Raw genomic sequence first — 232,695 nt, forward strand, 5'->3', positions numbered from 1 at the left:
GTTTTCAGTTGGTGTTTTAAACTGAGCAGACAGTGAGCAGGACAGAGTCACAGCTGATGCATAGAATCAGAGATCCACCGAATCATTCCTGCTTTTTCCATTTCACAATTTCTGCTGTTAACTATTTAAATATTAAAATAATTATGTGAGTGAAATTTAAATGGTTTCTATCCACTGAATATGAACCTCTCACTATCTCAGTTGACTGACATTGTGTGTTTCCATGAATCTTCTAATGAGTTTGAACTTTAAACACAGCATGTAACTTTAAATAAAAAGGTCCTAAACTAAACCTAAACTCAGACTGGTTGCTTGCTGTGCAGTTTGGAAAACAGAAACCAGGAACTAAATGCAGATTTGGCAGAAGTGAGAATGTGCTTTGGTCTCCATCTGATTTACGATTACGAAATCTGAATAAACACACAACGCACAACAGCTGAACCTTTCGTGTTTTATTGAACATGCCAAGAAATACAAAACAATACAACTTTATTTGTATAGCACATTTAAAACCAGAGATACACCAAAGTGCTTCACAAAATCAGATAGCAGATACGCTAGCAAGTGGGAGGCATTGATTAACCAAGTATACAAGTATGCAGATAAGCAAGTAAGACTTAAAAATAAAATTGATAAAACAATATAAGCAAAACAGAAGAAAAGGGGAGGGCAAGAAAGTACACTTGACGGGCATGCTTTAGGAAGCTGGGAAGGCTGAACTAAAAAGGTGGGATTTCAATCGAGCCTTGAAGGTCTGGATTGAGTCAGACGCGCGAATAGCATGAAGGAGGTTGTTCCAGAGGTTAGGTGCGACTGAAGCGAAAGCATTCACAGCACAGGCTGGGAAAAGTCAATTCTTGAGTTTCTTAACATTTCAAACCTCATTTAAAAGTAAAAACCTCCACCTGACGTTCCCTGTTTAAACATTAAAAAAGAAAGAAAAGAAAAGAGTTACCAGTTTGTATTTGGACTGAATAAACTTCAGGTTATTGCACAGCGTCTGAGCTCACGACTCTGACTTATAACAATAATTTTGTTGTTTATCAATCACTTTTTACCAACCCGGTGCTGGGATCTAACTAAATATAAGATATATGTCACTACATTAGCACACAGTCATAATTTGCGTATTATCAGTTAGCTGTTAGTAAGAATGTCTGTAAATCGCAGACATTTCCATGCACAGAGCCAAGATGTTTATGCCACAGGCTGTGCAGTGACTTCCTCCAGCAGAGGTTTGTGGAGCTCTGGGTCGTCGGTGCTCTAAAAGAGATAAAATATTAGTAAAGTGTCGACTTCCTCCAGTCACAAACAACCATGACTGCGCACACTTTGATGACAATTTCATGCAGGAATACAAAAAGGAATCAACATTTAAGGTGACGTTAAAAATAAAGTGCAATTACAATTTATTTTATTGTTATTAAAACAAACTGTGGTAAGCTGTTGTTGTCCACACTAACAGAAAGTTGTGCACAGCTGTTCAAACTTCCTCTGGTCTATTTTTTTATTAGTCCCAACAGTTCTTCTTCCTCGTGGCTCTCTCTCTCTCTGCAGCAGTTCCACCATGAAGCTCTGATTCACACAGTCTCTCCCTAAAATCTGCAGCCCGATCTCTGGACTTGCTGTCCTGGGCCGGTCCACGTGGGAGCCAGTTTCTACAAAGAGTTTGAAGTTCCACGAATATTCTGGACTGACTGAGCTTCATGTCTTAAAGTCATGACGGGCTGTTGTTTTGTTTTATGTTGTCATTCTGCTCTCTGTCTGTACATCAGATATAAACTTTAACTGACTCACTCAAACTGGGAGAGAGCATGAGAACACTGCACAGACTCACTGTTACCTGGTTTCACTGATATTCAGACAAAACAAACAGAAATCCTGCGAGAACACTTCATGTGTTCAGCCAACATCTTCTACTATTTAACATGTTTATCAGAATGTGTTTGAACCTTTGTGTTGTCCATTATCTACCTTGTTTTGTCCTTTTTCTTTGTCCCTCAGAGCCTTGATTCCCAGGACAGCAGAGCTTATCACAACACAGAGCTCCAGAACAGACAAGGTGATCATCACAGCACTGATGCTTCTCAGGAGCATCTGATGGGACACAAACAACAGCGTTTCATCTAAAGTCTCAAAATGATATATACTGCAGTATATAAGATAGTATCATATTGTGTATATGTGCTATTTTTCTTTCTGCTTTCCCTAACTTACCACCAGCACTGCTCGGCCCTCCAAGCATTTTTCCTGAAGGAGTTTTTCCTCCAAAGATGGAGGCCTTGTTGTTTGCCTGCCATACCAGTAACCATTGTAGTAATTGTAGTAATTGTAGCAATTGTAGTAATCGTTGTAATAGTTCCTCCCATAATAAATGTCTCCTAAATAAACGCCGTACAGTACAATGGCTGTGATGGCAAAAGCAACTCCAGTCAGATTCAGAATCACAGTAAGGATGACCTGAAAAACAAAAATGACCAGTTAATGTACAAGAAAATATCCAAACCATAAATGACACTTAGTGCATTTTTAGACTAAAGTATCATAGCCTCTGTGAGTACGCATGTTTACTAGGGGTGCAACGATATACAAAATTCACAGTTCGGTTCGGTTCGATACTTTGGTGTCACGGTTCGATATTTTTTTGATACAAAAAAAAATGTTCATGCCTTTTTAATTTGTCATTTATTAAATTTTCACGGCACATTCTGCACCACATCTCTGTGCGTTCATCATTTGTTTGAAGCCAGCTCACCTCCTGCAACCACTTTTCCGAGAATACGTGCTTCTTTTGTGGTTCGGACTCCTTCTGACATTTCTTTGGAGGTGGAGGAACACCAAAGTAATTGCTTAAAGGAGCTTCTTCGACATCTTTAAGAGTTCTAAACAAATGTCTGTCCTCCTCCACAAAATCTTATGTACGCAAACACGCGTTGCAACTTCTTATCTTGTGCTCGTTTTTTATTTTGACAGCGAATGCGCACCTGCGGACCACTTATGTGCAGCCCTGGTTATTTAGCTCGTCATATTGCAGCCACAGAAATTCTTTTGTCCATGAAACCATAAAGCTGCACTTTCTTTTTGCCTTATAGTCTGATTTGTCATAACTTTTCCGTTTTGTGGTAAGCTTTTCTTTGGCTGTCACTTCTTCACCCTGACCTGTCTTATTTGGCTCAGCAGAACTAAAATATATATCCTGCTGCTTTTACACACGCACTCACATAACGCTCAGCGATTCTCTGCGCGATCAACCTCTCACATGTTTAAGCTTGCTGCGGGAGATTTCACTTGTCATGTTTGCATAGTAAGCTAACGATTGATAAGACGATGTCAGAGGAATTGGTGCGCAAATTATCATCACTCACCAATCAGTGCTGTCGCTCTCTATACACAGTTCGTGCGATTGCAAAGTGAAAGAAAAAACAAGCGCAAATTCAAACGCGATTTCAATATGTCACATATTGACAGTGGCTCACCGATGCCAATGACATAATTACCCAGCTACATTTCTGAAAGAATGCAAAAGCATTGACATATATTTTTCCTTCCTACGATAGGGCAGAGATAGATTTTGGTAGCCCGACTGGAAAAATCGCTAGCCCCGGGACGTCGGGCTAGCGATTTTGCGAGCCCTGTATCTGATTGAGGAATCACTCATCTTTGGAAAAGAGAGTTTATTACAGAGAAATGTCTCTTTCCAAAATAAAAGCTATACTATACGCTTCTTCTGGGCTATATTCTCAGCAGCATATTAAACATATCAGTTCCCCATAAGGAGAATCATGTGCTAACGGCTGTCTAAATGACTCGGCTAAAGTTTGTAGCATGCGTGCTTGTTGTTTTTGTCTGCTTCTACTTGTTTTTGCACTAGGATGATGTCGGTGTAAATGTGCAGTCATATTCGTTGTGTTCCCACTAGTGCTGTCAGCGTTAATCTCGTTGAAAGGACGTTAACGCCACAACACGGCAAATCTCCGTCAACGAGCTACCGCGGATCGCCCCATGCCTGGGGCTGGACGGCCAACACGTTAACGAGCTAACTGCGCTAACGCACTAGTTCCCACCAATGTAATTGAGCATTGCTGGCACATCCAACATACTGTTTTACTTTTGTCCATGACGCGCTTACCTTCAAGGTCATACGTCACATGAAAACCAAAATAGTTCCAAACGCCAGATCTGAATGAGGGTGGGGGAGGTTCAATTTGCCATGTTGCAAGGAGAGCTTAACTTCTGTCTTGCTAGCTTGCCCTGCGCTCAGTGAATCTGTGTTCGACTACTCCGCCTAGGCTGCACTGTCGAGCGCAGATCCACTGAGCGCTCAACACAGACAGCATCGTCAGAAGGAAAGTTGATAAAATAAATTTTTGTATTGTTCGATACATATACATACCGAACCGAAAGCACTGTATCGAACGGTTCAATATCCATACGAGTATCGTTGCACCCCTAATGTTTATGTAGTCATGCCTGGATTCTTCATTAATCTAAATGTTGGTTTCTGTCTAGTTGCTGCTTTACGATATGATGGTTGTTATTTTCATGTTAAGTTTGGGATTTCTGTTTTTGGTTTGTCAATGTTATTCTTCACTTCAGATTAATAAAGTATTCTGATTCTGCCTGTGGATGGAATTTTGTATTTTTATTTTTGTGGGGGCGGGGGTTAACTTTGGCTAACTTTAATCTTAGCCAAACCGATCTATTCAGGAACAAACAAAACACTGAAAAAACAAATAATAATATTTTTAAGTTATCTAAATGATTTGTATATCATGTTTAGCGAAAGAACATGGGGGTGGGGGTTAAAATTATGTGCCAGGAGTTCGCTGTTCTCGCCGCCTTGAACCCCCGGCTAGCTGTCAAGCTGGTGGTAACATATGTCTTAAAAGTTTATTTTGTGACCCAGAAAGAGTCATAAGAGTAATATTAAAACTAAGTGCTATAAATCCTGGGATAGGTTGGGCCACGAAGGATACACCCGACCCATCCTTCAAATCTGGGGAAAAGGAGGACGATTTGGAGGAGTCTTTGAATTTGGACAGTTTTTGTTGAATCGCTGTAACGTAATCGGCCTACAAATGCAGCCTCCTGAGGATGTGGCCCCTAAATTTGGACACAGATACTTCTTCTTGTTCTTCTTCTTTGGCATTTAATGGCAGCTGGCATCCTTGTACATGCAGTGCTGCCATCTTCTGTTCCAGTCTATTATTACATTCTTAAATCCTACTACTTATTCCTACATCTTTCAGGATCTTACAAAGTTTCAAACGACGTGCCCACTATTAAATTAGTTGACGTAATCGTGACTAGTCGACTAATCATGGCAGACCTAATCTGGATAAATGTTTTTGTCATGTAATTGGATTGCACTTTTTCAGGCCTCTACCCTAAGACCTGGTGTCATGGTCCTGGTTCGGTGACCCAGTGTTTTGAGTTTTGTATCATTATTGAATTTTGATTTTGTCATAGTTTATCTTTTCTAGTCTTTTGGTTCCTGTGTTCTATGGTCTGCTGTATTCCCTGGTCAAGTCCGCGTCTGTTATGTTTCCTATTTTACTTTGGAAGTCTGTGTCCAATGTCAGTGTATTTAGTTTCACTTCCCCTGTCCTGTCTTTAGGTTCATGTGTGTCAGCTGTGCTCCCATGTGAGGCCACTTCCCTTGATCATCCCTTATGTGTATTTAGTCTCAGGCTGTATCCCAATTCAGGGTCTGCAGCCTTAAAGGCCGCATTTTAAGGCCAATTACGTCACAGCGACGCGACTAAGGCTGTCCCAATTCAAAGGCTGCTCGAAATGCGGCCCTCAAAAGGATGTGGCGGTGTAGACTTCGTGGCCCAACATATCCCAGAATGCATAGCGTGGCGGTGGGTGTGGATAATCTTGCCGGAGAAAAAAAACGGCGGAAAAGGGGCGGCTGAAGAGTAAACTTTTAAAAGTAAGTACTGAATATTACGTTACTTATTTATGTGTGAATGTTTGATAACGAAGAACATTAAAACATTACTGTTGGCCACATGTCGGCAAAGTTATGTGACATTAGTGACGTCACATCACATCAAAAAGTCCTTTAGAGATAATATGAAAATGTTTTACAGCTGAAATACTCACCAAACATGGACTTGGATACTTCTCAGACAAAATGCACACAATGCCGAACATGATGAACTAGACAAAAGACAAAATAAATAAATACATAAATAAAAAAGTTCACGTCCATCTTAAGAACAGGAGAGAAGTTTCTTCAGTTCTGGAACTGAAGAAACTCGCATTCACACCAGTGTGTGAATGCGAGAGTGAATGAATAGTGGCATTGTAAAGCGCTTTAGGTGCCTTGAAAAGCGCTATATAAATCCAATTTATTATTATTATTATTATTATTATTAACCAAACACACTCATTTCCACTCGTAAGGCCAATTTAGAATTACCAGTTAACATGAAACACACCTTTGGGCTGTGGAAGAAACCGGATCACCCAGAAATAACTCACACACAACTCACACCCAATCCAGAACCTTGTTGCTATCAGGCAACAATAACAACCACTGTGCCGCTTATTAGAGAGATATATAGATATATATCAATATCATTATTTCCTTACCAATGCACCCAACCAAAATGGAAAGCCTACGTAGTTTAAGTAAAAGGAGGTCCAAGTGCTATAGAGTATAAGTCCAAATCCAATGTTGAGCAGCCCGATCATTATCTGCAGAGTCTGTGAAAAAAGAAGTGCAGTATGAACAGTGAACATTGTGCACTGTAAGAAAAAATTACAAATTAAAAAATGGGCATAATATAAAATGTGATGTATAGATGGTTGTAGCTCACCCCCAGCACTGTCTGAGAAGCTCTGTTGAGACCTCTCAGGTGCTGAGACACAGTGCAGCACACTGGACTGTAGCAAAGGTTCTTGAAGATCTGGCACAGAGGAGGCCAAGGACTTTGGGGGTCAGAGGTCAGAGTGAGTACAGTGACCCCATCAGCCTTGGACATAGTCACTGACATCCTGTCTTGAGATCCTGGAGACTGAGAGACAAGTTAAACTGAAATGAGCTGAATTGGATTAAAGTCTTAGCGGAAAAACAATTTGACCCAAACACCTCACTTCCCTTCACTTAACTTCACTTTCCACCAAAGGAGCTTTAAACAGAATTTTAAAAGTAATTTGTTAATTTAATTAAACCGACTTGATGCTGGGAGGCTGTCACATCACTGGACGCTCTCAAGTTGGCTTTAATGGGTGACACTGGTTCTTCATATGGATAACACTGTGCTGATACCAGTTTACAAGAATGTTTTACATATAAAGGCAACCTCCAGGTGCTGAAAATGGAATCCAGCAGTGCCCAGTCACTTTACTGTGTCGGCTACAACAGCAGGTCACGTGTCATAAACTTCTATGTTAAAATTTTCACTTCACAGCAGAAATAAGTTTGTCGTGTGCTACAAAAATGACTTTGGTCTCTATAGATGATTTCTGGCATAATAATAACAACCAACATAATAACAATCATATTCATGGTGAAAGTGTGATGGTCCGTAGTCGGGTGACTCCATGTTTCGGTTTTTGTTTATTCAATGTTCTGGGTTTTTCGTGATTTGTTTTTTTGTATTTTCTGTTCCTCAGTTATTCTTTAGCACTGCTGTGATTTCCTTTAGGTTTTGTCTCTGTGCCTCCCTTGTGTTCCTTCTGTTGTGTCTTATTTTCCTGGTTCGATGTTTGTGTTATTTCCTGTTTTACTTTGACAGTCCCATGTCAGTGTGTCTAATTTTGCTTCCCCTTGTTTTGTTATGTCTAATTAATCCCAGCTGTGTTTCCCTCCTAACTCCCATTCCCTCATTATTCCCTTGTATATTTAAACCCTGTGTGTTCCTTTGCCTTTTGTCCTGTTGTATCTCCTCATGTGTGTAAGTCTCCCTGTGTTTCTGGTTTGGAGTTTTAGTTTTAGTTCTAGTTTTCTAGAACTAAACTTCCCCTTCCTGCCTGCCTGCGCCTCACATGACAAAAGGTTGTCATTATTAATTTTTTTCTTTCATTTCTGCTGAATTGTTTCTCCTTCCTCCCTCAGTTGTTACATCAAAAATCTTTCTCAATAATCGTTGCCACATTTATATCAACAAAGCTAAATAAAATAAACTTTTTCTCTATTTTCTATTTAATGCAACACATTTCAAAAACTCCAGAAATGCAGTTGAATCCACAGTTTTAGCAGATAAATGTGCAGCACATAGTGATGTCAGCACCATGCCCCAGCTTTATTTACTGCACGCTCTTGTTCAAGGAACAAGGAAGTCATGTTTTTGTGTTGTTTTCCACCCATAACCTGAAACCTCTGTACCAATGGATAAATATATGTACTATATTTTATATTTATTATTAGACTTCTTACTTTATAAGTTGTATTTTTGTCTTCCAGATTTCATAAAATCAGTTTCAACTTGATGTGTTTTCTGATGTTGTTAAAACTTACAACACGGAGATAAATGAACAACGATTAGATTAAACCACATTTTTTTTACATAAATACACAACTCTTAATTAGTCTGAATTACAATCAAAAATGAAAGACTTACCTGTTAGTGAAGGGAAAAGCAAACGAGTCTGATCAAGTAAGCGGTAAACTGGAAAGAGGAAACCAAGAGCTGGCCAAACCTGTTACCAATAGCACCTCCTCTTTATGCTCTCCATGGTAAGAAAGGTGAGCATAAAAATATGATGTATAACAACACAGTGACATGGGAGGAGCCACAAGTTTATGTTCGGTTCATGTCAAGAGTCAAAGAAATATGTTCAACAAACATGCCAAACTTAAACTTCAAACATTCATCAAATAAACTTGATCAGCAACTTTATAATAAAGATTTTTATTACAATTAACTAACAGGGACAGTCAGTCAAACATAACTAAAAGAATCACCTGTTAACAAACTTGGTGCGTTTGCTGCACAGTTTGGAAAAAGTAAACCAGGAAAGAAATACGACTGCGCTCTCTGGTGGTCACTGCGACACTCTTACTACACCTTTATGGTACAAATGAGCAGTGTTGCCAACTTAGCGACTTTGTCGCTATATTTAGCGAGTTTTCAGACCCCTAAAAAAAGACGTGAAAGCACATATCGCTTTTACTCTCAACAAGCAGCGGGTGCTGTAACGCAGTCAGTTCTTCTTTTACTCTTATGCTGTTTTGTGGATCACAAGGTTTAAAACTACTTATAAACACACACACAAAGTAACTCCACCAGAGTGCCTATTTCGGGTCACTTTTGCCGGTCCAAGCCCGGGTAAAGGAGCAGGGTTGGAATTGTGACATTAAAAAAACAATAATTGCTAAAATAAATTTAATTTGTAGTTCTAAATAAATTCTAAATGCATTTAGGACGTTTTTTACTCACTTTATGTCTCTTCCACGATGTTATTTCTCTCTCCAACAACATAGATTACAATTACATTAGCATGACCAATTATGCAAATTAGGTGATGACGTCATTTAGCAACTTTTAGGACAGCCAATAGCGATTTTCCTTACTGAGGAGTTGGCAACACTGCAAATGAGCCGTGTCCACTTCTCCACAGGCAACCAGTGATGAATAACAGCGTTAGAAGTAACGATGTTACTAACGGCGTTACTTTTTTCAATAACGAGAATGCAGTAGACTCTCGCTCACGCTTGCCTGGGATACAGTAGATAAGAGGGGACCATCTCTAGTGGAAAGTTACTGAAACACTGTTGTTTAGACTAGAATGCGAGAGCTTCTGTAAAACTGTTAGGGGCATTTCGAGATCAGCGCACGGTGTCATGCAGGACGCATCTCCCTTCTAGAAGTAATCGTGTAACAGAATAAAGTGTGAAATGGTGTACTGAGCAGGGTTTTGTCTTCCATCGGATGCCTTTAAGAAATCAAAAGAACTCAGCGAAGTGTTGATATTCAACACTAATTACTATTTCTATAGTTACAATGTCGTTACCGCTACCAACAAGAAAATGCGGGGCGGTCGCGTTACAATTTTTCAACAACGGTTGAAGCTGTCTTCAGCTTACTGCACCTCATATCAGTTGCCAACACGTTCTCACTCCCAAAGCGTAACATTTTACGCTAGGTGACAAATCGTCAACATATTACGTTTTCGGCTACCCACCACGTTCCTAAATGACGACCTCGGAAAAATGAGGAAATATGAGAACCGTATGGACTCAATCCACACATGTTCGCTCTTTTTCTTCAAATCACTTAGAAACACGCTATTTAACATCATTAAAGTCATGGTTAAGGTCAGTAAAAAGGTTATGGCTAGGGATAAGGTTAGGTTTAGGGCTGGAATACAGGGCTGGAACGTTTATTACCGCGCGAGCGTCATTGCACTGGATTTCGCCCATAACCCGCCAGGTACCATAAGAACGCCGAAGGTCTCCTTTCGCGTTCCTCAGGAACGCCGCGGGACGTGACAAAACGTCGGCATGTTACGCCTCGGGAGTGAGAACGGGCTGTTTATGTAAGTAATCTGGGCGCTACAGCTTTAAGCAGTTGCGCGCGCTCCCGCGGACGGCAATCACTTTCTACCAGATGATCACTTTTTGGCACAACACCTGGAGCTCAGGGGGGGCAAAACAATTGCATGAGTGCTGCTGTTTGACTGAGGAAGAAAGTAGTCGTGGTAAGCCAATCACATGACCACTTGAAGATGACAAAGCAACAAGGTGACATACACCAGTTTTTAAATGGTGTTGATAGGCCACGTAAAACCAGAGTCATGATAAACAATATATACTCAGCGTAACTAGTTGAAACTCAATAGTTTCATCATGTTTGTCTAAAGATAGCGCTAGCAAGCACTCTCTGCTTATGAGCAAAAAATAAAAACAAAACAAAAAACAGCCCTTTTGTGTTGGTGGAAAAACAATAATAATACATTTTATTTGAAAGCACCTTTCAGAACACTCGAGGACGCTGTACACGGTAGAATAATAAAGGCAACATAAAACCAAGCAGTTTACACAATCATAAAAGCATAAGACATAAAACAAATTTAAAATAGCAGAGTGGAGAAGCTATGTTTGATAAGCTATTTTGAACAAATGAGTTTTGAGTTATGACTTAAAGAGAGAGAAGGAAGAGATATTTCTTAAATCTTAAACCTGCTACCCATGGTGGCAAGACGGGGAGAGGGGATAGAGAGTGAAAGGGAAGAAGAAGATCTAAGACACAGAGATGGGGCAGTGATCTGAACCAGATCAGAGAGATATGGAGGAGAGAGATGATGAATAGCCTTAAATGTGTACAAGAGTATTTTGAAATTGATGCGATATCAATGAAGCTGCTGCAGGACAGGAGTGATGTGGTGGGCAGAAGGGGTCCTGGTGATAATATGAGCAGCAGAGTTCTGGACACGTTGGAGCTTGTGGGTGGATTTTGAGTAAGACCAAAAAGAAGTGAATTACAATAATCAATCCGGGAAGTAACAAGGCTGTGGACAAGAATGGCAGTGGCATGTGGGGTGAGAAAAGGACGGAGACGATTAATGTTGCGCAACTGAAAATATTTGAGTTATAATTTTGCTGAAAATTTCATGCCATCTAGGTCTGATTCAATAATTCATCTGAACCAGATCAGAGAGATATGGAGGAGAGAGATGATGAATAGCCTTAAATGTGTACAACAGTATTTTGAAATTGATGCGATATTTGACCGGGAGCCAATGAAGCTGCTGCAGGACAGGAGTGATGTGGTGGGCAGAAGGGGTCCTGGTGATAATACAGGCAGCAGAGTTCTGGACACGTTGGATTTTTGAGTAAGTGTGTAATGTGTTGTCTTGCGTAGTTAGTGTGTAGTGTTGTGTGTCAGAACAATGAGGCGACTGCTGTCTCCAGGTAGAAACAGGAGTGACACACCTGCTGCTGTCAGACCTGCAGGTATCAGGCTGTGATGTTCTCCTTTATAGTGGACAGAAATTATTAATTATTATTATTATTATTACGCTGTCGGTCCTGCGTGCTGCACAACAACATTCAATATTTAGTACTTACTGTTGTTTAATTCGGTGGTGTTGTGTTTATTATGCTGCTCACTTATTTTACTTGTTTTCTCTTATTTTTCTCTCAACTGGTGACCCAGGCTGGTCACAGTACAGGAACTATTTTACTCAGCATTCCAAATATCAACCATTCATTAGATACCCAGCAGATATCTTTTAAAGTTTTATATAAAGTTCACTGGAAAAAAATTCAAGCATTAATGAATTATTTAAGAGTTACAGATGATTTCAGTTGAAGTGCTGGAGGCTGTACAGTCAGAATGTAAGAATGTAAAAATGTAAATCGCTGATATTTCAGTACACAGAGCCAAGATGTTTATGGCTGTGCAGTGACTTCCTCCTGCAGTGCTTTGCAGAAAGGATACTGAAAAACTTCCAAACCACAACCAGCATCCTTTGTCTTCATTGATGTTTTCATTATGAATGTCAGCTGATATTGAGCTCTATCGAGCTCGTTCTTCATCTTTAAGTCAAGTCAAGTGTTTTTATTGTCACTGCAGCCATGTAAAGTGATACAGTACGTTGTGAAACAAGACAACGTTCCTCCAAGACCATGGTGCTACAAATCGCAACACGTTCTCACTCCCAAAGCCTCACATTTTAGGCTAGGTGACAAATCGTCAACATATTACGTTTTCGGCTACCCACCACGTTCCTAAATGACAACCTCGGACAAATGAGGAAATATGAGAACCGTATGGACTCAATCTACACATGTTCGCTCTTTTTCTTCAAATCGCTTAGAAACACGCTATTTAACATCATTACAGTCATGGTTAACGTCAGGAAAAAGGTTATGGTTAGTGTCATGTATTGATATGGCTATGTCTTAATGTGATGACCTTTGAACCGGATGTTGTTGTCCGAAGGAGGCCCCGTTAAGTGGCTAGTTGTTAGATGGACAGTATTCAATAAAGCAAGATAAAGACCGTGCTTTATGTCCTGATTCAATTCAGAGTGCTCTGCCTAATTTAGTAATAAGGTAGGCACACAACAATGGCGACGAGGATGACACGGACCTGGATTTGTTTTTGTGAAAAGTAGACCCAGCAGCGGTACGGTGTTAGCGAAAAACTTGTGGGCTAACATGGAAAAGTCGGGTATTCAACCGTTCGCCTGCTACACTGATCCAGCTACGCTCGGACCGAGATGGATGCGGTGGTTAACATCCTTCGAGTTGTTTGCTGATGGGAAAGGTCTTATTTTGACGGATAATGCTACAGACGCAATCAGACAGCGGAGACGCGCTCTTCTACTGCACTTGGCCGGACAAGACGTGCAGGACGTCTTCTCCACTCTACCACAGACGGGAGAGGCAAAGGATTACACCGCTGCGGTGACTGCACTCAACACTTATTTTGTTCCTCAAGTGAATGCAGCATACGCACGCCAAACTTTCCACAAATTGTCCCAAACACCAGGTGAGACTGTGCAACAATTTTGTACACGTTTAAGGCGAGCTGCAAAAGACTGTGACTTTCAAGGTGACAATGATAACCAGATACGGGACGCTATCCTGAGTAAATGCACTTCTGAATATGTACGGAGAAAGCTGCTTGAGGAGGGTCCAGGCTTAACCCTAACTCGCACGTTGGAGGTGGCTTCACACTGCGAACGCGTGGAGGAGCAGATGGCGGCGATGAGCGTCGCCGGGGAAAAGAAAGGAGAGGACACGGTCAGCCGGATTTTTACAGCAAAGAAAGAGAAGAACAACAGACCAAAGGGAAAAATGAGAGATGATAATAAAACAGACAGACAATGTTACAGGTGTGGTTACAACGTTCCTCCAAGACCATGGTGCTACAAATCACATATAACAGACAGTCAACACAGGACTACATAAAGTGTAATGTGCAAAGTTTGCCAAAAATAAAACAAACACAGTTCCTTTCCTGTGCTGGTCCACATGAGGGCAAGTCCCAGCAAGTTTGAAGTTTTTTCACTTCACCTAACAACTTGTTAACAGCTGACCACAACTCGGCTGTTGTCATGGCTGGGTAGCCAGTGTGTTTAAGTGTGGACTAAGAAGCAGACACAGGAGAGGCAGGACTGAACTTGACAAAAAGTGAGCCTTTATTGTGGCCAAAAAAAACCTTAAAATAAACGATAGCTCTAAGCTGGGAGAAACTAAAACAATGAAACCTGGAAATATCTGAAAACATGAACCATGGAGACACAGGGGAGGTTAGCAGATGAACCAAAAAAAAAAAAGAGGAAAACAAACTGGAGAAACAAGACACAAGAATCCATTAAAAACAAAGTTCTGGACAGCACTGGGCCTCCAGACCTGCTCTGCCGCTGCTGCGGTCGCTCCCCTTAACTCTCTCCGTGTGCCTTCAACCTCCAACCTTATTACAATTGTGACAAGAGAACAGTGCCCTCTGGTGGACGAATTGTGTCACAGCAACAGTGTCGCAAAGGTTTGAGCTCACATTGATTGATATATATATATATATATATATATATATATATATATATATATATATATATATATATATATCAGCCCAAGTTGGGTGCTTCTCAAACAAGAGGGCCACACACACACAAATCAATATTTAATCAAGTTACATACTTCCGTTTAAGTACTCTATACAAGTAATTCCTTTATTTTTCACTGCGTAAACACCAACATGGCCCCCAGGAGGTACCGATGGAGGCAGATGGTGAACCTCCACTGCTGCCCTAATTGTGTGTGATTAAGTGTGTGTATAGTAAAATGATATGAATTTTAACTAGTTGATAACACTATGTAAATGCATTATCTTCCATGTTCTCATCATCCACTTGTCTCTAATATTGCCTGAGAACTAAAAGATTTAGATGCTCAGTTAAAGGTGATTGACTCTGATTCACATGTGAAAGGAAACACTGGCCAGGTAGGTTGACCTTTGTTTGATAAAGCGACATCTAAATGATTTTAATGACATCTGAACCTGCAAACTGAACCTAGACATGAAGAGTGATTTATACAACTGGTTGTAAAGTCCTCACTTTATGTTGTCAGTACTGTATGTTGCTGCATGAGAGGAGGAGTCAGATGTGATTTAACAAAACAGCCCCAAAAAGCTGTAGGGGTCTGGGAAGGAAATGCTGTTTGGTTTGATGGTCACACAAAGTTTCTGAAATAACTAAAACACTAATTAAACATTAGCTTTCTTACCATTGCTCCTGACCAATATGGGAAGCTAGAGAAACCAAAATAGTTTAGACCAGTACATGAAAAGATAACGCCGAGTCCAATACTGAGCAGCCCAATCCTAACCTGCAGAACCTGTGAAACTGGAAGTAGGATAACTGTTTATTGCCATTGCACAGTCATACATGGCACAATAGTACAATGAGCACTACTATTAGTAAAAGTACAGAATGAACAGCAAACATAAGCATACTTCTTATGTTTCCATGCTGTTTGTTAAGGTGGACCTATTACTTCCATCTTTGTTGGGACACCACTAGGGTAGCGTTGCGGGAGTCATGGTTTGTTAGAGTCAATCTGCTGTATAAAACAAACCATTTTAGCTCCTCTCCCTTTAAGCTAGAATAAAGACCAGCAGCTGACTGCAGTTTCTGTGCTTACAGCCAGTGCTGTGTGTATGAAATGACCATATAAGTGATATCTATTAGAGACCAAAAGTAAAACAAAAAAGTGTAACATTAAATCACTCAAAGTTTTAAAAGTAAAACATTTTACACAATAATTTGACTGTTTGAGGTTTTCTCACCCCCAGCACTGTCTCAGAAGCTCTCTGGGCCCCACTCAGGTGCTTGGACAGAGCGGAGAACAATGGCCTGTAGCAAGGGCTCTTGAGGATCTGGAACAGTGTCAGGGTTCTGGGTCGGAGCGACCCAGTATCCCTGGGCAGTCATGGACCGGTTATATTATATGTATTTTTGGTGTTTTGCTGCCCTCTCTTCTCCGTCCTTGTAGATATGAATGTGTGTGTATGAGTGCAGGTGTATCTGAACCCTTGTTTACAGGCGCCTTCAGGCCTGGTGGGTGTGGCCCCGCTAGGGGACTGGCCACACCCGAAGCCACGCACCCGCTGCTGATGAGGCCTCGTCGGGGGAGCTACTTAAGAGAGTCTTGGAGCTCCCACCGACGCGGGATCATTGCGTGAGACTCCACGGTAGTCACCCAGTTTAGGGTTAGTCGTTTAGTGCATGCCTGCTATTGGTAAGTGTCCTGACAGCTGCCGCTATTGTTTCCCGCAGGAGCGTGGGAGGCTCAAAGGGCAGCGAGCACCGGGAGTGCAGACACGGAGCAGAGAGCACAAGGAGGACACGACACGGGAGTCTTGGGAAACACGGGGATTTATTGTTGTTTTGCACCATACACTGTAAATAAACGCACTGTTTATACACAGAGCACCGCGCCTGGGTCCTCCTTCCCCACACCCCCTCACGGTTTGCCATGCCATACCGTGACAAACAGAGGACGCCGGGGAGTTTGGGAGTTGGAGGTAAAAGTAAACATAGTGATCCCAGCAGCTTTGGGCGCAGACATCTTGCATAGAGATCCTGGAGACTGAAACTGAAAGACAGTGATAATCATTTGAATTTGAAAGTCAGCACAAAGTTTAACTTTCTGTCCTTTCCTGTTTTACTCTGATCGTCTTGTGTCCTGTGTTCAGTGTTTTGAGGTTTGCTTCCCCTTTGTCTCATTATGTCTGTGCTCTCCTCCTGTGTCTCATTCCCTCGTCATCCCTCTGTGTATTTAAGCCCAGTCTTCACCTGTTTGTCGCTGATTCATCTGCTTATTACCAACTGCATGTCCCATGTCTGAGGTTTTCATGGTCCATGTCTCAGGTCTGCATTTTCTTTGTTGCTGTTTTTTCAGGTTTCTCCCAGTTTGGCTTGTTTGGTCTCTGTCCGTAATAAAGGCTCACTCTCAGTTCCAGTCCATCTTCAGTGCTTGCATTCGGCTCCAATCTGCTCTCCATGCCTCTGCCACAGCAGACGTGACAACTTTTGGCAATAAAGTGTAGATTTTGATTCGCTGCGTACCTTTACAAACAAAAATCTACTAAATTAGAATTAAGATTTTCAGTTATTAGTCAAAGTGCAGACTCCTTTAGATATAAAGAACAACAAGAAGGGATGTGTGTAATTTAGATTGGCTGCTATTTAATTGATTTGCATTGCAAAACAGAAACACAGTGAGGAAGGAGCTTAACAGGCCAAACCTGTTGCCTGAAATCTCCTCCTCTGTGGGAGTCACACAGAAACTTTATCAAGTTCAACTGAACATTCAGATAAACACAAAGAAAAGTAAACATAATAAATATCATGGCATAATGTCCCATAAAAGCTGGAGAAAATGTGGCATTGGCATCACCACAAGTTTAGAGATGGTGAGTCCAAATTTCTTGAATGTAACAAAAACTTCTGATGACTTTTATGAATTTGTTTTTTGAGTCTCTGATTTCTCCAAAATCCTTTTTCAAATTATTAATTTTTAGATTTTTTTGACTGTTTTTTGGCATTAATATGTATTTGAATTTGAATGCAAATTACCAGCACTCATCAGGAAATCACTGACGCTGATGAACACACAGCAGTGGCACAATCATGTGTGGTGACGTCCTCCAATAGTAGCTTGTTGTGAGTGAGTGAGCCATCAATGCTATCTGTGAAATGCATTTAGTCTTTATTTTTTACTAGTTTTTATTCTTTTTACAATACTTTTAATTATAAAATGGGAATATTTGGTGTGAGATTAGACGACAGCTTAGAGGCTAAAGTACAAGATTCCTTTTGACAACTATCAGTGTTTGAAAACTATAATCTCCGTATTAAATGTCACATAATAACTTTAAAAATATTTTAGTGCCCCATTAAATTTAGGATGCTGAAAAGAAAAACAGCAGCGCTCTCTGGTGGAAAAAAATATTACAGTTTTATTCAACTCAAAAAAAAAAGGTGAATACATTGATTGATTGATTGATTATTCATAAATGTGTTTGAACTCAGTCTGATTAAACTCACAACACTCTGTTATTGTTGAACTTTTCAGGCTGATACCTTGAATTTATGCAGCAACATCCTCTGCCAGATATTTCCTGTTAATTCTGAGAGCTGCACAATGAAAATGCATGTTGGACCATTGTTTTATAAAAAAAAAGATGGTTCACCTCATCAATATTTTCATTCTGTCTCGATTGAAGATCTCGCTTCAGGTTATGCTACAGAATCTCAGCTGGGTTGTGGTGACCTAATTACACCCCACCCCCCAATCTGGGTGAAACTAGGACCATGTCAGGGACACAGCAATGACAGTGTCTACTTTCTACCTTGTTTCTTCTCTGCTGGAGAGCTTTGATTTCCAAAAATTAAGAGCTTACGGAAACACCCGTCACCAGATCTGAATCAGACGCTCAATCTGTCCTATGCATGTGTGTAAAACGACCGTCTCTTGTTCTTTCATTTCACACTGACATGAAGGACAGCGTGAGCTGCACTCTGGCAGGAGTGGAGTGAACTCAGTTGCTGATCAGAACCTAAATAAAATATCTCTGAGGAATTTAAAGCAGATTTGAGCATTTAGGTAGAATTTTGTCTTTGGTTTTATTAGCTATGATAAATGTAACTGTTTCTGTTTCCCAGACGATGTTTATAAGGTTTTGTTATTTTTGTGAACGTCGATAATAAAATAAAAGACTACATTAGTTTCCCTTTTGTATGTGAAGATAACTTTGCATTCATGAAGAACCCCCCCCCCCCCCCCCCCCAAAAAAAAAAAAAAAAATTACAATTAAAATGTTCAAAAAACAAAAGAAAACAAATAAAATTATGAACCTAATTTATGTAATGGATATATGTTGTACAGTTGATTGAAAAACTCCCACTGAACACTTTAGTAATATTTATGTTGATTTACGTGCTGCACAATAATGTTTAATATTTAGTATTAACTGTTATGTTCCCATATATCATCATGATGTTGTTTATTCTATTACTCTCGTTTTCTTCTGCTTGTTTTCTTTTTTTTTCTCAACAGGTGATCCAGGTGATGGATATATGTATTTTTTTTTTGTCTGCTTATTTAGTTGGTTTTTGTTTTTTTATCCCCGTCCCTCTTCTCTGCAGTTTTTCCCCCTCTTCCTTTCTCCCTTTTCTTTTCCTCATTCAAGTCTGTCCAGTATCTAGCAAGTGAAAATAAAAAAATAAATAAAATAAACAATAAAAGGTGAATCAAATTGACCATTACGGCAAGGTTGGGATGGTCAGTTTGGTAAAGTAAATCCATTGTAAAGTAAATCTTTCTTCGCCTTTAGACAATAATTCTGATGGCAAAAGAACCAAACGGGACAGGCAAAAAAAAAAAAAGTAATATTTATATTTAATTTCAAATTATCAAAATAATTTGCAACTTTAATTCAAGTTTTTCCTTTTCCTCATCTTGTTCCTTTCTTTCACTCAAACACTAAATTAAGAGTAAAATATGTCATTTACGTCTCCTTTTACTGAGTGAAGAGCTGCTTAAGCTGCTTAAGCTGCTTAAGCTGACCCAAGAGGGTCATTAGGAGGTACTTACAGAGGTTGTCATGGAACGGACATATTATAGTTGTTTAAGAAGTGTTACTACCACCTAGTGGTAACTAAGCAGAATGTCTTTTTTGTAGAGGAAGTGGTCTACAGGAAGTAGTGTGCTCTTTAGCTGCTGCAGTGACAGCATGTAATCCGATGGCAATCTCTGCAATCCTGGTGTTAAAGTCCACAATATCGGCTTCATCCGTAAGTTCCTATACATTTAATGTGTATTAGTAAGTTTTGACACTGTTTTGAGTTAAATTATATGGAGGCAGGTAGACGCTTGTATGTTTTCAGCAGATGCTTCATCTGTGGTCTTGTGTTTTTCACTAGAGCAATGTTATTCTCCAGTGTAATGGAACATGTCTTCATTGTGTATTTTGTATTCCTTTTCTTTGTACAGTTTTACAAAAAAGAGAGAGAGAGAATTTATTTTCATCATTAAATCCTGCCAAACACAACAAGCGGCCTGTTTCTTGGAGGATGAAGTGCTGGGAATAAAGATTGTTAAGCTAGCTGTATAGCTGAAATTACGTTGCCTGCAACAAACTTTAGTGAGGACAGCATAGTAAAAGGATGACCACTCAACGTGGAAGTTAAGAAGAGTGAAGGATTGTCAGTCTGCATCACACTGCAATGGAGGCCACAAGCGCCTCAGCACAAGCTTTAAAGGAAGATAGAGCTGAAGGCTCACGAGATGAAGTTGAATCGGGGTCTATGTATTCACGCCACAGCTCAAAGAGGTCACGCTCTTCACGCTCATCAACAAGCTCCAGAGTAAGCTATGAAGCAGCCAGGGCGCGAGCCAAAGCAGAGGCGGCAAAAACCAGACTAGCATTCACGGAAAAGGAAGGCGAACTGAGAGTCGAAAAGGCCAGACTAGAAGCCAAGATAGATTATATTAGTCTACAGAAAGAAGCTGAGGCTGCCCAAGCTGAAGCTGAGGTGTTGGAGGCAGCTGCAGGAGACGTGAATGAATCCAACAACAAAGAATTTGACTTTCTGCCCTTGCCAGAGAGTGCATTGAAAAGGACTGATCACTATGTTACACAACACACACAAGCTCAATTCCCACAAGAACCCAAAGTAGAGAATGTTTCGACTTTACCGCCAACATCCACTCCATTTCCAAGCTACAATCAGAATGCACAGCCCCAGCTCATGGACAACGGAGCCAGCTTTCCTCAAAATAAAGCTCAGCCACTCCATATGAGCTTTCCACAGCAAAAAAATGAGCGCTACCAGCACAGGGTACTGCCCGACAATCGACCGCATCTAAACAGCTCCCACAATAATGACTCATCTACAGATCTTGCCAAGTTCCTTGCTAAATCCCAGCTGGTTTCTTCAGGCCTAACAAAGTTTGATGACTTACCCGAACACTATGAAGCCTGGAGAGAAACGTTCATCAACACAATCGAAAGTCTGAGTCTATCAGCAAGTGAAGAAATGGATCTGCTTATCAAATGGCTGGGTAAAGAATCTGGTGAACATGCAATCAGAATACGGTCTGTGAACATCAGACAGCCTAATGTGGGACTTAGAATGATCTGGGAAAGACTAAATAAAAAATATGGTGCCCCAGAGGTGATAGAAAGAGCTCTCTTTTGTAAGCTTGAGAGTTTTCCCAAGATCCACAACAGAGAGAGTCAAAAACTACAAGAACTGGCTGACTTGCTTACTGAACTTGACGTTGCTAAACAAGAGGGTTATCTGCCAGGTCTAGCGTATCTTGACACATCAAGAGGTGTGCAGCCAATTGTGGAAAAGCTCCCTTTATATCTCCAAGACAAGTGGCTGTCACACGGGTGCAAATACAAAAGAGATCATCATGCTACCTTTCCTCCTTTCTCCTACTTCAAAGAATTCATCTGCAGAGAGGCTGAAGAGAGAAATGATCCCAGTTTTAATTATCCAGATACTTTTCCAAATTCTTACAGAAAAGAAAAGTCAAATCAAGTGAGACCTGTTTCCGTGCACAAGACAAACATATCTATGGCTTCAGAGCCCAAAATAGGAAATCCAGAGAAGCTATGCCCCATGCACCACAAGCCTCATTCTCTTCAAAAATGCAGAGGTTTTCGAAAACTGCTCTTGGAAGAGAGGAAAAGGTTCTTAAAAGAAAACAACATATGTTTTCGCTGCTGCGCCTCCACAACTCATCAAGCCAAATCTTGTGAGGCCATCATAAAATGCGGGGAATGTGACAGCGATAAACACATTTCCGCTCTGCACCCCGGACCAGCTTCACGCTCAGATGCAGTTCCTACTTCCTCGACAGAGAATGGCGGGGAGAGGTCGGACACAGAGGCACAGAGTGTCACATCCAGATGTACCCAGGTATGTGGGGATGGGTTTCAAGGGAAATCCTGCTCAAAAATATGTCTGGTGAATGTGTATCCAAATGGCCACCAAGAGCTGTGGCAGAAGATGTATGTCATTTTAGATGACCAAAGTAATGTTTCACTGGCCAGATCTGAGTTTTTTGACATGTTTGGTCTCAAGGGAGCAACCATGCCATACACACTGAAAACCTGTGCAGGCGTCATAGAAGCATCTGGGAGAAGAGCCCACAGTTTTATGATAGAATCGTTGGATGGGAAAGTTACCATGCCCTTGCCTGCACTTATAGAGTGTAATGATATCCCAAACAACAGGTCAGAGATACCCACACCCGAAGCTGCATGTCACCACCATCATCTTAAAAGAGTGGCAGATAAGATTCCACCGCTTGACCCAGATGCAGACATTCTTCTTCTATTGGGAAGAGACATTATCAGAGCGCATAAGGTTCGAGACCAGCATAATGGTCCACTAAACGCCCCATATGCACAACGCTTAGACCTAGGGTGGGTCATAGTTGGAGAGGTGTGCATAGGAGGTGCACACAACACAACTACAGTGAGTGCTATGAAAACCTGCATCCTGGAAAATGGCAGACCAAGTCACTTTGCCACGTGTGAGAATAAGATAAAGGTGAAAGAAAATCCTAACGGCAAAGATGAGAAAAAGAGAACCTCACCCAATAGAGACATTCAAAATGCATCGACAGTGACTAATCTTGGAGAAACAGTCTTCAATGCCACAGAAGATGACAACCAGCTAGCACACTCCATTGAGGATTCAGTCTTCCTAAAGATCATGGAAGAGGAATTCTTCCAGGATGAGACAAAAAGCTGGGTTGCCCCTCTTCCTTTTCGGCACCCACGTAAATGGCTACCAAATAACAGATGTTACGCTCATCACCGTCTGATGTCACTGCGGAAGACTTTAGATAAGAAGCCTGAAATGAAAACGCATTTCACAGACTTCATGCAAAATATGTTAGACAAGGGACATGCTGAACTTGCACCACCACTCCAGGAGGGGGCAGAATGCTGGTATTTGCCCACGTTTGGTGTTTACCATCCCAAAAAACCAAACAAGATTAGAGTGGTATTTGATTCCAGTGCTCAGTATGATGGAATCTCGCTAAATGAGGTGCTGCTGTCTGGACCAGATCTTAACAACAGTCTCATCGGTGTCCTCCTCAGATTCAGAAAAGAGCCTGTAGCCATAACTGCAGATATTCAGCAGATGTTTTACTGTTTCGTTGTTCGGGAGGACTGCAGGGATTTCCTTAGGTTCCTGTGGTATCAGGATAACGATCTGAGTAAGGATGTGGTGGATTATCGCATGCGTGTTCATGTTTTCGGAAACAGTCCATCACCTGCAGTGGCAATCTTTGGCCTCAGGAAAGCAGCAGAGCACCAAGAAGTTGAATATGGCAGTGATGCGAGGCACTTCGTAGAAAGAGACTTCTATGTAGATGACGGCCTCCGGTCTTTTGCTACAACAGCAGAAGCCATTGATGTTCTGCGTCGAACACAGCAGATGTTGGCAGCATCTAACATCACTCTGCACAAAATAGCTTCAAATCGAGCAGAAGTATTGAACGCATTTCCTGCAGATCAAAGAGCAGACAATGTAAAAGACCTTAACCTCTTCGTGGATGACTTACCAGTCCAACGCAGTCTTGGAGTCAGCTGGAACATAATGACTGACACTTTTGGATTCAATATTCCTGAGAATCAAAAGCCATTTACACGCCGTGGTGTCCTGTCAACGGTAAACAGTCTGTTTGATCCTTTGGGGTTTATAGCTCCTGTTGCAGTGACAGGGAGACTGATTCTAAGAGAGCTAACAACTGAGAATGCAGACTGGGACGCAGAACTCCCTGAGGCTAAAAAAGAAAGTTGGAGAAGATGGAATGAATCATTGTCAGCACTAAAAAACCTGGATGTTCCACGAGCATATGCCTCTTTCTCTGTTTCCAAAGCACAGCACGCCGAATTATTGATCTTCTGTGATGCCTCTGTCAAAGCAATATCTGCAGTTGCTTATCTTAAGACAACGAATGAACAAGGTCTCCAAGAGGTGGGCTTTGTTTTCGGGAAATCCAAGCTCGCTCCCAACCCAGGCCTCACAATCCCAAGACTGGAGTTGTGTGCTGCTGTCATGGCCGTTGAGATAGCCGATCTAGTAATGAGGGAGCTTGATCTAGATCTCAAGACAGTGAAATTCTACACTGACAGCAGAGTTGTATTGGGATACATACACAACGAGACTAGGAGGTTCTATGTGTATGTGAACAATAGAGTGCAGCGCATCCGGCAGTCAACACGACCTGATCAGTGGAACTACATTCCTTCAGAACTAAATCCGGCTGATCATGGGTCACGTTCTGTTCCAGCCGCCGAGCTTTCCAACACCACGTGGCTAACAGGACCAGCATTCCTAATGAAACAATCAAAGGTAGCTGCCAGTGGCGATAAAGGATCAACATTTGACCTTGTGAACCCAGATGCTGATGCTGAGGTACGTCCTGAGGTAATGTCGCTCGCCACACAAGTTAGTAGAGACAAGCTTGGCTCAAAACGCTTCCAGCGTTTTTCTACCTGGACCACACTCAGTAAGACTGTTGCACGTCTGTGTCATATTGCTCAGTGTTTCTCTCACTCCTCAAAGAATCAAAGGTGTGTTGGATGGCATATGTGCAAAAGTGGCCTGTCAGTCGTTGACATTGTCAGAGCAGAACAGATCATCATAAAATGTGTGCAAGAAGAAATGTATTCAGAAGAACTGAAATGCATCAAAATGAAACATGACCTTCCGAAAACCAGCACTCTGTACAAACTCCGACCCATTCTCGACAGCGAAGGTATGTTAAGAATAGGTGGACGCATTGGTCGAGGACAACTTGAAAGTGGTGAAGTCCATCCACTAATAATACCAAACCGCAGCCATGTAGCAAGCTTGCTTGTTTGTCATCATCATCAGGCTGTAAAGCACCAGGGCAGGCATTTCACTGAAGGTGCAATTCGCAACAGTGGTCTGTGGATTGTTGGAGGGAAACGTCTCATCAGCAGCATTATTCACGAGTGTGTTACATGCAGGAAACTAAGAGGAAGAACCGAGCAGCAACAAATGTCAGACCTACCCACAGAGCGCCTTCAGGCTGACCCTCCATTTTCCTATGTTGGCCTTGATGTTTTTGGACCATGGGAAGTGGTGATACGCCGTACCAGAGGTGGTCAAGCTCAAGACAAAAGGTGGGCCGTCCTTTTCACATGTATGTCCACTCGAGCCATACATATTGAGGTTATTGAAACAATGACGTCCTCAAGCTTTATAAATGCGCTCCGAAGGTTTTTCTCCATCAGGGGTCATGCCAAACAGCTTCGCTCGGACTGTGGGACCAATTTCACTGGAGCGTTCAAAGAGCTGAAGATGGATCCTGGCAATAAGAGCGTAGAGGATTACCTTCTTCAACAAAAATGCACTTGGGTTTTCAACCCACCTCACTCCTCTCATATGGGCGGCGCTTGGGAGCGCATGATTGGAGTGGCAAGACGGATTTTAGATTCTATGCTTCTTCAGGTTGGACATGTAAAACTCACTCATGAGGTCTTAACCACTTTCATGGCTGAAGTGAGTGCCATTGTCAATGCAAGGCCGTTAATACCAGTTTCTACTGATCCTGAGGCGCCTTTCATTCTAACACCTTCCATATTGCTGACCCAGAAGGGGGGTGTTCCCTCTCCTACTGTAAGTGAGTTTTCAAGAGGGGATCTGCTCAAGAATCAGTGGAAAAGAGTTCAGGCCTTGGCAGACACCTTCTGGGCTAGGTGGCGCCGTGAATATTTGAGCACATTACAGAGTCGGCACAAATGGCAATCTCAGAAACCTAATCTCAAAGAAGGAGATATTGTTCTGCTCAAGGACGATCAAACCAAGAGGAATCAGTGGCCTATGGGAATTATTGTCAAGGTTGTTCCCAGCAGAGATGGACTTGTTAGGAAAGTCGAAGTTAAGGTGATACGGAACCAGACAGCGAAGGTTTTCTCTAGACCAGTTTCTCAAGTAATCTTGTTGTTTTCACCACAGGACAATGACTCATCAGCAAGCTAGGGGATTGAGACTGTGGCATAAAGTGGCATATCTTTAATATGCCAGGCGGGGAGTGTCATGGAACGGACATATTATAGTTGTTTAAGAAGTGTTACTACCACCTAGTGGTAACTAAGCAGAATGTCTTTTTTGTAGAGGAAGTGGTCTACAGGAAGTAGTGTGCTCTTTAGCTGCTGCAGTGACAGCATGTAATCCGATGGCAATCTCTGCAATCCTGGTGTTAAAGTCCACAATATCGGCTTCATCCGTAAGTTCCTATACATTTAATGTGTATTAGTAAGTTTTGACACTGTTTTGAGTTAAATTATATGGAGGCAGGTAGACGCTTGTATGTTTTCAGCAGATGCTTCATCTGTGGTCTTGTGTTTTTCACTAGAGCAATGTTATTCTCCAGTGTAATGGAACATGTCTTCATTGTGTATTTTGTATTCCTTTTCTTTGTACAGTTTTACAAAAAAGAGAGAGAGAGAATTTATTTTCATCATTAAATCCTGCCAAACACAACAAGCGGCCTGTTTCTTGGAGGATGAAGTGCTGGGAATAAAGATTGTTAAGCTAGCTGTATAGCTGAAATTACGTTGCCTGCAACAAACTTTAGTGAGGACAGCATAGAGGTAGAGTACCATGCTGAACCCCAAACATTCCCTACTGTATCAAAAGTTTGTATTTTTGTGTGTCATTGTAAAGGACTTTATGTTTATGGTAAAAGTGCTTCTGAAATTCTTTTTAATAATATCCCCAATTAAGTGTTAGCCTGCTTACTAATGATCCTGACCAAAATGGGAAGCCTGTGCAACCAATTTGCCACAAAAACCCTGAGTCAGCACATGAGTGGATAACTCCAAGTCCAATACTGAGAAGCCCAACCATAATCTGCAGAGGGAGCACTAAATGAACAACAAGCAGAACGTTACTCTACACCTCGTTCTCCTGTGGTTTTAAAGAAGAGCGATTAAGCTCACTTCCAACTTCTTTTTATTTTGGGGACTCTGCAAAGTAAGTTCATTTATCTTATGAACCTTTGTGCAGCCCCTCAGTTTATTCATCAGAAAATCGACAAATTTGCACTTTGAGCCGGTGTAAAGATTTAAACAGTAGGTGTGTGGGGCTTATATATAAGTGTGTGTGTATTTTTGCCTTTTTGATCCTTGTATATACAATAGTTTGCAGATACCTTTACTGATTTTTGAACTATGCACTTGTATTTTCTTTACATTTATAGTGTTGCTTTTACCTACTATAACAATCAGATGAAATCATATTCAACTGTCACTGAGATGGAACAGGCTTCACTGAAAAACAGGCAACAAAATAAGATTGATTGATTTATTGATTTCACTTTCATCAAAGTTAACATCAGAGGTTGTTGTGCTGTTCAGGAAACACTGCCTCACAGTGAAGAATGACAGAAATGTCATAGGAACAATTTCACAGTAATGCATGTCGTTTTAGCTCTCAATCTTTTGATTAGGAGGCAAAGCTACTTAACCTCTACCACCAGTTCAAATTGATAACAGTTTGAATGAGGTCAAAGCCAGGGAAGTCCATGGCAATAATCCCAAAGCATGGTCTGGGATGATTGGGATAAAACTGCCTGAGGTACTGATTGAGCCATGGGTTCACCTTTTCTGCCACTCTTTTTGGGGTCAGAAACATTCCTAGGAAAGTCCCAAAGCCAGTGCCGCTTGTGTAAGTCAAAACAACGTTATCACCCCCACAAGCCTCAGTGGCTTGGTTCAGCTGTTTGATTAGTTTGTTGTCCTCTTCTTTAACTCTGCTAACCTTATTGCTGCTATTCTCATCCGTCTCTGTGAGGGGAATTCCTAGTGTTAAGGTGCTTTTCTGCAAAAAGACCAATTTCCCCCTCACCTGGCCTATATTTGGCATGCCAGAGGTCACCCACACGTGCTGGTCATTGCTAATCAGATTCTGCACCATTTCATTTACCTTATTCTTGTTCAAAATCGCTGGCATCACTCTAATGAGCACAGCCTCACTGTTAAACTCAGACAAGAAAGCTTTAACAGTGTCCAGAACATCTCTGAATGTGCTGCGCTCGTATATCACCCCATGCATGACGTAGAGGGTGCCTTCCAGTTCCAACACTTTGAGATCCAGGAAACGAATCCCAGCTCTGAGCTGGTCACTCAGAGACAGGACCTGGTATTCTGACTCAGGGCCTCCATGCCGAGCCATGCTGCTGTGACTGCCGGGGATGGTGATAAGAGACAGGGGGCGGAAATCCTCAATGCCAGCCATCCACGGAATATTGTAGGATGCCGGAAGTATGAGGTTTTTATTATCATTGAAGAAAGGATTGTTGCCATGGCATGAAACCCTGAAGATTTTGAAGATTTGTTGAAGTTACAATAAAGCCAATGCAAGTTAAAAAGGATGTATCCCTGTTTTTATGATACATATGATACGTACATGGCAGACAGAAGGACACAGTGAAAAAGAAGACGCTTGTCACCAGCACTCATCTTGAAGAAATGTGAGCCAACTGGAAAATTGCAGAAAATACAAGAATAAGTTATGCATTTTTATGTTAACATCCCATTTTTTAAATAAAAAATACCTATGCGACCAAATTAATTGTGCAAGATAACTGAAAGATTTTAGTTATGTTGCAGGTTTCAACTGTACCTTGTAGCCAGGGAAATTTCACAGCCAACATCCAGTGCTGCAAAAACCTGAGACTTATATGGTTCAGTTATCAGATAAATTCTAGGTGTATGCCACAGATTGACTGATCTTGATAGGTCTTTAAATGTTTGTTCAGATTGTGATGTTTGAGAAGGTGTTCCCTAAAATCCAAGCAGTCATCTGAGCAGATTGTTCTCTTCATAAAAACAGGGTTAAAACTGATAAGATTACGGGGCTTTTTAGTGCAGATCGAGGATTTGAGGAACTCCAGTGAAGGTAGTGTTTGCAAAGTTTAATCAAAAGCGATACCAAGTCTGTTGATCAGAGAGGGAGGTGGCTGATGACTAAACTTATCACCGACTGGGTGTAGCGCTGTTGACCGAGCTTACTGAGCAGATCTGTTGATAATCACCCACGCTTTGAAAATATCGAACTATTTACTGACCTTTTGCTCTGTGAGTCCCTCTATATGGTCTCAGCTGTTTGAATGATCTTTAAATAGATATCTGGCAGTTCAAAGCATGTTGTTTTAAAGACATGTTTATTCAGTAAGATTGAATGACTAAAATCAGTATCTCCTGTGAGAAAATACTGTCATGTTCCTGGGTCTGTTGACCCAGCGTTTTAAGTTTTCGTTTATTTGGATGTTGTTTATGTTTAAGTTCATTAGATTAGCGAAGTTCATTTGGTTATTAGACTCCTTGTGTTTTCTTCCCCTGTATTTAAGTTTCCCTCACCCTTTGGGTTTCATGCTGTGTGTCTTATGTTATCAAGTTTGTATTATCATGTCTGTCTCATGTTTCTTGTTTTATTTTGAAGGAGTCGTGTGTTCTTTGTTCATTGTATTTAGTTTCAGTTCCCTTGTCCTGTCATTAAGCTCATGTCAGTCAGCTGTTCCTCCATGTGTTCCCACTTCCCCTAATCACCTCCTGTGTATTTAAGTCCTCTGTTTTCAGTATGTCATTGTCAGGTCGTCTGTTGCCTTCTTCAAGTTTCTTGTCTAGGTTTTTCTTATTGTTTGTTTAGATTTCCCAGTTTAGGTTTGTGTTAATTTTGCTTCAGTTTGGCCTTTGTTTGTACCTTTTTTACCAGCCATATTAAACGGCTCGCTTTTTGTTAACATTTCAAGTTCTGCTCCCTGTTCCTTGGAGTCTGCATTTTGGGTCCTTTTGTCAACCCCTACAGTCTGCCCTCGCCAGACTGTGACAAATACAGAGTAAATTGTCCATAACAAAAACAAAATGTTGAAGATCAGGGTGAAAATGATGTCGTAGCTATTTGGGCAGAGAAGAAAAATACAATAAACGTCAGCTCTTACAGGTTTCAGAGAGAACTTGTACCAATAAAATTAAGACCTTATGGTAAAGGTTGCTGTAGTCTGGCAGACTCGTTAGGTTTGCCTTGATTTAGAGTTGATGTTGCAGGAAAGTTGTTCTGACTGGACTCGACTGTCTTCCTTTCTTTGTTCTGTTGATAGGAAAATTAACCCAAGAACAACTGATGAGGTAAAATGTGTTGTAGCAGAACATGGGCAGGCTTTCTTTGTTCTTCAGATCAGGTGTAGAAGGTCACTACTGTGACAGGAACACCCAAGAATACCTCACCGGTAGAAGCTCGGTTCCTGTCCTCCAAGAAGAGAAATAATGTGTTACTAATGACATTCAGAGTGATCCCAGTGTTTGTAATTTTCCATGAAGATGCAGAAATCCAAACTTTTAGCAGACACTGATTCTGAGAGCACTGTTGATGTTGACCAACCCAAGACTCGTGTATTGGTGGATGCAAGCCAAGTCATACAGATTCAAGGAGCAGGTACCAGCTGGACCTCTAATGTGTATTATTATTTAAATCAGGAAAGAAAAATGTTATGTATATACCAAGATTTTTGTAATCTTATCAGTGTTAGACATGAAATTGTTAGAATCAAGGCTCTACATGTCAAAGTGAGTAATAAATAGGCAAATTAAGGGTCTATTTAATATTGTAATATTGGTAAACATGGGATAACAAGCATGGTAAAAAAAATGCTTAAAATCTGTTATGGGGCATATTTTACAAGTGTGTAACAGGAAAACAGAAAAAAACGGTTAAAACGCCATAAACACATACACATTTATGAGGGTCAAAGACAGCATAAAGGATATTATTGGATAGGACTATTGATGGTCTTCTAACTTTGTTTTCTTTGAAAGTTGAATTGAGGTAATCAGTCTAGTGTCGGGGGGACGGTTCATGGGGCAAATGACAGGATACCCTTGGGCAGATTGCAAAGCTCATCAAATAACAAAAACCCACAATTTTCCATGTGTTTTTTCACAAATTTGCATCTGATCTAAAATCTGATTTTGTGATATTTATATTTATCAGAATATTTGATATTTTGTTTAAAAGGTGTTTTAAAAAATTGTATTAAAAAAATGAAAAAATAATTTTCTTAGTGATTTTGCTCCCTCACGACGTCCATCCACTCACTCCCTTTCTCCCAGGTCTTTTTTTAACCTTCACTGACCCTGACGCATGCGTTGTGGTCTGTGTGCGGTATTTTAGGGGTGAAATAAGGTTTTGAAATACCTACATTTCCCGTGATGCATTGCGATCGGACCCGGAAATGAAAACCGAATCAGCTGACTTGGTTGTGTGTTTCTGAGCAGTTTGGGCACTTTAAAGCTCTTCGTCGCGTCCCGTAAATTCAATAAGTGTTATTATATTTGATCTCTTATATCAGAGCGTGAACAGCCATGTTACGGCCGAAGGCGCTGACGCAGGTCCTCAGCCAGGCGAACACAAACGGAGTCCAGAGCACTCTGTGAGTACGGCGAGCTAGCGGCAAGCTAGCCACATGCTAACTGCTGCTGGAGTTTCAGCGGTGCATTTTTTGACGATTACATATAAATTTAAAGGCAATACACATGATAAGTCTTCTGAATATTCGATAAAACTGAATATAACGAATAAAATGTTATTATATGAAACTGTATCACGCATAAAGGAGCTTCTAATGTTTCACGACCAGCACAGTCTGTTTGAAAGTGCTCAACACAAATTTCAGATTACTTTATTACATAGTCAGTGTATCCGATCATTATCTCCGTCTCAGTATAATGGCCCAAATAATTGATAAGGGTTAATGTCAGGTATTTTTCCCCACATGGGGTTTAATTTTCTTAAGCATAAAATAAACAGTTGTTTGTCAAATTTCCAAAAATAAGTAGATAAACAATGTTGTCCTAATTTTATATCAAAATAATATACAGTTACAAACTAAAATAACTGTTTATGTAATGATATATTCCACTAAGAGGAAAAAGGGCATCACATATGTACTAAAACGATTTTTTTTTGTGTAAGATAATACAGACGGTGACTATATGTTGATCAGTTGTGTTTACCTGAGTAGGTGTCACCAAAATTCCTCTTTGAAAAAGAAAATCACACCTTTAGAATCGACAACTCGTGCTATTAAAATTGTACAAGTAGTCATCACTATTTTCTGTCATTAGTTGGTATATGACACCATTTATATACACTTTTAATGGGGATAATAATTATTTTAAAAAACCTCTTGCCACTGCAGGGGTTCTTTATCCTTCAAGCTCCCAGACGAGCTTTTAGGGTCCTGCACAGTATCTTTGCTGCTCCGAGGACTGTGCTCCTCTGGACAGAGATCTCCGTTGTTGTTCCTGGGATCTGCTGGAGCCACTCGCCTAATTGCACCGAGTGCTCCGTTACCACTGGGACCGCTGTACATTTGGTGTTTTTGTCCTAACTTTCAAAGTAGTCCTAAACTACTTAAACAGACTTGCCTAGTAAAATGGTGTAGTAAGAAATCCTATGCAAATAAAATACATGTTCGTGTAGTATACACCTTAGTTAGAGTACATATTATGTTTAGTTGGTAACTTTGTCTGTGCTCTGAAAGTTATTATATTAATTTAATATTAATCTGCTGGTTATGTGGTTTCTCATCAGCTTACTGAATAATGAAGGCTCACTGCTGGCGTACTCTGGGTACGGGGACACCGACGCTCGAGTGACAGCTGCTATCGCCAGCAACATCTGGGCAGCTTATGACAAGAACGGCCATCAAGCCTTTAACGAAGACAAACTCAAATTCATTCTCATGGATTGTATGGTGAGACATGCTGTTCCATCATCTTTTATTCCTTTTTTTTTCAGGTATATGTGAAAGATTTGTGTGGTGTGAGAAAAAGAGGAGCGATCATTAAGTAATAAACTGAGATACTTTGGTCTTCTTCCCTTTAACATTGTCGTTCTCAGGAGGGAAGAGTGGCCATTACTCGTGTCGCCAACCTGCTGCTGTGCATGTACGCCAAAGAAACGGTGGGCTTCGGGATGCTTAAAGCCAAGGTTAGAGTTTAAACTCTCGCCTTTTCATGAGATAATGTTTCATATTCTGAATGTGGATCATCAACAACTGTTACTGTTTCTATTAATGATTTAGGGCCAGGTTTGTTGTCAATTTGTGAGTTGTTTTTTTAAGTTAAAAAAAAATCAGAAATTTAATTAATTTACAATATTTATCAAATCCATAAGTCGTTAATTATATTATTAAGCATCTGAGACTCTAACTGATTTCCCAGCATGTTGTTTTACTCATTTAAGTGGACTTTACACGCCGACTAAGTGCTCTAGTCAAATCTAATTGGACAGAAAAAATAGAAACCTTAACATCTGTAGCAAGTTGAATTTGGCAGCCGGCCGGTGTCTTTGACGCAATTGAATCAACAGTTTAATATACTGATTCTGTAACTGACAATTATTGCCTATCATGCTTTTCTAAAGCCTGTGAGATGTCACTAAATACTTTTATTTTTTCCGACTGGCAGGTTTAAATTCAGTTTACTGTAAAGTTTAAAAGAAATCTTAAATCAACGTAAACATTGTAATAGTAATAAGCAGCTTCTTTCAGTAGCTGCTTATTACTCTTCTGCTATTGTCAGTACCTGTGACTGAACATGAATGATTGCAGTACTTTTATGTCTCTTTAAATCATATAAAAGCTCTCGCATGCAAAAACAAAATAATGAATAAAAACTCTTATTTTGAGCCTCCAGACCAGCTGAGAATGGATTTAATATGGAAACAGCTGAGGGTGAAGTGTGGCTCATTATTTGTTTGCACATAAATACATGAAACAATGAGGATTTTTATTTATTTATTTTTAGCTTTTTGTGTTTTTAATTTTACCTCCACTTCACTTCAGAGTTCTTTTACAGAGTCAGAGGATTTCTGCTAATGAAGGAAGTTCAGCAGTTTGATGTAATTTGGCAAAACATGCTTTTAGTTTAACAAAAGTCTGACTCAGAGGTAACGGTGAACTAGTGCCTCTTATAATGAGTTCAGTACGACTGAGCTTTGTTTTTGTTTTTTTAAGACTGTGTCCATCTTTTCGAATGTGCATCCAATTTTTCTTAGTCAGAACTTTAGCCACTTTTCCCAGTCAGCTAATCCTTCACCCTTCAGCTAATCTGCTGACACAGCCTCCGGAGGCTAACTAATCTCGTGTTGTGTTCAGGACGTCCGGGTAACAGATAACAGATGTCTGAACAAGGCAAGGCTTTCTGTTCCATTTGTTTTCCATTGTGGATAGATTCAAACAAGCTGATTTATAAAAATAAATTAATTAATAAATACTACATCACTAAATTTTCTTCTTCCAAGAAAGCAAAATTTTCTTGCAAGTTCATGACATGTTCCAAGAGACATTTAAAATGTAGTCTCAATTAGGGCTGCCACAAACGATTATTTTGATAGTCGACTAGTCACAGATTATTTTTGTGATTAGCCGACTAATCAGATCATCATCCATTAGACATAAAACGTACAGTTTATTGCACCAGCAGCATCTGCTCTTATATAACTATCATTAGCTTACAGCTTTAAGTGTTTAAGGTATGTGCTAACTAAAAATAAAGACAAGATGATAGTTTGTTAAATTTTAATGAAATTTGCAGATTGTTTTGGTGAAGTTTAATAAACTCCTTGCTATCTAAAATATAACAGGACACCGGAGTAAATTCTGGAGCATCTCACACTTCTGATAATCAGCTGTCTGCTTGACGTTTATTCAGCTGTGTAAAAACTATAACTTTAATCTCAGCCAAACCGATTTACTCAGGAACAAATAAAATACAAAAAAAAGCCAAACAATAACACTTTTAAGTTATCTAAGTGACTTATATTACATGTTTAACCTGAGTAGCGAAAGACGGCGGTGGGTTTGAAAACGATTTGCCGGGAGTCCGGTGTTCTCACGGCTCTAGTTAGCCTAGCCCCCGGCTAGCTATCGAGCTAGTGGGTAACAGACGTCTCTGAAAACGTCGGAGCGCTTTTGAAAATATGTGGTGTCTTGATAAACTGAGCAGATATTTGAGGTTTACACAGCTACATTCTCACCTGAAAATGTGTTAAACGTTTATTTTGTGACCCAGAAAGAATAATAAGAGTAATATTAAAACTAACTAGCTGCCGCCATTGTTGGAAACTGAGCTGGGCTGAGCTATGAATTCTGGGCAGTGTTGCCAACTCCTCAGTAAGGAAAATCGCTATTGGTTGTCCTAAAAGTCGCTAGAAGTCGCTAAATGACGTCATCACCTAATTTGCATAATTGGTCATGCTAATGTAATTGCAATCTATGTTGTTGGAGAGAGAAATAACATCGTGAAAGACACATAAAGTGAGTAAAAAACGTCCTAAATGCATTTAGAATTTATTTAGAACTACAAATTAAATTTATTTTAGCAATTATTGTTTTTTTAATGTCACAATTCCAACCCTGCTCCTTTATCCGGGCTTGGACCGGCAAAAGTGACCCGAAATAGGCACTCTGGTGGAGTTACTTTGTGTGTGTGTGTTTATAAGTAGTTTTAAACCTTGTGATCCACAAAACGGCATAAGAGTAAAAGAATAAAAGAAGAACTGACTGCGTTACAGCACCTGCTGCTTCTTGAGAGTAAAAGCGATATGCGCTTTCACGTCTTTTTTTTTAGCGACTTTTTGTAGAAAAAAAGTCGCTAGGGGGTCTGAAAACTCGCTAAATATAGCGACAAAGTCGCTAAGTTGGCAACACTGATTCTGGGACAGCTTCTTCTTCTTCGGGGTTTAACGGCAGCTGGCATCCTTGTACATGCAGTGCTGCCATCTTCTGTTTCAGTCCGTTATTACACTCTTAAATCCTACTACTTATTCCTGCGTCTTTTGGGATCTTACAAAGCTTCAAACAACGCGTCGACTATTAAATCAGTCGACTAATCGTGGCAGCCCTAGTCTCAGTCACATTTTAATGATAATGATTAACATTTATAAGCATCGTAAAACATGTCACCCACTCACCATTTAACATTTATGTTGATCAAAATAAAAATTTGATGTATTGAGTCAAATATCATGTCACGACGAAATACAGGTTGTCTTGTTCACATTAAAGAGTTTCACATCAGAAGGTTGTTATGCAAGTAGAATTTATATTGATTATTTATAATAATACTTTGTTATTCTGAAAAGATATGTATTTATTCCAAACATAACTGTGCTGTGTGTGTTGTGATTGTAGGCAGAAGCACTGGTCCAGTATCTGGAGGAACCTTTAACTCAAGTGGCTGCGTCGTAGTCGAGATGTGACTCACGCTCTTCTGGATGCTTATGTCATGTGATCCATGTGATCCATTCATGGACTACTGTGCCACTCTGCTTGTTCACTAAATGCATAATGCATATATGTCAATGAACGGGCGAGCTTTTGTGTGTGTGCGTGTGTATATATGTATCTATGTGTGTTTGTACTAAAAAATGACCAGCTTGTATGGTGCGTAACTCTTACCGCTCGCTTGTGAATACGTTCCCTTCAAAATTTGGCTAAATTTGTCTGCTGAAATGATTCCATTATCAAACGTTCCCACAGTCGAGTCGTTCATTTGCAGCTTTCGCTCGGGCGTGCTGAGCAAGGCTACACAGAAATTTGAGCATTTTGAAACTTGTCAGGAGCTCAAATCTCATGAAAAGAGAAATATGTGTGGAAACTTTGAACTTTCTTTGAGCTGCAGTTAAGAATGATTGTATTATTTCAGAGGTGTTAAATAAAAGAAATGTACATTCAAATTTGCACAATCTTTGTTCTTTACGCTGACGTGACAGAGAGGAATGATGGAGGAGTAGATGTATATTAAAACAGTGTGATGTACAGAGGGCTTTAAAAAAAATCAAATGTGGTCACGACCTGGAAACAACATGGCAAAAGAAAAAAACTGAACATGCATTTTAAAATTTTGACCCTGAATCCCTGGAATTAGTTTTAATGACAAATTCAGAGGCAGCATTGACGAGCCGGGGACTCGCGCTGCTTTGCTTCATTTCCTGGCACCACAGAAGAAAACATGATGGAAACGTGGGGCAGAAAGGGCAACGTAGCAAGCTTGCATCTACAACAAGAATCCAGAAAGCATAAGTTTCACTACTTTATTGTTCCAGCAGTCAGTAGCTGCTTTTGTTCTTTATGCACAGATACTGAAACGTGACAAATCACACTGAAGTGTTGCTGAAAGAATGACATTTTCATTTTTAAGGCGTTCCAAGCGTCTGAATCATCAGATAATTTAAAAAGAACCAAATGCAGAAGAACAGAACATTTTAATAAAGCTTGCTGATGCACAAAGAAGTGCTTGCTTTCAGAACACAGAGTCCAAAACACCACGCAAACAGAAATAAACAAAAGCAGTGAGATAATTACAGAAGTACAAAAATAAGACATTCAACCTTTAAGTAAAGTGACTCAGGAAAACAATAAAGTACCATAAAGCAGCGGTCTCCAACCTTTTTCGAGCCACGGACCGGTTTATGCCCGACAATATTTTCACGGACCGGCCTTTAAGGTGTCGCGGATAAATACAAAATAAAACTAGTACCGGTACCGGAAAAAAATATTTATTTATAACACACGTGAAAAGACCCAGGAAAACTGAGTTAACGATAAAAACGAAAACAAAATAACGCTGAAAACCGATAAAAACCCTGAAAACCATACATTTCACACCTGAGCCTCTACTCTCGCGGCCCGGTACCAAACGACTCACGGACCGGGGGTTGGGGACCGCTGCCATAAAGTGCCAATAATCTCAGCAGCACTGACACGTTACTCAGGCTGCTGTCAGTAGCTCTCTATCATTCACCTTGTTACATGCATCTATCGTTTTACGCAGTTCAGGGTCACGGTGCTGTGAGGCCACAGGCAGCGTATTTTCATGGAAGCGCATAGAAACAGCTGTTCATTCAGCAACTGTAACTTCTTATTGAACCCTTTAATTTGAATGTGTTTAATACTCTTAGTTTTATTGTTTGACCCCATCTGTTTGCTTTAAATATACATTTCAAACAGGTTTTTACACATCGGGATTTCATTTGTTTCTTTTACTGCGTGTGACTATTTTCTAGTGACCTACAATTATTTAAATATTTTAATTGTATATACTGGTATCATATCTGCGCTCTCAGCAGTCACATCGTCCTCCCATTTACTGTTATCACTCTCAACAGACAACTGATTTATTTGCTGCTCGAAGGAGACGAAAGTCTTTAATGAGGAAGATGTTTTACTGCAAACGCAGGCTGAGTATCATCGTTTCTGTAAGTACGGTATTTTGTTTTTCTATTAAGTACCATTTAAGGAAAATACTGAGTGATATTGGGCTATTTCATTTCTTTTAGTAATGAGTTGATGATGTTGTGTTCAATACTAATTACCAGACTTCTCATTACCTACAAGCAGCTGTGCGTTAATTTGTCCTCTCAGAAACACGTTTGTGATGAAAACTCAGCCCAACCTGGTCAATTAAAGGACTCCAAAAAATCCAAGATTTGTATGCAACAGATTCTCAAGATATGATGTCCTTTGATATGCTTAGACATAAATATAATATAGATAGAAAGCAATTTTTCAAATATCTCCAAATTAGAAGTTACATTCGAGCAAATCAAAATAATACCTGCACCAAACCACCAAAATCAGAATTGGAAGACATAATTAGCAAAAGCAGTTCAAAAAAAGGGGCAATATCAGAAATATATAAATTGATTAGGTCCAAAACATCTGACAATTCGTTGGGAAGGTTGAACGCCTGGAAAAATGATTTAAAGAAGGGCATATCCATGGAACAATGGGCATTGGTTTGCGCAAAAGCTCATAAACAAACTATTAATTCTAGACTAAGGTTGTTGCAATACAAATGGTTAATGTGAATATATGTTACTCCGGAAAAATTAAATAAGTACAACTCTAATATTCCAGAAACTTGTAATAAATGTAATGAAGATAAGGGTAACTTTTGGCGTTGTATTTGGGATTGCAGGAAGATTGGCTCCTTTTGGGTTGCAGTAACACAAACTATGAAACAAATATTATCCAAGGAGGTTGTTTTGGATCCTGGCTTCCTTATTCTGGGATTGTACCCAGAAAACACGAGGTACACAAAAAGTGACAGAATGTTTATTGATATGGGCAGTGTTGGGGAGTAACGGAATACATGTACCGCCGTTACGTATTTAAAATACAAAATATGAGTAACTGTATTCCGTTACAGTTACCGTTTAAAAAGGTGGTATTTAGAATACAGTTACTTTGTTGAAATAAATGGATTACACGGCGGTACTTCCCTGTTTCATATTGTGGCGGGTCAGGACTGTTTGGGTTTTGTCTGACAGCTATGTTCTGTTGTTCCAGGCGGCAGCGTTACGGTTGCCATGGTTACAGGGCGAGGCTCTCTCTCTGCGTGTTTCCTGGGTGAGAGAGGCCTTTTTGTTGTTGTTGTGCTAAGCTAACAGGCAGAATGCTACAGGTATAGCTCTAAAGAATGTAGCTTCATGGGCAGTGTAGTCCGTGCTGCAGGGAGAATGGACTGCCATACCCGTTATGTGTTTGTGAGCGAGGGAGGGAGAAAAAGGAAAAGTACGAGCTGTCATCGAGCAAAAACGGGAGCTGGAAGCATGTAAATATAATAATAACCACTGCAGCCAAGAAGAGAGCCTGACGAGCCCAGTTGTAAGTAAGCTATTAAGACTCGACTGTACACCGTGTTCGTGTTTTCCTCCAAAAACAATAAGTTCCGTTGCAGCAGCCTTTCAACGCCTCTCTCTGTCTCTGCTAGCAAAGTTGACCCAGACAACAAAGTAAAGCTATTTTGCGGCTACGAGCCGACACAGAACCCACCGTATTAGCCAGAGGTCCCTTTACTACGGTTCGGAGCCGCGGACCTTCAGTAACAGTAATAAATCACAGCAATAGTACATTCATGTAGTTGTAAACAGCATGATAATATATTAAGTAATCCAAAGTATTCAGAATACGTTACTCTCATTGAGTAACGTAACGGAATACGTTACAGAATACATTTTGGGGCATGTAATCTGTAATCTGTAATGGAATACATTTTAAAAGTAACCTTCCCAACACTGGATATGGGTTTGTTACAAGCAAAAAGATTAATTGCACTAAAATGGAAAAAAAAACATTTTATCACACAGTGGATAAAACAAATGATGGTGGCTTTGCCATTGGAGCGGATAACATGTATACTGAAAAGGAAATTGGATGTTTTTGAGAAGGTGTGGAGACCATTTGTGAATTTTGCAGAAGGATTTGTATTATCTGAGGAGGACGAGGACTGAGGGCAATGACATTTGATTTGGGATAATGACAAATTTAGGCCTTTAATGGAGTGATAAATCTGACGACTTTTTTGTTTTCTTTTTGCTGTCTGAGAGGAGTGTGTGTTCATGTAGTATTTAGAATGTTGGACTGTTTGTAAGTCATTAAAATGTAAAAAATAATAAAGATATTGTTGGAAAAAAAAAAAAAACTGAGCCCGACCTTTTAAACTGATCTTAGAAACTCGATTTTAACTTAAAGAAAGTCTGTTTGTTGTTTGCACTTTGGTCTGTTATTGTCCAGGAGCTTGACCAGACAGGATGTACAGTGACAGGTGTGGCGGTGCAGGGTACGGTTTTTTGAAGGAGCATGTGAGCTCTGTTTCACGGCAGTTTCGCTTCCTGGAGCCGTCTCCTCCACCAGGAGGCGTTTGGGAGTCCGCCTCTGCCGTACCTGCCACTGGCCCCACCTGTCCAACCTGCCCTGCAGTGACTCCATTATTTGGACACACCTCCACTGCTGCTCTGCCTTTTCCTGACTCAGGCCCCGCCTGCTGCAGGAGAACGACCTGGATACGCTCCACATGTCCTGTTTAAACAAGTCAGCTTTCTCTTAACTCACACGGGAGGGGAAGAATGTGAAGGTCAGGGAAGCTGTTGACTGCCACTCGTGTTAAAACCTTTTTTGCTGCCAGTTTCTTCCCTGAAGTCAAGCTGATTTTGGTCTCTGCTCAGTGTCATCTTACATCCTGTGATCAGACTGCTGTAAACTGGGAGGAGGCAACACTGAATGGACAAAACATGGGGTCAGATGAGGCTTACAACTTTGTCTTTAAGGGTGAGTACATATCCTTCTGCACGCTTTAGTCAATCACCAGGAATATTCCCAAAGTGTCAGAAAGGTATCACACAGTAATGTCCAGTTGGACTCTAAATTATACTTCCTTGTTTATGATTAACTTGGCAGTTTCCAGGAACAAGAGCAGAGGAGTATGCATGATAGTGTCAACAGAATGCCACAGATCAGTAATAAACGGCACACAGTGATGCGCGACAGTGTGCACGTACAGTACGTCTCTGGATGCAGCTCAGTCAGCTGTTTGAAATATTTGCTCCAGGTGAAATACAACAAAGCCGAGCAGTACTGCAGTGATATCATCATCTCAGCATATTGTTTCTGTGGGCGGACGTGCATAATAGGGGCCATTGTTTAAATCAGGATGTGAACTTTCATTCCTGCTTGTCAAACTACAGTGTCAACAAGAGCCAGTCTGCAGATGTCACGTTAGTAAATCTTCACTGTAAACAAATCATGTTCTGTTATTAAAAAATTAGCTTTGATAGCACATTTTAATAATTTTATTTAGAATTCAGTCTGCACAACAGAGGAAGTATTTGCTCTGTCGTGCTTTTCCACGTGGTAGCATTTAAAGACCAGCAACAACAACCGAGTGGACACAACCGGGGCTATAATAATAATATTAATAATAATGAAGACAACTAACAGCCAGACCAAAGCGCTAATGTAGAAGCTTGGAAAAGCAGAATGGAAAACCAGTGGGTGACCTCACCATGCCTGTAGCCATCTTTTATATACAGTCTATGGATTCAAATTTACATTGAAAATTTACATTCAGGAAGTTGGGGCTGTTGCTATGGGCAGAGAACATTTTTTTTGTTTGCTTAAGTCATTTCCATACACACTGACTTCATTTATTATTTTATTTATTTTATTTTATTTTATTTTATTTTATTTTATTTATTTATTTATTTATTTATTTATTTATTTATTTTTATTTTATTTTATTTTATTTTATTTTATTTTATTTTATTTTATTTTATTATTTATTCCAACTTTAGTACCGTCTACTTTCACAGACTCCCAATTAATGGAAAAACGAATTAACTGCTGCTTAAGGTGCTGAATTTCTCTTAATGAGCTCACCTTTATCATCTTTTTTCTTGGAATTAAAGTAGCTTTGCATGAGTCATGTTTGGGCCTTGGATCAGCCCCTCAGTTTTAGCTTCCCTCCCATTTAGAATGTATACATTTTATTTCTGAACGTCGTCCCCTCTCGGAGGAGGGTGGAACAGCACAGTGGGTCTCCTGCATCCACAGCCAGAAAGAGCAACCCACTCTCTGTGACATCATATCCAAAAAAGAAAAAAAAACAGTCTGAAACGTACTGTCATGCTAGTGTGAGTTTCCTCTTCCATGAATGTGAGTTTCCAAATCAGCTAGTGAACACGAAGCCCTGCAGACGCCCACGCTTTTTGTGCCCAGATGGACGCGACTGCAGAACATTACAGTGCAAAATATACTTCACCTTGTATTTCAGTATAATAGGCAGGACAAGTCATAAAAGCAGGCTTTTTATTTATTAAGATGCTACAGCAACTATTCATTGTCCACACACTGACCCCCTACCTCAGGTCTACATTTGCCTCCAAAGGCACTGGGATCACACACAGACTCACCCAGCAAATGGTATTATTATGGATTCCCAGATAAAATCAGAACAACCGAAAAAGAATCTTAAAAATCCTGACACAGCTTTGCCACAAAAACTGTCGGTATGATAAAGACTTTAATCTTTAATCACTTCACAGGACAAAGGGGGCTTTGCACAACTGCATCAATCAATAAACATTTATTGTAACCAAAGCATGCAGGCGTGTGTTGGCTACTCCTTCCACAGTGTTTTCACAGCAAACACTTTAATTTATCAGCGCACAGCCACAAGTGAATTCATCACATTAATGACTCCTGTCTTCTGCTTAAGGAGAGCCCCAGCACTGTGAATGCTGGCTCACTGGACCAGTTTACTGAAACACTTAATGAAGCTGGGGTCATTGTTAGTGCAGTGAAATCCATACCTGTGCTTTTCCTGCTTTGACAAGACAAATAATCTGTTGTGAAAAAGGCCTACAGGCAATGAGATGCAAATGTGACTCATAGTAACTCCTACAAAGGGGTAGCACGGTGGTTTGTGCTGCCGCCTGACTGCATCAGTGATCTGGGTGTGAACCTGCTGGTCTGTGTTGAGATTTTTCCAGGTTCCCCAGATTTCTGCCAAAGTCCAAAGACATGTTAGTCAATTGGTTAATTGGCCTAAGGTGTTAGCAAGCATGGGTGTATCTTCAGATATTCACCAAGTATCATTATTCCCTAAATAGTGCACTAAAAGTATCTAACTGTGCTTCATAATAAGTAGTGTGCAACCAGTGGTCACCATCCAGTCACTGTAAACCATCATGCATCCTGCTGAAGGACAAATTACTGCATGCACGAGGAGCGACAGCAGCACACCACCACCACAAAGTTTTTGTGTTTATGAAAAGAGCTCTCACCAAAATGAGGTTTTAAAAATCTTTTTTCCCCTGGAAGTTTTGCTTCTAATGGACACTCGTTATTGCAGTATTGATCTTCACAGTGAAGGATGTTTCTCTGGCTGATAAATGTTAACAAACTTCCCAGGAAACCAAATCTACCAAACCAAAACTAGTGGCCTTTTTCAGCGTGTGTGCAGGCTTCAATCCATCCAGCGATAGCTCAAAGAAACTAATCAGTGAAATCAGTTTGAGCAGATTTTTGGAAAAGGAGGTTGTATTAGTGTTCAATTCAATTCAGTTTTATTTATCTAGCGCCAAATCACAACAGCAGTCGCCTCAAGCCGACGGCTGTTGTGATTTGGTGTTCCTGTCTTTTCATTTTGCCTAAAACGCTTTGCTGTATAAATTTAAATAAAATTAGGTAATTAGATATTAAAATTAATTAGCAGGCTTATGTACATAATTGAATGTGGTTTTGGTATTGTTAAGTATAACTGTAAATCTGAAGGCAGGGTTGAGGTGACACACACACATTTGTCCTCCAATAAAATTAAGAATTATGATTACAAAGGTGCAAAAGTAAATAAAACAATATACAAGAAAAGAACACTACATACACTATATGCATCATATTTGGGTTACAGGAAACATTGTAGGGTGTGTAGCATGGCATCGTAATAAAATATAATAAATAATGTGGTGGTGGAAGCGCTATTACTGAACCTTTTGTGGAAAATGTAGTTAGTAGAGTAAGTTATTGCTAGTGTTTTTGCTAGTTTGCTGACTAATCGTAAGATAATGTTGCCTGTCCTCCTTAGATTTAAAGCCAGTTGAAATGTAAATGATTTATAAAAATCATCCCGAAGCATTTGCAACTGCAGAGAGTTTCGAGCATGGACACAAATCCTGCAAAATCATATTTGAGCTATAAAGTCCAGGTGTTTAGAAATGACAGCAGGTTTGGCTCTACGTGCATATTGAACCAGGCTGCTGCTCAAACAAAATAAAACTGATATCATACAGAAGCCTCAGCTCTCACAGGGACCAAAGAGTTAATCATACCCACATGTGTGCTAACGGGAGGGATAACATTAAATAGAAAAGCTGAGAATAATTACATGACAATGGTGCAGAATGCCAGAGAGCTTCATGCCTGATTTTTATTTTTCTTAAAGAAAGAAAGAAACAAAAAGAAGCCTTTGCACCATAAACATGTAAAAGGTCCTAACTGGTGTATAAAACTTCAGCAAAATGCCCCAAATGAAGTGTTTCCTGGGGGCTGACCAGCAGACCACAAGCTCCTCCCACTGCTGTAAGTGAACCCTACATTCACCCGTTAAGGTGTTTAGTTTCGACCTGCAGCAGCACTGTGTACATTACACCAACTACATTTCCAGGCCTGAAGGTCATGACAGCAAAGTAAAGCAAAGCAAGTGAAAATTTAAGCTTTTGGCCTCCTCAGGATCAAACCAGACCGGCCACGTGCTCGAAGGCCGCTTGTCCTGTGTCGCTATGGAAACATGGGGTATTGTTTGCATTAGAAGTTACTCAGTAGACAAGGAGAAAAGGGGGGAGCAAAAGCAGCACACTTATCTTGGTGAACAATAACCTAAAATATTCTTCAGCAGGACCTCAGACTTCAGGTCAAACATAGGCACAGCTCACTTATTTGTCTTTTTAGATTTTATGGGACTCAGCAGGTGTTGGAAAACAGCACTTTTTATGTCCTGTGGCTCAGAGAGTTAAAAAAAAAAGGAAAACAAATTATTTTCAAAGCCTGACTGATGTTGATTCAAGGAAACAGCAGTGTGGAGAAAACAATCTCTCAGAATTTATTAGCTTTTCTGCAGCTTTCAATAAATCCAAAACAGCAGATGGAGTTTTGCTCAGTTGTTGTTTGGTTTTGTTGGAGTTCTTTTTCACATTTTTGAAAGCTGTTGGCTGTTGGATAGGATGTTAGACAAGGTTCAAAGTTCATTCGCAAGACTTAGAAAAGAAGAAAAAAAAGTCTCACTCCACAGTTAAATTAGTAACTGCTCTGACATTTTAAATCACACCGGCTTTTTCAGCAGATGGAAGTGGAAAATTAACACGTTGCATGACTGGGCAACCCTGATGATGAAGAACAGTTACGAAGAACTAGATCTTATGGTGAGATTGTTTTCTCAGCATTTAGCGTGGTAATGGAGCATTGCTGCAGCTCCAATAATGTGTTCATGCAGTCAACAATTTACTGCTATCAAGGTGAAGAACTGATCACGTCTTTACTTTAAATATCTTCAACCCTGCTGAGAGTCTGTCTCTAAAAATAACAGGTTTCAGCATATGTGAGTTTAAACTGGCAAATGCTGAATTTAGTCTTCTGATAAAAATCTTTAAGTACTTTAGATTTCCCAGTAACTACACATATACACAAAAAAATTACTCTTTTAATATTTATCTTTTGTTATTTGAGAATTCTTGATTTAAATGTTCCATGCAGTTGCAGGGAGAAATAAGCTCTTCACGTTTGTAATAGTTCGATTGATGAATGGGGAATTAATGTTTCCAAGGGGCCATATGAGAGCCTGGGACTGCTGTGGAGGGCTGCACCACTAAGCTGAACTCAATTCTGCATATGTATAAGCTTACTGGTATGGCCCTCCTGGGACAACAGTCCCAGTTTACTTTACATCCCTGTTTCCAAAGGCAGACTTACCACTCAGCAGCTGTCTGTGTAGAGCTCCATGGAACTTATTTGCGCAGTAATTTTAAAACATTGTTAAAATGTAACTTTTACTTTAATATTCACATCATAGTCTCTCTAGTTATTTATGTAATAAATAAATAATACTTTTGTAGAATCCTCTTATTCTTGGACATGTGTACACCCGGACATCACGCATTTCTTTGTTGTGGACGGCTGGTCACTATAGCGATCGGTCCAGGCTCTGGTTGCCCAGGTAACCCATCTCTGTCATTGGTGGGGTTTTTAGCTCACCTCAAACTTAAGAAAAGTTTCACTAAACCACTGAATAACTTCTTGCATTGATGTTTCTTTATAATGTGCATGGATAGAAATGGCCAGCTGACTCTATCCAAAAAATCTATTCACTACCACATCTAAAATTTCACTGATTTACCCCTTAAAACACCTTTAGAAACTCTTTACAAAATGACATTTGATGCACTGAGTAGGTTTAGTTTTATGGGACAACATTGGCAGGGTAGTTTTTTTGCCTCTTCAGTATTTCTTTACACTAATCTAGATAAAGATAAAAATACAGATAAAGATACAGAAAAACTACATTTTTTAGAGCCACATCCGGGCAGGAAGTATAGACATCAGGCTTGTATTTCCTCGTTAATAATGACTAAATGAGCTGAAGCTGAGATTAGGAACAAGACGGGGTTAACAAATACCAAAAACAGTATGTCATAATCAGTGTTGGTCAAGTTACTTGGAAAAAGTAATCAGTAACTAATTACTGATTACTTCCCCCAAAAAAGTAATCCAGTTACTTTACTGATTACTTATTTTTGAAAGTAATTAATTACTTAGTTACTTAGTTACTTTTTAAAAACACGATTTACAACCTGAATAGGTGATAAAGCGATAGATCTTTCAGCCCAATTCTACTTTTTCTGCATAATCCATCATACAAAATGTAATCAAATGGAAAAGTCTCTTTTTAAAACTTGTTTTATTAGTTTTAATCTTTTAACTTTATGCATCAAGCAAAAATTAAATTATCTGCAACATTCTCTGACTGGAAGAAATTAGTTTAACATTTAAACCTATTTTCTGCACATTCCAGCACATAAAATAAAATATTTTGTGTGTTTACATTCAGTCTTTCAAATAGATGCAAGTAAAACACAGCAGAAAATAAATAAAGTCAAAGACTAGCGGTCCTGTTGCTCTATTTTCACCTGTAAAGCAGGAGTGGGGTAGGCGGAGGGTTACCCTGGTGCAGGTGTGCCGCAGTGGTCAGTGGAAGGATATGGCAGTTTCTCTGTGAGTTTCCCATTACGTCGTAGCTACTCGGTGCTTGCTTGGAAGTTTAGGGTTTTTTCGCTGTAAAAAGAAGTTTTCTTCCCACGCACAACGGACACTAATGTTTTTGTCACTTTTTATGGAATCAAACTCAAAGTAAGGTCAGTACTTCCACGCTTTAAACGCTGCACGCTCATACTCTCTCCTGCACTCGATATATGATCCATTGTTGATCTGCACACAGCTGTTGTCACTCGCTTACGTCACTGTCATGAGACATTCTCGCAAAAAAATCACGGTTTTAGTAACGCAGTAACGCAGCGTTCCTACGGGAAAGTAACGGTAATCTAATTACCGTTTTTGCAATAGTAATCCCTTACTTTACTCGTTACTTGAAAAAAGTAATCAGATTACGCGTTACTGCCCATCTCTGGTCATAATTAATGGCTTTGAAGATGTCATAACACCTTGGCTCACTGAATCTACAGCAGTTACATGTAACTTCATCTTATCCAGTTATTCACTGGTCTCATTTTTTCAGTTTTCTTTGTGTGGTCGTACTTTTTTATCTTTGTCAATTAAGCCAAGCCTCTTTTTTCTCTGAGTCAGCTACTTAACAACTGAAACCCAAATATTAGTCACTGACATGTACACAGGGGGTGTCCGTGTTACTTCCCCTGTTTACTCAGTAGGTAGGTTGCTCTGGCAAAAAGGAAGTAGCTGTTGAACTCGTTCCACCTGATTTGGAATAACTTTGCAGATGGTTTTATTTCCAAAAACGACGGCTTGTTCGTGGAAAAGAGAAAAAAGACCCCAAAGGCTTTCAGTTTTCCAGGAGGGAAACGTGTGTTTCACAGAATTTATAAATGAAGGAGAAAAAAACACAATCTGCAGCGCATTAAAAGAAAATACATTTTAAAAATATTAATCAGTCCCACCAAGAACAATGAACAGCCCAGAAAAAGCTGAAGATCTGTGTGCTGCACAGCTTCACTCAGAAATAAAAACACTGCCTAAAGCCAAATTGGATAAAAACTGTGAAAGAAAAAATAAACTGTCACACTTATTTACTGCTGTCAATAAATCAAATAACCCTCTCGTCCAGTGAACACTGAGATATACTCAAACCCCACAAACTACAACTAAGCAGAGGCGTTTAACTCTGTTTGCCCTCTATCTGCATTCTTTCCTCTGCGTGCTTTAGCTCAAATAATTAACTCTTTCACCATGAAGTTATTTCCTGATTGTGCAATTAGCCCAATGTCAGACAGCAAACACTGTGGATTTATGGAGCAACTACAGGAGACACACCTAGGCATGAGACAAAAATGGTTGTAAAGGATGAAGTGGATCTCGGGGGATTGGCTTGGTTAGTTTTGCAATGAGTGCAGGCTTTCAACAAAAAAATAAATGTCTAATTAATATTTCTCTCTGTCCTCTGCAGTGGTTCTAATAGGAGAGTCTGGTGTAGGAAAGAGCAATTTGTTGTCCCGCTTCACCAAAAATGAATTTAACCACGACAGCCGCACAACCATCGGGGTGGAGTTCAGCACACGGACGGTGCAGCTCAACAACTTCACCATCAAAGCTCAGATCTGGGACACTGCTGGGCTGGAGCGATACCGGGCCATCACATCTGCGTGAGTATATACTACTAATATCCCACTAATAAATGAGAATGATTACAGTAGGTTATGGTAGCTCACTACCCAGTAATTATATTGTAATTATAAAATGCACATGCATAATAGGGGTTATTGTTCAAATCAGGATGTGAACTTTCATTCCTACTTATCAAAATACAATGTCAACAAGAACCAGTCTGCAGATGTCGTGTTAGTAAACCTTCACTGTGAACAAGTTATGTTCTGTTATTTGTTAATTGACAGAAAATGTCCTTTTTTAAACTGTTGAGTTGTAAAACAAATCACAAATTTCTATAGTAGATAGTGAAAAGCACTTTTTTAATTGTTTCTCTATTACTTAATTACTTTGGCATAGCCTAAATGGCTACAGGGGAAGTCTTTATCAGTAGGAAAATCTGCACAACTTGTGAACATCCAGTGTGCCGATTGAAGTCTGTGCCAGGCCAACTCCGACCCCCTGGCTTCATGTTTGCTTTACGTCATTTTCATATTTGTTTCCCATCTTTGGAGATATCAGTTGTGGAGACTCCTGATGTTTTTCTTCACTTACAAATAGTGAAAAAAGTCACTTTCATTGTGTTGTTCAAATTGCAACAAATTACATTTGGATTACTTGGTATTAATGTTTCTTTTTAAAAATCATAACCAAGTTACTCAAAAAAACACAAATCCTCGATGTGATCAGGTTCCTGTAGGAACTACTTTCTTTCTACTCAACTACGCATACCAACTGTGTCCTTGTGCAGGAGCAGGCGTGACAAAAGTCCTGTGCTTGTGACAACAGCACACAAAGGCAACTCCCTCAGACGAGCTGGCCAAGTTTGCTTTCCACTTGGCCAGCGTAGTTGGGCTGAAACAGCTAAATTCACTAATGAATAACGCTACAGTCCAGAGAAAAAATCATTACATTCTTTTTCCAGGATGTCACATAATGCCTTCTTGTCAGCTGTCACCACAGTCTCACCATTATGTCTGTCAACATCAGTGTTGTCATACAACAGTCCCATTTTATAGCCCTACAAAGTCCACATTAGGAGGCTGTAACCTACAGTCATGTCATCTTGCATGACCCTATTTTATCTAAGTCAATGCATCAGTCCATATGGGATAGGGGAAACTAGACTCCAGTTTTCATAGGTCAGGGCAGGTTGCCATTGTATCTGATGGCTAACACATGCAGAAAACTCTGGAATCAGCGTTTGTTAAAATCAACAATCAGTATGTGCAACTCTTGTCTTAAAATAAGTTTATTAATCTAAACTGGTGGGTATAAAATAATGGTTCACATTGCAATCTTCTTTTGTCACTAATATGTGTTCTTCATTAAGAACGCATCTTAAAAATGTGCGACTTTTATGCACACCTGCAAACCGACACGCACAATGCTTTCGCAGTCCACACGCTTGTTTTCCTGCTGCTTAGCAAACCTGTATATCGACATCTTAAGGCGGTGCTGTTATCAGCCAAAACACCCACGAGGACAGGTGCTGATCCTCGGTTACCTCCCGCATTACCTGAAAAACCACAAGCACATTCTTGTCTCCATTTTCTTTCCAACTGGCACATTTAAAATCCACTTGTTAGGACAGCGATGTTCATTTGAACACTCAGCCCTCAGTGCTTCTCTCTTCCAACTGATTCAGTATTTTTTTTCTTCCCTAATTAAACTAGAAGGATTAAGAGTGTGGAAACGGGTTTTAAAACAATAGAACCATGTCCGTTTTATTTTTAAGACACGGGGAAATCTGAGGATATGCTACACCACTGGATTAGCTCTTTTCTGACAGCGTGGCTTTTTGAGTAATTACTTGCCAACTTATTCCAGTATGCAAATTCTCACTCCCATGGAATTTCCCATTTGTGCTGTAACAAGCAGCTAAAACCTATTAAAGCGGAATTAATTACGCTGCTGGAAGAGGAGAGCAGAATCGTGATTGTCGGGGAAGTATTGACTGGTTCGTAACTTCAGAGCAATCAGAAGTCATTAATTAATTTTTTTCAATGGACGGCGGCAGGAGCTGCCTATTATGCTTCCATACTGGCGACAGCTGAAGCTAATACCATAAGTACTTGAGTTCATATGGCCATCTACTCCCTCCTTATGAACACGATGTCACTCTTGAGGATTCATGATGGACCACTGATGATTTTTAGTCTGATATTTTTAAATCACTTCATAATTATTGCTGTCATTTAGCTGCTTAGTTCAAGCATAAAGATTTCTGTGTGCAACTGTAATGGCTGCCTCATCCTAACAGGTATTACAGAGGTGCTGTTGGAGCCCTGCTGGTCTATGACATCACCAAACACCTGACCTACGAGGGTGTGGAGCGCTGGCTAAAGGAGCTTTACGAACATGCCGACCCCCACATTGTGGTAATGCTGGTAGGCAACAAGACTGACCTGGAGTCAGAGAGATCAGTGCCCACTGAGGAGGCCAAAGACTTTGCAGGTACAAAGTCAACAAGTGCTAAACCTAGAAATTAGTGCATGTGTTCTGTTTTATTTACCGTTAATGGAAATTTTCTGTGTTGCCCAAACAAAACTGAAAACAACATTTCACTTGAGAGAAAAGTTACAGAAAGGATCTCTGTGATTTCACAGAAGCTGTCAGCTGTACGTTTCCTGTTTTTAGCAACAACTAAAAGCAAAAATATGATTTTTGCAAGAAGAGGAGATTGAGATTTTAAAGAAGAACATGTTGTGAAATTCTACAGGGGCGATCGTGGCTCAAGAGTTGGGAGTTCGCCTTGTAATCGGAAGGTTGCCGGTTCGAGCCCCGGCTTGGACAGTCTCGGTCGTTGTGTCCTTGGGCAAGACACTTCACCTGTTGCCTACTGGTGGTGGTCAGAGGGCCCGGTGGCGCCAGTGTCCGGCAGCCTCGCCTCTGTCAGTGCGCCCCAGGGTGGCTGTGGCTACAATGTAGCTGCCATCACCAGTGTGTGAATGTGTGGATGACTGGATATGTAAAGCGCTTTGGAGTCCTTAGGGACTAGAAAAGCACTATACAAATACAGGCCATTTGCCATTTACATGTTTCCAACATATAATGATGTTCAAATGCAGCTTCAAACCCCAAGACGTGTGTCAGAGAATTATAAAGACTAAGAAATGTTGCGCCTGCATTTCATTTCCAAAGCAAAACATCTTTGATGTTTTTGAAATGTTATCAACTTTTGTGTAAAATGATTATGTTTTCACTTTTGTGCTTGCTTTACTCGCACCCAGGACTGCAGCAGAATTTAATTTCTGATAATTATGGAGACTATTGCTGCGTCTATGAAATCAAGTCAAATTCCTGTTCAATCATTCTTTGTGGCTCTAATTTCCTGTTGTTTGATTAAAGCTAGAGTATGCAATGTTATTATAGAGCGCGTTTCAAACACCCCAATGTTAAAACTGGAGACACAATTTGATAAAAGTGAAAAATAAAATAAGCACAGATGTGAATTTAATCATGAACGTTTGTATCATTATTAATGCAGAGAAGAAAGGCCTTTTATTCCTGGAAACCTCAGCCTTGGATTCTACAAATGTAGAAGCAGCATTTACCACTGTCCTAGCAGGTAATATATATATATATATTTATTTATTTTTATACATGCTTCATATGTTTTTATATTCCTGATATAAATGAATACCATTTCTCCTTTCCTTTCCTTTTCCTACATTTTATGAATATTTACTATAAATTATGCATCTGTTACCCTTACTCTTACCAATTCTTCCACTCCTGTGGTCAGTTCCTCTTTCCAATATAGAATATGTTCCAGAAACAGCAGGAAATCCAGTGATATCTATTTATATCGTGCTTTTCACAGGCAAATGTTTTACAGAAACCTAAACAATAAAAATTAAATAAAGAAAAAGAAAAGCAGGAAGGTAAGGGATTAAATAATCTAAAAGAATACATTAAATATACAATAAAAAAGGATGAAAATGATCCCAATTAGAAGACAAAAGACACAGTAAACAAAAGCCAGTGAAGAACAATGATAGCATTATACGACAAAAGTGTAAATATAAGCAGAACTGACAAAACTTAACCCGCACTGCTTTTATAGGAATTAAGAGGTTGTTGCTACTCAAATGCACTTCAGCTGTCAGCTATCAGCTGATCATCAGCGAGTGTGAGCACCTGTATTAAAGGCTCGCACGCCTGGAGCATTCAGGTGCCATGGAGGAAAGACATTTTGGAGAAGCAACTCCTGAGAAGGGCTATAAACCCGTTTACAAACAATTTAAAGTCCATCATTGTGCAGTGGAAATAATTCAAGGCAGTTAGCAGATATCCCAGGAGGATAGGTCTCATCAAATTCACCCCAAGATCAGATCATGCAAGTCTAAGAGAAACCACAAAGGACCAAAAGCTACCTCTGAGACTACAGGCCTCAGTTAGCATGCTAAAGGTTAAAGTTCATGACAGTCTAATTAGAACAAGAGTGAATAAGTGTGTCTTGTTTGGAATAGTAATGAAAAGAAAGCCTTTTCTCTTGCACCTGGACAAACCACACATTTTCTGGATCAATGTGCTTTGGACAGACGACCCAAATCAAACCCGATATATGAGCACAAACACCTCCGACCAACTGTCAAGCACAGTGGTGGAGCCACATTTTTGAAAGGTTTGAGCGCTGATTATTACATAGCATAGAAAATCACGGTGGACGTGCCAGTTATTAGCACATTTCTAATCATAGCCTTCTATCCTTTTGTGCGGCCCAGAACCATGGTATTACTGGCGTATGTGTTTTATTTTGTTAACAACTTTTCTACTTTTTCATTCTTTCTGCGCCATTAGAGATTCACAAGAAGGTAAGCAGTAAGGAAGTGGTCCGAGGCCCCATGAGTGCAGTTACCCTGAACAGCCCTAAAGCAGAAGACACAGAGAAGAAGTCCTGCTGCAAGAACATCTGACCCCACCATCCTTCAGGACTCGGGCCTCACGGTGGGGGACTCCTCCTTGTGCCCCGAGCTGGAATTTGTTGGAGGCAACTTCAGGCACCAGTACAAATGGTTCTGGCTTGAATGCTGCAACTTTGAATTGACTGATTTAAGAGTGGTAGAGCCGGCATGGTGGTAAGATGCATTAAAACGACAGTTGAAAAATGTGAACAGATGGAGCTGGAAACCACCAGCAGTCTTTTAAGTTACTTCTTCACTACTGAACAAAGGTCAAAGGTGAAACTAATCTGTGTTACCTGTCAGATTATTTAAAATCCATTCGGGGAATTGAAGACACATCATAGTTTGTATGATGTCTAAAATATGAGGACACGTGGTTCCATGTTTTTTCTTATAATCAGCAGCTTGATTGGTGGAAATGTTTGTATTCATTGTGAGTGTTGCTGTCACTGCTGAGCGTGTGCTCCGGCTGGTTATCTATGATGAGACTGATTACATATCTGTTAAGAAATAAATGGAGACAAATTACCCACTGTGTGTTTTTGTGTCTGTCCCTTTGTGGGTATTGTGCACCCATCTTCTGATGACTGCTTCCAGCAAGATAACCTGCCATGTCACACAGCTCAAACCATCTCAAACTGGTTACGTGAACGCTAAAGGAATTCACTGTACCCAAATCCCTCCACAGAGGAATGGGAGATTCACATCACTGATGTGGAGCTGACGAATCTGCACCGACTGTTTGATGTTATCATGTCAATATGGATCAAAATCTGAGAAATGTTTGCAGTACCTTGATGAATCTCTGCCACACCGAGGCAGTCCAAGCTAATACTCACAAGGTGCACCTAAAAATGTGTCCACTGGAAACAATGAGTGAGCGGCTCTGAGGGCTTTACCGTATATTTAAATCAGCAAATGACAATAATTTACAGTATAATTTTAACTTCAGCTCGAGACTGAGACCATAAAAGCATCACAGAAATGTTTATGGTTGAACTAATAACCCAAGTGAGCAGCAGGACTATTTTCTTATTAAGGTTTTCTAACCAGAGGAGTCGCCTCCTGCTGGCCATTAGACAGAATGCAGGTTTAAGGACCCTCCACATTGACTTCACTGTTTAAATGCTGAGCCACATCAATTTTTTGTAAATGTTTGTAACATCTGTGGTTTTCCTTAACGTCTTCAGAAATTAAGGACTATATTGTGACTATCCAATTCAGCTTTGCCAGGGCGATGGAGCTTATTCCAACCAGGCATGAGTCAGGGTACATCCTGGACAGGTCACAAGTCTATTACAGGAGTAACACAGAGGCAGACAACATTAACACCTATACGGTCACTTTACCGTCATCAGTTTACAGAATAGGCATGTCTTTGGGCTGTGGGAGAAAGCTGGACTACCTGGAGAGAACCTACACGGCCATGGAGAGAACATCAGAGCAGAAAGGCCAGAAGAAGAAGAAATAAAAAAAAAAAAAGATGAATGGAGCCACTGTGATGTCACCCACTAGCTGTGGACCTTGCATTTTAAGTTGCAAAGTATCCACAGAGACCCTGACTCCTTCTTGTACCGCTCTGTCAACAAGATTTTTAATGCTGTTTAAACAGGAATGACTGATGAGACTGTGGGGGCTGACCTGCTTTTGAACACGGAGGAACTGCAGTCATTTTTTAAATCTAAAGGTTGCCACTTGCAAAAGCATTAGTAACGTTTATAATTTCCCAATAAAACAGTAGTTTTTAAATCACAGAAGCACACTCCAGTAAAGTGAGATCATTCCTTGTAGTGTTGGAAACTCTGTGAGCTAGAGTATTAAAGCATTTGGCTGAAGTCTGTTTCCGACTCGGACTTGCTCATCGCTCCACATGAAATGCTTAGCCGCACCAAGGGTCATAACCTCTGAGGAAATCTGTAATGAGGTCGGAAAATTTCAGAAACTTCAACACATTTGAAGACACTAACAGGTGGAAAAAGTTCTGGGGGAGAAACTCAAATGAATTTTAGATGTACAGCAGCACGTCCGTCTAGCAGAGCAGGTCAGGGCAACCTTTTCAACCGTGGCGTCGTCTTTCCTCTCGCTGGGTGCAGATAATTAACTGGCCCAATCAATGATGGTCAGATGATGATGCATAGAGATTAAAATGTGATTTCTTTCCAGATCAGCTGTTGTATGGGAACAAAACAATGAAAACAATGAGCTGAACCAGCAATTACTCTTTATCAACCACTAAGTATCAGCTGATCTGTGCTGTTCATGTGTGGATTCATGTCTCTGACCACATTGTTGAAACAGTATAAATAAAAAACAATGCAGTGAAATCTTATCTGAACATATTGTTGATTAGTATTTCACAAGCTTTCTCAATCTGAGTGTTTCATTCTTTAACTGGTAGTTAATGTGCTTATGCTATGTGGTCTGTTTATTATTATCAAGTCTCTTTTGGCGCTGAAGTTTATACAGAAAATAAATGTGGTGCAAATCTTTATATCTTACACATGCACCTATGTTTCCACATTGTCTGCAAGTGGATTGAGCTTTGTTAGATTAGGGGTTTGACGGGCCATCATAAAATCAGGATATTTGAGTAGAAATAGATTTAAAATGTGACTTTCAGTCTTATGAGTAGCCCCATACCCTAATATATAAGTAATTACATGAAAGAGAGTTAAAAATATTTTTGTCTATTGAATAACCATTTTTCAAATTAGCAAAATAACGTATTTTTAAAGACCATAAAAACTTGAGAATAAGCAGAAGTCATGATTCTACTTAAATAGCCTAATTGTGTGAACATTTTAGCATCAAAAACTCCGTACATACAGTAACAATTTCCATTATGCAGAATGATATATAGTACCTAATCACAAGTATATTAATGTATGCAGCATATTATGTTAATATTGCAGCTGGAGATTATTTTAGTTACTTTTCTGTAGTTTTATCAATAATGATACCATATAAGGTATCTGTAGATTTGTATTTAACAAGTAAAGATTTCAAATAACTTATACAGAGAACAAATTGCAATATTTGTACCTGAATGGATCTCTGAAACATTGATTATTGATTATCTTCCATATATAAAAAATACTGAATTAGTTTCTCCAATGCCTCTTTTACACTACGACTGGGGGGGGTTAAAAATATTTTTATTAAGAGTTAGTACCTGGTACCACAGACTTTTAGCACCTACTTGGTTTGGGTTCCAAGCAACCTGAGTCCGAAAATGTTACGTCTACAGACTGCACGCCTCCGATAGGCCAGTCAGTGTCGTCGTTAAATGAGTCACGAGAGCGACTCTTTCACACAAGTCCAAACCATCATTTTTGACCCTACAAACAAGGGAAATGGTTGCACAAAAACCAACAAAAAAGCCATAGACGGAGCATCACCTCCACATCCTACATTGTTGTGTTTTTGTCACATACAAATGACCCCACACAGATTGAGTTGGTACTAAAATGTAATGGGAAAACGATCGAAATCAAGCAGAGTCGAGTGGAATAGAGGCTTAAGATTTCATAATGTCATGGTGTATGTTGCAGGTGTTTTAGTGAACTGTAATAACCTTTCTCCACGCTCCCCCTTCATTTCTTCTCACTCATCAACCCAGATAGCTGCCCCTCCCTCAGCCTGGTTCTGCTGGAGGTCTCTTCCTGTTAAAAGAGACTTCTTCCTTCCCGCCATTGCCAGGTGAATGCTCATAGGGGGTTATATGACTGTTAGAACTCTTTCTGTAGTATCATAGCATTTTAACCTTACAATATACAGGCATCTTGAGAAGACAGATGCTGATGTAAATAAAACAGGATTTAACTGAACTGGATTTGGTTATTTAAACGAACATTTTAAATACCTTTGGGGGAAAGGTTATTTTTGCAGGCTAAAACTTCAACTGTCAGTGCCTGCTTAAAAGTTACCTTTGTCTGAGGCTCGGCGTTACCTGTTGAGGCTTGGGGCTGCAGACGTCATCCCAGTTAACGACCGGCAACTAAATCGTGAACGACAGCACAGCGGACCAATCACATCAACGCCCGTGACAGGTGTCGAGCAGCTATTGACCATTGGGAGCGAGCGGGGGGCGGGACTGCTGACTCGACGTGACGTCACAGCTTCGGTTATGGCAAGTGACAGAGAGTGAGGAAGAGGAGGCGAAACTTTCCGAGCTCGGAGTTGTGCTCGCAGTTATTCATGTGTGACACGAATCGAGCCTCGCTGTCGTCGGAGTGACAACTAACCGCTGGTCGCGCGAGGTCGGAGTCGTGAGCGGGTGCTGGGTCGCTGTCGAAGTAAAAGTGAATACGCCAGAAGTTTGTTCGACTTCGAGTAAAACAGCGGAGGAGACACTATGACCAACAGAGAAGACGAGTATGACTACCTCTTCAAAGGTAAGCGGCCGCTAACCTGTAGCCGTTTGGCTCGCGTCACCTGCGAGCGGCTGTCATTTGATGCCGAGCGGCGTGCCTAACAACAAGGTGAAAGGAGACGTAAGCCACACGTCGACTCGACGGCGCCTGCATCGACCTGTAACTTCGAGTGCTTTTAGTTACAACCCAAGTTACGAAGCGGGCTTATAGCCTCACTCGTGGCCGTGGTATTGGAAGAATGGGAGGCAGCTCAGAGCTCTCATGTATGGCGTTAAGCAGCATCTGCCGGGGAGTCATCATCTTGCAGGCCTATGATGCAATCGTCTTGGGATGCGGCGTTGGTCAACAGGGGGATCGTAAGATGACGCTCGGAGGTCTCTTAGAGTCAGGACTGAATACTCGAGGAGTGTGAATGTACACAAAGTTTCGAAAAATCTCACCAAACCGCTTTCTGTGGCAATCACACCCTTTCTGTGACCATTAAAAGTTGCTAATATGCTCTGGTTCCTCCCTGGATACCTTGAAATTACTTTGCTTCATTTGTTGTATTTGTTTTGCTCTGTCCGACTTCTGAAAGCCTTAATTAGGCACAGAAGACATGACTGAGACAGACAAGACCGTTTCATTTTCAAAGAGTACAATTTAGTTTTGTTTATTGGAACAAAATGTCTACCCACCCCACCAAGGATGAGCAGGAAATGCTGATCCTGTATTTCCTGCAGGTGTACAGATAATATTTAAAGTGTACGTCACTGCTCTGCAGATGTCTGACAGACAACAACACATCCTTATTTTCATATATATGTGTATGTATTGGCACAAAATGTTCGCCAACCTCTAGGAAGGGGAGGAAATATGACCCCTGTTTTATTGGCGTGGCCTTCACTTCCTGCATGTGTGCTTATGCTGCTGTTCATAGGATTTTAAACATTAAATAAATATTAAATAACCTTAGAAGGCCGTAACAAAGAAATCAACACAAATGTCACAAAATGTCACATTTTTAGATTTGATTTCTTGCTTTAATTGCCAGCCGAGCTGTTAAAAGGCGTGAAGAGTTAAAAGTACTCGCAGCTTATAAAACTGTAAGCTTATACACTTTCGTAGATCGTGTCACCAAAGTGCCAAATGCATTGTAACTGGAACCAATTGTTTAAAGTGGTCTTATCATCGCCCGTGATAAACGACGCACTCGCAGGCTTATTTAAATCTAGAAGACCAACCGTGCACGTGTTGTCGAACTGGAAATACCTGCACGAGTGGGCCTCGGAGAAACCTTTCGTCAAGGACGGGGAAGCAAAGACTTGTGGGCTGACTCACCCTCCTCAGATAGAGTAGTCGCGGTTTTTGGTGACCAAATTTATCTGAATAATGAGCAGCAGTGTGGGAACACTGATAAGTTTATCAGCCGCCACTTAAACCAGTTTTTACTGCACTGCTTTTTTTTTTCTTCCCCTTACAAGCTCCTGTTGCACCTTGTTGCTGGACAGCAAGAGTCAGGTTGGGTGAGCTCGCAGTGAGTCACATGAGCATTGTCATAGTGACGGAGACGTCGGCACAGGAAGTCGTCCTGCTGTCCTGCTGCACCTCATCCTTTCACAGACATTTTGACACGTATGAGTCTGAATTCTGGGATTTCTTTGCACCAAGTGCTACGTCACATCTTCACATCATGTTCACGTTTCTCTTTTTCTTATCTCATCCACTGATTTCTTAAAAATACTGATGAAAAAAGCAATTATCCTGCTAGCCTTCAGCATTAAACACTACATTAACTTCGTGTATGATAATCTAAGCAGGACTAGTTCACTTATATGTTAAGGTTAAGTTTGGGGTCTGTTATCATAAATGTTTGCCTTTCTTTCATATTTCCAGGCATTTAAAAACAATAAATTAACTTCTGTTTAAAAAACACAACAACAACAAAAAAGAAATAAAGAAGTATTTTTAATACTATCATTTTATGGCAAGAACAATCCTGGCAATCCTAATAATAGTCATTTTATTCTGTGTATTGGCACTCGAGGGAATATCATTACATTCATTAATCTCTCTGAACAGACAGACTCAGGTTCTCAGTATTATTTTAGCTTCGTGCTTCACTCCCACATGTACTGGGTGCAGGATTGTACAGGATAATAGACGGCTGTCATATCTTTTTTTGGAGGAATTTGAGCTCAACAATAGGTGAGTGAATGGGTGTGTAACGCAGCCATGGAATTACCTGTCTGTTGGCAGAGAGAGGCCTTGAAAAGGTTGCATAATGATTTCTTGTCCTCCGCCCAAGATCCTTTGTGCAAGACAAAATGGAGTAACACCGTCATCTTTTTTTTTTTTTTTTTTGCCCGCACTGTTCTGATGCAGAGTCCTTGTGTACTTCCAAAATGTTCATTATTCCCGAGTATCTCACTCAGGCAGGAAAACATGGAGCTGTTTCTACTTCTGTCTGTCACGTGCTGGTAAAACTTGAATACACGGTTTCATTTTTGAAAGGACAGCATTGCTTAAATGCGAGTGCAGATGCAGCGGTTGATTGGTTATTGCAGTTTGAACTTTCCAAACTAGTTCCTGTTACCTAAGAGTAGGAGCGGCGAGCTGGGGTGGTAGGTTCCTTTTGACAGAGTGACGCACCTGACAAATGTGGAAGTGACAAACAAACAAACATCCTGTTAATGCCTGGTTCCACTTTTTTTTATATGAGTATAAATGAAACCCCGTTTAGTGGGAAAGTTGATCTAATATGCTTTTCTCTATTTTCTGTCACGTGTCTGTCACTGTAAGTCGCTCAGTTTCTCAGTTTTTTTTTTGTTTTTAACACTCTTCACTCTTCATGATGTCACAGAGAGGGTGTCCCGAATGGTGTGTTCGCACCAAACATGAAGCCTTGTGTTATTCACACAAGTACAGTCACTGGAGGGTTTTTGGAGACGATCAAATATTTACCCGTAACAGCCAACAAGAGGAGGAGAGCACTGCCAGTAGCTGGGGTGGAGTTACAGTAGATTTTCACTTTTCACCAACATCTTCTACGATTTTGATTTGTCTTTCCTGTGCAGCATGAATCATTTTTTTAAAACTTTTGTTGGTTTGCCTCCGTTCGTGTTCTTGTTTGGTGTAAACACATCATTAAGACGCCGCCTGAGAGGACTGAGGCTCGCTTGCTTTCAGTTCCTAATTTTCTCCAACGAGACATTGAAATTAAAAGCAGTTTTCACACCTGCACTGCACCACTTCTGAACTTTTCTAGATATCACCAGAGACCGATGCATAAGAATGTGCTGGATCTGACATGAACCACTCTATAACTGCCAGCTCGCTAGTACAAACTCTCAGATGTGCGAGTAGTAGAGCAGATACTGTGGTGCAGTTATCATATAGCAAGTCAGCATCATGTGTGGTGCCTTCTGCACACTCTACTGTCTACTGATGTGTGCGGCACGTGAGAAAGGACCACTGTGGGAGATTCTGATAGATTATCTGCAAGCGCTCCCGTCTCTGCTGTCACCTCTACAACACAGACACAGAGGAAAGCTTCACTTTCAGCTTCACCTTGAAAAAGAGAAGAGGAGATGAATGAATGGTGGAAAGGTGTTCAGCTGACTTTAAGATTTAACTCTTTAGGTTCGACAGTTTTGCTTTAATTGTAGTTTATAATGTTTGACTTGAGCAGCGATTCCCAACGTATGGGCAGTGAAGGTACTGCAGGTGGGCCTCAAGAAGCCATTCGCCAAAAATACACTTTAAAAAGAAACGGAGCCATTAAATTTAAACATCAAATCATATATCGTAAATGTTTCCTTTGACTCTGATCTGATCTTGTATATTAGTATGAAGATTTTTGTATTTTCAGTCATAAGTTTTGTAGTGGCTCAGTGAAGAGGTTTCTTTCTTCCATTTCTAGTTTCACAGATGACACAGATTTGATTTGTCAATGTTTGGGTTTTGTAGTGTTCACGCTGTGTCCATTCGTTTATTTGGGATATTATTGCACCGTCTTCAAGGCTCAGTGACACAGAGGGGAAGGTAAAGGACTTTCTTGTCTTAAGTGGCTCATTTCTTTGCTTTTGTTATGTGTTGTAATTGTCAGTTTAACTTCTGTTGTTATGTACCCATCTTCTTGTTCATCTATTTACGATGCACCAGCCACCAAAATTTGTTCTACATCTCTTATGTCTAGGGCTGCCACGATTAGTCGACTAGTCACGATTACGTCGACTATCAAAATCGTCGACGACTGATTTAATAGTCGACGCGTCGTTTGAAGCTTTGTAAGATCCCAAAAGACGCAGGAATAAGTAGTAGGATTTAAGAGTGTAATAACGGACTGAAACAGAAGATGGCAGCACTGCATGTACAAGGATGCCAGCTGCCGTTAAACCCCGAAGAAGAAGAAGAAGCTGTGTCCCAGAATTCATAGCGCAGCCCAGCTCAGTTGTCAACAATGGCGGCAGCTAGTTAGTTTTAATATTACTCTTATTATTCTTTCTGGGTCACAAAATAAACGTTTAACATATTTTCAAGCGAGAATGTAGCTGTGTAAACCTCAAATATCTGCTCAGTTTATCAAGACGCCACATATTTTCAAAAGCTCTCCGACGATTTCGGAGACGTCTGTTACCCACTAGCTCGATAGCTAGCCGGGGGCTAGGCTCACTAGAGCCGTGAGAACACCGGACTCCTGGCTAATCATTTTTAAACCTACCACTGTCTTTCGCTACTCAGGTTAAACATGATATATAAGTCACTTAGATAACTTAAAAATGTTATTGTTTGGCTTTTTTAGTATTTTGTTTGTTCCTGAGTAAATCGGTTTGGCTGAGATCAAAGTTAAATGTCAAGCAGACAACTGATTATCAAAAGTGTGAGATGCTCAAGAATTTACTCCAGTGTCCTGTTATATTTTAGATAGCAAGGAGTTTATTAAACTTCAAAGAACAATCTGCAAATTTCATTAAAATTTAATAAACTATCATCTTGTCTTTATTTTTAGTTAGCACATACCTTAAACACTTAAAGCTGTAAGCTAATGATAGTTATATAAGAGCAGATGTTGCTGGTGCAATAAGCTGCACGTTTTACGTCCAATGGATGATGATCTGATTAGTCGACTAATCGGTGACTAGTCGACTATCAAAATAATCGTTTGTGGCAGCCCTACTTATGTCTAAACATTTACTTTGCAGTAATACTATTAAAGACGATCAGGACAGCTTACTGATGCAGTGAATGCGACACATATGTGCTGTAACGCATGTTTCAGCTCTGTATGTTTAAAAATGTTCTTCTGCCCTTCAGTCTAATGCTGCTCTGCCTGACTTGTATTTGATGAGTGCACGTCAGCGGTTTCACCAGGATCTCTGTGCTCAGCCTGCGTGTATTTCCTGAAAAGAGCAGGTGGTTCTGATATTGTGTATACTCAGTGGGAGTCCCCTGAGTTTCTGCTGTGCTTTGGCTGGGAGCCACACATGTGCGTCACTGGCGAGGAAGGCCATCTAACAGAAATGAGGATCAAATGTAATTAAGAAATGAAAAAGAATCACCCCATCTTGTTCAGTTTAACGTCTTTATGGCATAATGGACTGTTGGCCTTCTGAACTTTTGCTTTTCCAGCTGCAGCCATAAAGTGAGCTGTGGTGTTAAAACACGCCCACCTAATATCCAATTATAGAGTAGTGTAGTTTATTTTCCTTATGCATTTTTTACTGTAGCGTTAAGACTAGCACAAACAACCCCCTGCAGGCAGACTTAACAGTGCACGTTGTGACTCTGCTGACTGTTCCTCTTGTTCTTTATTTCCCTGCAGTGGTGCTGATTGGAGATTCGGGCGTAGGGAAGAGTAACCTGCTGTCCCGCTTCACCCGAAATGAGTTCAACCTGGAGAGCAAGAGCACCATTGGTGTGGAGTTTGCCACACGTAGCATCCAAGTAGAGGGAAAGACCGTAAAGGCTCAGATTTGGGACACAGCTGGACAGGAGCGATACCGGGCTATCACTTCAGCGTGAGTTCATCACACACGCATGCAGAGATGCACACTTCACACAAGTAAAAACCTTTTCTTTTTACCTGTACACACACAGGTCCACATGCGTCATATAGAATTATGTGGCACAGGAAAGAAAAAGGGCTTTTTTAAATGTTTCCTTCCTTTTAACTAGGAAAACATGATCTCTTCACAGCAAGTGTTCTCTGTCTAATCAAGTGGTTACTTTGACCAGTGTCTCCCAAAGGGTGTGTCCTGAGACGAGTCTAAATGTGCTGTAGCATTTTGTGACACCTGTAGTTTATTATTGTAATAAACAACTGCACAAAACTTATAACTTAAGTTATAACTGAAGGGTTGATTTATTTTATTGGTCTGAGAAGGCGACAGAGACGAGGTGCACGGTACAGGAGTGTGGAAAACCTCACTGAATAACCGCAGCAGTCCAGAAACAATCGCATGTTGATGCTTTGTCCAGATGCTGCGAATAGGCTTTAAAAAGTGCTTTTGTGTTATGATAATCTGACAGCATGTCAGGTGATGTGAAGGCTATTTTGGGCAGATGTTACTACAGGTGTGCCTTAATATTTTGGGCTTGATGCAGGGTGTGTCCTAGACACACAAAGTCAGACAAAGTAATTATACACATGAGTGCACACGCAAATGCATGTGCACAAGAAAGCGTGATGCACCGAATCTGTAGTAGTTCCCTAAGATTTTCTTTAATTTTACTGCTACTTCCAGTTTTTTTTTCATTCTAAATTACAAGCTACAGAGCTCAAAGTCTGTAAAGACAGAGTGAATAATTCTTAGGACCAAAGATCACAACTTCTCATACTTTCGATGGCTGTAGGAGAGTAAGAGAGACGGGAGCAGATCAAGAATAGCCTTTTAAATAAGAATATAGCAGCGGTTGAGCCCATGGAAGGACATTGAACCCAAATATAAAAGTAAAGTGATGAGTAAGTAGGTTTAACTTTTTTCTTTTTTTTTTAAATAACATTCTCAAAATCCTGAACATTCGTAAAGAGATGGTGACAAGAGTGTTTCTTGCCTCATTAGAAATGCAGGGCTGGGCTCTAGAATATAGAGGTGGGAATCACCATACATCCCACGATACGATATTATCACAATACTTAACGCACGATATGATATTATTGCAATTTTTTAAAATATTTTGTGATATTCAGATTCTGTACATAAAGGTAAACTTTATCAATATTCATTTTCTCTAATATCAAAGTCTCACACTCAGTCTTTCTCTCATTTCAGTTTTATTGTTGACAAACTGAACGGTTTGTATTACAGTCTAGTCCAACTTAACTGAATCAACCATCTGGTACAATTATAGCTATTCTGAACTATGCAGTTTATGAAAACTATGCAGCCCCTTCAGCAACTGAAGAATTTGAAAGTAAATTAAAACAAAATATAATTTTACATTAAATAAAAAAGTTTTAAACTTAATTAAAATAAAACATGTCTTAAATTAAAATAAGTAAACTGTCACATTTGGACAGTGAAGGAATGTCAGGATTCTTGCTCAGAAAAAGGATCAACATGCTCTGAAGTCAGAGCACAAAAACCTTTTTTGTAACAAAATATTGATTTCTGCTGTCCCTGTATCGATACATTATTAGCAAACAAAATATCACGATGCTACACAGTATCGATTAGAATATAAACCTCGTTTTAACTTGTGACTGAACTTTCTTTCTCAAAACCATCATCTACAGCTGCATGACACTGGACTGCATTACGAGCGTGTTATCAGGGCCATCCATGAATTCTGTTTAGTCCGTTTCTCAATTTTAAAATGGCTAGAAAGTGATTATCAGAAGTACTCAAAACCTCAAAATTTACCTTTGTTTGCCTTCAGACAGGAAGCCTGTAGCTCGTCATCTCTGTTCCTAGTGGGTTTTTTAAAGTTATCTTCCTTGATGCTGCGCTCTTTACCAGCATGAACTTTGTGAAGACCCCACAGGCTGTGAGGAATCGAGCGCACTGAGTCTTTTAAAACAAGAAGTCAGTGCTCATTTGCATTATGGGCTTTGTGTGCAGTCGCTGTAGCTTCGCAGCTTATTTCTTTGTTCAGAGCTGGCTGAGTCAGTGTGACACACACAGTGAATCCTGATAGCTACAGGCTGCTGCGACAGCGAGTAGCGCCCCGAGTTTCTAACTTGTCTCTGATCCCATGTTGTCCAGGTACTACCGCGGAGCTGTCGGAGCTCTGTTGGTTTATGACATTGCCAAGCACCTGACGTACGAAAACGCAGAGCGCTGGCTGAAGGAGCTGCAGGACCACGCAGACAGCAACATAGTTATCATGCTAGTGGGTAACAAGAGTGATCTTCGCCACCTGAGAGCGGTGCCCACGGACGAGGCCAAGGCCTTTGCAGGTAACGTAGCTGTAACAGCGCTGCGGTGTTTCTCACAGATTCTGTTTGCAGAAGTCGTCTGTAACCAGCTGAACTCCACAGGATGTTCACAGATGCAGATCAGCTTCAGCTTCATGTGTCAGAACACCTCTCAGTCTAGGTGGTAACTCCACCTAAGTTCACCCATCATACAGTTGTTATGAAGGGGACTGTCCATAGGGGGTAAAAGTGTTTTGTAGCAGGGTTTAAATATATATTTATTCTAATGTAAAGTTGAGGAGAATCTGCATTGTTGGCACTTTACTCAGGATCCTGTCTGGGGGGAGCAGCTCAATGATATCCATCACTTCCACCAGTCAATGAGCTATGTCTCTTCAGGTGTCTGCACTTTCAAAATAAGAGTTCGAGGTTTGTCCACTGGTAATTGAATAATGCTGCTAAAAATACATTTCCAGTATTTCTAGGAGGTCGTTAATAAATGGCAGGCTGCACAAGTGAAGTGTTTGTGTGGGGAAATCTTACACCTTGTGTGCACAGAGAGCATGTGTGCTGTATTGATTTGTGAGGTTCTAGGACACGGCCTCATTAGATTATTATCAGGTTAAAGCTGCGATAATGAATGCATGGGATGAAGTGATCTCTAGCTGCTTTAATTGGGTCCTTAAGTACTTTTCAACATGCCGTCTGTGTTCCTGACGTTAATATTTTTGCATCTGTCAAAGGTTTTATTTCAGTTCTGTTTACACTGTTTGTTTTCTTTGCCTTTCAGTGCACACGTTTATTTTTGCCCATGTCTGCAATGCTTGTGATGCTGTAAATTATTTTACTTGATGTGTTTAAGTACTTTAATGAAAGAACACGAAAAGGATTTGTTAACTCTGAAAATGTAAAGACTTCTGTTTGCTTTTGACATGCTGATTGGTTTTCAGCAGCTGGAGGTTTCTTTCCTTCTGAACTTGAACTTGATGCTTTTTTTAACCTGTGTTGCTGCTTTCACTGAAGACACTAATCCTGTTCCTGTCTGTAGTCACATAAAGAGTGTGATTGTTGCTGTGAGAGGTTTAACAGTCAGCGCTGCTACTTTTGTATACAACTCTGACCTAATTTATGATGCCTCGTTTACATAAAGACCATGTGGTTTACACATGTATGCAAAGTGTGATAGTAAAGGCTTCTCTCAAAAGAAGACAACACACAGACTAGGCTGCCTCTTATTATTATTTAACTATGTGTTTTATATCTGTAGCTGATCAGATTGGCAGTTGATTTACTCAGTAAACCACTTTGCATGTTAGCTGACATAATTAATTTCACTTTTTATAATGTAAACTCAACTTATTTATAGCGGCTAACATTTTACCACATGTACAACATTCAACACCCTCTGTTCTTAACTGGAAGGAAAACTGGAAGACTTGGAAAGGGCTGAATGTACCGTGTGCTCACGTCTGTGTCATAGACGAGCTGGATTAGTTACAGAATTTATCTGACGTATTCTATGTATCACCAAATGTTGGATAAAATAGCAAATTAATATTCGTCAACTAATAAATCTAATCAAAAACATCAAACTACGACGTGAGCCGTCAAACAGGAAGTGGCTGAAAGAACTACAGAGGCCCTGGAGTGAGAACATAATGCAGGGGAAAAATCAGTCCCAGTAAAATAAACCTCAGTGCCGATGTTGAAGCTAGAACGGTGTTGGCCTTCAACACTAATTGATCTTTTGTGCATGTTTGTTTTCCAGAGAAGCACGGCTTGTCTTTCCTGGAAACGTCAGCGTTAGACTCGTCTAATGTGGAGCTGGCTTTCCAGACGATCCTCACAGGTGAGTGTCACATTTGTGGTTATTTTCTACTGCATTTACCTCATATCAAAATGTGTTCTGGTACTTAAGAGAAGCACCGTTTAATAAAAGTTTTTGTATGCAATATACGAGAATACGTAAATATTCTCCTCTTTGAGTTTATCTAACAATACCTTACCTTTGCCACTAGATGGCAGCAAAATCCATCTAATCAGTCCTCGGCATCCACGCCTGTGTGCAGAAAGACCACCTTGATCGTTTTTTAAGGTCAAAAACAGGAATAATTGCCTCACTGAAAGACCAGTCGGTCCTGAGAGATGGCACAAATGTGCCTTACCAGATGCATCTACAACTTGTTCAAGAAAGAAAATGTGATGTGGGTTTGCAAATGTTTCCCTAAGTGAATGTCTATGAGCCGTTTCCCTAGGAGGCATATGGCTACACTAACAAGTGTAAGATTGGATAACATGGAGAAAAACAGCAATTGTTGTGACTCAGTCAACCCCTGGAGTGCCTAAAGGGACAATCCAACAGTGAGTGGTGCTTCCACTTGAATTGCCCCAAGGGCTATCAGCCTGCAAGTATGTGCCTCTTCCACTTTGTATTCTTACTCTGTTCAGGCAGTTTGAGCCTTTCTTCCGCTTTATCGGTAATTTCTAGTTCACGTAAACTTCAAACCAACAAGCCCCATTTAGGTAACATTGGTAACTGTGCATCAGCAAGCTAGTAAGAACTGAAGTTTAGACCCACTGGAGCAAAGAAGTCATCGCTCATGTAGCAGAGGATAGTTCTTGGGTCATCATGTGTACATGCACTGCAGCTGGGGCTGTGTATGGTTCATAGTAATCAGTTGTGTTTTTGCCACCTGCACGTCACATCAGAGCGCCGAGCCTTGTTTTGCTTTAAACGTTCTTGCTTCATAGGCAGTTTTTATTTCAGGACCATTTTGTTCCACATCTGGGTGCAGTTTAGTTAAAGAGGGAGTATGCAACAGCGAGCCAGAGGTGTTTGCACAAGTCCTGACCACTCCAGTGACATCCAAGTCAATGTTTAGTTGAAATATTTTCACGTAGGCTTGATTGATTGTGTTCAGAAACCATAACTATGATGCTTTTGGTCAATAATTGTCATTGTGATTATTCAACACAGTGATTCATAAATTAAACAAATGTCTTGCATTCATTGAACTTTAAAAGCGTGGGACTTTTTGCACGAGTTTCCCTTGGAAATGAAAATGAGGGGGACATGATATGGGGGTTATCTGGTAGGGAGTGAGTTTTGACTGTAAGCCCGTGTTGTAAGAGCACTCACTGTTCCCTTGCAGCCTCTGTAGAGAGATATCTGTGAGTACCAATGGGACAAGAGGCCCACGTGCTAACAAACTATTATATAGCCTGTGCATACTTTAATTCAAATGTATGGGGAAAAAATGGGAGGTGAATCCTGTAGGAAGCTGGATCCAAACTTGCAAGGCCCCACTCCCTTCTGGCCCTCTGCCTCCATGATCCACACACATGGGGAGAGCCAGCAGCCGACCAACACCTCAGTTCCACACTGGTGAAAGTGGACCACATTAAAAACCCTCGATAATCAGACAAAGAAAGCTGCAACCGTTAATGATCTCTCCATAGCTTCACATATGGAAACCAGACTGAAAGACCACGCAGCCAAACAACATTAACTTCTTTAAGAAGGATCTTTTTGTCCAAACATTCCCCTTCCATCAAATTGGTTCACGGTGAACAAAGTCAGCGTTTAGGAAGGACACGCCAAAACGAAGCCTTTTCTTAACTGCTTATTCAGGTTTTTGGCCGTAGAGCCTAAAGGTGCCAATATACCCTCTGCAGTGGTCACTTCACTCGTTGCTGTGCCATCGTCACAAAGACTCAGCCACGTGTGCCCACGTTAAGGCACAAGAAGCCGCTCCCTCCCAAACGATAGGCGTCGCGTCTCAGACAGTATCGCGTCACACACGCTGATAAAGAGCGTAATGTTTTTTTTGCAAAAGCTCTTTTTACAAACTCAGGTTTCCAAAGAGTTGCAACATTTCCCTCTGTGTGTCAGTGTGTCTCTGAGCTTCTCTGCAGGAGTGTCATTAAAATAATGGTAAAAACCTGCACGATTGCAGAGGCGCGCCACAAAGATTGTGCCTCACAACACAGGATCGCCACGAGACAAGCATGAAAACGGCCTAACCCAGCTGTCACGGGGTGAAAGACAGTTCACTAGTCCTTCACACTCATGCAGTGACAAGAAAACCACTCACACCCACATCCACACCTGTGGCCGATTACCCTAGCTAACATACACATTAGCTACAAGAAGAACAAATAAACGCAACAAAGAGTCTGGGTGGTAGGAAGGTTTAAAACCAGGAAGGTGAGGTGACCACTAAACCGCTTGAGCCTTTAAAAGGATAAATGAACTGCTATAAAGATTTGTTACTGCTCTTTAGGAAACCCGCCCCCACCAAAACATTTCTAGTTTAAACTATTCATCCATCATCTTCCCCGTATCCGATTCAGGGTCGCTATCCCAGCCGTGAGGCGAGAGGTGGGGCGCACCCTGGACAAGTTACCAGTCTGTCACAGGGCTAACACAGGAAGACCGGCAACCATTCATACTTATGAACAAATAGGATTCACCTACTAACCTAACCCCACTACCTGCATGTCTTTGGACTGTGGGAGGGAAGATGGAAGACCTGGAGAGAACCCACGCAGACAAAAAAATCTGAATCAATTATCTGTTAACTTAAACACATAAAAGCCAAATTAGTAGCTGGAATTAAAATCTGATTACTCTCACAGCCCTGTTTTGAAGCGTAGTAGAAGCAGATGGATGAAGAGAAGAACCGATGCTCGCTGTGCGTTGGAACGCTTCTTGTGTATCGCCTGTGAAACTTGGTTGCATTTTCTGCTTCTCAGCATGAGCATGCAGGATCAGAGGAGCACATCGCAGTTCTTGCAATTTTAATATAAAATGCATTGCATCTTGCAGCTTTGGGGAATGCTTAAATTGAGACTTGATTCTGCCACATGACATAACGATGCCAGTTTAGGATGGAAAGAATCCGTCAGTGCTGCCAGGAGTCTGGATAGAGCAGTTGTTGTTCAGTTTGCCATGCTGCTTGTCCTTATCACAATATGTCCCACTGTTGGCTGGATTTGTAGGCATCTACACGTAACTTACTCCCTCTCACCCCACTCTCTCTCTCTCTCATCACAGCCATCTACAACATCGTGTCACAGAGGCAGATGTCAGGACGCAGCGACTCAGACTTCTCACCAGCCTCCAACGTAGTGCCCATCACCGTTGAGCCCACCCAAAACTCATCCAATAAGGGCGCTTGCTGCCAGTCTAACTGAGACTTCCCCGCTGACCTCCTCCTCCTCCTTCACCTCCAGGCAAATGGGGGAAACAGCCAGATAGGAAAGACAGACAGATGGACAGGGAAAATGGAGACAGGTAGAGAGTCACACGAGGACACTTGGGTCTGATTTGTCTGTTTGGGAAAACTTGATACAGTGAAGAGGAGGGGATGGTGAAGAAGTTTAAATAAGCAAGCGGGACGTTTTCTGAGGGAGGATTGGTGTCGACGGAAAGAAAACGGGTGACTTGCACTGTTCATTAAAGACGCACATGATCAGAATTGATTTGCAATCTAAGAAAAAAAATTTATTAAGGTTCCTTTCGTGTCCTTCCTTTGAAAGCTCTGTTTTACAAGCTAGTAAACGGTTCCTTTCAGTTTCCCTCTAGCGGGATATTGGGCTGTAAAAATCCTCTTCCAAGAGACTGAATTGCAACCGCTGTCCTTCCCATTTTCCTAAAATGTAGATTCTTCCGAAAAGAATGTCCCCATCTAATATTTATTGAACACTAGATTGACGTCTTGTTTGGCCAAAGGGTTTAGTTGGTTTATAGTTTTCACTCGGATTTCTTCATAACAAGGGGAGCTCGCTCGTTTTATATGTTTTGTTTTTTTAATGCTTTTGCCTACAATCATATTTGTATGTTTAAGGGTAATGCTCCCTCACTGATGCAGGGGCAAGGGGCTCAGGCCGTTTTTCCTAAGTGCACACGCTGGAATTTGGTTGTTCCACCAGGCCTCTCAGAGCAATAACATCCCTTCCCAACACTGACATGCAATTTCTTTTTTGATTGCTTTTGATCTTTGTTTGGAAGGCTTTCCTGCTCTGTGCACACTTTGTACTCCACAGATGAGTCATGCTCCAAGCTTTGCTAAGCGTTAACTCTAAATGAGATGGGATAGCTGCGTCGCTAGTGGACGGGTTAACTTCCTGGCCTCTGCCCGTGACCATTTCACCCCTGCCCCGAACCCGTGGAGAGGGAGAGATCAAGGAATTGGTTTTAAATGCACGGACAGCCCTGCGCTACCGCTGCCTGCTAGCTAGGATAGATGGCTGGATAATATTTCAGGGGATGAGGTAGTGAGGGCACTCAGCCCTGCCCTGCTCCCTTGGTCTCTGATGTACCCGAGATGGCTTGTTTTACTGTAAATGAAATCCTCCACTGCCTGCTCACCTACTCCTTTCCATCTCTGCCTGTACACTGTATGTAACTGGAACAGGACTCTGCCTTCTGGGATCTCCCCGAGGTCTGCCCTCACTTTCACTCGTCTTTATTTCCTGTGGAAGGGTGGGGCGGGGGGTTGTATCGGCAGTCAGGATTGGGTTTGTTAGTATCTAATAGTTTAATAGATGAGAAAAGGGAGAAAGGACGGTAGCGTTTGGAGGGGCTTGATTAAATCCAAAGGTTATGGACACAGATGGTGTTTATCCTGCTGATGTGTTTCCACATCAACACAGACTTCTGTTGAATTCACAGGTCTTAAACTGGGTGGTGTTAGGTTAGGGCTTTTAAAACATTTATTCTAATATGTATATTTGGACTGCATATGTATAAATAAATCTCATTTCTTATAGCCTCTGTCTTCTCGTGTCTTCTCAGGATTTTGTTAAACGTGGACAGGTGGAAGCAGCTTGCTTCTTTATTGATAGAAAGGCAGAATTCATTGAGTGAGTCACGTAGGCCGGGATAGCTCGGTAGGTAGAGTGGTGGCCCCATGAATCGGAAGGTCGGGGGTTCGAATCCACCGAACAGCTACCCTTGAGCAACGTACCGTCCCCACACACCGCTCCCCGGCAGTGTTGCCAACTCCTCAGTAAGGAAAATCGCTGTTGGCTGTCCTAGAAGTCGCTAAATGACGTCATCACCTAATTTGCATGATTGGTCATGCTAATGTAATTGTAATCTATGTTGTTGGAGAGAGAAATAACATCGTGGAAGAGACGTAAAGTGAGTAAAAAAACGTCCTAAATGCATTTAGAATTTATTTAGAACTACAAATTAAATTTATTTTAGCAATTATTGTTTTTTTTAATGTCACAATTCCAACCCTGCTCCTTTACCCGGGCTTGGACCGGCAAAAGTGACCCGAAATAGGCACTCTGGTGGAGTTACTTTGTGTGTGTGTGTTTATAAGTAGTTTTAAACCTTGTGATCCACAAAACAGCATAAGAGTAAAAGAAGAACTGACTGCGTTACAGCACCCGCTGCTTGTTGAGAGTAAAAGCGATATGCGCTTTCACGTCTTTTTTTAGCGACTTTTCTTAGAAAAAAAGTCGCTAGGGGGTCTGAAAACTCGCTAAATATAGCGACAAAGTCGCTAAGTTGGCAACACTGCTCTCCGGGCACCCAATGGCTGTCCACTGCTTGGGTTAAATGCAGAGAGGAATTTCCCCACGGGGATCAATAAAGTATACGTTATCATGATTTTAGCTACTGTGTGATTGCTTTGTGCAGATACATTGACAGGGCTATATTTTAGTAACCTAATCCTTAATGTACGCTCTAATTTAATACAATATTTGCACAGTGCTCTAGAATGACACGTTCCTCTGATCGCTGAAATTAAAATATGACAATTGAGAACTCCCGTTTCAAAGGGGGGGAAAAAACGACTGGTATCGATTGGAGATCATTTCATTTTTGTTTTATTAGAAACATTTACAATACATCTTGAATCTTGGAAAAATAACAAAGAACCAGAACTAACATGGCGCAGATACAATAATAATAATAATTATAATAATAAAAATGTCTCCAAAAAATGTAATTCACAAAAAAACATGTGCTATAAGAAATAAACCTGCAATATCACATGCCTTGTAGGGCATGGCACACTGTAACAGAGTTCAAAGACTTCTTTATTATTATTTTATTTTTTTTTATTTTCCCATCCATCAAAGTTGACGGTCAGCCACAGAGGGCCGCAGTGGCAGCCCTCCTTCACTGTTCACAGAGAAACCAGAAACTATTGCCAGCTGATGCTGGCCCAAAAACTAATGCACTACAACCACTATTAGACCGGTATGAAACACTTCTACTGTGCTGGAAAAATTGGAAACGCTACCAAAGACAAACTGTCAGACTGCATCGGCCTCTCTGGAAACGGTTGCGAGTTTCACCAGCGAGCGCCACTTCAGTCCCCGACCTTTACATGCAGCAGAAAACGTGCATCATTTTTGCCAAGTTTTTAAAAACCGTATCGTGTCTTTTACAAACCAAGAACTTTGAGTTAATTCCTGCGCGTCGCAAGCAATCTTTCATCACTAAACGGGGAACCCGGAACGTTGACGTGGGGACTGAAATGGACTTTGTCTGGCTCCAAACTCAAGTCAACTTTCCACTTTCCAAAGAGGCTCCAACTATGAAAATCTACAGAGGAGAAATGGCCCAAGTGTTAGTCAGGCCTGCACCATTTCTCCCGTCTAAGTGACCATACAACATACATGCAAACTAGCACGGCAATGAATCTGTTGCGTGTGTGTGTGTATATGTGTGCATCTAGTTACATAGATCTACTACACAGTGCACTGTTGTCCCCTCCTAGATGCTGCCACTTGAACCTCACCTAGTTAACCCATAAGAGAAAGCTTTGCTCCTTCGTCGTTGATCTCAAACTGTCTGAGTAGCAGATGTAGAAAAAGTATGAATGAAAGTGTGTACAAGTTATGTGTGGCCCTATTGGCGAGAGGGTCACAGCTGCTCATTCATCCCAAGCGCTGCAGTTGTAACATGTTTTTTTATTCTTTTTTCTTTTTTCTTTAAACGTTTGATAAGTAAAAGCGAGTTTAGATTACAGAGGAAATGAGTAATGTGTTTCAGTCAGTAACATGGGGTTAGTTGAAGAGGGGAGAAGGGGGGTTACAGCAAGCAGCACCACACAAAGAATGCTGATGCAGGAAAAATATAGAATTGAGGCACAAAATTGATGCTCTGTGACTAAAATATCTCCAAATTCTAAAAAATATTATATTATTTTCTGTAATTATTCCATTGTGAATGCACTGGTGTTGAAAGAGTGCATGTCTGAAGTTAAAATTTAAGCTACGGAGAACTCTCGCTCCATTCACGTCATTCACCACGAAGCAAACGGACGAAACGCATTCCCGTAACTTTCATAAATAAAACTTCTAAACATCTTTTCTCATTTTTACTTATTAGTAGAAACTGACTTCCCTGTGTTTAGAAATATATTAACTTCTTGTAATTTTAATTAAAAAACAAAATGTCTTGAGGTTACTCATAAATATGTTGCTTCATTTTTTTTTTTTTTACTTTTCATAAATAACATCCAGATACTGACTTTTTTTTTCCTCTGCTTTCTATGAAATAATAACCCATGTTAGCAAAATAGATTTGAGAAACTGTAATATGTTTTTTTTTATTCATTTTAAGTTACTTTCTATAAATGTATGTGGAAGAACTCAAATATAGTCTACGTTGAAAAAAAAGCTGTCGCAAATTCTGTCCAACAAACAAACAAACAAACTTAAAGCTCACTTGCAAAATTGACTAAAAGATAAGGAGTGCATTAAGGTTTTTTTGTTCCTTTTTTGTTGTTGTTGTTTTCGTTTACATTCAAATGCATTGCTTGCTCAATGTGTGATTTAGACAGGTTGGTACAACTGTTTAAGTGCATCCATTGAAAATAAGGATTTCCTATCACTCCTTAAAAGGGATTCTACATAAATGCATAAAGACCTTTTTTATATCAAGAGAAGAAAAACATCAACAGTTTCTACCATTACTATAATAGTAAGCTTAATACAATATTGTAAATAATACTAACAAGAACTTAATGAATCAAATCTCACGGGAGTCGCCCCCACCCCTCTGTACCTCCGCTTGGCTAAAATGTCTTTCATACTGGGTGAGCTGGACAAATGAAACTTACACTTTAGCATAATCTTAAGAATCATAATTAAACTATGTATCACTTAGTTAAACTACACGGTAAATATACGACTTTAAACCAATGCTCACTTTAAGGTCTTAAAGCTTTTTATACACTCCAGGTATCAGGCTGATGAGTCCTTTATCTTAACTTTTCCTTTCTGATAAATCTTACCTATTGTACTATATTTTTACTAGCATGCAGTTAAACTTTAGGATACGGCGAATGGCTCTCTGAACTAACGCGTAATCCCGTACGCTGTGGATTTCTGCTGGTTTGTCAGTGTCCGCACGATTCTTTCCATCTACTTGAATTTTCTTTTTTACCTTTTTGTCACAAGATTGGCGAAGTTTTGTTTCGTTTTTTTCAGAAAGATTAAGAAAATCCCTGAACTGGGTTTTTTTTCCCTCTTCCCAACAACCAAACTCATAGAAAAACTACACAAAAGACTGAGGAAGTGCCAGGATGTGCTTTAAGCTGCTCTCTTTGGGGAGAAGTAAGTCTCTTAGTGGTGTCTCTGTAGTATTAATCCAACGACACTGAAACACGATATGCCTTCGTTTTCACCGATATCGATTAATTGGGCTTTTGGGTAAACTAACTAGAGATTATTCTTCATTTAGTAAACTCTTATTCTAAAATAAGTTAAATGATAAGTTAGCTCTCCTTGTATTTTTGTTCTTTGGCTATGTCTGACCCTTTTTTTTTCTCCTTTCAAAAATAATGCAAATGAAAAGCGGGTGGTGCAAAACAAACAGAGCCAGAACTCATTACAATGTAAACAAAAGTCATCTCAGGATATGCTGTGAGTAATACGCCTGCCCCGTATAGACTTTAAAAAAGAGCATCAAGTGTAAAAAATCTAAACGTGTAGACGGCGTGTCCCGTCTCACTGCCGTTTGTTCATTCGCTCTGTTTGCGACCAAAGCCCTCGACGCGCGAGCCTGTCCCAAGTTCAGCCAGCAGCTGCTGCTCTTTCACTAACAGGTCAGACCTCGTGCTGCTCGTGCTGCTCGGACGCTTTTGTCACTTTTACACACAGTGAGATTTCCTCCACGTTGCAGAATCTACAGTTTCCAGTGCTTCTGAGGATTGATTGATTATCCAAATAACAAATGACCCTGATGATGAACACAACAAGAGCAATTACTTATCCCGAAGCTGTCCCCAATTCATCACGCCTGTGTTTCTACACTGACATTAATCTATAAGGAGATTGAAGCAAATATAAGACAGAATCTACTGTTATTATCCTAATTTTATTTTTTTTTTTAAAAGAACTGAGCCGGCTCCTCTCGTTTATTATCCCAGTATAGTCCTATTATTGCTTTTCGTCCTAATATACATACAGATTTCTTTCTTCATTAGGGGTTAGCTTAATACACATACTATTCATTTGAGTTTTTATTGGAGATTGGATTTATACATCAGCGACTTCATAATAACGTAGTGTCTGGTTAACTTTTCATCTATATATTTGAATGAAATACTAAGTTTAAATAATATTCTTACATGTATGTATGGATCTATCTAATATACTATTATAGTAAATGGGATGATGGGACGCATATATAAAAGATTTCCTCTCCCTAAACTCAAACGTTTTGAATTCCTTACGCTAAAACATCGACACTTTGTAAAAAATAATCCAAAGCTCACTCGAAGCAGGCTTTTGTTTGGATGTTTGTAACTGATACACATACTGTATTTACATAGATGCTCAGAGCGCCTTCCCATTTAAAAGTACTCATTAAGTTGTACAGCGTCTAAACTGGGAGAATCTCCAATAAGCCCTCTCTTCATTAAACCAGTGCAAAACTCGGAACAAAAGTCAACAGCATTGACTGAATGGATGAGAGGTCTCCCAAATTGCCACTAAGTACTACTGTAGTATTAAGAATAACAAGAACCACCATAACACAATGAACAAAAATGATAGGGAATCCTTATGTGCATGTCTTTCAGATTCTATGAAATATATTTCACCATCAGCGGTCGGTTTGGTATTAATCAGATGCGCGTGTTTTGTAATAAGGTGCTTTACTCTGTATTTGATGTAATGTGTTTAAAAAGCCTAATTTCCTGAATCCCTTTAATCCCCCACCCAAGCAGTTTGATTCACATTCTTATTTTTTTTCTCCAAAAATAAGTACTTTAAAGGTTTTTTTAGGGAGTAGCAGTAGTATCAAATGTAGGGGTGTAACAATTCTCCAAAATCACGGTTCGGTTCGAGGGCAGATGCCAAAAAACGAAGGGAGGGGGGTGTTTTGTTTTGTTTTTTTTGCTAGAGACCATTGGATCAGAAAAAACGAAACTAGGCGTTATCAGCTCCACGTGGGCATCACAGTATGGGAAGATGGAGCTGCGACGCTCTCAGAATTATTACACCCCTAGTCAAAGGCCAAAGTTGCTACCTTGTACGCCAAAGTAATGGCAATATTTCATAAAAAATATTAAGGCAGAAAATAAAACATTTTTTAAAAAAACAGAATACGAAGTTCAAAGAACAGTGTCATACTGCTTTGAATGTGACGTTGAAAGCTTAGGCCAAACCACTGTGCAACTTGTCCATCCATAAAATCCTAACTATTCTTTGTTCCTACGTCTGACAGATTTCAGGGTTTCCCCCGAGTACAGTGCTTTCCCTGCAGTCCACACCTCATGCGAGTGGTCTGCCATGTGTGTTGTTCTTTGTTTGTTTTTAAAGGAAAGGCCTTCTGTGGCCCGAAGACACAATTTGATATTTTTAAATCGGGTTTTTTCTTTTTATTTGAGACAGAAGCCGAGTTTTAATTGTTCTCCGGTGCGATCTGAGAGAGGCCTGCTGAATCACCGTCGTCACTACGCATGGCGCACATGTGACAACAGCTCGCTGAAAGAGTCGAACGATCGATAAAACAGCACGATCTGCAGGGTCTCGTGTTTTTTTTGGAGCCTACTTCTCTCCTTCTCCAACCAAAATGAAACCCCTCCACCCCCATCATTCAACAGCTTTAATCCCTACCCCCCATCCGCTCTCCTCTAGCCCTCCAAAATCCCCAGGCTGGGGCTAAGGCAGACGCAGAGGGTGTGTAATTTGATTCAGCATGAGTGCTAGTTAAATGGGGCGTTTCCTCTGCTTTTCTGTCAATTACAATTGTCTGATTTCATTCTGGAAGCTTAACACAAGTGAGGGGGGGCTGAAATCTCGGTGTCCATAGTGAAGGGGCAGTTGCAGGATGTCCCATACAGTAGCGAGCTGACATGGGGAGGGAGCCCAGAGGTAAAGGGGGCGGGGGAGCTTTGTGGAAATTTCGATTTGGACTGGTGCCGTCACACAAACAGGACCCCATCCAAAATTCAGGGAGCTGCAGCTGGATAATGAAGGCAAGGTTGGGGGGTAAAATCTGTGTTTTGCAGGTGAACATTTTCAAATCGTGTCACATCAACAGTAAAAATATGTTACTGTCGCGTCTCCCGATAACTGTAGATATTTTTTATTTCTCTCCTTAGCCTTTCAAAGGCGCTGCCAGATTCAGCATTCAAATTTTGTGTGTGTGTTTTGGGACAAAAGAGTCCCCCCTTTTCCTCACTGGGGATGGCTCGGAGCAGCAGAAACGGAGAGGAAAAGGGGGGCGGAATGGGCAAAGGGGAGTGGAAGAAGGGGGGCCCTCTTCACCCAGCTGCACGCGGACCGTCCAGCCCCCTCTGTGCTGGCTAACATCGGGGTGGGGTGGTAAAGGGCTTGCCGCGGGACCCTGCCACACGGTCCGCACCTGGACCAGCCCATTTGCCTAATTATGAATGAGTGGATCCAGGCCGTGTCCGAGCTTTCTGCAGCCCACGCTGTTACCGGGCCCAGACAATACACCTCGCTCAGAGAGACGCCTTCGAAAGCAAGCGATCGAACTGTAAGAAGGGGGAGACATGAAAGCCACTCCCAAAGAAAAGGGAGAAAGAAAAGGGGGCTAGGCGAGACCTCGATCTCGGGGTCACAGCCACAGTGTGTCATGAAACACCTGCTCCTGTACAGCTTTGCTAATTACAGGGGAGACAGCAGGCCCCTCAGAGCTCGCACATAATGCTGTTAGCGGAGGGCACGAAGAGCGGGGATTACTGACTCGGGACTCTGTATTTTACAGTGTCAACTATTCTAATGTGCTGCTGATTAAGGGGACGCTTTTACAATTTTTGCTCGGCTTCTGTCCACATGCTAATTCTCTTCCTTATTTACAGCGAAACGCTCGTTGACCGGAGCTCGTGCTTTGTCCTACATTGTTGGGCGACTGTGGCCAAATGACCACCGCAAAACAATAAAGCGCGGTTAAGGTGGCTTTGAGACAAGTCCATCGGGGAGACGGATATCGAGAAGCAGCCAACTGGATGAATTCCAAGGCTTTCCGCCTCACAAATTAAATCAGTGCTTTAAGCCAACCGAGGAACCACATGCTTTTCAAGTGCCACGAGGAGCAAGCGTTACTGAATCTTTTCAACAAACTGCAGTGGCCAAAGTTTAATCAATGGCTACTGGAAAGAGACTTTTACTGATACTTTGTACAGCCTTCATCCATCTCTGTGATTAATGACGCCGATAAAATTCTACCAATTAGTATAAATAAATCATGTAACGAGCTATCCCTTTTTTTTAGGATTATCTGGTTTCTGAGACTATAAAATAAAAGTCTGCTTTTTGTTTCTTTTGACTAGAACCAATCTATTCACATTATCATTTTTGCCAAAATATTTTGGACCAATTATATCGAATCACAATCACAGTTCGAGGCTGAATTCACCTTCACATCTGCTCCTGAAATTTCAAGGTATGATTGACAATCCTATTTTAGACCAAGATGATTGTAAGGTGCAATGAAAAATCTTTTTTTTCTTCCTTCTAATAACAACAGTGAGTTTCTGGGTTAGTCAGGTGCAGACTGGGTACCTCAACAATCATCTTCCTCCTTCAATATAAACCCACTTCACGGTAAAATAAAAAATTTGAATAATAAAATGTTCACATTACTGTCTACCTCTGCCTTCGCTGTGATTCATGAATGAAAAACAGCAGCAGTCAAAAAACTGAAAATGCAAGGTACTATACTTCTCTTATAAACAAAACTTTTATAAAATATATATGCATATATATATATAAAAGAAAAACTTAAAAATATTTCTTATACTTTTTAGTAAAGCAAGCAGTGCCTTCTAAAATATCTGCTTGATTGTTTTTAAATTTTCTGAAAAACCAAAATGTGTATTATAATAATAATCATAATAACAGTAAATAATTATTGAACAAACACTGACAAAACTAATGATAAAAACTGACATGGTTCCTTAAGAGAATATCCGGATGGCCTGTGTGACCTGGGTGTGGCACACTGGGCACTCCGGGTGGTTGAGCTCACAGATTCGGATGGCGCACTCCATGCAGAAGAGGTTGTGGCCACAGGGCACCAAGGCAGCCGTCACTTTGCTCTCAAAGCAGGTCATGCAGTCCCGCACGGTGGCCGGCGGCGAGTCCGGCACTGGCAGACGGCCTGGAAAGCCTTCGCCGGCTGAGGTGGGCTCGCTGTGGGCGCGGCGGGCCTGGGCGTGAGGTGAGCCGGATATGGGCACAATGCTGGTGACTGAAGAGTTGTTGGTGGTTCCGCCTCCGCAGGACTCGGGTAAGCCGGGGGAGAGTCTGGTTAGGGGCAGCGGGAGGCCTCCGAAGCTTTTGGAGCGCTGCTGGGCGTAGAAGGCCACCTGTTTGGGGTAGTCGGGGTCACCCCAGCTCTGGGTACCGTCAGATCCAAAATAAGAGCAGGGCTTCTCTCCAGAGCTGGAGAAGTTGCCTTTGTTGTAGATCCCCCCTCCCTCGCTACCTCCTCCCCCTCCTCCAACCATGGCATCTGAGAAGTTTTGGCGGTAGCTGCTGGTGAGTGGCTTGCGCTGGCCCCCCTGCAGCCCCCACACCTGCTGTAGCCGGCTCTCCAGACCACCGCTGCTGCCCGCCGGGCTGCTCCCACCATTCGGGCCCAGACAGTCGTTCTCGTTGTTGTGGTCGTGCAGGCCTCCCGTTCGAAAGGCGATATGTGCTTCGATCTCCTCGCGGGCCCGCTCGGCGTTACTCGGGGAGCCCGTGATCTCAAAGACCGGGTCGCGGTCTCGACTCGGAGTGACAATGTAAGTGCAGGTCTGCTGCTGGATGCGTTTTATGGTGGAGCCTTTAGGCCCCACCACCAGCCCGACAACACGGTATGGCACTCTCACCTGAATGGTGGTCTGACCTGGCAAAGGTGTGGGCGGGGAGCCGCTAAAAGACACTCCCAGCTTGTTGCGGGACGCCCGCAGCATGGAGAAGTGCTCTGCAGCAGAGATGATTTCACGACGGGCCAGGGCAACGTCCTCCTTGCGCCCAGTGATTAAGAACACAGGTTCCTCTCCTCTGACGGGGGTTTTGATGTAGGTGTTGGTCTTGGCCCGCAAGGCTTTGATCTTGCAACCTGCAGAGACACCAACATACATTTTAATATGAGTAAAGACACTCCGGCTCAAATCAGGGACACAAATCAAGTTAAAAGGTTACAACCAGGAACACGCTTGATCAGCCTGAGCTGAGAGAAATGCTCGTCTCTGCTTTGTCCAGTGAAAATTCTGACGTTTGAGCTGCTTATGACCACTTTAACCTAATGTCTTGGAGGCCAAAGCAAAAGCTGAGTAATTACCAGGATTTCTGAGAGTTCAAGGGCGTAATCATTAGTGTCTTTATTGAGAGGACCATTTTATTTGCACTAAAACAAAACTTGGACACGGCTGTGGCAGATGCCGTGTGTTTTCACTGTACTGGTGAGCAATTACTTTCTGACCTCTCCTTGAACTTGTTTCCAGACAATACAGACAACCCACATATGCTTCATTTTTGGGCCACTTATTGCTCTGCATCGGTCCTGTTTCTGATCAGCGTGGAATAGTTTGCTCTGTTAAATGCTTTTAAGGGAGACTCTTAACGTGAAAGAGTGCAGGTTAATGTCATTTCAGGACGAATCACCTGACAATGTAATGGGACAGAGGAGGATACGGGCATATAATAAATCAGTAATTATTTAGGAGGATTGCCAGGAACACCTGAGGTCAAGAAGACAATGGTAAGAGAAGACACAGCAGTTCTGTTTGGATTACACCTCATTAACATCACACAGGTTTCTATTCAAACTCTGCCAGCTTCCTCATTAAGATTTCTTCCTTTATTGACACATTAAATGTGCTTTCCTTGTGTCACTGTGGCTCTCTGGACAACATCGTATTAAAAACAGAGTCCAGGTGCTTCAGAGCTCGCAGCGTGTCATAACCAGCTGAATATCACAGCAGCAGGTATCAAAAGGTTTAAAGACACCTGAAGGTGAAGCAGAGTATCTCCCTAATGCTACTACACTGACCCACTTTGTTCAGGGGCACTGGCACCGCCGGTACACGCAGAAGGGTGGTGATAACATTCCTCGTGCCCCAAATTTGAACACGCACTCTGCGGTCATCGCCCGGCGTTGGCCTAACAGACCCGCTCCTGGCACGAAAGGCTCAAAGAACAATTCTTTCTCTCAAACTAGATTTTAAATTTTAATTCGCTGAAATTGATGTCTCGATGAAAGAAACGTATGTAAACAAAGAAGGCAAAAGCCGATTAATCACGCCCAGAAATTAAGGTCACTGTGAAGAAACGTCATTTTCAGCTGCATTAGCAGCGACGTGCGATTCAAAACAAAGCCACCCGTGATCTGACGAGCTCCGGCGTAAGGTGGAGAATCAATGCCCGCGCCTCTGACGGGAGAAAACAATCATACCCACCCCTTTCTCCAAGACAGGATGCTTCGTTTGCCAGATTCACCAGACGGGCTCTGAGCGGAAGGGGGTGTGTGTGTAGTGCCAGCTAACGAAGGGCCCAGATCAAAAGCAGCTCATCTCAAATTCCCCCCACCCCAAATCAGCACTTCTTCCTGGTCTAGGCTAAAGGGCCCTCTTGCTGCACTTGTGCACACTGGATCCACCCTCTGTCTGTCTTCGGTTAGCCCATTAAAATTCAAAACTTACACTTCAGAGTAAAGAATGGGAGCCGACATGGGAGATGGGGGGGCTCAGCAGCACACACTAAAGCCACGTTACTACAGCAGCGAAGCAAGAAAGGGGAGTGTCAGTGAAAGGAGCTATCACAACTCCTGTTTGTTTTTGTTGGCAGATAAATCGGGATTTGCTGATGGGACCTCACCCACCCTGCAGTCATTGTGCTCCTCTCTCCATCCAACCCCCTGATTTCTCCCCTATCCTGACAGACAACCATGTGGCATTGAGAGTGTGCAGTGAAGTGGGGCTCATGAGGAGTCCCTTGTGTTGAGCTCCAAGGCGTGACTCCCATTCAGCTTTCAGACGCCGTACCCCCCACCCCCCAATCCTTGTTTTTCCCTGCCCCTCTCACCCATGGGTTCATCACAGCAGTTACCAATGAGTGCTCCATAGGAACACCAGGGTCCCTCCTTTTTTTCCTTTGTTTTTTAAACTTAAGTTCAGGCTTGTTTGCAACTACACAATGAAAAAAGCACGCATGCAACCAAACAACCGCACAACTGCAAATAACCACAAACAATATCAATATTCTGCTTTTCCCCCCCCTCCAAAAAACAAAGAAGGATTCCCACCTTCGGGTGCAACTTCTCGCTGAGTCACCCCTTTAAGACGATCCCGTGTGCCAAGCAGCAACACTGTGTTAATGCGCCCCTCCCCTCATCCCCCGACTCACACCTTTGTTTGACAGCTGCTGTCATTCAACTTCAGCTCTTTGTTCAAGAAAAAACCTCCAACTGTAAGAAAAAAAAACCTGCAACGTGTCTGGAATTGAACTTTCCAACTCCCTCATCTGAGGAAAAAGAAAACCTCAAAAAACAAAAAGGGTGACCACGCTTCGCTCTATTGTCCAATTGTGTCACTGGGGCAGTGCGCAACATAAACAACGAGCAGAATAAATTTAGAAAGGAAGAGGGGGGGAAAAACATCCACTCGATTTTTGAGGCCAGATGTGTAATTTCGCTGATTTTCCCGACCATCGGCTCGCGCCGAGAGACATTCTTGTGTACACCAGGCGCACGTTGCCTTTTTGAACAGTCTGGCGCGTCTCAGACGACAAAGGAAGCAAGTGCTCTCCCTGCTCCAGTGTGTGTCTGTGCGCTGACATTGATGGCGTGGATGTAGAATAATTCGCCCGGGAGGGAACGGGTCTCTCTCCTGCTCTCTCCCTCTCGTGCAAATTTAGTCCAGAAAAACGAGGCTAAAGCTGCGAAACGCCTCGTTTCCGACTCTAATCATGAGTGCACGAGAACTTGTAACAATATAAGCAGGAAAAGTGGGAGGCTGGCTGATGTCTCGGGGGAGTAGGGAAAAAACACACACACACACGCACACACACAGACACACCACTCCCTTTTCTTTGTCAAATAACACCAGGTAACAGTTGGAGAACAAACAACAAAGCACACGGGGACGCACGGCGGGGCGCATGCACTGCTGTCTGATAAAAGCTCAAGTTTGGAGGGAAAATGACCCGCGAGCCAGCGGTTTACCTTGTCTCCCCACTATCTCGGCCACATGTTCAGAGCTGGGCACTGGGACGCATTCTGTTATGTTGCAGCCTCGTCCTTTCGTCTCACTTGAGGAGCTCTCGTACAGGGCGCACAACTTGCTCTTGCCTTGCAGAATCGCCGTATCCCCGCCGCCGACGCTGTTCGTGTGGTTGTGGTGGTTGTTGTTATTGTTGCTCCGGTCCTGTACTCCTGTTGTTGGGGCTCCGCCGCCGTCCTCGCCTTCCCCGAGCCCCAGCAGAGACAGCTGGCCCAGCGCGACCCTGAGGGCACGGGAGTCGTCTTCCTCCTCGTCGGGCGGCACAAGGAGACCCTCGCTTCCGAAGCCGGAGCCGGCCAGATCCCTGCCGTAGCCCCCATTTTTCTCCATGATCCCTGCTAGAACCAGCAGGCTAGGCATGGCTAACAAAAGAGTGTGTGAGACAAAGACAGGGGAAAGAGACTGGAGAAACAGCACCCGTGCCGCCTCCTCCTCCTCGCCCCCTCCTCCTCTCGATTCCCCCCTTTGCGCTAGCCCCTCCCATAGACCGGCCCCCTCTCTCTCTATCCGCCAGACTCTCGGTACAGTAGTCTCTCTCCGAGCTCCGGGCAAACGGGACACAAGGCCGTCTGCACACAGATGGGGCTGGGCGATGCTTTGCTCCACCCAGTCTGGTTTACACAGCTTCCCCTCCTCGCCGAGACAAAACGAGCCGCCCTCCCGTTGTACCATTCCGTCTCAGGTTCACGAACATGTGGCAGCTCCACGCAGAAAGCAGAAAGAAAGAGACTCGGCTCCTCATTGCCTCACATCCCCGCACTGCTATCACATGAGCGGAAAGGTACGGCTCCGGAGCCGCAGTGTAGCCCGAGAGCCGCATTTTTTGTTTGGCCACTTATGTAAGGACGGGCAGCCGGGATGTAAACAGTTGCGTATTAAAAGGTGCGGGCACAGTGCGCACATGGCGCTCAACGGATGATGTCAACTTTATGATGAGGAGGTTTTAGAAAAAGCGGCGGCATCTGAGATGAATTTAAGGAGTTGGTGGCATTTTTCTTTTCTTTTTTGGGGGGGGGGGAGGGGGTCCGCCCACCTCGGTGTAGCCGTGCTTTGCGGCAGGTCACCGCGCTGTTGTCTCCGGCGCCGTTGCGCATGAGGATGTTATGTAGGCTATATAGGAGGCGCGGGGGGTGGGGGTGGGGGGCGTCTGTTGGGGGGTGAGGAGAGGGAGTTGTCAGACAGGCGTTGCAGACCCTATGCAGTGGGGGGAACATGAGAACAGCATTTCCCCTTGTGTTGTTTTTAAAGCACGGAGCCGCCGCGAACAAAGAACCGCGCCGACTCCCCAAGATGTCCTCGACTGAAGCCACGCCGACGGCTCGCTTGGAGCTCGGCACGGCACAAAGATCCCAACTGCAGCGATAAGAAATCAAATCATTACCCTGAAACTGAAATCACAGCCCACGTGATCGGTTTCCTCCCTCCTTTGTGAAGGTTTCATGTTTCACTCAAGGTTCAGCAAAGTACCTGCAACTTCAGTTAATTCGATTGAGGCTGAAAGCAGATTTTTTTTTACAGATGTCTACAGTAAACAAGCCAATGAGATGAGTGGAAACGCGTTTAGATTTATAATTATTTATTGCAAAGTTGCACGTTGCTGTTTAAGTTGCGTCAGTTGTTGGTGTCTGAATCGCTGCACAGTGCTGAGCAGCAACTGATGTCCATGTTTTCAGCTTCCTCAGAGTGTCAGTCTAACTCAGGCTGTCCTTACCATCTGTGCATATATGGGCTGTACAGTGAGGATGTGTTGCGTAAGGCTACCTGAATGACAAAGCGAACTATGGGGATGTTTGCTCTTCTGCTTTATTTCCACTCCACAATAAAATATACATTTTTTTTTTGTAATTCAGATCTTTGGCCTGTGGGTTCATGGCAAGTTCAGGTTCAGCACTTGAAAATACAAGAAACAGCTGATGGGTTGGGTAAAATTTCAGTGAAGTCTGTTGATGTGTCTAATAGTTTCCCCACTGTGGAGATTATTCTGCATTTAACCCAAACCATTAATGTACTGTTTTCTCCATCGTTCATGGTGTTTTCCCAGACCGCAACTGGGCTGCAGCTGTAATGAAATAAACAGTCTTAAGTGACAGGCTGAGCATGGCATGTGACTCTTCAGCATGAATATTTTTGCATCTCTAGTGAGAATGCCTTCTGCCTTTTAATAACACACAGAACAGAACAATAATATAATCACAAATATCCAAACAACAGGTCTGAGAATAGAAACAATATCAGTGTCGTGATAAGGCTCTGTCACACTGATACGGCAGGTGTATTTACATGTGTAATCATAGTCTAGACGCGCTCTCTGGGTGCCAATCAGGATGGGGTTTGTTCCCTAAGGACGTGTTGCAGATGAGAACTCACAGGATAACTCCTGGTATGAGGCCAGGATTAAAACATCCCCCACTCCAGCCAACGACGTGGTTAGAGAAAAGGGGGAAAAACAACAAAAAACAGCACCAGCAGGAGGAGGAGAGCATGATGGCGTGATCTATGAAGGACCACAGTGTAGGCCCAGGGGGTCTGCTCCCAATCCCCACCCTTTGGAGAACGCTGAGGATTGGGTGAGAACGAGGCTGTGATGGAGAAAAGCACCCACACGAGGACCAGCCTTTCAATGAGCGTCCAGGAGGTCGTCTGGCTCCATTAAAAGGGGTCTGCTGGGAGTCCAGAGCCCCAATCAATAAAAAGCATGGATCTGGGATAGTGTTTCCCCCCCCCCCCAACATCCACACACCCCGTCTCTGCCTGAATGTGTGAGTCTGGGTGTTGCCCACTGGTGATGCTGTTGTATCACATAGTCTTTATGACCCTAAACGAAATCTTCTCTGGCTCTGAATGGACGCAGCAGGTCGAGATTTCATTCACATCTTTCAGCTGTAGGCTACGATTGTCATTTGTGCTTGTGTGTGTGTGTCTGCATTTGCTACAGGATACTTGTGAAACCCGGAGTGCTGAGGTCATGTTACTTGCACATAAAAAACTCAGTGATTTTGACCATCTGTTCGTCACAGTAGTGCTGTTTCTCCTCCCTGTGCTTAATGAAAGGCTGACTGGCATGTTTGGGGAGATGCTGTGGTTTTGTGTGCCGCACACCCATCTCTTTGTCCGAAAGCTCATGCAAATATTGCTTTCACCTATGGACAGTATCTGTCTCTCTCGGAGGACTAGCTTAAAAGGCTGTAAAGACATGTCCGAGATTCCCTAAAGGACATCCCTTTGACTTCCACGGCCAGATGTCCTTTTCAAGACTTTTCTGGTGCCCCGCTGTCACTTGAATGAGGCTTCTGCGAGCACAAAGGGACATGTTGGCTAAGCACCACGTGCTGATGCCACAGTGAACGGGCACTCTGGGATGATGTAAGACCTCATGCAAATGATACCACATCTTGTGTTCATAAGCTGACGAGCGCCCTGAAGACGATCAGCTGAATAAATAACATGCTAAATGTAGAGGCTACTCTTCCCTGCTTTATTCTTTTTTTTTGTAAGTTTTCTTTACACGTCTGCTAATTTGTGTGGTTTTTTTGTGTTTTTTTGAGAGCAGGCAATGCTGCAGCAGTTCTGTACGCGTAGCGTTGAAATACTGATGTCCAATAAATCCAAACAAACCAAGACAACCAAAACAACTCTGAGGAGGCTTGAGTTCTTCGAAGATAATTACTGTAAAATTCCCGTATAGAGAAATAGTTTAAAACCTTTCAAAATTGACTAAACCGATTTACAGAGGCGACAGCTGCGACTTCAGAAATACCTGCGTTACTGCTGCAACACCACTTTGTACCATAAGATGGCGCAGTGAGTCAGTTTAAACTTTTTTGTGTGTTTTTAAACAGAAAGTCATAAAGAGCACATTATTTTTTTAACACCTGGGGGAAAAAAAAGCATGTTGATGAAATTGGGGCAGCTAAAAGGAAACGTCAACAATTAAACAACAGCACGCAGACTAAGACTTCTGAAGGCACCTGCTACTAACACGCTGCCACCTGGTGGTGAGAAATAGAACATTTTGTAGAGGGTAACTACAAAAAGTAGCTTTGTGTTCATAAATATTGGTTTATTTAGTTTCTTTAATTTATTTAGAATAAAATAATATTATGACCCTCCCACTTAAAAAATGAGTCTGTGATGCATCTTTGGACGTTTGAGGTAATTTAACTGTAAAATTCCCGTATAGAGAAATAGTTTAAAACGTTTCAAAATTGACTAAACCGATTTACAGAGGCGACAGCTGCGACTTCAGAAATATCTGCGTTACTGCTGCAACACCACTTTGTACCAAAAGATGGCGCAGTGAGTCAGTTTGAACTTTTTTTTTTTTTTTTAAACACAAACAGTCATAAAGAGCACATAATTTTTTTTTAACACCTGGGAAAAGAAAAAGCATGTTGATGAAATTGGGGCAGCTAAAAGGAAACGTCAACAATTAAACAGCAGCACGCAGCCTAAGACCACTAACACGCTGCCACCTGGTGGTGAGAAATAGAACATTTTGTAGAGGGTAACTACAAAAAGTAGCTTTGTGTTCATAAATATTGGTTTATTTAGTTTCTTTAATTTATTTAGAATAAAATAATATTATGACCCCCATGAGTCTGTGATGCATCTTTGGACGTTTGTGGTAATTTAACTGTAAAATTGTGCGATTGTTGCTTAGAACTTGAACTTGAAATCAGTCTCATTTAAATGGGATCAAGTTAAAATGGCAGTTTTTATTTGTTCTTTTGTGCTACTTTTTATTTTTTGCAGTGCTCTGGGATTTATTCAGCGATCAGTGTGACACACAAGTAGCCAACAAAATTATCATTGATTCATATGTCAGTTATTTTTATTACCAGTTAATCATGTAGCCTTCCACAGCTTCACTAAAAGTGTTTGTTTTGTCCAACAAATTGTCCAGAACCCAACGAGTGTTTCGGCCTTCCTGCGTACACAGCAGACTTTATTTCTATCTGCAATCACAAAAGTGCACAGTACTGTACAGTCGCCTCACCTGCTGTGAAAAGCTTACATGCATAATGAAGCTGTTGACCGGCACACGCATGCACACCTCTGTCAACGAACACACTGGGGATGCTGTGATTGGGAGAGCTGGTGTCGGCTGGGAATATGAGTCAGGTTAGTATGACTTCATTTCTTTTTACGGGTATTAGGTCATCTCTCTGCCTCACTTTCCCCTATTTCCACCCCCCTTCCCTCTTGCCTCTCCCCTCCCCCCGTCTGTGTGTCTAATCATATTGATGCTGTACAGCTAGTGACACGCCTAGTGATGAGTAAGGCTCACCTCACCGCTCGCTTCCCGTATGGCGGTGATCTCACAGAGCGCTTTGAACTCAGGAGTCCTGCTTGGCCTTCTTGTTATTCTTGGCATTAATGTCTCATTTTTATTGAATGTATTGCAGACAGCTGGGTGATTTGGATATTGCTTTTACTGTTCACAATGAAAGAGTGTACTTTTTAATCTGCAGAAGGGCAGACTCACAAACTGGGTCAAATTTCATTATAAATTATGATGGCTTGATACAAATAAAATGTCTCACATCGGATGGCTCTCAAGTTGAAGCTTGAATGCACTTTAACATTTATTCAAGGGTAAAATGAAAAGTCTATGAATTGTAAAGAGGATCTATTATGCATTTCCTTATTTTCTGTCGCATAGATACTGATATAAGGAGGATGCTCATATTCAGTTTTATTTATATAACACCAAATCATGACAATGGTTGCCTTCATATTGCAAGGTATGTAAGCCATGTTTCATATCTACAGTAATACATATGAAGAATAGTTAAATGTGAGGATGAATCGTCCCTGTCAGCCCAAAGCTCAGACTGCTCTACACACTCACTTTCAGATATTTTCTCCATTCTTTCATTTCAGGTCTCAGAGAGTGAATACCCCCGTCAGGCAGGTAGCTCAGGCGGTGAAGCCCAAATCACCTGATGTTTGCTTTATTTTTTTGAGAGTGGCAGCCAATCAGAAGAAAATGAGCTTAGAGGAAGCATGAAGGAAGCTGCAACACAGGATGAGACGAGTGACTGCATGAGTGGCACAGTACACGAAAATAAAGAATCACACAAAGTAACTCACTGGCTTCCATCTTCTTAGCTGCTGGTTTTTCTCACAGATCTTTGATAGCTAACAGAGGTGATCAAGCCTTTGTCATTAATCAAAGAAAAACTTGAACTTGAACAGAAGACATTTACGGATGTTTGATAATGTGGCCGTTTTTTTATGATCTCCTGTTGAGCAGTTTTTTAATGATCTTATTTTGGACGCATTTAATTATGGAGCCGTCTGATTATGGTGTGGTTAACGCTGTCATCTCGTGTGTCCTCGTGTGAACCTCCCGGTCGGGTGGGGCCTTTCTGTGTACAGTTTGCACGTTCGCCTTGTTGCTGCAGGACTTTCCTTCCTCAGTCCAAAGACGTGCTTTTCAGGTTTGCTGATGAGTCCAACGTGGATGCGCAGGTGTGTGTTTTGTCTGCGATGGACTGATGACCTGCCCAGGATGCACCCCACCTTTTGCCCCCCCACCTTAATTCTTGTTAATCTTATTAATAAAAGTGCCGTAACTCTTCCATTATACTTCCATTTAACCTAATAAGTACTTTTAAACTGGAAATTGTTGAATATTTTATTAATAAAAAAAGATTTTCAGTACTATATTATATATAAATAATTTATCTGGGGCGATCGTGGCTCAAGAGTTGGTAGTTCGCCTTGTAATCCGGCTTGGACAGTCTCGGTCGTTGTGTCCTGGCAAGACACTTCAACCGTTGCCTACTGGTGGTGGTCAGAGGGCCCGGTGGCGCCAGTGTCCGGCAGCCTCGCCTCTGTCAGTGCGCCCCAGGGTGGCTGTGGCTACAATGTAGCTGCCATCACCAGTGTGTGAATGGGTGGATGACTGGTTGTGTAAAGCGCTTTGGGGTCCTTAGGGACTAGAAAAGCGCTATATAAATACAGGCCATTTACCATTTAATACAACTAATATGCCACCCCATAGGGTACAGCATTAAGACCAGAGGAGTCTACATCACAGTGTCACGGTGCGTTCGAGTGACCCAGAATCCTATCCCATCATTTATGAACGTTACAGATGTAAACAAACCATTTACAGCTCGGTAACATTGGTCATGTAAAATTCATGCTCAGCCGTTACATAATGATAAGCAAACCCACCAAGAGCTCTGCAGAATATCTTTCGGCAGCACACTCGAGTTGTTTTTAATTTGTGTTTTTTTGTTTGTATTTAGAACGAGTTTGGGATCGCAGGGAATTAAACCGACTGCATCATTCAACTGGGCCATCTGTACAGCTTGATAATGGCAGTCGTGCTGCTATAGTCGCCTTGAAGAAGGCTTGTATGATGCTCCCTGGATGCCACTTTAATTAAATTATCAATTCATGGAAAGCCCGGCACAGGTCAGTGTATCAATCACTAGCAAAGTGGGGTCCATGGAGCTGGGGGGGTCCCCGAGGGCTCTCCGGGGGTCCCAAGTGAAAATAAAACAACAGTTATTTAATTCATTAAAAAGTGTTTGCTAACCGCTGTAGTAACAGGTGTATGAAGTGTGATGTGAAATAATTTTACCTGAGCATCAGCTTCAGTGGGATCCTGTGTGGAAAAAGAACCGGGCCCATTTCAGAGCAGCACAAGTTTTGAAAAATAAAAGATTTTGAGGTATTAAAGATTTGTTTTGCCATCTAATATTTTACTTTAAACTTACAGCAACGTAATCTTGGCTTTTTTGGGTCTAAACAGGCCCAATATGATGCCTGACAGTAAAAATGTGAACGACACAAAAAAGTAACATGTTTAGATACACAGCAGCAAAGTGATTACTTTATGTTTATTTGAAAACCACTGGGTTAACTTGTTTTTTCACTGGCACTCCAACCATCTGGCCTCTTGCAGTAAATTGAGTTTACATCACTCTTATATCACAGCATAACTACAGTACAAGCACTTTCTATTTTGCTTGTGTCACTGTTGGAGATGAATTCAGAAATTAAGGCAGCACTTAAACACAAACATAAAGCACAACATCCTACAGACTCTCATTAATCTTTACAACCTGAACTCCGTGGTGCTGTCATCAGCTGTTCAGCAGGAGGAGAAAAAAGCCATCCGTGCTCTGTGAGCGATGTTTGCATGGGCTATTCCAGGAACAAGAAACGTGACTCAAGTAAAAGTCATGTCCTCATTTAAATCCTAGCATACACATCATTTCAAAATGTACTTAAAGTACTTAAAATAAAACCATGTATATCACTTTGTTGTTGCAGCTTGACTGTTTTAATTACATACAACGCTCGGTAGCTTTGTCTATAATAACCCAGCCTCATGTATTAGCAGAATCATAGTTTAAAATCATTAAAATACGCAGCAGGGAGTACACAGTGCAAGGAATTCATCCAAAATATATTGGATTAGAAGAGGATAGCAGCATAATATACAGAAACAGAGTAGCCACACTCTCAGCACTACTCTGCTCTAGTTACCTTAGTGGGGGGCACCATGAGGGGGTTGTGCCACCCCTCATGCCGGCCCTCTGGACACACCCCTGTTCCGTACCCCCAGTATTAGTCACCCCTTACACACATTTGGTTTATTTTCTCCAAACATTCCTTGCTCGACTGAAGCCCTCACCAGCTAAAAATACTGTCACTACCGAAGCGTTAATCATGGTCGCCAGGTGGCGCCTGCAGGCTGCATTGTAATTAGCGGAGATTGGCAGCCTAATCAAGTGTGTGGATCTGCAGGTGGCTGCTGGCCCGGGTCGACTCGACTCGGAGCTCCGCGCCTCTCCGATTTGTTCAAAGGAAACGCGTCCCAGCGGATGATACCGCGATTAACTGGGACTGGCGACATTTGGAAAGGTCACCCGTGAGCGCAGAGACGGGAGACGCGTTTTAAAGCGCTGCAGAAGAAAAGGCAGAAGAAGACGAAGGTAGGACGGAGAGCTGAACGTGTTTCAGCTGGAAGATGAAATTTGCATTTATTCTGCTTCTTATAGTTTGTAACAGGGAGCAGGCAGAGAGTTGAATCAGTTCATGAACTCAATGACCCACGCTGACAGTTTCCATTCAGTGTGTCAGCCAGTGGATGGCGTGGATGTGCTGTGTTTGTGAATGACTTCAGTGGAAGGCTGTGGGGTTCTATTTATGTCATATGTACTAAGTGGTAGCAGGGGGCGCCAGAGAGGCGCAGAGTGAGAGCGTCCTCATAACTCGTGACGAAAGCATGCATGTACGCCGAGTGAGCGCTTTGTTAGAAACCACATTAGAATCAGCCAATCACGCGGCAGCAGAGCGGCGCGCGACACCCAGCAGGCGCTTCGCCCAATGATGACATCATACTCCAGAAAATAGGAATAAATGTGAGGTTTGTGTCAGCTGTGCTGGTTTGAGCGTTACTGAACCTGTTGATTTCCGGAAAATCTGCACTCATACTGATGCTCAGAAAACAGAAAGCACAGGTTTACCGGTAACCGAAGTCAATATTGATTGTTCAGTTTTGTTATTTGTCTCTCGACGTGAACCGGGGAAATCCCAAAGAAATCCACGCTGTGACATCAGTCAGAATCAGAATACTTTATTAATCATGGTGTGTGGGTGAGGTGGAGGGATAAATTAAAATATCAATATGATATAAAATATGAAGCTAGAAAAATGGAAGCAACATATATAAAAAAATACGTTTAAAAAGGGGCCACATTCAAGGTACAGTAAGTTAAAATAAATACTCCAAAGTTTAATGATACTACGGACAATAAACACAAGATATGGTGAGTCTAAACAGTCCAGATGTCATAGTGGGTAGTTGTAACGTTTGATGAGTTCCTGTGCCATTCTCTGCATCAGGATGAACACAGAGTGCTTAAGCCTCCAGTGTGTGCACATGGAAACAGTGCCAATAGAGCTGTAATTCTCTTAATGTCCACAAACAGACAGTTACCCACCACAGCCCCGTGCTCCTTGTCTTCTGATACATAACACTGCTGCAGAGTTCAGGAGACTGAAGATGTAGCTAAAGTCTGCAGTGTAGAGGCTGAAGAGGAGGGGGGGGGGATGAAGACCTCAGTCAACTCCAACTCAGGGTCGGCAGGCGAACTGGTCCAGGATGAGGCTCTGCAGGGTCTTCATGATGCGTGATATTGTGTTTGGGCCATTTCCTGATTTTTAAAAAGACGGCTTGTCAGAGACAAATATCAACTCTATTTTAGAAGCAGCTCATTGCACAGTCTGTTTGGAGAGAGTTTAATCCAGGACATTTTGTTACAGCTATAATTTACAGATTTTTCCTGAATGAGTCACACAGGCAGTCGCAAAGAGACTATTTTGAAAAGCAGTCAGCTAAAAAGATATACTGTGTTTGTGACAGAGAGAGTGTGTGTGTGTGTGTGTGTGTGGACTTGTTTTTGTGGCTGTGCAGCACAGGGAGTGTGTCGCAGCTTTCTTGAGAATCATTCCTCCGTGAAATTAAATAGAAACTTGTTCTGTCATCTTTGTGAGAGCCAGTTTAAGTCTTAGACCGTGAGAGAGATTACATATTGTAAAACTGACGACTTTTTGTCCAGCTCTCGTTTTTCCACATCCATTCAAACACCTGTTTGAGGCTTAACGCTTCATTTTAGGGTTATATTTGAGGTTGGGATAAGGGTTTGGAAGCTAAATGAGATGGTGAAACCTTGAGTTGAGAGGCAGTCCAACAAGCCCGGCTGTATTTTAAACGAGTCCTTCTTTCTACACACAGAGTGGAGCAGGCTGCACTCATTGGTAACAGAGAACAAATTCAGGATAAAATGCTGAAAACACTGTTCTGGAAACACTTCTGGGCACATTTCATGATGAATATACAGAGGGACAAGAAGGCAGTGTATACTGAAAACAGCTCTTTCATTTGTCTGACTGAATTTGAACATACAGATGCTTTTTCTGCTTTTTTCATTGAAACCATGTTACAATGGGATCTTTCATGGCAGGAGGATGGAGGGGATTATGGCCCTCGTAGTTTACTGTACACGCAGGCATGTGATTATTTAAGTAAGTCTGATTACGTTTACATCAGCTTGTACTAAAAGAACGATTCATGTGTTCTACGTTGTTAAAAGTGTAGAACATATAAAATTGTACTGTAAGAACAGTGAAGTATGGGACTAATTCTGCTGGTAACAGGAGACTCTGTTGGTGGAAACACATGTGACTCCATAGCAAGATTTTCTGTTGTTGTTGTTGTTCCCACGGTGACAGAAATGTCCATTGTAGACATCAGGTTGTTAAGTCTGCAGCAGTTGAGGATTATTCAGCCTCCGAGCGACTTGTGTGTCATCTACAGTTTCCCGAGTTTCCCCGGTGGAGTTTTACTTCCTCATGTCGCTGATTGAAATAACGAGTCAAGCGTTTGATCTTCCTGGTGGTTTCTATCTGTTTAGAATACTCCCTCATCAGAGATGGCGCATCGTGTTTCCCGTCTCGGCAATATTTTTTTCACATCTCCAGCACACTGTGAAAAATCACGAGGTGAATTTACATAAGACTGAAGGCTTTCAGATAATTTGCACGCCAAGCAAAACAAAGGCTCATAACGCAACAACTGTTTGACATGACGCTGATGTTGCTCTGTAGTTGTAAACAAAATGTCAAACTAACGTTCAGCTTTGCCTTAAAAGATTTGAAAAAATGAATTTAGATAAATATTATTCTATTTCCAGGCTCGTCTACACTGGATAGAAACATTAGGCACCAGTCTTCTGTTAATGATTCAGGCAAAAATAGGAAGATGAACAATGATCTCTTAAGCAGCAGAGATGACGTCAGACTGTACGTAAAAGATGGACACGGTGATGTCACATGCTGGTTTGTGGAGTCCTTAAAGCACTGAGAGAGAATTTGTCTTAGTTTTCTTTTTAATGTGTCCAAATGTGGTTTGACCACATTTAAAAACAAATGTAGTGTCATCAGCCGAGTCAGCAAGCTCAGTTACTGAGGTGCATCCTAGACTGTGTGGGTGCGTATAGTTGCCAATTAGCCTTAATGTGCTAATAAATGCTAGAATTTTACAAGCGCAGGTGCTTTGTACAATTTTCAAGTATTTCAATCAAAATGCTGTAAAATGTAGCAAACATGTCCTTGAAAATGCAAAGTTTCAGCTTCAAAATGATGTAACCAGGTTATGAAAATGAAGCGTACATTCAAGGATATTTTCTGGGTGAGGGATTTTTGGCTAAAAAAACAAACGATCTAAAATATGTGTGGTTATTTTTCATTATCTTAAACGAGCACAATCCAAGACGTGCTAGCTAGGTAGTGCGATTAAAAAACCAGGAAGCATTAGTGTGTACTGCTGTGCATGTTTTATGCGTTCCTCAGTTGGAGGAACAGGAATGAAAACGGTGTAGTAGCTTTCCTTTTGTTCCCATGCCAGATTTTTTTCTGGTTCAAATTCTTCTTCATTGCTGCTCTTTTCTCCTAGTAGAGCAGTAAGTCAGTAATGTCAGGATTGCACAATGGGACGGCACGCCTTGTGGGTTTCTTTCTGTCTTTGTGTGTCTGTGTGTGTGCCTGCATGGAATGCGGTGAGGGTATAAAGGAGAGCCCGAGTGAGTAAAGTCTGGGGGAAAGCTGACTGATAACATATTGTTCTGTACTTGTTTTGGCTGCTGAGTTGCATCCCGGTCTGTCATGCTAGCTCCTGTTCTTGGACTTGATGAATGCATCTGGGAATCAAACTGTGCACCAGTCAGCGGCTGAGGGGATGAAGGCTTAAATGCTTTGGGTGTGCTTTACTGGGCGTAAACATGATGGTTTGTCCAAACCACATTTCTAAAAGAATAGTGTCATCTGCTTGTATTACATAGACTGTATATGTAAGATGGAGGCACTTAATTACTGTGTCATAACTGAAATAGATAAAAAGATAAAATTACCAGAGATGGAGCTTCAGGGTGGTCTGTGAGTACAATTAACTGCTAAGTGAGTCATGAATTCTTTTCTTCATACATTAAAAATTCTCCTAAAGGTCCTGACGGCACATTTACTTAATAAATTAAGTCATCGCCCCATAAATAAGATATTTAACAATGTCCGCTGTACCATTAATGAGTTTTGAGGCTTGTTCACACACACAGGGTTAAATCTGATCCAGTGCTGGTACCTGCACATTACACAATTACTTTTGACTTGCTCATAGACGCTGAAAAGAAGTTGATGAAATTGCTACATGTGAACCTTCACTTAGAAAACATTAGGTTTGTTTTCAAGTATCAACAAGCTGAGCATTTTGTAAGATTTTGAAGTTGTAAGTGCTTATCAGTCACCCATCTCCAGATTTGTTCAGGTATGGTGAAAAATGCTTCGGGGTGCTTTGCTGTCATCATGTTTCCATGTGATGGCATTTTAAATGAGAAATGCTTTTATTGTTTGTGCCCTTGAGAAAAGAGTCTTACTGAAAAGCTATCTGGGCTGCCACCATGCATTCCTATCTTTGTGTGACTTCCATGGAAACATGAGAGCTGAAAAACTTGAAATGTGGACACGATGAAGAAGAGAAAGAGAAAGAAAAAAGGGTTAAAGGAAAGAAGGGCTAAACATGTGAGCTGTTTGTAGCAGGGACGTGTGACTCAGACTCTGACGGCTGCTTTCCACTGGAAGGCCGCGCTGTAGCCGGGATACTCCCTTAGCTACTGGACCTGCCCCATGCCCAAAAACAGAGGTGCTGTCTTGCCCCCGTCTAACCACATGCGCGTACACAGACGCACACATGAATGGACAAACGTTTATTTCCATGGTGAGAAGATGTGTACAGAGACACACAGAAAGTATCAGAGCTTGATTGGACCTGTGGTACCATTAACTCCACCCCGCCGAAACAAATATAAGTCCAGATGAGCTCCGGATTGAGTGTCAGACTTTTAGCTTGTCAGGATGCCTTTTGGGAATTATTCTCTTATCATCTGGGGTTCTAATATGAGAATTCCCTGGACGTTTAATCCTTTGGATACCCTTGCTGAAAGGCTATTTTCTGCCATGGGTAAAACAAGAACTGTGCACAAAGGTGATGAATCATTTGCATGTACTCTGGATTTGTTTCATTGCCTTTGTTTATGGTGCGTCAAGGTCACCTCTGCGTCGTTGTGCAGCAGGATTTCTTGATGGACCTGGAATTCTTCATTCATGTCTTTGGCCTTTCAGCTTGAACGAATGCGTTCTTCAAATCAGCAGGGAGGAGCAGGGTGTAATCCGCACATTCACACGTTTTCACCCACCTGGGAGCTGCTCGGTATCATCAGTGTCGCAGCGTTTTATTGACAGACCGCTTGCACCAACTGCTGAGGTCAGTGTGTCTGCGAGGGCTCGGTCTGAGGGAAAAGAGAAAGGAAAAGATAGGGCCAGTGCAGAGCGAGATAAAGCTCAGCAGCTGCTTTCTGCACACACACAGTCTGTCCTAGCCTGACTCCTCCTCGCTACCCCACCCTCTTCTCTCTTGTGCTCCCGCCCCGTCTCCCTCTTCAGCGGTAGGTACATGTGCAGCGAGCTTCGGCTACGAAAGCAGTCCAGGGCACGAGCCAAAGGAGCACACACCCACCAGCAGACAGCGTTCTTCAACAGACTGCGATCATCTGAGGCACTGAAAGCAGCAGATAAACTTCCAGAAAGATCCTGTGCTCGCACTTTTCCACCCTTCAGCAGGCTGCAGTCAGAAGGCTCTCACACAGCTAAGGTAAGCTTTCCCTCGTGTTTGCCTCCTGTGAGGCTTTTTCTTTATGTCTCACTGACACTGCTGCTGTCTGTGCTTCTAGTATACTTGTCATTTTGAGCTGGTTAAACTCGTTCAGTCAGCTGAAAGCTGTTTTCCTTTTCTGAGGCATAACTTTGTCAAAGTTGTAGCTGAAGAGCTGAACATCAGCCAGCACCTGTTAATGCTCAGCAGCTGCTTTTGGAAGCTGAAATGATGCTTCATTTATTCAAAGTCAGTCCAGAGAGAGCACTCGTAAGCGTGTGCTCCTGTGGGCGTGTGCATGCATCCCACCCACGTGCGTGTTCTCGTGTGCACTTTTGGTAACGAGCGAGAGGGGATGGATGGAAGAGTTTGGTGTGTCCACCCACTCCAATCTGGAGAGCCCATTCCCGCCATTTGGTGGGACAGGCTTGTTAGGCTGTGAGTGGAGCAACTGCTGACAAGAGTCTCACCTGTTTGGCCACAGTTACTGATAACAGTGCTGATAAGGCTCGTTGAGAAGTTTCATCAAAGCCTCATAATTTGATTGTAGAGTTTCTCCCTTTGCATGTTTCGTTTGTAAAATTCTCTTATATATGTATTTATTTATTTATTTATATGTGTGTGTGTGTTCCATGCATTTTTATTTTAATTAATTTTGTATACTTTTGCAATGAACTCTGAAGCTTTTAAGGTTTCGATGTAACACTCCTCACATTAGGATGGATACTTGTCCATATCAGGGCATCCTGCAGCAATCGTTTAGATTATGAGTCAACACTTTGGAATTATATTGCGCGCTGTTGCTAGCGGCTGTGGGCAAAATGATCACCACTGAACATTCTGATCTCTAAACAAATAAAAGCATTTTTACCAGAGTCTCTGTGGCAGAGCAGCATGGTGATGCCTTTACTTGTTCTAGTTACAACTGCATATTTTCACTGTAATTATGAGTTTTTACAGCCTTGCAAAAGGTATGTGGGTTGGTCTTTGTGGGAAATGTGTTGAGCGAGTTGCGTAAAGTGGTTTAACAACACCTACAGTGGTTTAATGAAGCTGAAGCAGAGCGGACGGTGAGGTTGAGGTTATCACAGTGGGTTCGTTTGTTTTGAAAATATGGACATGAATGTAAAAGGGAGCAGGAAACGAGTGAAAAGTAGATGTGATAAGTTCAGCATTATCTTTTTTAGCATATGCTTCCCGAAAAAATCAAAACAAATTAATAAAACAAATCTGTGAGCAGACGGAGGACTGGAGGCGGACAGATAAGAATCACGACTGGAGCCTTTCTTCGCTTTCACTTCAGTTAAACTTTAACTTGTGATTCAGCCATTAAAGCGGTGCAGTGTGTTTCTGTGGAAGGCGACCTTGATACTCCTCTCATTAAGTCTTCCTCCTCTCCCACAGCCAGTGACTCACCCCATCTGCGTCTCTCGCTGAGCCATTATTACCATGGAAACCCCGAGCCAAAAACGCACCAGCCGCAGCGCCGTCTCTCCGGCCCGCATCACCAGGCTGCAGGAGAAGGAGGAGCTGTGCAACCTCAACGACCGGCTGGCCGTGTACATCGACAAGGTGCGCTCCTTGGAGTCGGAGAACGCCGGGCTGCGGTTGCGCATCAGCGAGTCCGAGTCCTCGGTCACCCGCGATCTGTCGGGCATCAAGACGGCCTATGAGACGGAGCTGGCGGATGCCCGCAAGACTCTCGACCAGGTGGCCAAGGAGCGAGCACGCCTGCAGCTGGAGCTCAGCAAGATCAAGGAGGAGCACAAAGAGCTCAAAGCCAGGTAAGAAGAGCAAATGGGCGTGGACTTTCTTCCTAATAGCCAGGAGGGGGCGACTGCTCTGGTTTCAAGAATTGGTCCAGTTGTATAGAAGTCTATGAGAACATGCCCTCACTTTTTTCCTGTTGTTTATGCGGTCACTGATTTTAAGTCCTATTTGATACAGCATCACGCTTGTTGTGGGAATAAATGGCTACTTTGTTACTAACATCTGAGCATGCAGAGTCCTTGTTAGTCAGATCCAAGAAGGACAAAAAATAAATGCTAAAATCCAACCTTCAAAACAAATGTTCAAAAACCAGCTGCTCGGGATAACTACACGCATCTATCAGACATCACATTGTGGATGTAAACTACGCTGTAACTGATTTCATGTGTAAATAAGTTAACATATCAGAAGCACACACTGATGATTTTGTGCATGTGTCATTTCTCTTCAGAGGACAGATGAAAACAAACACTCATGCAGTTTTGCTTCAGAGTCAGGGGAACCTCTGGGAATGATCCATAAATCTTTCGAGCAGCAGCACACTGATGATGTAACGTTTATCTGCCGTTGTGTGGGATCTGTGTGGGGGAATTCCCTGACTTTCTGCCAAGTGATTCCACAGTAACTTTGATATGTTCTCGTATTCCTCCTGCTGCATAAGAACGATGCTTTTCAGATTATAGGTCAGTAATTTTTACTTTGTGGCGCTGCAAAAAAGGATGAATCAGATTTTTAGATGGGGAAGCGTTGAGGATTTCCTGGCGTTGTTACTGCTGAGCGTCAGCCAGCGCAGGTTTGTCTTCTTTTAAAAATATGTCTTCAAACCCTGTCGGTGTGTCTGTGGAATGTGGTGTGAAATGTGCAGCCAGATCCAACATCAGGGTTGTAAATGTCATTCCTGAGTTTGTCAGTTTTCAAGTGCAGTCATGTCACTTCAGTCCCCGTTGAAGGAAAGGACACACCTCCAGGCAAACAGGCTGAACACAGCCTGCAGAGCTGGAATCACCGTCCCCGTGACAGAATGTCGACTCGCAGCTTTACACACGGCGAGATTACTTTGCACAGTTGCATAAAGACTTTAGAGTTTTGGCATTTGTGAATTGAGCTTCGTACTGAAGCATGAAATTGAACAAAAAAGTAGCCGAGCTAACAAAGTGCAGTCTAATTCTACTGTTTTTGTTTTGTTTTTTTAAATTCTGTTGCGTGGTGGAAGTGAAGAACACGCATGTCTGTCATTCATCCTTTATTTGAAACTTTCAAAGCACAGGAGTTAAGGAAGCGTGGACAATGAACCAAACTGTGAGGCACATGAGAGGGAGTCATTATTTCAAAACTTACACAACTCTGTACTAAAATGAAGAGTTTTCTGTGCATATTGGTATATTATTTAGCATTTTGACATATTTACAACGATGCATTGAGCAAACGGTATCCATGGCTGCTTGTTCCCAGATACTAGTCGAGCTAGGCTACAGCATTCGTCACTACATCTAAATGAGGTTAGCAAGTGGAATGGAAACGGTTCCATTACAGTAGGTGGTTGACGCTGCATTCATTATTTGAAAACAACATTTAGAGGAAACCCTGTGTGTAGCTTGGCATGCAGGCTGGTGTTATTGGAGGACTGTTGGAGCCGAGGCCACATTATCAAGCAGCTCTAACAGCTTCAGCTAGCTGAGGAGCTGTTAGGATTGTGAGCAGATTTTTTTCCCTGTAAGTCCACAAAATTTCCGACTCGATGCCTTACTGAATGTCTGCGCGTCTTCAGATGTTGGGGGAGTCTGTCGGCAGATCAGACTCAGCCAGCAGTGCTTCCCAGGAATGTGTTGGCAGCAAAGTTCATGTGAGGTTAGAGAAAGAAAATGCAAAATATCGACTCGCTGCACTCTAATTCTTTACAGTCAGCACTTTGTTTCCTGATTGTTCCTCAAACCTTTAAAAATTTATTTTTTTAAATCATTTTTCACACGTGTGTGTGTGTGTGTGTGTGTGTGTGTGTGTGTGTGTGTGTGTGTGTGTGTGTGTGTGTGTGTGTGTGTGTGTGTGTGTGTCCACAAATTTAATGACTCCTTTGATCTGATTAGTTGCTAATCTCTTCCTTTTCAAAGACTTGACGTTTTATTGCATCTGAACCAGAGATGGGCAGTAACGCGTTACTGTAATCCGATTACTTTTTTCAAGTAATGAGTAAAGTAAGGGATTACTATTGCAAAAAAGGTAATTGGATTACTGTTACGTTCCTGTAAGCACGCTGCGTTACTGTGTTACTAAAGCCGTGGGTTTTTTTTTTTTTTGTTTTTTTTTTTTTGTTTTTTTTTTGCGAGAATGTCTCATGACAGTGACGTAAGCGAGTGCGACGTTTGTGGCAACAGCTGTGTGCAGATCAACAATGGATCATATATCGAGTGCAGAGAGAGTATGAGCGTGCAGCGTTTAAAGCGTGGAAGTACTGACCTTACTTTGAGTTTGATTCCGTAAAAAGTGACAAAAACATTAGTGTCCGTTGTGCGTGGGAAGAAAACTTCTTTTTACAGCGAAAAAACCTCCTAAACTTGATTATATTTTGTATGATGGATTATGCAGAAAAAGTAGAACTGAGCTGAAAGATCTATCGCTTTATCACCTATTCAGGTTGTAAATCGTGTTTTTGAAAAGTAACTAATTACTTTTGAAAAGTAACTAATTACTTTTGAAACTTTTTTTGAAAAAAATCAGTAATTAGTTACTGATTACTTTTTCAAGTAACTTGACCAGCACTGATCTGAACTATGAAACAGTGTGACTGCACATCTCTGTGGGCGTGGCCTGAGCTGCCGGCTCACTACAAAGAGAAACAAGAACAAGGCTGAACGTTTCCTCCACACCCTGCGTGACTGGTGTCCTTGAGTCTAGTAGAATATCTACACCAATGATTTTCTGATGTGTGTCTCCCTTTTTTCCCTTATTTTTATTTGATGTATGTTTGTAGAAATATGTCTACAAATGCGAGTTTTTCTGAATCCAGTTCCATATAAACTCCCAAAGTTTGGCAGCACATCTGGTCTCGGCTGGGTCCTGTTAAAACGTTTCACACAAGTCCCTTCTTAAGTTTTTAAAAAATCCTGCTAAAAGGAAAAATAAGCACACAAATCAATCGGCTAACCTCCACAGCAGCGGTAATATAAGATCCATAACTCTGCGGGAAATGCGTCTTTAGTGTGGCTTGCCTTTCTTTGAGTGGTTAAGCTCATCAGCTTAATACATGTTGCATTCAGCAGTCTTTGCTTTATCACGGTGCTTCTTGCCTGCAGGAGTAACCACGGCTCCCACAGCAGATTCTTTTGATGCATGTGTGCTGGAATCACTCAGTCCGCCTTGAGCTGCCTTTATCTGCTACACTTTAAGTGGCGTGTTTGCTGTTTGGTTTCCATGGTGCTGTGGGAGCCTTGGCTTGGCCGTGTGACGAGGTTGTGACTCAGACTCTTTTTTTCATGGCCTCTGGAATGGGCTGAGTGGACTCTCTGTGACGGGAAGTCGGCTTTATTAATACACACCGACGGGCTGCTGTGACGCTGCTGGGCCGAGCGTCAGGCGGCGACAGCAGCAGCAGAACGAACGTGCGGCTGTTAAGTCTCACAATGTGTTGACTTTTCGCTGGTGTCCTTGCAAACATGACACAGCAACAGGTGGAGCCTTCAGTGCAGTTGGGCTGACAGGACACGCCTGTTCAGCCCAAAGGCAGACACACACATGCCTTTGTATGCAGAACAACCGCAGTAGACACATGCTTTCATCCCCTGAAGCGAAGCAACAAGGGGTCAGAACGACAACCTCTCTCATATATAATTTAAAATCGTGAGGGGAAATTTAAATCAGGTCTCAACTTAAAGCCTGGAGCCACTTGAAATGGCTCAGGTTTGAAAACCAGGCAAAGCTACACTAAAGAGGAGACGCGTTACTGTCAAGGTCTTTTTACTTAGAGCACTGCGCCTGCGTTGTCTCATGTAGAGTCTAAAGTCTAGCTGTTTGCATGAGGGTGTCACTGCAGGGTCATTGTTAATGCTTAACCAGGCTGATAAAGGAATTATTGGTCATCATATTACGTTTTATTTTAGCTTTGCTGCTATGCAAACTCCACTAATCTAAGCATTTATATAATAAGCTCTTTATTTATAGCTGTTTCACAGAGGCAACAAAATACAGTCATAAATCCTGAGGTTAGATATCCACGATTGTCCTCTTGAACTTCTTACTTCGGTTATCCATTAAAAGATTGCTGCAGAATGCCATTCAAGTGGAAACTGACAAGACAAACACTGGAATTGTGTTTTAACACTGAACAACATCTGAGTTAAGTTGATATCGATAAGCGTCAGGTTTTTGGTCTGCTGCAGGAAAACACAAAGAGGATTTAAACTTAAGTGAATGAAACCTCATAAAGCTCATTTTTACTAATGATTACTCACCACAGTACGAAGGCTCTTCTCCTGTATTGCTGTAAGAGCAGGAGGAGTTATTACAGCCAACAAAACTGTTTTTCAGTGTTTATATGGAAGCAACTTTAAACACTGTCAACTGTAATGACGTAAGGTTTATATTCACCCATCGGCCACGACATTAAAGAAACACCACCTACTATTGTCCCAACATAATAGCATCAACACAGGATCTCTGGGAGCGTCCTTTGGTTTTAGTGTGGAGTGAAATGAAAAGTAAATCCAAGTGTGGAGGAAAGAAATGAAACTAGAAAAAATAATAAATAAATGCACTCTGCACGCACAGGCTTGATTGTAGCTGTAGCTGTATGCCAGCATAACCAGCAGCCATTTTTAACAGATGTTTTAAAACACTCAACTTTGAGCTGCTCAGACTCCAGAGCAGCATTTGAAAGTAAATAGCTAAGTCCTTTTTCAGGATCAGACACAAAGCAGGGATTTTCCACGGAGGAGTTTGCCCCACCTGTCTGAACGATGTGTGTGAAGGTGTGGCAGACACTGAAGAAGCGCTCAGACGTCTTTTTTCTTCTGCGGTCTGTTGAAACAGTACAAAAACCGATTAAATAAACTGTAGCAGACGTGGCTGAGCACGTCTAGGAGCAGCTGCAGACTGAAGCTACAATACAAAGATGCAGCAGATGCACGAACACTGCATTCATGCACTGATGTGCAACGTTGAGCGCAACTATGACATGAACGGCTATCAGACTGCACTGCAGGAAATGCACTTATCACATCACACATCCCATTTCCTCGACTGTGAATACTTTCTTTTACAATTTGCCTGCTGCATTATGAACTATGACTTGTGCATGTTTCAGACGTTTGTTTATTTTCTGATAAACTACATTTCCTTGTTACGCTCCATTTAGATTCAAAGCTGTATTTACTGCAGTCCGGCGCTGTTGTTTTCCCCTGTGCAACATGTCACATAGCTGCACAGTACACGGCAGCACCCTGAGCAACAACAGTGTGATAAACAGAAGCTTTTCAATATCTGACCAAACTCTCTCCTGTGAGGAGAAAACGAGAAGTGAAAGGGGGAGCCCGCTCAAGTATCGGACGTCATAGGAAGCCGTCTAATATTAGTCACAGCTTGAGTTCGCGTGAGTAAAGTTTCTATATTTATCTCGGGGTAAATTCTGAACCTGTCGCTAAGGTAACGTGTTACACATCCGCTCTATTAATGGGTGACGTGTAACAGGAGGATCCATTCAAGCTGCTCCTGTCAGCTTTGTTGAGATAAAATGTTTGCTGGAAAAGTTCCTTCCTAAAATGGAAAAGAGCATGTGTTCCAGATCATTCCGCCTTTCAGGGCCTTTAATTTCTTTAGTTGTCTGCTTGAAACGCCATCATTAAACGATTGGTTTGCTGAATGAGCAGCAGCCTGTCAGGAGGCTCGTGAGGTGGAAGATGTATTTTATTTTATTTGATTCTTAGACTGAAAATTCAAATGTGGAGAATAAATTGAATTTTTTTTGTTTTTATAGTCAAACCTAATAAAAAAAATCATCATTAAATCATATTTTTCATTAACAAGTAGAGAATGAAGCCAGTCGGTGATGTGATGACCACAGCAGTTTTCCTTTCTCAACATTTTTGACTTAATTTTTATTTTGAGAATAAAGAAAAATGACGAATCCTTTCAAAAATACAGAAAGTTCTTTTATTTCTTTTATCTTTACTATATTTTATCTTTATTATCGTTACTTTAAATGATTTCAATATTAAAAGTGTGGTTGTTGCGGCTGATTTTTCTCTATATATATTTTCTCAATGTTCCTTGCAATTTCTAAAATGTTCAGCTAAGGAAAAATGTTGGAAAAAACTATCCAAGGTTTGAAAATGCACAATGTAATAAAAAAAAACAAAAAACAAAAACCATCAAATGCTTTAAACATTTCTGTTTGCAGTAATTTATAACTGGGCTTTTCCCAAAACACAAAGGATAAAATTGAAAATTATAATAAGACCCAAAACTCCCCTCCCAACCTCTTAAAGACTGATTATGGAGACTAGTTACTAATTAATGGCATTAACGTGCTGTTATTAGGTTAGAGCAGGATTATTTTATTTTTTTAAAGGGTTTTGATGCTCATGTCACTATTTAAATTTCGGGAAAAACCCATTTTGGAGTTCTCGAATGTGTCTGGACACAAAGAGAAGCACGAGGTCTGACCTCTTCATTCATAATTGAGTGCATCACCATTACACCATCGCAGCTGCCATTACGAACCATCTCCATCATGAGCTTCAATAATCACTGCATCAGTGGACCTTTTGTTACACCAGACATTTTAACTCGTCATATAAAAGCATCTAAATCATTTAATTCTCAAATCCATCTCTCCAGAAACCTTTTTTAAAAAAAAATACGAAAGGTTTTCTGCTGTATTAAGGGCAGAAGCGGGCAGCGGACCACCATCCAGCACCCGCAGCACATTTCACTGCTCGACATCTTTTTTTCATGCCGTTTGATCACATCTTCCTCTGTTCTTCTGGCTGCCTCGAGGGGGAAGCCCTGCGTTCCCTCGTGATGATCTCAGCTTGTATTACGTGACGGCGGACAATCGTCTGTCACACTGAGTCATGCCGGGCAGATAAGAGCTCGGAGAGCAGTCCAGGATTTTGGGTGTCTTCCAGCAGGGATGTAAATTGGATCATGCAGCTCTTTGTGTCGCTGTGTCACAGCTCTGAAGACGCCCCAAAAATGCCCGAGAGTCATAAACATTTATACCTGAACTGTCCTAAAGAGACGTAGTCGTTTAGGGGCATTTCCATTTAAGCTGACTTCAAACAGCAGGAGTAGCTTTTGATTAATTTTACTTGCTTTTGATTAAGAGATTTATGTGTTTATTTTTTAGTGTGATTAATCACAAACCTGTGTGTTTGACTTGCTTTTTATATTTAGGTGTAAACGTTTAAAGTCTATATTCAGCTCTGTCATATTTACACGCTCAGGGAAAAGCAGGAGAAACATCAGCTCTGCCAATAATTTACACTTTTCCTTATTGATTAATCCAAAGTAAAAAAAAAAAGAAAGAAATACTTACAAAACGCCTTTTGTATGGCCTGCTTTAACAACGTGCTAACCTTATTTCTCTGTATCTATGAAGTGCCTTGAGGCGACTTTTGTTGTGATTTGGCACTATATAAATAAAATTTAATTGAATTGAATAAAGTGGGGGTTTTTTTTTCATAAATTGGAAAAAGAAAACTTGGGATCCTTTGTGTTTCTGTCATGTGTTTCGTAACGCTGAGCCAGAAATAATCGAAACACTCTGTTGGAGGGGCAGCCAATCAGATGAAGGTTGGTATAAAGGAAGCATGCCCTTAAAAGGGGAAGAGAGCTAAAATGGCTTGGCTCAGGACCTGCACCAAGTATAATGATAAACACGATTAGTTTGAACTGTGAATGGTGCAAAGCAGAAGAGTGCAAATGCATCGCTGGATATGAGCATAAGTCACCTTTAGAGGCTTAAAGAGCCAGAGTAGAGTTTGTAGGTGTGGTTGTTTACAGCCACACTTCCTGTTTTGCTTTTTTTGACTCACTCTGATTTGTTTGAGGCACTAAAAACTGAAAGATCTTGGTTTGGTTTCAACAACTTTACCCTTTGTCCTGCATTTAAACGTGATGCTGACGGGTATTTATGAGCATCCCAGTACTGCCAACTCTAGTGTGTGGTGGGCTGAAGTGAAGGGACAGCTACGCAGTGCCAGCGACTTTGACAAAACCATATTTTATGCTTTAGCAGTGAAATCATTAGTCTCCCAAATCCCAGATATGAAGCTTCATAACTTTTAATTTCAGAAGTAGGAAAATGCCATAAATGTGTAATCGCATAAATCATAAAAGTGACAAACTTCTTGCAAATTTGCATTTTTCTGATGCAGATATTCTGCAGATGAAGCTTGTGAGTGCTGGTGTTTTGTTCTCTCGGGCCCCTGCAGAATACTTTGTGATGGAAAACAGATGCAGTAGGCCTGTAAATGTGCTGAACGGCGCTCTACGCAGCTCTGCTGGCTTTATTGGTGTGCGAGTAATGAGAGACTCGGCCTTGGACTTCAGTGGACCAGAACTTGGTACCAAACTGAGATTTTGGCAGGCTGTCGTACTCTGTGTGTTTTAGTGATGTTTATAGAATTAGTTTCCACAGAGCCTGCGGAGGCAGCCAAACCCTCGATGAGTCACTCGCACATGGACAGGCTAAATCGCTTTAAGATGGTGAGACACCAAAGAGTCTCTCGCTCTCTGTCTTTGTGTCTCTAGCTCGCTTTCTCTCGCTGCCCAAAGACTTTCCCGTTGGGAAGTAGACTGAGTGGCCGCTCTTCATCCTACACTGTTCCATTCCCACCTGGTTACTTATGTAACAATGTTTCAGTTTCCAGACCTGTAAAATCTCATTTTCTCTGACATAAATTGGAGCAGTTGTGCTGTTTAATCTAAGCAGGGCGCTGAGTTTGTGAGGGATCTCGTTCAACTATCGGGCTCATATGTTCTGCATTAACTGCTGCGTTTGTTTATTAGGACTCAGGACTGACTGGAAGCCAAGCTTTGCCATCTTGATTTTGTTTATCTTAGCTTGCAGTGCTCTCATTGTTCAAGAAGCTGAGCAGTTTCATTTAAAAGTATCATTAATTGTGATCCATACGTGTGAAATGCTTTTGCATTGTTGCGTGTGACAGAAGTGGCCGTTAAATTTTTTTACAAACACGTTTCTGGCAAACTGGGAAATAGTTTGCATGTTTTGGTTTGTGTTTTGTAACTTGTGGCACATGGGTGTGGCCTGCTAGCATCAGAGTTTACACAATCACTGGAAGCAGAGTTGTTTTTTCAGAGCTCACCTGGCACTACTTGAGTCTTCCTGAGGCAAACCCGCCTTTTCTTCCTTTTCTGTCACTTTGATCTGTTGCACACTCGCAGCGAGCGCTCCTGCGTTTCCTGTCCGACAGTACCAGCCTCTTACTGTTTTGCGTGAGAGCACCCAGTCGCTAGACTCGTCCCACAACCTCAACTTGGTTTTACTCCAAGAATAAATTCTTTCTTTTTTACCCGCTGAAACGCTAGCACAAGCTACAGAACCCTGACTCATTAAGTCCACATGGGTTTTATTTAGCTCAAAGCTAACGATAGCTGTCGTCTCAGGTTTCTGGAGTTTCTAGCTGGAAAAGCAACTAGAAACAGCCTGCTGTTACAACTTGATGCCTATATGAGGCTGAGACTTTTCTTTTTACTTAAAATGGGACACAGCCGGATGATAACTGTGGCACAGTTCGGGCTGGATGCAATAAAGTGTTTGATCGACTTGTTGCAAGAAGTCTTGTGAAGCACCAGGATCGTCTTGTTTAGTCAAAGCACTTTAACCTGTTGTCAGAACTTAAATGAATGTCTGCAAGCTAATCAAGGAGGACTGCTGTGATTTTATTTATTTATTTATTTATTTTACTTGGAATTCACACGTCTAACAGGTCCGATTAACAGGAAGTGCTGAATAGTAAAAAACATGAACGCTTCTTCGTAATCTTTTCTTAAGATCTCTTTAGCTTTTTGTTTAATGATGGCTGCAAAAAACCCTGAAAGTCGTGTACCAGCGTTGCTCTTTATCGTGTGAGTTGTTCTGATTCAACACCAGTGAGGAGTTAGCGTAAAAGCTGACACAAAGAGCAGCGACCAGCGTCTGACTCACCCACTGATGAGTCATGTCCTAATCGTGCAAAGGGGAACAAGAGGTGTTTCATGTGCTCTTTGGTGTCTGCGGTCTCACACACAGACTTTCTAACAGACTCTGTCGACGGGCGGGACTCCGCTCTCTTTCTTCATTTGTTGACTGATGGTGTGTTTGAGCTTTAACGAATGCAAATTTCTGCAGGCACGAATCAGACAAAGCGAGTGCGTGGAACTCATTTCTGCGTGCAAATTACGCTTTGGTGACAGCTCAAACAAAACCGAGTTCGATGCGAGAGAACGTCTCTCGGCTCTCTGAAGCCGATTAGCCGTGGTCACCATTTGCTTTGCTGTGAAAAAGCAAACACTAAAAACTCTGTTTGCATCTGCCACATGTGGATACGAACGGGCGGTCTCTGGCAAAGGCCGCATTGTTGACGGTTTCTGCTGATTTATCCCACACGCACACACACAATCCCTGTCATTGTGTTCTTCATCCCAGAAGAGACACAGGAAACAGTCAAGTACCAGCCTGTTTCACTGAAAAATGCAGCAATAGAAAGTTTCACAAAATGCTGCAGAGCTGACTCGAACCATCAGGCTGAAGGCTGCAGAGTTTTTCTTTGTTGTTTCACAGGCCACACTCGAGGTTCTCACAACCGTCGTATCTGATATCATCTCAGAGCCTGCAGGGAAACTCTTCTGCGACACGTGTGAACGTGTCAGATCACCGTCTGGTTACGCACACACGGCACACATGCAGCCAAACCAGTTCAAAGTTGCATTTGCGTGTCCACAATTAGTGTTTTATAAGCCTATAATAACCCAGGCCTCCAGTCCTAACTTTTTACATTGGTTGCACTGGTGCATTTTTCATTTGGGTGTAGCAGCACATAGTTTCAGTGCTCACAGCCACAGAGTGGCAGATGAGTGGCAGTAAATGATAGGTGCTGTGTTAGCATTGTTGCCATTTTTACCATATCTGATGTTATGTGATTGTGGTTCAGCTCATTGTGGTTACCTCAGCAGGTCATGTCATGTCTGGGCTGGCTTTTCAGCCACCACAGCATTTCTGCTGATCTGTAGTTCATTTAAATGAGCAAAATATTTAAGGTTTTGATTTATTTTAAGGATGAGTACAGGATGCAGTTTCACACACACTGCTTCACATCCAGGAAGGCCGCCATCATGACAGTCAGTGAGAGATGTAAGGCAGAAGAATGAAATTGTTTATGGGTTGATGGATTATTTGTAATTATAGATTCCAGCTTCTTAAATGTGGATTTACTGTAATTACCGTTTATACACTTTAAGTTATTGTGCACTAGGGCTGCCACGATTAGTCGACTAGTCACGATTACGTCGACTATCAAAATCGTCGATGACTAATTTAATAGTCGACGCGTCGTTTGAAGCTTTGTAAGATCCCAAAAGACGCAGGAATAAGTAGTAGGATTTAAGAGTGTAATAACGGACTGACACAGAAGATGGCAGCACTGCATGTACAAGGATGCCAGCTGCCGTTAAACCCCGAAGAAGAAGAAGAAGCTCTGTCCCAGAATTCATAGCGCAGCCCAGCTCAGTTTCCAACAATGGCGGCAGCTAGTTAGTTTTAATATTACTCTTATTATTCTTTCTGGGTCACAAAATAAACGTTTAACATATTTTCAGGCGAGAATGTAGCTGTGTAAACCTCAAATATCTGCTCAGTTTATCAAGACACCACATATTTTCAAAAGCGCTCCGACGTTTTCGGAGACGTCTGTTAGCCACTAGCTCGATAGCTAGCCGGGGGCTAGGCTAACTAGAGCCGTGACAACACCGGACTCCCGGCAAAACGTTTTCAAACCCACCGCCGTCCTTCACTACTCAGGTTAAACATGATATATAAGTCACTTAGATAACTTAAAAATGTTATTGTTTGGCTTTTTTTTTTTTTAGTATTTTATTTGTTCCTGAGTAAATCGGTTTGGCTGAGATTAAAGTTATAGTTTTTACACAGCTGAATAAACGTCAAGCAGACAGCTGATTATCAGAAGTGTGAGATGCTCGAGAATTTACTCCGGTGTCCTGTTATATTTTAGATAGCAAGGAGTTTATTAAACTTCACCGAAACAATCTGCAAATTTCATTAACATTTAATAAACTATCATCTTGTCTTTATTTTTAGTTAGCACATACATTAAACACTTAAAGCTGTAAGCTAATGATAGTTATATAAGAGCAGATGTTGCTGGTGCAATAAGCTGTACGTTTTATGTCCAATGGATGATGATCTGATTAGTCGACTAATCGCAAAAATAATCGGTGACTAGTCGACTATCAAAATAATCATTTGTGGCAGCTCTATTGTGCACAAGACTAGAAATGAAGACGACTCTTTGATGTCTGCTAAATGCAGAAATTGGGCTTTATTTAGATTTTTACCTGCGTGTTGTTTTGTGCTGTATAACCGAGAAACTGTTTCCTCGGTGATGCAGGAAACTTCAAACGATTTAACTTTGGCCAGGATTCAGCTGGTTGTTGTGATGACTAAGTCGCCTTTGGAGAATAATTTATGCACAGTTAAATTTTGTTTGAACAAAACAATTTATTTATTTTTATTTGTTGCTATTTTAACATTTGACTTCTGAAAGTAAGTCATAACCAAAAGCACATTTGGATACAGGCGCTATAATAAAAAGTGTTTTTATTTTAAAGGCCATTAGCAGAGGATCATGCTATACTCAGGCATGTTTTCCTGGTGCCTCATTATTCACCAGCCTTCCTCTTAGTCACCTTTTCCCCACAGTGCTCTCCACACAAAGTGGCTTTGTGAATTGCTAAACTAAACGTGGTGAAGCTGGAAAAAGGAAACACTGGGCTATAAAAAGAAAAGGGAACATTTTAGATGGCCTATAGGGAATGTAGAAGATCCCCCTCCTCCTGCCCCCCAATTTCTCCTCTGTGTTTGAGCAGTGAGTCATCAGGAAACCCCACCCACACAGACCTTAGCAAGCTTTGCAGAAGGGGGTGTGTTTGTGTGTTTATATAGCAGCATACCATATAGTTCGGTGGACACTTGCATAAGTTGGTGGTTTAAACAGGGAAAACCTCAGTGGGTTTCCTCCTGCAGCAAAGCGCTGAAGCCCCTACTCCTGCAGGGGAGCTGCTCCTGTAAACACTGCAGTCGTAGTGAGCAGCTCCCAGCTGTCGGTGTGTGCATGCTGCTGTCTGAAGCCTCTGCAGCTACTTTACAGAGAAGCAATATGTTGGATAGGTTTCCTGCGAGGAATTTGAAGAGCTTATGGATATTTTTTTTCTTCAGCACAAATGACAGAAAAATAACATTAAAGGTTTTTTGAGTTTAGTAACAGTTTGATTTTGTGTCATTAATTTAAACATGAACACAAACAGAGTGTGCTACAAGCCGATGAAAGCCAGACTTTCTGGAAACAGATGTTATGGATTTTTTTTTGTTTTGTTAAATTTTTCCAATACTACAGAAACCACAAATTCAGAACTGGATGGATGGATGAAAGGGTTGCATGAGGAGGCCCCCGACCTTTTAATCTGATTGGGCGCAGCCAGGAAAATGATCCAGGCTGCCAGATCACTGCAAAGAAGGAAAAACAAAGGCGGCTCAGTTCATGGACAGATTAGACAATGAAGTTGTACAGTCTCAAATATTTTGTCTCTTCAAACAGCACGTTCTGCACACATGGGTAACTTGCATTAGCTTTTATTTACTACACACTACAAACTGTAAATAAAAGATAGAATAAAAAGTGTTAGCTTTGTTAGCTGGTGCTCACCCACCAACTGCCGAAGGAGCCAAATTAAAAGCCAAAAAGTTGTTTTAGCAGGAAGTACAAGTGAGACTTGAAGCCTAGCAGACAGCTAACTCTCACAACCATAATAATGCCTGACTAACCCCAGCTGGGGTATAATTTGTTAATTTAAAAGAAAATTAAAAAATCTCCAGAGCAGCCTCAAGTGGCTGTTGGAGGTACTGCAGGTTCTGCTTTGGCTTTAGTTTCTGAGCTTTCTGCCTTCTTTTAGTAATTACAAGCGACACACAGAAACACTGCTTGTGCTGCATCTTGCGCACTGCACCACAAAAACCAAATTCTTTCCATATTTAAATGTGTTTCTTCTATAAAATGTCTAAATTTCAGTTCCAGATTTATAGGCCTCATAAAGGTCTTTGTATAGCCTCTTTTCTGGCTCTGGTCATTTTTCCTTCATATGTTGTAGGAATAGAAGGTTAGACTTTCCTTCAGGGCTGCACGCAATAAAGCACCACGCTCAAAGTCCCGAGGTGTGTTGAAAAGCTGCACAGAAAACTCTACACCTTTTTATTCCACCGCGTCCACAGCGTGCTGGAAATGCGCACGCTAGCAGGCCTGACGACAAGGCCTTGGTTGCCGTGGCAACGGCATAGCAAAACAGGGGAGGAGGGAGAGACACGGCGGGCTTTTTTCTCTCTTTCACTCCGTGAGGCGGAGTTCGTTTCTTGTTACTGGGGTGGACAAAGATAGCTGTGAGTCATCCTCGAGGCTCGGAGCGGAGCCAGCACATTCCTCCTCCTCCTCCTTCTCCTCCTCAGATTTCTTGTCTCCATTATTCCCCCTCTTTCTCTTTTTCTTGTTGTCTCAGTCTTTTTTGTATTTCCATTTCACACCACCATCTCCTACTCTCCCCCATCTCACACCAACTCCATTGAAAAGCTCCCATTTTGTCTCTGTGCCTCAGCATGTGCCAGTTTTAAATCATGTGTAATGAAATTCCTCCAAAGAGCTGAAACGTAAACAATACCGTTTTTTTACAATTTTATGTTTTCCCTTTCTTTTTTTAGGCTGTAGGTATTAATGTGTGGAATAAAATAAAAAGAAGTGTTTTACTTTCTAGAGACAAGAAGAAAGCTAATTAGCTAAATCTAATTCATTTTTTCTGTGCAGAATATAAAACTTTTAATTTTAATCAAATCTGCATTTGTTTGCTCACCTGTTCGATCAGTACCACGTTGCTTATTCCCCTGCTGATGATGTTGTAAACATTAATTATAAGTTTCCTAAAAATAACTGCTGAGTTTCTCCACATGTGTCCTGAGAACAATTTGAGTCTTCAGAGATTGAATATTTATGTGTTTGGTGTCTAATTTCTATATGAACCTGTAATTCTGAGCAAACGGCTGCATGAATAGCCCACACGACAGGTCGCACATGAACGTGGAGGGACCGGCATGCACATTTCACATTAGTACACACTGAGGTTGTGTATACAGACGTTGGGTCCACAGATGCACGTACTCGTAATTTTTGCAATTTTTGCTTTGCAGAACACTTAAACTCCACAAAGCCGCACAGATGAGGTTTTCCTATGCTCTTCCATTCTCCACAGGGAGCGCTGGCTGTTTTAGCAGACGTCCAGGAACAGCATCCTGGAGATGTCCCAGTCAGAGAAGCGCATCGTTGAGATGCGTTTTGTAATCTTCTGATTCCAGTTTGTGATTACATCAGGGGGAAACAGCTTTTGCAATATTTTCATTTCTTTTTGTGTGTCAGAACTTCTCAGTTTAAAAAATTGCTTATAGTCAAGGTGCCAATCTTACCTCCCAGGAGCAAAGTTATTGGAGTGTATTTAATTTGCAATTTTTATTTTCACTTCAGTTTCTTTTTACTTAATTTCCCAGATGGGTTTTCTCATTTTAGTTCAGTTTTTACCATTAAAAATGTTTTTAGTTGTACTTTTCATTCATGTCAGTGGAACTTTTGGCATTTTTAAAAATTTTTACATAGAATTATAGTTTTGTTTTCATTTTTCTGCAGATGTAAAAAGTTCAGAATTGATGTTATAATGCACTCAAATCATTATTTATAAGCAGGGATGAATCCATGAGAACCTGCTTGTACAGGTCGCTTTGAAAAAAATAGCAAAACTAACAAAGACTAAAACTAAAGAAATTCATAAAATCATTCTATTTATTTAATGTAATTTATTTATTTATATATTTCTTTGTTTCACTTTATCTAATTGTAGTTCATAGATTAGAGTTTGACTATAATAACTGTAGTCAGGATGAGTCAGTCGAGCCATTTAATCCTGCGTCCTAATGTTCCTGACTTATAGTAAAATAATTACTTAGTTCCTTTTTCTTTTGTAGTTCATACAATAGGAAGTGAGGTTAGAGTGCAAACGGCTCACACGTTCTTTACCTCACATACGTGCCTTTTTGCCTATTTAAAGATGAAATTGTGCTCAAAGTCTTTACGTTCAGAGAAATGTGAGTAAATTAGTAGTAGCTGCAGTTTCGCAGACAAACGTGCACCTTTGCACCTCCCTGTTCAAAGCCACTGACAATACTCATTTAATAAAACCATTATTGAATGCGATCCTATTGTGAGTTTTTGGTTTAGTCCCTCAAAGCGTTGCACAGTACCGAAGCTGCTATAAAGTAATTAAATAAGTGGGTTTTCCCAAGCCATTAGGGATTCTCGTGAGTGTCTGTATGTTTTTTTCACTCCACCACTTTGCTTCACACTGAAGTATCTCAGCAGCAATCGGATTACTGTGAAATTTCTGTACAGAAATGCTTCAGAGTGCTACCAGCAGAAATTTTCATTCAGCCTGTGAGGGGTATCCTTCGATTATCTAGTAGATGGGATTAAATTCAGTCTGCCACATCCAGCCTGCAGACTTTGATCTCCAGCCTGTATATAAAAGATGGCGACACGGTGAAATCAGCCATTGGTCACGTTTTGAAACCTTTGGTTGAGCATCTTGGCTGGATGTGACTGAAAGTCAAAGGACACTGCATTCACATGTAGTCAGCTTATCAGAGACAAAATAGGTCCATCGTTAAATCAATAACAATCAAACAAGACGTAACCGTGATCAAGAACATACATTTGAACTGTTTTGATTAGAAACAATCCTTTTGGCCTGGTTTGGGTGTGTATGCCTCCATCCATACAGTAAGGACACCATATGAGGGAGGTAATAATAAAAACATCAACACCACCACATGTGTGTCCGTGTTGGTGCTGGTCTCCCTTTTTATAGGAAGGTCCTGAGGGGTTAAGCCACGGACCGGTACGTTACATGATGGATGGAGCGTGCTCGTGACCTCCTGAGTTTTCCCCCTGCTGTGCCCTATTTAGTGTCTGCTTGAAGGAATGTGAATGTCAGGAATTTGAGCTGTTTGCAAGAAAGAACCTTTCTTTGGAAGGAGGGATGGACGTAGTCAAACTGTACAGTTTAAAAATGCTTTCTTTTTCTGTAACGTCTGTTCTCTGTTTTCTCCTTTTAATCAAACATTTTATTTGAATGCGTTTTATACATTTCAAAATATACCGAGCCATTATTGGCTTTGTTGACTCATATCAACATTTAAATGCCATTTACAGATATCAGGGAGCTGGGATCTGTTATGTCAAATTATTTTTGTTTTTATTATTTTTTGATTTTCAGGATCTCAAAAACAAACAAACTGGAAAAAAAATCATTGCTTTTTTTTTTTTTTTTAAAACATCAGCATGGATGCTGTCAGCACTGACCTGCTTTTATTTGTGTCTACGCAGTAGGGCTGCACGATTTTGCATAAAATGAGAATCACGATTTATTTGCTTAGAATTGAGATCACGATTCTCTCACGATTTTCTTTCCCAGTATAAATATTTATTGCACTTATTAACTGCACATCAACTTCGTAACAGTTGAGACTGAACATAAAAACAATAAATAAACATAAAAACAATAAATGTCTCACATTTTGTTGTTGCCGCAAAATGTTGTACTGCTTGAAATTCCGTCTCCACCGTTGCTCGACGCTGCGTGTATAGAGCAGGTAGTGCAACAATAGAAAAATAATTGCGGGACAGCACTGTGTAGCGTTTGTCTAGGGTGTTGATCATTTTCCAAAATCCCTCGTTTTGCACAGTGTTGATGGAGCCATATCTTTGGTCAGCTGATAAGTAATAGCCTCCGTAATTTCTTTGTGCCTGCGGGAGGTCGACGGGTGTAGGGTGCTGTATAAGGTTCCCGTTATTGATGTTTGGGTGGTTGACAGGTGTTGTGCCAAAAAGTGATTGTCTGCCAAAAACTGATTTCCAATGTTTCTGCGTATTTTTTATGTGTAATATCTTTACGTATGTTCATAAATAGACTTCGGTGAACAGGGTTTACAAAGGGGTTATATATAGAATTAAAAAAAATATCAGTTTTTCAAGTATCTTTACAACTCTGTGTTATTGTACTTACATTATAACCAATCCGGTCCTTTATTCCTACTTAAAATATTTTTACAGAACTATTGTAATATTTGCTGCCTTTTCTGCTGTCCTCTTGGCCAGCTTACTCTTACAAAAGACATTTTTAATGTTAATGAGATTTTTTTTAACTGCATAAATAAAGGTTATATAAAAGTCGCTGCCAAAAACTGATTGCGGCTTCTACCTTGTTACACGAATGTTGTTTGTGGCTCAATATGACTTTATGTCATCCATGAGGGATGCATTTGACATATGTTTCATATATTATAGCCCAACAAGTTACTTATAGCCGTTTAAATACGAGCAATCAATTTTTGGCAAATACCGGAAATCACTTTTTGGCACAACACCGGGACGGATTTTTTCCTGTCACTTTCTCGTCATCCCTGACGTGCTCTCCGTTGTTTTTTCCCTGCTAATTTTAGCATCACACGGTACAGCTTCTGTATCACGTGGTATAAGGCTCCGCCCTTGTCATTTGTTGAGCGGGAAGAGTGAGCGCTTGTTTTCATGCAGATTACGTCCCGGATCAAAATGCGGTACAATTTTTTTTTCTTTTTTCTTTTATTTATTTATTTTTTTTTTAAATCGTTGTCATTTGGAAATAAGATCGCACATAAGTATGAATCGAGATCGCGATTTTCTAACGATTAATCGTGCAGCCCTACCACAAGGGATTAAAACCAGAACAAAACAAGAGCACTACTTTCAGTGTGACAACTTGGCTGCACAGGGTGACCCAACATCTTAACAATCACCCCAGTTCATATATAATTTAGTTATAGCATAAAGTCACAATATCAAACACTCGGCCTGCAAGTCTTTTAGCTGCAAGCTTTTCTTATTCTTTTATGTACGAGGAGAATACAAACTGCAAAGCAGCATGTTGATACAGTAGAGGCACATCTATCCATTAATTCACTGCTGAAGCTGATCCACTGGGCCCATTAGCCTTAATGAATGTCACAGCAGACACACACACAATCACACACACTCGTCTGCTGCAGACTCACACTGTTAAAACGGTCCGTTGGAGAAAATATTAACATCCAGACAAAGAGCTGCATACTTTCTGGTAACGTTTATCTCCAGCTGTAAACAAAAGAGTTTATAAGTGAAATGAAAAACACACCTCTCATTGTCTCCTTCTCTCATTACAGCATGTTTGGGTTATTTTTCTTTCTTTTATAGACGTGCACTGGGTATGTTAATGAGCATTGCGGTGAATTTAAAATATCCCACAATAACATAAAGCAGCGACTTTAGTAAATGAGCCTCGAGGAGCATGGCACCTCCTCGTGTTGTTAAGCTATATTAGTGTTATTACAGTCACAACAGTATAAGCCATTAAGACGTTTTATAGCAGTTGTCACGTCTCTTTTTACACGAGTCACTAATCTGTGCAGTGGGAGAAGCTTGGAGCTGTGTGATGACTGACACGTCTGAATGAGGCAATAACTGTGTTGGTCCAACAACTGTTGTAGGTGTTAATGTTGTGCTGCACTACACCTGAGCCATGAAGTCATTCTTTGACAAGTCAAATATGACAAATAGTTGCAACACATAAGTAGGAACCGATATCGTTCTTCCTTCCTACTCTGGTGCAGTCATATCAAACAGAGGTTGATTCAAAGAAAGGCAAGCTGGCCATGAGCAAGGCTTTTAACTCCAGCAAGTATTTGTGATGTTTATAAAAACATTAAGTTCAATAATATCTTTATTAATATTAAAAACAAAACAAAAAACCAACAGATCTGAAAACTGAGTGAAGAATCTGCTTTGATTCATCAGCTGTTCATGAAGAATGAAATGCTGTGTTCATGAGCAACAATAAAAAAAATGTTGTGATGTAGAATTTTTGAGGATTATTTTTTTCCCAGAGGGTTATTTAAAGAGCACGTGTGATAAAGTGCACGTGAATCAGTCCCTGAGCTGCGTATGTCTGTTTGTGAGCAGGCCGAGCCAGGACGCTGATTTGATTTGGGCCCATCAGAAACTGGGCGGCCCTCCTCTCCTCCTCCTCCTCCTCCTGCTTCTTTTTCTTTTCCCTTTTTTAAAAAAAATATTTTTAAATCTGAACATAATCAGTCTTGTGGGCTCCTTTTCCCCCCCTAAATCCGCTTCGGTTTTCCGCTTTCTGCCTGTGATGCATGTTTTTTCGGTTGACCTGCTGATTGTTTTGGCTCTTTTTTTTCAGGAAAACAAAGTTTCGCTTTCATCCCCTTAAAAAGAAGTCCTGGGTTTTATTGAAAGCAGTAATGGATATTGATTGCTGCGTCATAAACGCATTTTCACTTTGGAGTTTATATCTGTCAGTTCACTCTGCTGTGGGTATCTGTGTGTCTTTTTGCCTGCTTCTCCATACACTGGCTTTCCTAACGGCCTGAGGTCTGTGTGAGCAGCCTGGAAGCTTCTCCTGCAGCAGATGGTCATTATTAGTGACAATGAAGAATGGCCCACAGGGCCAAATAGAATAATAGGGAGCCCATTTCCTCCTCAGTCGTGCATGAGCCTCTGTCCAACCCGTCCCCCGTCTTCACGTTGTGCTGGAAATATATAGTTTTTCCACAGGCAGTTCCAAGATTTCTTCTATTTTTCCCCCTCACACAACTCTCTGAACAAACACGAGTTCTCTTAAAACGCCACAGGTTGTCTCAGAGAGAAGTTCATGTGTAGTTTGGGAGTCCAATAACAGCACAGCGTGTCATCCACAGCTTCTCTCGCTGCCGTGTACTTTGGTGCTATTTATCGCTCGGCACAGAAAAAGAACAGATTCTCCTTTTATAACTTTGTAGATTTTAACCTGAATGGAAGCTAACAGGAAATCTATACTGCAAGTTACCAAATGCATTAACTGATGGACTGATGGAGGGTAACAAACCAGTCGACAGCTAAATAAATACATAGAGAAATAAATGGCCTAATAAAAAAATATGTTGGATTTAATGTTATGCCTGTGACCTTCTGTTACATGGAAGGATTTGTGGTGAGGACCTTCTTTCACCTTCTCCACTGAAATACAGACGATAGCCTAAGTGGAAGTTGATTTATAGAAAGCATTTATATTTGTTCTCTTATTTATTTCTCCTTTTTTTCTTGGGTCACCTACAAAAACTGCTCCATGGATGGCAAGGCAGCTTTGTTTTATACAGCACCTCGAACACAGCTGCACCTTTTTAAAATGATTTGGATTATAAGAGGCTGTTAGACCTAATGTGAGTGTTTAGATGAGAGGATGGAGAGCTAACTTGTGTAACATGAGAATCTGTGGGGATCGACTCACTTTCAGCACAAGCCTCGAGTGGTGGTTAGCGGAACTGCAGTTTTTGGCATTTTTGTTTAGCTTCTTTTTTCACTACTGGATGCGGCCACTTGCAGTGCTCCAGGAAGGCTGATAAAATGCTTGTCTGTGGGGAATAAAAGTACATTTATCAGCAGGGATATGATGAGCACAGTTCGAATACACAACAATGACACATAAAGTACCAAAACATCTACAAACTACATCCTGTCATCCTTATCTTCACAGGAACACCAAGAAGGAGTCTGACCTGGAGGCAGCTCTGGTCAGGTTGAGGGACCTAGAAGCCCTGCTCAACTCCAAAGATGCTGCCCTCAGCACTGCCTTGGGGGAGAAGCGAACCCTGGAGGCAGAGGTGAAGGACCTCAAGGCCCAGCTGGCGAAGGTAAAAGACATTTCTATCCAAACTTAACATTTCATTTTATGGAGTCTGAATTGTTTGTTATTTACTGCTCAGTTTGTTTTCTTCTTTTACTCTGTTGCTTTAGCATCAAAGTAAAAGAAGTTCACTCCACATTAATGAAAGAAAGGTTTAGCGTACCTCACAGAAGTGGTGTATTCGTGGTCTCAAATGGGGAAAATCCCACAAACACCAATGTGCGTTCTGTCCCGCCCCCTTGAGCTGCGATTTGCTAGGCAAAGAAGTAGACTGCGGTTTGAAGCTTAGCCTGAAATTTGCAAATGAAAGAGAGATGTCCGTGCAGGCTGCGTGGATATTTACTGCCCATTTTGCACTGATAAAGCAGGAGTCGCTCTTTAATATCTGCAGACCTGCACAGATTGTTTAAAGCTATTTGCAGAGTGCAGAGCCACTTTGGCTGTCTGTGTGGTGCTGATCTCAAAGCAGAAACACCCCAGTGGAGTTTTATTTTATGTAAACCCTCCAGCAGCTGATTATGAATGAGGATGTGGAGGCGAGACAGACAAAATTGCATCTTTTGCTATTTGTTTTATCAATGAACGTTACTCCTGAGGTTGTGGCCTTGCTCCACCTACTGGCCAAACCGAGGAACTGAAGGTTTTTCTTTAAGAGAGGCTCACAGATTAAGCAGCACAGATTGGACCTTGTTCTGTATTGTTCTTTTTGTGTGCTTACATGCTTCGTCTAAAAATCATTTCTCTCATCTGGTTTCTCTCTTCGTGCCTCCTTTCCAGTTGGAAGTAAACTTGGCTGATGCCAAGAGGCAGCTGCAGGATGAGATGCTGAGGAGAGTGGACGCCGAGAACCGCCTGCAGACCCTGAGGGAGGAGCTGGAGTTCCAGAAGAACATCTACAACGAGGTTCCTGCTCTTCACCTCAGCACTTCTATTTTTACAGAGCTGTCTCAGTAATCTGTCCTACTTTTCATCTTTTCCACAGGATATTGATTTGCTTCCAACCACCTACTTGTTGTTTTTGCATGTTTCCCTTCAGATCCGTCTCAGAGCTGTTTCTTCTCCTTCTAGTAATGCAGAACAGATAGAAGTCTGCACAGAAAGAGCAGATATAATGATGCCATAAGAGCTGAAATGTTCATTTCCCAAAGTTGGCAATTTTGTGCTTTTTCCAAATGTGGAATATCTTGATTTGTTTTCTGTTGGAGCTCTGAACAAAGAATTCGTGCACAGCAACCAATTAATTAATACAATTACATTAATTGACAAGGGCAGGTTGGTGGTGGTATTATTGTTTATGGTGCATGAACCAAACATCAGTGCGGATCTTTTTCGAGCATCATTCATACAAGTCGTGTGACAAAAGCAAACAAGGATGGGACTGCCACTCTGAGTTTACATGTTTGTATCTTACACCGTCGCCTCTGTTGTCTGCAGGAGCTGCGTGACTCCAAGCGTCGGTTTGAGACCCGCATGGTGGAGATTGACAGCGGGCGGCAGCTGGAGTTCGACAGCAAGCTCGCCGAGGCTCTGATCGACCTTAGAGCCCAGCACGAGGAGCAGGTCCGCCTCTACAAGGAGGAAATCGAGAAGACCTACAACTCCAAGGTAATTTGCTCTCTGCCCGGGAAAAACGGTTCTGTCACCACCTAGAGTCAAAGTATGACATCATTTTCACTTCATATAATTCAAAGAATTCATTTGTCACCATCTTAGTGTACAAAATGCTTCATTTTTGTGTACAAGTATATTCATTAAAAGCGAAGCCAAAATGAAACATAATTTTTTTTCTGTGTTGTCATGGTCCAACCTGGTTTTTTTTGTTTTTGTTGTTTTTTTACCCGCCACTCGCATCACTGTGGAGAAGGGAGGGTGTATCTACCTGTGATGAGATGCTCATGCTTGTAAAATTATGACAGGATGTAAACATTTATGGCCAAACTGTACAATTTCTTTCTTTTCACACTAAAAGAAACGACACATCTTCAGGGTATCCTGAAGATACCCAGGACTGGGCGTAAACTTAGAGGAGATCTTAGAGGAGATCGTGCTTTTGCTGTAGCAGCTCCAAAACTGTGGAACGAGCTTCCTTTAGAGATTAGACAGGCCACTTCTTTACCTGTTTTTAAGTCACTCTTGAAAACCCACCTCTTTACCCTGACCTTTGACACCACGTGAGATGTTGGTTTTTTATTTTTTATTTTAGTTGTTTTTAGGTGATTCGATGCTGTTTTATCTTGTTTTTGTTTTAATATAGGGCTGTTTTAATTTTATGTTTTATGTGTTTTATTTATTTATTTTGCTGTTTTCTGTTATTCTATTGCTTTAACTTATTTTCTGTACAGCACTTTGTTGCTGTGCTGGGTATTTTAAAGTGCTTTATAAATAAAATTGGATTGGACATCGTGGCCTGTACACGGGCAGAGGTGGAGTATCCTCATGCTGATCAGCAACTAAATAAAACATCTGAGAAATGTGTCGGAGACGTTTGCAACACATTGTAGGATTTAGATCTCGGTGGTTTTGTTACTATGAAACATCATGTTTGTTTCTTAGAAAATGGTAGAAGAAGATTTTGCTGATTCTGTGAACGAAGATAAAAACAGGACATTACATTCCCACCTGTATGAACTTTGACATCCAAGAACAAAACAGTAAGATGCTTAGGACTAAAAAAAATAAATAAATAAAAATTAAATTTATTTAATGGATATATATTGTACTTTTCTGTTATTAGTGATATTGAAAAAAATCACATTTTAATCATTTTAATGTTTCAATTTTCAACATAATTTGCAACTTTAAACTTTACCTTTACAAATTTCTGTAACACACACACACACACACACACACACACACACACACACACACACACACACACACACACACACCTACACACACACACACACACACACACACACACACACACACACACACTGAGATAACTGAGGGCTCTGCAGTCGCAGAAATTGATCTTAACAGTAAGTTGAAAGAAAACCTGTTTGTAGGAAACACCTGTCGATATGAAAATAACATCCATGTGGTCAGTAACAGTTACTTTGGTGCAACACTGAGAAACTCCAGGTGTGACACGAGGTAGGAGGATTTATTTCAGATGCTCAGTTTGCTTCCTGCACAGATCAGGCGGCTCTGCTGGCGAGCTTTTAACTGTCGATGTCGGTAGATAGAAGGAAAGAGACACATTTTTCTGGTTGTTACATTTTATTATACTTCATTCTTTTTACCTTTTCAGCCCCACGAGGTGAGTGTTGCTCAGTTTCATTAGATGGAAAGGTCGACATTGCAACATTGTAACAGCTGATATCTCCAAAACTGACCAAACTCGTTCAAAAAGAACCCCGATGGATTTAAAGCTTACAGACCAAAGGGTGAACTGTCCTTTTACTGTGGCCGTGGTTATGGCAGGCCTTGTCGTTTAGTTTTTTTATAAGTAATGCTCCTTCATCCCATTACTTTGACATAACTTTATTTGGGTTTGTTCATTTGAGCTTTATTAAGAAGGTCAGACTTTTTCTGCTGTAGTTGAGCCCTGCTGGGCGCTGACTGCCTCTTCTCTCTGCCCGACAGTTGGAAAATGCCCGTCAGTCAGCTGACAGGAACAGCAACTTGGTGGGAGCTGCCCATGAAGAGCTGCAGCAGACCCGGATCCGAATGGAGAGCCTGTCAGGCCAGCTGAGCAAGCTGCAGAAACAGGTACTTCCACTCGCAGCGTGTCAGTGGATTGTTAACCATCAGGTGGATTTCTCAGATCCAAGACAAAGCAGTGGTGAAAATGTAACCAGGCGGCGTTTGTGTGTCTTCTCTCCGAATCAGCTGTCGGCAAGTGAGGCCAAGACGCGGGAGCTCGAGGAGGCTCTGACACGCGAGCGCGACCTGATGAGGCGACGGCTGGAGGACAAAGATCGCGATATCACTGAGATCCGAGCCCGGATGCAGCAGCAGCTGGATGAGTACCAGGAGCTGCTGGACATCAAACTGGCCCTGGACATGGAGATCCATGCTTACAGGAAGCTGCTGGAGGGAGAGGAGGAGAGGTGAGGTTGTTTGTAAAACAGCTCTACACCCGCGTAGATGCCCACAAGGCCAGAAGTTGTTACGGGAAAAGAGGGAGCGCTAACAAGTCAGTGAAAAATTGGTTTGTGGGGATAACGAGTGGAAACTGAACCCGGTGCTCCATAACCTCGGCGAGGACTTCTGTGCTCCGAGCAGTGCAATAAATAACCAATTAGAGTCACTGCCATCCTGCAGGTGGACACCTGTGGACCAGGCTTGGCTTCATTTTGTTTTTGGTGCTTTTGCTTCGAGGCTGTTTGTCTTTTTTCCTTTTTCTCTTTTTTAGCGTAACGAGGGTGTAAATAGAGTCCTAACTTTGAGGAAAGTACTATTTCTATTTTAAAACCATGCCCTCAAACACCTCGTCAGAGCCATAAAAAATGGTTTCACCACGAGCTGAAATGCCAACAGTGAGCCTCACTTCATCACCCAGCGGGACTGTTGGCTGATTGTGCAGAGGAAACAAATATATTATTATAAATATGAAGTGTGTTTATCAGTGCATTCAGTACAGGCGTGTAACTATTGTGAGGTGCATCGTGACGTGATGTAAACAAAAGTAAACAAAAACCAAGAAAAACGCCAAACTGGCTTTAATTAACTACCAACAACAGCTGAGTTTCAGGGACACGCAGGAATCCGAGTACTTATCCACACCCACCTTGGACAGGTTGCCACTCGTATCACAGGGCACACTTGGCAACAGTGGGAAGGGGGAAAAAGCTTCCTTTCAAAGGGAAGAAAGCTCCAGCAGAAACGGGCTCAGGGAGGGCGGCCATCTGTTGGGGATACGAAGAAAACACAAGAGGAGAAAGGGACAAAGAGACGACAGACAGGACAAAACATAACTGAGGTAACGAGAAAGTTAATGGCATGCAGCCAGCAACGAAACGTGACTGACCGAAGTATATTTACAGTCACAAAGTTTATATATTGTTCATTTTCTTATTTGACTCAGATTTTTCATGAAAGTTTTTCATGAAGAGAACTCGGATATTCTTCAAATGTGATTTGGGCCCGTTTTTTTTTTTTTTCTTCTTATTACAAATCAAAATTAATGTGGCTTTTATGTCGCTGTAGGTAACCTACTGCTATCCAGCCAATACAGCTCATCGGCTCCTCATGAAGGGCTGACCTGAAGGTCTTGACATGAGTCTCTTGTGGAGAGCTGCTAACAAACAATTTAGAGCCACATTTCATCCTGTAATAAATCTGTTTCATTGCAGCCGTTTGTATCACACGTCCACACAAACATGCATGCAGCAGTGGCAGCCAGTGCTCTATATAATAACTCTTTATCCTCGTCCTCTCTGTTACGCTTGCTATCATCGCCCTTGTTGTTAAAATGTTCTTCTTTTAAACATGTTGGTGTAGCCAGTGTTTAAACAGTAATGTGAAGAGCTTGCACCATAAACAAAGTTTTTCTAAATATGAAATAAAAAACTAAACCTATTAATAACGTGCAGAAAAACTGTATTATTTCTGATGGCCAGCAGGGGGCAGCATGTGTGATTATGAGGTTTTTGAGAAAATGACCCTGCTGCTCACTTTATCCGTGACCTCAGGAAACAGTTTTCTGATAATTTCATGGTTTTGAGTTTTATTTCTTATAGTATACGACATATAAGGTAAAAAGGACGATATGGGAGCATATGAGTTCAGGGTGTTGTTGGCGTTGGTACCACAGTCTGTTACTATCATAAACAAGGTGCAGAATCAGTGAGAGATATAATTATACGGCGATTATGACACGAGGCTGTTGACCGTCTTTAACCTGATGAAGTTTGATGGAGAACCAGAGCAGTAAGGATGTAATCCTGGCACTTAACCAGCAGGTGCATTTGCACACGCCCTCACCTCGTATGTATCCTCTCCCACCATCTTTCCCCAGGCTGCGTCTGTCACCCAGTCCTCCACCCACTAAAGTCACGGTGTCGCGGACCTCTGCCTCAGGCCACTCTCAGACCACCCGGGTGCACCACTCCTCCACCGCCACTGCCGCTGCCTCCAGCAGCCGCAACTCCTCTGGGATGAGCGTCTCAAAGAAGCGCCGCCTCCACGACAATGACAGCGAGACCTCCAGCGTGACAGGAAACACTGTGACCAAGACTCGCATCAGTCAGCAAGCCTCGGCCAGTGGACGCATCACGGTGGACGAGGTTGATCTGGAGGGGAGATACATCCGTCTCAGCAACAAGGCTGATGAGGTAGCTGAGATTGTGCATTACTATACAAGCACACCGAAATGGGGGGGGAACTCCAGGCCTCGAGGTTTTAGATCTCGCCCTGGGTCAACACACCTGAATCAAATGTGTTGGATCAAGGACACATCTAAAACCTGCAGGACAAACGGTCCTCAAGGCCTGGAGTTCCTCACCTCTGCTATAAGAAATATTTCCAGTGTCTTTAGTGGATTATTTGTGACTCGGCCTAATTCTCCAACTTTCTCTTATGCAGGACCAATCACTGGCCAATTGGCAAGTGAAGAGACAGGTTGGGAATTCAACCCCAATCATCTACAAGTTTCCCCACAAGTTCACTCTGAAGGCCGGCGGGACTGTGACTGTAAGTTACACCAAGCCTTCTTCCTTTCTTTGCCTCTTTTTAGCGACTCTGTGAATATGTTTGGACACTAATGATGCCGCGATGCTTCGAAGGTGCCATTTTTGTTTTAGTCATGTTTTGTTTCCTGCCAGTGGCTCAAAATGTTGTAAATGAAAGATGGGAAACGCTGAATGTCAACACAAGAATTTCTGTTTAATCCTTCACAAACATTTTAGCAGTTTAGAGAGACCAGTTGTGTGTAAATGAAGTAAAAACAAAGTGATATAAGGACAAACTGGTGCATGCATGAAATGAAGGTCTGCACCAAAAAGCTGAATATGAGATTTAATACGTGTTAAGCTGGAAATCGTCGAAAGCTTCTCTGGCGGACTTGAAGAATAAAAATATGGAGCTGAAAATGAGCAGAATGGGAATCCATCATGGTTACAAACAACCAGCAGTCGTTGTTGCAAACACAATCAATAAAAGCCCCATAACAATAAAGTTGTATTCCAGTTTTCAGCAAGTGTAAATGTTTCAAAGAAAAATCAAGACAAGTAGAAATTTGACTGAGATGATCACCTCAAAAAGCACAAAATAGCTCGCAGATATTCCCTTTGCTTCCTTTTTCAGTCCTTCACTGTTTGACTTTTCCAGGTCTGGGCTGCATCTGGTGGTGGAACCCACAACCCACCCACTGACCTGGTGTGGAAGAGCCAGAACTCTTGGGGTACTGGCGACCTGCTGCAGACCTCCCTCATCAGTGCTAACGGAGAGGTCTGACTTCACTCACTTTGTATTGTAAAGTTTCTTCCTTCTTCTTTTTAACTGCTGTGTCTGACTTGAGTTTATTTGATTTGCCATCAGGAAATGGCCATGAGGAAAGTGACCCGCACCCTGTTCCGTGACGATGATGAAGATGATGACATGGTAAATTCCTCCTGTGTTACTCAAAGCTGCCACGCCTTTGACCCCACCTTCTTTTATTCTGTATTAATTTTAAAAATGATGTATTAAACAATACGAGATCATAAAATAAGACTCAAAACAATCCGACGTCCTGTTGCGACCAGAGGCGGCGCCCCCTGCTGACCGGATGCAGGTTTAAGGCTTAACCCTTTAAAACCGGTCGGAGCGGGCACGCTCTGTTTTGCATAACTATTTTTAAATCCCGGTAGCTCTGCAACCACGTAAGCTAGCGCAATAATTTTTTTTGCATATGAAACCGGAGGAGTTGTACTTACATCTTATGCCATCAGCTTGTCCTCGGTCACAGTTTCCTTCCACATATAGTTTTGCAAAAACTGCATAAAAAGCACTTGCAGCAACAAAAACATAATATTCCAGAAACACGCTTTGCTGATCCGATCAGCTGTTTGTAACACTTCCTACGTCCATCAGCGTGAACTATCGCATGTCCGCCATGACCTGCCCGAAACCGGAAGTGACGTCATTTTCGCGGAAATGTAGTTTTTTACCATCAAGGCTTTATGAGCCTATACTGGTGTTTTTAAAAGTTATCTTTGACTTTATGACTTTCTGTGTCGTTTCTGGGATGCTTAGGACTCATATTGCACTGCTGGAAATAGTTTATTTTGATGCATATGCTGCTTTTTTTGCAAATTTGCATTATAATATTTATTTTCGTTTTTCCTGCAGTATATAAAAATTGGTGCATTTCAAAAATAAAACTATGAAGACACTCAAAATAAATTTCCTGTGGTGGGAAACTATTTTGTGCAACTTTTTTGTATTTACAGTTTTGAGGGATAAGCCTCTTAAATTTCTCTAACTAGAAATATATGTTAAAAAGCAAAAATGATTTTAAATTTTTTTGTAGTTTATTGCACTTTTTTGCAATTTATGTAATTACTATGCACTTAATGCAGACATATTATTAAAATTTAGGCTGTAATGGTTGTATTGATGTATAGCAACTTGAAATGCTCCCAAAAATGGCTCCACAGCATGTAAAAATATAATATAAGCTCTGGCAGACTTGGTTCTATGGTAGGTCTTAAAGGGTTAAGCTTCACTTTTCAGACCTGAACACTCTGCCCATCTTTTATATACAGTCTATAGTAACCTGACCACTAAGCAGTCAAGCAGCAGTTGAGTAACTGATGTGTGGCGCCCTCTGCAGGGAGCTCACAGCACAAGCGGCGCAGACAACGAGTACAACCTGCGCAGCCGCAAGGTGATGTGCGACTCCTGCGGGCAGCCGAAGGAGCGCGGCGGTGGTTGCGGCAGTCTAGCTGAAGGCCTCCCAGGACATTCCTACTTCATGGGCACCAATGAGCCCAGACAGGTACTCCACAGTCAAAACATCCCTGCAGTAATTATACAGCATCATTAATAACTGTGTTTTAGGATCAAAGCGTATAATATTTGGTTCTATTAGTGATTAAAATTGTTGGCGGCGACTGTGCACAGAAAACGGACAACATGTGTGGGTTTTTTTGCTTATTCATCTATAAATTTAGAGTTTCCTGTTGCACAATAATGCCCAGATGTTCCACATGTTTTGGAGTGCTGTACTGTAAGACGTTTAAGCATCTGAAACAGACTTTTGGCGTGTGGCATCTGCAGTTAATTTAATTACTAATCAACAAAATTGGAGTTTAAATGGGATCCAAGATCGCAAATACTCCCTCTCTGTATTTCCTGAGAACTGTTTTATGATACAAAGTGCAGTTTAGAGTCGCAGAAAGGTTTTGGTTTGCGCTGCATTTTGATAGATTCCCAAACATCAAACATGAGCAAAAAAACTGTTACTTTTAACTTTGCAGACGTGGAATTATTATTAGGTGCAAAAACATAAATGATGATCACAGAAACAGCAAACACTGAAGTGATGAGAAACAACAGGATATGTGTGGATTTGCTCATGATGGTGCTCAGAGCAGCAGAATCCTAGATGCAGGTAGGAGGTGGTGTTGGTGGTGGAGCAGAGTGAGCTTATGAAGACTTTGAACATGCATCAATCTCTCTGTTACTCTAGATCAGGGGTGGGCAACTCCAGGCCTCGAGGGCCGGTGTCCTGCAGGTTTTAGATGTGTCCTTGATCCAACACAGCTGATTTAAAGGCTAAATGACCTCCTCAACATGCCTTGAAGTTCTCCAGAGGCCTGATAATGAACTAATCATTTGATTCAGGTGTGTTGACACAGGGTGAGATCTAAAACCTGCAGGACACCGGCCCTCGAGGCCTGGAAATGCCCACCCCTGCTGAATGATGAACACAAGTCCTCCACCACTTCAGGGCTGAACAAACGGCTTCTTTCATTTCACTTTTAACAGTTGTTTCCCCCAATTTACCAAAAGCTTCAGAAGATAATGTAGCAAGAGACGAAACCGAAATCGGACTTAAACTGAGACACGTGGCTTTTAAAAAAAGGACATTTCTAAAGTTCAGCTGCACAATTTCAGTCCAGAAACACGGCGCTCGTTTTCCCCACAGCTCCCATTTTAACGCCTCGTAAAGACTCACTAACGATAAAACGTCGCCTTTATTAATCTGTATTCTAAGCATCAGGACCGCAAATGAAGCATTTGGTGTCGAATTACACAAATAAACAAAAATCAAACATTGCTGTCGTCTCCTCCTCAGGGCCGCATGAAGCCGGAGAACTGCTCCGTCATGTAAAAAGCAGACAGCACCTCACCTGAACCCAGCACCTCCTGCAGCCCACAGGGGAGAATGATTTTTCTACCGTCGGGATGTTTGTCTTTATTTTTTTATACGATTGTGTCTTATTTTGTATTCAGATTATTCTGCGGGTTAGATTTGCTTTGAGGTTTTTTGGCAGAGGGCGAAGGATTTTCACATATAGCTTTCAAGTTTGTATATTCAGCTTATTTTACTGCATGTTTGCTGTTTGCTCGTGCTGTTCTCCGCTCTGCTTGCACACACACACGCACACACACACAGCTCCAGTGACCAGGGCTTGTGCTTCGATCCGAGACGGGGTTTCACATTTAATGGCCAGGCTGTCAACACTCAACACGCACAGCTAGTGGACCCTATCAGGCGTACAGGCGAGAGGAGGATGGCTCCTCTGGAGTTTGTTAATCATGTTTGTTTCCCATCAAACAGATCAATTCTTTATTTAAAGCCAATGTTTACAACTAAAAACATTTTTTGGAGCAGTGTTGTGCTATATTTATGGATAAAATATCGTAGGAAAAGTCTCCAGAGAAAGCCAAAGCGATGTAAGCTCAGGGTTTTTTTGTTTGTTTTTTTTCACCTTAGCCTTAAACAAACGGGGTGATGATATGTTTTCTATGTGATGCTGTCGGGCAGCTGTGGTGCACACAGAGAAAATGAGTATTTGAGATGAATATATGTACACGGCTCGCTCCCCAACGAATGTATTCATTATGTTTTTGGAATGTTTAAAGAAATAAGGGAATTATTGGGTAATGTTTCTGGTTAAGTGCGTTTAATCACGATGGGAGAGGTTTATTTTGTACCTGGGGGGATGTCAGCAGACTGTTTTTTGATAGATTGGGTGCCATATATAGAGAGTATATATTAATAGGCTCTGTTTCTATTTGCAGTAGATTTTGGACATGACTGTTTAACCGATTAGAAATACAGATGTGCCTTCAGAGGCAACATCTGCAGTTTGTTTTTCCTGCTCACATGCTTCATACGGGAGTCTTGTGACCGTCAGCTGTCCTCCGATCCGTTTGCTCCTAAAAGCTGGTCATAAGGGCTTTGATTTTCTTTCTTTCCTCTAAGCTTTACCGACTTTGCAAATCCCTGGATCTGATTTTGGGACCTCGGTCAGATTGAGGGGTTTGTGTGACTTTGTAGCTTTGGCTTCACGCGCTGCTTTTTGCCAGTTATGCACAGCAGGTAGATTTGTAGTCTAGTCTGGCAGCTTAACTCATTTATACTCCAGTGGAAAGCATATCAAAGCATTTGTGGAAGATACTTGATAGCTGTCGTGGTATTGTTTTTGTGTGGGTTTTTTCTTTTTATACTTAAAAAAAAAAAAAGAAGCAATTTCTGCAAAGTTTAATTTTTTTTTTTAATTTTTCGGCCACAAAAGGACAGTTCACCCTAAAATGAAACTTGTGTCCTCTGCCCTTTAATGCTGTCTTGGTGTTTCCAGGTTTGCAGACGGCTGCAGAGATGTCCACCTTCTCGTTAATATAACGCAACTCATGTTGTGGTGCTCCGAGTACTGGAAAATGCATTTGAACAAACCAGAAATCATGACCTTGTTACTCCAAAAAATCTCCAGACCTTTTATGAACAGTTTCTTGTAGGAACGACTTTCTTTCTAACTTCATCCACCAACCGAAAGTAGCGTGTAGCTAGCTGACATGAGCTGCTCGTCAGTGTTTATCCTGCAGAGTGATGAAACCAGATGTAGTGTCGTGCAAAGAAAGAACTTCCTGTATCAAACTGCTCAGTAGGATGACCCGGTCATGATTTTTGGAAACATTGATGCTGAATTTTCAAATGTTTTTTGGCCACTTTTAATTTCAACATATTGAAGAGAAGTCTGATATCTCTTCACAACTGGGCTAGATGCACAGAAAAGCTACAGGCAGGAGAAAAACAAATATGTAAACCGAACTATGGTTTGAATTTTAGGTAGTTTGATGCTCAGAGTGTCTCACGAAGTCGCTGACAATCAGAGAAATGACGTCTACAGTATAAATGTGTGTTAACAGAAATCTTGTAGTTGTCAAATGTCTACATGTAAAGTGATGAGAAATGATAACTGTAGTGCTTCCGATCAGGTCATTGAAACGTCAGGGGTGTAATTAAGAAGCAGAGTAACAAGGACTCACTACAACCACAGATGCACAAACACGCTGTGAGGTCTTTGTAAACCTCGAGTCTTGGTGGAGATCTCATGAAGCCTTTGAAGTGCTTGAGATTTAAAGATATCACCCAAAGCCGTTAATGTTAAAGGTTCTTGAAATGAGATTTGTTTGAGATCATGAAATCATTAAAACCACACTTTGATGCAATTTTATTTTCTAAAGCGATGCTGAGTAAAAAGTATTTTTTCCAATGAGTGACGGTTGTGATTATTTCCTTGTTATTGAAAAATGTCGAGTCCATGAAAAGTGCAGTTTTTATTTACATCATACAAACACATGTTCCCAGGATTACATTCAAAAATAAATGACTGCACAATATTGTAGCACTAAAAGCACGACGTACATTCTGTTTGGCTTCTGTTAACAACTTGACGGGAAAATGAACTTCACAGGTCAATATTTTTACATTAATACACCAATTTCAGTATTTCGGAACCACAACACAATCAGGACTACAGTCTGCTCCCCACTAATTTTAGCCAATCAAATTACATTTCCACTCTCATCATAAATGATTTTATATAGGGACTAACTTGACAAAAAGTAGTTCCACTGAAACCTGTTGGTGGTGCGGTCAGGGTGAAGGGAGACGTCTTAAGACTGGGTGTGAGCTGTTGCATATTTGGACAAATACTCTGTAAACTGCAGCAGAGGAGGCCGCGTGACGCTGTGGAGCCACAGTTTTGTCCAGCGATGGAGACGATGGAGCTCAGGCCTTCTGTCTGGCCCACAATCTTCAGTAACCCAACCTTCCCAATGCTTAATGTTTTGTCCTTAAAATTTTGGATTCACTTCAAAGGCAGCCGTCAAGTCATCAATCACTATGCACAACCCACTCATAGTAGGGTAACGTCCATAACCTAAATATGACTGTACTCTACAGACGATGAGCTCTGGTGCCCAGCATGTTGAGGTTTCCATTTCTAGTCCTCTTGAAGTTGTATTGACCAATCATGTTTGAGCAAGCTTTGCTTCAATTACAATAAACAGTCAACGAACTAATTCCCCAAAATGCAGCCTCATAAATCTGTCAGCCAGCAACACATTTAGTTTTTTTTAATTATCTTTGTCTTTGCATGTGTAAAAAATGAGCAGCAGAAGACCTGGCCTGAGTATCTGTTGGCTATCCTTCAAAAGGCGATCCATTCAGACAGATTGCATTATGGGTAACACAGGCACCAGGTCTAAAAAAACAAATGGAAACATAATAAAATCTTTGTGTTTTGGGTGAAATGGCCCTTTAATTGTGACAAAAAGAGGCACTGCACTGATGGCTTTATCATAATATCTGTGCCCAAACTCACACTGACCTTTAACATCTATTAATATATACACAAGAAGTTCATAAGGTGTCCTATGAGACCCATAACAGCATATTTATTTGAACAGAAGAGCTGCGCTTCAACAATACTGAGAGGCTGACAATATATTCATTTCTATATTTACAGTTTTCTTCAGACAGCAGCAATAAGCCACATTTCTTTAAAGAAACACACTTCAGTCCTTAAATGGCATTTATTTGTTGAAAAAACACTACATGAACTTTTGTAAAATGCTGCTCACTTTGGCTTCCAGGTGTTAAAAAAGAAAAATCTTTGGTATTTTTTCTGTTTATAAAATATGGTTTGTCATAAGACATCTTTTTTCAGCTGAAGCTGCCTTTTTAAAAAAAAAAAAAAAAAAGTAATGCACTGAAATTCAACTCGAAATAAAAACCCTGAAAAGGAGACGAGCGGAGGAAAAATCGAGCTCTGATAAAAGAGACCCGTTAAAAATGCATCAGCAGCACGCAAAGGGTGTGGAAAACAAATATTTCAGCATGTTTACAAGAGTTCAAACACACAAACATTCCCAAGTCGCTGCTTGTAGCCATCAAATCCTCTGGTGGGTTTTGCCCTCGGGAGTTAAAAGCAGCTGAAGCCCCGCAGGCGTCACCACACAGCCTGCTGGCTCCTCAGTCTGGATGACAGGTCTGTGACGGAGACGCCAGTACCGCTCTGCGCACACAAGGGGGCGGTGTTTAGTTGAAAGCAAAGCATCCACTGTAAACAAAGGTTCGTCTGGCAGGACGGACTCCTCGCCCCTGCTCTGTTGGTGGTCTGCAGCTCTGATTTTCAGAGATAAAATTAGCCGTTTCTTCATCAACCCCGGAGCGAGCAGAAGGGAATGATTTGCTCTGCTGCTCTGACGCTGTCACTGAGGGCTTCTCCTGGGCGAGGGGGGGCGGCGCACCGGTGGCAGGTCGTAGTGTCCCGGGATGTGGCTGTTCACCGGGAGGTCATAGTGGCTCTGTGGGTCCTCATGAGGAGCGTGGCCGTGGGAGCTCTGACACTCTGAGGGGAAAAAGAACTCGCTGTGAGGACCAAACAGGCTGCCATTTTTTATTTTAGTGCTGGAAAACATGCTGACTCTATTTTTTAAATAAAAACCCATCTGTGCATTCAGTCCTGCTGCTTTGGACTTGACTGGATGAGTTGGTTTGGCGTTACAGTCTGAGCTCACTCTGCGCTCAGTGTTTAATTCAACTTGTTGAACTCGCTCCTAAATAAAGCTTTTTAAAAGCCCACACACTCCAGGCTGGAAAAGCGTGCATTCACCCTCCGTTTACATTTAAATAACATCATCTATAAATCGTTTAATAAGAGTCTCGCTCTCAGATGTGGGCGCCCTGAACCAGGATATTAGCAAATAAACTAAAAACATCAGTAACAAACAGCAGTGTCGCATAATCACGTCAATGTCATGCCATGAAGTGGAAACACCTCCCCGTCTTTACTCTTTACTGCTCCTTTTATGTTTATAAACCCTTTATTACACGAAGTGTGTATTTTCTCTAAATGACTCATTTTCTTAGTCATTGTGTTCTGGATCCATGCCAGAGTATTTAAAGACATTAAAGGTAATTTTGTTTATTACGACATGCATACTTATTGTAGAATATACTGCAGAAGAAGTCGCTGCTCAGAATCCATCTCATCTACAATCGTTTGTATTTAGCTGCAAAATGTGCTGACGCTAAAAGTTTTTCCAAGCTTAATTTTCAACATCAATTTGAGTTAAATTAGGCTAGACTGGATGTGTTTGCACTTTGCTTTTCTTCATTTCAAGTCTTGTCTGGATGTTAAAAACCAGCTACAAATGTTGCAGTCATACAGAGAAGAGAATCAGTGATTTAAACAACAGTTTGTGCAGACGGGCACAAAGCTGGCTCTGTCATTACAGCCACAGTCTTCTGTTTCAGGTAGAGTGGATGCAAATTGCAGTGATTTGTCCAAGAAAAAAAGACTGGACTCAATCCAATATGTGGATGAATGTAAGGATTTGATCCCGCAGACCTACACTTCATTCCTCTGACTGCATATTGATGCATTACTAGTGTCCACAATACAATAAAAGCTAGGATCCTTCGGCTTCCTGTTTTCCCCTCTCCTCTCCCCTGCCCTTCCTCTTCCTTTAGTCTTTTATTTGTGGCAAACAGATGTTGATTCATCAGTCCATGACCTGAGGAAGTCTGGCCAGCCCAGCTGTCTAACAGGCCACAGACCTGTTTTAAGGTTTGACTGATAAGGACCTTAAAAGAGTTGCTATTTTGTTTTTTCTCCCAAAGCGGGTGGAACCATGGTGCAGTGGGTAGCACTGTTGTTCCAACTCAAACTCAAGTTAATCCAAAGAATTGTGTAAAATCAACTACAATCAGTGTTGGGGAGTAACGGAATACATGTACCGCCGTTACGTATTTAAAATACAAAATATGAGTAACTGTATTCCGTTACAGTTACCGTTTAAAAAGGTGGTATTTAGAATACAGTTACTTTGTTGAAATTAATGGATTACACGGCGGTACTTCCCTGTTTCATATTGTGGCGGGTCAGGACTGTTTGGGTTTTGTTTGACAGCTACGTTCTGTTGTTCCAGGCGGCAGCGTTACGGTTGCCATGGTTACAGGGTGCCGCTCTCTCTCTGCGTGTTTCCTGGGTGAGAGAGCGCCTGTTGTTGTTGTGCTAAGCTAACAGGCAGAATGCTACAGGTATAGCTCTAAAGAATGTAGCATCATGGGCAGTGTAGTCCGTGCTGCAGGGAGAATGGACTGCCATACACGTTATGTGTCTGTGAGCGAGGGAGGGAGAAAAAGGAAAAGTACGAGCTGTCATCGAGCAAAAACGGGAGCTGGAAGCATGTAAATATAATAATAACCACTGCAGCCAAGAAGAGAGCCTGACGAGCCCAGTTGTAAGTAAGCTATTAAGACTCGACTGTACACCGTGTTCGTGTTTTCCTCTGAAACAATAAGTTCCGTTGGAGCAGCCTTTCAACGCCTCTCTCTGTCTCTGCTAGCAAAGTGACCCAGACAACAAAGTAAAGCTAGTTTTCGGCTACGAGCCCGACACAGAACCCACCGTATTAGCCAGAGGTCCCTTTACTACGGTTCGGAGCCGCGGACCTTCAGTAACAGTAATAAATCACAGCAATAGTACATTCATGTAGTTGTAAACAGCATGATAATATATTAAGTAATCCAAAGTATTCAGAATACGTTACTCTCATTGAGTAACGTAACGGAATACGTTACAGAATACATTTTGGGGCATGTAATCTGTAATCTGTAGTGGAATACATTTTAAAAGTAACCTTCCCAACACTGACTACAATATTGGGCCACACCTCTTAATCTTTGAATTCAGCTGTTTTTGTCCTGTTGCCGCGCTTGTTTAAAATCATGCAGTCAAAAGAATGGATTGTTCTACAGAGAAAAATTCATAACATTAAGGAGGGATCAGCAAGTGCTAACGCTCTGCAGGGTCCCACGTCTCCTCTGGCAGTAACATCAGCACAAAGACTGTACCAGGAGCTGCATGGCACAGGCTTCAGCTGCTGTAGGTGTAATGTGGTCCAGTATTTCTGTCCCTATAGTGTAAATCACAGTTAGTTCCCACCTTACGATTACTTTACAATTCCTAATTTTAAAAACTCATAGTTATTATTAAAATTAGCTGGATCCAAAAAGACTGGTTCATTCAAAAACACAAACAGACCCACTGATGTTTGTATGATGGAAATATTGGACGTTTAACCGTAATAATAACTAAGAAGGTTGTGGTGAAGTGTAAAACACTCCTTGGACTCGCAGGAGGTCAGAAGTGTTGCTTACCTCTGCGTAAGGTGGCCGTGTGGAACGGCGGCGGGGGCGTGATCTCGGTGTACGCGCGCTCCCTGGGCACGGCCGACTTCATCTCCATGTAGCTGCTCTCTGGGGGGCAGAAGGGCAGGGGCAGCCCGGGCAGGTCTTTGATGGTGGCGTACGGATTCTCGCTGTTCAGAGAGCTGCTGCTCACGGCCGCCGAATCCTTCAGCTCTGCAGGAAACAAATGTTGAGAGATTAAACTGCATATGAAGTCCACGTGGAGCGAGAATGGAGCATGATTGAGGGTTAAAGCCTAAGCCTGCTAGATGAAGCATTCGCTGCATGAAAAGTGAGATTTTCATCAGTATGCAGCTCTGCAAATTGCTGTACAGCTGCAAGTTAATGACTGTTGACGTAAATTTGTAGGCAGCACAAAGGACTTCCAGTAACTGTCGAGTGCTGACATGGAAATTGAAATTTCTAGCAGTTTTACAAGCCTGAGAATTCCTCTGAGCTCAGGAGACAAATCATGACAGTAGAGGACGACGACAGCTTTCTTTATAAAGTCCTGATGATCTTTTACAGCAATAAGGAATCAGCTTTAGTTTAATTGTACGCTGATGAAATTGTAGGTTTAACAGATCTGCCTAAAGTAAGTGAGCCTGTTGAGACCAAATGTGTTTTTTTCCATGAGCAACATTCAATAATGATATTTAAATAATCCAAAAAGCAGCTTCAGACTTCTTCGTCTCTTGATGGAACGACGCCGTGTTAGCAACAAACTGCAAGATGAGAAAAAAATGTTCCCCAGCGACAGCAGAGGTGCAGCATTTAAAGAGCCGCAAACACAGAGACACTGAAAAAAGAGCAATTACAACAGAAATGTTTCCAGGGGACAATAAAAAAAATGTAAGCTTACGGTTTGTCTGATGGTTTCTTTGTTTGATCACTCGCCTCATGAGTCACTGAATTTTGCAACAAGCACGTCTCGGCCGTCTGCCGCGTCTGTGTTTTCAGACCAGTCAAAATGTTTTCTCAGTCTGCTTAAATGTGTTTGCGCTACGAGGAGCTCTCGGCACCGCTACACACAGCCCACGGCCGAGCATGTCACGAGCTTACCGTCTTTGTTTAACGTGCATTTTAACATTTGCTAAATGGGACTAAACAAACAGTCCAGCTGAGGATGATGGGAATGTCAACAGTAAACAAGCAAGGCAAACTTTATTTGTACAGCACACTTGATTCGACGTGGCGTTCGAGGTCAAGCGTGAGCTGAGGTGGAAGTAAAAAAAACAACAACCTGCAGATAATGTAAAATGTATGAGTTTCAAATAATTTAATAAATGCAAAGAAAATAAACAATGAAGAAGATAAAATCTGACTGAGCGTGCAAATCATGACAGAAGGCCTGGGACCAATTCCACCCAGACTATCAGAAAATAATAGAAACTAATAAATAAAAAAAATATAATATATAATAAATAAAATATATAATATATAATAAAATATAATAAAAAAAACATTTAAGCAATAGAAGTGATAAAACATAGAAACAGGAATAAGATCAAATAAAAATTAAAATTAAAAATGTGGAAAACAAACATTCAACATGTCACAAGCACTAGAAAAAAATGCGATCACATGGCGGCGAGAGATCGAACGCTACATTTTTCCACAAGTACATAGAGTTCACCCAGAGGGGGGCTTTGAAACCAAATTACATGGACATCTAATTCACTCAAAGCTTGCTGTTAAAAAATTACACGGGTGTTAGAAGAAAAGTCCCACAGTTTTCACAAATTCACGAAAAGCCATCTGATAGATAAAGGTGTGACGGTGGAGAGCACTGTCATCCATAGACTGTATAAATAAAGCTTACTTTGGACAGCTTTTCCACAGCTAACCTCAGACTTCAGCAGTAAGTAAGAAAAGCGAGAAAACGAGGTGATAAACTACCTTTGTTGTAATATTTTCCGAGGCTGGCGCTGTAGCTGTAGCTCCGATCGATGCCAAAAGCTCCTGTTAACAATAAAAGACAAATCAGACGTCTTCATTTAGCTTTATAGCGAGCTAATCAAAAGCAGAGAAACTGCTGTGGAAACCTGTAAAAATCAATCCCAGGTGAGTGATAGGTGCTGGCAATGCAACTCTCACCTTTTACGAAGTCCTTATTATTTTTATAGTCTCACATCGAGCGTGCCCCGCTGACTAGGAAATGTGATGGTCGATAAACTTTGCTGGAGATTATAAGCAGGAACTACTTAAGCTTCTTCCTGGCCTGAGGCTCTCAGCCATCACCTGCATAAGCAGCTATGCTGGCGCAGTTACTGAAAAGAGCCTAAGAAATGTTTGAAATCGAAACTTTTGCACAACTCTGATCAAGACCCTAAAAAAGGGGTTAAATGTCACTGAGACACTTTGATCCCTGACAGTTCAGCCACTGCTATGTTTGAACTCTTTCATTACCAACGAGGAACTACAGCAGATGTGTTTGGATCAAAAATAAATAGGGACTTATTCTTCTCATTTATATTCCAATTTTTCATTTTCAGATACCAATAAAATACTTTTCACTGTTCAAACAATAATTTTCCAGGTCTGTCAACAAGCTGTTTTAGCTCCTGTCGCTTTAAAGGCCTCCCCTCCCTAAAAACCCCACTGTCTTCTGATTGGCTGCCCCTCCTCTCTCCTGCAACCAGAACCCTGGTGCCTGTAAGCTTCTCTACTCATGTGCCTTTGGTGTCTGTAAACAAGTCCACACTGAGCTGATGTTAGCTCAGCACAAAATTACAAGAAAATGTCAGACTTTAAAAAAGCTTTTGGCTCGCAGGGATTATTTTACATTTACCTGATAATTTAAAACTTGGATCATGTTTGTAGTCATCTAACATCAGGACATGAGAGAAAATGAGAAAAGCGTGACATAGCACCCCCCTTCATATATAAATATTTAATTGTAAATGTTTTACGGAAATTTCAAACAAAAATACAAAATTCAGAACTTTATACTGCAAACAAACTTTTGCTGTCCACCTGCAAAACTGTGCAGCAAGCCCACTAGAGGCTTGCTGCACAGTTTAATCATCAGAACAGCAGTTCTTTGCTTTCCCACTTTGCCAGAGGTCACCACTTAGTCATAATAATATAATATTAACTTTAAATATCACCAGAAGTCTGCACAAACCCTTCTAAGAAAGGACGCGTATGAGATCTTTGCACCTCAGCTTCATACTTGCTGTTCAGTGAAAATAAAGACGTTTGAACTCTGATTAATGTTACACAAGACGTTTTCTGTCCACCTGTTATGACCATAATTAAAGAACGCATTTAACTTAAGTGACATAACTGTTTAATTATTGACTACAATTGGATCACTCTGTTATATTACTATGAGACAGGCAAAGATAATGTGATGACAGTAATGTCTAATTTATCCCCCCCACACACACCCACCCCTCACCGCCAGCCAGCAGTTGCAGGTTTTACTGATTACTTTAATGCCGCTGTGGTCAGAAGGTCGGAAACCAGTTTCTCGCTTTTATAAGCTTGTAAATGTTAATGTGCTCATTTTATTCTCGTCTCCAGCTGCAGGTGTGCCCTCTAAATGATCTTATGTGAATCACGCAGTGCAGAGTCACCTAGACGGACCTGAGTCTTTGCGAGGCTCGTGGTGTTTCCAGTCTGCAGGCAGCGTGGCGTTGGTCTCGACTCCAAACAGACCTCGCCTCTCCCTCTCTGCGTTCTTCACGCTGCAGAACAGCTGGTTGTTGGTGTTCTGTAAGGCAGGAAAAACGATAAACCGTCGCAAATGTACAAAAGCCAAACGAAGCGCCGAGGACCGATGACCTACTGCGTCTACACGTTTTGGTATCATATGATTTCACAACCCCCTGAATACACAGCCAGCTGTTGCTGGCTGTCCAAATGACATATTCCTCCCAATGCTGCCCTTCAGTTGCAATGAGGCATGAAGCTTTCTCCTTAGATATCAGAGACGACATTCACCTTGATGGTGCGGTCGTGGTTGTTGGGGAGGTGTGGCAGCGGCGGCCTGTTCTGGCTCAGTGTGTGGTAGCTGGGGTTGGAGTAGTAGTGGTGGTAACTGTGAGGAACATCTGCAGGACGAAAACAAACACATGGCATCACGTCTGCTGCTATTAAATTACCTCAAGGTCAATAAAATGCATTCCACAATCACACAGAGTGAGATAGACATGAAACCGCACTGTGCATACAAACAACATCAACATCACAGTTCTCCAAAAATACTCAAGATCCAGCGTCGATCGCTGACCGGCTGAATCTTCTTCTGCAAAGGCATGTTAGCAGTCAGCAGTGACTCAGTTTAAAACAAATATTTCTTTAAACTGTTTTAATGAAGCAATTACAGGGATTCAATAAGAATCCTCAACAACACCACAAAATCTGCCACAGTCCCACTTGTTGCAAGATTTAATTTATCCCTTATGTATAAGATGACTTCAATTACTGCAGTTAATAAATGGCTGACACTGAGCATGATATCTATCTAGTTTACTGCACCAGTTTGTAAAAAACACAAGGTCTTAAATAATCAGGCCCCATCTTATCTTAATGACCTTGTAGTACCATATTACCCTATTAGAGCACTTCGCTCCCACTCTGCAGGCCTACTTGTTGTTCCTAGAGTATTTAAAAGTAGAATGGGAGGGAGAGCCTTCAGTTTTCAGGCCCCTCTTCTGTGGAACCAGCTTCCAGTTTGGATTCAGGAGACAGACACTATCTCTACTTTTAAGATTAGGCTTCAAACTTTCCTTTTTGCTAAAGCATATAGTTAGGGCTGGACCAGGTGACCCTGAATCCTCCCTTAGTTATGCTGCAATAGATGTAGGCTGCCGGGGATTCCCATGATGCATTGAGTTTTTCCTTTCCAGTCACCTTTCTCACTCACTATGTGTTAACAGACCTCTCTGTATTGAATCATATCTGTTATTAACCTCTGTCTCTCTTCCACAGCATGTCTTTATCCTGTCTTCCTTCTCTCACCCCAACCAATCACAGCAGATGGCCCCGCCCCTCCCTGAGCCTGGTTCTTCCGGAGGTTTCTTCCTGTTAAAAGGGAGTTTTTCCTTCCCACTGTCGCCAAAGTGCTGCTCATAGGGGATCATATGATTGTTGGGTTTTTCTCTGTATCTATGAAGCGCCTTGAGGCGACTTTTGTTGTGATTTGGTGCTATATAAATAAAATTGAATTGAATTGAATTAAAACAATCAAATATGGCTGAATTAAATGGAAATTTGAAACATATCTGACCTTCTTCCAATTCTAACATGAAAAATTTGTTCAGTGATTTATTTTCATAATAAACCTTCTCATATGGAAAAGAAATAGTAAAAACATATATGATTTACTCATGAAAGTGGCCACTTTCTCATTACTTTCATATATTGTTTTAGTAAGTATCCAAAACATACAAGTTTCATTATATAATTTTTCAAGGGATCTTATATCTGTTTTCACTCTTGTATGCTTTTCATACAAGTTTCACACAAGACAGATACAAACTTTATAAGATTTATATATATCTTTTCCATATGGGTTATTCAGGTGGCCTTCAAGTCCACTTAAATCACATTCGGTCATCAGCTGTTGTACCAAAAGAAAACATTTTTTTTTTTTAAATATAGTTATGTTGATTTCTGACATCCTGTTTTATATTTTTAAGGCTTAAAAAGTGTTTTAGTGTCAGTTTAAACCTCCAGCAGGGAACAAAATCAGCCGTCACATCAACACATTAATCAAAGAGTCAAATTTATATCCACAATGACGACTCTCCTATCTACTAATTTATGTTTATGTACGCAAAATATATAATATTTTCCAAAAGAGTGAAAAATCCACACGTTTGAGGGCGGAGTGATTGGCAGTGATGTGACTCATGTTGGTGGAAACCACTAGAACCATAGTGCTGGTCCCTCACGAGACATTAAAAACTACTGTTAGATTTTGCACAGGGTAAGATTTAGAAAAAGACCCTGCTGTTGGTTCAAGTACAATGACTCCATTTGATTTTAAAGGCGGTTTGTTGCGTGCCGGGGTGACGCGTTCCAGCTGGACAGGATCAACAACATACGTGCTGCAGACACAAAACATTCCTCTCACTGAAACACGTTAGCTTTACTGCAAAAAAAAAGTTACTTGTCTCCAAGAACATGAACAAATACATTACTTCTCCTGTTTTAAAGTGTGTTATTAGCCGTGCTGGAAAAAGAAGAGCAAACGTATGAAAGTAAAGATGAAAGCAGTTTCTAAGGTGACTGGATTTTCAGGTGCAGCTGCCTGTGCACGCTCCAGCACGACAGGAAAATACTGGGTGATTGTTCCCACAGCGATGTTCTCGTCCCCCCGTCTGCACTTACCAAACCTTACTGGAAACTGCGTGGTGCTACACACTACCACATTGCTGTGATTCAACCTTATATCCACAGGAGATGAATCCTGTGTTGAGATCCTGATGTTTCAAACTCTGACCAGTCTGACTGGATGTGTCAGATTTTACTTGAATCTGTGTGTTTTATGTTACGCACGCAGAAGCATCTCCAGACTGTACCTGGAACGGCATATTCAGAGTTGACGGTGCGGCTGGTGGAGAAGGAGACAGTCGGAGTGTTGTTCTGCTTTTCCTTCTGCCTGCGGCGGTAGAGCAGCAGCAGAGCCAGCAGCAGGACCACCAGAATGACAAGCACAACGATGCCGGCGATGGCCCCCCACGACTCCCTCTCTCCAGGATTAAGACGACTCATGACGCTCCCCGTCTGCTGAAAGGAGTCTGACGAGCAGAGGGTGGAAGGAGAGCTCAAGTACAACAAGCAGAGCAGCTTTCATGATGAATTCATTATTATTATGAACCACAGCACATTACAGGTTACATGTTCAATTCAGTTTTATTCATATAGCACTAAATCACAACAACAGTCGCCTCAAGGAGCTTTATATTGTGAGGTACTGTAAGTGTCAGTGTTATAACTCCCAAACTTCTGCTAACATGAGGTGCGCACCTTGCTTGCAGTCGTCGCCTCTGTTTTCACACACACAGTCTCCAGTAAATCTGTCACAGAGGAGGTTGGCTGGACAGGAACAGGTCTGAGCACAGAGCTGGCCGAAACGTCCCGGATCACACGCTGGAAAACAAAGTACATGTCTATGACTTATTTCCTCTTCAGCAGCATCTGTGTGAGATATCTGTTGAAGTTTTACACGACTCACTTGATTGCTCCTATTATTCTGTCATCTCTAATCTGAGTCACTGAGCTGAGTTTCCTGTGTTTGTGCTGCTTTTTAATGCAAATATCTGTTTTGTTTCAGTTGTTCTGGTGAAAATTCTAGTATTTTGTTAGTCGAGCACTAATTAGCAGGTGTTTGTTTCTCTGTGATGCATCTGGACAGTTTATGATTGCTGCTTGCTGACTAAGCTAACTGGCAACAGCTGGTAGTTTAAATATGGTCACTTGCAGCTCTAAAGAAAAGCAAGATGCTCAGATCAACGCCTCACATTGGCTGCTTGCAATGATTAGAGTGGGTCTATGGATAAAAACAAGGCCCTGGCTGCTGCAGATTACCACTTCAACTTCTAACCCTGTAGATACTCTAAACGAATCAAAAGCACCGTACTGTCCACGCTCTCATCTCTGCGTGAAATCCTGTGGCACTCACGTTTGGAGCAGTCGATAGCGGTCCAGCCCGGTAAACATTCACAGTGACCGTTCCGGTGGTTGCACGTGGAGTTGTTGGCACAGGGAAGACACACTTCAGAGCACTGTTTTCCAAAGTAGCCGGCTGGACAAACTGTAACCACAGAAAATAACCTGCTAAATGTCCTGCGCTCACTTGTAAATGACAGATCAGCGGCTGATTAGTGAGAAAGCCCACCTTGGTCACAGTTTGGCCCAGTGTATCCAGGTAGACAGTCACACTCTCCTGTCACATGATGGCAGCGGTATGATTGGCCGCAGGACTGACACGTCATACTGCACTGGTCACCGTACGCACCCGTTCTGCACTCTGAGGGAAACAGTAGGGCTGATATTAGACGATGCATACAGTTAAGTCGTAAATCATCAGATACAACGCTCACTGTTTTGGCAGGTGACTCCCCAGTAGCCTGGGCGGCACACGCACGCTCCAGTTTCCCTCAAACACGTGTCGCTGTTTGGACAATGCTTGAAGCAGGTCTGGTTACAGTGGCGCCCCCACAGGCCCTCTGAACACGGCTCACTGCAGCGGGGACCTAAAGGAAATGAAGCAGTGAGCACATAAACGAAGCAGGAAATTACAACTTTTATTGACTCTAATCACATCATTTAGTTTAATAAAGGACCTACAGTTTTACATCTGCTAAAGTAAAGAGCAGAATGCCTTTCACTATCCCACGTTTAAATCACTTACTGATCTAAATACATAAAAACATGGTTATAACTGTATAAAAATGTAGTTGAAAGGATAAGCAGGAACAGAGAGAAATGGGAACATGAGGGGTTTTTAGTGGTTAACAGTTTCAGAAATGTTGTGTTCTCGCCAAAAATATTTTTCACAACTGTAACTAACACGTTTTCCCCTAAACACAAAGAGCCTGTTTTATTTGCATGGATGGGAGGTGCAAAACCAGAAAAAAGTGCTTTATACTGGGCCAGTCTAGCAGCCGTTTACGAGGCTGCACTGGGGTATGGACGTAAGAGTGAAACACTAACATCAGCATGTCAACGTTCACCTTCACTAGCACGAAACACACATGTGTTAGTCTCCAAAAGTTGATTCTGTTCATCTGGACGTAGCGTTTTCTGGGAGAAACGTTTCGTCACTCATCCAAGTGACTTCTTCAGTCCTGAAGAAGTCACTTGGATGAGTGACTTGGATGAGTGAAGTGACTTCTTCAGTCCTGAAGAAGTCACTTGGATGAGTGACGAAGTGACTTCTTCAGTCCTGAAGAAGTCACTTGGATGAGTGACTTGGATGAGTGAAGTGACTTCTTCAGTCCTGAAGAAGTCACTTGGATGAGTGACTTGGATGAGTGAAGTGACTTCTTCAGTCCTGAAGAAGTCACTTGGATGAGTGAAGTGACTTCTTCAGGACTGAAGAAGTCACTTGGATGAGTGACTTGGATGAGTGAAGTGACTTCTTCAGGACTGAAGAAGTCACTTGGATGAGTGACTTGGATGAGTGACGAAACGTTTCTCCCAGAAAACGCTACATCCAGATGAACAGAATCAACTTTTGGAGACTAACACATGTGTGTTTCGTGCTAGTGAAGGTGAACGTTGACATGTTTCGTCACTCATCCAAGTGACTTCTTCAGGACTGAAGAAGTCACTTGGATGAGTGACGAAACGTTTCTCCCAGAAAACGCTACGTCCAGATGAACAGAATCAACTTTTGGAGATTTATTTTCCTGGATAATTGAGCATGCATCAAGACGTTTTAACACACATGTGTTAGGTTAACAGAGTCCTCTCTAAACCCCCAAAATATTAGTCTCATCGAGTCAAAAGAAGAATTGTTGGAGGTCAATAAAAGTGCAATATGTATGACTTTAACCCTGTGAGGTCATAAACATAACCCAGATTGTATCTCTTAGACAGAGCAAACAAAATGACTTTCTTGGAACAAATGTAAGAAATATTTCATGCATGTTAGAAGGTTTAGTTTTTGTCCCATATTTGTTAAAACACAGGAGAAAAACTTATTCACAAATGAAACGCTCTGTTTTCAAACAGTTTAGTTTCTGATCATCACTGAGACCTCACAGGCGTACGGTCGAGTCAGGTGGTGTCGCAACAATCAGAAAAATGAATTTCAGATTGAAAAAACTTAATCTGGACAGCTGAGTAAGACAAAAAATGTTTAAGATCACCGCCTTCCCTTTTTAAATTGTCATATATGAAAAACAAGGAGGAAGGAATTAGCGTTTAGTAATTCAGTTCAATTTGGCTTCATTTATACAGCACCAAATCACAACAACAGTCACCTCAAGGTGCTTTACATTGTAATGTAGACCCTACAATACAGTGAAAACCCAACAATCATATGACCCCCTATGAGCAGCACTTTGGCGACAGTGGGAAGGAAAAACTCCCTTTTAACAGGAAGAAACCTCCAGCAGAACCAGGCTCAGGGAGGGGCGGGGCCATCTGCTGTGATTGGTTGGGGTGAGAGAAGGAAGACAGGATAAGAGAGACAGAGATTAGTAACTAGTATGATATCTGATAGTAAGAAACTTGATTAATTGTACAAATCTGATTGGCTCTGACACTGCTTACTAGGGGTGCAACAATACTCGTATAGATATTGAACCGTTCGATACAGTGCTTTCGGTTCGGTACGCATATGTATCGAACAATACAACATTTTTAATTTATTTTATCAACTTTCCTTCTGACCGTGCTGTCTGTTTTGAGCGCTCAGTGGATCTGCGCTCGACAGTGCAGCCTAGGCGGAGTAGTCGAACGCAGATTCACTGAGCGCAGGGCAAGCTAGCGAGACAGAAGCTAAGCTTGTTGCAACATGGCAAATTGAACCTCCCCCACCCTCATTCAGATCTGGCGTTTGGAACTATTTTGGTTTTCATGTGACGTATGACCCTGAAGGTAAGCGCGTCATGGACAAAAGTAAAACAGTATGTTGGATGTGCCAGCAATGCTCAATTACATTGGTGGGAACTAGTGCGTTCGCGCAGTTAGCTCGTTAACGTGTTGGCCGTCCAGCCCCACCCACGGGGCGATCCGCGGTAGCTCGTTAACGGAGATTTGCCGTGTTGTGGCGTTAACGTCATTTCAGATTAACGCTGACAGCACTAGTGGGAACACAACGAATATGACTGCACATTTACGCCGACATCATCCTAGTGCAAAGACAAGTGGAAGCAGACAAAAACAACAAGTACGCATGCTACAAACTTTACCCGAGTCATTTAGACAGCCGTTAGCACATGATTCTCCTTATGGGGACCTGATATGTTTAATATGCTGCTGAGAATATAGCCCAGAAGAAGCGTATAGTATAGCTTTTATTTTGGAAAGAGACATTTCTCTGTAATAAACCCTCTTTTCCAAAGATGAGTGATTCCTCAATCAGATAGATTTTTTTTTTATTACTTTGTTGTTTCAGGAACATTAAATTTAAAAACTGTACTTTTGAGTTAAAATATATATTTATAATTTTAATAAATGACAAATTAAAAAAGCATGAACATTTTTTCTGTATCGAAAAAATATCAAACCGTGACACCAAAGTATCGAACCGAACCGAACCATGAATTTTGTGTATCGTTGCACCCCTACTGCATACATTTACAGCTAGACTTTCTTTAAGTCACACAACAATGAGAATAAAGGAGAACGAGGATGGTTTAAAACCTGTGGCTCACAGTTTATCAGACCAGACTCATCTGTGACACCAAAGCCAAGCTGGCAGCGATACATCAGCAGCACGTCATCACTTACCAGACCAGCCTGGCAGACAGTGGCACTCCCCGGTGGTAGCTTGGCAGCCGTCGGCATGAACACAATCACACCTCTTCAGGCAGCCAGGCCCAAACGTGCCCATCTGCACAGTGAACAAGTGCCAACGGGCAAAGAACTGTCAGGGGAATCTCCTCCACATTCGGCCAGCCCAGTCAGAGTGAGACAAAATACTACACTGGCAATGTGATGTTGTGTAGACAGCCTGGTGGGCTGGCATCGCAAAGACAAGAGGGGTACTTTTCCAAAATGCAGATTGAAGCATACAGAGGGCGAGGTAAGGGATTCGAAGCTGGACGCTTCTACAGGCTGCCTAATCAGAAAACAGATATCCCGTAGAATTATTTGAGTGTTAGTCTTATCAAAGATGTCATTCGTCTCATCAGTGTGACATGGACTAAACACAGACCAGACTTCTTATCTTGGAGAGCGTTTATGTTACAAAGTGACATCTGTTTCTTTATAATACTTATTGTTGCCCTACAGAGAAAACTGTCTGAGACTAAAGACACTGCTGCATAGGACAGACGTGTCACAAAACAGCGCTCCTCGTTGTCTTGTAAAAGGATGAATCTTTTAATACCTGGTTTTCCAACATCTTTTACAACTTCAAGGGTAAATATTATATAACTCCTGCCAGTATCTCCAGATACTCACCGGGCACGGTTGGTCACAGCGCGCCCCCTGCCAGCCAGCCGTGCAGGTGCAGGATCCATCTGCAGGGTTGCATTTTGCTCCGTTGGCACAGTGACACGTGGCATTGCATCCTGGACCCCAGGTTCCTTCGGAGCAGGGGATGGAGCAGTCCGGTCCTCGCCAGCCTGCAGACCCACAATCAACTGTAAGTCTTTGTTTTCCTTTTGGCCAGTTTTCCTTCATGATTGTACTCATTGTCCTCTGATTATTCATCACCTTCTTTGCAGAAACAAGTTCCATCAATCGGTGAGCAGTCCACGTAGTTCTTACAGGAGCACTCCAGGGAGCAGTTCTTGCCATAGGTGCCACTTTTACAGGGATTTTCACAGTGAAGCCCCTGCAGTAACCCCCGAAGTTTGGTTTACATAAAGACACAACAGGTATAAAAAGTGAATCATGAGTCGATAATCTACTCTACCACTGACCGTGAAGCCCAGGGCGCAATGGCATCGTCCTGTGGCGCCATCACACACCCCTCCATTCACACAAAGACACGGCTCCAGGCAGCCATGACCATAGAAACCATGAGCGCAGGTCTCATTGCAGTATAGTCCCGCCCAGCCCGGTTGGCACGTGCACTCTCCTTTCATTGGATGGCAGCTGGAGAGTGTAAACAGACATAAATATGAATGGAGCAGCGAGAAACAGAGGAGCTAACGCCAAAGAAAACCCACAGTCAGCGCCTGTCTACATGTACTTCAGTACTTGTCTTCATACTGCAGAGGGGCATGAAACCACTTTAAAGAAATAATTTTGCCATTTTTGAAAGAGAGCTGGAGAATAAACTCATTGGTTGACTTTAGGGTTGATGGAGCCACTGCAGCACAAGATGTTAATCAGGCTCCGTGATGCCCACAAAGGCCTGAGAAATGAAAACATCTGTGGCTGTGTGCTTAAAGCAGCTCTTTAATTACATTTTGTGCTGCAACATTATGATACGATATGATAACATCCAGGTAAACCTAACTGGATGAAGATCCTGGAATAGACAAGATTATTATAGGAGATCTCATTTGGCCTGGGAAGGATCCCTCAGAAGGACTTGGAAAACGTGGCTTTCTGGCTTCATATGCGCACTGATGGATGGATGATTGGATAAAATAAATAACATGCCATCAGCCACAGTTAAAATGGTACAATATTATGCAGATAAAGTAAATAACACATATTTATGAACCAGTTATTATAATATTTTTGTTCAGAATCTTTTTGAGAAATATCTGAGAGTGTTGTGAACGCAAACTATATAATTAATAAAACTGTGTGTCCTTTAAAACCTACAACTTTATTAAAAGGGAGGGAAAAAAACACCCTTTGGTTAAACAGCGCAACATAAAGTGTAGAACAAGAGTGGCGTCAAATATGTGAATTCAAATTACAAGAAAAACAACTCAACTTCATGTTTCAGTTCACACTGCATACATCAGTATTCAAAGCAGTAAATGAAGCTTTTGCCAGACTCACGTAAAAGCTGCTCTTACCTGAGTGTGTGTTTGTCCTGACAGAGACACGTGCGCTCACAGTGCATGCCATATATGCCGTCTGGGCACATCCTGTCCCTGCAGTGCGGACCGCTGAAGCCCGGCTCGCACAGACAGGCTCCATCGATGTTGTAGCAGCGCGCGCCGTTAGCACAGTCGCACACGCCTTTACAGTCCTGTCCGTAACTACCTGCAGCACACTCCTCCTTACACCTTAATGCGGGAAAACACACAGACAGAAAAAAGCTGGTGATAAAATATACAAATGTGTGTTTGAGCACAGTATGCACAAACCAAATCTAAACGTTCTGCATTCCTGTGCCTCTGCTGTTTGGTTTTGCCTGAATTGTGGAGAAAAACATGCTCAAATTACTCCTGTTCACTTACAAGAAATCATAACCAGGCTTTTAATTTGAAGACAAAAAAAATGGATGACAGTGCCAAAACAATTTAAAATGCTTTCTCCAGTCAAATGTCGAGGAGACAACTTTTCTCTGCTGGTGACTAATCTAAACATTAGACGTGGCACCGCTAAGCATACTGGAGAGAAACCTGCACAGGAGAAGCAAGAAAAGGCGGAAACAACCACATGCCGTCCAAAGATCCACTTTCACTTGCTTACCTGTGACCAGTGAAACCTTTAGCACACTGACACTGTCCAGTTTCAGCGTCACATTTTCCGTTGTTGTGGCAAACACACTCCTCAGTACAGTTTGGCCCAAACCTTCCTTCTGGACATCGCTCGGTACAGACTGGACCCTGAACAGCAGAAAGGAAAAATCATTAAGCACACAGAAAAACAAAAAAGACAAATGGATATAGATGCATTATTGCAAAAATATGGACTAAAATAATGTGCTGTCAGATGGGCTCGCAATCAGAACAACATGTGCAAGTCATGCAAGTGCATCCTTTCAAAATGTCAGTGTTACAAAAAAGTGACTGTTTTTCCAGAATTCGAAGCCAGCTGGAACATGAAACACGAGCTAATTTCAAACCTGGCAACCTGCACGAGTAACAGAAAAGTGCGAGTTAAAAGCCTCAAAATATACCGTCCATCCAGGTGGGCAAGCGCAGATCCCTTTGCCTTTACAGATGCCACCATTCTGGCACGGGCATCGCGCCTGGCATTTCCTCCTACACGAGGTCTCACAGCTGGGGGGAGAAAAAAGATGGCTTAATGTCTCCTGACTGCAATTAACTGCTTTTAGCCACAAAAGACTGCATTTGTGTTGGTACATTATTGGTACTCATTTTCAGCTCCATTAAAAATAAAAATAGTAGAGCGGTGTTGAATATTACGTAGTTCAAAATAAACCTAATCAATCTCTAAACCTTCCAGGGAGGACTTGCAGACTCCATGAATGTGGAAGAACTGAGATGAAAAAGGCAGCTAGTTTATTCATCCTTTTGAAAACTGATTGATGCTCAATAAAGAAGAAACATATATTTCACAAGCTATAGGACCTTCTGCCGTCTGGCAAATGTCACCGGAAATGGGTTAAAGGGCGTCTTTCACTTGGACTTATGGTTCCAGCTTTTTGTTTCTTTAATCTTGGCGAATATTTTTTTCTTTTCTTTAAGTTTCTTTTCAACTTAAAGAAAAGTACGGAGCCCCGCAGGGGACATGGGAGAAAAAAAAAATTAAGACGGACTTTTGCGAGATCTCGCAAAACTAACTCGGGATCTCGCAAAACAAACTCGGGATCTCGCAAAACAAACTCGGGATCTCGCAAAACTTTTGCGAGATCTCGCAAAACAAACTCGGGATCTCGCAAAACATTTGCGAGATCTCGCAAACGTTTTAGCCGCATTCTTCGGACGCTGGCTCGAAGCCGACCAGGAGGTCGAGGCACGATGTGCCGGGAAAGCGGTGTTCCTCCCGGCTGTAGTAGGTCTCGACCTCCCGTTAGCTTCGAGCTAACGGGAAGAATGCGGCTAAAACTTTTGCGAGATCCCGCAAAAGTCCGTCTTAATTTTTTTTTTTCTCCCATGTGCCCTGCGGGGCTCCGTAGAAAAGAACCACTTTGCCGGCATGTTATTTATATTGTGGTTTTGTCAGCTGCACATCCATGATTTAAATCTCCCGTTTCTCTGCATCCCAAAGATGCTCTATTAGATTCAGATCTGGGGATCGTTTAAACGTTGTTAAGCTAAATAAAAGCTGCTCAGTATAACCTGAGCTTTGTTACATGGTGCACTATCCTGCCGGAAGCAGTCGTCAAAAAAAGGTTGCACTGTGCTCATAAATATTCATCTATACTCAGCTAGACTGTTTACTCGATGCTAAGGGCCTCAAAGTGTGACAAGAAAATATCCAGCACATCATTACAAAATCAACAACAAGCCGAAGCTTTGATGCAAAGCAAGATGGATCCATGCTTTCATGTTGTTTACACCAAACTGTGACCCTGCCATCCAAATGTCACAACACAAACTGAGACTAATTAGACCAGTTAATATTCCCAAACTGTTGTCATCTGATTTTGTTGGGTCAGTTTCCTGTTTTTAGCTGACAGGAGCCGCATCCGGTGTGGTCTTCTGCTGCTGCAGCCCATGTGTTTCAAGGCTCAGCGTCTGAAATGTTGTTCTGCGTACTTTTGTTGTAACAAGTTGTGAAAATACAGAAAAACACAATAGATCAACTTCTGGACTAAACTTTAGAATCTTTTCTGCAGTTTTTATGTCTAAAAGTAGCTGAATATGTAAAAAGAATTAAGATGATGCATCAATTCCTCTTCCGGTAATGCAAGGAATCATCAGAGGAGGTGGAATGTGTCTTTAACCAATCACATCTGAGATTACAACCATCGCAAGGATATTACATTTTCTAAAACGGATGATATGAAAACGCTACAAATATACACAATCATTGACCCAGATTTATCCCCTAATCACTGTTACCAAGCCGCCTTTTTTATTTAGCTCAAAGTGGAGTGTTGTGCTTTCACATTGGCAGAATGAGAGTTTCCACTAATGTGTAGTGGGGAAATGTTTTTACTGCTTACTCATCCTCAGGGGCATCTAAAAAACAGGGCCTAACAGATGACTCATGGAGTACAGAGTAGACCATCGGGGTCTCTTTTCAATCTTCCAATTAACTCACGGAAACAAATAAAAAGATGGATCAGCAAAGAGGAAGATGAGGGTCTAACATACCTCTGGAGAACATTCGGGTAATTAAGTAGGGTCTAATCAAGTGCTGTATTAAATGTCTCCCAAAAGAAATAACTAACAAAGTACAATATTCTAAAAACGGCTCCTAATGAAAAGGAAAATACTCTGTTAACTTTTAGCAAGAGCGACTCGCAGAAGGCTGCTAAAATATCCGAACTGTTAGATGGATTGCAATCTAATTTTATACAGGCACTCATGGCTTCCCAATCCTAAATCCATCCCACCGCACCTCCATAATAAACGGGACCCAAAGAAGCTGCTGCAAACGCCTCACAGAGGTCCAGGGCCTGAGGGGTCGGAGCTATTTTGGTCTGCATCTCTTCAGCATTTCTAATTAGTGTGTCAGGCATCATTCGGATTTGATTAACTTCTTGGTTACTGCTAACACAACTTCTAACAAGGTATAAATCTCAATATAGTCCCACAAATGTCTAGTGTGATCTTACTTTTGCTCACCAGACGCTTTCAGCACATTAGGATGAATATCTGCTTCGACTCTTAGGATTAATCAAGAATCTGACCATAGTTTTCCATCAGATTTCAGTCGATTTTTGTACCTTACATTCCTAATAATCATCTACTAACATTTCTTCTAGGTTACTCACAGACTTTAGATGTGCTTTCAGTATTTATTCCCCAAGCAGAAATGTGAAATAACTGCCTACCCTTCGAGTTTTAATCCAGCACCATCATGGGGCCAGAATTTGTGAGATAATTGTCAAAGTATGCCATATATACATATACAAAGTACAGACTCGGCTGCTAAGAAAATGTTAGCGTTAGCTGGTGAATATGGTTAATGTCGTCATCATCGTGCTTGCACAGCTGCGGTCTCTGTGAGGTGGTCTCATGCAAATCTCACCCAAGAGTCAGATTTTGAATGAAACTGAAAAGTTCTTCATAGAGAAACATTGCCAAAACCTGTAAATTTTTATCACTTTTTACAAAGTCAGTGTTGGATTTTAGATATGCTAAGCTGTTTTGTTTGTTTGGACTTACTAAGTCCCTGTGAATCCATCCCGACAAACGCACTCTCCCGTTGCTTTATCGCAGGATCCTCCGGTTGCACACTTGCACCTCTGCAGGCAGCGCTTCCCAAACGTGCCTGCTGGACACGACTCTTCGCAGTAGCGTCCATTGAACCCTGGAGGACAGCGACATGATCCCTTCACAGGGTCGCAGAGAGCTCCGTTCTCACACTTGCACTGCTGCTTGCAGTTCGCTCCCCAGTGTTTATCGTCACAGTCTGAAAGGTCAAAGGGCAAACTGTAAAACATTAGCCTTTTCCAACATTTATCTATCTTTTGATTTGGTTTCAAACTGAAAGAGTTAGTTATATAGATATACACCGCAATCATGGTATTGGCTTGCTCAGATCATACCCGTCAAATCTCATATGGGGCACATGTAACCTGTTTCAGCCTGCTGCACAGCTTCTCCTTGTAATTGTCTGACTTAATGTCACGTCTGCTGCCATGCATGCTCTGTCATCTACTGGCGCTCTTGTTGCAGCTCTCCACGCATGGCTTGTTGCCATAGCTTTTCTATAGCTCTTAACTGCAGCCAGGGGGGTAGTGACGAAATAAACACAGGAACCTGCAACATGGGCTCCTCTTCTTTGTGTTTGTGCTGTTGTTGGTGTTTAGCTCTGGGGAATATAAAAAGATCTCATCTGGAGTGGAGTGAGGCCAAGTGTTAAAAACTTTTTTGATCCTTGATGCTTCATCTTTGTTCCCCTTTTCAAGCCAACTTTTCCAGCCATGAGCATTTGACCCACACTTAACTCTCTCACCATAAGGGGATGCATCGTTGGCTTCCACCAAGCTCGTCTCTGCATGGGCTGAATTCCCACAATCCCTTTGTGTAGACAAAGACAAACTGACGCAGGACCGTAAAAGGCGCATTGAGGGGTGTTCAGAAAGAAGAAGACTAGCAACCGTTCAATGACCACAGACCCTGGAATGTCATTGAAATTCACCAAGTTGCAGAGATGAGTCAGAGTAACACTGACCAATGAGAAGAGAGCACACCCTGAGATATGTTCTACTCAACTTTGAGGGAAGCAACTGAAGCAACTGCCAACAGGAGAAATTGATACCACTGACTGGCATGTGATGAGGTGAGAAATACAAGTACAACATATATAATGATGTTCTAAAGTCTAAGTGAACAAGCAATCACTTCATATGTGGATGAGACTTTAGGAAGAGCAGAGCCACGCGGGCAGATTACAGCAGATGGAAACGATGATCTTCTTTCAGCTGAAGGGTTCCTGATTGATCTCAGCTAAAAAAGGATTCATCTCAGCTTTCAAACACGTCTTTCCAAAAATCAGACCGAGCACGTGTTTATACAGGACGTCGCATTACTGCATTTATTCTGGAAGAAAGTTGTCCTTTTGTTTTGTTTTTTTCCACAACCCCCACAGCTCGCGCAGTCACACGACTCCACACACTCACACGACGGAGCCTCTCACTTTCATTGCCCACATTTTCCAGTGATTTAAACCAGTCGTTTTCCAGTAAAACCTCCTGCTTCTCTAAACAGTGAGTCAAAGCTACTCTGCGATGCTGGAAATGAAATAAAAACACCGAGTCAAAATAAAATTACACGTGATTATCGAAACTTGCATACGGTGCAAGTATGACGATTTTGCGTCCGTTCTGTTTCTCCTAATTGATTTTCCTCCCCACACGCTGTTATGTACGCTCAAATATATGATGTCATGGGAAACAAACAGAAACAAATGTGATTAGATTCTGTGCCCTGTTCAACAACAACAAGGGAGGGAGTGTCTGATGCCATTCTTCCTCAACCAAATCCATCCCTTTAACTCGCAAATGCTACGTTACTGGCAGATAATTTGGAATTGGCAGGGAGATCTGCACAGAGATGATTTTAATGGAAAATAATGCAGAAGCCTGGTGATTGGCTCTCGAGGCTTGTACGCAGAGGAAATTCACACAAGGTTTGGATTTCAGTTCATGATGAAGAGATCTTAGTCCATGGAGAGATCCCAGATTGGTCATGGGTGCATTCTCAAAATTTCTCATCAATTACCTCGACTATCTCGGACATCGGAGAAAACGTGATATCCAATAACACTGACGTAACTGATGGATGGGAGTCGGTTATCTTCTCCAGAGCTAAAAGTGTTTCCAACAATTTCACGCTGACCTGCAGTGAATCATCCTCTGCTCTGTGAGCTACACTCCATGCATGTACGTGTCTCACCCCCACCTTTGCCGGTGTTGAACATACGCCCGAGCACGGCTTAGAAAAATACAAGTGACTGCACTGACTGTCACTCTCAGCATGTACAGCCAAATTTGTCGTGGAGCAAATCGCGCTGCCGCAGACTGTAGTGTTTATTGCACTTACTCGAAGCCTCTTTTGTTTAAAAGAACTTCACTTGTTCTCTGTGTGGGCATTGGAGAAGGCGGCGTGTCACGTTGAGTAATGAGAAACTCAGCTGGAGCAGCGATTATGTTTACGCAGACATTCTCCAGGGCACCGGGGCAGATTTACTGAAGGGCTCTGAGAGCTGACTGCTGATACAACCAGCAGTTGTTTGAGTGAGTGGATGAAATTTACCAGAGTGGACGTGAACAGGAAGCTATAATCCCATTTTTATTAGTCTTACTGTGGAAATTGATTTTCAAGAGGATAAGTAATCTGGATACATGTGAATTTAAACCTTCGATATAATGATTATAAATCCCTTTTGCCATTCTTGTTACTTGGGCTTTCAATATTGGATATGGACAATTTATTCTTGATAAAGCTGTATAAGATGTCCACAATTCAATTATTTTTGTTTCAGGTATCAAACATGCAGTGGTCTGATCGTGCTGCTACTGTATCAGCTGCATTCTCTCAAAGAAAAAGAAAAATGTCTTCAGTGGAGACATTGGCCTTGTTTCTGTTGCAGGAAAGTGTTGCATCTGTTGCATCTCTGTGCATCTTTGTGCATCTTTGTGCATCTCTGTGCATGCCCTTACTGCAGAAACCAGCCTGCAGGACCTCTTTCTGAGTTCTTGCCATTAGAGAAAACAAACACAGTCACCATTTAAGGCATGTCTGAGCTTCCCCCAAAACTGCTGAGTCTTGCTCAACGCTGATTATGAAAACTCAGAAAAAGCTTTCTTTCATGTAATCACATCCTCCTCATGTTGCTCACATGAATGCAGTCGCATTGGGAACCCAGTACAGCTTAAATCAAGTTATGCAAACATATTTTCACATGTTAACATTAGTTGCTATGACTTTGCTCACTTGTCTCCTGTCTCTTTGCTGCCCTCCTAGCTTCAGGGTTTTCAGGACATACATGCAGCAAATGTTTTGCTCATGTTGACATGTCTTAATTTGCACAAATATGGATTTCCCCAGCTTCTATGTAATCATAGCATGTGAAAATGTTTCTTTGGTGTGAAAGAACAGTGAGCGCAGGCTGCTGTAATATCAAACACTAACATTTGCCAAATACAGTAGTTGGATGTTATAAGCAGTGCAGCTTATTAAATTGTCTCACTTTTTTTAAACTGAACTGAACAGTCAAGCTGTTGCAGTATTACTGCATCACATCATGAGACACATGATTTCAGTGGAAACAGAACAGCCAAAAGGCCCAAACAGGGCTCCGTTACTCTAAATGTTTGCACCACCAAGTCTCTCCCAAACCTGCAGCGGCCAATAGAATCATCCAAAACATGATTCTGTATGTCATTAAACACATCATGAGTGCTAAAAAACTATGTTTGGATATCGATGCTTTAGATTTATGTCTAGTAATTTTGCAACTGCAGATATCCACAACGGGATATTTGCTGACAACAGTTTGCAGGACAACAATGGATGGGAATCAAGTACTGCTTCCAGCTGGGAACCAGCTCTCGATTTCCATGAGAATTACATGACTCCAAGACTATCACCTCCGTTTATCAGAGCTGGCATAGTTTTCCAACAGCTGCACATTGCAAAATAATGACTTCAAACTAATGGCAGTAGAGCCTCTGCTTACCTGATTCTAGCTAGCAGGCTCTTCTCGACACAAATATGATAATGAATCGGTTCATAATATGATACATAACAAATCTTATCATCACTCCCACATTGGAGATGTGATTTCTGAGCACCCAGCTGGCTGAGTCCTTCATCAGTTAATTAGTCACATCTGTTTGTTTGCACGTACTTTAGCCAACCTATGTCCAGCACTGATTTAATCATTATAATAGAGAGTCAAAATTGCCCAAACGTTGATGTCGAGGGAGCATTGAAGGCCCATTTTCCTTTCTAAGTGTTTGCATCTGTGAAAGTGCTTCATTAACCTGCCCTGTGCCTGATAGGTTATCACAGTAGCACATGCAGAAATGATGGCCTTCAATTTTGAACTATGAAATATCTGAGAAACACATTTTCTCAACTTTGATTAGAGAAATTTATCCTGCAGAATAAAAGTGTGGCGGGGGAGGCTGGGATGAAGTTGGTACGGAGGAGAGCTGGTAAAGGTGGTTGAGTTTAAATAGCTAGGATCAACCACCCAAAAAACAGACAGTCCACAAGAGAAATGAAGAAGACAGTGCAGGCAGGATGGAGCTGAGTGTCAGGGGTGATGTGTGACAGAAGGACAGCTGCAAGAGTGAAAGGGAAGGTTTCCAAGATGGCAGTGAGACCTGCTGTGATGTTTGGTTTGGGGATGGAGGTGCTGACAGAAAAACAGGAGGCCGAGCTGGAGGTGAGTGACCAGGATGGACAAGATTAGAAAAGACTGGTGTTAGATAGCCAAGAGAGAGGAGAGAGTGGATATACTGGACAAAGCATAATAAAGACAGAGCTTCCAGGCAGGAGGAAAAAAGGAAGACCACAGATTCATGGATGTAGTGAAGGAGGACATGGAGAGACTTGGTGTGACAGAAGAGGATGCTAATAATAGGGTGAGATGGAAGCAGATGAGCCCCTGTGGTGACCAATAAAAGGAAGCAGCCATATATATATATATATATATATATATATATATATATACAAAATTTTTAATTTATTTTATCAACTTTTCTTTTGACGATGCTGTCTGTGTTGAGAGCTCAGTGGATCTGCGTTCGACTACTCCGCCTAGGCTGCACTGTCGAGCGCAGATCCACTGAGCGCAGTACAAGCTAGCAAGACAGAAGCTAAGCTCGTTGCAACATGGCAAATTGAACCTCCCCCACCCTCATTGAGATCTGGTTTGGATCTCGTTTGGAACTATTTTGGTCTTCATGTGACGTATGACCCTCAAGGTAAGCGCGTCATGGACTAAAGTAAAACAGTATGTTGGATGTGCCACGCAATGCTCAATTACATGGGTGGGAACTAGTGCGTTAGCGCAGTTAGCTCGTTAAAGTGTTGATGCTGTCCAGCCCCATGCATGGGGCGATCCGCTGTAGCTCGTTAACCGAGATGTGCCGTGTTGTGGCGTTAACGTCATTTCAGATTAACGCTGACAGCACTAGTGGGAACACAACGAATATGACTGCACATTTACTCCGACATCATCCTCGTGCAAAGACAAGTGGAAGCAGACAAAAACAACAAGCAGCATGCTACAAACTTTAGCCGAGTCATTTAGACAGCTGTTAGCACATGATTCTCCTTATGGGGACCTGATATGTTTAATATGCTGCTGAGAATATAGCCCAGAAGAAGCGTATAGTATAGCTTTTATTTTGGAAAGAGACATTTCTCTGTAATAAACTCTCTTTTCCAAAGATGAGTGATTTCTCCATCAGATAGATTTATTTTTTTATTACTTTGTTGTTTCAGCAACATTAAATTTAAAAACTGTACTTTTGAGTTAAAATATATATTTATAATTGTACATGCTGTATGTACAGCATTAAAAATAGTTAATCTTGTAAAAAAATAATTTCTAAATAAAGTTAAACAAAAAATCCTCCTCCCTTCTGAGTTGAAGATATGACTATTTAGCCACAGGACCAGTCATTAATTTGACCACTACCGTGATTCAAACTGGAATCTGCATTACTGCATGCAAGTAAAGCCACTAACTGCTGCACGCTTCAGAGCTGGCATGTGTTCAGTGTCCTTTATGAAGAATGCAGACAGACATGATGGGAACATTCTTCCTTTTCCCGTGTGTATTGTCCAAGCAGCGCCTTGGGTTTTGCTTGCATCCAAAGTCCACATAATCTCCTGATCACCTAACAAGCAGCACTAGGTGCTAGAAAATCTATCCGTGAGGAATACCAGAGACTCCATTGCTTCTTTGTCCATTTCATCCCAACCTTTCTACTTTTTTTGTCAAGTTGAGCCATCTCCCTTCTAAATCTAGTCTCCATATTCATGACCAAACAGAATGTTTTCAGTATGAAAACATTAGGCCCCTCTCCTCTTTCCCACAGCTAACTAGCTCAACACACAGGCATCCAGGAAGTGTGGGGTCATATTCTGCCAAGAAAGACTCCGTTACAGGAGCCAAGAAGAAAAAGGAGAGGAAGAGGAGAAAAGAAGAAACTTAAAGTGTGGGTTAGGGTAGCAGGGTGGTGTAAGAAGAGACAGAGAGAAGTGAGCCATGCAAAAGAAGGAGAGTGGGGTAACATTTTCCATTTCCTCTTCCCATCATCCCACTGTCAAGGCATCAACCGCTACCCGCTAAAGCTAATTCCTGCTCTCTGCAAACGAATGGGGGAAAACAGAAGAGGGGGGCTGTGTACTGTTGACCCAGCTGAGTGCGATGAAATGGGGCTGGAAAACGGGGGAAACAGGAGCCCCTTAAAAATGCAGCTCCACTGTTTGGATGATCAAATTTAAAAAGATTTCAAAAAAGGCAAACAGGGTTAGATTCACGACTCTCAGTGGTTATATAACCATTTGTGCTGACTTCAGTTCTGTAACAGGAGCCAAAAAGTGCAGCAGGATCAGCCTTAGCTCTTCTTTATCGACTCCTTTCTGTGCATGAAACAGGACTTAACTCACCACCTCTTCACTGCTTGTGTTTGTAGGCAATGATTGTTTTATTCCTGCTTTTTTAAGAAAAGCTGATTTGACATTGCTTCTTCTTTTTTTGTCAGTAACCGTGAACGAACGTTGGAGGTTCAGCTCAGCGTCCTTGTGGACTAGTAAACTGGGTTCTGGACTGAGTCTGATAGAAATGAGTCACTGCTGTGCATGCGCTAATGCTCCCTCGCCGTTTCCATTGGAGAGGCTTCAGTGTGTGATGGAGAGGTGTATGTGAAGATCAGCCACTTGACTAATGGCCATTGCTCATTTCCTGTTGTGAATGTGAAGTGTGTTTTTTCTGTGGAGCTGAAGGGAAAGGGAAAGAGACGAAAGCAACGGGAGAAACAGCAAATGAGAGAAGAGACGAGAGTGAGGAAATGTCTGTAAGCGAGAGGAAGGCTGATTCATACCGCTGGAGCAGTCGTCTCCTCGCCAGCCTCCCTCGCACTGGCAGCGATCTGGAGCGACACATCGGCCGTGGACGCACTCCTTAGTGCAGCGAGCTGTTGGTGAGAAGGAACAGAATTAGAAACAGATTTGTGGAGAAGGGTCAGGGTTTTAAAGAAGCTTTAATGTTTACGTTATCTCAAGCTTTTGGCCAGAAAATTGGATAATGTCACAAAAGCACAGTAGCTTTTTATTTAACCAGGTTCCACTGAGGCTGGTGACCTCTTTTTCCAGAGAGACCCGCCAAGTGCTTTCAATCAGGACGATCCAACATGAGGCACGCAAATAACACTGTTGTAAAAACCAGGTTACGAAGTATGAGGGCACAAAGAAAATGAAGACTTACTAAAAGAAAAATTGACATGCACAGTTTTTAAAAAGCAATGCATAAACCTGCATTCTTTCTATCTGCAAGCAAGGGCTGATCAGTCTGGTGCAGGAAGTAGTCCGTTTATAAATAAGAGAAAATGACGCTCACTGAACACCAGATTATGGTCTCAGCGGCAGGTTTGACTTCTGCAATCCATCTTGTCACATACAATAGGCCCCATCGTATCTTAAAGACCCATTTATCAGCCCAACACAACACTTCACTCTCAGACTGCTTGTGTTTCCAAGAATTTCTAAAAGTGGAATGGGAGGCAGAGCGCTCAGCTATCAGCTCCGGGTTTGGTTTCAGGAGACAAACGCCCTCTCTGAGAGTCTGCCTTCTAAAGAATAGCCTTCAAACTTTCCATGTTTGATAAAGCATATAGTTAGGGCTGGATATAATGACCCTAGACCATCCCGTAGTTATGGTGCCATCCATTCAGCCATGCCCAGTGACTTCCCATGACGCACTAGGTTTTTCTTCTCCACACCTATTTCATTCTCCATGTGTTTATATTACTACTACTGGATATCATCAGATTTTATCTTCTGCCAACCGTGTGTGTTTTTTCCTGTCTCTTTATGTCAACCAGTGGTGGCAGATGGCTGCCCGTCCCCGAGCATGGTTCTGCTGGAAGCCTCTTCCTGTGGAGAGGGAGTTCTTCTTTCCCACAGTAGCCAAGTGTTGCACTATGAAACTGTCTGATTGTTGAGGTTTTCTTTCTAATTCTGTAGGAGCTTTACCGACAATATACAGCACCTTGAGGTGACTATTGTTGTGAACTGGCTTTATATGAATAAAACTGAACTAAACTGAAGGTTTGGGGTTTATTTTGAAAATTATAGACCTATAAGTTACCTTCCAACTTAACCTTTCAAACTGTTGCAAAACAACTGATCCTAAAAAACCTAAAAACATATCTTTCTTTATGGTACAGACTGAAGCCATTCACATGCAAACAACCATTTATTTAATTAATAGTCTGATATGTTGCTTTTTTCAGTCAGTCTGGTATCACTGCAAAATCCCTTCACGTCGTAGCTCAGCCAAGGTATCCTTGGTAGAAGTATCCCTTGTTATCATGCTTGGTTTCAATAAACCGAGGTGGTGATGATCAAAATGACCAATTTAAGGTTAAAACCAGAGTCCATTAACCAGTTGGTGATGTTACATTACCTATGTCCATCTTTTATATACAGTCCAGACTAAAAGAACAATTTACTGCTAGGTTAGTTAAGCCTTTTACCTAAAGGATACCACATATTTAACTCAATTTGTTTCTGCAAACTCATACTGGCTGCAGTAGCAAACATACTGTTTTCTCTTCATACGCTGGAACAGGCAGCGGGAGATGTGTCTTGGGAGATTATGATTGGACGATGAGCTCCATGAAATCACTCCGAAGATATGAGGATAGTTTGTCCAGCATGGCCTCGTAAATAAAAACATACCCATGACTCAAGAGCGAGATGGCCGGCCAACAGCAGACTACAGGACACGGCGATGAGTTATTGGTTTAAAAGTTAGACTTGATGCGCTGTGATGAGTCCGGTTTACAGAGACATTGCAGCGATATGTGAATAAGACGTTGTCGTAATCAGTGGCAGCAACAAGCTTTTTCCTGGCTTTGAAAGAACAAACTCACTTTCACTCAAATCGAGTTTGAGTCAGAGTCACTGTCTGAAGACTGAAGACTGCAAGAAACAGGCTGAAGAAAAGAAAACAATTAATCTGCAGATTATTTTGTGGAATCGTTGTGTAAAAAATCTCTTTAAAGTAAAACAAACAAAAAATAACAGATGACTTTCCAGAAGCTGGGACGACATCTTCAGAGGTCTTCTGTGCAGCTCCAAAGATATTCAGTTTGCAATGATGCAAAACAGAAGTGCAACAAATCATCACAAAAATGACAAATTGATTTTCTCCTGCTTGGTTCATTGATTGATTAATCCTTGCAGATTCCAGAGTTACTAATTATGCTTCATGTCGGCATGATTTTGTTCTTTCAAAATGTTCTTTTAATCATTAAACACCATGAAATAGATTTCAAAGCACCAAATCTGAGTTGTTTATACAATCAAAATCTATTCGACTGTATTATTTCCCTGTAAATGTATTCCACCCATCGTAAGCGGCGCACGAGCTGCCAGCTCGACAGCTGGGCTCAACCATGCAATTGAAAGCTCCAGCGTTAAGATGCCATTCACACTGTCAAGGAGCTTCCTTGTAAAAAGAGTCTCTCAGCTGCGCGCGAGCCGACATCATAAACGGCTCTGCTGTTAATTAAGTGAATTCAAACATGCATTTATGACTGGAGACTGCAAATCTCTTTAATTTTTTCGTTACAAAAGCGTTTTCTCTGCTGACAGCAACGTGCTGCAAATGCACATGTTTGTCTTTCAATTCAAACTCAATAAACAGTAATTTTACTGATTACTTTTCCCCCTTTAATTGAAGGCGTGCGGATACTGGGGGAGGGAAACTTGGGGATCTAACATGTCATCAAACGAACAAGGTAAACATAATTATAGGTAATTATATATATTTAGAAAAAAACACTACATTGTACAGAAACTGGGCTCGGAGCTATAGATGACACGTCGATGGGGGATATTTCAATTACAAAGCTCAAAACACTCATCTGGTTCCGTCCTGGCCTCTCTCGTGTCAGTCATGAAAATCAGAGGTTGGGCTAAAGGTGGCACACAATAGGCAACCGTAAACGCATATTATCACAAGCATCCGTCTACAAAACGTCAGTTTTTCAAGCACAAAGCACGCGAGCCTTCTTATTATCATACTTTACTCCTAAGATCATCCAGCGATGAATGGGAAGCTCTGTGAAGCTACTGTAGAATTTCCTTAAACCATGCAGCCTCACGTGCGGTTTCGCGTTATTTATATCTGTCGCTGCTGTTTGTAAGCAATAAGAGAGTGTCAGTGCTGACAGCTGCAACAGTTTCAACCGATGCGACGACACTGATCAGTCACATTATTTAAACCAGCCAAGAAGATAGTAGCAGCCATGTGAAGAGAGACACAACGCTCCCGATTAAACCTGCGTCATGTTTCAGGCAAGTGATTGAAGCAAATACCAACGGGACTGAAGAAACTGTTGACTGTGGTAAATACACTACACAGCGTCACCTTTGCAACATCAGTTGGTTACTAACTAACCATCAGCTACAAAGTGATGCACCATGGGTGAATTGCTTTGCAGATCAGGGTTTAAATGTGCACGTATTTACTGCTTTCTTGCAAATTTTAGCCCTTTGCATTAGAATACTTCTTAATAAACAAGTACTATAATCTTATGTAATATTTACTCATGTCTTAAATTCAATGTGTTTCGTGCCTGAATTCCATTATATCAGTATGTCCAGAGAGCTGACATACTGATATAACGCTGATGCCCTTTGCCAGAGTCTGGACCAATAGAAACATGATGACAGTTGGGTCTCTTCATCGGTGGCAGTGTTGGGAAGGTTACTTTTAAAATGTATCCCATTACAGATTACAGAATACATGCCCCAAAATGTATTCTGTAACGTATTCCGTTACGTTACTCAATGAGAGTAACGTATTCTGAATACTTTGGATTACTTAATATATTATCATGCTGTTTACAACTACATGAATGTACTATTGCTGTGATTTATTACTGTTACTGAAGGTCCACGGCTCCGAACCGTAGTAAAGGGACCTCTGGCTAATACGGTGGGTTCTGTGTCGGCTCGTAGCTGAAAACTAGCTTTACTTTGTTGTCTGGGTCAACTTTGCTAGCAGAGACAGAGAGAGGCGTTGAAAGGCTGCTCCAACGGAACTTATTGTTTTTGGAGGAGAACACGAACACGGTGTACAGTCGAGTCTTAATAGCTTACTTACAACTGGGCTCGTCAGGCTCTCTTCTTGGCTGCAGTGGTTATTATTATATTTACATGCTTCCAGCTCCCGTTTCTGCTCGATGACAGCTCGTACTTTTCCTTTTTCTCCCTCCCTCGCTCACAGACACATAACGGGTATGGCAGTCCATTCTCCCTGCAGCACGGACTACACTGCCCATGATGCTACATTCTTTAGAGCTATACCTGTAGCATTCCGCCTATTAGCTTAGCACAACAACAACAAAAATGCCTCTCTCACCCAGGAAACACGCAGAGAGAGAGCGTAACCCTGTAACCATGGCAACCGTAACGCTGCTGCCTGGAACAACAGAACGTAGCTGTCAAACAAAACCCAAACAGTCCTGACCCGCCACAATATGAAACAGGGAAGTACCGCCGTGTAATCCATTTATTTCAACAAAGTAACTGTATTCTAAATACCACCTTTTTAAACGGTAACTGTAACGGAATACAGTTACTCATATTTTGTATTTTAAATACGTAACGGCGGTACATGTATTCCGCTACTCCCCAACACTGATCGGTGGTAATACACTCAAATAAATATTTTAACCCAGAATGCCGACTTTAACTAACTTTTCATTTTGTTGCATAAGTACAATGGAAAATGTTACATTTAATGATATCTGGTCAAATTAAATTGACTTGATTTGTATACATTCAAATCATATTTTCCTTAATGATTAATTACTTAATTTAATATATTTCAGTTTCATTTCACTCACATTTATTGCTTTCTGTCCATGAAGGCAAAGAATTATTGTTTTGAGTGTATCATGAACAACTTTTATATTATTAAAAAGACCTTTTTAAATAAACTGACAAACTCAGGCACTCAACGTTTGTGTGAAAAAGCCGATAACTTCAAACTTCCACCTACAGAGTCTTATTTCCACAAGTGGGGTTAATATTGTGTCTCCCTTGTACCAACAAAACCACTCTGCCCCTTCAGGGCATGGATGGTGGATTTCTGAGTCCTGTGGCTTGCAATGTGAAGCCACAGAAAATTGGGTTTGTACCAGTTAATTCCTTGGATGCTCGGGCAGACAGGGATCTTGAGAGGTTGGAGGCAGATTTGGCAAACTGGGATCTTTGTCATGTTCCTCAAGCTGGTTCTGAGCAATTTACATTACATTGTTGGGCAAACTGTCCTGGTGGGAGAGGCTGCTGTGGGTGATGAGTGTGTCACACTGTTTAGGTGTACATACACCTTGAGTAACATCTTCATGAACAAGAAGAACCATGTTTTTAAGCAGAACATTAGATAATGATGAGATTATGAGTTTAGTTGTTAAGTTGTTTTGTTTTTGCAATTCAAATTGTGATGGCATTTAAAACGGCACCAAATACTTCCACGTATATTTAAGTTGGGGTCATTTAGATGTACAGCAATTATAAGACAACATGATTATACGATACCTGAGGCACAAATCAAATCAATGTGGAAGAAAGTTTTAACTTTAATTAAAATGAAGCTGTAAAAATGGATTGGTAAAATTGCTTTACTACTCTATAATGTAATTTTTTTAAATGAATTTATTATACTCATTTCCAGCGTCATATTTTTACTCTCTGACTTTACTGAAGAATCTTTGTATGATTCAGGTTTTAATGGGTCTCGGTGCAGCCCGTCAGTTCATCCTCTGCCAACAAGCTGCTTTACTCCTCTTACTTTAAGGCCACCATCACTAGAGTAGAAAAAATAAATATATAGGATATAGAATACTTACTTATTTAAAAAATGAGCTTACATACTTTATTTTTGCATCATGATACATGAAAACAAGCTGATCAAATGCTGAATTCTAACATTGATATGAAGCATTCTTTGCTTTGAGCTGCAGAGGCAGCAGTGCCGCACGTCTGAACTCAACAGAAGCTTAACTATTAAAACAAAAGTTCCTAAAATGATGTGAAATCTTGGAATGAAAACACATCAAATATATTTTTCTGAAAAATCCCAGCAACTTCTGCCAGCAGGATGAGAAACTTCAGTGGTTAGTGAACCTACAATTTTGGTTATTCGTGTGCCACGTGCTGCTCATACTGACGATGCACACTGCATGGAAAAAGAGGAAATAAAACACTTTCTTTGAGTAATGTGGATGAGTTACTGGGTGCACAAATGTAGCACAGTATTGCTTGCAAACGAATCAGTGTTTTTGTCTATAAGCCAGTGTCAGAATGCTTTTCCTTTTGTGCTCTTCGTTTCAGTGCCTTAACATTAGTATTTTGGCTGCTTCCATGTCTGCTTTTTTTAACCCTTTAAGACCTTCCATAGGACCAAGTCCGCCAGAGCTTATATTATTTTTTTACATGCTGTGGAGCCATTTTTGGGAGCATTTCAAGTTGCTATACATCAATACAACTGTTATAGCCCATATTTTAATAATATGTCTGCATTAAGTGCATAGTAATTACATAAATTGCAAAAAAGTGCAATAAACTACAAAAAAATTGAAAATCGTTTTTGTTTTGTTTTTTTAACATATATTTCTACTTGGAGAAATTTAAGAGGCTTATCCCTCAAAACCTTAAATACAAAAAAGTTGCAAAAAATAGTTTACAACAACAGGAAATTTATTTTGAGTGTCTTCATAGTTTTATTTTGGAGATACAGCAATTTTTATATACTGCAGGAAAAACAAAAAACAATCTTATGATGCAAATTTGCAAAGAAAACAGCATGTGCATCAAAATAAACTATTTCCAGCAGTGCAATTCGAGTTATAAGCATCCCAGAAACTATTCAGAAAAGTCAAACATGACTTATAAAAACACCAGTATAGGCTTTTAAGGCCTACAAGTAAAAAACTACATTTTCCGCGAAATGACGTCACTTCCGGTTTCGGGCAGGAAATGGCGGACATGCGATAGTTCGCGTCTTTTTCAATGTGGGAAGTGTTACAAACAGCTGATCGGATCGGCAAAGCGTGTTTCTGGAATATTATGTTTTTGTTGCTTCAAGCGCTTTTTATGCAGTTTTTGCAAAGTTATATGTGGAAGGAAAACGTGACCGAGGACAAGCTGATGGCATGAAATGTAAGTGCAACTCCTCCGGTTTCATATGCAAAAAAAAATGATTGCGCTAGCTTACCCGGTTCCGGTTCTACAGGGATTTAAAAATACTTATGCAAAACTGAGCGTGCAGCCGGCTTTAAAGGGTTAAAAACAAAAGGTGACATATTTGGATGACAGGGCAGAGCAAAGCAGCAGCCACAACCTGTACAGATGCACAGACACTTATCTTGTCCCTGAGAAACCTGCTGGACAGGCTGTGCCTCACAATAAGCTGCACAATAAGCTGTGTGTCTTCAGATAATTCTGTTAATCTCTCATCCTCGACTTGAATTTGAAGATGAGGCCTTGCAGGGTGCCGGCTAAAGCTCGAGTTATACAACCAATAGTACAGTTGTTATTATGGTGGGGGTTGGGAGGGGGGAGATGCTGTTTTTAACACCAGCTGTTCACATGATTTCTAAGGCTTTTAAGTTTTTCCCTTTTAAGGGAATCCCCATTAAGTCAAAGGGGATTGGGCTGCTTTTCAAACCAGTCACAAGTGGCCATAAGAGGAACTGCAGTTTTCCTGCAGCTGTCTGGTGAGGTTCTCTGCACAGTGTTCGCTGTATTCCTGTTTTTAAATAGAAGTGCAACAGAATACACGTAAATAGAATTATCTACTAAATGTCTGTCTATGACACAGCCTTGTATTTTTTATCAGTCTGTTGTGAGACACTAATTAGAAGATAACTGTGCCCGTGCATCGCACCTGCTCCACTTGTATGTAACCTGCTCCACTTAGCTAATAACTTAACTTCACTGCCTTGTTAAGTGAAACCAGTGAGTAGCATCGCTGTGGCTGTACATCTTTAGTATAAGCAAAAATGTAACAGTGTAATCATTACTCACATCTATCTTGTTTCATTCTTGCAGCGAGAACTTTAATGTCGGTTTTAGTCTCTGTTAGGGATGCACCGATACCACTTTTTTGGAAACGAGTACGAGTACGAGTACTTGCATTTCAGTACTCGCCGATACCGAGTACTTAATAAAAACATCATTTAAATTTACAGGTAACAGCTTTAGTCCTATAATTTAACAAACTTAGACAGGTCTCAGACCGTGGTATCGGTCCCCGGTATCGGGGGACTTTTAACGAGTACGAGTAATTTAGAAAATGTGGTATCGAGGCCGATACCCGATACCGGTATCGGTATTGGTGCATCCCTAGTCTCTGTTAAAAGTTCTCCAGACCGATTTGTCTCACCTTTCTGTCCTAGTAACATGACACTGATGCACGAGTAGCAGCAAAGAGTGCAAAGGTTTCCACAGCTACTTACGGACACATTTGCCTCGACTCTCGTAGTAGCCTGGACAGCACTGGTATCTCTTGCGGTAATCAGTCTTCACCGCCTGCCTGTAGGCTGTTTTGTAGGTGATCCTGAAAGAATAACATAGGGCGCACATTATGTTTTGACTCTCCCCTGGCAGGAAGAGGAAGTCAGGAAGGAAATGAGTCATTCTGCTTCAGCTACCTGTGGCGCATGCATTTGTAGGAAGTCCGTGGATCCCAGCAGGGCTCCTCTCCCACTTGGTCATAAGGATGCAAGTAGGACTCCTTTACCGAGGTGGTGAAGCTGTAAGGCAGAACAGCAGAAACAGTGTAAATACTGCACCCACTCACAGGAGATGTTTTATGAGTGGCAGCGCTGTTCGTCATCATCATCAGTGCTGTCTGATTATCTAAATAGCTATTAGATGTACTTTTCCACAGAGTCTGTGAGAAATAGGGAATTGACAGAATTGAAGCACACACCCTGGGTGTAGATGACATCAACTGCCATTGTAAATTTCTGCCATACTGTGGCCTCAGTTTAGTAAAGACATGTCATGTTTTACAGTAAATAGTCTGACTGAACTCTGTTTTCTTGCATTTGATTGGTCTGTTAGTCACCCAGATAGTTTTATCCTAAACACAAATGACTAAAGCAATAAAAGTGATGCTGAAATTTAATTAGAAAGTTGACTTTGAGCCTCCACAGAGGAGGTACCATAAATAACACCAATGTTCTTTTTATTTGGCTGTTTTTGTGTCCTAATGTCTCGTCTGACCACTTTAACTTTTTAATTTAGTAAATTGCATTTTTTCATATATGCAATGTATGATGATTGCATTGCATCATAACAGTGACAGTTGTTTGCAGGCCTCACCTCTCCCACGTGCTGCACACATTGGGGTCTCTTGGGTCCAGAGAGCAGCTCAGTCCAATCAGGATGCTAAAAAGCAGCAGGACGGCAGAGCTCTGCAGGGTCGGCATGGTCCTGAAGGGAAGGAGAAGCAGAGACGTATGTTACATATGTGACTGGCTGATGGAACGAGCAACAGTGACAAATCTGAGCTTTAAACCTCTTCTGTTCAATCACACTGTGGAAATATTCTACAGCTGCAGTTTTACACTCGTTGTTTTGTTTTTGCTTTGCTATTATTAACACTTCACAGCTTGGAGGATGGAAAGATTCATTGAAAGACTGGTTTGGGCCACAAATTCCAGTTAAATAAAAGTAAAAGACTTCATTAAAGCTCAGCAGAGGTGAGGCAAAGTGCCAGACTTGAGCGTAACGCCGCCCGCTGAGCTCTGTGCCGCCTCAGCCTCTAAAACACAGGCGTCGGGAGACACCGTGACAGCAGACGCGATGGCTGGGTATGGTTAGAGCATTAGGAGGAAAGAAAATGAGACAGAAAGAGGGATCACAGTCAGGAAATGTGAGTCCTAACTTGATCCTGACCCCTATCAATCAGTGCTGCCGCGAAGCCTCCACGCTCCTGCGCTGTCCCCTTCCACACTCCAGCAGCATCTGGATCCGATCAGACATCAGCGCCTCGGCTCGGGGGACCCTGTCAGGCTCTCAAGGAGCCAAAGGGAGATGATTTCCCCCTAAAAATATCCTGAACACAAGTTCAGAAGGCTGGTTGTGTGAGCCTTCTGGTGAAAGCATCGTGGGAATATAAGGAAACAAGGACATTGTGTTGCCATCGGCACAGTCCTCACTGTTTTCTCAACAATTCCCCTCTGACCCTTTTGGTCACAGCTTCTCATATCAGCTGCACGTTACCGTTGAGAGCTCTCTGATATGTTGAGACGACGACACTTCAACCCCAGACTGAGAGTATTTTCAGTCAAGCAGCTCATGTGGAAACATTTCAGATCTCTGACGAGTGGAAAGAAGTTTCTTTCTTAAGATTCTTAGTGGACAAAATCTCTTCATCATTGTTTGTGATTGGACCTCACTTAAAGTCACCAAAGCTGTGAAAGTGAATCCATGTTCTCCAAGAACACGGCTGTATCCATACATGTAAACTTCATAATCCACTCAGGCCTCTCTGCAACCTTAAACCTGAGAACTTGGAGGCGGTCCACAGCGAGCACAGAGCGTGACGTTCCTTTTCATGCATGTTGCAGTATGTTTTCCACATCCTCAGTCCTGTTCTGGATTGCTCACACTGTTCTTGCTATCACTCTCAGGAGTTAAAATCCTGAGGGAGTCGTGCATCTTTGTTTAAAGTTTCATGACAAGAAGCTGAACTCGGTGAATAGCCGTAGCATGACCACCAGTGACTTCGGCAGAGCACACATCTACTAATCAAGTCATTTTTCCTATGGGAATCGTGAATTCCCATCCAGAATTTTAGGAACATTATGTCAAGTTGTTCTGAAGAGCTGTCACATGAAGTGCGTCACAGCAACGTAACCATTTATTGTCGCTCGTTTCGGCACATTGGACTCACTCTGAAAATATCACCCCTTCAGTGCTGAGAATAAAAAAAGACAAAAAAAGGGGCCAAGTTTTCACAGCATCATCACCTTTAACACCTGCTGCAGCATCTCTCTGTGGTTTAGGCTTCTCTGTGCTCCTGCACCGAGTCCTCATTTAAATGCAAGTAGAGATCAACCAGCTCTTTCAGCTAACAAATGGACAAGCACCAACATATATAAGTGAACTTTTACATCCATACATTCCCAGCAGGTCCCTGAGGTCATGTGACCAGGGCTTGCTTGCTGTCCAACACACGAGGCTGAAAACAAAAGGCGACAAAACTTTTGGAACTGTGGCCCCCAGATTGTGGAACTCTCTCCCTTTCAGCCTGAGATCTGTGGACTCAGTGGTCGCTTTTAAAAAACAGCTAAAAACTATTTTTAAACTTGCTTTTGGTTGATTTTTATTTTTAGGTTTTAGCTTCTGTGAAGCACTTTGTGATTTTTATCTTGAAAGGTGCTATATAAATAAAGTTTACTTACTTACTTACAAAAATCCCAAGTTTTACAACAAGCTCAATAAAACGTACTCGTGCACTGGACTGGTGACTATAAACTGTTAAAGCTACGATACTACCTGAACAAAACTGTACACAATATATCTCCAAAAGTTGATTCTGTTCATCTGGACGTAGCGTTTGAACAGAATCAACTTTTGGAGATTTATTTTCCTGGATGATTGAGAATGCATCAAGATGTACACAATATACACCAACCACAATCACACCTTAACAACTTCAAGGCCAGAACAGACAGCTGTGGACTCAGAAGGCTCAAAGACACTTAGGAGAGTGTTAAGATAAAACAACACCACGACCACAGTGGCTTTTTTAAAACTTCGACTTAATCAAAACTTTAATTTAGAGAATAAATGACAGCTGTGACCCCATAAATATGGTTACTGGGCTGTTCTAAAAGTCATCACCTCTAATACACGTGGAACAATAAACAGAGCACAGCACTGCTGTATCCACTGCACTGCAAGGACGCTTCTGAAAAGTGGCAGCAGGCTGTGCTTGAATAACAGCTGCAAACTGGTCCTGGTACTGGGAAAAGAGTATCAACTTTCACCCCAGATTGGATTTTTAATGGATATTTTAACACGTTGTCACATGAAAAGATCTGCAGTCGTAGTTTAAGGAACTAAAACGTTGGTCGAGGTTTATAACGTAAACTCGAAGTCAGTGGAAAAACTCTGATTTGCAGATTCGGCCTTGGCTGTCATTTCTATCCCGTCTTCTGTGTGTCGCTTATTTGTGGTTTTGCTCACTTTTCATGTGCATGTTTGCATTTCAAGTCACTGCTTTGGAAATTTTGGGAAGTTTCCTGAAATGAAAAAAGAGATTTTCCTCCAGCTTGATGAATAATGCATGCCTCTAATGCTGCCAAGGTCAGCTGTTCGTTTCCCGTCAGAGCCACCTCAGATATGTTTACCAAATTGTTCTATATGCTAACATATAGAAAAATGAAGACCAGGAAAAAAGATAATGTGTGTTTATCGAAGCGCTTCAGCATAAACATCTCAGTTCAACGAACGCCGTTCCATAAAGTCCAGCAACTGGTTATCTCTGCTGGAGATTTGGCACGGAGACGACTGCAGCACGAATCTCCTGCTTCTGATAAACTGCCTTTTACTCTCCTACCCACTGTCAGGAGTTAATTCACTTACTGGCACAACAGCCAACGCCTAAGAAATGTGTGCCACAAAAACAGGATTTTATAAGAACAGGCATATGGCTTTTATTAAGAGCAGTCATCAACTTCCCAAGGCACTTCATTGGACTGGGGGTAAATATTTTTCATTACCTTCTTTTCATTTTAATTGTGCTTCATTAGGGAAAAGCTTCAAACCGCATGGGAATTCTTAAACAGTGAGAAAGAGCGCGTAATGAGCGCAGATGGGGCTGTTTGGAAGTCGTTCGCTGTTTGTGTTGCATGTTGAAGTTACCTACAGTGGAAAGGTGGAGCAGGGAGACGTCTAGAGCTCCAGGTGGTAGCATCATCATCTGGAGGTCTTCAGGGAGGCAACCCTGCTTGTTTTAGTGCAACAAAGAACGGCAGGTGCTTTTACAGAAAGCACCTCCACTTGACCAGTGGACAGACTGACCCTTCTTCTCTCCTCCTCCTCCTCACATAATGGCCTTTACTCCATTACATTCAGCCGTGAGCAACCGTTATTTTCCTTGAGCTTCTTCCAGACTGCAGTCCTGAACCTTTTCACTTGGACAAGTTTGGCTGCAGCACAAACGCGTGCATTAGGTATCATAAACCTTTTTCCACTCCTATTTGATGCATTGAGCTTACAGCCAGCTGGCAGTAACGTGTACACACCTCTACAGTTCAAATCCACTGGACACATAATGTAAAATCTGGACCAGGATCAGTAAAAAAAACCCACAATAGTAGTGACAGCGCCAACATATTTTTGGTTGTGTTTGTGATGAAAAAAACAGACAATCTTACTGAGCGTAGGGAAACTTTCATGTGGCTCTTTAAACCAATAGAAAATAAGCAAAGTGCCATACACGAGTGTACGCTCACACACACACACATGTCTGGAGACATTACACATCAAATGAGTCCCATAAGCTGAAGTATTTTTAGAATCCGAGGATATTTTGTTAATTCACGCGGCCTCTCTTCACTCACGCTCGTGCACGCTCGCGTTGCACCAACTGCAGATTGCTGTTAGAAGTCCAAGCAACGCTTCTTCCACCGCCGCACAGGGGCTTCAGAGAAAACAGAGCCCAAATGAAAACAGATGCACTGCTTTTATATTAATCTCACCAGACAGTTGTACTGATGTTATTACCATATTCAGTTTCAATCACAGGCCCTTCAGGATCTGTAAGTGCTGACAACCCTAAAATAATTTTCATTTGACTTCATGCAACAAAGCCATTTTATTAAGATAATATTCCCATCAGACTGACAAGATAATAAAGAGTAATGACAGTGACGGGGCTAGCACTGGAGGGGTTTGTGAGAAAGCCTTTTTTCTTTGTTCTGGTAACGTTTATGAAGCAATTTACACCTTTTTACAACAATTATTAGAGTAAATGTTGCAAAATTTAGGACCCAGTTCAGCATGTTCTGGACTATAACCTGGTGAGGTTCTCATGCATTCTGTGTGGTTTAGAAATGAGCTTATTTTACTCTTTTTGGGTTTGATTGGCTTGTGAAATAATAAGATAAGATAAGATTAAGATAAGATAACCTTTATTAGTCCCACACGTGGGAAATTTGTTTTGTCACAGCAGGAAGTGGACAGTGCAAAGGTTATGAAGCAAAAATTAGAATACAATAAGAATAAATACAGTACACAACTGTACAGAATAGAATAAATAAAATACTATATACAGTAGAATAAAATAGAATAAGATATACAATAAGAAAAAAATAGAATACAAATGCTACAACTGAGTAAAACATCAGCCTACTTTTGTGTCTCCTGTTGTTTAAACCCCTAAAGTATGCAAAACTGTAAAAACCTAGTCACACCTGGTCACATCGATGATATATTAATCGATTTTAATTGATCAGCTCCTGAATGTAAAAGCGAAACTGGCCTATTAAGGTTGTTTAACCTTCTAGGACCTGGAATCCACATACAGTGGGGCAAAAAAGTATTTAGTCAGCCACCGATTGTGCAAGTTCCCCCACTTAAAATGATGACAGAGGTCAGTAATTTGCACCAGAGGTACACTTCAACTGTGAGAGACAGAATGTGAAAAAAAAATCCATGAATTCACATGGTAGGATTTGTAAAGAATTTATTCGTAAATCAGGGTGGAAAATAAGTATTTGGTCACCTCAAACAAGGAAAATCCCTGGCTCTCACAGACCTGTAACGTCTTCTGTAAGAAGCTTTTCTGTCCCCCACTTGTTACCTGTATGAATGGCACCTGTTTGACCTCATCATCTGTATAAAAGACACCTGTCCACAGCCTCAACCAGTCAGACTCCAAACTCCGCCATGGCCAAGACCAAAGAGCTTTCGAAGGACACCAGGAAAAGAATTGTAGACCTGCACCAGACTGGGAAGAGTGAATCTACAATAGGCAAGCAGCTTGGTGTGAAAAAATCAACTGTGGGAGCAATCATCAGAAAATGGAAGACATACAAGACCACTGATAATCTCCCTCGATCTGGGGCTCCACGCAAGATCTCATCCCGTGGGGTCAAAATGATCATGAGAACGGTGAGCAAAGATCCCAGAACCACACGGGGGGACCTGGTGAATGACCTGCAGAGAGCTGGGACCAAAGTAACAAAGGTCACCATCAGTAACACACTACAACGGCAGGGAATCAAATCCCGCAGTGCCAGACGTGTTCCGCTGCTGAAGCCAGTGCATGTCCAGGCCCGTCTGAAGTTTGCCAGAGAGCACATGGATGATACAGCAGAGGATTGGGAGAATGTCATGTGGTCAGATGAAACCAAAGTAGAACTTTTTGGTATAAACTCAACTCGTCGTGTTTGGAGGAAGAAGAATACTGAGTTGCATCCCAAGAACACCATACCTACTGTGAAGCATGGGGGTGGAAACATCATGCTATGCGGCTGTTTTTCTGCCAAGGGGACAGGACGACTGATCCGTGTTAAGGACAGAATGAATGGGGCCAAGTATCGTGAGATTTTGAGCCAAAACCTCCTTCCATCAGTGAGAACTTTGAAGATGAAACGAGGCTGGGTCTTCCAACATGACAATGATCCAAAACACACCGCCCGGGCAACAAAGGAGTGGCTCCGTAAGAAGCATTTGAAAGTCCTGGAGTGGCCTAGCCAGTCTCCAGACCTCAACCCCATAGAAAATCTGTGGCGGGAGTTGAAAGTCCGTGTTGCTCGGCGACAGCCCCAAAACATCACTGCTCTTGAGAAGATCTGCATGGAGGAATGGGCCAAAATACCAGCTACTGTGTGTGCAAACCTGGTAAAGACCTATAGTAAACGTTTGACCTCTGTTATCTCCAACAAAGGTTATGTTACAAAGTATTGAGTTGTATTTTTGTTATTGACCAAATACTTATTTTCCACCCTGATTTACGAATAAATTCTTTACAAATCCTACCATGTGAATTCATGGATTTTTTTTTTCACATTCTGTCTCTCACAGTTGAAGTGTACCTCTGGTGCAAATTACTGACCTCTGTCATCATTTTAAGTGGGGGAACTTGCACAATCGGTGGCTGACTAAATACTTTTTTGCCCCACTGTATGTGGACATCACAGTTTGGGTTGTCTGGACCAAGATACTAAATTTTGCTCTACAAGGGCCTGATATCCACTTACGGGGACATTATATTGCTACTGTTCTATAATCAGCCCAAATAGCAAAGAAAAATTAAAAATGTATGCCGTGAAAGATGTAGGGTCTTAGGAGGTTAGGTAAGATTTAAAAAAAATGTGGAACCACCAGAAAATCAGAATGTCTTAGATTAAAGTCATAAATTTATGAGAACAAACTGAAAATTAAAAAGAAAAAACTTGAAATGTACAAGAAAATGACTATTTTACAAGAAATCAGCTCATGATTTTGAAACCCACTAAAATTTGCCTCATGAAAATGAATTGCTGTTACCAAAGAATGTCAGTAGGTGGCACTATGAGATTGTTTAGTGCTTGTGAACTTGAGTTGAGAACTATAGAGAAGGAGAATAGCGCTAAAGCTACGTATGCTGGTCGGAGCTACTCACCGAATTTTTCTTTAATCCTTGTTCAAGAAAAAGGTTATGTGTGAAGACACGAATTGGATTTTACTCTTCCGCTTGTTGGGAAACACGGACACTTTTTGTTGATGCCGATGTACCTCTGTTTTTGTGTTTTTTGTTCCGGTGAGTTGACTAACTGCGCTAGCATAGCGAGCTAATCGTTAGCTAATCATTAGCTTTGTATAATGTAAATTTCATGTGTTCCTTTTAAGTGCTGTATTATCTTTTTATTTCTCCACTTGTGAATGTTTTAAACCAATCAGAAATATTTCTTTGGAAGCTAGTAGGTAAGTTTTATTTATTGTAATGAGATGATAAATATGAGCAGTCTTTGGCTAAATAGTACTGCGACCACGTTTTGCACTTTCCTCGTGCATCAGTAATGTACATTCTCTCAATTCATTGGATTCATGTGACTGCTGTTCACAAAATATGAGATTTGAGTTAAATTTGTATGATGTGGAAATTGTTTTAAGGTTCTTTGAGTAATTTTATTATTGATTGCATTAAGTTATATACAAAGAGTGAGAGACATTTGGTCACTAGTGTTGATTAAGTTGTTATATGATATTCATGTAAAATATGTTCACTTCCCTGTGCAGGTTGGTTTTTTTGTTGGAGTCTAAAGTTGCGAGCCAGGATCCCCAGCTGCGATGCAGGAAAGATTTCCAGCCTACTTAGAAGTGACAACTGCCTTACTTCTTGACAGATAAGCTTATGAGATCTCAGAACAATACACTACCCGGGTAGTACTACTAACATTAACACTATACACACACACTCACACACCTGAACTGAAAAGACTGAAAAGAACTCTGAACTCTGAACTCTAAAACTGAATACACGGACTGACAAATATGGACTATTGGAACTGTTGTGAACTGTTGAATGACTGTTTTTGGTTTTGTTTTGAATAAATGTTGACTGTTCTTTTAGCTGTGTGTCATTCGCTCCTTAGTCGATTCCTAGAGACCCTAAGCCTACGATCCTAACTTTCTCTACATTCAGTAGTGGTAAAGTATTGTGTGTTACAATTTTATGACGTAACACATCATTTGGGAGCTTTTCTTGTAAATGTTTGAGCACATTTTTTTCAGCCTGTGTTTCAGCAAGATTTCGACTGCTTTTTAAAAAACCTTTTCCTCTTTTAATAAAAGAATACACATTGCTGAAGAAGCAAACACGTGACCCTGCGTCCTCAGCGTTATATGTCTGTTAGTAATGTTATTGTGTAGCTTGTGGGTTTGAAAGCTATTCTGTTTGTTACGCAGGTAAAAGAAGGTTAAGCTGTTTTCATGTGGATAGCTTTAATGTTGCAGCTAAAGCTGACCAGAAGGACACATTTTACATGCACTTCTTCACACGACTGCTATCAGCTGCTTAATTTTAAAACATAACTCCAACTTGCCTGAATGACCTTTACAGGAAGACGGTCTCAGTGAGTCTATCTCAGGATTGATGACGGCGCTCGGTCTAAATCACTCTGGATTTTAGCAAATAAGGGAGTGAATCATCTTCTAAATTAGTTCCTGCATCACTGTAAAGGCAACAGGCAGCGGTGCTAATATTAATAGTAAGTTTAATACTAGAGTCTAGTGATGTCTGAAGAAAGGCACATGACGCTAATTTCCACCTAACCCCAGATTTCTGTCTGCATTAGTTTCTGCACAGTTGCAGAGCTGACTGAGGTAGAAAATATTAGTCAGGCACTGGAAGGGAAAGTCAAAGAGGAAAGGAAAAATCAACTTAAAAAATAACAATAAGAAAAGCTGATGATATAACTGACTGGCCGCAGCAAAGAGAACAGAGAGCTGCCAAATACACGCTGTCGGGGTGCTGTGATGTCAGATTCAGACAGAGAATCTACAAACTATGCCTCCATATGTCAAGACTTTTTCTATTTTTTAAAGCTGTGTCTGGCTTCTCCTGGTTTATCAAATCAATAGCATAAAAACTTGAAATGACTCTATTCTGAACAATATTTTAAAGTCCACGAGGCTACAAAAGGAAAGCAGCTCGGTGAAATACTGTCGGCTGTCTTCCTGCCTTTCCCTCCAGAGTTGCATTTTTGTGTGGCAGAGTCGCATGAATCAAACTGCAGGTAATTCATGACTTGTTTCATGCTACCCAGGTACTAAGTAAGTAATATCCAAAGCAGATCCCCACCACAGTTTAATGTTCGATGTAAAACTGTTCACAATAAGATCGCTAATAAAAACTGGCTCATCTGACGATAGAAGAAGAAACCGGAGCAGAAAGCTTTTTTCCTCTGGAGACTTTTTTAATAGAAAACAAAAGTCCAACTACATGTTAGATGCATGCCAAAAAAGATGCATTTAATTAAGAAAGTTTTGGAAAACATTAATATTAATTTTATTTCATAAATTAAATCTAAAACTTGGAAGCCTATTTAAGTAAAGGCAGGTGCTTTTTATTACGTTTTTCTGAAATCATTTCTGTAACATTGTCATCACAGTCGAAATACAGAAGTAGAAAAATAATGAATTATCCTAGTGTTTCTAATCTCTTGGATAATTTATTGCAGCTCTAACGAGACAGTAAGTCCCTGCAGTGGTGGACAGCTTGAACGTAAGCACAGAGCAGCAGATGCATATACAGCTGAAGTTTAGGGAGTGATTTAATCAACCAGTGGTTCCCAAAGGGAGGGATAAGGAGTGGTTAAACTCCATTATAATGCCATTAGAACAATGAGAGAGCAGAAATGAACAGTCATTAGTGCTGTATCAGACTTTCTTCCCCAGCTCTTTGTCTGCTCCCACAGAAACAAACTGAGCTCATAGAGAAAAGTTCTTACTTACGGGAGCCTGTGGCTAAATGCCTTTAAAGGCCTTTGACATTAAAAAGTCAATTTTTGAGAATTATAAACTGGCCAAACCTCCAGCAAAAGACAAAGAGACGAAGACCAAAAGCATAAACATCAAGTCAAATGTTTCCTGGCAACATGTTGATCGCACTGCACATGATTAAAGGGCTGCTGTGCGCCATTACACTTAAAAGTTGGCCAATAAAGTTGCGGTGTGTATCACAGTCTTAAGGTTTAAATGATCGCCCTCTGATCGTGATCATCGCGAGTATCGCAAAACACCCTCCGCAGGAGACGAAAGCTGCAGCGCTGCAAATTTACAGTTCAGCTCCTGCAATAACAAATGTATGAAAACTGCTGGAGGGCAGAAGCTGCCAGAAACCTCGGTGTGACACATCGACCGCAGCCACAGCCCCCTCTCCCCCAGCTCCCCATCCCACCCTCGCATTACACCAGAGTGACTGTAAACTGAATATAAAACCCATAATCCCTTGCATCTGGGTTATCGTCTTGGCTCGCAGGGTCGCTTCGACCGCGACGAGCCTGGCACACACTCTGCAGTTGATGCCATGCCTCATGTTGGGTGGGTGTTGGTGTAGGGGGGGAGGGCGGAGACCCTTAAAAATCTACAGCGCCCCACCCAGAAATTTAGTGTCGGAAGAACAGCTTAAAAACACACCCACAGATTTTGCGGTAGTTGTCAGTTCTGCCACATTATTAATGTTATGCAACGCCCACATCAACACATTTCACTCTGGTTACTGGAAAGCCTCGGTGCACGGTAAAAGATGGTACCCTGGCACAAAAGCAGAACCCCCACATTGGAAAAAAAAAGTGCTTAAGTGGAAAACTCTTGGCAGCTCAAATGCAGCTGACGGATCTCGGGGGAGTTGCATGACAAAAGGATGATCTAGTGAGGGAGAGTGGAGGGTTGAGGCCTTGCAGAAATCTTGGGAAGTCTGAATTTTGCTGATTGAGCTCCAGGCTGTTTGCTATCTGTGAGATTGATGCGACCGGGTGGAGAGTTCCTGAACTGTAGAAGTTGCACCTTTGCAAAGTCTGTTTCTTTTGTCTGCTTTTCTCAGGCAGTTAAATCGTCTTCATTTGACCTCGTGCTCTGCAACTCGATCTTATAATTATGTCAGCAGATCTTAGACCTCAGTTTTGCTAGAGTTTCCAGTAATAACATGGGAATAAATAATTTGAATCCTCCTCTGCAAAAGACTTCTTCTCACCAACAGGCTCTTTGAATGCAACGGCAGATGCCCAGCACGGGCTGCCAATCTGTCCTTGGGTTCGAGTCCCTTTAAAGCTCTCTTAATTAGGGGAGCTGCTGGAAAATATAAAGTAATCATGTCAGCCCTGTGTCATCTGTGTGCCAGCATCAGGCCAGTTTTCATTTGGCAGCCTGGGCTTGTGGTCTGGGGTAATTTATTTAACTGAGAAAAGCAGGACTCACTATGTACCCCCTCCTCTTGGCCCCCTGTTATATTCATTCAGGTTTAGATTCCCAGAGCTGAGGTTAATTGTGTCTCTTGAACATTACTTTACTTTCTTTCACTACTTTTCCTTCAAGAGAAACTCTACACAGAAGCAAAGCATCAAACTTCTGAAAGGCAGCTCTCTGATAAACTGCAGGTTTGTTGTTAGATTACAGTAACGTTACAGCAGCTGGATTTGTGAGTTCACAGCGTCTGTCGTAGTGTTGTACTCTGTACAGGCTTTACCATACTGTCAGCTCCTTGGTGGCCAATACAATAGAATAGAATAATCTCCATGACCAGTTTGTTACCATGCAGGAAAACTTTACTCATTGACAGAAAGCATTTGTTTCAGCTCCCCTACAGACTCGTGGTCTGTTCTATATTTGTTGTGTTTCTTCGTGTTCTTGGTTTCGTGTTTGGGGCGGAGCTTCATGTCTGCATGTAAGTCTTTGGGTTATGCTTTAGTTTGAAAGTTTTCTCATGCTTGTTTTGGTTTTACATCCTATTATTGCTCCCGTCCGCATGAATTTCATCTGTTTGTGCATGTTCCCACACGTATCTCATCTCCAATCATGCCTACATATACATACATATAGTTCTGCGTTTCCCTTTGTCCTCATCAGATTGTCTGTTGCTCTCTGTGTGTCTATTATTAGTTCACGGAGCTCCTTGTCAGACTTCCTTCTGTTTTGCCTTCTGGACTTTGGGTATCTCGGATTTTTAAATGCCAAAAAAAGGCTCGGTTTTTTGTTGCCTACTACTCGTCAAAATCTGAACTCCTATATCACTTTAACATCTTTCTAAGCCAGACAAATACTGAAAACTGCATCACACAAACATTTAGATTTAAACATAACATAACCATCCATCCATTCGGTTCCGCTTATCCTTTTCAGGGTCGCGGGGGATGCTGGAGCCTATCATAGGGCGAGAGGCGGGGTACACCCTGGACAGGTCGCCAGTCTGTCGCAGGGCCAACACCATTCACACCTAGTGACAATTTGGATTATCCAATTAACCTATCCCCACAAGCTGCATGTCTTTGGACGGTGGGAAGACGCCGGAGTACCCGGAGGGAACCCACGCACACACGGGGAGAACATGCAAACTCCACACAGAAAGACCCCGGGGGGCCTGATGGTGGAATTGAACTCAGGACCTTCTTGCTCTGCGGCAACAGTGCTAACCACCGTGCCACCGTGCTGCCTCATAACATAACATAACCATTAATAAAAAACTCCACAATTATAATGAAATCTTTTGTAAGTTTGTAACCTCAAAGCTTGGATTCAAAAGACACAAAAGTTTAATCTATTTATGTTATAAAGCAGAAACAGATTTAAGACTTGACAACCACACCTTTTCCCTTTATTCCGTCAGAATAAACTAGTTGTTAGACACTGTGTGTGTTTGTGTGTGTTTTTGTTGGACAGCCACTTCACGAGCTCAGGAGGTGGTGCAGTTGTTGTCACAGCCTCTGTCACCACGCTGACAGAGAACAGAGTCAGTGGATAACAGAGGTCGGTGTGATAAGGTCACTATGGTGCTGCTTTTGTTTTGGCCCACTTGTCGAGCACATCGACACAAGTTCACACAGAGTTGGAGGCCAGACCTCTGCTAGCAAACAGCAGCAACTGAAAGGACCTGAACTGATGGTGTTTCTGTAGAAAACTTTATTCTGAAAACAAATTTAAAGCGTAACAGTCACAAGCAAGAGTCAAAGTGAAACATTTGATGGACCCAGCAGTCCACAGCAGCCTCGTTCCCCTGCAGGCTTTGATAAAGTCATCTGGCTTCATCCTTTTGTTATCTGAGGTAAATACAAGTGATACATGAAGGGACTGGTTGGTCATTTAGCTAAAAAATCCTGCTCGACCCAAACAAATACCAGACTTGTTTTGGTGTTTTCATCAACTTTCATCTGGAATGATCTACTCTACTTGGATTACTCTAAAAGCACAAGCAGCCCCACCAACCCGAGGTAACAATGTAAGATGGTGCTAGCAAACGTAAGCATGAGTGAAACTTTAAAACTTTTAATCCATCCTGCCACATTAGGTCCTGCAGCGCTGTTCTTAAGCATGAACGGCTACCTTGCTGAGAATCAAAACAAATCCTGTTTTCCTTCACTTTTCCAACTTTCCTATTAGAATGCATTTACTCAGGAGTTATGTCACCTAGAGCAGCGGTCCCCAACCTTTTTTGCGCCACGGACCGGTTTATGCCCGACAATATTTTCATGGACCGGCCTTTAAGGTGTCGCGGATAAATACAACAAAATAAAACTAGTACCGGTACCGAAAAAAAGATGATTTATTCATAACACACGTGAAAAGACCAAGGAAAACCGAGTTAACGATAAAAACGATAACAAAATAATGCTGAAAACCGATAAAAACCCTGAAAACCATACATTTCACACCTGAGCCTCAACTCTCGCGGACCGGTACCGGTCCGAGGCCCGGGGGTTGGGGACCGCTGACCTAGACGATGACACCGGATTTGATCTGAAGGGTATCTGGGATGTAACAACAGTTATTTTTGCTGGTGTGGGTCTTGCATTCCTACTATCACAGAATAAGCCCTTTTAGACTGTTTTCTGTGACGGGCTGGGCTTTTTGCCAGTTGAAGTCCTTTTGCTCTCTCTTCCTTCTCCCTGCTGCATTGCTCCGACACGTTTGAGGCTCGTGCACTCGTACATAGAGCCGCAGTGTAAACTGCCGCCTGGTCCGCCACACTCCACACCATAACCGCAGGCAGGATGACTGTGGTTTCATTGGTCAGAGAAGTCAGAGATGTCGGCAAAAACAAACTAAAACAGTGTGACAAATACCCCGACTCACCTCTGTGGACCAAAATAAACACAAACACAGACTTGAACACCTTGGATTGAAGTCACGTCTGGCCTGTGTTTAAAACAAGAGTCTTATGCAAACCTTAGTGAGTGAAAATGGTGGAAAACCCAAAATGGAGGCTTTAGCTGAGGTTTCTGGGGGACATGACCATACAGCGCTGTAATTATATGTCCTCTAATGCTCTGTGGATCATGCTGGAGCAAAGTCCTTGTAAAAAACACACAAACTGTGACCAAAAAGCATAGCTTTGCATTGTAAATGGGCACAGTAAGAACAGAGGAGAAAAGCCTCAACATTACAAGGCTGCTCGTAAGAAAAACGAACACGAGAAACTTCACGTGCAATCACCAGAAAACGGTTGTTTTATGTGGGAAAATATGATGTTTGTTGCATAAGACATCTGCATCCACAGTGAGTCTTGGATATGCATTCAAACACGAGTCTCTGACCTTTGATGTACAGCTGTTTGTGACATTTAATGAGGCGTAAAGAGTCAAAAGGCCGACTCTTACTTATTTTAGTCAAATGGAAAAGAAGTTGGATTCAGCAAAAACACGTTTTGTGTCACTTCTTCCTTTTGTTCCATGCTACCGTCCTACATAAAATTAAAAATCTCTGTACTGCAGAAAGCACTCACTGAGATGTGGGAGCAACAAAGACGAGTGGCCTGGATGGATTATTTAAACCACCTTCAAACTCTTAAGATTAGAAAACACAGAAAGTAATTTCATTGGCAGAATTTGTTTTCTGAGGATGACTTTGGACTGACTGTGAAGCATCCCTGCAGCCACAGAGTCTTGAACTAAATCCAACCACTGACCACATAATAGCAATAGTAATTTCAGACATCGGTGGCACCTGACTGATCTGGTGGACTCACAGCCCAGTTGTTGATTCAGATGTGCACTTCCTCTCCATCACTTCCTGCTTACTACTCTCTGTCTGCCACTGCAGCCACTCAGGAAATGCTCTAAACTTCGAGTATTAAGTGTTTTCCTATAATGCATTGTTCTGTAAAACCACATCCCTGAATTGAATCAAATCTCCTCTTATTTCCTAGTTTACTTCAAATTTGATTTATTTCTACACTCCAAATATCTGCTGAATGTTTAAGGAACAAACTGCTGAAACAGAAAAAACAACAAGAGAAAAGACCACTCTGTAATGACTGGGCTAATCGAACTTAATTTCATAAATCAATATCAGTGCGATTAAATTATATCTGATTAGTTTATAGAAGCAGAGAAATTATAAAAGATTTACACTGTAATTACTCAGTGACTCGATATCCTGGAGCTTAAGCTTGACATCCTCAAGACTCCCTATGTTCCAAAATAATTTTTTTATAATGTAAATTCTCATATTTGAGCCTTTTAGCTAGAAAAATAGCAATAATTTAAATGATGGCAGCTCTAAAATGGCCTCAATTATTCTTCAGTGATTTATCAAAAAAGACCTGATTTCCAAGGCTAAAGTTTCAACTTTTAAATGAATGTTTTGTAATCATTTGGTTGTGTGATGTTACAACGGCACGGACAAAATGATCACAGCCACGTGTAAACATGTTGCAGTTTCATTGCGTTTGATGGCAGGCAGCAGGTCTGCGACCGCTCGCAGTCGGCTGCCATCTTGGAAGAAACTGCAGCAAACAAAAAGAGCAGCAACAAAACGCAATCAGACCAAAAGCGGTCTGTGAACGGTTTGGAATTCAGCAAGATGAAGGTGGCAGTTACATGCAATTAGATCTGTTTGTGACAACGTGGCAGTGATAACCAATAGAGCTGCAACAATTCAAACTCTACTGGTCGTAGAATTCATTCAGAAGTTCAGCAGTTCCTCTACAAGCAGTGATGCTGTGAAAGTACACAAGTGCTCAGCATCCTCGCTCTTACTGTCTATGAATATAACAGAATAAAACCAGTTAGAAACCACTTGAGTTGGGTCCACTGATGAAATGTGTTGCAGATGAGTTGACTGACTGACTTCCCTAACACCGTATTCGTGTCCCTTTCACCTCCTGGTGCTCCCTTGAACCTCCCTACCAATGGATCAACCCGGTGGCACCGGACCTCCCGACTAGGTCTTACATCCCGGTCACTCTCGATCACGCTGACTCTGTCTAACACCAGCTCCACAGCTAACGAGGCCTTCTTCACCTCCCAAGTAGGGATGGGTACCGGTATCCGGTGCCATGATGGCACCGGTTCTGACATAAACGGTAGTAACCAGACCGAAAAACAACGCACATTTCGGTGCTTTTTTTTCCTGAGCTGTGATACACTTTAGATTCTAGCCAATCATTTTACGTTTCCGAGGATAGTAGGCGGGCCCAGGTACGTATGTTGTTTTAGAGCAGAGCTACAGATTAAAAACGCCCAAGGTGAAGCGGTCAAAAGTCTGGCTGTACTTCACAGCAAAAGATGCAAACTCAGCAGCTGCAACAAGTGCTTTAAGCTGATACTGTGATACTGTCAAAGGAGGTAACACCTCAAATCTGATGAAACACCTGGCAACGCATAGCGAGCCGAGAAATGTGCCATATTTGATAGCTTGCTGTGAGACCTCACACCGAGCGTATCTACTGCGGGTGTGGTGCCTGTTATCGGACCCGGAGTTAGCAACATCCCCCAAAAACCCGAAGAGGACAGTGTAATTTACGTAAGTAAGCTAACCACATTATTACATTAATGCATGTAAGGTGAACTAGCAAACACCATCATAGCTACATGCGGCTGTCTTCTTGTTTGATGGCAGATACTCCCTTCACCCTGGACAAAAAGGCTAAAATGACCAAAGAAAAAGTGGAAAACAGTTAAACATGAGAGGTTTTTGGACAAAGTTTGTGTTTTTTCCATTGTTTAAGCTGCTTCCAGCCAAGAGTGATACCATATATGCCCCATAGCTGCAGAAAAGGCTAACATTGTTATCTTTTTACAAAAAAAAACAGCTGAACATGAGAGGTTTTTGGACAAAGTTTGTGTTCTCCATTCTTTAAGCACCGTTTAAGCACTAGCATCGTTTCAAAAGTACCAGTTTGGCACCAGTATCAGATAAAACCTAAACAATACCCATCCCTACTCCCAGGACTTGTTACTTGTGACTGAAACTTGGCGTATTTCTGTTGAGTTAAGCCCATTTTCTGAACTCTTCAACCTTACCGTCATTTTTTCCATTACCTACAGATAACTGGTCACGGTGGAGGTCTAGCATCTGTTTTCAAAGACAGCTTTAACTGCTGGCAGCTCACAGATGATGTGCACTGATGTGAAAACGCATTTTTATTAAAACCGAGCCTTGACTTGATTTTTTGTCCGTCCGTTTTTCTACATTGTGTTATTTTTTATTGCTTTTGCTGTCTTGTTGTACCACACTTTTGTCAATGCTTGTTATTTTTTAACAAGCTTATAAATAAACGGACTTGACTTGACTCAGATGGCAGCGGTTTGAAAACTTTCTCTAAGAGAGTGACTGCGACCAGTCTGAGTCAGAGTGTGATTGATGGCAGACAGGTTGCCTCCCACCAGGCAGCCTGTGCAATCCCCTCGTAAAGCACTCAAAACCCGGACAGCGCTCACAGTCGTTCCCCAAATTAAAAAAACATCAACAGAATCAGCAGCAACCATTGATTTTTTCCACTTCCAAGAGGGTTCCCACCTTTGCGGGTGTTCATTCTCCACCATATACAATCACAACACTGCAAAGTTTATTATGTAGAACTTAATCTGATTTGTGGTGACACCTCCCTGACACTTCACACTGTCCCCAGGATCTCAATAACATTTAATCACGCTATCCTCTGATGTTTTGGTCCTAATTCTCTTTAAACATCAGAGGCTCTGCTCCATTGTTGTTTCTACACCATGCAATTTGATTTCTTTTATCTTAATTATTGCCTCAAACAAATGTTCTGTCCTCTTCGTTCAGGGTCAGAAAGTTGTGGGAAACACAGCTGCTGTGTCTCCATCATGAAGCTACAGCCAACACTTTTGATTCATTTGTATTAGCGCGCTGTATATATAGAACAGGGCACAGGGTCGAGCGCCTTTGAAATTTTTGGATGAGCCAATGAAAACAAAGAAAGCCTCAAGGGAAGCCTTAGAGAGTTCATCAACTCTCGTTGTTAGCGATGTCTCTGAGTAGCTCCTTTATCAGAGAGTAACGTCTCTAATTAGATTAAACAGACAAACAGGCACCTATTGAATGTGTGCACGATCACTCGTTTAGGCCTCTCTCTAACGCTTATTTGGACTTGTGTTGATCTTTGTCACTGTTGGACAATAAGCTGGATGTCTTCTTAATTAATTTTGTGTGGTTCCATTACAGCACTGTTTACATTCATTTCTCCCCACCAGTACAAACATCAAGTAGTGTTTTTGATGTATCTGACAAGGATCCATTTGATCTTACTGTAATGTAGAAACATCCAAAACCAACAATGAGCTAATATTACTACTAAATGCGTAACCAAAGTCTATGAAACCCCCTGTTGTCCAAAAACTACGACAAACTGAGCCACACTGTTGCACTGGGTGGCATGCTCCCTTCATCAGAGACTCGACTTTAATGCGACTTCGTATTTGGTATAACATCCTGCTCCATTACAAAAGTACAGTTTGTTTTTAGCCCTACAAAAACAGTCCCAAACAAATTACCTTTTACTCTTGAGCCAGCTGTTTAGAGAAGTTCTGAGTCCTTTTTATTCATTTCATCTATTAACAGCAGACTCCAAGACTCTGAGATGACATTTAATTTGTTTAAGAGGTTTAGAAACATTTCAAAACACAATAAGTTTTGACATGTAAAACATACAAAACTGTAAAGACGAAGATTGTGATCATATTGGTAAATGGTAAATGGTAAATGGTCTGTATTTGTATAGCGCCTTTACTAGTCCCGCCTAGGGACCCCAAAGCGCTTTACATGTCCAGTCATCCACCCATTCACTCTCACATTCACACACTGGTGGAGGCAAGCTACAACTCATTTAACTCATTTGTTCAAAACATCATAATTTAAAAAAAACAATCTAGTTGTTCCTCAGCTTCCAAACAAACACTGCTGAGTAACGAACAGAGTCACAGTGGGAATCAAAAAATGTGTTAAAGAAAATGTTGGACGTCTGACTGCCAATCTGCTTCCCCAGAGTCAGAGAAGTGCTGGACTGAGGGTTTGTGAAGATTAGATCCAACAGCACAAGATCAGGTATCTTAGAAATGATTATACAATCAGAAGAACGATGAATTATTCAGTGAGAAACAGAGACTTCCTCGGAGACATGCATGTCAGTGGAGAATGGTTCAGGAGGATAAAACACACCAAAATCCCCAAAAAACCTCGAGGATCTGAAGAAATACTAAGAGCACAGAGGACACCAGAGTCGTTGCTGAACTGTCCTCCGCAATAAGTCAACTAATCTTTATCAAAGACTCCCCGTCCAGACTTACAAACAAACAAGAAATCAAACAAGCCCTGAAAACAAATAAAAAACTAAATAAAGAACAAAAAGACAGCTGTAGAAGTATCTGCAGAGCAGGGATTGGTATAGGGTGGTATTATGTTTTATACCTGACAAACACACAATGATTTGATTCACCCCCCAAACACTCTTGGAGAATTTAAACACCAAAAAAGCCAAACATTCCTGACATGACAAGAAGCTCTGCACAATGCAGTCAGACCATGCAGGGATACGTTTCGTTATCAGGTCTGAGTAGTCTGCTGGTGCCCGTGCATTCGAAGACAAGACTGTTTGTTCCAGCTTATTTGGGGTAAGACAAATAGCTTCATAACACCAGCCTCAACATTTCTTGAGGCTGGTGTTAGCAAATATTTTACAAGCACACCAAATATTGACATGCTTTCATAATGGCTGTAACACGAGACTCTTTTATAATAGCTGTAGTCTTTGCATTGTGCACATCTGGATGCTTATCAAGTGCGGTGAGATATGCAAACTCAATCTCAATCTGTTTTACTGACTGCTGATGTATCGCTGGCATGCAATTCTCCAATCACTTGTTTGACTTGTAGTTTCTTACAAGGGGAAACGGGCGATCACACCGCAGCCACTAACGGAAAACTCTGAACCACAAAGTGCCAAGTCAGCACAGAACTCACCGTTCAACACCGCCATAAACACAGATGTGCACGCACAGACCCGGCCTGCTTCCATGTATCTCCGTGCACCCAGGGACACGGGCTTTCTCTTTTTTCCATTATGTCTTTTGTTTTGGCTGAAGAACGTGCAGCTTGCTTACAGCTTGCGGTCTTCGCCCTCGTGGTGGCCGAGCTCGTTTGGCGATCGATCTCCACAACAGCTACAAGCACAGAAGCTGAACAAGTTTCAGAATTATACAATTATTTTAAGGCTCTCGATAATACAGATCAGGACTGTTTAAAAACAGTTGTGACAAGTCTTTTGTTTTTTATTATTTTGGGTAAAATGTGGCCTTCTTGGGGGGTCTGGTGACCAACAACATTAAACTGATCCCTCTGAATGTCTGTGGCGTCTGAGTAACATCACGGGAAGCCCGATCCTCACTGTGACAGTAGATTTAAGAACAACATTTTTCATACTGCGGATAACGTTCCCATGCAGCAGCTTTTATGCAAGTCTTTGAATCACTGCATTTACAGTAACAGATTTTAACCATGCCACATCTGGGTTTGATTAAGACAACACATCTAATGTGAGTGGATGGCAGCTTTTTTCTCTTTGCAGCTGCTGCAAGCTGGAAACGATTTGAGCTGTAGTGGCTATCTGTTCCTGTTGTTGTTGTTGATGTTTTTCTCTGCTATTTGTTCCCAGGACTGACCTGAAATAAGACTTAACTTGGTGCTTTCAAGGTTCACCACATTCTCCTCAAAGGGAGTTTTCTATCTGCGCCACATTTCAAATGTGTCCATTTACAATCATTTAAAACAAAACCTGTACTTCGTTCATTTATCAGTTAGAATATGTTATTATTTTTGGCTTGAAAGTTTCACTTTTTATCCAGTAAATTTTGGAAACTGTTTGTTCATCCAAATTTTGTGCTAAAATTTGAACTGCCGGCCGTACTTTTAGCTAATAAACTTCTTTTAATTAATCATTTTACCTCGTTAGTTTAGCTATATTTGCTAAACCCAAAATCCAATTTCTTCCTCCATACCTTTATCTTTTAATTTTACCTCCTACCTGCAGAACTAGATAATAATTTTTAAGCTTTTATTAATAATTTTTATCATAATTTTCTTTTTGTTTATCTGACATCTTGAGCTAGCAGTTTCAGTTGTTTATTCATACTTCAGCATTACATTTATCATTTTAACTGGAGATTTTATATCAAGTATGTGAGCCCGTTCTCACTCCTGAGGCGTAACATGGCGACGTTTTGTCACGTCCCGCGGCGTTCCTGAGGAACTCGAAAGGAGACCTTCGGCGTTCTTATGGTACGCGGCGGGTTATGGCTGAAATCCAGTGCAATGACGCTCCCGCAGTAATAGACGTTTCAGCCCTGTATCCCTAGCCCTAACCATAACCTTTTTCCTGACCTTAACCAAGACTTTAATTATGTTAAATAGCGTGTTTCTAAGCGATTTGAAGAAAAAGAGCGAACGTGTAGATTGAGTCCATACGGTTCTCATTTTTCCTCATTTTTCCGAGATCATCATTTAGGAATGTGGTGGGTAGCCGAAAACGTAATATGTTGAAGATTTGTCACCTAGCCTAAAATGTGACGCTTTGGGAGTGAGAACGTGTTGAGTATGTTTAGCTAACAATCCGTCCATCCATACTGTTGACCTGATCTTGACCCTTAAATTTGCAATTTTGTACATTTATATACAACATTACAAAACTTCATACAATATAAACAATTTTAATATTCCGTGTTCTGTATATATTTCCACTGTGACAGTGTTGCATAACTACTTGCACTTTAAATTCTTGCAAAGGAAGCATTTCATTGCCCTGCGTAACCACTTGTTTTGCCGTGTATATGACAATAAACTTCTTGAATCTTGAATCTAAGACCAGTTTTAAAGCTACATTTATCTCATTTGCACAATTTTTGGCAATTTTTTGACTTTGGAGTCTTATTGTGTATTTAAATACTTTATAAATAAATAAATACATCGGTCTAGTGGCTATCTTTTTAGATAAATGTCAACTTTTCAAAACTGTTAAGGTCCACTCAGTTCTTTTTTCTCCTGCGTGATTACTGAGGCACTTGTGCGCCCAGCTGTGAATCAGTTATTTACCAAACAAACCTGTGTGTGAAGGCTGGTAGAGGGGAGTGTTAGCTGCATCTTGGAAGACAGATGTGCATCTCAATGGATTCTCAATGTGGTCCGACGTATCTATGGTTCCCAGAAAACACTAAGGTCCTGGACCAATATTAATACACACAGCAGCAGCAGCAGCAGCAGCTGCAGGCCAGGACAGGTACAGTTCACCAGAGTCATTTTCAGTCATTATCTCGTCTGGCTTTGCTTCTCTATCTGTATTTTCAGGAAGTCCAGCTTGGGACAGTAAATTCCTAAAAGTTAAGAGCGTGATTTACAGCCCTACCACTGGCACATGGTGTGCTGCCTTTTTGGAGGACTAGGTGGAAACCCGTAACTTATTAAAGTGATCACTTTAGAGCCATTTTTTCACATATAGCCCCAAAGCTCCCTCTCTCCAGATGGGCCCCATTCTGCAAGCATCTGGAAGTTCGAGCCTTATTTTCTTCACTGAAAAACTCGAGCCACGTGTGCTACCCTGAAGGTGAACTCTCCAAGATGTTCCTTTACTTAGTCTGTTCCTCCGTGCTTTCCCAGCAGCGTCGCTAGACTGAAACTGTTTCAGCCCCCACAGGTGGTGCCATTAATTCACTTTGTTTGGCTGCCTCACGGCTAACGAAAGATGAAAGAGGGCTCTGCAGAATGTGCTGTAGTTAATTGAAAGCCCTGGCATGGTCATCTGCATTGTGCAACACATTTGTCTCTTGGGGCTTCGTGCAATGACACACTCGTATCTGTTTAACGCAGCAGGAAGACGGGGAGCAAAGAGGAGACGAGAGCCAGAGTCGAGCCACCGCACAGGACATCCTGGGCAAACAACACCGTGGGAGGGCAAACGCCGAGGATGGCAGGAGGGAGAGAGGGTGCGGGAGCCTGTCATCTTGTGATGGTGTTCACGACTGGAGGAAACCAAGTCGAGGGGAAACTGTTAACACTTTTTCTTTTTCGGGATGCCCAGAGGCAAACAGAAGCAGCAGGAAACACAGCAGGTTGTCTGTGAGTCACTGAGGATTATTTTTCCATCACAGTGAGGATTCTCCAGGCTTTTCAACTACTGCTGGAAATTACTTTCAACTATTTACCAATTAACGAGCAAGCCAAGAGACCACTTTTGTGGTTAACACACTGCAAACTCAAAAGCTACCGCTGAGTATCTTATCAGCACTTTACTGATTATTACGTCTGTGAAGATAGCAGGCTTTTCTTATTACTTTTTAACTGACTGCAAATCTCTGGTTCATTATCATCTGTCTGCAGCTAATAACTTCAGCTCTCCAGCTCTTAGATTTTCATGCACAGGGCAAAAGAAGCCCCACAGGTCCACTCTGCCTCTGCTCTGTCTTCACTCATTATGGCAGAGCACCACAGGAATGAAAACTGAGACAAACAATAGGAAGCAGATAGGAAACATCTTGTACATCCAGGGCTGCGTCTCTATGCTCGCTTCCTGCGGCATGTAAACAAAATAAATTGGAGTTAGAAAAAAGTGTGACACATAAAAGAGAATCCTTGAAAGGTGTCATCAGACCTGCTGCTCTCACATTTTCCAACAGCAAACGCCACTTGGCTTCTAAGCGTCCTTTTTCCCCTCAAAGAACTCTTTTTTCCACACAGAGCTTGTGTTGTTTTGAATAATGGGTATGCTGATCATCTGTCATCTTGTCTATTTTGGGGCCTAGGTTTGTATTTCAGAAGTGGCCTGAAAACAAAGTAGAAGAAGACAATACGTCTCTCATAAAGCGCAAGATGGACGAGTCGGAGCTTAACACAGCTGGTGGAGTGGATCTGGGTTTGAACTCAGGAAAAGCATCGAGAGTTGTAGCAGTTCGTGTCCACGTGGTGCCAAGCATGACATAAAGGCCATTTGTTTTTCACATGCAAACCTCTCATCTTGCATGGTTAACCCTTTAAAGCCGGTCAGAGCAGCACGCTCTGTTTTGGTAACTACTTTTTAAATCCCGGTAGCTCTGCAACCACGTGAGCTAGCGCAATAATTTTTTTTGCATATGAAACCGGAGGAGTTGTACTTACATCTTATGCCATCAGCTTGTCCTCGGTCACAGTTTCTTCCACATATAACTTTGCAAAAACTGCATAAAAAGCACTTGAAGCAACAAAAACATAATATTCCAGAAACACGCTTTGCCGATCCGATCAGCTGTTCGTAACACTTCCTACGTTGGAATAGACGTCAGCACGAACTTTTGCATGTCCACCATGTCCTGCCCGAAACCGGAAGTGACGTCATTTTCGCGGAAATGTATTTTTTTTTTTTTTTTTTTTTACCATCAGGGCCTCATAAGCCTATACTGGTGTTTCTAAAAGTTATCTTTGACTTTATGACTTTCTGTGTCGTTTCTGGGATGCTTAGGACTCATATTGCACTGCTGGAAATAGTTTATCTTGATGCATATGCTGCTTTTTTGCAAATTTGCATTGTAATATTTATTTTTGTTTTTCCTGCAGTATATAAAAATTGGTGTATTTCAAAAATAAAACTATGAAGACACTCAAAATAAATTTCCTGTGGTGGGAAACTATTTTGTGCAACTTTTTTGTATTTACAGTTTTGAGGGATAAGCCTCTTAAATTTCTCTAACTAGAAATATATGTTAAAAAAGCAAAAAACGATTTTCAATTTTTTTGTAGTTTATTGCACTTTTTTGCAATTTATGTAATTTTATGCACTTAATGCATACATATTATTAAAATCTGGGCTATAATGGTTGTATTGATGTACAGCAACTTGAAATGCTCCCAAAAATGGCTCCACAGCATGTAAAAATATAATATAAGCTCTGGCAGACTTGGTTCTATGGTAGGTCTTAAAGGGTTAAGTCATATTTTCTCTTATGGCTGACAAAATAAACACTGTCTGCCATCCGCACGGCTGATTTCAGCGGCTATGAAAACAAACAATAACAAAAACATCACAGCAGTGGAGACAAAGAGCAAGAAGCCTCCTGGGCTGTGAACTTGGGACCATATTTCTTCTAATTCTACATCTCAAGTTTCACTTGGTTCCAGCCGTCCTGCAAAGACAGACACCAACAAAAGCCCACGAAGTCTTAATGAACAATGTCTCCACGGCTGCTCCACCCACCACCCAGAACAACCACCCACATAAGCAACTTCAGGAAAGACCCTCACCACAGTACAAGTAGTCTGTGGTCACTCCATCAACCCGCCCCTGGCTCCTCCTTCATTTCCAGCTCCAAACCCCTCGACCTCTACTTTTTATAACTGGTTATTTGAGCCGAGGCCCAATGAAGCTGTTCCGGTGCCAGAGCAGAGCGAGCGACCCAAACCCCCTGAGCTGGAGGGCCGCGCTCCAATCTGCTCCAAATTATTTGCGCGGCTGCAAAGCACATGGGGTTGAAAGCCTTATATAAGCCTGTGGTAGGAATATTCAACCAGCGTCACCTTCTTTTCAATTCCCTTTGCTCTTTGTCGTTTTCCTGACGACTATTTTTACATCAAAAATAACTTTTTGAAGTTCATACAGGCCACTTTTCACATCTTCTGAACTTTAGTGGGGAATACTCTGTCGCCAGTGCGTAAAAGGGAGAGCATGAGTAGAATAGTGATTTAACATAATCATAGACGGTGCTTTTAATGATTTATGTGAACATGTTTAACCTCAATCTCTGGAACTGCTTGAGTGGAAAATGTAGTATTGTCTGTGAAGGTTCTCAGTCATCCAGGTCATCGTAGTCAAAGGAGCTTGCAAAGAAAAGCGTCTGGACTTCTTTAAGTTACTTGAAGACGTTTCACCTCTCATCCAAGAAGCTTCTTCAGTTCTAAGGTCAAATGGTGGAGAGTCCCAGATTTAAACCTAGTGGGAGTTTCCCCCCACAGAGGGACAAAAGGACCCCCTGATGATGGCCTACTTGTTGTTCCTAGAGTATTTAAAAGTAGAATGGGAGGCAGAGCCTTCAGTTTTCAGGCCCCTCTTCTGTGGAACCAGCTTCCAGTTTGGATTCAGGAGACAGACACTATCTCTACTTTTAAGATTAGGCTTCAAACTTTCCTTTTTGCTAAAGCATATAGTTAGGGCTGGACCAGGTGACCCTGAATCCTCCCTTAGTTATGCTGCAATAGACGTAGGCTGCCGGGGGATTCCCATGATGCATTGAGTTTTTCCTTTCCAGTCACCTTTCTCACTCACTATGTATTAATAGACCTCTCTGTATTGAATCATATCTGTTATTAACCTCTGTCTCTCTTCCACAGCATGTCTTTATCCTGTCTTCCTTCTCTCACCCCAACTGGTCGCAGCAGATGGCCCCGCCCCTCCCTGAGCTTGGTTCTGCTGGAGGTTTCTTCCTGTTAAAAGGGAGTTTTTCCTTCCCACTGTCGCCAAAGTGCTGCTCATAGGGGGTCATATGATTGTTGGGTTTTTCTCTGTATCTATGAAGCGCCTTGAGGCGACTTTTGTTGTGATTTGGCGCTATATAAATAAAATTGAATTGAATTGAATTGAATTGAATTGAATTGAATTGAATTGAATTGAATTGAATGATCCTCTAATCGACTGAGCCAAGGTGTGAAACTGGGTCTGGGTCCCAAAATGTAGTATTAAAATAATGTTATAATGAATTGACTTCCCAGTAATAAAAATGTGAGGCATAATGGAAATTATTCAGCAAGACATGAACAAAAAGAACTCAATTAATCAATAAAAATTAGAAGAAAACTTCTTTAGTTTCAAATTCTCAAAATTCAGAACAAATCCGCTCTGAAGAAGCTATTTTCAACCACTTCTGACCACAGAAACTGGTCCTGGTCATCATCCAGGCAGAAAAACATCCTGACACTAAAATTCCCCATTATTGGTGGTTTGCACCAACACAGCACCCATCGCTCTGCCCTACACTGGCATCATTTATTAAGCCTAACAGATCCACAGTTAAGTTCATAACTTGCAATTTTCTGATGGCCATGATGTCACCCATTTCAAACCTTCACTTTGACATCTGCCTTTATGAAATTAGAGACTAAGTGTTGCTAGTGAAATGCAGACTTAAGCCTCGATTCTCTGTTACAGACAGCGGGAGATAGCACAGCGTATTTGTTGTATTGTTATCTGAAATCTCAGCAGACCAGTCAAAGACAACAGGCAGACACACGAAATCTCAACGTCACGTTTACATCCCTTTGACCCAAGAAGACTTGCAGATATGGAAAGTAATCAAAGTGTTATCAGTGGACTAGAGAATAAAGTGAGCAGCCCACTGCTTAGTTTTCTAATATGCGCAAACACAACATTGCACCAGTCTGCAGACATGTTATTTCTACTGGAAGTTTACGAGGACTGACTCGCTTTTGGAGCCAGACTCTAGAGGACGAACTCGTTTGTAGCGCTTTCTTTATTTCGCAGCCACAGAGGTTTCTGCTTAAGGCGTACATCGCAGTGAGAGCCATGACGATATTATTAAATCGCCTCATGAGTCCACTGCACCCAGTGCAAAGAGTCACACCTACAAATATCTGCAGTAAATGTTGTGTGATGTTGAGATATATTTCATATAAGCCCAGGTAAAGTCAGGGCAGGCTCCGAGCATCAGTGTGCAAAAGACTAATCTGCGAGCGTGCACGTAACTCTATATGGCAGCAGCCGTGCTTCGATGGATAACGCAAACAAAGCCTTCAGACTGTGATGTTACATTGTGGTGTGTGGCCATCAGGGATGGAGTGACATTCAAAAGACAATGTGCAGACACTCTGGCTGCCCCATGCAGTCGCACAATAAATTTTAGAAAAGCCCAAGCACCGGGGGATCCAGTAACTTAAACCGAGCCCCTTTTTTTCTCCAGTTCCACTTCATCTCTTTGTGTCTCTAGCCGGTGTCATCTCTAACCAAAACAAATCCAATAGCCTGCCTGAAATCAAGTCCTCTCCTGGACAAACAGATGTGCAGTCAGCCGGATCTCCAGCTGTCAGACTGGAGGCGATTTTTGTTGGTTGACCGGAGAGAAAAAATGGGTCACTATTATGCCACTGATAGCCGAAACAGTCTGCAAGAGGGCAGACGCTCTGTCAACCAATGAGGACTCCATATGAGGGCACGGAAAACAAAGACGCCCCATTTCAGTTCGTTTTTAACAGGCAGAATATAACTTATTGATTAAATATGAGCTTTAAAAAGGAGCTTTTAGGAATATTTGTAGACACGCAAAGTTCAGTCTGCAGTCGGAGACTTCCTGAGGTGTTTCAGTTGCCAGAGCAGATGTGAGGTCAGGAGTCCAGACCAGGTGGCTGAGATTTACTCTGATAGTTAATCATATCTCGCCTTCCATGCAGATGTTTATGAGTCGAAAGATGTCAGGGCCCCTTAATCAAAAAGCTTTTCATTCACAAGTCACAGACAATAACTGCTGGATTTACGGTGATTTACGGTAAAGAAACGTGCATTTTGTTTCCAAAACAGTGCGCATGCATGTGCAGGAGTTCCACATTTCAAAGCTCTAAACTATAAACATGTCAATTTGTCATCAAGCCACGTTTCCACACTGGTTTCTCTTTAATCCAGTGGCTCAGCTAGTGACCTCCCGAAATGTGCTGCGCTCTCTCCTTTTCAGTGTAATCAAACTCCTTTTAATCAACTCTTTCATATCAGAGTGCTATAAACATCCATTATTGTGTTACTGACTTCACACATGCCCAAAAGAAGAGAAACAATCCACAGCACCCGCTCACATCTGCAGAGAAAACACTCCATCTGCCTCATCTGATTAACTTCACTAACAGGACACGAACGCTGACTCACACACCATCACATCAGGATGTGCGCGCTGTACACACACGCAGCACTAATGGCTGCAGCCACCTTGCCGCCACGTTTCACTGGCTTGAATCACGGCTCCTCTGTGACCCAGAGGTGCTCCAGGACAGGGATTAAACCTGAACGGCTTAATGAAGATCAAAGAGAGCAGAGGAAGAAGAGAAAAGAGCAGAACTACTCCCAGCAACTTCCTTTGCGAGGAATTGATGGAGGAAACGTGCCAGACGAGCAGAGCTTTTTTGAGTCACGCTGTCTCTTGATAGTAGTTGGAAAAGTTTTCAAAGCAGAGGCAGAGACGCCAAGAAAAAAAAACACGCCCGGGAGGAAAAGTGTGCAAGTGCACGAAGCGGTGACACAACGCCAGCAGTTCATTTAAACAAGTGCTTTAATTAAAAAAGAAAAAAGAAGGACTGATATGTGACAGATGTGATGTGACTGGAGGTTTCTTCCTGTTAAAAGGGAGTTTTTCCTTCCCACTGTCACCAAAGTGTTTCCTCATAGGGGGTCATATGATTGTGTATTATTGTCTATCTGCCTTGAGGCGACTGCTGCTGTGATTGTGTTAAATAAAATTGAACTGAATTGACAGTTTGTATGTAGGACAAGAATAATCTTTTCTGATGAACAAACTTATAAATACATACTTTTAGAAAATAAACTCTCTAATTTTATCTTTTATTTTCAGGTAGCATGTTGTTGCAACCTGTTTGTATCCTATTGGTTGGCAACTTTTCTTCTCTACCAGTCAGACCTTATAAAAGGTGCAGTACTGACTATCCATTAATTTAATTTAATTTAACATTGATGTTTTTGGACACCAACAGAAAAGCCATCCAGTTCTGGGTTCAAGCCTTCCTGAGATTTCCTGGGGTTTGAACCCAGAACCTTAACAGTCTGAGGTTACAGCGATCACTGGTTTACAATAAAGCTACAGAATGGGACTCGTCAGGATCAATTAAATGCTTCTCATTCTACTTTAATACACAGTTAGACCTTAAAATCCAAGTTTCCTTCTCTCACCCCAACCTTCTTCCTGTTAAAAGGGAGTTTTTCCTTCCCACTGTCGCCAAAGTGCTGCTCATAGGGGGTCATATGATTGTTGGGTTTTTCTCTGTATCTATGAAGCGCCTTGAGGCGACTTTTGTTGTGATTTGGCGCTATAGAAATAAAATTGAATTGAATTGAATTGAATTCTTTACATATCTGGTTAAACACAGGCTGCCTTTTCATATTTCATCTTGTGTTACAAATATTGACCAACAAATGTGGACCTTCAAAGGTATTTTATGTCTAATAATCAATCACAAGTTTGAGTAGATTGTTCCAGTGTAGTTTCCAAAGCTAAGTGTACACGATGCATTTCACATGAATGAAGACAAAAATGTCAAAATGTGATTTCAAATCAACAACAGCAACCACATAATTCAGCTCCAACAGACGACTTTACTGTTGGTGATTATGATCGAACATAGAAAATACATTCAGGACATAGAAACGTGAAATCTTATTTAGAGGACAAGTTCACTAATAATGTTCAAATGTGTATTATGTTGTAATGTAGCAGTATGAAAGATTTACGGGAGATTTTATTGAATATTGATGCGCATTATCTGATGAAAGCAGCCGAAGTATTCAAAGAAATGTAAAGACGCGTTCAGAAACATGAATAAATGAAAACACGACCAGTAAAAGTACCAAAAGTAAAACTCCACGAATATTATACTGCATATTCTTAAATTATAGTGATCTATAATCGGCATTTAACTGAATGAATTATTTAATTTATACTTTTTTTATTTCATGAGATTAATTGACGCTTTCACCGTCTGTGGTGCAATAACAGCACATGCCGACACGCTACGTGTACGAGTAAGCAATTAAACAAAGGTGGATTCATTGACAGGTCAATAAGCAATAAATTATATTTGTTTAGTTTAGTGTTTGTTTGTTTGTTTGTTTGTTAGTAACAGCTTGTTACTCACCTTGGCATCCAGGAACACGCAGACTCTCTGCAGCTGAAATATTTCACCTAAAAAGCGACTTCCGAGGACGAAACTGTGAAGAAAAACGGCGTTTGCTTTAGAGCCCATACACTTAGAAAAATCTTCAAGCCGGATAAACATTCACAAGTGAGAGAGAGAAAAAATAACGAGAGCAGTTTCTTCCAAACGAGGGAGGGTCGTAAAGTGGAGCCAAGGAAAGTGGAAAAACTGTGACAGCGAGGGGACTGAGAGAGGAGGAGGGAAGAGGAGGAGGGATAGGAGAGAGAGCGGGGGGAGGTCTGCAGGGAGACTGGGAGTTGTTTTTGCCTTCGGTGGGCCTCCAGACCTTGATGTGTAAGTGTGTGTGTTTTGGAAATTTTCAGGAATAAGTGCTCCAGAGGGATAATACCTGGAAAAAAAGTAAGTTTAGCGTGAGTGTGCAGGTGGAAAATACAGCTCAGATAGATCGTTGTTGAAATCAGAAGAGTTTCAGCAGGCAGCAAAGATGGTGAAGACGTGGAAGGTCGGGGGCAGGGGTTTGATGAAGTTTCAGCTGGTGCATGACAGATGACAGAATCCAGAATTAGTCTAAAATATGTGAATTGATCCATGAAGGATTGAGTCTGCTGATCTAACCTCAAGTGTCAATTCTTCACGATTTTCTCATTGTTCAGAAACACACAATAGAAATGATCATGCTTTTCACACATAGACTGTATACAGATGATGAACCTAAACCCAGTGACGTCACCCAAGATGCTGCCATGTCAGTTTTATGGTTCCCCAGAAGTCACTATAGTTGGATGGCAGTGTGAAGAGTTAAAAGCTGTCGCTAACACTCGGTGTGATCAGACAAAAGAGCCGAGAAACAGAAACCAGGCAGTTTGTCACATGTACTCATTCATATGGTATACTTGTACAGCTGCTGTTACTGCTGTTATTGTGTATATATATATATTTATATTTCTTCATACATTCTTATATATTTCTATACTGTGTATTTTGTTGTACAGTTATTTTATTTTCAACTTAATTTATATATTTTATCTTATTCTTTCCCAGTTAAATTTACCCTTCATTCTAATTTGTGTTGTACAGTTATTTCATTCTTAACTTAATTTTTATATTTTATTTTATTTTATTCCTTCCTAGTTAAATTTACCCTTTTTAATTTTCATATTTATTTCCTATCTTATTCATAGCCTTTTCTTTTTTCTTTAGGTCACGAGCAGTTGTCTAAGCATTTCACTGCATATCGTACTGTGTATGACTGTGTATGTGACAAATAAAATTTGAATTTGAATTTTCTTCAGTATCTCCGACTCCCTGTGAATGAACTGAAAGTCCAAGAAGTCACTGCTTTGTTTGTTTTCTGAATTTTAAAAAGAAAATCAAACTAAGAGCTTCTGTCTGCTGTGAGATAACCACCTTCACGTGCAAGTCTCTGGAATTGTATATGAAAGAAATTACACATTGACCAATATGTTATGTAAAAAACATAAATAAGATTTTTGATGTAATAAATCTACCTCTCCCAAAATGTTGGCAACTATTGTAAAAGAAAAAAAAGTGTTTTTGTTATATAACTAATATAAAGTCGATAGCTTTCCAGATGTGCAGAGGATGGATTATGTATAAATTAGACTGAGGATGCTGATGATGGCGATGTCAGACTGACAGCATGAAAAGCACTGACAGTGGCTGCAGTGGACACACATCATTGTTTTATCCTTCAGTTTACAGTTTGCTCTTCTCCACAGCTGACTGAATGACCAACTACAGCACAGGCAAGACTGGCTGTTTGTCACACTGCCCCCTAGTGGTACCGCATATATAGACTCTGCACATCAATGCAAAACATAATGAACAGGCAGTTTGTGACATTTACTCATTCATATGGTATATTCTTCAGTATCCCTGTCTGCCTGTGAATAAACTGAAACTGAAAGTCCAAGAAGTCACTGCTTTGTTTGTTTTGCATTTTGAAAAGAATCAGACTAAGAGTTTCTGTGTGCTGTGAGGAAACCACATTCACAAACCGTTTAGCTGTACGTGCAAGTCTCTAGCATTGTATATGAAAGAAATTACACATTTGCCAATATGTTTTGTAAATAACATAAATAAGATTTGCAGTGTAATAAATCTAGTCATCAGGACTGGCTTCACTTTTGAGAGTCGGGATGTTCATCCATCCTCTATAAATACTGTGTGACTGATCAATTCCTTCTGCAGTATTTGATGGTTAATAAATTCCTGTGTACGCATCATATAACCACAGTTAAATGGCCTGTATTTGCTTTACTAGTCCCTAAGGACCCCAAAGCTCTTTACACATCCAGTCATCCACCCATTCACACACACTGGTGATGGCAGCTACATTGTAGCCACAGCCACACTGGGGCGCACTGACAGAGGTGAGGCTGCCGGACACTGACGCCACCGGGCCCTCTGACCACCACCAGTGGGCAACGGGTGAAGTGTCTTGCCCAAGGACACAACGACAGAGCCACGTCTTGAGTCTTGAGCCACGATCGCCACGGTTAATGGTTACATGTGACGAAAAAGAAACCACCTGAACAATCATAAACAGATTTGTTTCTTTTATGTGTTGAACATGTAATACAGTGAACATGGAAACATTTTATACTTACAGTGTAAAGTTACAATCTGCACAAATATATTCATACATAAATATGTACAAAATAGATACATTTGCAAATAAATGTGTAAACATATAAAAAGCATTAAAAAGTATAAAACAGATTAAAAAGTAAGTTTTTTCTTTAGCTTGGAGTCAAACAATAAATGCTGAGTTGAATTCTCTCCTTCCTTTTTCTTCTATTTTTGACTCTGTCTTTTGGGGGTCACCACAGCAGATTTCACCCAATCCCTGACATCCTGCCCGTCACACCAACCCTCTGCATGCTCTCCTTCACTAAAACTATCAATCGTCTCTGTGCGCTTTCTCTTTGCTGCTGATTTTTGGAGAATCTTTGTGTATCTTTCAGGGCTCGACTCATATGATTCTCAGTCAGATTCACTCCACACTGGTCACATCGCTGTCTGCAGGGCTTTACTCCCAGTCGACTACCAGAGCTACTGTCTACAGACTTTTAGTCATGTATCTTCTCTTTCTTCACCAGTCTGCACCAGTGTCTCACAGACAGCTGTGCAATAGCCTCCTGCTCCCCAAACAGTAGGCCAGCTGATAACCAGAGTGTTCAGGATGGTTGTTTCCCTCCTGCCGGGTGCTGACACAGATAAACAGCTCATGGATGGAGGCCTGTTGGAACAAACATCCTCACTGTGAGGAAACCAGTGCAGAGGCTAAATAAAATTGTTTCCTGCAGTCCCACAGAGTGGACACTGAGGGATGGCCGACATCATTTAAGCGTCGCTTTTAGCTTTCGGTAAGGTCAGAAAAGGTATCTGAGGAACGCAAACATCTGCTGATGTGAAGCAATCCTGGGCGTAACTGCCTGTTACACCCGGCAAACATCATTCCCAACATTCAAGTCAATTCGGTTTCTTCATCCTGAAAACATGCTACTAGCAACTACAGCTGATGATCTCTGTCAGTTTTATGGTTAAGTTTCAGCTGCTGGTTGAAATATGATATGTAAATAGTCAGTGTTGATCAGTTTGTATGCAGAGAGAGGCAAAAAGCACTTTGTAGAGTAAAAAAAATATCTTTATTTGGAATTTTGAGTCCTTCCAGAGAGAAAAGGACTGTCTGAAAGTATTATCAGTAATATAGTAAATGCACAGTGCATGGTTTGGGGTATTTTGACAAGGTAATCTCATATAGGGAGATCTTGAATTGTTAATTCTTCTTTAAAAACGTATTCATCAGAAAGGAGTGCAGCCATTAGTCAGTTTTTCCTCTGTGTGCAGGAATAAACCTGGAAAAACATCTGTATTAATACCAATTTTTAAAATATGGCTCATTTTTGATGTCAGTAAGAGAACACATTTGCACCAGCCCAGGTTTAACAATTGATTGTTTTCTTATCCTTTCTGGTATGTAATGCTGCCACCTACTGACACAGAGTCAGTCATTAAAAACATCAACCCTGCATGACGTTGTTTGAAAGGCCACACACACACACACACACACACACACACACACACACACACACACACACACACACACACACACACACACACACACACACACAGAGATTACATCAGGTAAATTAAGCTTAAAATCCTAGAAGCACTGAACTGATTTGATTTTGTAATAAAATGGTTACATTTGTGCTTCCATGTGGATCGTTTTCTGTTATTTTTCCATGTATGAAATGCTGATATTATTGCGTTTCCTGAACTTCCTCATTGAACTGGTTTTATTTATCTATGAATTTATTAATTTGGATAATCTTTTCATTTTCATCAGTGTGGTACTCTGGTTTTAAATACACAGGTGTCATTTTCACTTGTTGATAACAAGTACATTCAAACAAACTGTGTAAACTGTGTAACCATATGTTTAGGGGACAAAGTGTCCATGAATACATAAGAACATGGAGGACAGAAGATTAATGATATTTTGGGGTGACAGAGACATTAGACTATAACTATTTTTGTTTGATTTTTTATGCATCATTTATTATGTGTGTCTCTGTTGTGTGCTGTGATATAACAGAAGTGAATACAGCAATTCCTGGGTTTTTGTTTGTTTGTTTTGGTTCCTTTTTCCTACTATTTTCCTACTCAGTTGTATATAGTATTTCTATTTCTATTTTATTCTATTGTATATATTATTCTATTCTATTTTATTCTATTGCATATAGTATTTTATTTTATTCTATTGTATTTTATTGCATTCCAGTGTTTTCTAATTTCTGCTACATAACTTTGCACTTTTGCTGTAACAAAACAAATTTCCCACCTGTGGGACTAATAAAGGTTATCTTATCTTATCTTATCTTTAATTTATGCACATGTTAATAAAGTTATTGGGAAAGGGGGGGTGTGGGGGGGTTACCGCCTCCCTTCCGTGACGTGTTTCCGGTGTCATGTCAGCGGTCTGCTGGCACCTCATGTTTACACTCTGATGCTCCTGCCCGGTTCCAGTCCTCACGTTTTTCAGTGAAACAGTTCGACAGAAACAAACGAGTCAAACGGAGGTTTGTGGTCTTGTTATTTCTGTTGTATCGCCGAAGGTTCGAGAAACATTGGTCTAGAAACGGCCGCGAACATCCAGGTGTTTGACGCTAGCTGTTAGCATCAGCTCGTCCAGTGTAGATTTAAAGAGCGAAACCGGTTCAGTTAGCATCGCAGGAAAATGCGCAAATTCACCAGTTTTAACTTCACTCTTAAACCTGCTCGGGTCCTGAGATCTGCTTTAAACCTCTCTGCAGTTACACGGCGGGTTATACGAGAAGCAGACTGGTTTTATAGGCTAACTGTTCGCGACATGTCTCAATATCGTGGCTAAAACGATTCCTTTAAAATATATTGGAAGTATAAAAAAATTGAAAAGTCTTTAGATTAACAGTCAGAAACACAAAGTCACGTGACTTTTATTTCTGTTGCGCGTTTCAAACCGGAAGTGACTCAAACTGATCTCCATCAAATACGTCGATACTCCAAAAACACAGATAATCAGTGTAATTAATAGGAAATGAGAAATCGGAGCTTTTTTAAAAGTTATCACTAATGAAGTAAAATCTGCGAATGAAAACAAGAACTGACTAACAAAAGCAATAAGAAAATGTTTGCTGTGGACAAAAAGCGCAATCAGACTCTTTATGAGGGAGGTGGAGTAGTCAGAGCTGAAGGGCAATAATAGGGAAGGTCTCGTCTCCTTTAGGTTTTAGGGAGATAGATGGGTCTGTATATTAACAACACTGCAGCTGTTGTACAGAAAGAACAGTAGACAGGACCCTGTAAAACTCACCACAATACATACAGGCCACGAGACGCAGACATGCAGAACGACACAGGAAGCACAGCGAGCTTGGATTTTCAAGTCCATCCATCCATCCATTCGCTTCTGCTCAAGTCATTATTTTTATTATTCAGACATCAAGGAAAAGTATCAGAGATTTTTGGACAAACTTACTGAAATTGATCTTAAGTGATCGAATGCACAGATGTGTGTTTGTGACTGACCTGCTCCCTGGGTGCCATTTATTTTTCAACCATTACCTGAAAATCTTAATTTATTCTCTCCATCACTCCTCCACCTCTCCTGTCTGCTACCCTGGGTGATTTGTCTTACACCAAGTGAGGAAAGAAGTAGGACTGGGCGATATGGCCTAAAATTCACATCTTGATATTTTTTAGCTGGATGGCGATACACTGTATATATCTCAATATTTTTTTAAAGCCATAAAGTAAGAACAAACAGAGAGTTCTTAGTCAAAGCTGAGTCCCAGATGTCACACAGGCACTTTTATTAACATACAGCGTAGATGTACATGAAAAAATTACTCAGAAATAAATTATCAGCATTTATTAAATAATAATGCTCCATAAATAAAAGAAAACAATGTTGTTTTTGTGCATAACAAAAAGCTCACAATTGTGCAGTCAAAATGTAAACTAACAGACGCTGAGCACAATAACAAAGATTTCACAGCTGCTCTGTGACTGACAGCCTGGAGTTTGAAACCCTCTTCGTAACCGTGTCTCTTAACAGGTGCCATTTATGGCCCTTATACACACACAGTACGGTAATATTGCGTTGAAGCACAGTACGTATCACTCCGCGAGGCTCCAGACTACGATAGCCGTAATGCTCCGCAGGGCTCGCAAAATCGCTAGCCCGACGTCCCGGGGCTAGCGATTTTTCCAGTCGGGCTACCAAAATCTATCTCTGCCCTGCCCATCGGGCTATCATAGGAAGGAAAAATATATGTCAATGCTTTTGCATTCTTTCGGAAATGTAGCTGGGTAATTATGTCATTGGCATCGGTGAGCCACTGTCAATATGTGACATATTAAAATCGCGTTTGAATTTGCGCTTGTTTTTTGCTTTCACTTTGCAATGGCGCGAACTGTGTATAGAGAGCGACAGCACTGATTGGTGAGTGACGATAATTTGCGCACCAATTCCTCTGGCATCGTCTTATCAATCGTTAGCTTACTATGCAAACATGACAAGTGAAATCTCCCGCAGCTTAAACATGTGAGAGGCTGATCGCGCAGAGAATCGCTGAGCGTTATGTGAGTGCGTGTGTAAAAGCAGCAGGATATATATTTTAGTTCTGCTGAGCCAAATAAGACAGGTCAGGGTGAAGAAGTGACAGCCAAAGAAAAGCTTACCACAAAACGGAAAAGTTATGACAAATCAGACTATAAGGCAAAAAGAAAGTGCAGCTTTATGGTTTCATGGACAAAAGAATTTCTGTGGCTGCAATATGACGAGCTAAATAACCAGGTCTGCACATAAGTGGTCCGCAGGTGCGCATTCGCTGTCAAAATAAAAAACGAGCACAAGATAAGAAGTTGCAACACGTGTTTGCCTACATAAGATTTTCAGGATGAGGACAGACATTTGTTTAGAACTCTTAAAGATGTCGAAGAAGCTCCTTTAAGCAATTACTGTGATGTTCCTTCACCTCCAAAGAAATGTCAGGAGGAGTCCGAACCACAAAAGAAGCGCGTATTCTCGGAAAAGTGGTTGCAGGAGGTGAGCTGGCTTCAAACAAATGATGAACGCACAGAGATTTGGTGCAGAATGTGTCGTGAAAATCCCACTCTAGCGGACAAAAACACTGCCTTTTATATGGACGCAAACGCGCGTTGCAACTTCTTATCTGGTGCGCGTCTTTTATTTTGACAGCGAATGCGCACATGCGGACCACTTATGTGCACCCGTGTAAATAACATAATGTTCTGCCGGGTGTGTTGTTGGTTTTCCCTCGATTTCTGAGTCGACAAGCGCCTTTGTTACTGGGACCAGTACATTTAAGAAAGGCCCCCGTTAGAACCCATGAGAAATGCAAGAAATGCATTATTGCTCAGTCTGCAATATCTTTCCCAGAACAAACACCAATTGCAAATAACATACTAAAAATAAACCTGAAAAATCTGCTTAGAACAGTGTACTATGTTGCAAAGGGTGAACTACCACTGGCACAATTTAGCAGTCTTTGCAAACTTCAAAAACCCGTGACTTCAGTGGAAAATTCAAATTCAGGATCTGACACAGACTGATTCATGTTCTACAGTTCTTACAAGTTCATAGAAATTTCTGTTTAATTAGAACCAAGTATTTGAGTTGATGATTGTAATTTTTATACAATGTTGTAATTTGTGTTTCAACAATTTTTTGATTAACATCAATCAAAAAAATTGTTCTCTTTTTTATTCGGGCTACTTAAATTTATTTTGGGCTACCAAAGACTGAAGATTCCCTGCCCGAAGGGCTACCAGGGATTTTGAAATTTTGCGAGCCCTGCTCCGACAAACCATCAAGCGGTGCAGCTTCGTAGCTTAGCAAAGTCGTACTAAAGCATTTTTGACAGATTGCTGAGCGCCGTGTAGCACATACAATCGGTTCGCGGTCAGTAAGGAGAACTCATACATGTCATACTGTCGATTTTTGAGAAAATGACAGCATTTTAATGTAAGGTTATAGTCCGAAAAATACGCTATACGAGTTTTGTAAGGTGGTTTGTTTCGGGGCAGGACACAGTTTCACACATTCTTCATTTTGCACTTTATGGCACACATCTCTTATCTCGTATAAAAATATATCGATATATTTAAAAACTCGATATATCGCCCAGTCCTAAAAAGAAGGTAGACATATTATTTCTGATAGGAGTGTGGGAGAGGGAGTCCTGCAGCGTCACACCGTGGATGCTGTGCTGAGAGCATCCAAACATACAGCCACGATCTCAGCCCAGCAGGAAATCAACTTTACATGTAAAAGAACATCGCACTTTGTACTAAGAACACACGCGAGGTTTTCTCTGCATACGTAACAGTTTTAAGGGTTTAAGGTTTGCTTATATTTAACTGTGTCTGTGTGCAGATGGCTGAAGTCGTTCAAGAGAAAAGTCGTGGCTTGAAGTTTGCGGAGCAGCAACTCCTTCGGCACGGCTGGGAGCACGGTAACATACTTTGAACTTCTTCATTCAGACATTAAAGCGGCGCTCGTGAGGGTTGGAGCTCAGCTGCAGGAGTCTGATCGGCGCTTTCTCTCCTCAGGTAAAGGACTGGGACGAGCTGAAAACGGCATATCAGAGGCCATCAAGGTGAAAGTGAAGTGTGACAAAGGAGGAGTAAGTGCTGTTTGTCTCTATGCAGCAGACGCTTGTGTTGACGCTAAAACAGGTTTAAGCTGAGAGGGCCGTTTACATTTCTTCTGCAAGGTTGGCCATAAAGAAGGGGAGCAGTTCACCTTCCACTGGTGGGATCATGTCTTCAATAAAGCCTCCTCCAGCCTGCAGGTGGAGTCTGATCAAGTAGGTCGCTCATTTTTATTTTTTAGGTGTTTTGCTCGTACTTATTTATTAAGCTCGTCCACCTGAGCGCAGCTGTTGTTTTTGCTTTGGCTGCTCAGTGTGAGAATATTTTCAGGATTTTAGGAGCAGTTTAACCCTTTAAAGCCGGTCAGAGCGGCACGCTCTGTTTTGCGTAACTATTTTTAAATCCCGGTAGCTCTGCAACCACGTAAGCTAGCGCAATAATTGTTTTTGCATATGAAACCGGAGGAGTTGTACTTACATCTTATGCCATCAGCTTGTCCTCGGTCACAGTTTCCTTCCACATATAGCTTTGCAAAAACTGCATAAAAAGCGCTTGAAGCAACAAAAACATAATATTCCAGAAACACGCTTTGCCGATCCGATCAGCTGTTCATAACACTTCCTACGTTGGAATAGACGTCAGAGCGAACTTTTGCATGTCTGCCATGACCTGCCCAAAACCGGAAGTGACGTCATTTTTGCGGAAATGTCTTTTTTTTTTTTACCATCAGGGCCTTATGAGCCTATACTGGTGTTTTTAAAAGTTATCTTTGACTTTATGACTTTCTGTGTCGTTTCTGGGATGCTTAGGACTCATATTGCACTGCTGGAAATAGTTTATTTTGATGCATATGCTGCTTTTTTGCAAATTTGCACTATAATATTTATTTTCATTTTTCCTGCAGTATATAAAAATTGGTGTATTTCAAAAATAAATCTATGAAGACACTCAAAATAAATTTCCTGTGGTGGGAAACTATTTTGTGCAACTTTTTTGTATTTACAGTTTTGAGGGATAAGCCTCTTAAATTTCTCTAACTAGAAATATATGTTAAAAAAACAAAAACGATTTTACATTTTTTTGTAGTTTATTGCACTTTTTTGCAATTTATGTAATTACTATGCACTTAATGCATACATATTATTAAAATTTAGGCTGTAATGGTTGTATTGATGTATAGCAACTTGAAATGCTCCCAAAAATGGCTCCACAGCATGTAAACATATAATATAAGCTCTGGCGGACTTGGTTCTATGGTAGGTCTTAAAGGGTTAACGTTTCAGAGCAGCACCTCTGAGGAGTTGATGGAAGCTGCAACAAGGCCCAGACTCAGTTTAACGTTCACATCAGCTCCATTCAGGCTCCGAGTGGAAGCAGCTGGTTTGTTCACTTGCACAGCGTTAACGTGTTTCCTGGTTTTCTGATGCAGAATGGGATTAAGCTGAAGAAGACTGCAGAAGAAGAGGAGGATGGGATGATCTCCAATAAAAAGCCGAGGAAAGCGACACTGGCTAAAGATAAGCTGTATGGATGCTTTGTCAAGGTAATTGTTTGCGTGTCTTTCAGCTGTGTGTCCGTTCTTGTTGTACTTATTGCAGTTCAGTCATCAGACTGCTTGCCACTCCTTGCTGGTCACTGGCGTTACGCGATGAGTCACGAGAGCGTCTCGTTCAGGAAAATCAAAATCGCCAATTTTGAAACTGAGAGAAATGGCTACAAAAACAATGCTGCGGTCTCCAAATCTGACCGAGCAGCAGGTATGTCGTCGCCTCGACCTCCACCTTTGTTGTAGCGTTCGTGCGCGATCGCAGAAACCGAGTGGACGTGAAGAAAAGTACAAAGAAATGTAAAAATGTTCGCACCCCAAAAACTGACCGTAACAAAGAGCAGGAACGACGTCGGCCATTTATGTAGTTCACATCATAGGCTCTGCAAAGTTTCCCCACAGAAGTCTACAGCGGGCCTTACAGTGGGACATTACGGCACTTTTGTGCACGACATGGACACTTATTGTGTTTTTAAATGTAGTTTCTTTTATTCACACCAACAAACAAACGCCTGGCTCTTCTTTCAGTCTGCCACGCTGCTGTCTGGTCAGGAGCAGCCCGAGCCGAAAGCCTCCAGCTCTGATGACAGCAGCAGCTCAGATGAGGAGGATGAGCAGAGGATGGATCTCTCCAGCACCACCAAGTAAGACAAACACAACATCTGATCTCATCAGCAGCTGAGACTTGGAATTGTATTCGTAGCTTTCATCTGATAAGTTACATCGTGAGGTTTCTGACTCTCTGCAGGCTTTCTGACACTGACCTTATGAAGGTTTGTGGAGGACGCACAGCTCACAAGTAAGACGATAAGATTTGTAGAATTCAACATGGAAGAAACATCAAAGAACTGTAAAAAAGCATAACCCAGTTTTCTGTGCTTCTGTTATTTTAGGGGAGCCAGGCACGGCTTGACCATGAGCGCCAAGTTAGCCAGGCTGGAGCAGCAGGAGGCCGAGTTCATGGCCAAGTATGGAAAGAAGAACCAACCAGCAAGTGCTCCTCCTCCAGCCTCCCGTTTAGAGACGCAGGAGGAGATGACGGCAAGCAGAAAAAAGATGAAAATGAATGAGAAGAGTAGTGATGGAGTGTGTGAAACTCCCACAACAGATGTTCAACCTAAAAAGAAGAAGAAGAAGGAAAAGAAGAGCGCTGATCCCGAGGAAAGAACTGATGAGGATTTGATCCGTGTAGAAAACTGTGAGGCAGACGATTCGCACAAGAAGAAGAAGAAAAAGAAGAAGAACAAAGTGGAGGAGAACAGAGTCGAAGAGACGTATTCAGCGGCTGCAGAGAAGAAGAAGAAGAAATCCTCTAAAGCCCTAAAGGAAAATGACAGTGACTGTAAGGAGTCGAGCCAATCAAATCACACAGGACTGGAGGACTCAGACGTCACAGTGAAGAAAAGGAAAAAGTGCAAAAAGGACAAAACATGTGCAGATGAGGAGGCTCCTCCTCCTCTGAAGAGGAAGAAGAAGAAGTCTAAAGACTAGTCTGTGATTAACTGGGAACGTGCTTCCCAGTGCACTCGTCTGTGGTGCTAAACCAGAATCATCAATGTCGACCAGCAAACATAAACAGGAAGCACTTTGCACCCATTTATTCTGCTTACAAGTCCACATGGCAGAAATGTTAGCATGATGCTGTGACGTGAAATTGTGGTTAAAAAAATCAGCTGAGGTTTCATGTGAGTGCTTCCTGTTTAGCTTTGCTTAGTCGATATTAGAGGAACTCGGTGAGTTGCAGTCTAAACAGGGACTGTAAAGGAATTTTAGATCCTCTTTAACTAGATCCAGCAGGTGAAGCGTATTACAAGCCCGATGCTGTTTAGACAAGTTGATGATTTTATTTTAAAGATTGCCTTTATAACAGGAAATGTGCCCTAAATAATCCATCACAACCAGACGTGGCTTTTCTAACCTAACAGCCATTATAGCTGGAGTCAGTTTAGTTGTTCTGGGAGGTAAACACGAAATACAAAGAATCTTTTTACAAGCTCCCTTTGACTGAGACCCAGCTGCTACAATCCTGGTGCAGGACGTGCAGTATTGTGACACATGCTGGTTTTATATGCAAATGAAATGATCAGACTCAGCAGACTTTTGATTCTTTTATTTAAAATTGTCTTTGTGTAAATAAACGTTTTAAACAACAAAGTAAACAAAATCTTTTGTGGGAATTAGAAAATATTCATTCATAGATCATTTGCAGAGTTTTAGTCACCTGACAGGTGTGTCAGCGTGAGCCTGGGACGAGACGCACACTTGTGACAGATGTAAGCTTTGATGAGATTCTTGTTTCCTGAGCTGTGATGTTGATTAGCTCTAAGCTTTTTTTGTGAAGATGATAGAAAATAAAATAGTTCCTACGTTAAAACGCCCAAACAAGGAATTTGTTTCCCTTCTTGAGTAACCACGAGTGATCTCTAAAAAGAGATATTGCTCAAATGTTTTTCAGCACCACAAGGTGAGTCACATGTACTTCCACCGTATTTAAGAGAAAGCAGATGTGTCTTCAGTGGATATCTGGAAAACCTGGCAACTCTAACCCACATGGATAAATAGCACTACAGGCCAGAGGGGGAAAAGATTTTTAGGTGAACTGTTCCTTTAATCAAGATGTGAGAAGAATGCGTCCATGGTAACAACAAAAAATGACCCTTTTGCCTTCAATTCGAACCAAATATCTTGGTTCGAGTCACCAACGCCAAAGATTAAAAAACTGAATAGTAGAATAAATGTGTCTTTTTATGATCTTTTGGATCATTTTACTAATTAAATATATGTTCGACCTTCATTTACCGGAGTTTCAACATCAGTGATGGTTGTGATTTAAATATTTCTTTAAACCGACAGCTCAGTGGGTGTTCAGATGCTGAACACTGTCCTCATTTCACTATTAAAAATAACAAAAGGAGCTTTTTAAAAAATAATAATTGGTGGCTCAGAAAAATCCTTAGTGTTACTGTATCTGAAATTTCTTCCTAGATGAATCAAAAAGTTAAAAACACAAATAAGCCTGTTGAACATGTGAAGAGCAGTGACTGTCCTGCCATCAAAAATGTTTTTAAAACATCTGCATCATGCTGTTATTTTAAACAGATGATTAACAAAACCCCAAAAGTTGAACTTTCAACTTTCCCTTGAACCTGCGTCACTTCACAACAGACAGATGGAGACAGCGTTGAGCTTGACACAGGATGGAACTTGCAACATGAATTATGTAATCAACACATGCAATGTTGCTCGGTGTAAAAGTACAGTGTTGCATTTCTGCCTTTTGGTGACACACACTGCTCTGCTCAAAGGCTGTTTTCATAAATAGTTGCAGCAGCTGAAAAACTACAAGTTCTCCATCCTCCATTATAAAGATGAGAAACGAATAATGCAGACAGTAGTGATGTGCGATACCACTGATTTCCTTTCCGATCCGATACCAAGTAATATTCAGGGTGATATCGACGATACTGATCCGATACCGATACTTTGTACAAAAACTTATTTTATTTATTGTATCTCAAATCATAGCGTCATAATGATTACAGGACATCAGATTACTTGTTCTTATCACTTAATAATGCAGAGTTCATCATATAGAAATAAAAAACTGAAGTTGTTATTTGAACTATTTGCTATTTGAACACGTTGCCTGCCTGCAGCACTAAAGGACTCCGTGAGAGACGTCTGTCCCTCTCCTCCTCTTCAGTTCGCCTCAACATACGCGCCTCATATTCTGTGATATGATTTACTCTGAGGTGTTTGACAGGTTAGTGATGTTGCCACAACCATACATGCCAACCCTCCCGATTTCCGACAATCCCGGAGCCACCATTCTCCCGAATTTCCACCTGGACAACAAAATTGAAAAACCATATCGCAGAATTCATACCGCGGCCCAGCCAATTCGTTACTCGGGTTAAACATGATGTATAAGTCACTTTGATAACTTAAAAATGTTATTGTTTGGCTTTTTCAGTGTTTTATTTGTTCGTGAGTAAATCGGTTTGGCTGAGATTAAAGTTATTAGATTAGATTAAATTAAATTTAACTTTATTAATGCATCGGGAGGGGTCCTCCGGGGTTTTCACACAGCTGAATAAACATCAAACAGAAAACTAATTAAAGAAAGTGTGAGACGGTCGAGAGTTTACGTCAGCGCCCGGTTATATTTTAGATAGCAAGGAGCAGACAGCAGTTTCACTCCACTGAGGGAGCTCGTGACGTACTACCCGGCTTTCTTTAGACCGTGAAGGCCGGGTCCTCAGGTGGAAGCAGCCTCTGAATTTGGACACCCCCGCTGTTTCCGGGCCGGCCAATAATAACGGTGACATTTTAACGTATTTTATCCGATAAATAAACACTGTAAAATGTATTCATCACCCCCCAACAGCCCTTTTGAATGTCTCCCTAATTCTGAGGTCTCAAGGTTGGGAAAGTATGGCCACAACACCTCACTCTTGGAGCACTTTTTTGCCACATGTATCGCAAACCACGTCTCAGCTGTTTGCGGAGGTAAAATACGTCCGCACAATTACGCTCAGCCATTGTTGTGAATGCGCGCGGCAAGGGGCCGCGAGACATTTATACAGCCGTATTTCGCACATGACTATGAAAGGCGGAAGAGGAAGTAGTTCCTTTGAATGTAGACAATCCGAATGTTATAGTTTCTTTCCACTGTGTTCCTGTTAATTATAAACTACAAATTAACCCTAAATTACTAAAATATCGATATTTTAATGTGAGAATCGATTCTAGAACATAAATGACTGGTATCGGAGGAATCGATATTTCAGGATCGATCCGCACATCACTAGCAGACAGTATCTGGAGCATGGACGGCAACGTGGAAGAGCACACAGAGAACGGCAGCTGGAACTAAGTGGACAAAGGCAGGGCGTCTGTCTCACAGATGAATTTGCTCTGAAAGACACCTTTTGCTTTGGCCCAGCTTTTTGTGGCATTCCTCTGAGGGATGATCAGCACATATGAAGCGTCTGACGTCTCCTCCATCCAGTAACTATAAAAGCAGGACATGAACGTCAGCATGTGTAAAAACCTCCCAAATATTTTATTTCTGCATAATTTCTTTCATAATGCATCTTCTTTTACTGAAATCACAATATTATTATTATTGGCATATAAATCACGATATTATTTTATCATTAATCATTCACTGCTGTAACTTTTTTCTGTAGCTGTAAGACAGTTTTCTTACCTCAGCGTGTCACTGTGTCCATCAATCCAGACCCACTTATTTGCTTTCTTCTGTAACCCAATAAAGTATCCGTGGTCTGGACTATAGTAATATGTTATGTGTCTACTGAGAAACTCCTGTGGGTCATATCATTCGTCATTCAGTGACATTTATGAATTATCATCAGTTATGTAAGAAAATATCATGGCTGTAATTGTGTTGTGGTCTTGTTGTTAGAGCTCACCTGCTCTTCGAGATCGTCAACAACAACCAGATCTGCAGCTTTGCCTTTGCAATACCCTTGGCTTTGCTCCCAAGTTTTCCAGGGGGGGTCCTCATTGTAAAACAGGTAGCACTTGTTCTTAAATAGGATCCAGCCGCTGCGGCATGGCTGACACTCTGCAAGGAGATTAGAAACTAGACTCAATGTAGGCTCGTTAACAACATTATCAAAAAAAAGCTAAAAGATTCACACTTTTTTCTTTTCTACTTTCCATTTTAAAGTAGCTTTGATGAGTCGTTCTCTGGAAACAATGAGAACACAGAGATTCCGTGATTTTGCTAATGAGAAATTCTTAAGCTTCCCTTAAACTTAATGGACAGATCCTTAGGCTACGTTCACACTGCAGGCGAAAGCGCATCAAATCCGATTTTTTTTGACCCTATGCGACCCATATCCGATCAGGATATGACAGTGTGAACGGCACAAATCCGATATTTTCAAATCCGATCCGGGTCACTTTTTATGTGGTACTGAATCCGATACATATCTGATGTTTTAGAAAGCTGCTGTTTGAACATGTCGCATTAAATCCGTCTTTTACGTCACCGACACAAGACAGACGCCAATTATCAGCGCCCGAGAAGACATCGCGAACGCTTCCTGGCCATCCGGTGAAACTGTTGGGAAGACAACGTTGGAGAAACGTGAACATTTTATTTGTTCTGTATAATCTGCAGATTCTGACAGAAATCTGCAACTATCCTTTGAAGCAGCGCTCCTCTAAAACAGCAATAAGGATCATTATTAGGTTTTTACATTATTATGTAAATAACAAAATAACTTAAAGCAAAAATTGGGAAACGTAAAGTCTGAAGTCTTTATATTAAGGTCCATCAGTCAAACAATACTGTTTGCTCTGGGCCTAAACAGAGCGCGTTGTGTGTGACGTCTTCTTTTGCGCATGCGGGCCGCTTTGAGCGTTCACACTAGAGCGCGTTTCCTGTCGCATTTTATTTGTAGTGTGAACGAGCAGACAAAAAAATCGGATTTGATCAAAAAATCGGAATTGAGCATTAAGACCTGCAGTGTGAACGTAGCCTTAGAGAAAGGCAGAAGACAGTGAGGTGCTGGTTTGCTTTATTGTTTTTAAAGTGACAAATATGCATCTATGTGTTATCGCGTGTTGGGTGAGCCGTTCACTCCTGAGAATTGTAACAAACATGAGGGACATGCTGCCAACTGATGCGCAGGGGTTGAAGGTCAGTTCAAAGGAGAACAGATTCCATGTGCGGTGAAGTCAAATTTTAGATGATATTTGAGGCTCTTTACATAACGGACCTGTTTTTCTGTTTATTTAAATACTGGCTGCTGTGTTTTCCTGGGTTTTGTGACCAGTTCAAATCATCTCTCCCAACCTGCACGCTTACTTCTTTTGTTGTTTTCTATTTAAATTTGTCACATAAATTCTCCATTCATACTCTCATGGCTCGATCATACTGTTGATCATCTTCAGCTCCTAATAAATTTTGACATAGGAAGCTTATTAACTTCTGAGACAAGCACAATGAAGCACTCACGTTTATCAGGACAGTAATCCTTTACTGGAAAGTTATCAAACTTCAGGATGACTTCCAGCGTCCAGTTGAGATTGTCTCTCTGTCTTCTCAGCTCCTGAGTTTTATTGTCTGAGATTTCCTTCTCCACGGCCAACCGCTGATGTTCTGCTGTGAGGCTACTGAGGTTTGCTGCCTGTGCCTTAAATAGCAAACTGACTGTGAAGGAGAGAAGACAGCACAGCACTCATCATGACAGCCGACCAATGAGGGCTCACATCCAGTCCTAACAGAGAAGCCTTGTCTTCCTGTCTTCATTGTGAGACAAAGCTGAAGACACCAAACACACTAAAACATGAATGTATAATAAAATGTTTTTTTAACCACCAGTAGAAGGTAATAAATAGTAAAAAGGAAAATTAGCCTTAAATTAAAATCCAGGCACTAGAGGTACAGAAAGTTTGAGTAACAAGTAATAAAATGCAGCTTTGTATTTTAGTGGGAAAGAGATAAAAATAAATGGCTCAGGTTATATTAGGATACAATATATTATCTGTTTTTTAAGCCACCTTTATAAACAGCTTTGAAGGTTTTTCCACATACAGTGAATATGTAATGAGTACTTTTAACCAGCGTTGGTCAAGTTACTTGAAAAAAGTAATCAGTAACTAATTACTGATTACTTCCCCCAAAAAGTAATCCCGTTACTTTACTGATTACTTATTTTCAAAAGTAATTAATTACTTAGTTACTTAGTTACTTTTTAAAAACACGATTTACAACCTGAATAGGTGATAAAGTGATAGATCTTTCAGCTCAATTCTACTTTTTCTGCATAATCATCATACAAAATGTAATCAAATGGAAAAGTCTCTTTTTAAAACTTGTTTTATTAGTTTTAATCTTTTAACTTTATGCATCAAGCAAAAATTTAATTATCTGCAACATTCTCTGACTGGAAGAAATTAGTTTAACATTTAAACCTATTTTCTGCACATTCCAGCACATAAAATTTTTTTTTTTTTGTGTTTACACTCAGTCTTTCAAATAGATGCAAGTAAAACACAGCAGAAAATAAATAAAATCAAAGACTAGCGGTCCTGTTGCTCTATTTTCACCTGTAAAGCAGGAGTGGGGTAGGCGGAGGGTTACCCTGGTGCAGGTGTGCAGCGGTCAGTGGAAGAATCCGCGAGTTTCTCTGTGAGTTTCCCATTACGTCGTAGGTACTCGGTGCTTGCTCGGAAGTTTAGGGTTTTTTCGCTGTAAAAAGAAGTTTTCTTCCCACGCACAACGGACACTAATGTTTTTGTCACTTTTTATGGAATCAAACTCAAAGTAAGGTCAGCACTTCCACGCTTTAAACGCTGCACGCTCATACTCTCTCTGCACTCGATATATGATCCATTGTTGATCTGCACACAGCTGTTGTCACAAACGTGGCACTCGCTTACGTCACTGTCATGAGACATTCTCGCAAAAAAATCACGGTTTCAGTAACGCAGTAACGCAGCGTTCCTACGAGAAAGTAACGGTAATCTAATTACCGTTTTTGCGATAGTAATCCCTTACTTTACTCGTTACTTTTAAAAAGTAATCAGATTACAGTAACGCGTTACTGCCCATCTCTGCTTTTAACTAACTGATCCACAAACAACCATTAAATCAAGACAGAAGCTAAGTAGGAATAACTATGTGTTAGAAGTTAACAGGGTTTGCACAGGGAGGAGGATGGGTGGATGAATTTCAGGCTACGTCCACACGAGCCCAGATAGATTTGAAAACAGTGTTTTCATCTGAAAACGCTCCGCGTCCACACTATTGTTTTCAGCCATTTTCATAGAGTTGTGCGTCCACATTGAAACGGATGAAAACGCTTAAGTCCCAGCCCTGCGCATGCGCAAAGCGAGTGAGAAAAGCGATCTGGAGCACGTACAAACTGATATTCATCTTGTTTAGGGCTGTCAAAATTGAGAGCAATCAAAACAACCGCTGTATAATGCCCTCCGCTATCTTTGTTTATTTGGTCACATGACTGCATCACATGACTAAAATACTTCATCGTTTTAGAAAGTCTGCGTTTTTGTGTGTCCACACAGCTCCGTTTTGAAATGTATGCGTTTTCAAAACGCTGCGTTTTTCCTTGAGGAAAATGTCTCGGTGTGGACAGGAGGTAAAAACGGAGAGAAAACGATGCGGATGTAGCCTCAACTCATTATTTCCTTTTGCACATTAACGTGACTGTGACCTCTAAAACTTTAAATGCCTGTGTGGTATTGTAAAAATCAAGGTGATGCTTTTCCAGCCTTACTAAAGAACTTATATATTATATATTATATTATTAATTAATATTACATTAATTGAAAGCTAATCACATTTTTGCATCCTTTCTGTTTTCATTGCCACATCACATGATGCCTATAATGCCCTGGAGAATCAAAACAAACCACATATATGGTTGTTTAGGCTGGACGAGTAAACAGAACCATTACTTCCTTCTTTTACTCTTTAATGTCACTGTCGTTACTCACAGCAGCAGGTCGAGCTTTTCATAAAGCTTCACTATGTAACTTCAAGCCTAAAACCTTTTGTGCAATACTTTTTGTTAATAGTCAACGGTGCAATAGACCTCAATACTTGAAATGTGCAATTCACTTGTATTTTTATTTTTATTTTTATTCCTATTTATTCTATTTATCCCCTTTGTATATTTTATTTATATATGTCTCTGTATTTATATATGTGTGTGTGTGTGTATATATAATATTCTGCTCACGCTCTGTAACTTCTGTCGGTGCTGTGCTTTTGGAAACCAAATTTCCCAGAGGAACCCACCCGAGGGATTATTAAAGTTCTATCTTATCTTATCTTAAAAATCACCCCAAATTAGCCAAGTTTCATTTACTCAGGAATACTACGACTAATAACAATAATTATAATACACCTTTTGTTCATAAAACCTCATAAATAACATGAGGTTCTGCAGTGTTCTGTAAGGTTACTGTGGACTGCACAGAAAACAATAACTTAACACTTAAATCACACATCAGATCTTCAAGAATAATTCAAAAATCTTTACTGACATTTATTATGTAATGTGATGTAAAGCAAACTGCAAACAGCTGGCCCTGAAAACTCAAAACCATCAAACCTTTGATGGTTTAAAAACACCAAACACCAAAGTAAAATTCTGTCGAGCAGAACCAACACTAAACAGAGAATTAGAAAATCGATGCACAAAAATATTTTATTTACTTAAAATAAAAACGAAAGCTCGACTTTTGGGAGAACATGAGAACTAAATGTAACAATAAAGTTGAAAATAGGATGAAAACTGTCTTTATTTATTTATTATTTCTATTTTCTGGTCAAATTTGTGACTCAGCAGCTTTCACATGGTGTTGTCTTTGTATTGTAATATCTGCCCCGGTTTATTACCCTCCATATTATAATAATTAAGAAAGGTAAACAAACAGTGAAACTAATAAAAAACCAGCTGAAACGAGTTTGGTGTGCTGAACTCAGACTTACTGTAGACGATGGCGATGATGCCCGCCAGCAGGAGGATACAAAGTATCTCAAAACATGCCAGCAGTAGACGGAGATTGGAGCATGCAGCTGCTTTGCCTTCTGCTTCTAATGAGAAATTTGGCGTCATTATTATGAGAAACCGTCACCTGGACTTTTACTGTTGTGTGAAGCTGCAGCTCATCCCTTTGCTCGTGTGTCTGTTTTCTTAGGCTTTGTTGTGTTAGCCTCTCAGGACCACTGAGGCGCCAGATGTTCATGTCAGATGTTCTCAAAGACATACAGGTGTGAATACATTTGTTCCACTGTTGGTCTAAAACATTTTGCTGCTAAATTAGTGAAGATAAAAAAGGGATTTTATAACTTACTAGGTGCAGGAGGAGGACCAGCAGGCGCTTTAGATTTAACTTCAGAATAAATGGCCGGGTCCTCGTTTTTTTCTGGAAGACAGAAATAACTAAAAGAATGGACTCATAGAGATGAGTTTGACTACAACACAACCCACAGAATTACAAAATGCGCAGTCACGAGTCATTAAAGCATATCATTGATCTCATTGTTCCCCTTTTCTTTCCTCTCCTTCCCCTCACACACCACACTCTGCAAAATCACCATAGTTAAATTATCACAGTGAGTTTTAAACCCAACACTAGAAACGTGTCTATATGTGTCGACTCCTTTAACTGTTAAACGAACACTTTGGAAAGTGAGCTGCTCGTCCACCACTACTATGTTCGTTAGGTTAGCCTCCACTGGTTTGTAGCTAGAAGTCTCACTGGATCTGTTCCAATAAAACACAGTATTTTATTCTATTTTATTTTATTCTATTCTATTGTTTTTCTTAATTATTCCTGCTCGTAACTTTGCACTGTTCACTTCCTGCCGTGACCCAACAAATTTCCCATGTGAGGACTAAAAAAGGTTTATCTTATCTCTTATACTGTGTACTCATGTCCCGCCTGCTAGCATCTTGCACCCTGCAGTTATGTGCTGGATTGTCTCATCTTTACACAGGCTGCAGCTGGGATGTTGCCTGGTGTGACAGACCCCAGACCCCAACTCAAGACTTGCCTTAGTCTCTGCAGGTGGTTGCAGTATTTCTGCATTACTTGTGTTGGTCTGTTTTCTCAGGCTGTGTCATTGTCAAATACAGAAAGTTTAAAGCATGAATTTGCTTTGTTGTTTGTGTAATATCTGCATGAACATTATAACTTACCAGGTGCAGGAGGAGGACCAGCAGGCGCTTTAGATTTAACTTCAGAATAAATGGTTGAGTCCTCGATTCTTTCTAGAAGACACAAATGACTGAATGCAGGGATTCATACCAACAAGTCTGACATGTTTGCCATGTGTTAGTTTTCAAACTAGCTTTATCACATCATTTATGATAAAGCTAAACAATGTGATAAACTCAAAAAGATAAGTCTGAGCTCATGACTTGGCATATAAAATAGAAATGTTGTGCTTTGTAGTGATTTGAATGTCTCCGAATTTTAATGAAAAATAATCTTTTTGTTGTTTTTAAAGAAAAACAGGAAAATATGATGTTCTTTCATCAGGGAACTTCACAAAGATATAAACAGTCAGACTTATCAGTGATTCATTTTTGAACGAAGCAGGAGCGTAACTTACCTTTTGTTGGTGAAGCACCAGTTTTGAAAACCATTGTGGAATAATTGACTTCTTCCTCCATCATTAAAAGCCAAATTGCCTTCAGTGCAAAGAAAACTAAAACTGGCCTCAACAGGAGCGGCCTGTTAAAAGCCCGTCACTGACACCCCGCCCACATGCCCACACACGCACCATAAAACAATACGAAATCCCAGCAGTAACTGGTACAGAACAAACCCACGGTTCCTCTTCCTAAAACTCCTCAATGTGTTCATACGCGTGCCTGATCTCGGAATCGTGTTGCTTCCGTAACACGCCGTTACGCTAAGAGCAGTTAACACACCAACCTGTCACATATGTGTCTGGTGCAACGTCCACGTTGTTTCTTAACTGATGATCGATGTCGTTGTGAGACATCGTGTTAGGGGAAAACGTTGTGATGAAAAATGTCTGTGACAGTACGAAAAAGGAAGAGGCGGGTGATCGCAATTTTTGCAACTTGTCTGGCCCAAGGAGCAGTGAGGTGTGTGTCATCACTGCACCTCATAAATATTAATCAAACCTTCACAGTAATCATGGATCTTCAGCCAAACCGTTGTCCTGATGTAATGAACAAAATTCAATTCACACTATTTAGCAAATTTATTGACTTAACGTTCCTCAAAATGACGACAAAAGAACTCCATTAAACACTAAATGATGTGATAACTTTGCCACGTGTATCCTGTTAGACAGGGAGGATCCTGTGGGTCATAACCGTGGAGAGAGTGGCGGCGTTGAACACAAACACTTTTATTTGGTGACGTAT

General features: G+C 41.4%; 9 protein-coding genes across 11 annotated transcripts; 5 read left to right on the forward strand and 4 right to left on the reverse strand.

Moving 5' to 3' along the window:
* Positions 1-437: 437 nt before the first annotated feature.
* Positions 438-8,784, reverse strand: LOC102800097 (uncharacterized). The gene is made up of 7 exons (XM_087847847.1): positions 8,574-8,784; positions 6,828-7,025; positions 6,601-6,714; positions 6,109-6,165; positions 2,218-2,460; positions 1,975-2,097; positions 438-1,263 (listed from the first exon to the last, which is right to left on the reverse strand). The coding sequence occupies exons 2-7, from the start codon at positions 7,002-7,004 to the stop codon at positions 1,198-1,200; spliced, it is 780 nt and encodes a 259-aa protein (XP_087703973.1). The 5' UTR covers positions 7,005-7,025; positions 8,574-8,784; the 3' UTR covers positions 438-1,197.
* A 22,475-nt stretch (positions 8,785-31,259) lies between these two features.
* On the forward strand, positions 31,260-36,783 carry lamtor2 (late endosomal/lysosomal adaptor, MAPK and MTOR activator 2). Its single transcript, XM_006801806.3, has 4 exons — positions 31,260-31,462; positions 32,626-32,788; positions 32,935-33,024; positions 36,230-36,783. The coding sequence occupies exons 1-4, from the start codon at positions 31,395-31,397 to the stop codon at positions 36,284-36,286; spliced, it is 378 nt and encodes a 125-aa protein (XP_006801869.1). The 5' UTR covers positions 31,260-31,394; the 3' UTR covers positions 36,287-36,783.
* Positions 36,784-40,862: 4,079 nt separating this feature from the next.
* rab25b (RAB25, member RAS oncogene family b) lies at positions 40,863-54,685 on the forward strand. 2 transcript variants are annotated; one of them, XM_087848507.1, is made up of 6 exons: positions 40,863-40,955; positions 41,047-41,149; positions 49,065-49,260; positions 51,525-51,718; positions 52,752-52,832; positions 54,068-54,685. In XM_087848507.1, exons 2-6 carry the CDS (start codon positions 41,113-41,115, stop codon positions 54,181-54,183), a joined length of 624 nt encoding a protein of 207 aa, XP_087704633.1. In that variant the 5' UTR covers positions 40,863-40,955; positions 41,047-41,112; the 3' UTR covers positions 54,184-54,685. The 2 variants fall into 2 exon arrangements, with proteins under 2 accessions (XP_087704633.1, XP_087704634.1); XM_087848508.1 differs by having other exon boundaries at positions 40,865-40,955; positions 41,071-41,149.
* Positions 54,686-58,261: 3,576 nt separating this feature from the next.
* rab11al (RAB11a, member RAS oncogene family, like) lies at positions 58,262-73,655 on the forward strand. Its single transcript, XM_006801809.3, has 5 exons — positions 58,262-58,565; positions 64,348-64,543; positions 66,731-66,924; positions 68,651-68,731; positions 71,939-73,655. The coding sequence occupies exons 1-5, from the start codon at positions 58,526-58,528 to the stop codon at positions 72,076-72,078; spliced, it is 651 nt and encodes a 216-aa protein (XP_006801872.2). The 5' UTR covers positions 58,262-58,525; the 3' UTR covers positions 72,079-73,655.
* A 6,237-nt stretch (positions 73,656-79,892) lies between these two features.
* Positions 79,893-87,245, reverse strand: mex3a (mex-3 RNA binding family member A). The gene is made up of 2 exons (XM_006801808.3): positions 86,540-87,245; positions 79,893-83,437 (listed from the first exon to the last, which is right to left on the reverse strand). The coding sequence occupies exons 1-2, from the start codon at positions 86,955-86,957 to the stop codon at positions 82,287-82,289; spliced, it is 1,569 nt and encodes a 522-aa protein (XP_006801871.2). The 5' UTR covers positions 86,958-87,245; the 3' UTR covers positions 79,893-82,286.
* An 8,160-nt stretch (positions 87,246-95,405) lies between these two features.
* On the forward strand, positions 95,406-137,833 carry LOC102775932 (lamin-A-like). 2 transcript variants are annotated; one of them, XM_087848511.1, is made up of 14 exons: positions 95,406-95,554; positions 101,118-101,325; positions 102,730-103,109; positions 125,017-125,173; positions 125,944-126,069; positions 126,601-126,771; positions 128,752-128,877; positions 128,998-129,218; positions 131,129-131,444; positions 131,695-131,802; positions 132,439-132,558; positions 132,649-132,711; positions 133,925-134,089; positions 135,392-137,833. In XM_087848511.1, the coding sequence occupies exons 3-14, from the start codon at positions 102,775-102,777 to the stop codon at positions 135,425-135,427; spliced, it is 1,944 nt and encodes a 647-aa protein (XP_087704637.1). In that variant the 5' UTR covers positions 95,406-95,554; positions 101,118-101,325; positions 102,730-102,774; the 3' UTR covers positions 135,428-137,833. The 2 variants fall into 2 exon arrangements, with proteins under 2 accessions (XP_087704637.1, XP_087704638.1); XM_087848512.1 differs by lacking the exon at positions 95,406-95,554 and having other exon boundaries at positions 101,106-101,325.
* A 24-nt stretch (positions 137,834-137,857) lies between these two features.
* On the reverse strand, positions 137,858-209,237 carry pear1 (platelet endothelial aggregation receptor 1). The gene is made up of 23 exons (XM_087848510.1): positions 209,032-209,237; positions 177,523-177,633; positions 176,847-176,948; positions 176,652-176,752; positions 168,000-168,092; positions 160,594-160,840; positions 157,470-157,572; positions 157,040-157,176; positions 156,418-156,630; positions 155,362-155,536; positions 155,153-155,273; positions 154,898-155,061; positions 154,223-154,325; positions 150,862-151,014; positions 150,657-150,788; positions 150,441-150,572; positions 149,786-149,908; positions 149,338-149,556; positions 146,753-146,862; positions 146,396-146,522; positions 144,704-144,766; positions 142,775-142,978; positions 137,858-139,958 (listed from the first exon to the last, which is right to left on the reverse strand). The coding sequence occupies exons 1-23, from the start codon at positions 209,037-209,039 to the stop codon at positions 139,819-139,821; spliced, it is 3,081 nt and encodes a 1,026-aa protein (XP_087704636.1). The 5' UTR covers positions 209,040-209,237; the 3' UTR covers positions 137,858-139,818.
* Positions 209,238-214,032: 4,795 nt separating this feature from the next.
* gpatch4 (G patch domain containing 4) lies at positions 214,033-222,245 on the forward strand. The gene is made up of 8 exons (XM_087848513.1): positions 214,033-214,160; positions 218,021-218,099; positions 218,197-218,270; positions 218,361-218,453; positions 219,668-219,781; positions 220,313-220,428; positions 220,533-220,583; positions 220,678-222,245. Exons 2-8 carry the CDS (start codon positions 218,021-218,023, stop codon positions 221,273-221,275), a joined length of 1,125 nt encoding a protein of 374 aa, XP_087704639.1. The 5' UTR covers positions 214,033-214,160; the 3' UTR covers positions 221,276-222,245.
* A 2,375-nt stretch (positions 222,246-224,620) lies between these two features.
* Positions 224,621-231,972, reverse strand: LOC148100703 (uncharacterized). Its single transcript, XM_087847848.1, has 8 exons — positions 231,909-231,972; positions 231,493-231,564; positions 230,645-230,716; positions 230,280-230,384; positions 226,776-226,970; positions 225,220-225,374; positions 224,997-225,112; positions 224,621-224,798 (listed from the first exon to the last, which is right to left on the reverse strand). The coding sequence occupies exons 1-8, from the start codon at positions 231,970-231,972 to the stop codon at positions 224,657-224,659; spliced, it is 921 nt and encodes a 306-aa protein (XP_087703974.1). The 3' UTR covers positions 224,621-224,656.
* Between the last annotated feature and the right edge of the window lie 723 nt (positions 231,973-232,695).

Source organism: Neolamprologus brichardi, chromosome 11, assembly GCF_056152115.1.
Source record: "Neolamprologus brichardi isolate AB-2024 chromosome 11, ASM5615211v1, whole genome shotgun sequence".
Lineage (NCBI taxonomy): Eukaryota > Metazoa > Chordata > Actinopteri > Cichliformes > Cichlidae > Neolamprologus > Neolamprologus brichardi.

What these genes read in the sequence shown, in the direction of transcription:
- LOC102800097 (XM_087847847.1), bottom strand. Translation starts at nt 7,004, where the DNA reads ATGTCAGTGACTATGTCCAAGGCTGATGGGGTCACTGTACTCACTCTG. An exon ending in CATTTTGGTTGGGTGCATTG is followed by an intron (nt 6,166 to 6,600) that starts GTAAGGAAATAA and finishes TCTTTTGTCTAG; the next exon opens with TTCATCATGTTCGGCATTGT. An exon ending in AAGAAAAAGGACAAAACAAG is followed by an intron (nt 1,264 to 1,974) that starts GTAGATAATGGA and finishes TATCTCTTTTAG; the next exon opens with AGCACCGACGACCCAGAGCT.
- lamtor2 (XM_006801806.3), top strand. Translation starts at nt 31,395, where the DNA reads ATGTTACGGCCGAAGGCGCTGACGCAGGTCCTCAGCCAGGCGAACACA. An exon ending in AACGGAGTCCAGAGCACTCT is followed by an intron (nt 31,463 to 32,625) that starts GTGAGTACGGCG and finishes GTTTCTCATCAG; the next exon opens with CTTACTGAATAATGAAGGCT. An exon ending in TCGGGATGCTTAAAGCCAAG is followed by an intron (nt 33,025 to 36,229) that starts GTTAGAGTTTAA and finishes TTGTGATTGTAG; the next exon opens with GCAGAAGCACTGGTCCAGTA.
- rab25b (XM_087848507.1), top strand. Translation starts at nt 41,113, where the DNA reads ATGGGGTCAGATGAGGCTTACAACTTTGTCTTTAAGG. An exon ending in TTACAACTTTGTCTTTAAGG is followed by an intron (nt 41,150 to 49,064) that starts GTGAGTACATAT and finishes TGTCCTCTGCAG; the next exon opens with TGGTTCTAATAGGAGAGTCT. An exon ending in TACCGGGCCATCACATCTGC is followed by an intron (nt 49,261 to 51,524) that starts GTGAGTATATAC and finishes TCATCCTAACAG; the next exon opens with GTATTACAGAGGTGCTGTTG.
- rab11al (XM_006801809.3), top strand. Translation starts at nt 58,526, where the DNA reads ATGACCAACAGAGAAGACGAGTATGACTACCTCTTCAAAG. An exon ending in TACCGGGCTATCACTTCAGC is followed by an intron (nt 64,544 to 66,730) that starts GTGAGTTCATCA and finishes CATGTTGTCCAG; the next exon opens with GTACTACCGCGGAGCTGTCG. An exon ending in TTTCCAGACGATCCTCACAG is followed by an intron (nt 68,732 to 71,938) that starts GTGAGTGTCACA and finishes CTCTCATCACAG; the next exon opens with CCATCTACAACATCGTGTCA.
- mex3a (XM_006801808.3), bottom strand. Translation starts at nt 86,957, where the DNA reads ATGCCTAGCCTGCTGGTTCTAGCAGGGATCATGGAGAAAAATGGGGGC. An exon ending in CGAGATAGTGGGGAGACAAG is followed by an intron (nt 83,438 to 86,539) that starts GTAAACCGCTGG and finishes GTGTCTCTGCAG; the next exon opens with GTTGCAAGATCAAAGCCTTG.
- LOC102775932 (XM_087848511.1), top strand. Translation starts at nt 102,775, where the DNA reads ATGGAAACCCCGAGCCAAAAACGCACCAGCCGCAGCGCCGTCTCTCCG. An exon ending in AGAAGAACATCTACAACGAG is followed by an intron (nt 126,070 to 126,600) that starts GTTCCTGCTCTT and finishes TGTTGTCTGCAG; the next exon opens with GAGCTGCGTGACTCCAAGCG. An exon ending in AGGCCGGCGGGACTGTGACT is followed by an intron (nt 131,803 to 132,438) that starts GTAAGTTACACC and finishes TGACTTTTCCAG; the next exon opens with GTCTGGGCTGCATCTGGTGG.
- pear1 (XM_087848510.1), bottom strand. An exon ending in AAAGGTTTCACTGGTCACAG is followed by an intron (nt 156,631 to 157,039) that starts GTAAGCAAGTGA and finishes TCCCGCATTAAG; the next exon opens with GTGTAAGGAGGAGTGTGCTG. An exon ending in GGGAGTCACCTGCCAAAACA is followed by an intron (nt 150,789 to 150,861) that starts GTGAGCGTTGTA and finishes TGTTTCCCTCAG; the next exon opens with AGTGCAGAACGGGTGCGTAC.
- gpatch4 (XM_087848513.1), top strand. Translation starts at nt 218,021, where the DNA reads ATGGCTGAAGTCGTTCAAGAGAAAAGTCGTGGCTTGAAGTTTGCGGAG. An exon ending in TGCAGGTGGAGTCTGATCAA is followed by an intron (nt 218,454 to 219,667) that starts GTAGGTCGCTCA and finishes TTTCTGATGCAG; the next exon opens with AATGGGATTAAGCTGAAGAA. An exon ending in GGAGGACGCACAGCTCACAA is followed by an intron (nt 220,584 to 220,677) that starts GTAAGACGATAA and finishes CTGTTATTTTAG; the next exon opens with GGGAGCCAGGCACGGCTTGA.
- LOC148100703 (XM_087847848.1), bottom strand. Translation starts at nt 231,972, where the DNA reads ATGATGGAGGAAGAAGTCAATTATTCCACAATGGTTTTCAAAACTGGT. An exon ending in TTGACGATCTCGAAGAGCAG is followed by an intron (nt 225,113 to 225,219) that starts GTGAGCTCTAAC and finishes TATGACCCACAG; the next exon opens with GAGTTTCTCAGTAGACACAT. An exon ending in GGACACAGTGACACGCTGAG is followed by an intron (nt 224,799 to 224,996) that starts GTAAGAAAACTG and finishes CTGCTTTTATAG; the next exon opens with TTACTGGATGGAGGAGACGT.